At 43.7% G+C, this 288,358-nt stretch overlaps 5 protein-coding genes across 11 annotated transcripts; 3 read left to right on the forward strand and 2 right to left on the reverse strand.

The window, feature by feature from the left end:
• Positions 1 to 1,813: 1,813 nt before the first annotated feature.
• Positions 1,814 to 90,058, forward strand: LOC115649174 (polyamine-modulated factor 1-binding protein 1-like). Of its 5 annotated transcripts, none has more exons than XM_030557849.1 (11): positions 1,814 to 2,100; positions 19,955 to 20,021; positions 46,210 to 46,316; positions 48,900 to 48,965; positions 51,240 to 51,785; positions 53,214 to 53,357; positions 63,916 to 64,107; positions 76,037 to 76,084; positions 85,469 to 85,610; positions 87,899 to 88,028; positions 89,503 to 90,058. In XM_030557849.1, the coding sequence occupies exons 3-11, from the start codon at positions 46,266 to 46,268 to the stop codon at positions 89,894 to 89,896; spliced, it is 1,713 nt and encodes a 570-aa protein (XP_030413709.1). In that variant the 5' UTR covers positions 1,814 to 2,100; positions 19,955 to 20,021; positions 46,210 to 46,265; the 3' UTR covers positions 89,897 to 90,058. The 5 variants fall into 5 exon arrangements, with proteins under 5 accessions (XP_030413709.1, XP_030413711.1, XP_030413713.1 ...); XM_030557851.1 differs by having other exon boundaries at positions 53,214 to 53,351; XM_030557853.1 differs by having other exon boundaries at positions 51,666 to 51,785.
• Positions 90,059 to 103,069: 13,011 nt separating this feature from the next.
• On the reverse strand, positions 103,070 to 122,899 carry FAM161A (FAM161 centrosomal protein A). 2 transcript variants are annotated; one of them, XM_030557854.1, is made up of 7 exons: positions 122,746 to 122,899; positions 114,834 to 115,081; positions 111,190 to 112,365; positions 110,632 to 110,799; positions 108,614 to 108,713; positions 105,662 to 105,816; positions 103,070 to 104,406 (listed from the first exon to the last, which is right to left on the reverse strand). In XM_030557854.1, exons 1-7 carry the CDS (start codon positions 122,872 to 122,874, stop codon positions 104,061 to 104,063), a joined length of 2,322 nt encoding a protein of 773 aa, XP_030413714.1. In that variant the 5' UTR covers positions 122,875 to 122,899; the 3' UTR covers positions 103,070 to 104,060. The 2 variants fall into 2 exon arrangements, with proteins under 2 accessions (XP_030413714.1, XP_030413716.1); XM_030557856.1 differs by lacking the exon at positions 110,632 to 110,799.
• Positions 122,900 to 126,952: 4,053 nt separating this feature from the next.
• Positions 126,953 to 141,955, reverse strand: CCT4 (chaperonin containing TCP1 subunit 4). The gene is made up of 14 exons (XM_030557857.1): positions 141,681 to 141,955; positions 139,350 to 139,402; positions 138,096 to 138,185; positions 137,228 to 137,336; positions 134,328 to 134,470; positions 132,049 to 132,170; positions 131,806 to 131,938; positions 130,649 to 130,788; positions 130,192 to 130,288; positions 129,650 to 129,760; positions 129,065 to 129,195; positions 128,701 to 128,935; positions 127,478 to 127,591; positions 126,953 to 127,128 (listed from the first exon to the last, which is right to left on the reverse strand). Exons 1-14 carry the CDS (start codon positions 141,799 to 141,801, stop codon positions 127,114 to 127,116), a joined length of 1,614 nt encoding a protein of 537 aa, XP_030413717.1. The 5' UTR covers positions 141,802 to 141,955; the 3' UTR covers positions 126,953 to 127,113.
• A 1,816-nt stretch (positions 141,956 to 143,771) lies between these two features.
• SNRPB2 (small nuclear ribonucleoprotein polypeptide B2) lies at positions 143,772 to 163,933 on the forward strand. 2 transcript variants are annotated; one of them, XM_030557858.1, is made up of 7 exons: positions 143,772 to 143,850; positions 145,027 to 145,114; positions 150,738 to 150,910; positions 155,145 to 155,285; positions 159,875 to 159,928; positions 161,519 to 161,607; positions 163,541 to 163,933. In XM_030557858.1, the coding sequence occupies exons 2-7, from the start codon at positions 145,051 to 145,053 to the stop codon at positions 163,698 to 163,700; spliced, it is 681 nt and encodes a 226-aa protein (XP_030413718.1). In that variant the 5' UTR covers positions 143,772 to 143,850; positions 145,027 to 145,050; the 3' UTR covers positions 163,701 to 163,933. The 2 variants fall into 2 exon arrangements, with proteins under 2 accessions (XP_030413718.1, XP_030413719.1); XM_030557859.1 differs by lacking the exon at positions 143,772 to 143,850 and adding an exon at positions 143,886 to 144,071.
• Positions 163,934 to 168,386: 4,453 nt separating this feature from the next.
• On the forward strand, positions 168,387 to 172,449 carry OTOR (otoraplin). Its single transcript, XM_030557860.1, has 4 exons — positions 168,387 to 168,891; positions 169,337 to 169,476; positions 170,176 to 170,286; positions 172,081 to 172,449. The coding sequence occupies exons 1-4, from the start codon at positions 168,768 to 168,770 to the stop codon at positions 172,102 to 172,104; spliced, it is 399 nt and encodes a 132-aa protein (XP_030413720.1). The 5' UTR covers positions 168,387 to 168,767; the 3' UTR covers positions 172,105 to 172,449.
• Positions 172,450 to 288,358: the final 115,909 nt, after the last annotated feature.

Consider the following 288,358-nt stretch of genomic DNA (forward strand, 5'->3'; position numbering starts at 1 on the left):
ATATGCCTTATTATATCTGTGCATTATGGGTGAGTTATGGGGTACTGAAGGAGGCCAGGAATCACAACTTTGAATTTCCTGACTTTGTGTTTGCAAAATCTCAAGGATAAGGTTGTATTAACATTGGGTTTTGTCTTTGGTTTACTTCAAAGAAAAGCAAAGAGTTTGGTGTATAATTTGGGCTGTATGATTGGACAGTCAAATAAATATACATTTGAATCCACTTTTATATGCTGTTTTACCCACTATGTACTGTGCCCTAAACAGAAATGTGTAATTTTAAATCAGGGTTGGTGGGGGCTAAATTTATTAAGATTGGCAAAAGCTCTCACATCCTAAATGAGGACAAAGTACATAGTGAGTTTAAAATTTTGGAATTACCAAATACAATAAATAAATAAATAAACTTTAAAAAGCCAATCTGGAATAGCAGTTCAGAAATATTTTAATTAATGAAAAACTCTAGGGATTATGTTCAAATATGTCAAAAAGGGCCAAAAAGGATTATATCAAATGTCCCTCCAAATTTTCATTTGGTAATAAAGACAAACAGGAAAAATTTCTGTTCAAAGGGGAAATTTTGGAGAAAGTTATATGTGCCCGAAAACCAGGGTTTAAAATGACAGTATCACTGTGGCAATAACCAGGGCACTTTTAGAGAGATGCTATTATTTTAGGTTAAAGCCTCCTGCTTGCATAACTGCCAAATTGATTCAAATTTATTTCCCCCCCTTCCTGTCCGAAGTTGGAAAAAAATTAAGATTTTTTTGCTACAAATAACCAAATCACCCATAAATGATAGATCTAAACTATTGTAAAAAACAAACTTTCCATGCAATTTTACCAAAAGGTACTGCTCCCCTAGTTTGTTCTCCTTCCCCCTTCCTACTATCTGCTATTCTTAAGCAATATTTGTTCTTTCTTCTTCAGTGTCCAGGTTTTCACTCAAGTTAATTTTTCATCCCTTTTATGTTTCTCTCAAACCTATTTTTCTTCCTGATATTTGTTTTCTCTTCTGATACTGGTCTTTCTCCTCACTTTCCCCTCTTTCTTTCTTTTCTCCCTTTCTTACTCTGGGCAATCTCTTCCACAACCAACCCCCTTCTCAAGTTCCATTTCTACCTCCCTTTTATTCTCCTCCACCTGCCCCCCTTAGACTGTCTCCGACTGCCCTTCTTGGTCCCCTCTAATTCTCCCTTCTTCTTGGCCTTCAGAATGGGGGCAAAATGTAGGCCTGGTTCCCCTTCAGTTGTAAGCGCTGAGCATTTTGAGGGTGAAATGGTGGCATCTGTGGATGTTGCCCTCCATATGCAGGTGGTTAGGGTTGCCAACCCTGACTGAAGCTATTCCGGGAGATTCCCTGCCCACCCCCAATGATGTAATGTCATTTTTATAAAATATCCTATTAAAATCTCCTGGATTGTTTTCAATGGTCACCAGGAGATAGATGCTGATTCTGGGAGACTCCAGGCCAATCCCGGAGGATAGACTACCCTAGGGCACCTCTCATGGGTCCAAGATGCTTCCCCATTGGGCATGCATGAGTGGGGTCTAGCATTTCTAACAGCTGGTTACCAATGCTGTAATGAGTCTGGAGGGTTCAGTCCCCTCAAGGGTGTGTGGGTTGGGGGCAAGGGGGTAGCACTTCTGCCAGGCCTGCCACAAGCCACTCCCATTGTCTGGAGGCAGGAGAATCCCCCCATTTGGAGGAGGATCATTTTCAGTCAGTGGGTGGGGGAGGCAGGAGCAAGGGAAGGGTTTTGCTGAGAGTGGTTCAGGGAATACAGGGAAGTTCCCCTCAGAGCTTCCCACAGCCTGATGCAGCAGCAACCCCCGCTCCCCCACAGGAGGCTGCAGGGAGAGGCGCGCGGAAGGAGCCCGCCTGCTCCGCTCAGGCGCACGCTGCGCTCTGGTGGGTAGGAGGGCGCGTGCAGAGCCTGTCCCTGCTCAGTGCGACGGCGCCCGGGGGATCGGAGCCCGGCCCCCGGCTCTCGTGCTGGTAGCAGCGGCCGCACCCCAGCCCAGGAGCCGGCGGCGCAGGTTCAGCCCACACACAAGTCGGGAGTCTCCGACGGCCGCAGGAAAAAGCTCCAGGACACGGTACGGGAGGGAGGCAGGCACAGAGCCGGGGCAGCATGTGTCTGCGTGTTTATGTGGATGCGCGCCGTGTGTATAGGTGCAAATGCGTGTGTGTGTCTTAATGTCCGGGCATGTACTGGGTGTCTGCATGGCTGGGTACGTGCGCAGGCGTGTCTGCCTCCGTGTGCGGTGTGAATGTATGTAGCGGGGTGTGAGCTGAGCGTGCATCTGTGTGGATTGTGCGTTCATGTGTGGTGTGAACGTGTGTGTGTCTGTGCGGTCCTGTACAAATATGTGGTTATTTTAAAAATTAGTAACTTTATGAAAAGTACCTGTAATCACTTGTCTTTAAATTATGTATCTAACTACACTTTGTTTAAAATATTTCCGTTGGGTCGATCTACCTGCAAACTAACCAAGGCTTCATGTTATCAGAGAATGAACTGTGTTCTGATAATTTCTGAGCAAAAGAGAAATTAAACTATACCTGCATGAAATTAAAAAAAAATTAAACACATTTTATCTGTATCTTTTCCAAACATATAAGATAAAAGATGAAAAATATCTAAATAATGCAGTCATAGCTTGAATTCTTGGATGAGAAATACATGCAAAGTATTCTTCCTATTATTATAATAATTTGGATGTTCACAGATCATTTTCAGATACATCTTTCTTTCTATACCAATTGAGGTTTTTTTCATCCTGCTGCCTTTTTTGTGCTTAGTTTTTTTTTTGTGTGGCTACCATCCTGCCAAAAATTTGTTTACCAAGCCTGCAACTGAGACAGTTGTGTTTACTCTAGGAGTTTACACAGATCTCTGCTATCCTTACACTTCTGTTGAGGGGTAGATGGGACAATCAACCAGCTGACTAGTTTAGTCGTAAGCCTAGAGACCTTGGGATGTGAGGGTGCTGTGAATACAGACTCCAGCTGTGCTGTACAATTAGTCTTTATGACAGAGAATACACTCTGATTGCTCTTTGTAGCAGGAGTAGCAGTGTTGATGAGAAGAATCCACAGTGTTTTTTCAGGTTCACATATAACAGTGTTAAAAGAATGAGAATGCTTTTATCTTCTTGATGGCTCCTTTCCTCTTGCTAATCCTTGCTTGATCTCTGTAGGTGCCTTATCATGAAGGTGACACCCAGTAGGAGGAATAGGGACAGAACTGCCTTCAGAATTCCTCACAAGTGCTGCCACTACTAATCACTTGATTATTGACAGGGTCAGTAGTGCCATAAGTGATACCAAGTCCATTTTTCTCCTTCATGGCAATATCTCTAGTCTTAAATAACCCCTATGCCCAGTACTACTAAGGTTTGTAAATTCACTGCAGTCGTATTAGCTGCCAAAACTGAAAGCAGGGTAGGCTTTCAAAGTATGTGTGATACTTTAGGGAGACACTACCAGCACTTCCTCATTATTTTAGTTTAACCACAAATCTAGGAGCCACATTGTGTATTCTGTATCAGAGGGGTAGCCGTGTTAGTCTGGATCTGTAAAAGCAGCAAAGAATCCTGTGGCACCTTATAGACTAACAGACGGTTTGGAGCATGAGCTTTCGTGGGTGAATACCCACTTCGTTGGATTTCGTCGGATGCATCCGACGAAGAGGGTATTCACCCACGAAAGCTCATGCTCCAAAACGTCTGTTAGTCTATAAGGTGCCACAGGATTCTTTGCTGCTTTTATTGTGTATTCTAAAACACAGCCCCACTAGTGTGCCTTACCTGTGACCTGAAGGGAATAACTCTAGAAATGAGAGTGTAGTTCAGTTTCCATGTCCAGTCAAATGCTGGTGTCTCAGCTGAAACTGTCAACAAAGGCCAGAATTTGGGCTCAATCCTACAAAAGAAACTCCTTCCTGAAAAAGTCTATAAGACTCTTAAGCAGATAAATTAAAAGGACACTGAAACTAAATGAGTAGGGTTAATAGGAAGAAAAGCCAATATCAATGAGCTATTCCAAGGGTACTTACAAAAAAGGGGAAAAAGAGGTGAGAAAAAATGTTTGAAAGAAATATTGTTAAAAATACTGGCTCTATTATCCGAATTCAGATGATACAGTAATGTTTTAAGACAGCAAAGGGGAGAGGGTTTTAAAAAATCCATATTTGAGGGCCTGACCTTGAGTTCAGTGACTGTTTTGTCTGAGTGATGAGGGCAGCATTGGACACTGAAAGGGAGAGTAAAGAACTAAAATTATGAAAAGATTCTTTAAAGAATTTGATTGGTCTTCTTAAAAGATTATTGTTGTCAGGGATGATAAATCCAACATGTAACCACTCCTAAAACCTCAAGAATTCACTTATTTAAGCCTTTATATGCCCTGTAAGGAGGCGCCCTGGCTCCCCGCCGCGCCTGAGAGGGACGAGCCAGAGCAGGTGCCTCAGTGGGCGGAGCCAGCACTGCCCGTCCCCGCCCCCCGGAAGTCAAGGGGCGGGACAGGAAGTATAAAAGCCCGGCCCCAGCGCTCAGTTGGGTGCAGGCTGCCGGAGAGGACAGACGCTGGTGCCCGGGCTCCCGCCGGGCCCAGCCTGCCCCGCGCCCACTACCCGGAGGAGCGCTGGCCGGACCTGCCCCGCGCCCCTTACCCGGAGGAGCGCTGGCTGGATCTGCCCCGCGCCCCTTACCCGGAGGAGCGCTGGCCGGACCTGCACCGCGCCCACTACCCCGAGGAGCACTGGCTGGACTTGCCTCAGACCCGGTACCCGGAGGAACGTCGGCCTGACCTGCCGTGTGCCCAATACCCTGAGGAGTGGCCTGAGCTTCCCCACGACCGGTACCCGGAGGAGCCCAGGGTCTGGGACCCCCCAGACGACGTTGGCAAGGACCAGGTACACAGAGAGGGGGAGGTCGGAAGTGGCCCGGGGGTAGCCGACCCTGGTTTGGCTCCTGAAGAGCCCGAACCCATGTCAGTGTGTTGTGGCCAGGATCCCCACTGACCGCAGTGGGTCTTGACCGCTGCTAGGGCCCCGGGCTGGAACGCAGTGGAGTGGGAGGGCCTGCGTTCCCCCGGTGGCAGACTCCCCCTCTTCCCGCCTATTGCCACTGCTCTGTCCTGATCTAGAGGGCCAGAGCTAACGAGACTTGTGTTTGGTGCCCCGCCCTGCCAAGGGCCCGGGCTGATACTATGTTTGCTCAGCCCCTGCTAGAGGCCTGAGCTTGAACTGCTACTGCCCTGCCCTGCCAAGGGCCTGGGCTGATACTGTGTTTGCTCAGCCCCTGCTAGAGGCCTGAGCTTGAACTGTTACTGCCCCGCCCTGTCCAAGGGCTGGGGCTTATTTACTTTGAGAGCCCCGACCCCGGCTAGAGGGCCGGGGCTCTACCTTGTTTGCAGACCCTGTACCCCCTCAACACCCGCGGAGGGGCTAAGCCTACCCGGACTGCAGCGTGCTAGGAGGCGCCCTGGCTCCTCGCCGCGCCTGAGAGGGACGAGCCCCGACATGACCGGCTTACATGCCCTTTTATTGTTGTTTTTAAAACAAAAGAGGGTGCTGATGGCCCGTTGCTGTGATACATGGCAAAGAGACAGCAAAGAGAAGAGAAGTAATATTTGGGGCCCAGGGAGTTTACACATTCAATTTCTTCAATCATGGGAAACCTTAACATGACAAGAACTGTGCATTGCCATTTGGTTCTGAGTGTTGGCATCCCTGTGTAAATATAACCCACTTTGCTGCCCTGGAAGTCCTGAGAGAGAGGATGACAATTTTTGCTTCTTGGTGCAGTCTGATATGAGTCCATTATTCTTCTGACTGAGCAGAATTAGTCAGGACCATCACTAGATCCTGTCAGCCTACTCTCCCATTGAGTAAGACAAGACTCCTTCCCCTTCCTCCCTCATCATTTCGACTAGGGAGAAGAGAAGTGGCTTCTGAGATTGAAGCGGTTTCTCCCGTTCAGTGCAGAGCATACCGTTGCTGGACCATTATTTTACAACTTTCTTCCATTTTTATTATGAACTGAGAGAGAACTCAGTTATATTTTTACATGTTTGCAAACATTCTTGGGAACAAACTGGGACATTTTTCACAAGCAGATCAAAAGGTCATTGGGTTTTTTGAGTGGTCTTCAGTCAAAACTCACCTATCTTTGTTTTCTAATGTATTTCCTGTGAACCTTATCTTTTGAACCTTTAGATAGCTTAACTGAACAGAGTAGTGTTAAATGCAAAACCTGCTCCCCTGTCAGCTTTATTTTTAATTTGTTCATATCAGGATAGCTGTAATCTCCCTGAGATAAACTCACACTTTCATTACAGAAATGTTTTACTCAAATTATTTAAAATAAAACGGAGATGATCAGGAACCTCTTTTGATGCTGGTGCTATTCCTGTCAGTTATGAGATTGTGCAGAACTAACCCTCCTTACCCTTGGGGTATTGCTAATGGGAAAAATAAATCTAAACTGAAGGATGTTTCTAAATCCTCTACTTTGTCACTTCCTTATTGCTTTTGAATGTCTCAGTACCTGTCTAACTTATGCCTTCAGAGGTCAGGGACAGCAGACTCACTGGAGGATGTGTGTGGATTCTTAGGATAAACATCTAATTTAGGATGTATGCTACTAATGCTGAACTCACTAAGCACCATCTAAGCACATTTGAGAGTAGAATTTGGCTTTACATCATGTGAAGATTGACAGCTTATGTTTTATACACTTCTTCATGGATAAACTGAGTGTTAAAGATACCGACAAAAGGATCCCTTGTCTTGTAATCTTACTGTCATCTAACTCTACAATTAAGTCAGTGACATTTTTGCCCTCCATATGTTGAGAGGAATACATGGAGAAGACACCTAAGTGGCAGGAGAATGTGTGATGTGCTGGGAACTGGCAGGGCTTGTCATAAACAGATCAAGGGTTAACAAACAGGGACCCCAAACACCTGACCAGAGGACCAATCAGAAGACAAGATACTTTCAAATCTCGTGGAGGGAAGCCTTTGTTTGTGGGTTTTGGGTTTGGCTTTGTTCTCTCTGGGTCCTGGACGGGGCTAGAGGTGCAACCAGGTTTCTGCCAATCTCCCTGCTACAGTCTCTTATCTATTCAGAATTGTGAGTAAGAAAGGGCGGTCATAGTCTTTTAAGTTGTTCTTTTTTTTTCATTTACATATGTGTACTTGCTGGAAGTAGCTTAAATTCTGTTTCTGCTGGGAAAAGTTTCTTTCTATTGTTTATAAGTTGAAGGACCCTGTAACTGTTTACCATCTAAAGTGCAGAGATAAACCTTTTACTTTTTTCTTTCTTATTAAAAGTTTTGCTTTTAAGACCTGTTTAATTTTTTTCTCCTAGTTAAGGTTCAAGGGAATTGGTGGGGAGAAGGGAAGGATAAATTTGCTCTTTGTGTTATATTCACGCAGCTTGTATTGCCTCTGGGTGAGGGGGAAGGTAACACTCCTCTTGGTGTGGTGATTCAAAAGTTGAATCAGGCGATCTCCTAGTGTTCTCAGGGCAGGAAGGAGCTGGGAGGAAGAAGGGAGGGGGGAGGGAATGGCTTATTCCCTTTGTTGTGAGACTCAAGGAATCTGGGTCTTGGGCCCCCCTGGGAAGGTTTTGGGGGGACCAGAGGGTATCAGGCCCTAAAAATTCCTGATTGGTGGCAGCCTATCAGATCTAAGCTGGTAATTAAGCTTAGGGGAATTCATGCTAGTACCCATATTTTGGACGCTAAGGTCCAAAATTGGAAATTATACTTGACAGGGCTGGATTAACTCTCCTGTGGGCATGGGGCTATTAGATTTTGTAGGGCCCCTGTACACAAGTCTTTTTTTCCTGGGAGGGAATTTGGTGGGGGAGAGGGCTGAGGCAGGGGATTGGGATGCAAGAGGAGGTGCGGGGTCTTGGAGGGAGTTTGGTGTAGGGGAGGGCTGGGGCAGGGGATTGGGATGCAAGAGGAGGTGCGGGGTCTGGGAGGGAGTTTGGTGTAGGAGTGGGCTGGGGCAGGGGATTGGGGTACAGGAGGGGGATTCTGATCTGGGGCAGGGGATTGGGATGCAGGACATCTCTGCATGCCCCTAGGGGAAGGGGAACAGCGTGTCTCTGTGTGCTGCTTGTGCCCGCTAATGCCACCCCCGCAGCTGTGGGTACGGTGCTGGGGGCAAGGACAATGCGCGGAGCTGTCTCTCGACCGCCAGGGACCTCAGAGATGTGTCAGCAGCAAGTCACTTCTAGGAGTGGTGCGGGGCCAGGCCAGGCAGCTTGAGCTCTCTGAAGGTCGCTGCCTGTGATTTATTTTTACAGGGTCCCCCTTGAGCCAGGGCCCTTGGCTGCAGCCCCAAAAGCCCTTGCCTTAATCTGGCCCCAGGAATTGGCTGTATTTTTAAAGATTGTATCAGTTAATATATTGAGTGACTGACAGCTTGAGAATTGGAATGGAATGTGTTCATGCTTCCCTGGGCCGGGAGCGGAGTCACAGTTGGGCTGGGGGCTGAGAGTGGCTGGAGGCCTGGGGCCAAGAGTGTGGTCTGGCGGCCAAGAGCAGGGGTTGGGAGTGGGGGCTGGCAGCTGCAGCTGGGGCAGGGCGGGGCCAGAGCAGAGCTGGGAGCAGAGTGGGGCTGGACCCACCATGGGTGCTGGCCTGGGCTGCACTGTGGCCCCCAGGATGTTCCTCTACACCCCCTTTGGGGGGCCGTGCCCCAGAGTTTGGGGACCACAGTTCTAGAGGTTAGACCAGGGGATGGAGATCTGGCTTCTATTCTTCTTGTTGGTGAGATCTATTTGTGGTGGACCTCTATGCCACTTAAGCCAAAGTATGCACAGAGACCATGCAGGAGACTGAGGGTGGCCCAGCACCACAAACTTTGCCTCTCTAGCCTCAGCACCCAATGGAAGGGGTCTCTAGTGGCCCTTGACAAGCCAGCACGCAAAGCCACAAAGAGGATGAGCTAGGGAAGGGTTTGGAGGATCCAGGGACTCAACACTAGGATGGAGTGCATGTCACCCTTAGTAACCTTGGGCAAGTCACTTTATATCCCTGCGCATCAGTTTACTCATTTTAAAAATAGGAGTTATAACTGCCTACCAAAAAGAACAGGAGTACCTGTGGCACATTAGAGATTAACAAATTTATTGCAGCATAAGCTTTCATGGGCTGCAGCTCACTTTATCGGATGCATGTAGTGGAAAACACAGAAGGAAGATATATATACACACACACAAGCAACATGAAACAATGGGTGTTACCATACACCTTATAAGGAGAGTGATCAGTTAAGATGAGCTGTTGTCAGCAGGAGAGAAAAATAACTGTTTGTAGTGGTAATGAAAATGGCCCATTTCCAGCACTTGGCAAAGAGATAAGGATATAGTGGGACATTTTCATTACCACTACAAACAGTTATTTTTCTCTCCTGCTGACACAATAAATTTGTTATTCTTTAAGGTGCCACAACTACTCTTGTTGTTTTTGCGGATACAGACTAACATGGCTACTACTCTGAAAATTGCTACCACTATACTTGGTGCTTTGAGTTCTTCTGGGGAAAGGCACTATATACTTGAATGCAAAATATTATTTATTATTAGTATAAATGTTGAAGAGTGTGTTGTCATCTGTTCTTTTATTACTTCATGAACGCTATTTGGGTATTTCCATCATCAGTGGAATATGGAATAAGAAAACAACAAAAGAACAAAATAATTACTTATTTCTGTGTATTTAGAATTTCATGCTATCCTTTTTTATAGTTCTTTGAAAAGAATTACAAAATTTATGAAATGAATGGTGGATTAAAAGTTAAAAAAAAAAAAATTTGGTATTGATCTAGCCAAGATAGGTATTTGCCTACTTCTTGAGTTTGCCCAACTATTGCCTTTGAAAAATTCTAGAATACTTTGGCTTGATTCTCCATTGCCTTACACCTTTGTACACCTGTGCAAAACAAGTGGAACATGTGGCCAAATCAAAATTCTCTAGGAACTTACACTAGTGGTAGAATTTTACTCCAGCTTTACACAGGTGTATATGACTACTTAAGGGGCAAGATAGCAGAGCATCAAGCTATTTCTCTTTTGCCTTAATTTTATGCTTACGCAAGTCATTCCATTTCAAATTGTTTCTTTAAGATGTTCATAAATTTCTTTAACATTTTCCTTTTGTATTAAGGCCCTCAATAAGCATGTGTATCAGTGATTTGCCAAGTTGGGGCCTAAAATTTCTTATGTTTAATCTCAGGTCATATACAAATGTTTAAGTTGCACATTACATAAACTTGCCCACCTGCTTCATAGCAGCTGTGTATCCTCCCTATCTACTGATCAGCCATTCAGAATTCTGCAGTTACCCACTTCCTGCTGTCCAGCCTCAGCTAGATCCTCCCCACCCCCTGCAGTGACAGTCCTGCCTCCTCCCAGCTGCCAAACCTTTTGGGATTTCCCCAGCAAAAGCTCTCTGAATTGTAGATACACTGAGGAGTGCTGGTCCCAATCCTTCAAGAAAGTGCAAACTTCCATGAGACACTATGGTATGTCTTAATGTGTGATGCTTACTGTGACAGACCCAGACCAGTGGGGTACAGGAGTCTGGCCCTACTGGTACGCAGGAGGTGGGCGGGCAAAGCCCAGCCACTTCTAAAGGACCTCCCCCCACCCTAAGGGGAAGATCCACAAGTCTGTGACACCAACTAATTCCGTAGGACAACTAATGAAAAAACAGGATCGGGAGTGAGGTCACAGGGCTAAATGAAGGGAACTTGATGGGGACACCAAGCAGAGAACCCCGGACAACGCCCACTGCTCCTTGAAGGTGTCAAGGGAGCCAACGGACACCGCCCAGAGGAACTCTGCCTGGATGCGTGTGTGACGTTATTGATATAACCTGGGACCATATAGAATATGGTTTGCAACCAAGGTCCTGTAGTGGCACCAAATCCTATGTAAAGGGGGTCATATAAGGTGTCTAAGACCAGGTTATGGGTAACTGGTTATGATTATGCTGTCTGTATCATTATGTAGTTGAAGTTATAAGTATTGGCTGTATACTGTCTGTATTTCAAATTGGTGCTGCAGTTCTGGGAAACACCCCAGACAAGTTGGTGTTAGCTCTGCCTAGCCTGCTTGATGGCCCACTAAGGACCATCAGCTACACAATTGACCCATTGAGAGGAGGCAGATACGCCCTGTAACTCAGCAGGGTGTGCAGGGACTTGCCCATGTGACTCTAAACTCCATATTGCTGTAATTTTCCACAGTAAGGACAAAGACATGTTCTTACACCTGGAAGTGCCTATATAAGGCTGATGCCTCATCTCCATTTGGTCTTCAATCCTGCTTCCTACCTCTGGAGGGACTTTGCTACAAACTGAAGCTCTGCGTAAAGGACTGATGACCCATCCCCGCGAGGGATGTACTCCAGAGACTTGATTTAAACCTGCAGTTTACTCCATCACTGCTACAAGCCTGAACTAAGAACTTTGCCATTACTGGATGTAATTGATACCATGTAACCAATTCTAGCTCTCATTTCTGCCTTTTTCCCTTTATGAATAAACCTTTAGATTTTAGATTCTAAAGGATTGGCAACAGCGTGATTTGTGGGTAAGATCTGATGTGTATATTGACCTGGGTCTGGGACTTGGTCCTTTGGGATTGAGAGAACCTTTTTCTTTTACTGGGGTGTTGGTTTTCATAACCATTCATCCCCAGGACGGGTGGCACTGGTGGTGATACTGGGAGACTGGAGTGTCTAAGGAAATTGCTTGTGACACTTGTGGTTAGCCAGTGGGGTGAAACCGAAGTCCTTTTTGTCTGCCTGGTTTGGTTTGCCTTAGAAGTGGAAAAACCCCAGCCTTGGGCTGTGACTGCCCTGTTTGAGCAATTGGTCCTAAATTGGCACGCTCAGTTGGGTCCCGCCAGAACCGCATCATCACAGTGTGAACGGACGGAGGAGCAGAAATAGGCCCCACAGTCGCAGGAAATCCCGTCGGCCAATCTCCTCTCCCTGGTTTTGTAGATGGCTAGTTTGGCCAGGGCCAAGAAGAGGTTGACAAGGAGATCCCATGACTTGGTGGGCCATGGACAGGGAGTGCGTAGATAAACAGGTGAGGGGAAAAGTGCAACCAAAAACGCAACATAAGATTCAAGAGGAGCCGGAACAGGGGCTGCAATCTGGCGCACTCTAAATAAATGTGCGCCAGGGTCTCTGTCATGCCACAAAAAGGGCAGGTGATGGAGCTGGGTAAACCGCGCCAAGTACATGCCTGTGCTCACGGCCCCATGAAGGAGCTGCCAACTGACATCCCCGGTGGGCCTCGGGACCAGGGCAGAGGATAAGCTGGCGCACCAGGGCCTCTCACCCTCAAGAGGTGGCAGGAGGTCCCGCCCTTTGGTATCAGGGCAGGATACGAGGGTGAGGTAGTGGAGAGTGTGGAGCACGAGCGTGTACAGCTGTTTCCTTGGTGCGGCCTGGAAAAGAACCGGCTGCAGATCGTGCAGCTGGCTCGCAGTGAAAGGGTGAGGGAGCTGATTGGGTCCATGGGGCGGGGGCCCGATAAAAAGGTCCATGGGGCCTGGGGTAGAGGGTGGGCGGGGCGTGCCCTCTGGCAGGACCCGGTTGAGGTAGGCCCGAACAGCGGACAGTAAAAGCAACCTTCACCTCCTGAAGTACGCGCCGGGAAGTATGAGGTCTGGAGAGCCCATGCGCTGAGCAAGTGTCAGGGGATCCAGCCAGTTTCCCCGGTCGTAGTCCAGGAGGTCTCCGACCCTGGTGACTCTCGCCAAGACCAGCCTCTGGCACACTGCGGGGGACTCTGCCACCTGCACACGAAGCTGGGGGTTGTGTAGCAGGGGCTCCATGAGGAGATCGTCCCCCACGGTGGCCGCCACGGACCTGGTCGTTGAAAGGAGCTTCCAGGTCCGGAGGAGGTCTTGGTAGAAGACCGGCAGCCCCGAGAGGTCTCGCGGAAGACCTCTCGGATGGAGGTAAAAGAGCTGCCGGTTGTATCGGAGCCCTCGGAAGCGGCGGAGGAAGGTGTGCGCCAATACGCTCCACGCCGGACTACCCACACCAAACAGGAGCCTCTGCAGGGCCTGGAGGCGGAAGACATGGACCTGAGCGCGTAAGCACTTCAGGCCCTGCCCCCCCTCCTCCAGGGGCAGGTGGAGGACCCCTGCAGAGACCCAGTGCGTCCCTGGCCAAAAGAACTCCAGAATCACAGTCCGGAGGTTGGCCAGGAAACCCAGGGCCGGGACCAGGGTGTTGAGTCGGTACCAGAGCATGGACAGGACCAGTTGATTAAGCACCAGTGCCCTCCCCCGAAGGGAGAGGCACCAGAGTAGTCCTGTCCATTTCCGGAGCCGCTCCGTCACCCTGCCCTGCAAATCCTGCCAGTTCTCCGGCGGAGACGGATGCGTGGCAGAAAGGTAAACGCCGAGATAGAGCAGCGGACCCGCGCTCCACCTGATGGCCTGAAGCGCAGGTGGGAGGGAGCTCGCCTGCCACCCGTCCCCGACCACCAGGCCAGAGCTCTTGACCCAGTTGACCCGGGCGGAGGAGGCCGCTGAGTACACAGCCTGGCAAGCCTCCACCCGCGCCAAGTCGCCCGGGTCCTGGACCACGAGGAGCACATCGTCAGCGTATGCCGACAGGACCAGCCGCAGCCCCAGCTCCCGAAGCACCAACCCCGTCAACCTCTTGCGGAGGAGACAGAGGAAGGGCTTGATCGCCAGAGTGTACAGCTGGCCCGAGAGGGGGCACCCCTGCCGCACTCCCCGCCCAAAGCTGACCGACTCGGTCAGGCTCCAGTTGAGCCTGACCAGACACTCCGCAGAAGCGTACAGCACCTGGAGAAAACCCACAAACAGGGGTCTGAAGCCGAACGCTCGCAGAGTGCCCAGGAGATACCCGTGATCCATCCGGTCGAACGCCTTCTCCTGATCCAGGGACAAGAGGGCGAACGACAGACCATCCCTACACCCCAATTCCAGAAGGTCCCGGACCAGATACAAGTTATCAAAGATGGTGCGGCCCGGGACGGTGTAGGTCTGGTCTGGATGGACCACGTCCGCCAGCACGGACCCTAGCCGCATCGAGATGGCCTTCGCAACAATTTTGTAGTCCGTGCTGAGGAGCGAGACGGGACGCCAATTCCGTAAGTCGCGGAGGTCCCCCCTCTTCGGCAATAAGGCCAGCACGGCTCGCCTGCACGAGAGAGGGAGGACCCCGCTCTGCAAAGCCTCGGCCCAGACGGTGACCAAGTCTGGGCCGAGGACGTCCCAGAACACGCGGTAGAACTCCACGGTCAGCCCGTCCAAGCCCGGAGATTTATTGGTGGGCATGTGACGGAGGGCCTCCGAGAACTCGGCCAGAGTGAGAGGCAGCTCTTGCCGGTCCCGGTCGCCCGTGCTGACCGTCGGGAGCCCGTCCCAGAGCACTCTGCAAGCGTTAGGATCGGTCGGATCCGGGGAGAAAAGAGTGGCGTAGAAGGCCCTGGCCCTCTGGCACATCTCCGCCGGATCCGTGAGGGGGGTGCCGTCCTCCGCCAGGAGGCAGGTGACGTGCTTCTTGGCCCCCCTCCTTTTCTCCAGGGCGTAGAAGAAGCGGGAGCCGCGATCCATCTCCCGAAGGAGGTGAATGCGGGATCGAACAAAAGCACCCCGGGCCCGATGGTCTTCGAGGGCCCGGAGCTCCTCCCGCTTCTCCCGGCACGCTCCGCAGAGGGGTGGATCCTCGGGGTTGACGGCCAGACGCCTCTCCAGCTCCAAGACCTCCCGCTCCAACGGCCCTATCGCCGCATCCCTCCGTCGGCTGGCACCCCGAGTGTAGTCACGGCAGAAGAGCCGGGCGCGCACCTTCCCCAGATCCCACCACCGCTGCGCCGAGGAAAAGGCGCGCCTCTGCCCTCGCCAGGCCAGCCAGAACTCCCGGAAGGACGCCACGAAGCCCGCATCCTCCAGCAAACTATTATTAAAGTGCCAATAGGCCGGCCCCGGCCTCTCCGCGCAGAGAGAGGCCGTCACGGTGGCAAGGTGGTGATCCGAAAAGGGGGCCGGCCGAACGCTGGAGGAGTGGGCCCGTGAAAGGTGGAAACGTGACAGGTAAATACGGTCCAGCCGGGAGTGGCACGACCGATGGGCCTCCACGCAGACGAAGGTGAACGTCGAGACGTCGTCTGGGTGGTGGTCGCGCCAGACGTCCACCAGGGAGTGGCGGTCGACAATCTCCCGGAGGACGTCCGTAGCTGCCGGGCACTGCTCGGTCCCCGAGCGGTCCCCTTCCTCGAGAGTGGTGTTAAAATCCCCTCCCAGGACCAGGCACTCACGAGGATCCAGGGAGCCAAGGAAGGCGGACGCCTGCTGATAAAAATGTAGCCTCTCCGGGGCTGATGTCGGGGCGTAAACGTTGACGAGATTAACCACAAGCCCCTCCACACGGACCCGGAGGTGCAGCAGGCGACCCGGCACAGCCTCGGCGACCCCCAGCACCTCGGGCCGTAGGTCGGGGGAGAACAGGGTCGCCACTCCAGCCGCGCAGACAGAGAAGTGGCTAAAGTAGGCCCCGTCCCCCCACTCCAGCCGCCAGCTAGCTTCAGCGGCAGGATCCGTATGGGTCTCCTGCAGGAAAACCACAGAGTACCCCCCCTCCTGGAGGAAGGAGAGCACCTGGCTCCTGCGGAGACCCATCCTACAGCCTCGGGTGTTTAAGGTGGCAAGGATGATCGGCGCCATGAGGAGGGCTGGGGGTGATCCTCGCTGGCAGACACGCCCACGGCCTCCGGCAGGCCACGCAGCAATCCGTGACCAACCCCGAAGGTGAGTAAGGAGTCACGGAAGACACGGACCCACCGGTAGGCCGCGGCGGCCTGCTTCCCGGTCCTCCTACCCTCCCCCATGAGGGCCCTCGCGGCCCGGAGGACCTGATGGAAATCCCCCCACCGCTGGAGCGCAAGATGGACTTTGTTCCGGGAGCCACGGACGTCCTCGAGGAACTCCCGCAGCTCCTCCCTCAGCGCATGGGGGGGTGGGGTCACTGATCTACGACTGTCCCTTAGTGGGGCCCCTGTCAGCCCCATGGCCCACCGAGGCGGGCAGGCAGGAGGCAGACCCCCGACGTGGCGTCCGATGGGCTGACGCCACACGACCTGCCCCACTCCCTGGTTCAACGGGGCGGCGTAAGGAAAACAGCAGCTCCTGATGGGTCGGGATGGGGAAAAACAACTAAAGCTGCTCCCTGGGGGGGCTATCCCCAGGGGCGGCACTGGCAGCACGGGAGGTGGAGGGGACAAGGACAGGGCTGGTATCAGGAATAGGGCAGGGGACAGGAGTAGGGCAGGGATCAGGAGGGGAACCGGGGAGGGGGACAGAAGTAGGATCCTGAGCCTCAGTAGTTGGGCCGCTGGAAGGTGACCCTTCCTGGTTAGGCTCAGAGATCTGGGGAGTGGGAAGGAGACCCCCAACGATGCCTGGCTCAGCCACTATGGTTTGGGCGGTAGCCCTGGTATCAGATGGAGGGCCTGGCCTTTTTAGTGGGGCCCTTACCCTTTTCCCCACCCCGACCTTTTCCACCGGCTGGGGGGGGCTCCCCCCGAATTGGAAGGGGCGAGGGACGTGGCAGCAGCGGAGGTCTCCCTGATACTCGCTGCCGCCAGTGCCTCAGCGGGGGCAGTGGCAGGTGGACCAGCAGCGGGCTTGAGGTAGAGGCCTGGGGAATGGACACAGGGGTAGGTGGAGGAGGGGCGGTGGGAGCATCGTGAAGAGTCTCCCCCGCCGCGTCCCCCTCCATAACGAGAGCAGGGAGGGGGACAAACAGCGAGGGGAGGGGAGGGAGAGGAGGCGACCACTCCTCCCCGCTAGGCTGCAGGCAGGGGAGGAAGGTGCCAAAAAGGGAAGGCTAAAGGGGCATGGGGAGCAACCAAGGACCTAGGGGTGGGAGGGTGTCAGGTCACTGATTCAGAGGGGATTCATAAGGGAGTGCAGCGAACAAGGGCAAACTCAAATGGAGGAAGGGCACAAGCGCATGGGAGGGGGCATGGGCTCACAAGGGAAGGGACCAATCAGGGCTGGGGGATCACAGGGTGGTGGTGGGGAAGAGCGAGCTGGGAATTGGATGGAGGGACCATGGGGCTAGCTGCAGGGCTGAGGCAGGACTATCAGGGCTGCAGAGGGAAACAGGTGGGGCGGACAAATGTGGCAAATGAAAGGGAGTCAGTCCAGGGGGCCGGGAGAGATGGTGCGCCCACGGGCACTTGTGCAAAAGTCAATGCTTGGCTGCTGCAGGCCCAAATGATGGAAGTGGACATGGTGAGCAAGGCGAGCAGCTCAGTTGCAGAGACAGGAGTCCGAAGCAGAAGGAAAACAGCCAGCGGGGGTGGTGGAGGGGCAACAATGGTGGTGGGGGCAAAGGAGAACACAGATGGACCAGGGGCAGGCTCCACGCCACACCCCTGGTACCCCAACAGACACAATCCAAACCCCCACCACAAGAGCACAGTTTGAAAAAGACTCAGTCCAGTAAAGCCTCCTCCACAGCGGTCCTCACGTGGTCTTCCAGCAGTGGGTGGTCCTCTTCTCCTCCTCCTCGGGGCTCCAACAGCTCCCCAGCAACAGCCACAGTAGTCCCAGCAGCTCCAGGTGGTGGTGGTGGTCTGGTGTCCAGGCAGGAGGCACCCCGCTCAGATGGTGTCCTCAGCAACAAGAGCAAGGGCCCCTCACTCCCCTTCTTCTCTGGGAAGCAGGCCAGCAGCCTTCCCCCCTCCCCCCGGGCTGTAGGTGGAGCAACAGCAGGAGTTGAGGGTGAGGGGATCAGCAGCCAGCCAACTAAAGGGTAGCAGAGAAGTGGGGAGGCGGGGATGGAAGTGATGGTGTCTGGCCCAGCCAAGGGAGCAGCAGGAAGAGCAGCAGCGAGGGCCCAGTGCTCAGCAGGAACTGCAGCAGCAGCAGCCCTCTCCCTCCTTCCTTCTGCAGAAGAGGAATAGAAGGGAGATCTACTGGCCGCTGAAGAAGCAGGTTTCTGTTCCCTGAGTGACCAGAGCAGGGGCTGCACTAGAGTAATCAGGAACCTGCTAGGACCAATTAAGACAGGCTGATTGGATCACCTGAGCCAGTCAAGGCAGGCTAATCAGGGCACCTGGGTTTAAAAAGGAGCTCACTCCAGTCAAGTGAAGAGGAGAGGAAGTGCGTATGAGGAGCTGGGAGCAAGAGGCACAAGGAGCTGAGACTGAGGCTGTGCTGCTGGAGGACTAAGGAGTACAAGCATTATCAGACACCAGGAGGAAGGTCCTGTGGTGAGGATAAAGAAGGTGTTTGGAGGAGGCCATGGGGATGTAGCCCAGGGAGTTATAGCTGTCATGCAGCTGTTACAAGAGGCACTATAGTCAGCTGCCGTCCACAGGGCCCTGGGCTGGAACCCGGAGTAGAGGATGGGCCCAGGTTCCCCCCCAAACCTACCAACTCCTGATCAGACACAGGAGGAATTGATCCAGACTCTGGGGAGGATCATGGAGGTGAGCAAATCTGTCAATGAGTGCAGGACCCACCAAGGTAGAAGAGGAACTTTGTCACATTACTTATTCCAAGAGAATTATTAGTAATGTTGAATTCTGGGGCTTGAAATACCCATTTATTTGTATTTATTTTTCTCCAGAGGCATGACTAACTTCACTCCTTCTAAAAATCTTAGTGGACTCTGCTAACTTTACCTAAAGCTGTTATAATATAAAAAGGCAATTTAATTGTGTAACAACGATGGGACAGTTTTTCAAAGATTTAGAAACTGACAGATATAAATAGGCACCTAGTGGGATTTTCAAAATGTGCCTAAGCAGATCTGTGTCTCACTCCCATTGAAAACAGGCACTTAACCTGTTTAGGAGCTTTTGAAAATCTTACTAGGCATCTATCTGCATTTTTAAAATCTGGCCCGAGATGCTGTGTGGTTCGATGTTTTTAACAATTCAGTAAAGCATACTAACTTTTTTTAATTAATGAAAAGGAAAAATGATATAAGGATGAGGCCAAATTATAAAAAATAGAATAGCAAAGGATTGAGAAGATAACACAAAATTCATATACCTTGTACCCTGTAAAATATGTTTTCTTGATACAGGTAGATATCACAGCAGAGTGGAGCCATGTCTACAACATAGGACTGGTAGTCCATTAGCGCTGGGTTTTACTCCTAGCTGTGCTACTGACTTGCTGTGTCTTTGGGCAAGGTGTTTAATGTCTGTGCCTCAGTTTCCCCTTCCACAAGATGGAACAACAATACCTACTCTCCTTTGCAAAGTGCTTTGAGATCTAGGCATGAAAAAGTGCCCATATAACTGCAAAAATTAGCATATCACACGTGAGTTACATAATCAGTTGTTGCACTTGCTTAGGTTGACTGAATTTTGTTGTTATAAACAAAACAAAGTGGCAGGCCTCAGTGGGTATGTTATAGTTAGATGGGTGCCATACACAGACAGTGAATTCCCAGTGATGCACTTAAAAGATTTAGCCTCTAAAAGCTAAGGACAGTATTGCTCTGGACACTGGTCAGGCCTCTGTATACTCTTCTTAGCAGACCTATAGAGCTGATAGGACATCCCCATAACAATGAAACATGGTAATGTTTACCTGGCATCTGATTCAAAGTCTGTTCCCAGGACTCTCTAGTCATTGTAATTCTTATAAGGCCTGATCCAAAGCCCGATGAGGTAAATAGGACTGTTGACTTCAGTGGTTTTAGGATCAGGTTCCTAGTGAGTCTAGGGCTATGAGTCTGCTTTCTGAACTTTTCACACTCTTTCTAAACAATGGTGATAGTTTAATGACACTCACTTTTGGTTTTGTTTGGAAATTTTCATTGTGTGAATGATTTTTCTTAGTCTCAGGCTGCTTGGCAGGCAATATAATTTGTCCTAGTTTAACGTGGAGTATTACATTTTTCATAGAACTCTGGCTGTGGCCTTCTGGATAGCACCAACATTTCATAAGAAAAAAGGCACTGAAGCAAACAAGGTAATTTTATATGTTATTGAACATCCTGCTGGGTTGTAGCTAAATGCCATCTGCAGAAAGGTTGCAATCACTATAGAGGAACACTATTCTCCGATTATCAAATGGTGCATTATGAAATACATTTTTCATTATAGTGAGTCACACAAAACTACATTTCAGGTGAATTAAAGTAGTTGAAATAATAATGGGTATGGTGCTGCTCTGCTTGCTAATAGTGTAGTAGATTTACTTTTTTTGTTAGCTTTTTGGAATGGAGGCAGAATAGTCTAGTGTTTAGAGCACCCAACTGGGAGTCAGGAATTCTGACTTCTTTCTTGCTCTGCCACTGATTAGCAATGTGAACATGTATAAGTCACTGTGACACAAATTTTCAGTGGTGTCCTGTAATTTTGATTGTCCAACCTTGAACACTCAGTTTGTGTTTTAGAGATGCTGAGTATCTGCAGTGCCAGTTGCTGAAACTGGGGCTGTATATTTTTAGCGTCTATAAAAATCAGACCCCGGATGTCTAAAGCTAGGCACCCCCAAAATGAGACATTCTGAATTGCTTTTGAAAATTTTGGCATTAACATTTTGATGCCTTATTATCTCCTTGTGAGGCTTCATTGATTGTTTGTAAATGCCTTGAAAACCTTGTCTATAAAATGCTGTGGAAGTGAAATATTTTGTTGTTTTAGTACTACTATTAATAATAAATAAAGACTATGTATGTTTAACTTGCATGGGTAATTTTAAACTTCTGCTATAGGCAGTCATGAAAGAAAATATTTAAACTGCATGTATAATCAAGTTAAACAGTTTTAATAATATGCACATCGTTCATATTCCATATTTATTTTGTCTTTTGGACTCTTACATTTTCATAGGGTAGTTAATTCAATTCTGTTGATAGCTGTTGTGTTAGTGTTAATTCTACAAGCGTTTTATTATGGCCATCAGAATTATCAATAGATTTCAGAGCACAATAATTTTAACCATGTGCTTCCATGATACTGTAGTACAATGTTGTACTATACTGCAAACAATCTTTGATCAGTGACATTTTCATAGTGAACCAGAATTTTAGATCTCATAAAACAATGCAATTTTGTGCTGAACAAAAACCTCTGGAAAAGCGTCTGAAAAAGACGAAAGGCCTGAAATGCTGATCTCATTGATTACTCTTTTTAACGGAAATAAAAAGAGATTACCTTTGATTACAGCTAATTCTGTTTGTATTAGAAGGGAACAAAGGCATATAGTGCCAGATCCTCCTCAATTTGTGTAAATTGCTGTAGCATAGTTGAAGTCATTGGGCTGTGACAACTTATGTCTGCTGAGGATCTGTCCAATAAATTTCCCTACATAGGGATGTTCACTTTGTCCTTTAAATTACTTCAAAAAATCATCGTGCCCTAATACTTAGAGCTTTTGCATAAATAGTAGATGTAGCTTTCCTTCCTCTCACAACTGATATTGAACCAGACATTTATTTCACGTGCAGTAATATTTTTCAGTATTAATATTGAGAAATGAATAAGATTGTATGGTCTTTGGGGGCAAGGACTCTGTCTTCCTGTAAGGTGCCTTTCAGGCTTTTGAGCTATAAAATTAATGAGTGATAATTTTATAATGGCTACTTCCCTGCCCAGAAGTTTACTTTAGATCGATGACAACAGCAAGGGATAATAAAGAGAGATGACTGAGAAGGGCAGGACAAGGGGAAAAAGGGCAGTAGGATTGTGTGCTGCCTTAGGATGCTAGTGCATATGTGTCTTGATAATTAAGATATGATAATGAATTCTTTCTAGAAATAATTAAGATGAATTAAATGTAAGTGCTGAAAACAGACATAGGAACAGCCATACTGAATCACATTTCTGGTCCAACCAGTGTAGTGTCCTCTCTAGGATTGTGGCCAGCACTGCAGATCTGGGTCAGATCTTGAGCCATGTTAAGACTGCTTTGTGCCCCCTATCATTGTGCTAAGCATCAAACAGCTGGTCCTGAGGATCAGGGCCTTTGTGTTTTGGTCATGCAATGCCTCAAACAGAAACTATTTGACTCTGATGTTTTTACTACAGAAACAGGCTGTATAAATTAGGTGTGGAGTTTGGAAACTGATGTCAGTCTAAGTTAAGTGAAATCTGATTAGTGGGAAATGCTGTGTGCACACTTGTTGCTAAAGCTTGGTCTTGCAAGGTGCAGAAGCACTCTGTCTCCAGTCCAACAATGCATGTAGATGTGCTCAGCAAATCGTGGGTTTGAGTGCTTGGTAAACGAGAATGCATTACAGCTGGACATTTTTAAAGACCACCCAGGGTGAAATCCTGGCCCCCTTGAAGTCAGTGGAAGTTTTGCAATTGACCTCAGTGGGGCTAGGATTTCACTCTAGACATTCTAAGTTTTTGTTAAAAACTTTCTGGGCTAAATTCTGCCTTAATTACACCTGTCAAACCCTACTGAAGTACCAGAGGGTAGATTTTGTCCATATGGCTTTAATTCAGTACTAGAGTCATAGGTCTGTTTTCATTTTTTAAAAAATTCTGGATGATTCAATGGAATATCTACATGCCATGGCGAAGGAATTGGAAAATCACTGAAATAGTTTAACAAAACTATATTACAGTGACAGGAGAATGTAGGTTTTAAAAATACTTATTGACTGTGTCTTTAGTTTGAGATCACCTATAATATGCAGTTCATTTCAGTTTGGCTTGACACCTTCCAGAGGAAACCTCATAGCACTGAGTACGGTGCAAGGAAAAATAACTTGATTCCTGGACTAAAACTAGAAAGAGTTAAATAACTGGAAAACTGGGGAAACCAAATTGCATAATTAGGTTATATGTAGAATTTTGTTACAAATATACACAGTATCAATCAAATAAATTATGTCTGATTTATCGGAAATAGCAACAAAAAGTCATATTGTGTGGTGAAATAACCAGATCTAAGGATGCATGTCCAGCCTTTCAGTATGGTGTGATAAATATGAGATGACCCCATTTTGAAAGGTTGTAACCTGTAACAAGTGTTTTCAGTTATTAAAGAAAAATTGTAAGCGAAAAACAGTAATGAAAGCTTTTATATCTGATTCTTGAATCTGTAATGATTTGTTTAGTGTATTGCCAATGTCCCACCAATGTTGGAAAACCTGATATTTTTTCCTTCCCAACTGTCTTCTACAGCGTATGTAGAAAATACTGCACTGTTGTCTGAAAATCTGATTCAAGATTTTCTTCTTTAAAACTAGAAACCTCCCATATTTCTGTAGGTGGCCATTTTCCTTTCCTTATGTTGTTTTTTCTTCTTTTTAATCAAAAGATCTCTTCTCGGCTTATTTGTTTTCTTCAAGTTCTTCGTTGCCATATTTTGTATGCTTTTCCATATGCAAAGAACAGCCATATACCTTAAGTATGAATGGCCTTAATTTTATATTTAATATTACAAGAATGACAATACAACCTGTAGACATGCGGACTCACCCCTGCGGTGCCTCCTGCTGTTGACTCCTGGGAATTAGCTCACTTCCAGCCAGGAGCACCCTCTGCAGGCTGGTGATCCACCTGTCCTCTTGACTCCTGTGTCCCTTCTTGGACTCCGGTGCCCTTTTAACTTGGGTGCTGCTCCCTGGCAGTACCCTACCAAGTTGGGTCTCCCCTCCCTGGGGAACCCCCAACCCACTATCCTGACTTTGCCTCAGTATAAGGCTACTGCCCAGTCTCCATCTAGCTCCCATTCACTGGGGTAGACTGCAGTATCAGCCACTTATCACAGGCAAAGGGACCTGTTGCCTTTGCCTACCCCTGGGCTGCCCCCTGCAAACCTCAGTACCTCTCGGCCTTATACTAGGCCGCAGCCTGGGGCTTTCCAGGCAGGAGTTTCCCAGCTCCTCTGCCTTTTCCCAGCCCTGCTTCACCCAGGTACCCCATGTCTAGCTCCCTGCAGCCAGGCCCTTCTCCCTCTACAAACAGAGGGAGACTGACTGGGCTTTGCCTTTTATAGGGGCCAGCTGGGCCTGACTGGGACCTGGCCACAGCTGACCCTGCTTTCTCCCAATCAGCCCAGGCTTCTTGCTCCAGCCACAGCCCTCTCCTGCGCTGTTTTAAGCCCCGAAGGGCAGGAGCAGGTAGTCACTCCGCTACAAACCACAATGAAATCACCATGACAGAGGGCATGAAGTACTCCTCTATAAGGCCTTGTCTTTGGAACTCGTGGGAAAATACTGATGTAAATACCTACAGTGCCGTGTCTCCATTCAAGCCATGCTGTTTGAAGTTCAGGTCAAGTACAGTTCTGTCCCATGACCACCCTGGTGCTGCATTATACCTTTGCAGTTGCACTGGCATTTGGGTACCTCTCCCTAAGTTCCCAAAATAGCTTCATGAGGCTGTGGCTTTTTAGAGAGCTAGGAAATGTAGGAAATGAGGTCATATTCCTGTCAGTCTCCTGGTGCCCATGCTGTTGGCTAGTGCTTTTATCAGAATGGTGGCCAGGGTGACCAGTTAGCTCTTGCCCATTGCTCAGCAAAAAAGGTTCTATAAAGCAGTGAGCAGACCGCTGAGGCAGCTAAGCTGAGGCAGCTAAGCTGAGGCAGTGGAGGATGTTCTGGCAGTACTTGCTGAGAGCCAGAGACCAGTTCGCTGATGCAGTCATGATGCAATCATTGTGCTTTCATTGAAATCATAGGAGATGGCTCTCTACTATGCTTGCAAATCAACTTCACAGGGTCTCATGTCACTTTTGTGCCTGGACTATGCTCATAGACAGGTGGGACAAAACTATTCTCAAGCAGCATTGGTCACATAACTTTGAGATGAAAAAATAGGGCTCCATTTAAAGATGCAATACACAGAAAATAAGTTATAACTGGCACATGGGCTACATATACCACAAAAATAATTAACCTTCATAGAAGGAATAGCCTCATTCCTATTGTTTATTTTTATGTTCTTAAATAGGAGAAATGTCTGCACTCTTCTCTACTTTTTGGGTCCTACTTAACTGAAAAAATCTAGTTGCATATGTATAGCCCTCTACAAAACACATAAATCCTCAGTCTGGCTTTGTTGGGATTTGAAATAGGCTCAACAGGATCAACCAACTACCACATTAATGTGCTGAGTCTGTTCTCTGGCAGCTACAAATGAATTTGATAACATGAAAAATTCCTGTGTGGAAAAATGGAAAGCTGATCTCCGAATAAAATCCTCTCTGGGATAAGCAATCCACTTGCACTATGGCATAATATTCAACATCAGACAAGGGCAAGGGACCAACTAAAACACTCAGTAATACATTTCTCAACCTGAAAACGTGTTTCATGAGATTAAATTTTAGCACAAACACAAGCTGACACACAGTCAGAACTCCCAGTAGGAGTTGCATGCATGTAAAGGGTGCATGATAGTCCTATTTGTGGTACTAAATCTGTATTTTTAGATAAGTTTCCATTACAAAATTAAATTATGATGATTTTTTCCAGGCGTGGGAATTTGTTTATAATGGGCCAAATCCTGCTGTTTATATGTAAAAATGACCCAATTTTAATGAGAATTTTGCTTGAGTAAGGACTGCAGGTGAAATTGACAGTTCTAAGGCTCGAGTGGGACTTAAGTGGGGCATACAGCTTTTACTGGCCGTTTCCAGAGGGCTGAGTTTCACATTGTATGATTTGGACCAGTATAATCAGTCTTTTGAATATCTGAGATGAACCCAATACATTTTCTAACATTCCTGGGATAAAAGAATTTCTGTTGTGATATGCTGAAAACACTGGGCTAGATTCACAAGCTGCTTATGCCAATGTAAATGACGGTAGAATTCCCTTGGGATGGAAACTTCACCAGGGGACTGAGTTTCATTTGTTTTGCTGTAATGCAACTCTTGGGGCATGGCATAGCAGCAGGGACTGATACAACACAGAAAGCGGATGGCCTTGCCAGGAAAGGGATAGATAGCATGCCAGGAGAGTCAGCTAATGCAGCAGCTTTCTAGAGAAGATGTCAGCCGTAAAGTGTCTATAAGGGACCAGTGAACAATGAAATTGTTACCCTGGCAGAAACCTGACAGAGGGCAGAGGTAGAAACATTAATTTCCCTCTAAAGAAGGTTGAACATCATTCAAGTATAATGGGTTTAGCTGGCACAGGCAAGTGTAATTATATCTTCCTTTGCCAGCTTAGCCAAATTTGTCTATATTGGGTATTTACTATAGTTCCAGGATACAATAGGAATAGCTCACTAGGGAAGTTTCCTTAAGTCCAATGTAAGTAAAGTTTAAGTTTTCTCTACTGTCATACAATCAGAAACACTGTGTAAGAGGATACTTGCACCATCTGTATCTCCTATAATTATCCTGAACCCAACACTAGATTTTGTGTCCCTTTTTAAAAAAGACATACTGCTAAATAGATTTAAAGTATGTTGCCTTTAGAACAATAAGTGAGCAGCATTATAGCACTAATGAAACACCAGGCGCTTGGCAGGTCTCTGTCAGCTGAGAGAAATAGCAAAAGCAGTAGGATAAGAACAGACTAATTTATTCTACTCTTTTATGTGCAGCATACTGACTTGCAAATTCCACAGTGTCAGGAGAAAAGTCTGTTTCAAAGTCTGTTTCATGTGCTATAAATTACCTGAGGGAGAGTCTGAATCTTTAAAGGGAATTTAGATAATTTCTCTTATTTAAAAAAAATGCAGTATAGTAAAAAAACATTCTCAAATGTTCATGCTAATTTTATATATAAAAATAGACATTAACTATGGATATCAACTAGACTTCTGCGTTCCGATTGCCAGCCTTTTGGTCAGTTTATAGAACTTGGCAGTCTGCAGTCAAAGAGGAGCCAAACATTTTGTTATGGGTTTGGGAAAGGGTGAGAAAGTAAAGAAGAGAAGAAAAAGATTTATGAAGTCTTTGTTGAGCTGTATGATGATTAGACTCATCTTACAAACCCCAGGGCTAGATCCTGGGTTCTGGAAGAGCTATGCTCAGAACCAGCATAGGACTGGAGGGAGAAGGTGTGAAAAGTTGTCTTTCAGACACCTTTCTGCTTTTCCAATCCTGGGACTGGTGTTGAGACTGAAACAGTCTCATGCTGTAATTTATCAGAGCTTGAGGGCAGCCAGTAGTAATGTTCCACACCCCTGACAGATCCTCAATGCCAGAGGGCCAGATGACACTGGCTATGCCAATTTTATGCTTGCTGGAGATTCTCCTACACCAGAAGAGTCTTTAGTTGCCACATTAGGGCAACTTTGCAGCTACTTTGCACTATCTGAACAGTAGAGCAAAAAACATCTGGAAGAGAGGCTGAGAACCTGACCCAACTTGTTTGCATAGTGAAGGGAGTTGAAATTCCTGAATTTTTTCTTTGTTTTGTTTTGAAAGATCCATCTTTAAGATGAGTATGCTTCAGGCTTGTCTATGCACAAACTTGCAGTGATTTAATTTATCAGTTTTGTTACACTGGTGCAAAACTGTATGGACACACAAATCTGTTTAAAACTAGTTATATCGGTTTAGCTTGCACCTGTAAATTGTAATTCAGATTTAAATTGCTTAAAGTATTGACATACAAAACTGCACCAATTTAACTAAATTTGTTTAAAATCCCACCAGTCAACTGTGTGTTTAGACCAGCAAAGTAGAAATCAAAGTATTTTTATTAATAACAGGGCATTTTTACATAGATAAGTAACAATACACAGTGTGTTAATTCTTCTTCTTCGAGTGCTTGCTCGTGTCCATTCCATGATAGTTGTGTGCACGCTGCATGCACAGTTGCTAGAGATTTTTCCCTCAGTGGTATCTGTAGGACTGGCTCAGGTGCCCTCTGGAGCCGTGTGCATATGTGCCAGTATCAGGGGGGTCAACTGGCCTCACACCCTCTCAGTTCCTTCTTACTTCCCGACCATGATGATTGTGGGAATGGTGGTTCTTGCTGTGGCTTCTTGATGGTTCTTTCTCAGTGGTTGGACTTTCTCTGTTCATATTCAGTATAGTTTCCAGAGTTAGTGTATATAGTAGTGTTAATGATTGTCCCTATTGTCAAGGGACTTTTTGCCCCAGGGGTTGGGCATGCCCTGGGCTTCAAGCCGTGTGCCTCTTGTGGCAAGCCGATGCCAGTTAGTGACCCACACACTAGGTGTCTAAAGTGTTTGGGGGGAGTCTCACATTAAAGAGAAGTGCTAGATCTGCAGGGACTTCAAACCCATACTAGAAAGGACAGGGATATTCAGCTGAAAGCCATTCTTATGGAGGTGACCATCAGACCAGTCTTGGAGCTGAGCCACTCCAAATTGGTACTAAGTACTTAGGCATCCATTTAGAGCGCTCCCCTGGCACCGTGTTCTTCCTGGCACTGTTCTTCATCTCCAGTGCCAAACAAGAAACATAAGAAACAGTGCATTGACAGAGGATGTTCTCCAGCGGTGAAGAGAGACAAGTGGGGAGGGACTGGTGTAGTGAGACCCATGTCGGGCCAGTTGTCCTCCCCAGAGCCACTGATGGCACTGCAGACTCCTGCTAGAGCGCCGACTCTGGTATGGGATCACCACCAACTCCCGGGAGCAGCTATGGGGCCAGACATTTGCTGATCCCCTTGACACTGGAGGCCTTGTAGGTGGTGAAGGACCTACTGTCCCTCCTGATCTTGCTGACCCCTCAAGGACTCCCGCTGGCTAAGGTGATCGGGGTCAGAAGGGAACAAAGTCCGGCAAGCTCCATCCTGGTAGTGACCACGGCAGAACCATCCAGAGGCAAGTCCTCCATGCTAGTAATGCACCATCTTGATACTGGTCCCCAATCTCTTGGTACCGCCTGGTGGCAGAAGTGGTTACTGCACCATCATGGTCTCCAAGGGAAGAATCTTCTTCGGAGTCATGAGGGGAAATCCTCCATTTCATTGAAGACCTACCAGTACCCAGCCTCTGGGCCTCCACACTTTGATACTGGCCTTCCTGCCGTAGCCTGGCCACTGGGCCACTGGCCGATGCAGTGGCAGTACTGGAACCCTTGGAGGTTTCTCCCAGTACTGGGACCCCCTTCCTACAACTCATACTCAGTGATATCAGGTAGATGGGTTACTGCCTCTTCCCATCTGACACTGGACTCCAACTTCTGCTGATGTCCAAGAGATGGTCACAATGGACATAGTGATAGCAGAGAAGAGGAGGGATTCCCTCTTCCATCATTGGTCTCCTCCTTCTGGATGAGGCAGTTGCAGGCCCTAGTACCCTGCTCCCTCAAGACAACTTCAGGGTCTACCAGGACCTCCTGAAAAGGGTCACGGCAAAGTTGGGTCTGGAGCTGCTGCCTCCTCCAGAGCGGCCTTACTTGTAAACAAAGCAATGTTGGATCACGTTAAGACACTGTGGCAGACCCCTTCTTTTCTTCCTCAAAGAGGGCAGAGAAGAAATACTGTGTCCCAGCAAGCGGGTTTGACTACCTTTACTCGCATCCCCAGGGATCCTGGGTAGTGTGTGTGGCAAATGAGCGGGAGAGACAGGGACAGTTGAGTACTACCCCAAAAATAAAGAAGTTAAAAGATTGGAACTTTTTGGATCGAAAATTTATTTGACGGGCAGTCCCCAACTATGTATCTCCAGCCAGCTGGCTTTCCTGGAGGAGATATGATTTTAATTTGTGGGATTTGCTGTGCAAATTTAAAGTCTCCCTCCCACAGGAATTGAGGCAGGAATTTGTGGGCATCTTAGGGATTACAAGACTGTGGCCAGGACCTCCCTTCAGATGGCTCTAGACGCGGCCAACTCAGCAGCCAGGACCATAGCATCAGCAGTCACCATGAGGTGCTGTTCATGGCTTCAATCATCTGGCCTTCCTCATGAGGTTCAGCAGTCCATCCAGGACCTTCCCTTACTGTTTTCTGAGCAGATGGACTTGAAGGGCTTGAGGGCCACCCTTCGTTCCTTAGGCCTTTACATGCTGCCAGCCTCCAGGAAGCACATCAGACTCCAGCAGCCTCCCAGGTTTGTGGCACCTCCCAGGCAGGAGCCCTACAAAAGAAAGGAAAATGGTTACAAATGACGAAAACTGCTCTCTTCTACCTCAGTCTCCCAGTTGGGCTCTCATAGATATTTCAGTGGGGCCACACAGGCCTTTTGAAGGTACGCCTGAAGGTATTATATCAGTCTCAGCTCCGGATCCGGATTAATCACAGTTTTAATCGCTTTGTTAAACAATAGTAAACCAATTGACATTTATTAAATATTTTGGATGTTTTTCTACATTTTCATATATATTGTATTCTGTGTTGTAATTAAAATCAAAGTGTTTGTTTATTATTTTTATTACAAATATTTTCACTGTAAAATGATAAACAAAAGAAATAGTATTTTTCAGTTTGCCTCATACAAGTACTGTAGTGCAATCTCTTTGTCGTGAAAGTGCAACTCTCAAATGTAGATTTTTTTTTTTGTTACATAACTGGACTAAAAAAAACAACAAACTGTAGGCTCTGAAGTTTTTACAAGTCCATTCAGTCCTACTTCTTGTTCAGCCAATAGGTAAGACAAGTTTGTTTACATTTACAGGAGACAATGATGCCCTCTTCTTATTTACAGTGTCACCAGAAAGTGAGAACAGGCATTTGCATGGCACTTTTGTAGCTGGCATTGCAAGGTATTTACGTGCCAGATATGCTAAACTTTTGTATGCCCCTTCATGCTTTGGCCACCATTCCAGAGGACATGCTTTCATGCAGATGACGCTTGTTAAAAAAATAATGTGTTAATTAAATTTGTGACTGAACTCCTTGGGGGAGAATTGTATGTCCCCTGTTCTGTTTTATCCACATTCTGCCATATATTTCATGTTATAGCAGTCTCTGATAATGACTCCAGCACATGTTCATTTTAAGAACACTTTCACTGCAGATTTCACAAAACGCAAAGAAGGTACCAATGTGAGATTTCTAAATATAGCTACAGCACTAGCTAAGTTTTAAGAATCTGAAGTGCCTTCCAAAATCTGAGAGGGATGAGGTGTGGAGTATGCTTTCAGAAGTCTTAAAAGAGCAACACTCTGATGCGGAAACTACAAAACCCAACCACCAAAAAAGAAAATCAACCTCCTTCTGGTGGCACCTGACTCAGATAATGAAAATGAACATGCGTCAGTCTGCACTGCTTTGGATTGTTATCGAGCAGAACCCGTTATCAGCATGGATGCATGTCCCCTGGAGTAGTGGTTGAAGCATGAAGGGACATATGAATCTGTAGCGCATCTGGCATGTAAATATCTTGCGGCGTCGGCTACAACAGTGCCATGTGAATGCATATTCTCACTTTCAGGTGACATTGTAAACAAAAGCGGGCAGCATTATCTCCTGAAATGTAAACACTTGTTTGTCTGAGTGATTGGCTGAACAAGAAGCAGGTCTGAGCGGACGGGCTCTAAAATTTTACATTGTTTCATTTTTGAATGCAGGTTATTTTGTACATAATTCTACATTTGAAAGTTCAACTTTCATGATAAAGAGATTGCACTACAGTACTTGTATTAGGTGAATTGAAAAATACTGTTTCTTTTGGGGTTTTTTATAGTGCAAATACTTGTCACAGAGTTTGGGGGAGACAAGGCCCTGCATCCCCGTCTTCCTGTGATTCACCATGACTCTCAGTCAGCCAGTAAAACAAGGTTTATTTAGATGACAGGAACACAGTCCAAGACAGGTCTTGCAGATACAGACAACAGGACCCCCTTAGTTAGGTCCATCTTAGGGGAGCCCCAGGGAGGCCAGAGCCCCGTCTGGGCTACCCTCCATTTTCTCAGCCAGCTCCAAACTGAGACTCTCCAGCCTCTCCTCTCTGGCCTTTAGTTGGCAACTTTTTAGAGGAGGGGCCCAGGTCATTAGTTGCCAGGAGACAGTGTCGGCCATTCTCTGTGCAGACAGTATCACAGGGGCCTTGTGGGCTCTGCAACAATCATATACCCTGATCCACCCCCTACCTAGATACCTAAGAAATGCATATGGGGAAACTGAGGCACCCACACAGTATTCAAAGAAAACATTAAGAACATTCCACTTTGTCACAAGTTGTAATATAAAGTGAGCACTGTACACTATGTATTCTGTGTTGTAATTGAAATCAGTGTATTTGAAAATGTAGAAAACATCCAAAATATTTAAATGGTATTCTATTATTGTTTAACAGTGAAAATAATCAAAATTAATTTTTTTAATTGTGTGATTAATCATGGTTAATTTTTTAATTGCTTGACAGTCCTAATAAATAACACTTTCCTATTCACTTTCTCCATAGAATTCATGATTTTATAGACTTCTACCATGTCCTCCCTCAATGGTCTCCTTTATAAGATGGATAGTTCCAGTCTTTTTTAATCTTATGGAAGCTGTTTCATTCCCCTGATAATTTTTGGACTTAACTATCTCGAGTAATTGTTTTGTTTGCAAATTTTGCCATTTCACTGTTCAGCCCCTTTTCCAGATCATTTATGAATATGTTGAACAGTACAGGTACCAGTACAGATCCTTAGGGGCAGGGCTGGCGCAACCCATTAGGCGACTTAGGCAGTTGCCTAGGGTGCTAACATTTGAGAGGTGGCAACTGTGGCGGCCGAATCTTCGGCCGCCCGTCATCAGCAGCATTTCGGGGGCGGGACCTTCTGCTGCCTTTGTCGGGAGCGGTATTTCAGGGGTGGGATCTTCCGCCACGTAGGGCAGCAGAAAAGCTGATGGTGCTCCTGCTTAGGGGACCAGGGTATTTACCCCTCTCCATTGTGAAAACTGACCACTTACTTCTACTCTTTGTTTCCTGTCTTTTAACCAGTTACTGATCCATGAGAAGACCTTCCCTCTGATACCATGAATGCTTAGTTCACTTGATTAGTTTGCTTAAGAGCCTTTGGTAAAGAACCTTGTCAAAGGCTTTCTAAAAGTTGACATTATCGACTGGATCACTCTTGTCCACATGCTTGTTGACACCCTCAAAGAATTCTAGTAGATTGCTTTTATAAAGGGAAATCATACCTTACCAGTGTTGACTCTGCCCCAACGTATTGTGTTTATCTGTGTGTCTGGTATTTCTGTTCTTTACTATAATTTCAACCACTTTGCTGGTACTGAAGTTAGGTTTACTGACCTGTAATTGTCAGGATCGCCTCTGGAACCTTTTTTAAAAATTGAATTGATGTTAGCTATCTTCCAGTCATCTGGTATATAGACTGATTTAAGTGATAGGTTACATACCACAGTTTGGAGTTCGGCAATTTCACATTTGAGTTCCTTCAGAACTTTTGGGTGATACCATCTGGTCCTGGTGACATATTACAGTTTAATTTATCAATTTGGTCCTAAACCATCTCTGACATCTCAATCTGTGAAAGTTCCTCAGATTTGTCACAGAAAAAGAATGGCTTGAGTGTGGGGATCTCCCTCACATCTTCTGCAGTAAAAACTGATGCAAATAATTCATTTAGCTTGTCTGCAATGACCATGTCTTCCTTGAGCGTTCCTTTAACATGTTTATTGTCCAGAGGCCTCACTGACTCCTTGTCAGGCTTCCTACTTCTGATGTACTTAATTTTGTTTTTGCTGTTCGTTTCTGTATCTTTTGTTAGATACTTTTCTAATTCTTTTTTGGCCTGCCTAATTATACATTTACACTTGATTTGCCAGAATTTATGCTCCTTTCTGTATTTTACTCATTAGTATTTGACTTCCAGTTTTTAAAGGATCTCTTCTTGCCTCTTAACAGTTTAGCCCTGATGGCACTTTTTTGTCGTCTTACAGTTGTTTTTTTTTAAAATTTGGGGTATACATTTAATTTGAGCCTCTATTATAGTATTTAGTGTGTGTGTGTGTGTGTGTGTATATATATATATATATATATATATATATATATATATATATATATATATATATATATAAAATGTGTGTGTATACACAGTATACGTTTTAAACAAACAATTTAATCCTGTACATAGCAATGATGATTGTGAAGCTTGGTTGAAGTGGTGGAGTCAGAGGGTGCGATATTTCCCAGGGAATGCCTTACTGCTAAATGATGAACTAGAACTTGGCTGAGCCCTCAAGGGTTAACACGTTGTTTATGTAGCCTCACACTCCACAAGGCAGCATGAATGGAGGGAGGAGAGACAGCATGGCAGACAGAGGCAGAGACACACACCCTGTGTGAGAGAGATGCGCATTGTCCCTTTAAATACGCTGACTCCACTCCAAGTAGATCAGGAAGTTGAGACAGCAGCTGCTGCCTGCAACCTCCCTCCATCCTGAGCCCTGTTGTTTGTCCCCCGCTCTATGGAGATGGGGTAAGCGGGGAGCAGGAAAGGAGGGGAAGGGGACACCTGATATTTGCCCCCCTTTTCCCGCCCCCACACATCAAGCAGGAGGCTCCTGGGAGTAGCTCCAAGGCAGAGAGCAGGAGCAGCACATGGCAGTGGGGTGAGGGACAGCTGAACTGCCGGCAATTGATAGCCTGCTGGGTGGCTGCTGCACAGGGAACTTTGGGGAGCTGACGGGGGGGCTGTTGGTTGACCCTGGTTCCAAGCCTCCACCAGCTAGCTCCAACGGGCTGCTCTTTCTGCAAGCAGTGGACAAAGCAGGCAGCTGCCAAACAACTTTATAAGGGAGCATTGCACAACTTTAAATGAGCATTTTCTCTAATTGATCAGCAACGTAACAACAAAACAACGTTAACTGTGACGACTTTAAGTGAGGAGTTACTGTAGTCTCCATGCAGTTTGCAGGCATTTCATCCTTATGACTGTTCCTTTTAGTTTTTGTTTAACTAGCTTCCTCATTTTTGTGTAGTTCCCCTTTTTGAAGTTAAATGTTACTTTAGTATCGCTCCCCCCAAGGATGTTGCATTTAATTACATTATGGTCACTATTACTAAGTGGTTCAGCTATATTCACCTCTTGGACAGATCCTATGCTCCACTTAGGACTAAATCAAGAATTGTCTCTCTTCTTGTAGATTTCAGGAAAAACTGCTCCAAAAGCAATCATTAATTGGTTGAGAAATTTTATCTCTGCATCCCTTTCTGAAATGACGACGTATACCCAATCAATATGAGGGTAGTTGAAATTCCTCTTTATTATTGGGTTTTCTGCCTTTGTAATCTCTCTGATCTATCTGAGCATTTCACAGTCACTGTCACCAGGCTGGTCGGGTGGTCAGTAGCGTATTTCTGCTGCCATACTGTTATTGTTCCAGCATTGGACTTTCTGTCCATAGAGATCCTATGGTACAGTTTGATTCATTTAAGATTTGTACTTTATTTGACCCTATTCTTTCTTTCACATATAGTGCCACTCCCCCACCATGTGACCGTCTGTCATTCCTATGTATTTTGTACCCTGGTATTACTGTGTCCCATTGATTATCAGTGTCCCCAATTAAAGCCAGCCAGTCAAGTTCACCCGTCTTAGTATTTAGACTTCTAGTGTCTCTTAATATAAAACAAGTAATTCATGCTGAATGTGCATGGTTGGTCCAGTGTGTGAAAAATACATCACAAACAGGGCCAGATTGTTTCCTGACATATTCAATGCAATCCCATTTCATTTCGGGACAGGATTTGACCCATGGAATTTAATAACTTATTGTTATAGCAAGCATCACCAGCTGGCAGTGTTACAGTCTTCCAAGATATTTTCCTTAACATGTGGGTGAATGTTTAGACTTGGAAGACATGCTGTATTATTGTTCGTTTTGGGTTATGCAGGATTCTGTGTAGAAGCAGTGGTCCTTGGAGAGGGAGCTGTGTGAGCAGCATGAGAATTTGTTCTCTTCTTTGGTCTTTGATTAAAGTCTATTCTTGAGTCAGTTTCTTCCTGGGAACTGGGCACTGATGTTGGATTAAAATTCCAGAAGGAAGGGATTGCTCTGCATGCTGTTTGACCACCTTTGTTCCAGGACTTGTGTGTGTAAATAAAACAAGTTAAATTTAGAATCTGTCACTGCAGGTCAGCTTCTCAGTGGAGGAGAAATAAAAGCCCCCAATATAGGGATGATACTGGTGTCAGGACAGGGGTTTCAGAAAGGCAACAGTGAATGAAATTGCTTCAAAAAGAAATAAGTAACCATGAAACAAAATTCAAGGTTTATATATACATCTCATACTTTCTTACAAAAACGTTTGTTAATTTGTTTCCAACATGTAAAAAAATAGCTATTAAAGAACATTACAGTTAAGAAAATTTAAGTGTGCAAAAGTTTGAAACTTCTCAGTTAAGATTGTTGCTGGTTGTGAATCCTTGTTAGAGTAAATGATTTAATGTACTAATAAAATTCTTTTAAAAATAATATGATATTAGCTTTTTTTATGTTTGAGAACAAATAAAGAGAAAATGAAAAAAGTGAATATTGCAATGGCAGACCTAGTTTTCAGCATTTTTATAGATCTTCTTTACAATGGAAATATTTTAAATATTCATATGCAAACTATATTAATGTTTTAGACTATCTTTAAAAGTACATTAATGTACATTTACATTAACATAGATATTGCATTTTATTAATAACAGTGCATAGTACTTTGCCTTTTCAGTGTCCTCTATCTAAGGATTTCAAAGCATGTGTTTGGTGCAGAATGGCTATAGAAAGGTGTTCTTTGCAGTGTTATACACTGGTAACTACACAAGCAGAAGTAATAGAAAATGTGTTTGCTGTAGCTAGGTGTATGAGTGATTAGAGCAGAATCCTGTAGCATGCGTATCAGTAGATACATGAGCTGGGCTATTTTCTGGATTAACTAGTTTTAGCTGGAGGTGTTTTGCTTATTGTATGCTTTGTTTAGTTTAATGTGAGTTTCAGGAAGGATTTGGAGGGGAAAGCAGCTGTAGACTAGATGGTGAAAAGCTTCTTCTGTACTTTTTGTTTTTCAAAGCAAGCCAAGACAGAGTCTGAAACTCTGATCCTACCAAAGAGGCAACAGACCCTGTCCAAATGGTAAAAGGTCAGCATTAAAGCTGTGTTCATATAAAAGGTGTTTGTACAAAGTGGAAAAAAAATAACCCAACAATTTCGCTGTTTGGGAAAGAGGCTGCACATTTCAATCCCATCACAAGGTAACTCTGTACACCGGCTATTCAAGCACAAACAGGAGTTGGCGCAGCCCTGAGGCCATGACCTGGAGTGTGTAAAACAGCTGTTTTGGCTATAAATAGACCCATGCGTCTTCTCATGTGAAGCATTTTTTGTGGCGCTTTCCATACAAATGAAGTGGAAATTGTCAGTTTAACTGTTGGTGTTTTAAGTTAGATGTACATGGCAGTAACAGTATTTTCATTTGAATGCATGAAAATCAGAATGTTATCAAGTTTCAGTCTTATTGTATTAGTATCATATAATAGTGATGCCATTCGTTTGGCGGTAGTAAAGTCTGTCAACCTTTCTGTTATAACCCCTAGAGCACAGGGGTTTATAACTAGGGTGGAAAACAAAATTACTCTGATTTATCTGAAAACACGTTCATACAGGAGTGATCATATTTTACTCAGGAGCATTTTGACTTACAAGTGTGTGCAAAGTATATTTGAGGTGTTTTTAGAGTGACTTTTAGTATTGTGAATGGTGCCAGTTTGACCCACACAACAGATAGACTAGAGTAGCCGCTGTGTAAGTTTCACAATACTGCCTTGCCAATGAACCTCAGTCCTGACCCAGAATGAATAGTCTCTGAGTGGACAGTTCAGCCTCCATGTTCAATCGGTCCTTTGCCTTTTTGCAGGCTAATTAGTATCACTGCAGTTGTGGCTATATTTTTTGTAACGTAGACATTAGTCCGCTGGAAACACATTTCATATAATAGGCCACCCTGTCAGTAGTCAGACAAGCCATAGTTTGCTGTGGTACCAGTCCCCCAGCTTCCTAAACCCTACGTAATAGGTAAAATCAAGCATTTCACTACCCAGTCAAAGACAAACGAGACTTCCTGCAAGAGGGCTAAATCCTAGCCCAGGGGTCGGCAACCTTTCAGAAGCGATGTGCCGAGTCTTCATTTATTCACTCTAGTTTAAGGTTTTGTGTACCAGTCAGACATTTGAACGTTTTTAGAAGGTCTCTTTTTCTATGTCTATAATATATAACTAAACTATTGTTGTATGTAAAGTAAGTAAGGTTTTTAAAATGTTTAAGATGCTTCATTTAAAATTAAATTAAAATGCAGAGCCCCCCGGACCGGTGGTCAGGACTCAGGCAGTGTGAGTGCCACTGAAAATCAGCTCACATGGCGTCATCGGCGCACGTGCCATAGATTGGCTAGGACAGGGGTAGGCAGTGGTTCCATGAGAATAGGGAGGTACATCAACCTGGAAAAATTGTGATGAGATTTTTCAGTGCAGGCAGAAGTCACTCATCCACCCTTACCATTATAGTAGTGAAAAGCTAATATTTCACTCACTCCTTAAAACAAAAATTATTCAGTCTGGACAGGCTGGGCAAGTAGAATTTTGCAAGGATTTACTGCCATATAACCCAGCTCTACATTAGCCTCACTAATCCTGAACAGTTTGGGAGAAGTGTAGAGCAGCCGGAATCCCTCAGAGAAGAGTGTGTTCTCCTCCCAATACCAGCTCGGCCTGTCACTCACTCCTTATTCTCCATGCAGTGCCCCTGGGGTTACTACAGCAACTTTGTTAAACTGCCATGGCAGAGAAAGATAAGCAGCAGTCAGATCCCCCACACTAGTGGTCCTTTCCCTAGATAGTCTTGTTTCCTTTTATGGGCAGAGGCCATAGTTTGGATTTATGTCATCCCTTCTCGTGATTCCTTTTAAACCCTGATAATTTCTGACCCTTTCCTGGGTGACAGCTGGAGTAATTGGAGATTAAGGAGCACATGGCTCCTTTAAAGGAGGCTGTTACCCAGCTTTGGAGATTAGCCACCACTCCCCAAATCAGGAGCACTGTGCACATACAGCCTCTTGCTGAGAGGTGGGACAGAGATGGAGCATTGCTAACCCCCCATCTTTCAGGGATCACGATGACATTGGCCTAAAAATCATAACAGTTTTAAAAAAAATACAATTTAGATTTTTTCATATTGGCCGTCTGGTTTTTAGACTTTAGAGTTCATAGGGGTCAAGTTTTCAAGCTTTGTTCCATGATTTTCCCCTGCCCCATCAGAGCTGATAGCCTTACCTAATTACATGACTCTGGAAGCTGGGGCTTCAAGAAAAACACCAAATATCACGAGATTTGTGATAAAGTTACAAGAGTTAACAGGGGAGTTACAGACTCAGCACCCCTCCTGCTCCAAAAGAGAGAGAGTGTGACAGCCACAGAGCAGCCCCAGGGTGAGTGAGGCCCCGTCTGGGACGGCTAGGCACACTATAGCCACAGAACAGGTCTGAGCCCCACACCAAGCAGGCAACAGGGCTAGGTTTGGGCAGTTTTAAATTAGGAACCCACAAGGATTTTATCAGTGTGGCTTTTAAGTTAAATTAGCCAAACACATGACTGAGTAGCCCACCAGAAGGCTGTCTACATTTTAGGAACTCTATTTAAAAGGAATGATTTCTATTTCCTAGCCAAATATTTAGCATTTTCCCCACTCTGAACCACCAACCCCCCCCACCCCGACAAATCCCTCTTAGTCTTCTCTCTGTTACCAGCAAAAACAATGAGGAGTCCTTGTGACACCTTAGAGACTAAGGCCATGTCTACATCTAAAATTTTGCAGCGCTGGTTGTTACAGCTGTATTAGTACAGCTGTATAGGGCCAGCGCTGCAGAGTGGGCACACTTACAGCAACCAGCGCTGCAAGTGGTGTTAGATGTGGCCACACTGCAGCGCTGTTGGGCGGCTTCAAGGGGGGTTCCGGGACGAGAGAGCAAACCGGGAAAGGAAACCAGCTTCGCCGCGGTTTGCTCTCTCGGTCCCGGAGCCACCCAGCAAACCGCAGGGAAGGAGACCTGCTTGCTCGGGGTTCCGGGACCTAGAGAGCAAACCGGGAATGCCGCGGTTTGCTCTCTCGGTCCCGGAGCCAGCCAGCAAACCGCAGGGAAGGAGACCTGCTTGCTCGGGGTTCCGGGACCGAGAGAGCAAACCGGGAACGGGACGCCGCGGTTTGCTCTCTCGGTCCCGGAGCCAGCCAGCAAACCGCAGGGAAGGAGACCTGCTTGCTCGGGGTTCCGGGACCGAGAGAGCAAACCGCGGCGAAGCTGGTTTCCTTTCCCGGTTTGCTCTCTCGGTCCCGGAACCCCGAGCAAGCAGGTCTCCTTCCCTGCGGTTTGCTGGCTGGCTCCGGGACCGAGAGAGCAAACCGCGGCGTTCCCGGTTTGCTCTCTCGGTCCCGGAACCCCGAGCAAGCAGGTCTCCTTCCCTGCGGTTTGCTGGGTGGCTCCGGGAACGCGAGAGCAAACCGCGGCGAAGCTGGTCTCCTTTCCCGGTTTGCTCTCTCGGTCCCGGAACCCCGAGCAAGCAGGTCTCCTTCCCTGCGGTTTGCTGGGTGGCTCCGGGACCGAGAGAGCAAACCGGGAAAGGAAACCAGCTTGATTACCAGAGGCTTCCTCCTTCCACGGAGGTCAAGAAAAGCGCTGGTAACTGTCTACATTGGATTACCAGCGCTGGATCCTCTACACCCGAGACAAAACGGGAGTACGGCCAGCGCTGCAAACAGGGAGTTGCAGCGCTGGTGGTGCCCTGCAGATGTGTACACCTTCAAAGTTGCAGCGCTGTAACTCCCTCACCAGCGCTGCAACTTTCTGATGTAGACAAGCCCTAACACATTTATTTAGGCATAAGCTTTGGTGGGCTGTCACCCACTTCATCAGATGTTATCAGTGGCATTAACAAATGCGCCCATAATATATCTTTTCTGTAGTGGTATAACTGGGGAGAGGTGTCAACTAGCATAACCTGCTTCCTACACCAAGAGAGCAGCACAGGCCAAACTTCTCTAATCACACTTATAATATGCTGGGGAATTTCCTAATTAGCCACAGCTGGGTGTAGTTAGACTTCCTTCCAGGTCAGGTTCCCCTACAGTCCTTGTGCTTAGGGCATGTAGCTATGGTCCTTTCTCGTCCTCAGAGACAGGATATTGAATGCTCTCCCTGCTGTTCCCTATAGGGAATAAATATACCTTCAAACAGCGAGGCATGGATCCCCAAGCAATTTAGGTGATGCAGCACTTAACTTGTAGGGGTCTAGGAATAACAATGGAATCCACAAAGCTTAGGTTCCCTGTACAATATATGGAGAGAGGTGGGGTGGGGGGTAGACTGAGAGCCACAAACTTAGCATGTTAGGAGGGGAGCTGTCTCAGCTAGCCAATGGGAGGTGCCAATGAGAGGTGTGTTTTGTGCATGCTAAGCCCACGCCTCTCATGGAATTAGGTGCTGAAGTCCACGTGATTCACGGCTGGAACCCCTCTCCTGGAGTCAGGTGGCTTAGGCACCTAAGCTGTTTCTTGGGAGATGGAGTTAGGCGCTTGCTTAACTCCACACATGATGGCTGGGAGAGAGGCCTCGCTGCTAGCTTGTAGCTCAGTGGTTCGGGGCCTCACTCAGAAAATAGGTCTAATCCCCCAGTTCAATTCCTCCCTCTACGTGCTGAGAATAGGGACTTTCCACTGGAGTGTTGAGTGACTCTCATACTGTCTATGGCCCAATTAAGATTTAATTATTCAGTTAAAATGAAAAAACTTCAGCAAAAGAGATTGAGATCATTCAGGCTGTTCAGCTGTTGGAGCACCCACCTGAGAAGTAGAAAGCTCTAGCTGAAATCCCTTCTCACCTGCTAGAGGTGGTAAAAGAACTGGGGGCTCCCACATTTGGGGCAGGTGCCCTAGCCACTGGGCTGTGAGGGAGCACCTGCCCCTTTCCCACAACGTCTGTTTTGTGTGAAGTTGGGGGTGCTCAGAAGCTGTACACTGGATGGGGGCCCGTGGGAAAGATAGGTGGAGGAACACCTATCTTCCTCTGGTTTGTGGATTGCAGTAGGGCTTAGGTGTGAGGTGGGCGTCTGGATGCCTAAAGAAAAACAACAGAGGAAGAAATATAGGTAGCTGGTAAACTTTTATAGCAGAAATATATGGTATGTCTACACTGAAATTAAACACCTGTGGCTGGCCTGTGTTAACTGACTCAGGGTTTCCAGGCTTGGGCTACAGGGCTGCAAAATTGCAGTGTAGACATTCAGACTTGGGCTGATGTTTGAGCTCTGGGACCTGCAAGGTGGGAGGGTCTCAAAACCCAGGCTCCAGCCTGAGCGCTAATGTCTACACCACAGTTTTACTGCTCCACAGCCCGAGCCCTGTGAGCTCCAGTCAGCTGATCTGGGCCACCTGCAGGTGTTCAATTGCAGTGCAGACACCTACAGGATTTTTGTGGATCACAGTGGTGCCTAAAAATGGAACTTAGGTGCCTACATCTGGAGTTTAAGAACCTAAGTACCTTTGCAGATCTGGGCCCTAGTAATATATAGAATCTTAGAAGTGAAATAAGTCCTGTTACAGAGGGTAGTAGGCATCTGCCTGCAGTTATGGAAATCTGCCAAGCACTTTCTAGAATCTGTAGGGGGTTATCTAGAAACCAGCGTAGAGAAGGTTTCTAGACACAAAAACAACCAAACAAAAAATCATCAAGGGAATCCATATTCAGTAAATACTTAAATGAGAGCAATTATTGTAGGATTTAGTGTAATTATAAGGCAAATTAGATAGAGGGAAATTTTTCTAAGAGTCCCTTAAACCGTCAGTAGTGGCCATATGTTTTTCTTATCATTGTAAAAATATCCTACCTTTTCTCTTAAACTATACTGACCCAAGTGAGTAGCTGCCACATTCTTGGGTTTCGAGTCTATAAATATATATGTGCTGAAACTGATATATTACTCTCAGTGAGAGCACTCTAATAATGTCAGTCCTTACCCATACGCAAAGTACGCAGCTGTGTAGGGCACCAGGAAACTTGGGGCACCACATTTCCTGGTGCCCTGCGCAGCTGCATGCTGCTCCAGCCCCTGCCCTGCCTCTTCCCCAGTCCTCCCACCCCACCCCTGCCCTGCCCCAGCCCCACCTCTTCCTGCCCTGCTCCACCCCAGCCCCATTCCCACTCCCCTCTTCCCCAAAGCCACCACCCTACTCTGCCCCAGTCCCACCTCTTCCCACCCCTGAGGACTGCAGCAGGGCCGGGCCTGTACTCATCGGCGGCAGGAAGTGCAGGGACACGACCCCAGCCATGCCACCGGTGAGTGCTGGGGGGTGGTTCCTCCCTGCCCCCTAAGCCAGTCTCCCTCCCCCCGCTGAGGCCTGCCCCCCAGGGGGGTGTTGCGTAGGGCCCCAGAATAGCTAGGGGTGACTTTGATCTCAACAATTTATAAACTACAGAAACATTGGCTAAGTTCATAGAAATAAATGATACTGCACCCACTTACTCCAGCAGTGAATTTGGCTCATCATTTTTGATCAGTAATCATCCTGGCAGATGGTCTGTTGTGAGTGTCTTCAGCAGGAGTAGATGTTGAAGCAATCTTTCCTTACAGCATTTTAAAATGATATTTTAGATTGTCCTGTAAGTGGTTTTTTATATATTTTGTTCTCCCAGCAGAGTGTCAATGGATTTTGGCATTTAAATCTTGTCTATTTCAGTTTGTGATATTGTACAGGCCAGGAAGGTCAAGGATTTAAGCAAAACATTTTAATAATCCATTTTAGCAAAGCCTGTGGAAAAGATACTAATGCTTCTAAAGGCATATCCAGTCTTTTCACTTCATTCCTAGAGGCAGCAGGGTCTATTGTTTAACTTATATTATGGTAGTGCCTAGAGGCCTCAGCTGGCTTGGGCCTTCATTTTACTAGGCACAATACATACACATAATAAATGACAGCTCCTGCCCCCAAAGAACTAACTAAAATATCTAGTGATTAGAACAGACACTTTGGAATTCTAGATTCTTGTGCCTTAATCTGCAGTTGAGTTGCTGTGTGATGTTCAGCAAATTACTTAGGCCCAGATACACAAAGGTACATAGGTGCCTAAATTCCAATTTTAGGCACCACTGTAATTCACAAACCCCTTGCTCGACCGCCACCTATTCCTGTAGGAACCTAAATTCACTTGGAGCCAAAATGCCCACTGTAAAAATTTCCTAGCCATCTAAGTTTTTCCAGGCGTGCACATGTGACTACCTTACGCCAAACATCTGGAAGCTCATCTCCCTTCTAAGTCTCCAAGCAATCCACAAACCAGGGGAGGATGGATGCTCCTGCACCTACCGTATCCTTGGGGCCCAATACAGTAGGTGTACTTGGAGGCACCTCTCAGGAGCAACACTGCGATCCACAAAGCCTGAGTTTGGCCTAGGCTCCATAGCCAGTGCATGTGTTGAGAGAGATGCCTAAGAATGCGACCCATAAAAGCAAACATGCTAGGTTGGGAGCCAATGACAAGGATGTGCGCTAAGTCTCTCCCCTCTCTCAGAGATAGGCACCTAAGTTCAGGCTGCAGGGAGGTGCCTGTCTCTGCTAGCAATCCACAAATGGAATCTAATCAACTGGAGCCAGGTGACTTTGGCGCCCAAGCTGCTTCTTGCGGGAATGAGTTTGGTGCATGCCTTACCCTTCACAAAATGGCTGGAGGAGGAGGTGGTGCCCACCTTGTAACTTTTAACTTGAAGACTAGAGCAAGTGCGTGGGGTGTGGAAGACCCAGCTCCAGTTCCCCTCTCTCTACCAGAGGCACACAAAGGATTTGAATAGGCGTCTCCCACTTCTCAGGAGAGTGCTCTGAACTCTGATTCTGTGGTTGTACATGTTTTTGTTGTGCAAAAATCAAGAGACAACATCCACCCTAAAAGCCCTATATTGTATAAACTTTAGGACTCCCTGAAAAGCCCATAAATGTCAACCTTAAGGTAAAGGAGCTACTACAAAGTGACAGGTGACATTGCCTTCCCCTCAACCACTGACTGCACTTGTGATTTTAAGCACTCCATCTCCAGATCTGGGTCAGTTGTGTGCTAGTAATAGCATTTACCTCATGAATAGGGCCATACCAAATTCAAGGCCATGAAAAATGCATCATGGACCGTGAAATCTGCTCTTTTGTGTGCTTTTACCCTATACCGGGGTCAGCAACCTTTGGCACACAGCTTGCCAGGGTAAGCACCCTGGCAGGCCGGGCCAGTTTGTTTACCTGCCGCATCCGCAGGTTCGGCTGATCATGGCTCCCACTGGCTGCAGTTCACTGCTCTGGGCCAATGGGGGTGGCGGGAAGCCATGGCCAGCACATCCCTTACCCGCATTGCTTCCCGCTGCCCCCATTTGCCTGGGATGGTGAACCGTGGCCAGCCGCGATTGGCCAAACCTGCGGACACGGCAGGTAAACAAACTGGCCCGGCCCTGGCGAGCCGCATGCCAAAGGTTGCCGACCTCTGCCCTATACTATACAGATTTCACAGGGGAGACCAACGTTACTCAAATTGGGGGTCCTGACCCAAAAGGGAGTTGTGGGTCAGTTGCAAGGTTATTTTCAGGGGGTCGCGGTATTGCCACTCTTACTTCTGTGCTGACTTCAGAGCTGGGTGTCTGGAGAGCGGTGATGGTTGTCTGGGCACCCAGCTCTGAAGACAATGTCCCACCAGCAGTGCAGAAGTAAGGGTAGCAATACCATACTATGCCACACTTACTTCTGTGCTGCTGCCTTCAGAGCTGAGTGGCTGGAGAGAGGTGCCTGCAGACTGAGGGCCCAGCTCTGCATGCAGCAGTGCAGAAGTAAGATTAGCAATGCCACATACCATGACATCCTTACTTCTGCACTGCACCTCTGCCTTCAGAGCTGGGACCTTGGCCAGCAGCCACCGCTCTCCATCTCAATGGTGCAAAAGTAAGGGTAGCAGTACCGCGAGCCCCTCTACAATAACTGTGTGAACTCCCCGCAACTCCCTTTTGGGTCAAGACCCCTACAATTACAACACTGTGAAATTTCAGATTTAAATAGCTGAAATCATGAAATTTGTTATTTTTTAAAATCCTGACTGTGAAATTGACCAAAATGGCTTGTGAATTTGGTAGGGCCCTACTCATGAATACTAAGCCTGTTATTTTTAATGGGGATATTGCTTGTAATTCCTTGTGCATCAGAATTATTGTGTGGGATTTGAAAAGTACATAAGTGACTGAAAATCCCACTGAAATATTGTAAAATACGTTTTCCAACAACATCAAAGCTGACACAGATCTTTGTTTTCAGCTGTTGCTCCTCATCATTTCCTATGGACATGGAGTTTTGCTAGCAGAGCAGAGTGTATGGAAAGTCAAGCTATGAAAACCACCTCAATGCAAGATAGCGCTTACCAGGTATAATTTTTTTTTCTTGGCAGTGATTTGCAGCAGGTCTTAAAAATCCACGTGCTCATGGTGAATAGGAGGCTTTCTTGGGTAAATCCGATCAATTTCTGTGGAAAGTAAATTTTTCATTTGAAAAAATGGGTCTGTCCCCCCCCCCCACACTTGTCTTACACTGACTACCAGTGGCCTTATTTCTGATTTAAAATAGCATAAACAAGAGGTGAATCAGGCCTCACATTTCTAACCATTATAAACATGAACTGCATGTAAACTGATGCAGTGCTGTCTTCCTGAGTCTGCAAACGTACAGTTCAAGTGCAGTGTTTCTGCTGTTGCTCAGAGCTTTCCCAAGATGTAGCACAGTAAAAGCTAACCACTCTGGTCAGTTGTGTCTGTTGCTATTCAGAATCATGTGGACAGTTGTGAAAGTGGCAAGAATTAAAGTTAACTTCACCCTAATGCTGCTTGAGAACACTGAGCCAAAGTAGGCAATGGAGCTATTCACTGAGAGGGATTACTCAAAAACAAAGATATAGTTAGAATAGTGGAGACCCCATCCAACCAAGGATTTATCTGACATCTAGTAGCTAGAGACTGATATGAAAGCCACTAAAAAGAGGCCAGAGACAGCATCTTGATAGAAATTCCGGCATCCTCCTCTTGCCTGGCAGCTGTGGGGAGATTGGTCTCTTACCACAGTATTACCCCTGGCCAATTCCCACCCATTCATCCTTTGTACAGGCCAGTAGCTAGCAAGTGTAATTTTCTGACTAGCAGGTGTCTGGCAATATTTCCAAGCCCTTTAGGTGAGAATATGGGTCGATGCATGGAGAAGTGTGAGGGTGAGGAAGAGTAGGGGGATGAGATGGGCTACCATAAGAGAGGTAAGGTATTTAGAGCACAGGCGCTGATTTTTATTTTTCCTGGTGCGTGCCCCACCCCAAGGCCCTTGCTCCGCCTCTTCCCCCAAGGCCCTGCCCTCGCTCCGCCTCTTCCCACTCTGCCTCCCAGGCCCTGCCCTCGCTTCACCTCCTCCTGCTCCCTCTCCGCCCCCGAGGCCCTGCCCTTGCTCCACCTCCTCGTGCCCCTGCCCCACCCTCTCCTGAGGCCTCTCTGTCACCCCATCTCCTCCTACCCCCCACTCCACCTCCTCCCTGATGCCGCCCACCTGCTTGCTGCTCTCCTCCCTCCCCCGAGCGTCTCCTGCCAGCTGATTGGCGCTGAGCACCCCCCTGTTTTTTCCACATGAGTGCTTAAGCCCCAGAGCACTCATAGAATCAGCACCTATGATTTAGATGGTGTCTGGAGAAATGGGAGGAAAAAGGGACAGAGAGACAGAGAACACAGTATAGAGACAGCTAGAGAGGAATAAGGGGAGAGAAGGAAAAGAAGAAGCAGACACTGAAAACAACTACTTGGGGGGAAAAGAGACACCATGACCTAATAGGGAGGGGAAAGAAAAAGTGGAAGGAGGTCAGGTGAATGTAACAAAAGCAAGAGCTGCTGGTGAACCAAGCTGATTGAACAGCCTTCACACATTTCACTTGTTCATTTTCTCCAGTATCTGTCAAATAACTTATTCAACAAATAGCTTTTTCTGATATGCAATCAGCCATACCCATAAATAACATTTAATTTTTTTCAGTGCATTATCTTGTTTGACAATATATTACAGTTAACTGTAGTTCACACTAAACAGCATACAAATGTGCCTTTAAATTGCAGGAAGTGTGTTCTAATTGAGGGTGGGGTTGAGGGAAGGATGGCGCATCAGTAATATTTTTCACCCAGGTTAAAGGCTTAAACAAGGGGTCGGCAACCTCTGGCGGGCCAGGCCAGTTTGTTTACCTACTGCATCCACAGGTTCAGCCCTTTGTGGCTCACACTGGCTGTGGTTTGCCGCTCTGGACCAATGGGGACGGCAGGACACCGCGGCCAGCACATCCCTTGCCCGCCCCGTTTCCGCCTCCCCCATTGGCCTAGAACGGTGAATCACAGCCAGTGGGAGCTGCGTTTGGCCGAACCTGCGGACACAGCAGGTAAACAAACTGGCCCGGCCCACCAGAGTGCTTACCCTGGCAAGCCTCGTGCCAGACTTTTCCGACCCCTGGCTTAGACCTTGGATGTCAATTTAAATTTCTCAAACTCTAATTTAGAATAATTGAAAAACATTGATGCAATGCAGTTTTATTGTTGTATTAATTTAATTATGTTGATAAGAGTGACAGTAACAACATATACAGCTTTTATTTTTGTACATAATTGATTTAGCTGAATCTTATTTCAAAACTGTGAAGGGTGTGTGTGAAACTCTCTGAACGTAGCCTCCTGGTGAATTAGAACACTTTTCTAATGTCAGTCAGTCTCTGAAATGTGGCCTGTATGTAAGAGTTACTCTTTACATGAAGTGGGTCAGATTTTTGTATTTCAGTTCAGAACTCAAAGTGCTTATGAAACACCTTTTACTAACTTTATTAGTAGCAGATCTTACCTATAGAAAATACATATAAACTGGTTCAATAAAACAGGTTTGTTTGTATTAATATGGTGAAAGGCTTTGTTGAGCTTTTGCTATTTCTATTTTAATTGAAGGCACTTTCTGCTCAGAAGAATCCCAGGAAAAAAAGTGGATTATTTGAGACTACAAGTGCAAGGAAGGTAAAGCCAAAGCATTTGCTACTAGACCAGTTACAACTGCATTCAAGCTGAACATGTTTTTTCTACTTGCTGGTGCTTAAAACTTTGGGCCTTGTTTTTACCTTTTACTTGCACTGGATTTACTTGAATGTAATGCTGTTGACTTCAGTGAAGTTATTCCTGAATTATATTAGTGCAAATGGTAGCAGAATCAGCCCTGTAGGGTTAAAACCAAGCTGAAGGTGGTGGAAAACCACACAGGTTAAGTAAGTGTGTGTAAAAATTCTTTTGACACTTTTATTTGTCTTATGTGGCTCTTCTTCTTTCATCTTGGATGCCTAGTATTTCCGTAATTATCTGCACTTTAAGAACAATAAAGGTTTTTTCCCCATACTGTTTTATTCCTTTGATCTATTGATCTGGAAAGGGCTATAAGGCTCACTGTTTCTGCCGTTTTGTTGTGCTGTTTTGGCTGAGATTGGAATCTTTGTCAGCTAATTATTTCACTCCCTTTTCTCAGTCCTGTTTATACCTCTCAGAGGGACACTGTCAGCTTGAAAAAAATCTCACTTCTGTCTGAAAACTTTTTACCTATTATTATTTTAGTTAGCACCAAAGGTGGTTATAGCAAAATGAGATCTTTCTTCCAGCTTGATTACTTTGTGCATTTGACAGCACTTGGCGTACACTCTTTTTCACTATTTCCTTGTATAGCTAGTCAGGTTCTGCTGTTTGTGTGGGTTTTTCATACAGCATCAGGGGAAAGAAAAGAGGTAAGAAAATGTGATTTGATTTTTTTTTTTTTTTAAGATCACAGAATTATCAAGGGGCTCAGGGGCAGGTGTAGTCCGGTAACTGAAATGACTGTACATTGAATTCATTTTTCTAAATGGACTGGATTTCAGATAGACAGTATTACTTTAAAATTACTAAGAGGGTCTGGTTCTCCAGAGCTCTGCACTGTGGATAGTCATTTACACCTGTGTGAAGTGACTATAAAACAATAACAAATCAGAATGGTAGCAGTTTACACCCACAATAAAGCAGCTATAAGGACATCCACAAGGAATATCCAGGCGCCTTTGGTGCCTGAAGCATGTTGGGTGCAGATTGAGATGAGGTGGTCATGACTCCAGCTGTTCTTAGGTGGCACAGCCCCTGTAGGGGCCATTGCAGTTGCAGTGCAAGTTAGGGCAACCCTTAAGGCTGCTCTAAACTGTGCTTGACTTGATCTAACTCCCAACAACCCCAGAATAGGGAAGGTGCATTGGCTTCCCCCAGACTGAGCATTAGCACAGGGATGAATTGGAGCTAATGCTTCAGGATCTACGGATGAAAGCACTGTATAAGAGTTAGATGTCATAATTATGGCTATGAATGGGTGTAAATGATTACACAAGGTGCAAAGTAATTGAGAATTAGGCCATAATTTTTAAAACTTGGAATACAACTATAAGTAGAGAGAGTCTGCAAATGAGAATTTCAACCTGGTGAGTAGATTATCTATCAGTGTATTGTGGAATTCAGTGCCAGTACTATATAAATAATAAATCTAGGGAAGAATTCTGTACCTGCCAAATCCTGCATTTCTTAGTCATTCCTTACTACAGCGAAATTCCCATTAACTTCATGGTAGGCAGAGTGGTTCAGTGGGCAGAGCCCTAGCTGGTGAACCAGGAGAGCTGGAGTGGTATTTCCAAAAGCGCTTAAATGATTTATGATTACAAGTCACTTGGGAATTTCTGAAATTTCTGTAACTTGGTTTTATTCTTGGTCCAGGTATAGGGTGACCAGATAGCAAGTGTGAAAAATCAGGATGGGGATGGGGGGTAATAATCATTTATGTAAGACAAAGCCCCAAATATTGGGACTGTCCCTATAAAATCGGGACGTCTGGTTACCCTATCTAGTTACTAACTTGGTGTGTATATTTGAGCAAGTCACTCAGCTTCTTTATTTGTCAGTTTCTTTATTTGTAAAATGAGAATAATAATGCTTACTTTGCTTAATAAAATACTTTGAGATTTATGAATGCTAAAGGCTTCACATTGTGGTAGTAACCTCCTTAGGAATATCTCCATAATTCAGTACTTAGAGATCTTATTTATTGTTCTGTGCCTACAAACGGAGATTGGAGGAGAATGCAAGAATGCAACAAAAAAATTAACCATGAGTTAACAATGCTTTTATGATATCTTGAAACAATCATGCTGTTTTTGTTTCTTTAGATATAGTACAGTTGACTTAACTATTATTTTTTGAGAAAGTAATACAATTTAAAAATGGGTCCCACAGCTGCAGACTTCCTTTCCTCCTATTCACTTCAGTCTCAGTACCCCCTCCAGAACTATGTACAAAAGCTGCAAGGATCATGTATCAAACTTAGATGTTTCCAGAGACATCCAGGGGCAGAAAATCAACCTACCTCAAGTGGAGAAGCCATCGGAGAAAATTTCAGCACCTATCCAGTCTATTACTGCTGTGGATAAACGTAAAGTAACAGCAGACCACAGCCGATACCTAAGGGCTCGCTCAAACACTGTAGTAGTGCCTTTTCGCAGTACTAGAGAGATTAAACTGGAAAACAAATCCGGGTTAAATTTGCCATCTTCAAAGATAGCATCAGAAGGACTGTCAGCTGAGACATACAAAGTTCCAGAGTGTCCAAATTGCAAAAAGGAAAGGAGGATCCAAAATGAGTATGACAAGTTCATTTTGCAGTCAAAGAGGGACAAGGAGGCCTTGCAGAAGACGATTGTGAAGCTAGAAGCTGAGCTGAAAAGATACGAAGAGCATCATAAGCCAGCTCAAGGACAAGAGAGTGAAGTAACCTGCTCTGTGGTAAGTCAAAGATACCTGCCTTTTAATATGACTTCAGAGGAGTGTGCTTCTGTTATTCCCTGTGCTGCATATCAGTGTGCATATGTGGATCAGAGGGCATTGCAAAGAAGGAGGGAACTTTAAACAGAACCAACACTATTCAGTTCCAGATGGAATCATTCATCTTTTCTAATTATGTCTGGTTGCTATCTACTTTTTTGCTGTAATCAGACATGAGGTGACGTGGCTGAAACCCAAGTAATGGAAATGTGTGGATTTAAAAAAAAGAGAATATAACTCTCCCCCTACTCCCCACAATTTTCCACAATTTTCACTTTTGGTGGCATTAGTGTTAATGACATGTTAGAGGTAATGACGTGACATGGTATGGCATGTTTATTATACAGCATTTTAAGTGCCCCAAATTAATAATGAATATTTTGCTGAGGCCTTTGGATACTCATTGAAGGGAGCTCTATTGTGATGAAACAATGACTGAAGAGTAAATGTTCATGTTTGGTTTTTAGACGGTAAAAGAACTCTGCAAGCCAACCTGATCGTTGGTGTATTCCATCATGTCTATATTGTACTGCAAAATCCACTGAACACCTATGGATTCACCCTTACAGAATGTTCCTCGAGAACTTAGAGAATAAGAGTCTAAATTCAATGAGGTACTGAACCTAAACCTAAGCATTTGAGTTCTCCCATTGAAGTCACATGCTTAAAAGTTAGATATGTGCTTCAGTACCTTGAGGAACTGGGGCCTAAACCAACAGGCTACTTTAGAACTGTAATAGTGTTATTATTTTAAGATCTCTAGAATGAATAGAGAATTCTATCCTTTCTTAGGTTTTTTTGGCCACCCTATAGACTTCTACAGCAGGGACAGAATTCTTTATTGAACTCTACAGTATGTTTCAATTTCTATAGGAAGGCTATCATTTTCTGTTTAAAAATAGATAGGATAGAGTATATTCCATAAGGGATTTTTATAGTGGGTTTTCCCGTAAAGCTTTTTTTTTTTTTTGCATATTTTTAATTCCTAGGCTCTGATCTTGCTAACAGCTATTCACATGCTTAACGTTACACAAGTTGTCCTGTTGAAGTCAGTGCAACTACTCCCATGTGTAAAGTCAAGCATGTAACTGTAAGATCAGGATCTAAGTGTCTCCTCCTCAGTAAATGACTGGTTAGCAACTCTCTGCCTTATGCAGGTTTATATTTTCTCTCTGAATTGACTTGTTTGTCCTGGGTGTGACCAACCACTGCACAAGTTATGCTGGTGTGCAACAGCCAGAATCCATGAAAACAATAGCAACTGGGAATTATAAGTATTAACAAAATCCTCTTTTTTGTCATATGAAAACAAGAAACATAATGTGCATGGCCTCTATAAAATGTGCATTGACTCTTGCACCAACTTAATTTTTCCTTTTATTAAATCAGGAAGAACGGCAGCCCTTGAGAGGGGAAGTTTCTCTTGATGGTTTGGAAGGAATGTGTAAAAATGAACTAGCATATATGAGAAGCAGATCAGATATGAACAAACTGGAAGAGGAGAGCAAAGGGAAGCAGCAACAAATGGTAAAAGTCAGTTTCACTTTTTGTTTCTGCTGTTTTTCCTGCAAAGTACTTCTGAGGTCTCAAGAATTGGGAGTATCTTTACAAAGCACTTTTTAAAAAGATCACACTGAGTAGCAGAACTGCTTGAGAGATAAAAACACAGACATCCCAATGGGTCAAGTTTTAAATATCAACTAGAAACTGAATCAGTAGAGAGAGAACTTAGTGAAGCCTGCAGAATCCAGTTTCATCAAGCATATTAGCTGTACCGGGCTGTCTCCAAGAACAAGATTTGTTGTAGTCTAGGAAGGATAAACATTCTTATAAATCAGACTTTTCTTTCCATATGTGTTTTCTCCTTCCCTCCTTACCTGCATTGAAGAAAGCCTGAAATATGGTTGAATCTACTAAATTAGAGAAAAGTTGCAAAGTTTTATCTACCTGCTGCCATACACTTGAAATTTCATGAATTAACTTGTCTTGCCGGTTTGTCAGCATACAGTGTGACAATTTTTCATCCATGATTACACCTGCAGTCTGGAAATAGTCTGATTTACTATTAGTTTTAGTGCAGAAGAGATAAGAGATTCATTTAAATCTGAAGGAGAACACAGCTAGACTTGTACAAATGAAGGACTTGACCTGAAGTATCAGAAATATAACATGGAAAATATCCTATTAGATAATGTTGCTTTTCCTTTGGATTGAAAATGGTGGGTACTGACAGTGTTAATTTTATTTACTTTTAATTTATAAATGTTATTTACAAATTTAAATATTCCCTGCAACATTATGCTTATTTAGCTTTTTCACAAGCTCACAAAGTGTAAATACAGGACCCAACCTTAATTGATTTTGGTAGGAATATAAAGCACTAAGCACAGCTTAGCAGAGGCTGGCATGACATGGGAGAGGGGAAATCAAAGGAGCTTTGTACACCCTTGCTGTTGGATACTTATCAGTCAAATCTTGTGCAAATATCTCCAGCATCCTGATCCTGCAAAGACTTGCACATGTGCATATCTTGCACTATACATTGTACTGCTAAAGCAATGGAACTACTCACAGTGCATGAAGGTGTAAGTCTTTGCAGGATTGGGGCCCAAACTGGCACACCAAAACCAAAAAAAATCAACTAAATTTAGCAGTTGTAGAACCAATCTTCTCTAAGCATTATGTAACTGGTTCTTTTTGCAAAAATAAATAAATAACTGCAGAGTCAAATAGCATTATGGTAACTATAGTGGAACCTCAGAGTTACGAACACTAGAGTTATGAACTGACCGGTCAACCACAAACCTCATTTGGAACCTGAAGTACACAATCAGGCATCAGCAGAGACAAAAAACCAAATGCAGTACAGTACTGTTTTTAATGTAAACTACTAAAAAAATAAAGTGGAAGTTTAAAAAAGTATATTTGATAAGGTAAGGAAAGTGTTTTTGTGCTTGTTTCATTTAAATTAAGATGGTTAAAAGCAGCATTTTTCTTCTGCATAGTAAAGTTTCAAAGCTGCATTAAGTCAATGCTCAATTGTAAACTATTGAAAGAATAACCATAATGTTTTTTTCAGAGTAATGAACATTTCAGAGTTCCAAACAACCTCCATTCCCGAGGTGTTCATAACTCTGAGATTCTACTATAGGTAACAAAGTCCTTTCACATCCTTCTGCTTTCAGACTGTCTTCTTTCTAATAGTTGGGGAATAGTTCTTAAAAGATCCAACCCTTTCATTAGAAACTACTGTTAATCATGCAGGAAACAGTTTTTTTACTCCCCCATTCAGGAATCTTTGCTTTGCATCCCTGAATATCTGCTTCAAACATTCCAGATCTGGGAAGATAAAATTCCCCATCTAGGATGAAGTTTTCCTTGAATAGGGTTGGTTCCAGAACTTGCTCTTGTTCTCATTTTCTTATCTTATTTTCTTTGAATTGTTCAGTATTAATGATTTATGTTACTTATTGGTTAACGAATTCCTGGAGAACTTGTTTAGTTGTATTTTTAAAACCTGTTTGGGAGCAAACGATAGGCACTCTTTCTTTCATGGAACGTGTGTGTAAATTGAAAGTATTCTAAAAATAATTGTTTTAATAGTTATATGGTTTATTCGTTACCTTATTATATAAGACCTGCTTGCCATCCAGTGCCTTTTTCGAATTCACTCATTTACATTTTTTTTTAAATACACAAAATTAAAATATGTTATGACCTTCAACTTCTTTCCTCTCAACACACTTATCCTTGGGCACATATTAGGAGTTGGGAGATTCTGCTCGCTGTTTTCTATCTGGTGCTATAAGCAGATTGCCATCTGCTGGATAAAATGAACAATATACTGGCTTCATTGTGCTTGTTGTCTGTGATTGTTTCTATATCTTGATACACTTTCACAATTTGAAAGTGAACTTACTGCTCCTGAAAGATACCCGAGAGAGGTCTCTGGAGAGTGAAGTCTACATGTAACCGATATAGCACAGGCAGTGACAGGAGAGTCTGTCCTATGCTGCTCTGCCAGTCTGTTCCAGCCCTGCCCTAGAGGGGCCAGCTCTGGGGCTGACAGGGTAGTTTAAACTCCATGCCTGTTCAGACCTCGTGTACTTTGCTTATACTGTCCACAAGGTGTGATGTGGAACCTACTCACTGGCTAACTGCATATAAGCCACCATTAGTGACAGAAATATGAATGTTGGTTCATTTTTTTCGTGGGAGGAAGCTTCAGTCCTGATTTTTCTGGACAATGGAGGGAAATCACAATGTTTTTAGCTATTTGAACAGTAATTCCAATAAAAGTGTTTTTTTGCCGATTGTAGACCACTTTCCATACAAGGATCTCAAAGTATATTAGAGAGGTGGGTAAATTTTGTTCCCATTTTATAGAGGGAGAAACAAAGACAGAACTGGGTCAAGAAGAGAAGCCAGAGCTCCTAATTCCTAGTCAAGTGTGCTAAGGACTGAGCCAAAGCCCATGGAAGTCAGGTCCACAAAAGGACTTAGATGTTGCGATGCTCAGTGTTGCAGTTCCTAACTTTTAAGTGCCTTGAAAATCACAGGATCCGCAAAGCCTGAGTTAAGTAATGAATGGAGAGAAATGGATGCTTAAGAACAGGATCCACAAAAGCTAGCATCCTGAGGAGCTGCTTCAGCTAGCCAGACAAGAAGGCTGTAACAATATTGGGATTCCTTAACTAACAAACCAGCGAATGAGAGAGGAATAAAACAAACTGGAAAGCATCTCTGATGAACTGCTGCATGCAGCCATGCACTGTTCCTAACCCCTGCTTCCAGGGCACATCTCCAAATTCTTAACACTCACAACACAGTCCATTATGAGGAAGCAGTTGTTCATAAGCATCTCTCTACTGGGGGTGTGTCCTAAGCCTCATCCCTCTCACAGAGTTAGCCAGAGTGATGCTTATCACTGCTTGTGATCTGCAGCCAGGAACACCTCTCCTGGAATTAGGTGGTGCAGGGTTTAGGTACCTAAACCTGGGGTTTAAGCATCTAACTCTCTTTGGATCTGGGCCTGGGTTTTGGTATTGACTTCCATGGCCTCTGGATTTGGAGCCCCTAATGTCTATTCAATGCTAAACTGCTTTCAGGAATAAACTGATGTATCAGAGAAGGGGTGAAAAGAACAAAAAATAATCTTTATTTTAGGAGACTAGTATGTCCTGTTCTGCCATTTTTAGAACTGACACAAAGCCAGGGGTAAATTGGACCAACTTACAGCAACTCAGCAAGCCCAAATACTTTTTTTGTGATAGCTTAGATTCTGGAGCATTAGGTGTCACCTTTCATTTGAAAATTAAGGGGTTAATTCTCCGCAGTGTCCAAGCAGAGGGCTTCCTGATGTTGAGCTGCAGGGAAGCAGATCTAATGTATGCCTGTGGAGAATCAAGCAAAGCAAAGCTCCAAGTTGCCTTGCCTCCTCTCACCCTCTCTGTCAGGATCCTGACAAGGGCATTCTGAGCCAAGGGTCAGGGCAGGGTCAGACCTGAGGCTGGGAGTAACGGAGGAGTTTTCATAGTCAGGTTCCAGACTAGGGTCAATACCAAGGGTCAGAGTCCGAGTTAGAATTCAGGTTCCAGATCAAGCCCTGGTCAAAACCAGGAATTCAAGAGTAGGAATGGTTGTAGCAGCTGCATGAGATCCACGCTATTACCTAGGTGTCCCTTTAGGTTTATGTAGGGTAAAGAGCCAATCAGAAGCCATGAGGCTGCTGGCTCTCAGACCCTTTGAGGTGAGACTTCCCACCGTCTGTGTCCACAGAGGGTCATAAGTAATGAAGCAACAACAGATGGCACTCTAGTGCTGTCTACTACCTAGCAACTTTGCAGACCTGGGTTCTAGACTGGCTGTACCTTAAACTCTCATATCAGGAGTTGGGAGACAGAAAGTAGACAAACTACCTCTGCCAGCAGTAATTCCTCATACACAGGGAGAATGCTCCATTGAGTATCACCAGCTGCTTTAAGTGCACATTACACTGTTTATGCAGCACAGAGTGGCCTTAGCAGACCAGAAAATCTAGCCCTCATGGTTCCAGAGAACCTGTTGACACAGAGCCTCCAGGCAGCCTGAAATGATAGTTCTGAGAAATGTGAATAACTGCCATTCATCTCTGTGAGGTGTTGATTTTGAAGCCTAATTATACATACAGTATCAACATTAATTATTTCCAGTGCTTAATTTATAATGAAAGAGGTGCTGGGGCTGAAGCAGCTTTTTTACATTCATAACTGATGCAGCAAGCCCAGAGATGCCATAGCTATGAACTGCCAATCCACAGGTTCCAGGGCTCAGCCCTGGCAAGTCCAGGAACAAATTCAGCACTGATTATTTCACAGCTGATCAAGCTGATGGACAATCATAGTATGTAGATCTGCACAATCTATTGTGAATGGCATCTCATTTTTGTACCATGAGAGAATGGAGTTTAGTTTGTGGGTAGAGTTTAGAAGAGCACCTCTACTATTTTTAAAAGCAGCAAAGAATCCTGTGGCACCTTATAGACTAACAGACGTTTTGGAGCATGAGCTTTCGTGGGTGAATACCCACTTTGTCAGATGCATGTAGTGGAAATTTCCAGGGGCAGGTGTGTGTGTGTATGTGTATGTATGTATGTATGTATATATATATATATATACATACACATACACACACACACCTGCCATATATATATATATATATATATATATATATATATATATATATATATATACATACACACACACACCTGCCCCTGGAAATTTCCACTACATGCATCTGACAAAGTGGGTATTCATATATATATATATGCAAGCAAGAAGCAAGCTAGAGATAACGAGGTTAGTTCAATCAGGGAGGATGAGGCCCTGTTCTAGCAGTTGAGGTGTGAAAACCAAGGGAGGAGAAACTGGTTTTGTAGTTGGCAAGCCATTCAGTCTTTGTTTAATCCTGAGTTGATGGTGTCAAATTTGCAGATGAACTGAAGCTCAGCAGTTTCTCTTTGAAGTCTGGTCCTGAAGTGTTTTTGCTGCAGGATGGCCACCTTAAGGTCTGCTATAGTGTGGCCAGGGAGGTTGAAGTGTTCTCCTACAGGTTTTTGTATATTGTCATTCCTAATATCTGATTTGTGTCCGTTTATCCTTTTCCGTAGAGACTGTCCAGTTTGGCCGATGTATATAGCAGAGGGGCATTGCTGGCATATGATGGTATATATTACATTGGTGGACGTGCAGGTGAATGAACCGGTGATGGTGTGGCTGATCTGGTTAGGTCCTGTGATGGTGTCGCTGGTGTAGATATGTGGGCAGAGTTGGCATCGAGGTTTGTTGCATGGATTGGTTCCTGAGCTAGAGTTACTATGGTGCAGTTATTGGTGAGAATATGCTTCAGATTGGCAGGTTGTCTGTGGGCGAGGACTGGCCTGCCACCCAAGGCCTGTGAAAGTGTGGGATCATTGTCCAGGAGGGGTTGTAGATCCCTGATGATGCGTTGGAGGGGTTTTAGCTGGGGACTGTATGTGATGGCCAGTGGAATCCTGTTGGTTTCTTTCTTGGGTTTGTCTTGCAGTAGGAGGCTTCTGGGTACACGTCTGGCTCTGATCTGTTTCCTTATTTCCTCGTGCGGGTATTGTAGTTTTGAGAATGCTTGGTGGAGATTTTGTAGGTGTTGGTCTCTGTCTGAGGGGTTAGAGCAGATGCGGTTGTACCTCAGTGCTTGGCTGTAGACAATGGATTGTGTGGTGTGCCCAGGATGGAAGCTGGAGGCATGAAGGTAGGCATAGCAGTCAGTAGGTTTTCGGTATAGGGTGGTGGTAATGTGACCATCACTTATTTGCACCGTGGTGTCTAGGAAGTGGACCTCCCGTGTAGATTGGTCCAGGCTGAGGTTGATGGTGGAGTGGAAGCTGTTGAAATTGTGGTGGAATTTTTCCAGAGTCTCCTTCCCATGGGTCCAGATGATGAAGATGTCATCAATGTAGCGTAGGTAGAGAAGGGTCGTGAGTGGACGAGAGCTGAGGAAGCGTTGTTCCAGGTCAGCCATAAAAATATTGGCATATTGTGGAGCCATGCGGGTGCCCATAGCGGTGCCACTGATCTGGAGATGTATATTGTCATCAAATTTGAAAGAGTTGTGTGTGAGGATAAAGGCACAGAGCTCAGCAACCAGTTGTGCTGTGGCATCATCAGGGATACTGTTCCTGACAGCTTGTATTCCATCTGTGTGTGGGATGTTTGTGCGGAGAGCCTCTACATCCATGGTGGCTAGGACGGTGTTTTCTGGAAGGTCACCAATGCACTGTAGTTTCCTCAGGAAATCAGTGGTGTCACGGAGATAGCTGGGAGTGCTGGTGCCATAGGGTCTGAGTAGAGAGTCCACATATCCAGACAGTCCTTCAGTGAGAGTGCCAATGCCCGAGATGATGGGGTGTCCAGGATTTCCGGGTTTGTGGACCTTGGGTAGTAGATAGAATAACCCTGGTCAGGGCTCTAAGGGTATGTTGATTTGTTCCGGTGTTAGTGTAGGGAGTGTCCTGAGTAGATGTTGCAGTTTCTTAGCGTATTCCTCAGTGGGATCTGAGGGAAGTGGCCTGTAGAATTTGGTGTTGGAGAGTTGTCTGGCTGCCTCCTTTTGGTAGTCAGACCTGTTCATGATGACAACAGCACCTCCTTTATCAGCCTCTTTGATTATAATGTCTGGGTGGTTTCTGAGGCTGTGGATGGCGTTGCGTTCTGCACGACTTAGGTTATGAGGCAAGCGATGTTGTTTTTCCACAATTTCTGCCTGTGCACATCGGAGGAAGCATTCAATGTATAGGTCCAGACTGTCATTTCGACCCTCAGGAGGAGTCCATGTGGAGTTCTTCTTGTGCTGTTGGCGGGAGGATAACTATATCAGTGCGCTGTTCAGTGTTGTCCTGAAAGTATTCTTTGTGTTAGTCTATAAGGTGCCACAGGATTCTTTGCTTCTTTTACAGATCCAGACTAACATGGCTACCCCTCTGATACTCTACTATTTTTGTCTTATTTGATTCCTACTCAAAACTGGGAAGAAAGATGCACCTGTTAACCCCTCCCCTCCCCAGTTCCAGGATATTGTAGTGCAGTATTGGCAAAGTCTGAGGAGAAAGTCCCTCCCTCAGGGAAAGAACATAAAGGAAACTAGGAAAGAGTAGCTGGTGGCCTTCACTCAAGAGATCTGGATAGTCTGGGGTAATGGAGGTCGGATGGGGAGACCTTCTCCCAGGTATAGTATACACGGTGAGGAAGTGGACTTAACATACTGTACAACTGAAAAGGAACAAAACTCTTCAGCCTTACCTGGAAGGACATACTCTGCCATATGTTATATCCATCAGCAGTCTCCTTCTTCAGAATATGCTGTGTACTGGACTCAGCAGGTCAAAGATATTAATAAAGCTGGACAAGGGACTCAGTTATAGGATTCCATTAGCTGTCTGAGGACAGAGGATTTGTTCAAGAGGTCTTTTCTGTTGTCTAAGACAGCGGTTTTCAAACTTTTTTCCTGGTGACCCAGTTGAAGAAAATAGTTGATGCCTGTGACCCAACGGAGCTGGGGATGAGGGGTTTGCGGTGTGGGAGGGGCAGAGGGTTGGGGTGAGGGGTGGGGCTGGGAATGAGGCGTTCAGGGTGTGAGAGGGGGCACTGGGCTGGGGAAGGTAGTTGGGTTGCAGAAAGGGATCTGGGCTGGGTGTGCAGGCTCTGGGGTGGGGCCGGGATGAGGAGTTTGGGGTGCAGGAAGGGGCTCCAGGTTAGGGGGGCTCAGGGCTGGGGCAGGGGATTGGGGCATGGGGTTGGGAGCTTACCTCAGGCAACTCCTGTCAGCCGCACAGCGGGTGGAGGGGGGCTATGGCAGGCTTCCTGGAAACGGCCAGCAGCAGGTCTGGCTCCTAGGCTCTGTGCCCCCCCCCCCCCCCAGGATCCGGACCTGCTGCTGGCCGCAGCGCGGTGTCAGAACAGGTAGGGACTAACCTGCCTTAACCGGGCAGCACTGCCGACAGTACTTTTAACAGCCTGGTCGGTGGTGCTGACTAGAGCTGCCACGACCCAGTGCCTTACATTCTGTGACCCAGTACTGGGTCGTGACCCATAATTTGAAAACCACTGGTCTACAAGATATTGCCCAGTTTTAATGTGCAATGAGTAGTCTGTTTCTAGTGCTAGCAGTGATTGCTGATGTGTTGCTGTGAAAAGTGCCTCTATATAACATTAATCCTGAGAGTATAAAGATTTCTTGAGGGATGACCAGAGTCATGAAATAATTGTCGCAAATCAGATAACACAATAACGCTCTTAAAAATTACCTGTAAGGGGGTGGGAGTGGGAGAATGGTGTTTTACAATTGTATTTTTGTTGATTTATTGATGGTTTATTTATGGTGTACCACCAATGGCCTGAAAAATTAGTACACCTTTTAAAATTCTTTTTGGAAATATAAAGTCTCAAGTTCCTTGTTTTTGCTAGCTGTCTCCTTGGAGAATGAAAAAAGTGAAATGTGGTCCTGAATCTAAGACAGGGGTTCTCACAACAAAGTTTTTCGTGGCCTCAGTGTGGCTACCAACTCTTGCTGGTGTCTGCACTGACACTTTTTCCTAAAATACTTTATTAACATTGGAAAAAACAAATAAATATGCATGTATACACATCCAGATCATTGTAATTTATTTATGCAGGGGTTTTTGCGGACTCAAATATAATGCTGTGAAAAGTGATACTAACAAACATACAAATATCACTTTTCACAGCAAATCTGGCAAGTTACAACCTGAATGGAGGGGTCAGGGTAAGGCAGTGGGGACCAGGGAGGATGGATGGAGAGGTATAGGGTGACAGAGCAAAGGCCAGAGATGTGGGTTGGCACCTGGAGCCAGGGGTTGGCGCCCTGGGCCAGCACCCACTGTATCCCAGGGTGAGCATTCTCAGTTGCATGTCTAGGGCCCGGAATCATCACCCACTACCATGCAGCCAGGGGTTGGAACCTGGAGCCAGCACCTGCTGCTGTGTGACCGGGGCCGGGGGTCGGCACCCAGAGTTGGCACTTGGGGTATATGTCCACTGCTGCACAGCTGGGGTTAGGAGTCTGTGTCCTGGGCCAGCACCCACCAGAGCCTGCTGCTGCCCAACCAAGACTAGAGGTCGGCATCCAGGGCCAGCACCTGCCAGAGCCTGGGTTTGGTGCCCATTGCTCTGTGACCAGCGCTGAGAATCTACATCCAGGGCTGGCAACTGTGGCCGGGGATCGGCGCTTATGGCCAGCACCTGCCGGAACCCAGGGTCGATATCCAGGAGCAGTACCTGAGGTCGGCCGCCAGGGCTGGGGGTCGGAGCATGCAGCCGGGGGGGTTTGGCTGATGCCAGGGTTTGGGACTGGCACTTGGGGGCTGTGCATGCTGCTGCACGGCCAGGGCTAGGGGTTAGCATCCAGAGCTATCACCCACCAGAGCCCAGGGCCGGCAGCCGTTGGAGCTCAGGATCAGTGCCTGGGAGTCAGGGATTGGAGCCAGCTGCCATGCGGCCAGGGGTTGGAGTGTGAAGCCCCATGGCTGGAGGCCTAGTCTGCTCTGGTGCAGATGCAGGTAGGTAATACTGCATTATGCTGACGTCACGTTTTCAAGGTTTCCAGGTTTACTCTGCAACCGTAAGGATTAGAGACTTGAGGTGTAATCCTGGCCCCATTGAAATTAGTGGAAAAACTCTCATTGGCTTCAATGAGACTAGGACTTCATGCTTACTTTTTAAAATAACTGCTCAGTTTCTGGAGAACAAGGTGGGAGCCTTAAAAATAAACAAACAAACAAAGGCAAAGTCATCTGAAACAATGTGACCCAGCCTAATTTGACTCCTGAATCCACAGAACTGTTAATATCACCCCAAGCCTGCTTCATACGTGGAACTCTTGTGTCTGTAACTAGAGCTGTGACACTCCTTTATGGTTGGGGCAGATCTAGAGGCATGTTCTTGTCCCAGGATGTATAAATGCCTATTTATTACACAGAGTCAGGGTGTGTTAAACATTTATTTAGAATGAATACAGAATAATAGTAAGTGTGCTCTTATGTTTTTTTCTTTTCCCCCAGGATAGTTTGTTAGTTGAAATGGAGGAGTTAAAAGCCCAGCTGCAAAGAATTCAGAATAATGAGGAAAAACAAGCTCAGATGACCAAAATGAAGCAAAGCAAGTTGGTTCTTGAAATGGAGGAGTTAAAGTCCCAGCTTGAAGAAACAAAGGAGCGGGAAAGGCAAAAAGTATCAGTTTTAGAAAATGAGAAGGTGCTTATGAAAGGACGTGTGTTTGCACTGAATTTGTAAAGGCTGCCCTGCATGTTAACACACTGAAGTTTACTTGTCAGCGTCTTTGATAATAATCAAGAGTGTGGCAATACTGGCAAAAAAGTGGCTTGTCTCTTCTATTTTAGTGGAATACATAAGCAAGGGATAGGGTTGCCAGGTGTCTGGTTTTCAACCGGCCCACCGTGTCGAAAAGGGACCCTGGCAGCTCCGTCAGCACTGCCAAATGGGCCGCTAAAAGTCCGGTCAGCGGTGCTGCAGGTCTAAGGCAGACTAGTCCCTACCTGTCCTGGCACCATGCTGTGCTCTGGAAGCGGCCAGCAGGTCTGACTCCTAGGCGGGGTGGCCACGGGGCTCTGTGATTCCTGCCCTGAGCACTGACTCTGCACTCTCACTGGCCAGGAATCACAGGCAATGGGAGCAGAGGGAGACCTGCTGGCGAGAGCAGCGCGCGGAGCCTCCTGGCCCTCCCGCCTAGGAGCCAGACCTGCTCCTGGCTGCTTCCAGGGTGCAGCGCGGTTCCAGAACAGGCAGGGACCCTGCCTTAGCCCCGCTGCGCTGCTGGCCAGGAGCTGCCAGAGGTAAGCCCATGCCCCAACTCCGAGCCCTCCCCCAAACCTGGAGCCTCCTCCTGCACCCCTGACCCCTAGCTCCACCCCAGAGCCCACACCCCCAGCCCAGAGCTCTCACACCTCCACCCCCTGCCTCAACCAACAGCCCCCTCCCACATTCTGAATCCCTCAGCCCCACCCCTCAGCCTGGAGCCCCCCCTGCACCCTAAACCTCTCATCCCCAGAGCCCACACCCCCAACTGGCACCCTCACCCCCTCCCACACCCCAACTCCCTGCCCCAGCCCAGAGCCCCCTCCCACACCCTGAACCCCTCATTTCTGTCCCCACCTCAGAGCCCACACCTCCATTTAGAGCCCTCACTCACTTCTGTACCCCACCCCCCAGCCCAGTGAAAGTGAGCGAGGGTGCAGGAGAGCAAGCCACTGAGGGAGGGGGAATGTAGTGACCGGGCGGGGGAGAGTGGGTTTCAGGGAAGGGGCGGGGCCAGGGTGTTTGGTTTTGTGCGATGAGAAAGTTGGCAACCCTAGTAAGGGGCCAATCTTGTGTCACTGAAATCTGTTTGTTCTTCCACTGACTTCTGTGTTTCGGGATCAGGCCTAAACAGGGAGCTAGCCTGCAATATTGCACAGTAGCTTTCAGAAAGATGGCTAATTACTATTTTTTCAGCTAAGACCAGCTTTGGGGGTTCCTGTTATGGCAGAAGAATGTAGTCAGGGTACAGTCTTTCTCATTCACTATATAGCTAACATGATCACTGGGTTGTTTTCAGTAACTGAGGTTGCATTTACTCTAAAACTCTGACATGATATACACAAATTAGTGCCTTGCTGCTGTGCACCATCCAAAATACTTACAGATTGTACCCAAAGTGAAGTATAAACTCCCAGTGTAAACATTTGAAGAGACAGTTAAGTTATTGATACATATTAACACCTTTATTAATTATGATTATTATCAGCAGCAGCACAGTGCCTAGGAGTCCTAGTCATGGACCAGGACCCCAATGTGCTAGGAGCTGTACAAACACAGAAAAAGATGGTTGTTGCCCCAAAAGCTTGCAATCTAAATATAAGACAAGATGCAACAGATGGATACAGACAGATGGGGGAGGGCAAGTAAACAACGAGACAGTACTGGTCAGCAGGGTCGGCTCTACAGTTTTCGCTGCCCCAAGCAGCATGCGGAATTGCCATTGCAGGTGGTAGGGGCAGTCCTTGTGCCGTTAGGGCGGCAGGCCCGTTTCCGCGGGGGTGGCAATTCTGCAGTAGCTTCTATGTTTAGCTGAAGCCACCCCTGACAGCTAAACATAGAAGCTGCTGCGGAATTGCTGCCACTGTGGAAAGCGCCTGCCGCCCTAAGGGCACACGGACTGCCCCCGCCCCCTGCAGCGGCAATTCGGCGCGCTGCTTGGGGGCAAAACAACAGGGATGGCCGCCCCTTGCAGATTGCTGCCCCAAGCACCAGCTTGGAATGCTGGTGCCTGGAGCCGGCGCTGCTGGTCAGCATGAGAGGCAATAGTCTCGCTACACCAGCAGCCTAACCCCTGTAAAAATTTTGGTAGGTATCATGCAAAGAGAGTTTTAAGGAAGATTTTGAAAGAGTATAATGTATTAGTTCTGTGGATGTTTATGGGGAGCTCCTCCCAAGCGTGAGGAGCAGCATGGGAGAAAGCACAAAGGAGTCTGAAAATTTAACAAGGGATTGATGGAAGGGCTAGTTGGAGGCAGGAGTCAACATTTCAGTACTGAATGGGAGATGACCGGGTAGGGTGGGAATTGGCTGTGAAGGGCCTTGAAAGTAAAGACAGCTAGCCTACGTTTGATTCTCTGGAGAAGAGGGAGCCAATCAAGGGATGCAATGGGATGACCTGGTAAAGCAATGCATTAGGAAAGTGATCTTTGCAGCAGCATTCTGAATGGACATGAGTGGGGCAAGATTATCAGAGAACAGGATGTTGCAGTAATTAAGATGCAAAGTGATGAGAGGCTGGATGAAAGTTTTAGCTGTGTGGATGGACAGGAAAAATCATATTTTAGAGATGTTATCCAGAAAGAATCTGCAAGACTAAGACATAGCCTGAATGTGAGGTGCTAGAGAGAGATCTGTGACAAAGATGACACCCAGGTTACAGGCAGGGTAATGGTATTGTCCACAGTAATCAAGAAAGGCAGTAGCAGGGAGAGTTGTGGAAGGGGCGATTAAGAGCTCTGTTTGGCCATGTTGAGCTCGAGCTGATATTTAGACATTCACAAGGAGACGTCAGACAGATAGGCAGAGATTTTAGTTTGGACACAAGGAGATGGGTCTGGAGTAGAGAGGTAGATCTGTGAGTAGTCAGAATGGAGTGGTAGTTGAACTTGTGTTTGAAAATGAGGGTACATCTACACTACGGGATTATTCTGATTTTACATAAACCGATTTTGTAAAACAGATTGTATAACGTCGAGTGCACGCGGTCACACTAAGCACACTAATTCGATGGTGTGCGTCCATGTATCGAGGCTAGCATCGATTTTTTTTCTGGAGCGTTGCACTGTGGGTAGCTATCCCATAGTTCCCGCAGTCTCCCCTGCCCATTGGAATTCTGGGTTGAGATCCCAGTGCATGATGGTGCAAAAGCAGTGTCGTGGGTGATTCTGGGTAAATGTCATCACTCAATCCTTCCTCCGTGAAAGCAACGGCAGACAATCATTTCGCACCCTTTTCCCTGGATTGCCCTGGCAGATGCCATAGCATGGCAACCATGGAGCCTGTTTTGCCTTTTGTCACTGTCACCGTATGTGTACAGGATGCCGCTGACAGAGGCGGTACTGCAGCGCTACACAGCAGCATTCATTTGCCTTTGCAGGGTAGCAGAGATGGCTACCATCCTTGTTGCACCGTCTGCCATTGTAAATTGGTGATGAGATGACGGTTATCAATCATTTTGTACCATCTGCTTCTGTCATGGGTGCTCCTGGCTGCCCTCGCTGAGGTCAGCCGGGGACGCATGGACAAAAATGGGAATGACTCCCCAGGTCATTCCCTTCTTTGTTTTGTCTAAAAATAGTCAGTCCTGCCTAGAATATGGGGCAAGTCTACTAGAAAGCCAGAGAGCAGAGCTGCTCTGGGTCAGAGCCCGAGTGATCCTGTAGAAATGATGAGCTGCATGCCATTCTAGCAACAACCCCAGCTGTTGCTTCCCTCCTCCCCCAACCCTCCTGGGCTACCGTTGCAGTGTCCCCCCATTTGTGTGATGAAGTAATAAAGAATACAGGAATAAGAAACACTGACTTTTTAGCGAGAGAAAATGACGGGGAGGCAGCCTCCAGCTGCTATGATAATCCAGGGAGGACATTAAAGGGTAGGGGGGAGAGGATTGCAGCCACCCGCTACTATGATAGTTCAGGGAGTACAGAATCTTTTCTTTAGACGTGAAAGGCGGGGGAGGGGGGGCCGATGTGGACGGTTACTCAGCATTTTGCACCATCTGCCAGGAATGACAGGGAGTCATTCCCATTTTTACCCAGGCGCCCCCAGCTGACCTCACCGAGGCCAGCCAGGAGCACTCACGGGCTGATGACGGTTTTCCACCATTTTGTACCATTTACTATCAGGAAAGGAAGGGGAGGGGATGCTGCTGTTCATCGCTGCAGCACCACGTCTACCAGCACCATGCAGTAGACATACGGTGACATTGAAAAATGGCAAGAAATGATTTTTTCCCCTTTTCTTTCAGATGGGATGGTGTGTGTGTGTGGGGGGGTAAATTGACGAGATATACCCTGAACCACCCCAGACAATGTTTTTGACCATACAGGCTTTGGGAGCTCAGCCAAGAATGCAAATGCTTTTCGGAGACTGCGGGGACTGTGGGATAGCTGGAGTCTTCAGTCCCCCACCCTCCATGAGCGTCCATTTGATTCTTTGGCTTTCCATTACGCTTGTCACTCAGCACTGTGCTGAGTCCCTGCTGTGGCCTCTGTCTATCATAGCCTGGAGATTTTTTCAAATGCTTTGTCATTTAGTCTTCTGGAATGGAGCTCTGATCGAACAGATTTGTCTCCCCATACAGTGATCAGATCCAGTATCTCCCGTACAGTCCATGCTGGAGCTCTTTTTGGATTTGGGACTGCATCGCCACCCGTGCTGATCAGAGCTCCACGCTAGGCAAACAGGAAATGAAATTCAAAAGTTCACGGGGCTTTTCCTGTCTACCTGGCCAGTGCATCCGAGTTCAGATTGCTTTCCAGAGCAGTCACAATGGTGCACTGTGGGATACCGCCCGGAGGCCAATACCGTCAATTTGTGGCCACGCTAAGCCTAATCCGACATGGCAATACCGATATCAGCGCTACTCCTCTTGTTGGGGAGGAGTACAGAAACCGGTTTAAAGAGCCCTTTATATCAATATAAAGGGCCTCGTTGTGTGGACGGGTGCAGGGTAAAATTGGTTTAACGCTGCTAAATTTGGTTTAAACACATAGTGTAGACCAGGCCTGTGATTACCCAGAGATAAGGTGTAGAGCAGTGATACTCAGGCCTCAGAGGTTCAGGAGCCAAATTAGCGATCAACATTACCCAAAAGAGCCACAGTTGTTTGAATTCGTTGTTTTATTTACTATAGTACTATATATTCAATAGCTCATGCAAGCAAACATGTGATCATAGTAAAAGCATCCTGATTGGTTAATAATTTAGTGCAAGTTAATCATTTAATTGTTTAGTAACATAGTAGATGCATCCTGCTTGGTTAATAACTTAGATTGGTTAATAGTTAAATCACACAGTGTTTTAATATATGCTGCAGAGAGCCATGGGAAACACATTAAAGAGCCATTTGCAGCTAGCAATCCTCAATCTGAGGACCACTGATGTAGACGGAAGAGAATGTGGCAAAGAACAGAGCCTTTGAAACCACCACTGTGGGGCAGATGAGGATATTCAGAAGGACTAGTTGAAGGAGCAGTTAGAGAGGTAAGAGGAGGCCCAGGAGAGGACAAAGTCATGAAAGCCAAGGGAGGACAAGATTTCAAGAGCATGGTTGATTGGGTTGAAGGCAGCTGACAGGTCAAGTCTGATGAGATGGTGTTCTGGTTCTGAGATAGCCGCAAAGAATCCTGTGGCACCTTATAGACTAACAGACGTTTTGGAGCATGAGCTTTTGTGGGTGAATACCCACTTCGTCAGATGCATGAGACGTATTCACCCACGAAAGCTCATGATCCAAAACGTCTGTTAGTCTATAAGGTGCCACAGGATTCTTTGCTGCTTTTACAGATCCAGACTAACACGGCTACCCCTCTGATACTTGGTTCTGAGATATGACTAAGAGGAGGTCATTAGGGACTTTGGCAAGAGTGGTTTCAGTGGAACACGGGATGAAGCCAGATAGGAGAGTGTCCAGGACAGAATTGGAAGAGAGGAACTCCAGATAGTGATTGTAAATAGCATGCTCAGGGAGCTTAGAGGTGTAAGGATGATGGGGCAGTAGCTGGAGAGGCAAGTGGGGTGTATTGGGTTTTTTTTTTAGGATGGGAGAGACTAAAGTATGTTTGTTTTTGAGGGGAAGGAGCCAGAGAAGAGCGAGAGTTTAAGGAGAAAAGTAAGGGAGGGGATGAGAGTGGGCACAGGGGAGAACAGGAGATGGGATGGGGTCACTGGGGCAAGTGGAGTTGTGAGAGCAGAAGAGAAATTTCTGTGTATCTGACCTTCACAATTCCCCCTGACTCTTAGAGATCCCAGATCAGAACACCACTCCCTGTGATCAAGGTGAGTTGACTGTTAATCCCACTGGACTTGTCAAAGCCATTTGTTTTATTAGGCTCACATCCTGAGAATTGCTGATCACTTGCAGCTCCCCTGGAAGTCAACAATAAGGCTTTAATTGAGTTCAGTGGGAGTATGCTCAAGGAGTACAATCAAGCTTTCAATGAGTTGCTGCACTCAAGGAGCTGATCATCCATCTGCAGCACTCTGTGCTTTTGTCAACCTGGGAATGAAGAAAGACATCTAGTAAGCCTGAGCTATGTTGGGCCCAGACATTTGTTAATCATTTTAGTATTTTCTACACTTAATTTGTAACACGAGAAACATTATAAAATGTTAAGTATCAGAGGGGTAGCGATGTTAGTCTGGATCTGTAAAAGCAGCAAAGAATCCTGTGGCACCTTATAGACTAACAGACATTTTGGAGCATGAGCTTTCGTGGGTGAATACCCACTTCGTCAGATGCATGTAGTGGAAATTTCCAGGGGCAGGTATATATATGCAGGCAAGCTAGAGATAATGAGGTGGTTCAATCAGGGAGGATGAGGCCCTGTTCTAGCAGTTGAGGTGTGAAAACCAAGGGAGGAGAAACTGGTTCTGTAGTTGGCTAGCCATTCACAGTCTTTGTTTAATCCGGAGCTGATGGTGTCAAATTTGCAGATGAACTGAAGCTCAGCAGTTTCTCTTTGAAGTCTGGTCCTGAAGTTTTTTTGCTGCGGGATGGCCACCTTAAGGTCTACTATAGTGTGGCCAGGGAGTTTAAAGTGTTCTCCTACAGGTTTTTGTATATTGCCATTCCTAATATCTGATTTGTGTCTGTTTTATCCTTTTCCGTAGCGACTGTCCAGTTTGGCTGTCAAAGGAAAAAGGAATGTAAGCTTTTTCCTACAAAGGAAAAAGGATTGTAAGCTGTCTAAACTCCTACCTGCCTCATGGGGCCACAGCCGTGGTACCCCCAACCCACCCAGCAATATTGTCAATCTATCCAGCTACACACTCAGCCCAGAAGAAAAGTCTGTCCTATCTTGGGGACTCTTTTTCTGCCCTGCCACTCCCACCAACATGATACAGTTCTGCGGTGATCTGGAGGCCTACTTTCGCCGTCTCCGACTCAAAGAATACTTTCAGGACAACACTGAACAGCACACTGATACACAGGTACCCTCCCACCAACAGCACAAGAAGAACAACTCCACATGGACTCCTCCTGAGGGTCGAAATGACAGTCTGGACCTCTACATTGAATGCTTTCGCCAACATGCACACGCAGAAATTGTGGAAAAACAACATTGCTTGCCTCATAACCTAAGTTGTGCAAAACGCAATGCCATCCACAGCCTCAGAAACCACCCAGACATTATCATCAAAGAGGCTGATAAAGGAGGTGCTGTTGTCGTCATGAACAGGTCTGACTACCAAAAGGAGGCTGCCAGACAACTCTCCAACACCAAATTCTACAGGCCACTTCCCTCAGATCCCACTGAGGAATACACTAAGAAACTGCAACATCTGCTCAGGACACCCCCTACACTAACAGCGAAACAAATCAACATACCCTTATGGCCCCGACCAGGGTTATTCTATCTACTACCCAAGATCCACAAACCCAGAAATCCTGGACGCCCCATCATCTCGGGCATTGGCACTCTCACTGAAGGACTGTCTGGATATGTGGACTCTCTACTCAGACCCTATGGCACCAGCACTCCCAGCTATCTCCGTGACACCACTGATTTCCTGAGGAAACTACAATGCATTGGTGACCTTCCAGAAAACACCATCCTAGCCACCATGGATGTAGAGGCTCTCTACACAAACATCCCACACACAGATGGAATACAAGCTGTCAGGAACAGTATCCCTGATGATGCCACAGCACAACTGGCTGCTGAGCTCTGTGCCTTTATCCTCACACACAACTCTTTCAAATTTGATGACAATATATATCTCCAGATCAGTGGCACCGCTATGGACACCCGCATGGCCCCACAATATGCCAATATTTTTATGGCCGACCTGGGACAACGCTTCCTCAGCTCTCGTCCACTCACGCCCCTTCTCTACCTGCGCTACATTGATGACATCTTCATCATCTGGACCCATGGGAAGGAGTCTCTGGAAAAATTCCACCACGATTTCAACAGCTTCCACCCCACCATCAACCTCAGCCTGGACCAATCTACACAGGAGGTCCACTTCCTAGACACCACGGTGCAAATAAGTGATGGTCACATTACCATCACCCTATACCGAAAACGTACTGACCGCTATGCCTACCTTCATGTCTCCAGCTTCCATCCCAGGCACATCACACAATCCATTGTCTACAGCCAAGCACTGAGGTACAACCGCATCTGCTCTAACCCCTCAGACAGAGACCAACACCTACAAAATCTCCACCAAGCATTCTCAAAACTACAATACCCACACGAGGAAATAAGGAAACAGATCAACAGAGCCAGACGTGTACCCAGAAGCCTCCTACTGCAAGACAAACCCAAGAAAGAAACCAACAGGACTCCACTGGCCATCACATACAGTCCCCAGCTAAAACCCCTCCAACGCATCATCAGGGATCTACAACCCCTCCTGGACAATGATCCCACACTTTCACAGGCCTTGGGTGGCAGGCCAGTCCTCGCCCACAGGCAACCTGCCAACCTGAAACATATTCTCACCAGTAAGTGCACACCGTACCATAGTAACTCTAGCTCAGGAACCAATCCATGCAACAAACCTCGATGCCAATTCTGCCCACATATCTACACCAGCGACACCATCACAGGACCTAACCAGATCAGCCACACCATCACCGGTTCATTCACCTGCATGTCCACCAATGTAATATACGCCATCATATGCCAGCAATGTCCCTCTGCTATGTACATTGGCCAAACTGGACAGTCGCTACGGAAAAGGATAAATGGACACAAATCAGATATTAGGAATGGCAATATACAAAAACCTGTAGGAGAACACTTCAACCTCCCTGGCCACACTATAGCAGACCTTAAGGTGGCCATCCTGCAGCAAAAACACTTCAGGACCAGACTTCAAAGAGAAACTGCTGAGCTTCAGTTCATCTGCAAATTTGACACCATCAGCTCCGGATTAAACAAAGACTGTGAATGGCTTGCCAATTACAATTACAAAACCAGTTTCTCCTCCCTTGGTTTTCACACCTCAACTGCTAGAACAGGGCATCCTCCCTGATCGAACCACCTCATTATCTCTAGCTTGCCTGCATATATATACCTGCCCCTGGAAATTTCCACTACATGCATCTGACGAAGTGGGTATTCACCCATGAAAGCTCATGCTCCAAAACGTCTGTTAGTCTATAAGGTGCCACAGGATTCTTTGCTGATTATAAAATGTTTTTCGAAGATTGAATGAAGTGACCTTCAATTGTGAGGACTCAGTTTATTTGTACTAATGTATTTAAATGCTAAGGATCTTAGCAGAATTCTTCTGTAGTTAGGTGGCTCAAAATCTATATTTAGCGAGCCAAACTGCAGTTATTCTTGTGAAATCCGTGGAATTATGCCAGACTTACAATGGAAAAAAAGCACAATTGGCCCTGATATATTTACATGAGATTTTCCTGACCTCTAATGCATATTGAGGTGTGGCCAAAGTGTACCATTGTTGCAGTAATGAAAAAATGTCTGGATAAAAATCACTTATTTCCTTTTGGGAAGAAAAAAAGGAAGATCTAATCTTAATTCTTACTGTATTTTCCTTATTTTACTCTTTGTATTCCATTCTGCTGGAGTTTAGCATTTTGTGTATATTGCCAGTTTCATTTAGAATGTTCTCTGTGAGATCACAAAATAATGGGGACTTTCTGCAGCACAATACAAAGGATAAAATCCACATGAGTAATCTGAAAGAACGTTCTAAAGAAAATGACTATGCCATTGTTCCAGTTGTGCAGTGTGATTGTTTCCTTGCATACAAATTCTGACATGTAGACTATACAGTTGAAAGGAATAAATGTAGAAAATCACCTCTCTCGCTGAAAATTTTGTACCTGTTATAGTTACCAGAAACCCCTCTGATTATTATAGTTAAAAGAAGTCAGTGAAAGTATATTTTTCTCTGTTTTGTCTTTATTACCTGTACCTGACATCACTTTGTGTATAGTGTGTTACTCTGTGTAGTCAGTTAGGCCCCTTTCAGACTCACATGGACAGACCCTTGTGCCTGCAGAAAACCCTGTTGATGTCAACGTGCATGGATCTCATTGCAGGATCAGGTCCTTAGTCAATTCTTTTTCCTTGCTATAAAGATCTATATAAAGATAACAGTGGAGCAGAGCCACCCTCTTCTTCCTGTTTATTTGAAGGTTGTTTTTAAAAAAATGTTGCCTTAAGACACTGGAGAAACTGGATATTTCCAATTTAAAAAAAATCCCAGGGGACAGTGTTTCTTTAAATGTAGTATTCAAAGACAAAAACAAACAAATCCACTTTAGAGTGAATGATCTTGTAAAGGCCTGCAGTATCTTTCTTTCACAAGAACCTATGGCCAGGTCTACACTAAAAAGTTAGGTCAACTCAGCTACATTGCTCAGGGATCTGAGAAATCCACACTTCTAAGCGATGTACTTAAGCCAACCTAACCCCCACTGTAGATAGCACTATGCTTATGGAAGAATTCTTCTGTCAGCCTTGCTACCACTGCTTGGGGAGGTGGATTAACTACAGTAATGGGAGAATCCCTCCCATTTTTGCAGTGAGTGTCTACACTGAAGTGCTGTAGCAATTTAAGTGTTGGCATAGCCTATTGCAGTACTTAAGTTCCCTTTCCTGCAAAATGTAGACCTGCTGTGAGGTGCTAAGGACCCTCCATTCCCTTTGACATCCATGTGACTTAAGGTTGGTCAGCTCCTTACAGAAACCTCCCAGGCTAAGGCCTGAGGTCCTCTCTTCAAATCTAACCTACACAGATGGTAACCAAGGGCGGTTAGTATCAGATGGCTGTTTGGTGGCTCATGTGAAATGAGTTTGGTGATCTCAGTCTAGTTCCCAGTGGACAAATGGCCCCTAAATGGCCTCCTTCTTGGCTGTCTACAAGAAGTAGAGGATTGATGGGCAGGCAGGGAGTAGGCTTGCAGAAAAATGGAAAATAAAATTTTGTGGAATTTTTTGTTGTTGAAATTTCAAAACGTTTTAGTGGGGAGGCTGACCTACTTCCTCACTCCTGGAGTTGGCGCCTCCTCATCAAGGTTGAGGTGTCTTGGCAGGCCGGTGCAGGGAAGTGTATTCTCCTGTTGTCTGTGCTGTACCTGTTCTGGGAATGGAGATTTCAATTCAACCTCTTTCATGTACTCTAAGGGTGGGATTTTCAAACTCATCTAAGAGTTAGGCACGACACTTCCAGTGAGAGCCCATGGGAACTGGGTACACAACTCCCTTAGGTGCTTTTGAAAAATCCCTCCCTACATTTAATAAGAAAACAGTGCATTATTGATAGTGGACAGCTTTGTTTGTTTCAAACAAACTATATATCCCCCAAACATATAAGTATATATGAACAACAAACTCTTTACCACAAAATTGTGATTATTCTTTGAATTATTTTACAGGATGCCTGTCTGAAGGAAATAGCAGAAATGAAAACTTGCATTGAGAAGGTAAAGTATGAAAATGAATCTCTTCTAAATGAGAGGATTAGAAATATAACATTACTAGTGAAAGTGAAAAGGAAATTCATTATTTTTCTGTGCAACCCATGTATGCGTCTTAACATCTCTAAATATTCCTTCGATTATATATTAGAGTTTTTTTAGAAATTTGTTGTAAAAAGAAAATTTTCAATCTCCTGATTATTATTTATTTGCTTCTTCCAAGGGAAGTTAAGAATTCTGGCTAAAACACTTACAAAATGAAGTCTACTTTTGGACCCAATGCAGCAGCACCTTTCAAAAGCTGCTCAAAATCTTTCCATTGACTTCAAGAGGAGATAGATTAGGTCCTTAGTGCGTTTTGGAATACTGAGTCCTGTATCTTCACTGAATGAAATGGAGGGATTCTCCATTTGAGATTAATTTCCCGTATAGTGTCACTTGGTTTATTTATGGTGATGCTCTTCATTTCTATAGCTCCTTTCATCTGAATTACTCAAAGCACTTTGCAAACAGTTGAAACTTGTATCATGCTTGTGGCATGGCCCTGAGTTAGAGGTGGTGTGGAGAGGCTCTGCCCCAGCAGGAGCCCTGGGTGGGATTATGCCTACCGCTCCTCTACTATCTTGAAGTACAGCATCCAGCCATCTTTGCTGAGTGGTGTAGAGTGGAGAAGGTGAGGCTAAAGTCCACCCCCTCTATCCTGTTTGTTGAGGCTAATCCAAGCCATAGCACTAGCATCTCACAGGCCTTGTGTTCTCTGAAAGCAAGAATGCCATAGTGCACAGCCTCTGGACTGGAGCAGCAAGTGAGAGGCCCTTTTCACCCTCTCCCCTACTTTGTCCTCCCTTGCAGGGGCTGGCCACAATCTTTCTCTAATTAATCTAGCGTGACAACAGAGAGGTAAAGTATCACGTCATCCATCAGTGAAATGCAGCCACCTCTGAGGTGGAACATAGTAACTGTCTAATAGGTCACAGCAACATTGTATAGCAGTTTGGAAGAGAACATGAATTCTTCTGTCCTGAGTTGAAACCACAAGGGGGATTTTGGGCAGGACACTGGCTTTTAACACCCCTGCTCTTAGAAAAAATGTTGTGGGATCTTGTATGACCACAATGATTTATTATCTCCAGCTGCAGAATAGACCCTTAAACCGTCTTTGGGCATTGATTCAGCGGGAACAGTAGCACCTACTGACTCACTAGCACCAGGGTTTTCTTTAGTATTGTCCCACCAAGTATTGAATGGTTAGAGGGAAAGTATTGGAGGATAGTTATATTTAGCACTGATTTTAATGCTTTACGCTCTTTTCAAGTACAAACATTAACCTATCTCTCAGCCGTGTTGTGAGAATAAATATTAACCTCCCTGCCTCCGTTTTGTCATCTGTACAGTTGTGCTAAGTGACTTTCTAAAGATACACAACAGGGGTCAGAGCTGAGATTAGAACTTCAGAGTTCCTGGCTTTCAACTTAGAGTCCAAATGGGCCCCCACTGTCTCGCTGTAAAGTGGAAGTGTTGGCTAAAACTCAGCTGTCTTTTGGGGGAGGGGATTGTTGTGGTGGTCTTATCAGGTCCTGAAAGGTACCCCTGTTTTTCCTTTTATGGGGCAGTCCTAAGTGGGACAGAGCACCTTTTGTCTTAAGAAGGGCTGCACTTCTGCTGACATGAATGGGAACTGAGGTCTCTCAGCACCTTGCTGCATTGGGCCTTATATGCATGCACATTAGCTCAAGGTTGCTGCACCATCTTAACCCCTCTAGGTGAGAAGGACTGGATGAGAATCCCTTTAGATCTTATCACTTCTGTTCCTTAGTTGGGCAGAGGAGTCACTGAACGATGAAAGGTTTCAGAGTAGCAGCTGTGTTAGTCTGTATCAGCAAAAAGAACAGGAGTACTTGTGGCACCTTAAAGACTAACAAATTTATTTGAGCATAAGCTTTCGTGGGCTGCAGCCCACTTCATCGGATGCATGCAGTGGAAAATACAGTAGAAAGATATATATACACAGAGGACATGAAAAAATGGGTGTTGCCATACTAACTATAACGAGGGTAATCAGTTACGGTGGGCTATTAGCAGCAGGAGAAAAAAAACCTTTGTAGTGATAATCAGGATGGCCCATTTCCAACAGTTGACAAGAAGGTGTGAGTAACAGTAGGGGAAAAACAGTCACTTTTTCAGCCACAGGGGCCTGAGCGCAAAGCCTTTATAAGCACCCAAGCCCAGAGATGATAGGCTCAAACCAGCAATCAACCCCTTCTCTTCTAAACAGCAATGAAGAGTCTCACACACAGGTATCACACTGGTAATGCAGTAAAAAAGCCTAGACAGAATGGACAGAACCACCTAGGCCCATGGTGCTCCTCTCATTCTTTTTCAATTAGAAAGGTTGGTGAAATCATTGTTGGTTTCCACAGCAACACAGCTGGACAGCCAGGTATAGAGTGGCCACAGCATTGTCTTCTTCAGACATCTAGTTCCAGCTTCCAAAAAAGTTTAGTGCATCTTTTGTTCTAGTAAACAAAGAGGAAAGCTCTTTGTATTTTATGCATATCTGTGCTGAGAATGAGTCAGTATAACTTCATCATCAGTGCACAAAACCTTGTTTGATATAAACAACTTGTTTCAAAAATCCTCCACTGAAATGTGTGAATAAAGTAATTTTGGAGGATTATAATACATTTCTCATTTCCCTCTGGACAAGTAAGAACCAGATGACAATCTTGTATAGTGAAATGACTCTGTGTGATACACATAGTCTTGTCTGGTCCCCTGATGATGCTTTAATCTTGGACGTTGGATCTTTCTTGTGATTAAAGTGAACAGATGAGTTAAGAGTTTTCTAAAATGTTTTGAGTCCTTTCCCTCTGGAAGCGCACAAGCTTTACCTTATTTCTCTGGGACTGGTGTCTTTTAAAAGCCAGCTGTTAATTTATTGCAGTTTATATTAATCATCATGTAAGTTTCCCCTCACATTTCTCTGCTTCTTTGACCCGTCAGATTTCCTTAGGGTTATTGTTTGCTTCTGATAAAGTGTTCTCTCCTTCTGTTAGACTTGTTCCACATAGGGCTGTTGTAGTATCGTCCAGACTATTAAGATGCCTGGTATGATAGATTGCACTGAAAGCTCTGTGTAGTGCATTTGGTTCCTGCTTAGTCTAATTTGGTCTGTGCTCATGCTAGTGACACGTCTCCTAACTCATCCACATAGTATAGCTTGACGGCCACCTCTTCTTTCTTGGGTATAACAGCAGACAGACAATCAACCACTAGTGCTCTCACCATTCAAGACAGCATTGGAGAAGCATTCTAAGGACAACAATGCTTCTAAAATTGTCTAAAACAGGTCTCCCACCCTCTCTTTTTTGGAATGATGAGAGGGGGAAGTCTTTCTAGATTGGAACTGGCAGAAGGGGAATTCAATTTCGAGTCTGTTCCACGTTAGGAATTCCACGTTAGCCGCGTGCACTGTTGCCAGAGATTTTTCCCTCAGTGGGATCAGTCGGGCCCGCTCTAGCACCCTCTGGTGCTGCACGCTTATGCACCAGTATAAGGGCATCACCAGCCCCACATCTTCTTGGTTCCTTCTTATCACCTGTGGCAGTTGCTGGAACGTCTCCTCTTGCTTTGGCAAGGCAATTATCAGTGGTTTCTGTTTCATAGTTCAGTCTATAGCAATTTCGCCAAAGACCTCAGGCCCCCTGAATCCTCTGGGCGGCCCTGAAGATGATGCCAGGTTTGGGAGAGCTGTGTTATAGTCTGCATGTCCAAGAGCTCTGAGCCCACCTCCTTGGGTACTGCTTGTGAGTCACCTAACATGGAATGGACATGAGAAAGCACTTGAAGAAAAATCTGTTACTAACCTTTCTGTAACTGTTGTTCTTTGAGATGTGTTGCTCATGTCCATTCCATGACCCACCCTCCTACCCGTCTGTCGGAGTTGGCTGGCAAGGAGGAACCGAGAGGGTGTGGGGCCGGCGCCACCCCTAATACTGGTGCATAAGTATGTGGTACCAGAGGGTGCTAGTGCCAGCCTGATGGATACCACTGAGGGAAAAGTCTCTGGCAACTGTGCATATGGTGCATATACACCTAACATTGAATGGACATGAGCAACATATCTCAAAGAACAACAGTTACAGAAAGGTTAGAAACATATGCAGGGCAAAAAAAACCCCTAAATGGAACTAGAAAAAGGGGATACTGCACTGCAGATGAAGTCCATTTTATGAATTCTTTGGTTCCATTTTCTTGCTTTCTAACAGTGCACGGCGCAGCTGTGGTTTAAATTTTGCTGTCATTAAACTAGTGCCACTTCAGAGTAATCCCATTTATTTCAGTGGTGTTACTTCAGATTGAGACTAGTGTTACCATGAAAGCACAATTTGACTATGTTGCTTTCATTTGTGTACAAAGTTCACAGAAGAGAATTCAGTGCTGTCATAAACAGATAGCTAAAGGTTAATGTTCTTTTACCTGGAAAGGAGTAACCTGAAACACCTGACCAGAGGACCAATCAGGAAACAAGACTTTTTCAAATCTGGGTGGAGGGAAGTTTGTGTGTGAGTTCTTTGTTCTTTGTCTTGTGCCTGTACTTTCTCGGCTATGAGAGGATTTTTCTGCCTCCTGCTTTTCTAATCTTCTGTTTCCCAGTTGTAAGTACAAAAGATAAGATAGTGATTTATATGGTTTTTATTTTGTATTTACATGTGTGTACTTTCTGGAGTGTTTTGAAGTGTGTTCTCTTTGAATAAGGCTGTTTATTCATATTTCTTTTAAGCAATTGACCCTGTATTTGTCACCTTAATACAGAGAGACCATTTTTATGTATTTTTCTTTCTTTTTACATAAAGCTTTCTTTTTAACACCTGTTGGAGTTTTTCTTTAGTGGGGAACTCCAGGGAATTGAGTCTGTAGCTCACCAGGGAATTGGTGGGAGGAAGAAGTCAGGGGGAAATCTATGTGTGTTAGATTTACTAGCCTGACTTTGCATTCCCTCTGGGTGAAGGAGGGGGGTGGGTGGGGAGCTTGGCTCTCTCTCTTGGTACTTCTGTTTTCCAGAACTGGAAACGGGGAGGGTGGAGTCCCTCTGTTTAGATTCACGGAGCTTGCTTCTGTGTATCTCTCCAGGAACCCAGGGAGGGAACACCTGGAAGGAGGAGGGGGAAGGGAAATGGTTTATTCCCCTTTGTTGTGAGACTCAAGGAATTTGGGTCTTGGGGTACCCAGGGAAGGTTTTGGGGTGACCAGAGTGCCCCAAAACACTCTAATTTTTTGGGTGGTGGCAGCTTTACCAGGTCCAAGCTGGTAACTAAGCTTGGAGGTTTTCATGCTAACACCCATATTTTGGACGCTAAGGTCCAAATCAGGGAAAAATGTTATGACAAGTGCACCCAAACTTTTCAGCTTGTTCCTATAGATCTGGTATGCGCATGACACACAGTACATCTAGCATTTTGTTTTGCTTGCATCTCCTCTCCCTTAGAATCATAGAATATCAGGGTTAGAAGGGACCTCAGGAGGTCATCTAGTCCAACCCCCTGCTCAAAGCAGGACCAATTCCCAACTATATCATCCCAGCCAGGGCTTTGTCTAGCCTGACCTTAAAAACGTCTAAGGAAGGGGATTCCACCACCTCCCTAGGTAACCCATTCCAGTACTTCACCACTCTCTAAGTGAAAGTTTTTTTCCTAATATCCAACCTAAACCTCTCCCATTGCAACTTGAGACCATTACTCCTTGTTCTGTCATCAGGTACCGCTGAGAACAGTCTAGATCCATCCTCTTTGGAACTCCCTTTCAGGTAGTTGAAAGCAGCTATCAAATCCCCGCTCATTCTTCTCTTCTGCAGACTAAACAATCCCAGTTCCCTCAGCCTCTCCTCATAAGTCATGTGCTCCAGCCCCCTAGTCATTTTTGTTGCCCTCTGCTGGACTCTTTCCAATTTTTTCACATCCTCCTTGTAGTGTGGGGCCCAAAACTGGACACAGTACTCCAGATGAGGCCTCCTCAATGTCAAATAGAGGGGAATGATCACATCCTTCGATCTGCTGGTAATGCCCCTACTTATACAGCCCAAAATGCCGTTAGCCTTCTTGGCAACAAGGGCACACTGTTGACTCATATCCAGTTTCTCGTCCACTGTAACCCCAGGTCCTTTCCTGCAGAACTGCTTCCTAGCCATTCGGTCCCTAGTCTGTAACAGTGAATGGGATTCTTCCATCCTAAGTGCAGGACTCTGCACTTGTCCTTCTTGAACCTCATCAGGTTTCTTTTGGCCCAGTCCTCTAATTTGTCTAGGTCCCTCTGTATCCTATCCCTACCCTCCAGCGTATCTACCCCTCCTCCCAGTTTAGTGTCATCTGCAAACTTGCTGAGAGTTCAGTCCACGCCATCCTTCAGATCATTAATAAAGATATTGAACAAAACCAGTCCCAGAACCCACTTCACTTGAAACTGGCTGCCAACTAGACATGGAGCCGTTGATTACTACCCGTTGAGCCTGACGATCTAGCCAGCTTTCTATCCAACTTATAGTTCAATCATCCAGCCCATACTTCTTTAACTTGCTGGCAAGACTACTGTGGGAGACGGTATCTAAAGTTTTGCAAAAGTCAAGGAATAACACATCCACTGCTTTCCCCTCATCCACAGACCCAGTTATCTCCTCATAGAAGGCAATTAGGTTAGTCAGGCATGACTTGCCCTTGGTGAATCCATGTTGACTGTTCCTGATCACTTTCCTCTCCTCTAAGTGCTTCAGAATTGATTCCTTGAGGATCTGCTCCATGATTTTTCCAGGGACTGAGTGAGGCTGACTGGCCTGTAGTTCCCTGGATCCTCCTCCTTCCCTTTTTTAAAGATGGGCACTACATTAGCCTTTCTCCAGTCATCCGGGACCTCCCCCGATCGCCATGAGTTTTCAAAGATAATGGCCAATGGCTCTGCAATCACATCCACCAACTCCTTTAGCACCCTGGGATGCAGCGCATCCAGGTCCATGGACTTGTGCTTGTCCAGTTTTTCTAAATAGTCCTGAACCACTTCTTTCTCCACAGAGGGTTGGTCACCTTCTCCTCATACTGTGCTGCCCAGTGCAGCAGTCTGGGAGCTGACCTTGTTTGTGAAGACAGAGGCAAAAAAATCATTGAGTACATTAGCTTTTTCCACATCCTCTGTCACTAGGTTGCCTCCCTCATTCAGTAAGGCGCCCACACTTTCCTTGACTTTCTTCTTGTTGCTAACATACCTGAAGAAACCCTTCTTGTTACTCTTAACATCTCTTGCTAGCTGCAACTCCAAGTGTAATTTGGCCTTCCTGATTTCACTCCTGTATGCCTGAGCAATATTTTTATACTCCTCCCTGGTCATTTGTCCAATTTTCCACTTCTTGTAAGCTTCTTTTTTGCGTTTAAGATCAGCAAGGATCTCACTGTTAGGCCAAGCTGGTCGCCTGCCATATTTACTATTCTTCCTACACCAAGATGGTTTTTTTCCTGCAACCTCAATAAGCCAGCTCTCCTGGCCTCCTTTCCCCCTCATGTTATTTTCCCAGGGGATCCTGCCCATCAGCTCTCTGAGGGAGTCAAAGTCTGCTTTTCTGAAATCCAGAGTCCATATTCTGCTGCTCTCCTCTTTTCCTTGTGTCAGGATCCTGAACTTGACCGTTACCCTTTACCTTCCCTTCTCTGCCTCGATCTAAAATCAATTTCTTCTCCTTCCTGTATTTGTTGTTGTAGCAGGATTGACTCATCTAGATAGTTTTTCTCTCAAAGGTTGGTTGCTAGGTATCTAAAACAATGGAAAAAAACGGGAAAATGGAAAAACAATGAATTCAGGTCAGGCTGATCAAATCATAGAATGAAGTGCTAGAATGAAAAGGTGTCTGTCAGTCAAACATCAAGCAGAAAACAATAATTTAGTACTGCTATGGACAGTGTAATGGATGGCAATATTTACAGAGAAGTAGTTTCTTGCTCACTCACGTGCAAGGACATGAGAAAAAAGTTCCAGGTTTTCATTGTACCTGCATGCTGTCTACAAGTGCTCAGAAGTGAATAGGATGTCCCTAAGACCTAGGGTGACCAGATAGCAAGCGTGAAAAATTCGGACGGGTTGGGGGGTAATAGGCACCTAAATAAGACAAAATCCCAAATACTGCCCCTATAAAGTCAGGATAAAACCACTCCAGAGCATTAGAACCAACAGGTACTCATGGGCTAGCATAGGCCTGAAGGAATAGCCACCATCATTCAAATACTGCTATTTGCATCATTTGCATAGTACTGTTGATGAACACTGTCCTTTACAGAAATAAAAAAGTAGCCATAAAACAGTATCACTACCCTGAAGCGCTTGCCACCTAGAGGCAAACAGGTACATTACAATAAACACAAGTAGTACAGAGTAGATTTCTGCTGAGGGGGAAGGAAGATGAGTTAATACGATTGGATATTATCCTGCCTGGCAGGACTACTTGCTGTCTCTTTAAAGTGTGTTTTGACTTTGAAAAGGGTGGTTGTAAAAATGGCCTTGTGTGGCTCCAGGTTTACTGTCACTCAACGTGCAGTATCATGTTTGCTAAGTTTACATGGGAAAAGATGTTTGTTCTAACTGCCAGCCCTGCAAACTCAAACTGGGATCAGAAAGTCAAGCTGGGTTCTTTCTGGCCCATCCATCACCAATAAAGAATCTGCAGTCAGAATTTAGTTAACAGTTCTGCTGTTGTTACTTGTACCATGCCCAAAGAGGCACTGGGAGCCTCAGAAAACAAATGTCCCATTACCAAAGAGACCACAACCTAGAATTTAGGTGTGATACAAGTGAGGGAATGTGCATTTACCCTTCTTGGGGAGCAGGTTTTTGGGTTTAATTTTATTTTATTTGTCTCAAGTCAGTTTTTAAGGTGAATTTGAATGAGATGACCAGAAGAGTCCAGCTCACACTGCTAGATCTGGGGTTACTCTGCAGTGGGAACTGGAGTAAAAAGTAGTTGACATATGTGTCAGTGAAGTCAGTAGAATACACATGGGGAGCAGAGCTGATGAGACAGCAGGCACAATTTTGACAGTCTCTTTTCATAGAGAACTGCACTATACACACTATTTACTGCCCCAGCAATGCTAGCATGTGTTACTGACTGTACACATTTTATAACTAGCCCTAGTACTGTTGGTGGATAATGGTGTTTGCAGGCAGTGTAACATTATAATACATCATCTAACGGGGTTTTTGATGGTTCATTTTCACATTATTCTCCATGTTATTTGTGAAGCTTGGTGTACAGAACCCTGCTGTCTTCAGAGATAACTGAACTCATTACATTTTTGCTTTTGATAGGTTGTTTTTCTGTCTTGCATTAATACAGTAACACCTCTGTTTCTATAGATGAGCACAGAGAACAGTTCGCTTATGGAGAAAATGAAAGCCTTGGAAAATAGGTCTTCCTGTTGTTGTTTGGCTTCCGTGGTTCATGGCAATGCAGAAATACTAACAATTTCTCACCACAGCACATTTAGTGTTGATGCAGGTATGTCAAATCTTTAAAAACTTCCTGTTTTCAGAAAGAAGTACAGGTGTTGAGCTAAATCTGCTCTATTTGCTTGACCCAGAGAAATTTCTCTGATAACACATGATTTGTGATGTCACATGAAATTGCCAAACAAGGGGCATAAACTTTTTACTGAGTTATGAGCTACAAAGCTTACTGTTTTAACATTTGGTTAAAGTAAGATGAGTATAGTATAAATAAAGATTAGGGTTACAGACTACCTATGGTTATTGCTACTGCTGAATTTAAAGGGAAACTAGAGGTAGCGTTGAGTCAGTAAGAGCCTGACCAACTTCACTGAAGTTAATGGGAGTCTTTCCATTCAGCTGAATGGGAGTTGGATCAGATCATGAGTGCTTACTTGGGTTAAGGGTGCGCACAAGGTAGAGGCTTAGCTATTAAGTAAGTCCTTTTAGGAAAGTCCAGGTAATCTCAGAAATCATTCCGGTTCCATGAGTGAGAAAAGGTAGAAGGCAGAAAATACTGGAGTTAAACCACTGGCTGCAGGACTGGTGTGAAGCTGAAGGGTTTTATTTTGTGGAACAGTGGGCCACATTCCAGGGGAGAAAGAGGGCTGTGCAAATGGGACAGCCAGCATCTCATGGGTAGGTAGGGCTAATCATCTCAGTTGAAGCCTAGTGAAAGGGGAAGGTGGTAAGGAGGCAAATGCAGGAGAAAGGCAAATTTAGTAGGTTGTGAAAAAATTGAACGGAGGTGACACAGAATGTAAAGAGAAGAATTTTTTCAATTCTATATATACCAAGCTAAGAGTCTTGGTAATAAGCAAGAGGAAATGGAATTTCTCATATGATGAGGAGAAATTTTGATATAACTAGCATTACTAAAACAAGGGGAGAAAATTTGCATGATTGCAATATTATAATAACTGGTTACAATCTGTTTAGGAAGGATAGAGTGGATAAAAGATGTGTGGGGAGTGGCACTCTTCATTTAAGATGTCAATAACTGTTTTAGATATCAGAGGGGTAGCCATGTTAGTCTGAATCTTTAAAAGCAGCAAAGAATCCTGTGGCACCTTATAGACTAACAGACAGACGTTTTGGAGCATGAGCTTTCGTGGGTGAATACCCACTTCGTCAGATGTATCTGACGAAGTGGGTATTCACCCACGAAAGCTCATGCTCCAAAACGTCTGTCTGTTAGTCTATAAGGTGCCACAGGATTCTTTGCTGCTTTTACCTGTTTTAGAGTTAACATCAATAACTCGGAATCACAGGATCTTGAGTGCACATAAATCAATATGCTAACTAATCAAGCCCCGAACAGGGTCTGCTGGCGGTCTGTTATAGATGATTAAAATAAGAGAACAGGATGAGTTACTACTTAAGCACCTGTCTGCAATGCATGTAAAGAAACTGTGTTCTTCTTCAAGTGATTGTACATGCGCGTTTTCCTTCTGTGGTACCCGTTGGGGCAGTTTGAGTGCCCTCTGGTGCTGTGCACTCGTATAAAGCACCCAGCCAAACCTGCACTTCCTCCTTACCACCTCTGATAGTCACTGAAACAGCTATCCTTTCTTTAGCAAGATCTCTCTGTAGTCTTCTCTTTTGTATATTTGGACATAGTTAGTTAGTTGTAAATAGTTGGTCATAAATAATCCTTTCGATGTTACTCTGGTAGAATGTAGCTAAACTGTAGCCTGCACAATACAGTGTGGATGACTTCAGTAGCAAACTTCACATTAAAAATGTGTGGTTAGGTGTCCCAGAGTTAGAAGCAAAGACCTATTTTTCAAGTGGAATTACGCCTTTGTTCTGTGAGGCTAACTGGAGTATGTTTTTGTGGATTGTTTTTTTTTGTTTTTTTTTTTTTTGCGGTGGGGAAAATATTTTCATAATCTGAAACAAATTCTGGAATTGTGTGTGAAAGTTTGAAGAATTATAGCCAGCCTGCTTTGATGAAACACTTTTTTTCCCTGCTTGGAGCGCATTAACAATGAAATGTTAGACCATGTGATACTTGGTAGTTGCTTACCACATCCACTAAGTTATCTCCACTTGCAATGTAACAGAAAGATGTTTACAAGATTTATTTTAGCCAAAAAATCAACCAAACAAAAAAAAAAACCCAAACCCACCACAAAAACATCATGTTAAAGCAGAACATCTAGAACAGTTTTAGCCTTGCCGTCTGTTACTTGATCATTGCAAAGACAATATTTTCTTTAAGAAGAAAGGGAAATGAACACATTCATTCAATTAAAGCTGACCCAGAATAACCACAAGGGAATCTGTCTTCTCTTTCAGAAAGCCCTCATTGCTTCAATAGTTGTGGTGGTGCAACTTGCAATTCTGGGACACAAAGCAGTAAATGTGTTGCTGGGACAAGCTCAGTGGAGGATGATGAAATCAGAATGAAAGAGATGTATAAACAGCTGTAAGAACTGATTTTTGTTATTTCTTACAAATGTAAAAGGGAGTTGGATACCATTGTCCCTTCTGGAAAGTTTATAGTGGGTGTGAAACATATTGTAAGGAATTCAAATAGCATGCAACAGTGACAACTTGGCACAACCAACTGCACCTGTACAAATAGGGGGAGGTACATAAAAAACAGAGTAAGTAATCTAAATGGAACGTCAGGATGGTTTTGTAACAAACCTACTATCCTGGCATAGATTTCCCAACTTCGGTGTACTTCATGTAGCTGCTTTGTCAGGAAATCCTGAATACCAGCAGCAAGTTGTGGATCATGCAAATACTTATGAACATGCTTCACTGTACACACTTGAGTGGGCCTATTGGCATCCATGGTATTTCTAACATGTATAAAATTAAGCATGTTCACATTTGCAGGATTGGGCCCTACAATGGAAGGAATGCAGTTGTGGTCAGTGGAAAAATAACAAAATGGTAGAAAAAGATTCTCTCTACAAAGAGGGCACATAATATTAAATACACAAATGTAATCCCAGCTTCTGCAGCCACTTAAGTATGTGTGTAATTTTTCTCAGGTGACCAATACTAATGGAATTATTCATATGAACAGAAGTGGTCCACATGTTTTGAGGTTTGCAGGAATAGGTCCTAAAATTACTGAAAGTGTCTTTGTGTGTTTGCCCTGCACTTAGCACAATGGGGCCTTGATCCTCACTGGGCCTCTTGGCGCTATTGTAATATAATACAAAATCAAAGTCTACAAGTCAGGCAACTCTGAAGCACTGTTTCTATTTCAGTGACAGAACTTGTCTGACTTACTTTGTCCCTGCTGAACAAATTAAGGCATTTCTACTGCTATGGCACATCATAGGTCTGATCCCCACACATTCCTTGAGCACCTGAAGCTCCACTGAAGACAAGGACAGTTTTGAGTTCTTGTGGAATTCAGAATAGGGCTGTCTGCAAGCACAGCTCTACCTAAATCTTAACTGTAGTTGCATAACAAATACTTAAAACCAAAATTTCCACGGTAACCTCACCTCTATTGCTGATTTTGCACATTGCATTTGAGCCTGCAAGAAACAGCATGTGTGTGATTAAAATCATGTAATGGTCAGTAGGCTTAGAAAATTCTTTGTGCACACAAATACTCTTTTTTGGCTCAAGTGTGTGTGTGTGTGAATAAAATTGTAGGTATAAATTGAGAACCATTTTTGATATTTTGACCTTTAAGATATCTGAGTCAGCTACACTCACATTGGGTATCAGTTCATTTCCTGCCATCCTGTAGGCTAAACATCAGCGTGAGACACACAGATTAATTCACTCCAATGTAGGCAGCCCTTTAAAACACATTATTATTAAAAAAAAATCAAGTTTTCTTTTAAAATTCTCTGTGTAAGTAGCAATTGTTAACAGTGTTTAATTCAGATATACAAAAAAGTGGTGATGTAATCATCTTGTTCTTAAAGGAAGAGAGAACGTAACCTTCTGCTTGATGTCATGCTACTTATGTACACAAGACGATGGTTTCTGGAAGAAGCAATACCATATATAAGAAGAACTCTTAGGAAATGCGGAGTAAATTCAGAAGACAGAAACTGGAACTCAGATCTCTTATCCAGTCAAAACACAGGATTTAATGTAATAGCTCACAGCAGGGTTTGTTCTTGCTTCAGACGGTTTGTCTACACTGCAATTAGACAAGCGTGGCTGGTCCATGTGGGCTTGTGGGGCTCAGGCATAAGGGGCTGTTTAATTGTGATGGAGACATTTGGGCTCTGGCTACAGCCTGAGCTCTGGGATCCTTCCACCTCGCAGGGTCCTAGAGCCTCGGTCCCAGCCAAGTGTCTATGCCAGAATTAAACAACCTCTTAGACCAAGCCAACTGGCACAAGCCAGCTGTGCATGTCTAATTGCACCATAAACATACTCAGAGATCAGTGGGAGCATAATTAAATCCAATACTGTCATAAACAGATAAGTAAGAGTTAATAGAACAAAAGTGCTTCATATCTCTCTTGCCTGGAAAGGGTTAACAAGAACAGTGAGCCTGGCTGTCACCTGATCAGAGGACAGGATACTTTCAAATCTTGAGGGAGAGAAGTTTTTGTGTGTGCTGTTAGTTTTTGGTTGTTGTTCACTCTGGGGGCTCAGAGGGACCAGACGTGCAACCAGGTTTCTCTCCAATCTCTCCGATACAGGCTCTTATAAGGTCAGAATAGTGAGTACTAGGTAGATAAAGCGAGTTAGGCTTATGGTTGTTTTCTTTATTTGCAAATGTGTATTTGGCTGGAAGGACTTCAAATTGGTATTTTGCTGAAAAGATTTTAATTTGTACTGGTATACTTAGGCTGGGAGGGTATTCCCAGTGTCTATAGCTGAAAGACCCTGTACCTATTACATTTTAAATTTACAAAGATAATTTTTATTTTTTTCTTCCTTTAATTAAAAGCTTTTCTTGTTTAAGAACCTGATTGGTTTTTTTTTATTCTGGTGAGACCCCAGGGGACTGGGTCTGGATCCACCAGGAAATTGGTGGGGAGAAAGGAGGGAAGCAGGAGAGAGAGGCTAATTTCTCTGTGTTAGAATTACTGTCTCTCTCAGGGAGAATCTGGGAGGGGGAGAGAGAAGGAGGGGGGAAGGTGCATTTTCCTCTCTGTTTTAAGATTCAAGGAGTTTAAATCACAGTGATCTTCCAGGGTAACCCAGGGAGGGGAAGCCTGGGAGAGGCAACAGTGAGGGAAAGGGTTTACTTTCCTTGTGGTAAGATCCAGAGGGTCTGGGTCTTGGGGGTCCCCAGGCAAGGTTTTGGGGAGACCAGAGTGTACCAGGCACTGGAATTCCTGGTTAGTGGCAGCGCTACAGGTTGTAAGCTGGTAATTGAGCTTAGAGGAATTCATGCTGGTTCCCCATCTTTTGGATGCTAAGGTTCAGAGTGGGGAATTATACCATGACAAATACTGTAGAAGCTTGATTTTTAAACTTGTGTGCCTAACTTCAAGCACTCAGGTGCCTGAAATGGGTATTTAAGTGGGTGCTTATATCTATAAACACCCACAGATCACACTTACATCAACATCTCTGAAAAATCATGCCCAGGGTGTCAAGTTAGTGTTTTAAAATTGAGGCACCCAGAGATCAGTGACATCTTTTAAAAATTTGGCTGGAGGGCATCAGGTGTCTAAATCAGATCTCATTGCCTCATTTTAGGCATCGTGTTACAAAGTTGGGCTCTTTGGTATGATCTGCCAGTGTTCTTCTCTTTTAGGACCATACCACCTAGATAGATTCACAAAACTTCTACAGATGTCAGAGGACATGGGCATACAAGGCACCAGCATAAGGTTCTTAGCAGGTGAAATTATCTTCATTTAAACTCATGTGGACCCTACACCTCAGGGGTTTATGTTGTACAACCTTTTTTCGGTGGAGTTTGCTGCTGATGATGAAAAACACACCCATTAAGATTACCCTGCACATCAATAAAAGATAGTTAGCTTGATAATTTAAACAAATGACCTGGTCCTGACTTCAGTCAGAAATAAATGCTTCAGTAGTACATCTAATGTTTCTTCCGTATTGTTATACAGTTCTGCATTGTACTGCTGCAGCCATCTAAATGACTGTGTATATAAGACTAATAGGTCATTAGACAACTATTTAAATACTTTCTATATTAATGAACACATTAACATGGAGTTAACACACCTTGCCACCTGTCTATGGTAGTACTGTAGAACCCCTTCAGTTGTTTTATGCATTTATTTTGGTGAAAATGCTGAACTGTTGAAACAACGTATGGAGCTTATATTGGATAACAATAGTAAAGGAAACTTACATCATATCCTGTTTCAGCAGCTTGTGTGTACTATGATTTTGGAATTATGCTGGGGAAGGTCTGTGACCTGTGTTACACAGAAGGTCAGACTAGATGATCACAATGGGTCCCTTCTGGCCTTAGAATCTACAAATATGTCATAGAATCAGATTATTAAGGTTGGAAGGGACCTCAAGAGATCATCTAGTCCAACCCCTTGCTCAACGCAGGATACCTATTGCAGAAATTGAGGTTTCAAACCTTTGTTACCTGTCAGCTCTGTATTCTTGGGGAACCAGGGTGCAGTACCTAGCCTGTTTGACTCATGAAAGACCTCCCCCTGCCCCCTTCAGCCTCTGCTTGAACCAAAGGCAATCAGAAGAAGGACTTACAAAAAGCAATGAAAAGGCAGTGAAAGACACACCTAAACCCCTCCGGACAAGAGTGACAGGGTTAAGGAAACTCCCCTAGCCTCATTTACATCAAAGATGGGACAGGGAGGCATCTCCACTAGCATACAGAATGGAGAACAGAGATTCCAAGGCAAGAACCACACAGAACTCTGGGACCAGAAAAGCAGGGAAGCATTGCATTATGGGGGAATCTCTGCTCCAGATGTTAATGAACCCACACCTGCACACACCCAGCTCAGTAGTTATCAGACCAATTCTAGTAATAAATCCTTTATTGGTATCCAAAATACTAAAGCTGCCTAATTGCATTGTAAGCTCCCTCAAATGAACATCACCCATAGCCAGGAATTATCAGTTCCTATTGTCAAGCCTGAACAAAAGAACTTTGGTATTCTCCCTTGAGCCATCAGTTTACCCATAAACAAATCTAGTGTTCTCCCCTGAACCATTGTTCTTTCCCTGCAAAAACCATACCCACGCTCAAGTATGGGTTCTGATGCCTGGATCCAACATCTGCATCAGTTCCATTGGGACTTCATGTTCTCCTGACTGATTGTGCTGGGGGCTCTGCCTGTCTCCAGCTCTCTGGACCCTCAGCTACCACCACCACCTCGGAACCCCAATTAACTCAAGCTTCAGGAGTTGAGAACCCATCTCTCTCTCTCTAGATCGAGCCTTCTGACCCTGACTTATGTGATGAGTTACAGGTTTCTAAATCTGACTTTTATAATCAAATTTAAAGTTAGATTTAATATTGTAACTGTTTTGTTTATTTGGCTCCCCTATGGTTATTACATATTAACATTTATGGTTAAGCTGGTTGCTTCTCTCTCCCCTTGTGTGTTTTTTTTTTTTGCTTCCTCATTCACTCTGCAGCAACGCTCCTCGTACCTAAGCTAAAGATCTCTGCAGCACCCCAAAATCCTGCAGCGTTTGCTCATCGAGTGGGTTACTACCAGAACAATTGTAATGTGAAAGTAGGGATAGGATGTGATGAACCTGGGACATATGAGGGTGGCAGATTGAAAGTGCTGCTTGACCAAGCCTGCTCAGGCATACTCCATTCCGGTGCAGTGCCCATGGCATATGAAGGTGGCAGCTTGGAGGTGCGGTTTGACCTAGCCTGCTGAATCCAAGGGCCTATGAGGGTGATAGCTTGGAAATGCTGCTCAACGCAGCTTACTCAGTCCAGGGACATATAAGGGGTCATCTTGGGAGTGCTGATTAACCCGGTCCTCTCAGACACACTCTGTTAGCGAGAGAGAGAGGGTGTATATGTGTTCATCTGATTCTGGGGCTGGAAGAATCCAACCCTGGGGAACCTAGGTCCTGCAAGATAGCTCCATTGGGGGGTGGGGGGATTTGCAGAAGGAAGAAGTAGAGCTCCATATAAGAACACAAGTGACACAAGCAGTACATTGACAGAATTACAGAAACCTCGCCCCCTAGAGGAGTAACCCTAATAAATGAGCGTACCTCAAAGTAATGGGCAAATCTGGTAACACCATATACAGTGTTCCCTTCCTATGAGCATTTTAATATGTGAGAACAGTGAGGATGGGTTTTTCAGGAATTTAGCACCAAGCTAATGAGGACGATTGCTTCTCATTTTCAGTACCATTCCCTTTTCTTCCTACCCTGTTCTCTCTCCAATAAATCCTATTACTTCTACTCCCAACACCTTCCCATCCTCTGAACTGAGCACCAGAAAAGCCCTAGTGGCCAGGGCTCTTTCCAAATGCTGTCGGCTGTCTACGGCATACCTCTAGTACCCCAATCAGCATGGTATCTAAATTTCCCTCCAACTCCTGGTCTCACCTCCCAACATAACTACTGGCTCCTAGTCCAAGGGTTAGGTTAAGAACTGGTAGGTGGAAAAGGCATAGAACTATAGGACTAGAAAGGACCACAAGAGTAATCTAGTCTACCCTGTTGCCAAGATGCAGGATTTGTTGTATCTAAACCGTCCAAGACAGATGGCTCTCCAGCCTCTTTTTGAAAACCTCCAGTGAAGAAACTTCCACAACCTCCCCAAGGCAATCTGTTCTATTGTTCTACTGTTCTCAGAGTTAGGAAGTTTTTCCTGAGATTTAATCTAAAATCTGCTATGTTGTAGTTTGAACCCTTACTTCTTGTCCTTGTAGCAAGAGAGAGCAACTTTTCTTCATCTTTTTTTGTGCAGCCTTTCAAGTATCTGAAGACTACTATCATATCCCCCTTAATCTCCTCTTTTCTAAACTACATATACCCGTTCCTTCAGCCTTTGCTCATATGACTTGCATTCCATCCCTCTGCTCATCTTTATTGCTTGCCTCTGGATCCTTTCCAGTTACTCTACACATTCTCTACAGTTTCTCTATACATTGGTGAAATTAGACACACTACTTCAGCTGAGGTCTAACCAGGACCCAGTACTATCACTTCCTGTGACTTGCAAGCTATGCCTCTGTTAATGCAACCTAAAATAGCATTTGCTTTTTTTGCAACAGCATTGCATTGCTGACTTACGTTGAGGTTGTAATCCACCACGACTTCCAGATCCTTCTTAGCAGTGCTGCTGCCAAGCCAGTTTCCCCCATTCTGTATTTGTGCATTTGGTTTTTCTTCCCTAAGGGTAGCACCTTACATTTGTCTTTGTTGTCTAGAGCTCAGTTCTCCAGTGTATCAAGATCCCTCTGAATTTTAGTTCTATCCTTCAAAGTATTGGCCACCTCCCCCTAGATTTGTGTCATCTGCAAACTTGATCAGCATGCTCTCTATTCCTAAATTCAGGTAATTAATAAAGATATTAAACAACAGTGGACCCACAACAGCTCCCTGTGGAACCTCACATGAGCCCTCTCTCCAATCTGACAACCTTCCATTAATAGTTATAGCATCATGATAGCAATATGGTGGATGGCTTCCAAGCAGCAGGGAGCAAATCCCGCCCTGCCTACTCCAAGCAGTTGAAACCCTCCCTCATCCCTCGTATAGTATCCCCTAACAGCCTCCTGAAACCCTAGAAATGGAGTTCTCAGCAGTCATCCACCAGCTAGTTACTTGTTTCCCTGTGAAGAGTCTGTGTGTCTCCCTTTACATGGCTATTAAAGATATTAAATGCTAAAGAGAGTTATATAATCAAAGATACAGAACTACAAACATAAGAGGGGAAGTGTGGAGTTTGCTGTCTAGTTATTACGGGAATATTTATTTGTACTTAAAGAATTTTCAAAAAATAAAAATTGTAGCAACTTTCAGTTCAGCAGATAATGTGAAATTGTTCTTTTTTTTACAGCAGATGATTGGATTTAGATCTCTAAGTAGTAAACACTGTTTAGTTTAAATTAATCTGATGATCAATTTTCCTGATTTTGGGGGAAAATTTAGGTTAGGGTGATAAAGAAACCTTAATTTTCAACTATGCCCAGCATTCAGCATAAAGACCTAGAAACAGATATAAAGGTGAGCTGAAAAATGTTAGTTGATAGAATCCCAAACAACAGATAGCATACATTAAATAGATGTATTTAAAATGTAATCAGTGAAGTCATACCTTATTTACTAAGCCCAGGGTATTTGAATTGCAGTCCTTCAGTTCTCTCGTAAAACAGTGGTTGATGTCACTATCATAGCATAGCAGAACTAAAGTGACAAGAAACACTACTTTTAAAAAAATAAACTAGAGTGAGGGGAAACAGGCAAGTGAGACAGGAGTTAACTGTCCATGGATCAAAAACCAAAACAAAAAACAGCGATGCAGGTTCTTACTGCTATAATATTTCTGCTGTTCCAGACACAGCTGGATAATGTTTTTGTGAAAACCAAGAGTCCATCACTGACAAAACATAAGAAACATTTCTGTGAGCAAAGCTAGATTTGAATCAGTCTCCAACAGGGAAATGTCAATATATTAACCCAAGATACTTTTGATTCACCCAGTCCAGAAATCCACTATTTCAACAGACACAGTCCTAAGACTAGAGAAATATTTGTACTAATAGTTTCACAGGTTTTTTGGGATTGCAGAAGAACTGAAAAGGATGATAAAGGCTGAAAGGCCCAAAATTTGATGCTTAAAATTTGCTTTCAAAATAACTCCTTAAAATGTGGTTATATAGTTTGAATGACATTAAAAATAGCATTGTGAGGGTAAATCCCATTACCCAGAACAACCCCATTGCCTTCACTAGAGTCAGTACAGATTGGAAACTTGTGAACAGTTGCAAGGCACCAAAAAACCAAATGCAGCTCACTCTCCCAGAGCTATTTTGGCAAAGAGACATCAGTCACCACAGTCAACAGATGTAACTCTGAACACAGGAACTGCAGTTGCTGAGTAAGAATGAAATGAACTGCAGTTGCTGAGAAAGAAAAAAATGATTACTAACCTTTTGTAACTGTTGTTCTTCAAGATGTGTTGCTCAGGTAGACTCCATGATAGGTGTGTTTGCACCGCATGCACAGTTGCCAGAGATTTCCCCCTCAATGGTATCCATTGGGCTGGCTCTAGCACCCCCTGAAGTCGTGTGCATATGCATAAGGGGTGCCACAAATACATACCCTCTCAGTTCCTTTTTGCCGATACGTCCATCAGAGGGGTACGAGGGTGGGTCATGGAATAGACATGAACAACGTATCTCGAAGAACAACAGCTACAAAAGGTTAGTAACCATTTTTTCTTCAAGTGCTTGCTCATGTCCATTCCCTGCTAGGTGACTCACAAGTAGTACCCCTGGAGGTGGGCTTGAAGTTCCTGGATGTGCTGACTGCAACATTGTTCTCCCGAAACTGGCACTGTCACGGCCCTGTTGGGTGATGGCATAGTGGGATGCAAAGGTAGGAACCAACAACCAGGTTGCAGCTTTGCAGATGTCCTGGATTGGTACCCGTGTAAGGAATACTACTGACAAAGCATGGGCACTTGTGGAATGAGCGGTCACAATGGATGGAGGCAGAATGTTCATCTGTTTGTAGCAAGCTTGGATACAAGTGGTTATCCAAGACAAAATTCTTTGGGTAGCCCACTCATCCTTTCTGCTACTGCTACAAAGAGTTGCAGAAGGGCTTAGTTCCCTTAATATAAAAGGCCAGGGCTCGCCTGCTATCCAGCATACAAAAGCTGACATTCCTCAGAGGTCTTGTGAGATTTTGGGAAGGAGACAGGTAGAAAAATGACCTGGTTGCTGTGGAATTGCAGCACCATCTTTGGTAGGAAGGCCAGATGGGGGCACAGTTGGACCTTGTCCTTGAAGAACACTCTGTAGGGTGGTTCTGACATAAGGGCTTTGAGCTCAGAGACCTGCTGTCCGAGGTGATTGCCACCACAAGGGCAACCTTCCAGGAGAGAAGCAGTAGGGAGCAGGATGCTAATGGCTCGAAGAAGAATGTGTGAGCCTCAACAGGACCAGGTTTATGTCCCATGGGGGGCTTGGTTTGTGAACCAGAGGATAGAGTCTTTCCTTGAGAAATCGGACTGTCATCTCATGGGAGAACGCTGATCTGCAACTCACTGGAGAGTGATAGGGGCACTAAATGAACTTTAATAGATGCACGTGTCAGACCTTGCTGCTTTAAGTGGAGCAGATAGTCCAAGACAGAGTGAAGAGAAGATCGAGATGGAGAGAGATCCCATTCACAGGCCCAACAAGTGAAACATTTCCACTTGGCCTTGTAGGTAACCCTGGTGGAAAGCTTTCTACTACCTAGCAAGACCTGTTCCGAGCATGCCTGTTCTTCAGGGTTCAGCCATGTGGCATCCATTCAGTCTGGTGCAGGATGGCAAGGTTCAGGTGAAGCAGCTGGTCATGGTCTTGAGAAATCAGGTCTGGGTGGAGTGGGAGCAAAAGTGGAGGTGCCACTGAGAGTTCCAGGAGAGTGCTGAACCAATGTTCGCATGGCCATGCTGGGACTATCAGAGTAACCCTTACCTTGTCCCACTTGATTTTTAGGAGGACCTTGTGAACCAAGGAGATTGGGGGAAAAGGCATAGAGGAGCTCGTCTGCCCATGACAGCAGAAAAGCTGTCCAAGAGAGCCTGGGCTGTGTCTGCACAGTGAACAAAACTGGTGGCATTTCCTGTTCTGCTTGGTAGTGAACAGGTTCATCAGGAAGATGGATCTGGTAAGCTCCAGGTGAAGGGACCTCTCATGGTGAGAGGGAAGGATCTTCTGAGATGATCTGGCAGCATGTTACAGGCTCGTGGGAGATGCATTGCCTCAAGGTGAATGGCGTGTTTCCCGCAGAAGTTCCACAGCCAGAGGGCATCCTGGCATAAGGCCGAAGATCAAGTCCCTCCCTGCTTGTTGATGTAAACCATGGATGCGGTGTCCTTTGTTAGGACATGCACCACTTTGCCTGAGATCTGGGGAAGGAACATTGGGCAAACTAAGTGCACTGCCCTGAGTTCCCTGACATCTAGGGAGAATTCTTCCTGAGATTGTTGAGGTGGGCTCCCCACTGTAGGTCTCATGTGTCCGAGACTAAGGCTACTGACGGTTGATGGGCAACAAAAAGTACCACCCTCACTACCAATCCTGGGTCTTTCCACCAGCCCAAGGAAGTGAGGACCAAAGGTGGGATCATGCTTATTGAGTCTACGTGGAGTCTGCTCATGGAGTAGACTGATGCCAACAACATGTGGAAAGGCCTGAGGCACAGCCTTGCCTACTGTACCACTTGAATATATGCTGCCATGTGTCCCAATAGTTGAAGGCAGACCTGAGCAGTTGTTATTGAGTGGACCGTGATGTCAGATATCAGATCCAGCAGGAATGCTCTGGCTTGGGTCGAGTCAAGCACTGCCCCGATTAACTCTATTCTCTGAACTGGGACCAGAGTTGACTTTTTCTCATTTATGAGCAGACCCAGCACCTGGAAGGTGGCCCAGATTGTACTGATGCTGTGCCGTACATGAGCCTGCGACTGACCTTTGGTCAGCCAGTCATCGAGGTACGGGTAGACTTGCATGCCTCAGCGCCTGAGGAAGGCTGCTACTACCATCATACACTTCATGAAGACCTCCTATGGCTGCTGATAGCCTGAAGGGGAGAGTAGTAGTGAATTGGTAGTGACATTGACCCACTACAAATCTGAAGAATCTCCTGTGACCATGGAAGATAGAGATGTGGAAATAAGCGTCCTTTAAGTCAAAGACGGTGTACCAGTCTCCTGGATCCAGGGAGGGAAATTATGGAGGCCAAGGAGACAATGCAAAAATCTCAGTTTCTTCAGAGATCTGTTGAGGCGACAGATCCAGGATGGGCCATAGGCCCCCTTTGGCATTAGGAAATACCTGGAGTAAAACCCTACCCTCTTGTCTCAAGGAACTTCCTCTGTGGCCCCCACATTTTGGAGGAATTGCACCTTCTGGGCAATGAGTTGCTTGTGAGACAGGTCCCTGAAGATGGACTGGGGGGGGTGGAACAGTGATGGATGAAAATTGAAGGGTGTAACCGGACTGCTACTGTACTCAGGACCCAATGGTCTGACGTAATATATGACCACACTGGGCCGAAAACAAAGGAGGGAGTGGATCTGGATTGGAGACTGGTGTAAAGCCCTCGGGTGCACCTTCAGAAGCCCTGCTTGGCTCCACCGGAGTATCTGTGAGAGCCTGATTGGGAGGCTTAGGTGGAAGGGCGGGGTTGGCATTGTTTGTAACCCTTCCCGTTTCTTTTGTAGAACTCCTGCCTGGAAGGCTCCATGAACCTGGAAGGCTGCTGGGGCCTAAAGTGCTTCCTGGAAGCTAGTGACGTGTAAAGGAAGGAAGGGCAGCCCTCAAGTGCTTGAGGCCATGAAGTTTCAAGTCAGTCTGCTCTGAAAACAGTGAGGAGCCTTCAAAAAGGGAGGTCCTGAATGGACTGCTGAACTTCAGGAGATAGGCCAGAGGATTGGAGCCATGAACAACACCTCTTGGTGACTGCAAATGCCATAGTCCTGGCCGTCGAGTTGGCCATATCCAGAGCTGCCTGAAGGGAGGTTCTGGTCACACTCTTGCCCTCCAGGATGGCCATGAACTTCTGCCTCAACTCCTGTGAGAGGAAGTTCTTAAATGTGGACAATGAGTCCCATACATGAAAATTGTACCTCCCCAGGAAAACCTGCTGGTTGGAGATACATAACTGGAGGTTGCCTGTTGAATAAACCTTTCATCCAAAAAGGTCTAGTCTCTTAGCGTCTTTATTCTCGGAGATAGCTCTTGACTGCCCCTGTCTTTCCCGTTCATTTGCTACCGACACTACCAAGGACTCTGGGGATGGGGCAAATAAAGGTATTTGAACCCACTTGCCAGTACACAGTATTTCTTCTTTGCCCTCTTTGAGGTGGGGGGCAGAGGAGGAGGAGTCTGCCATGGCATTTTGATTGGTCCCATCACCACTTTGTTGATGAGCAAGGCCACTCCGGAGGAAGAAGCTGCAGCCAGAATATCAATCCGGTTGTATGCTGACTCCTCAACCTCCAGATCCAGCTTTGCAGCAACTCTTTTCAGGAGGTCCTGGTGGGCCCTGAAATTGTCTTGAGGGAGCAGGCTACTAGGTCCTGCAACCGCCCCATCTGAATAGATGAGGAGGAGGCTCACCCTGGAGGAGGGGCTCCCTCCTCTTCCTCTGCTTCCACCACATCCATTGAGGCCACCTTCTGGACATCGGCAGTGGGGTCAGTACCAGAGTCAGGGTCCAGTGCTGAACGGGAAGGACCAATAGCCTGTCTTTTTGAGTATGAGTGGTGGGAAGGCGGGCCAGTACCAGAGGAAGCTCCCAAGGGTTCCAGTACAGCCATTGCATCGGTATCAAGGTCCGGTGGAGTGTAGGTTCTGAGTGGACAAAAAGATTCCTCTTCGGACTGTGAAGAGGAGCAGTACCTGCTTCTGCCTCCAGGCGGTGTCAGGGATCCGGGGACCGGCAGCAGATTGATGATCATTGTGTCAGGATCATGCAGGGCTTGTCCCTAGAAGGTGCCTAGGTGGCTGGTGCCAGGAAGGAGCTCGATGCTCCTTCCTCTCCCCTATCTTTTGCCGTCTTGGTTTACGGGGGTCCTTGCAGAGTTGGCAGGACTGGAGGAGACAGCGTGTCCTTTGCTGCTTGGAAAGCCTCCGGGGTTGAAGGAACCAGAAAATATCTGGTCCTGCGGCTGGCTGCAGGAGTTGGTGGTGGGTCCCAAACTGGACTAGGCGCTCTGGGCGGAGTCAGTGGTGCCATCACTGGCTTGGGGGAGGACAAGTGGCCCAACACAGCATATACCAGCACATATGCGTGTGACTCCAGGGGGCGCTAGAGATGGCCCAACAGATACTACTGAGAGAAAATGTCTCCAGCACCAGTGCCTGTGGCATGCGCACACCTAGCATGGAATGGAAGCAGTCGAAGAAAGTGCCATTTTACAGTCACTTTCTGAGTAGCATCACATTGTAAAAATCCATCAGCTTTCCATACTAAGAATACAGCAACACAAAAATCCCAGCTCGTGATGTGCAAACAACTCTGCATTAACAATGTGCATCAGCAACACCGACCTTCACTACTGCCTCCAATATTAGCAAAGAAAGGACTGAAGCTGAAAAATCTTGTTCTGATTATGGAAGGATGAACAAATTAATTTAAAAACCCAAACAAATCAGCAGCGTAACATTTCTCAGCCTAATTAGAGATTTTAAACTGTCTGTGACTTCATTGTCAGATATTAACATACGTTTATTTTATATTACTACATTTACACATATACACTTCAAAGGAATATTTTATTTAAAAAAAAAAGTTCAAGTATTAAAATTAACTTTTCAAAATTTAACACATCTGTGCTTAAATTTCAGTTGTCAGAAACATGACAATTATATATACTTCATCTGAATTCAAATGTTAGTGAAAGTCTTCTGATGCAGATCTAACCAAATAAGAAATAATCTAACAGTATTGCAAAATTTGTTAGAAAAAAGGAAAATAAAACCCTAATACTTGATTACAAAAGCATCTGAAACCACTTTTAATTCAGTATTCAGACAAAAATGCAACTTACTAATATGTGCCAGTTACCCAAGATGTTTTGGATGTATGCGCTGTGTGTAGATATTTTGCATCATCCTTTATTTAGCTTGCAAACTATCATTTGAAGCTCTTCAGCAGCTGCTTATTATTATGGAGATATATTTCTCTTTTCCGTCCCTACGTTGGCAATGACTGAGAACAGTAGGAAGGCCAGGCACAGAATAGGAGAGGGAACTAGAATTTGCTTTCCATATGAAGCATTCATGTTTTCATTTGGGTTCTTATTTCAGGAGTAGCCTAAGAACGCTGATGGGCTGAGTAGCAAATACAAGGAGAAAGACTACTTAAGTTTACTAAACCCCTTTTCTACTATTCACTCAAAAAAAAATAATTAAATACAGCTGCAAGTGTTGTATTTTTCACACATGTAATAATTTCTTGATTTACACCATCTGTTAACTATCTCAATAAAGAAACTAACGAACATTAGTTTTAATCTGCATTATTACATTATAATGAATTATTTCACGTGATCTTGGAATGGTTCTTAAAAGAGATTAAAGATATCATACAGAGAACGCAATTTTGGAGCTTTGATTAGACCAGGGGTTGGGCAACCTTTCAGAAGTGGTCTCCGAGTCTTCATTTATTCACTCTGATTTAAGGTTTCGTGTGCCAGTAATACATTTTTATCGTTTTTAGAAGGTCTCTTTCTCTAAGTCTATAATATATAACTAAACTATTGTATGTAAAGTAAATAAGGTTTTTAAAATGTTTAGGAAGCTTAATTTAAAATTAAATTAAAATGCAGAGCCCCCCTGGACCGGTGGCCAGGACCTGGGCAGTCTGAGTGCCACTGAAAATCAGCTCGCGTGCCACCTTCGGCACAAGTGCCATAGGTTGCCTACCCCTGGATTAGACATTTGTTCTAATACATAATCCACAGTATAACAAAAATACAAATAATGCTTCTGAAGTTCATGCTACAAATTCGTTCCCCCTCCCTTCTTTTAGCATTACAAAATCCCATAGAAGTTTAATGAGGGGCTCTGTATGTGTTTATTGTATGTTAGTCATGGTTTTGTTATCCTGTTCAGTGTCCCAAGACCCTTAGTATGCGGGGTGCTATTAATAAATAATATTAAAAGGAGCATTCATTAAGCAGTTGCAAGGACAGTCCAACTGCATAGTAAGTTGGCACTTTGGTGTCCCTGGCTACCACTTGGCCAATGATGGCCAGAGGATTTACACAAGTAATTCCCATCATCATCCTTAATGAGAGTTACACCCAAATTTCCACTGCCATAATGGGAAAATGTATTCAGGGCTGGTTAAAACCGAGCAGATCCTAGAAGTACTGAAATGAGAGGTAATGTTGCTCTAAGATCTTTGCTTATAGAGTAATGCCACTGTTTCTCCTTCCTGATGACTGCTTCCCACCCTATTTTGTCAGGATGAAGGCAAAGAGCTGGAAATGTAAAAGCCTAAGTATTAGCCAACAGGAATGGAAGAAGTGAGTTTTAAACCGTGGTTAGTATTTCTGAACAGAGAAATGCGCTCATGCAATGAAAGTGTAGAATAAAGCATATACTGGCAAGTGCAACTGCTAATGGAAATGAGTAATGATAATGTTTTCTTACTGGAAAAAAAAGCAAATTCAGCATTAGAAGTTATATTATGCGGACAAATGGAAATTCACACAAGACCTACACGTATGCAGTTCAAAATGCCCATAGCACCAAGAGTCAGGTTTTTCTTTAGTATACCCATTGCCAGCAGTAAAATGTGTGTTGAGCTCCAAGGCAGTAAGAGAAGTAAGTCTGCCTTCCTTCCTTTCAGTTAGCTTCAGCATTACTAAGTTTTTCTTCTAAACCATCTTCATACTTATCCTCCCCACATTCCACAACACCCTCATCATCATCATCAGACTGAGAGCTTGCCTTCTCCTCTTCCTCCTCTTCACAGGATTGGTGAGACTCTGAGCTTGCCTCCTCCTCTTCCTCCTCCTCATAGGATTGGTCAGACTCTGAGCTTGCCTCCTCCTCTTCCTCCTCCTCACAGGATTGGTCAGACTCTGAGCTCGCTTTCTCCTCTTCCGCCTCCCCACAGGATAGGTCATAGTGAGGATGTGCTTTCTTCCCATCACAGGATTCTCTTTCTTGAACTTTATCTTCATTAAGACTACAAAAATGAAGATTTGCATTTATTGATCTTGGGGGGGGAGGGGGATTTTTTAAAGATCAGTTTTAAAGGAATAAAACTCTCCAGTAATCTGGCCCAAATCCTACCAGTAAGAGTCATAATCTCTCGGGGGGGAGGTATTTATTATGAGTAGAGCCCCCTATTTTTCACAAAAGCAAGACAACATGGAATAGAAACAAACTCGCTCTGCAGCAGCAACTCCTGTCCCATGAGGTTGGGCCCAGCTGCCTGCTCTGGAAGTTGCAACCTGGTACACGAGGTTGCAGCACCACTCATACAAATTTGGCCTGGCCATGCCTCCTGACAAAGAGGCAGCCAGGCCAAATCTGAGCCGCGCTGCGACCTTGTACACCAGGTCGCAATGCTGGGAGGGGGAGCTGGGCCCAGCTTCACAGGACAGGAGCCGCTACTATGGGGTGGGCTCACATTCTGCAGCCCCATTCCTAGAGGCGGAACCCAACCCCCCCAGGATTTCCACCCCTTCCCTCCCTGTCCCTCTGATGTGGATAAAAAGAAAACATTAAACTCTTGAAAACTAAAACAAAAAGCTATAAAATATAAGAATTTCAGGGGCTCTAACAATGAGGAAGAAGGACTCCTCTCTCTACACTGCAGAGCAGCTGCAGTGTTCCCCCCCCATGCTGTCTGTGTCCCCATCCTGCAGGAAACAACGGTCCCTGGATCTCAATAGTGGCAATGTAGGACACATTATAGACCTGGCTGTCCTGCACAGCCCCCCAAATTTCAGGAACAGCTGTGCAGAGTTGGCAAAGAAATATATTTTATCCAAGCATGTAATGAACATTTGAAAAAGTTAACATTTTCAAAATATTTATTTTTATACAAAACACCCCAACAATATTCTACCAAAAAAAAAAAAATAAAACAACCCCTCTCCCTAGCAGCCTGGCAGGATTTCTGGCAAAGGTTCAGAAATAAAACTTAAATGGGGAGAAAAAGCAATGTATTTTTTTTAAAATGTGCATTGAGTTATATACCCTGTGTTAAAATATTTAAGAGGATATTGTATTACAAATTTTCTGCGTGAGCGTATCATTTTCATTGTGTTTTGTGAATTACACTTTTTATAGAAACACTGACACTGTTAAAATGAGAACTATATGCAGCCAAATAGTTACCTCCAAAATACAAATAATTTTGTCTTCTAAAACTAAAACAAAACTTGCTATTACTAGGTGTGTAACCGCCACAACAAACCACTGGTAACTATTACCTTTCTCTGTCTTCAGTGCAGCTTCCAAAGCCTTTAGCATTGGACTGGTCCAGCAATTTAGCAGTTTGACGTTTTTTTGAAAGGAAGTCCTCACAAATCCCCAGTTCTCTCAATATATCAGAGTAATGCTTTTCTGCTGCTATTCTGGCATTCTTCTATATAAAAAAAAATTACAGCATTCTAAAAATTAATGTATTATTAAGGGCCAGATTCCAATACCCTAAATTAGGTTGCATAGTACCTTATGCCAGTTGCTCTCAACATTTCCAGATTACTGTACCGCTTTCAGGAGTCTGATTTGTCCTGTGTATCCCAAGTTTCACCTCACTTAAAACTACACTTAGGAACTACTTGCTTTCAAAATCAGACATAAAAATCCAAGTGTCACAGTACACTATTACTGAAATATTGTTTACTTTCTCATTTTTACCATATAATTATAAATTAATTTGAATAGAAATATTGTATTTACATTTCAGTGTATGGTAAGTTATAGAGCAGTATAAACAAGTCATTGTCTGTATGAAATTTTAGTTTGTACTGACTTTGCTAGTGCTTTTTATATAGCCTGTTGTAAAAGTAGGCAAATATCTAGATGAAGTGATGTACCCCCTGGAAGACCTCTGAGTACCCCCAGTGGTACGCATATCCCTGGTTGAGGACACTGCCCTACGCCATCGTAATCCCCTTAAATTCAGTGTGATACTCCGTATGAATATGAAATGGCAGAATTTCTTTTAGAGTTCTATTGAAAAGTTCACAGAGCTGCAATCCTGCAAGTAAAGCCTGTGTAAGAGGGCTTTGCCCAGGGGAAGGGCACAGAGGTTGGGTAGGATAGAGTCTTCCCTTCCAACCCACATGCATAGATAGCCCAAGGCAATGGCCCAGACAGGCCTCATTGAAAGATATCACCTACTGCTATCTCTGTGGGTTTGTGACCCTGTTGAAGTGTGCTGTGCATGGACCCACACCCTCAATATGCCCACATATATCTTTCTCCTGTTGTAACATAGCATATTTTATTTTTTTTATATATATATATAATTAATATATTATATAATTTTTATATATATATATATATATATATATATACACACACACACACACACACACACACACACACACACACACACACACACACACACACCCATCCCTCTACCTCGATATAACGCTGTCCTTGGGAGCCAAAAAATCTTACTGCGTTATAGATGCAACCATGTTATATTGAACTTGCTTTGATCCGCCAGAGTTTGCAGCCCTGCCCCCAGAGCACTGCTTTACCGCGTTATATCCGAATTCATGTTATATTGGGTCGCATTATATCGGGGTAGAGGTGTATATAACAATATAACATATTCCATAGCTGTGAGGAACCTCTGCTGCCTAACCCTCTTTGCAACAGAAACATGCTGTTTCTGCTGTATTTGGAATTTTTCATGCCTTCATAAATGGGGCAGAGATGCAGGATTTGCTCCTCAGTGTCAAGAATACACTGCGAATGTTCTGTAATGTACTGTAGGGTTATGGGGTAACATTACAAACAGGATTAAATTATCAAGCACCATTATATTCTGAACTCGTTTGGCAGTATTACTCACACACTCCACAAAGGACAGAGCAACACCACTAGCCAATGACAATTCCATTTGGGACAGAGGCTTGAGTGTGGTAAATATAAGTAAGTCAAATCCTCGTGCCATTTAGGCTGGACCATAATCTATTAGGATGGAGTTTATCTGTATGGTGAGATAGGAGTGAGGAAAATAGGCTTTAGTTCATACAAGTGGAAAAAGCCCCCATGCTCATAGCTTCTTCAGGCCTCCAGAGATTTATTTAAGTCCCAATCAATCATTTAATTGTTGCATATTTGTATTATTAGTTTTAATAGTAGTAGCTTCCCTTCAAACAAACCTTATGAAACATCCTATCAGTACTGTTGGCTCGCTCTTACTGTGATGCCTCCAGCATAATACATTTATTTGTTCTAATGACGGTCAGGTCTGTTTCACAAGTTGTTCATGGCAAGGGAAAGCTATTGAGCAGTAAATAGACTTCAGTTAGACCTCAGTTAGTTCTGGGACAGGACCCTTAATCAACAACCCCCTTAATCAACTTAGAGATAAAGTTGTTCATGTGCATTTCCTATGTGATCATTAAAAATCCAGGAAATCAGTTAAGCCTAGATACACCTCAACACATCAACCTCAACTTACATGCCTCACAATGCATCACAATGTTCAAAGGCAAACAAAGAGCCATCACTCCACAGACACACACACCTCAACTCCAGTCTATGGGTAAACACTTTTTCCTTTTAAATAAAGTGTTGTTAGTGAGACATCTTCCCAAGACACAAACCCTTAAAGGCAAGGAAATGCCAATTTACAAGATACCTCTTAACTGTGACCTAATGGCCATACAGCTCATTTTCATTGACATTGACAAACTCTGCCCTGCCACAGAGAAATCCTTCTGCCTTCAAGAGAAGGAAATCACTATACATCACATTAATAATGCAAAACCTTAGTTACAACCTCGGTCCCATTACCGAATATTCAGCATTCACATTCATGTGCAGGTTAAGTGCAAAGCGTGTTATGTGTTTGTGGGAAAAATAATTAAGTCATAATTACAGTTTAGTTACACAGTATCCCTTCTTCACCTCACATGCAATCCAAAACGGAGAGGAAAAATGTATATTTGGAAGATGGCCCAAACTCCTCTAAGCAGGCAGGCAGCAGAGAGTGTTGGGCTGCAACGCATGGTTATATAATTTTATTTTCATGGGGACAGATACCAGGCAGAGTTTTATAGTCAGAGGGGAGTTGATATGCCTGCCTACAAAAGTTTTCAGACATCCTCTAAACAATATTCAGCACTGACACTGGCATCGATTAGGCAATATTCGGAGATGGGTTTAATTAATGAGTGAGAGCAAGGTAAGAAGACAACCTGAGTGGCTCTTTCCAAAAGCAATGGCCTCTGCTTTACTCTTTCTTCCATTTCTTCCCGCTCCCGCAGATACTCTTGCATTCTTTGCTTCTCATGATTCCTATTATAAATATAGCATGACACAGAAATTAAATGGATTGTCTTTAGTTATTATTTAGAGAAGTGGTAGCAGAAAGACCACTATGCTACAAGATGCAATTTCCTAGAGTAACTGCAAATTACATTGCTTGTGACAGACAGAACATCGTGCTGTTGTTTTTAAAGTCAACATTTATGTATTTTACATTGGTTACGTGCCAGGTTAATTGCCTCAAGTTCTTTTACCACAGCAACAATGTACCTTTGACAGTGGGAAAACTAAAGAACATTTAATGTTTTTTGATGTAGTAAATTTGGAAAAACAGGTAGGTGTCCTTACAAGTGAGTTTAAAAGCATAACTTCAGGGCCGTAACTTGTGCACACTTCATACATTTTAGGATTTTCAACTTATATTGAACTTCCCTTAATTGCTGCATTCCCATTTTGATAGCAATCCCATACAATTGTTTTTCTAAGAAAAGTTAAGAGATGGAGGCTTTTGGAGGAGCTGGGGAAGTTAGACTATACCATGGAAGATTGGTACTTCAAGAAGTGTTCAAATCTCTTACCAAATGTTTCAACTACTGAGAGTCCCACATCTTTCTTTTTTGTTTTGGGCTTAACATTGTAATTTATCTTTCAAAAACAGAAAAAGTCTAGCTGCCTTCCATTCTTAGTTGCAGAGCAGACATCTTTCACGTCATTTTTAAAGCATCCTGTGTATCTACAGAACTGTATAAACAACCACCTGTTAATGCTGCTATCATCTCCTCCATGTAATAGTAATAGTAATAATAATAATACTTAGCATGGATGACTAAAGATGTGCAACAATCTCAAAGTACACTGCAAATATTAATGAATATTCATTCATTAACTCTGCAAGAAAAAACTGTTCACCATTTTACAGAAGGGGAAACCAAAACCTAGAATTAAAAGTGACATGCCCAAGGTCACGCAGCAGCTTTGGACTAGAATCTACCTCTACTGAGTCCCAGTCCTATCCTCTAACCACTAAGTTATAGCACCTTTAATAAGGACCCTTCCCCCCCCGCAGTACTCTGATTCACAATCCATTAGAAAAAGGTCTCTGGCCTTGTCGCTGCCCACTCTCCTATGCCTGCTCTACAGAGTAACACAACTGCTGCCTCCCCCATGCCTGATTCCTGAGTCCCATGCGCCTCCTGTTAAGCTATGGATACAGATACCAGAGCCATGTAATACATCTGCCCCACTTCCTGCTCTCATTAGATTTGACTCCCAAATCAGAGTAAAAAAAGATATTTGCTCAGCAGTCAGGAAGCAGAAGACACCTAATACACCTCTACCTCGATATAACACTGTCCTCAGGAGCCAAAAAAATCTTCTCGCGTTATAGGTGAAACCGTGTTATATCAAACTTGCTTTGATCCGCCGGAAGGAGCACCCCGCCCTCCTGGTGCGCTGTTTTACAGCGTTATATCTGAATTCGTGTTACATCGGGTCATGTTACATCGGGGTAGAGGTGTATAAAAACATAAATATAAGTTAAATTTTAAAGAATAAAGAGAAAACATGGTTGTCTTTTTCCTTGGCAATAAGAAAGTTGTAAGAGTGGAGTTCAAGCTGGAACTGTACTAGCTACAAGTTAATTTAACTGTGTTTATTAGCGAGAACTCTTATTTCCCTCTTCAGATTATATGCAGGTTTAAAAACAAGCCTGCCTTGTTATTTGTGGTATAACAATTTAAGGAACTGCATATAAACCTGAATTCATCAAAAGGGCCACTAGTTCTCAATTCCCGATTGATCAAAATATTGTATTTGTTCATACCCTTTTCTAGCTAGAATTTTTGACAATACATGAATAGTTAAATTAACATTATATTGCTACTGGATTGTATGTTTAACATACAACTTGCATCTAGAGGTTCAGGATTTTGGAGATATAGCAGAATACCTGATTATTTTTAATTTGGATTTAGACATCCGAGCTAGGCTCTGATGTGGGTCATTGGCCTCAGCCCGAGTTGTTATAAGTTTTTGCAGTTTTTTCACTCTTTGTTTCTGCTTTGCTCTGATCCTTTTTTGCTCTTCTTCCAGCTTTCTCTTTTCCTCAAGTGATTTCCTGAGTGGAAAAATAAACTAAGACTGAATTAATTTTAATCTAGAGAGAACATAAGGAAGGCTCTGTGAAAGGCAATTCAACAGAGAAGAGGAGGGAGGAAACAAGGGTGGGACAAGACAAGGGAATATTTATGTTTCATTTGAGAAGTGGGGGCTTCAGTTATATATTGGGAACCAATAGGCTGTTATAGTACTTTTCCTCAAAATGTCGGTATGGGAAAAGAAAGTGTATTACAGCAGTTAGAAAACATCATCAAAAGATGAAAATAATAACTAGCAGTAATGAAAAAAATATGGAATTAAATATTTGGTGGCATAAACTAGCAGTCTGTTTTCTCAAGAATTTATAAAGTAACTAGTACTGTATGTAACATACTACAGAACTATTCACCTTATAGCTTGTATTCGTCTTTTGGTAGACTCTGTGATTCTTGGAGTTTTAGATTCCTCAGGTCCCAAGGGAAATGAATTTGCACTTGAACACCTCGTTCGAGGTTTACATCTTGGGGAGGCATATGGCCAGCGTGCTTCTTTTAATGTTTCTTCATCTGCTTGAATGTCCTGCAGAATTTTCCCTTTGTTGGATGGGATACGTGGAGTACGAAGATTGAAGGGTTCACAAACTGTGATGTGTTTCACGTGTTTCTGTTTTAGGAGCCTATTCTGGAATTTCTGGTGCAGTGTTTCAAAGTCTGGAACCCTAGATTTGAGCCTTGGTTTATGCTCCAGTTCTTCTTTTTGTTTCCTCTGTTTATTGATAGTTCTACTAGCCAGTCTGCTGTTGGGAAGAGAAGAATTACGTAACAACTCTTCAGCTCTCATTTGGATCCTAATTTTTCTATAGAGCTCTTCTTCTTTTAACTTATCATTAATGGCTGGATTGTAAACAGATTTAGGGACAGGTTTTGCTTGGAATAATTTTGGTTTTTTTTCAGGCAATGAAAGGTCTTTTAATTGCATTTCCCTAATTTCTTTCCTTTGCTCCTCCCTCTTGATAAACTGAAATGGTCTCTGAGAGGCTAAAAGAATATCTTTGCTTCTCTCTTTCACAAACTTCCTGCGTTCTTCATTTCTTTCCATTATTTCATGATAGAGCGGAAGGAAGACAGAAGCAGGCACAGGATTGGCTCTGAATTTCTTTTGACACTCTGCTTCTTCCTCTAGTTGTTTCTTCAATAAACTATTTTCCATTTCTATCTGTGACTTTGATTTGACATTCTGTTGTTTTTTCTTAGCTTCTCGAATAGTCATCTGGAAAGGCTTAGGCACAGTGACCTTTGGTGACCACTCTTTCTGCTTCTTTCCCATCATTCTGAATGTTGGTGAATTTGGTAAGCTACGTTTAGTGTGATAGACATAGTCCTCCACAGAAAACCCATCCCACATTTTTTCGATCTGCTCCTTAGCAAATGTCAGTGACTCAGTTTCACTACCATTTTTTTCTTCCAACTCTAATTCTGCATCAGACCCATCAGATAAACTTGAATAGGATAGATCATTTAAGTCAGGCTCAGAAAAAGATTTATGCAAATTCAGAGGCCGAAATGAGCTCTTATCCCATATTGATCTAAAAAAGGAAAAAAAAAAGTTTTGGGTATAACAGGTTTCATCTTGAGACAAAAGCCAACAATAAATCATTCCACTCTTTTTCCCATCTGTAAATTGCAAGGCACTTTACCAAAGATGGCAAGCAGCATTACTCCACTTTTTGCAAGAGTGTGGAGGCTGGGCAGCATGGGATGGACAGAAACTTGTATTTACTATGTGCGTGTACAGCACCTAGCACAACAGGCCCTGACCTAGCTGAGGCATTAAGACACTACTACAATTAGTGTTTAAAAAGGAGAAGCCTGTTTTAAGATCAACAACAATAATCAGATGCATCATCTCTGGCTGGGGCTGTTCAAATACAGTAAAAGCTTTGTTATCTGGCACATTGGGTGAATGTGGGGGCCGCTAAGTCAAAAATTCCAATTAACTAAGAGGGAGGAAGTTTGGGTGCAGGAGGAGGCTCAGAGCTGGGGCACAGGAGGAGGTGCAGGGTGCAGGCTCTGGGAGAGAGTTTGGGTATGGGAGGGGACTCAGGGCAGCGGGTTCAGGTGCCGGATGTGGGCAGTGCTCACCTTGGACGGCTCCCCGTGAGCGGTAACACGTCCTGGCTGCTTCTAGGTGGAGGCGCGGCTAGGTGGCTCTGTGTGCTGCCTTCACCTGCAGGCGCTGCCCCCCGCAGCTCCCATTGGCCACAGTTCCCGGCCAATGGGAGCTGTGGAGCCAGCGCTCGAGGCGAGGGCAACACATGGAGCCTCCGTGGCCCTTCCTCCACCTAGGGGCAGCAGGGACATGTCGCCGCTGCAGGGAGCCACGCGGAGCCAGGTAGGGAGCCTGCCAGCCCTGCGCTAACCAGACTATAAACCAGACTTTCAATGAAGATCAGAAATGCTGGTTTATAGAGCTTTCTGGCTGGTAAAGTGCCGGGTAACACAGCTTTTACTATATATTGAAAACTGCTTAGGACTAGGGTCATTAAGATATTTACTAGTGATCTACAACAATCAGAAGATCATTTTATTACAAGATTTTGGGTCTATCTACTCTATAAGAATCCCAAATAAGGGGCATCCATTTTAGTCAGTTTTTGCCACAGCAGAAGACATGGTTCTAGAGAAGAGTGTTTTAGCCAAGCACTATAAGTCTATATTGAACTGTTTTAACAAAGTAGCAAGTTTCTTTTCACATTGTATACCGGCCACAGGCAATATTTCATTCCAAAATGTATTATAGAAGAGATACTGTAAACAGCATTGTTAATAGCGGGGATGGGGTGAGGGGGAACAGTGTTCAGTGGGGTGGAGGGCAGGGAGTGAGTGCCACCCAGCCCCACCCCTAACTCTCCTCCAGGCCCATCCCCAGCCACAGTTTCAGCTCCTGGCCCCACCCCCAGCCTCAGCACAGCTCTGCACCTGGCTGCGGGCCCAGCAGCTGGCTCCTACTGAAGCCCACCTGTGGTTCTGTTTCCAGACCTGGCCATGGATCCATCCCCTAGCCCTGGCCCCCTTACCACATCTACAACCCTTCCCACCCCTTCCCCAGGAGTTGCGGCCCCCTCTTCCAGCCGGAGGGGTGGGGGAGAGGGAAGGGTAGCTGGACAGAGGTTAAGAAGGTTGCTATCCTGAAAATTTGGGGTACCACTGCTGTAAAACAAACAAGTCCTCCATCCAGAGCCTGCATGTGGTTTAAATAGTCAAGATTAATATAACATATGGCTGTGCTTGCAAATAGAGAAGGGATATCACTTGAAAGCCAAGAATAATGTTTGATAGAATTTGGTTCTTGTTTCCTAAGAGACAGAATTGGGGGAGAAACATGATGGCTAGACAGAGGAATGGGAGTCAGTATTCACTGTGTGCCCTTGGACAAGTCACTTTAACCTCAGGTCCTCATCTATAGAATAGGGATAATGTCTACCCTGCTAAAGGAAGTTGTGAGGCTTACTTAATACTTGCAAAGTGTTTTAAGATCTTTGGATGAATGATGATCTGTCACTCTTACTGCATGGCCTTGAGGGAGTCACTTATACCTTGATTTTCAAAATTCAATGGAAGCTAAGGGTATTCAGCACCTTTGAAAATTAGGTCATTAGATTTTCTGTGCCTGAAATCCACATGTGGAATGAGCATAGTAATACTTCCCTGCTTCAAAAGAGTGAAGTGTTCATTAATATTTCCAACGTGCTTTGAGGTCATCTGGGTGTGTTTCTCACTTAACCAGATCCCTGCCATTACAGGGACTTTGGGCACTGGTGCACCTTAGTCCCCCCTGTTCTTTGCCTGTGGCTCACAATACTTTAATCTTCTGAGGATTGTAATACTTTGGTCTAATTCTGGTTGTTGCTCGTAGTGTGAAGGTGTCTGGGTGGTATTAGTGGCCTGGCATATACAGGAGATCAGACTAAATGAGCTGGTAGTCCCTTCTGGCCATGAACTCTATGACTCAGATTAAAAGCAATACAGAAGCGGAGATAATTATTACACTTACCTGTAACACAAACTAGGAGCAGCATCCTTATTGTCCAGGGGCTGTACTCCTTTCAAATGCAGTTTATTCTGATACATGTTTTCCAGTTTTGCCATTGTCTCCAGGTGGGCATTCTTCAGCTCTTCCAGCTTCAAGTAATATTCCTGATTTGAGTGGCACATTTTGGGAAAATCTATCCAGTCCTCACAGTCCCCACTTAGAGTCGGGCTTTGCTGTCTCTCAGTATTACAGTCCAAGTCAAACTCATCCTAAAAAATAAGGAATTGTATTATTTTCCTTCTAAACATAAAAAAAGAGTTAGTGACCAGCAAGCAGTTTGCTTAGGTAACAGGTGCTGCATTACTCAAGAGACACAGCTCAATGGTTTAAACGTTGGCCTGCAAACCCAGGGTTGTGAGTTTAATCCTTGAGGGGGCAATTTAGGGATCTGGGGCAAAATCAGTACTTGGCCCTGCTAGTGAAGGCAGGTGCCTGGACAAGATGACCTTTTGGGGTCCCTTCCAGCTCTATGAGATAGGTATATTTTTTATTTTTTTTTATTATTTTACTTCCCCCAAAGTGAGGAACAGCTTCTAACTTTTGTGCCTAAATAGCCTCTTATCACTACATCCCCCCGAATCATATGCTGAGTGCTGTGAAATGTTGTCCCAAAAGAGTTATGCAGTCAGTAGCTTTTGTATAGCTTCCTCATCTTTCCTCCCCCTTGAAAATATTTTGAATCCTAATCTATAGCTGTCATAACTTTAGTCCCAGATTTGGACCTTAGCGTCCAAAATATGGGGGTTAGCATGAAAACCTCCAAGCTTAGCTACCAGCTTGGACCTGGTACTTGCTGCCACCACCCAAAAATTTAGAGTGTTTTGGGGCACTCTGGTCCCCCTGAAAAATTTCCCTGGGGACCCCAAGACCCAAATCCCTTGAGTCTCACAACAAAGGGAAATAATTCTTTTTCCCTTCCCCCCTCCAGGTGCTCCTGGAGAGATACACAGACACAAGCTCTGTGAATCCAAATAGAGTGACTCCCCCTCTCCGTTCCCAGTCCTGGAAACAAAAGCACTTTCCTCTTCACCCAGAGGGAATGCAAAATCAGGCTAGCAAATCCAACACACACAGATCTCCCCCTGATTTCTTCCTCCCACCAATTCCCTGGTGAGTACAGACTCAATTTCCCTGAAATTTCCCAGAAAAGAAAACTCCAACAGGTCTCAAAAAGAAAGCTTTATATAAAAAGGAAGAAAAAATACATCCAAATGGTCTCTCTGTATTAAGGTGACAAAATACAGGGTCGATTGCTTAAAAGAAAATAAACAGCCTTATTCAAAAAGAATACAAATCAAAGCACTCCAGCACTTATATTCATGCAAATACCAAAGAAAAGAAACCATATAATTTACTATCTGATCTCTTTGTCCTTACACTTAGGAACAGAAGATTAGAAAGCAGAGACTACTTCTCCAAAGCTCAGAGAAAGCAGGCAGACAGAAAACAAAGACCTCAGACACAAAATTCCCTCCACCCAAAGTTGAAAAAATCTGGTTTCCTGATTGGTCCTCTGGTCAGGTGCTTCAGGTGAAAGAGACATTAACCCTTAGCTATCTGTTTATGACAATAGCACATTTTATTAAAACAAGATGTTACATGGTTAAATCTTCTCTGCACTAGCCCAGGAAACAATTCTGGCTCTTTTCTAGTCAGAAAAAGTCATTGACCATAGTTCTGAGATAAAGATGCCAACACCATTTCTCTAGATAGCATAGACGGGCTGTGTGTTTCAGACAGAGATGGGCAAAAAGCAGGCCTAACATAAAATGAAGAAGCCTGGAAGAACTGTAGTCACCATTAAACTCTTTAGAGTCGCTGCTGGCAGACAGTACTGAAAATACCGTATTAATATTAGCTAACTATTAAGTGACATTGATCAGGGAAAAGGAAAAAATGTACGTGTTTTGAAGTGAGGTCAATAGCAGTCAGACTCTGCGTGTATATATTTCAGAAAAGTCAAAATTACACTTACCAGTAATTTTTTCATAGAATATCAGGGTTGGAAGGGACCTCAGGAGGTCATCTAGTCAAAGCAGGACCAATCCCCAACTAAATCATCCCAGCCAGGGATTTGTCATGCCTGACCTTAAAAACCTCTAAGGATGGAGATTCCACCACCTCCCTAGGTAACCCATTCCAGTGCTTCACCACCCTCGTAGTGAAAATGTTTTTCCTAATATCCAACCTGAACCTCTCCCACTGCAACTTGAGACCATTACTCCTTGTTCTGTCATCTGATACCACTGAGAACAGTCTAGATCCATCCTCTTTGGAACCCCCTTTCAAGTATTTGAAAGCAGCTATCAAATCCCCCCTCACTCTTCTCTTCTGCAGACTAAATAATCCCAGTTCCCTCAGCCTATTCACCTTCTGGATACTGCTGTATAAACACAATAGGGTTTTTTGTTTTGTTTTTGTTTTAAACAAGAATTCATCTGGTATAAAAATAAATGCAAAAAGACTAAACAATGCATGAGGAGCCTTACTTTCTATTACCACAAGCATTTTGAAAATAAATAGCCATCTGACACGAAAAGATTTAAATCCCCATTTTAACATCATATTATGGAGATCAACTTTTGGAATGGTGGGGCCTACACTAGACTATCAGTTTACATGTTCTTTTGCCAACAACTACTTAGGTCCAGATAATCACGTTATCCATAACACTTTAAGGTTGTAGGAAGTTGGAGAAAGATGTCCAGTAAAAACAGGGTAGTGTATATATTTTAAAAATGTTTTCTGCAATTATTTTCAATGATCCATTTTAAAGTTAAAGGACCCATTTGTTTCTTCATCTATGAAATGGGAATCACATTTACTTTGCTTTGTAAAGCACTTTAGAGTTCTATCCACAAGTCCTAAGTTTAGGTGGGTTTGGTTTTTTTTTGTTTGGTTGTTTGACTGGTTTTTATAGAATCTTAAATTCTAACTGAAAATTCTTGTTTGGCTATATTTTTAGTTAAGTTTTCATCCCAACATTCTATTTCAAGTTTCATACAGTACAAACGACTTGACACAAACTATACAGTCACAAGGAAGTGAAGCTGCAAGGTGTCCAGATAGAGATTGCCCATGAAAGACCAAGCATAAATACTGCTTAATATTCTACTACTTGCTGGTATCTTTGTTTCTTTTGACCTTGAGTATACAAACGATGGTGATCTCAGCTTTGGATCTATGGAAGGATACTACATTATTTTCCACTGAGTTGCATATCAACTCCTAAATCCTCTCTTCAGACACTTCTGTGTAAAAAAAAAGCTCATTAAGAGATTTATGTGGGCACAAGTGATGCAGTACTGCCATCTGGCAACTGTTATTCTAAATTAGGAGATACCACATTGTGTGCTTACTACGCTGTCAATAACAGATTTTTAGAAACACTTGCTTCAAAGTCTGTATTTATTGTAAATATAAAGGACAAGTTAATCAGCCACTATGGCAATGCACACAACTTGGCTATTAAAATTAACTCTACATGAACCTATCCTTTTGCAAGGGAACTCTGGATGATTTTTGGCATTTGGCTTGCCTGATTTTAATCAGTGATGAATGAACCATTGTACAACGTTGCTGACTCAACAGAGCATCGTTTGGAGCTTCGGGTACAAGGCTGCCATTTGATGGGCCTACAACTGAAGTGGTTTGTTGGTCCAAGACAGCTGGGCACAGTAGACAAGGTTTGCTAAGCTGCCTGCTATGGAAACAGCTGAGGCATTTGGGGGGGAAGGGAGGGGCTGTGAGTGGCACAGAATGTTTGTCCAAGGTTCCCTGCTGAACTGTGTCTTTTTGTTTTTTAATTTACACTTCACTTCTCTGCTCTCCACAGTTCACATGGTTGCCTTTTTTTGTGATTCAGTGAAGGTGTGCTGTTAGGTAGAGTCACAGGCACAATACACTGCTTGACTAGAAGAGCGAGCTATAAGGATTTCTTAAGAAGAAACAGTCAAATGCAAATTGTAAGAGTTCATAATCTGCATCAATACAAAAAAGGACAAACATTTTTCTTTGAATTAACAGAGAAATCGCTACCAGCCTGGAAACAGCTTAATGCCTGCTCTCTTAATGCCTCCCATTAATCAACAACAACTCGTCCTACTTCCTAGCAACTTGTCCTAGAAATCTCTGTCAGAATTCCCTGTTTCTGACCACTCCAATACCACACATTCAGATGCCTCCTTGTTTTATCTTTCATGCTTTCTCTGATCTTCAGGAAACTTGTCTGACTTCTCCGCTACTCTTGGCCCTCTCTTTTCTTCTTCCTCCAAACTCCCTGCAGCTTCGTCATCTCCTCTACTCTTGATTCCTTTGATCTTCTTTCACCATCCTGTTCATCTCCCTCATTCTCAAACTTGGCTGTCTACCTGCATTTACTGTTTCCACACTTGCTCCTGTAATGCCTAATGCCACTGGGAGAAAATCTGAGGAGTTGGACTACACCAACATCCTCCACTAAGTTGATTCTCTTCCTTCTTTCTAAAGCTTTTCTCCTCCTCCATGGTCAACTCTAGTCAATTTCTTTCTATCTTCTGTCCTTGAATTTATTTCCCATTTCCCCTTCTCTTCTGCATTGTTCTCTACCTAGGAACTTGCATTATTCCTCTTTTAATCCATCCAGAACATTTCAGCTGAAGTCACTCAGTTCATCAGTCACAGAAGCATGGAAACGTAGGGCTGGAAGGGACCCTCAAGAGGCCATCTAGTCCAGTCCCCATTTCTGAGGCAGGACCAAGTCAACCTAGACCATCCCTCATAAGAGTTTGTCCAACCTATTCTTAAAAACCTCCAATGACAAGGGCTCTACAACCTCCTGTGGAAGCCTATTCCAGTGTCTAACTATCCTTGTAGTTAGAAAGTTTTTCTTAACATCTAATCTAAATCTCCCTTGCTGCAGATTAAGCCCTTTAATTCTTGTCCCACTTACAGCAGACATGGAAAACAATTGAACACAGTCCTCTTTATAACAGTCATTAAACATAGCTGAAGATTTATCAGGTCCCCTCTCAGTCTTCTTGCCTGGTGGTTTTTAATCTTTCCTTACAGGCCAGGTTTTCTAAACATTTTATCATTTTTGTGGCTCTCCCCTAGACTCACTCCAATTTAGCCACATCTTTCCTAAGGGTGGCACCCAGAACTGGACACAATACTCCAGATGAAGCCTCACCAGTGCTAAGTGGAGCAGGACAAAGATCTCCTATTGTCCTTGGTCTTACATATGACATTCCTGTTAATACACCCCAGAATGATAGTAGCCTTCTTCGCAACTGCATCACCTTGTTGACTCATTCAATTTGTGATCCACTGTAACCCCAGATTCTTTTCAGCACTATTCCTGCCTAGCCAGTTACTCCTCATTATGTATTTGAGGATTTGATTTTTCTTTCCTAAGTTTAGTACTTTGCACTTGTCTTCATTGAACTTTATGATGTTGCTTTCACACCAAGTCTCTAATTATCAAGATCATTTTGAATTCTAATCCTGTCCTCCAAAGTGCTTGCAAGCCCTCCCAGTTTGGTGTCATTCTCAGATTTCATAAACATACTCTCCATTCCATTATGCAAGTCATTAATGAAAATATTCAACAATACAGGACACAGGACAGACCCCTAGATACACTCTCCCAGTTTGACAGCAAACCACTGATAACTACTCTTTGAGTATGGTCTTTCAACCAGTTACACACTCACCCTTATAGTAATTTAATACTATTTCCCTAATCTGCCTATAAGAATATCATGTTGGACAGTATCAAAAGCCTTACTAAAATCAAGATATATCACATCTACAGCTTCCTCCCCTTCCAGTAACCCTATCAAAGGAAAAGATTAGATTGGTTTAGCGTGATTTACTTGACAAATCCATGTTTATCCATGCTATTATTTATTACTCCATTATCCTCTGCATGCTTACAAATTGATGTTTAATAATTTGTTCCAGTATCTTTCCAGCTATCAAAGTTAGGCTGACTGGTGTATAATTCCTCTTTGTTCCCCTTTTTAAAGATATGGGATATGTTTTCCCTTCAGTCATCTGAGACTCAGCTGTCCTCCATGAGTTCTCAAAGATAACCATTAACGTTTTCGAGTCTGCTTCAGCTAGTTCCTTAAGCACCCTAAGATGAATTTCATCAGGCCATGCTCACTTGAATACGTTTAACTTATCTAAATATTCTTTAAACTGTTCTTTTCCTATTTTTGCTTGCATTCCTTTCCTCTCGTTAATATTAATAAATTGTGTTATATATCTGGTTCATTAAGCTTTTTAATGATATCATCCATTACTACCTCTATTCCCCCCCAAATAGCAAACCTACACTTTCCATTGTCTTTCTCTTGCTCCTAACATATTTATAGAACCTCTTTTATGTCAATTGCTAGGTGTACCTCATTTTGTGCCTTAGCCTTTCTGATTTTGTGCCTACTTGTTCATACTATTCTTTTGTACTCATCCTTAGTAATTTGTCTCCATTTTTGTAGGATTCCTTTTTACTCTATATCCTTGAACCCCTTCCATTAGTGTCTAGTGTGTTAGTGCATCAAATTCAAGGTCATCTACTCCTATTTCTACCTCTCAATATCCACATGTCCTGTTGCTTTAAAGCTTTGCCTCCATTCTTGCCTTCATACCTTTCAACATCTTTTCCCTAAACTTGGAACCATATCCCACTTCCTACCCATCTTTAAAACCCATTTCTTACAGGAGAAATCCTTCCTTTCTTCTCATCGATAATCTCTTTATCATCTCTTACAGTTCTCATAGCATTTTGTTTTTAAAAAGTAGATTGGGAATGTAGCTGTCATTATATAGAAGAAATTACTTCTCATACCAGATAGGAAAATACTTTAAAACTAAGAGACAAAACTTACATTACTTTTGGTTTTAAAACCTCACTTGAGGACAGCATTAAAAATACACCATTAATCCAGAGGCTAATCTTCAGAAGATCATCTTGCCCTACTTAAAATATAAATCCTTTCCCCTCCAGTGTTTTGTTCCTTAGTATTATTACAGTTGCCAAGAGAATGTTATAGCAACATATTGGGGGTCAAGTGACCAGACTGGCAGTGGCCTTGGGGAACTTTCAACTTCCTCTGCAGCATGGGATGTAAGTTTCCTGACAGGATCATCTGTGTACAGCTTTCAATCAATTTCCTGCCATTCCAGGGGCCTCAGGCATTAGTGTAACTTGGTTCCTCCTATTCTCTGCCTTGCCTGAAAGCTGAAATACCTTAGCCTAATTTTGGTTGTGGGGTTTAGCATGCAGGGTGGCACTGGTGGCCTGTGATACACTGGTGGTCAGATCAGATGATCTGGTGACCCTTTCTGGCCTTAAAATTCTATGACAAAGAGCAGCCATCTCTACACTAAACTCTGGTCTTCCTAGCAGGTCTGTATGCCTCCACGGGAGTTGATGAAACATCATAAAGCACAGCATCAGAGCCACGAAGAGGTTATTACCTGCTGGTCTGAATGACAGCACTTCCACGTTTTCTAATGCATCGCCTCCCTTACACAACAGATACGTGAAGATACAGGAAGTGTTAGTAGTGGCCAGATGCTCACAGACAGGCTGTGCAGCTTTGCACTCCCAGGTTAGCTGCTGAGCCCCAGTGATATGCTCGGCGCTGTACAGAACCCATCCTACAGCGGGCCTCTGCCCTGGCGCGCTTCGCCCAGGGGCGCAGTAACTCTTGTTAGCTCAGGGGGGGGGAGGGTCCCCACACAAGGCAGAGGCGAGCGGGATCTCCCTGTCCCCACCGCAGGGACCAGAGGGCCAGGAGACAGCCAGTGCCAGCGCTGCCGAGCCGGCCCCCGGGCGGAGAGGGGCCCCGCAGGCTCCCAGCACACAGCCGAGCCCCCGCAGTACCTGCTGTTCCGCCGCGGCCGGCGGGCGCCTCTCCCGCTCGTACAGAGCCAGCGGCGCCCTGGTGCGCGGGTTCACGGGTGTCCTGAGGCAGGAGGCGGTGAGGAGCGCAGCTCGGTGCGCCGCGTCCATGGCCCCCGGGCCGGGTCAGGCTCGACCGCCGCCGCCGCCTCCTCCCCCCAGCGCCGGGCTTAGTTACCAGCTACACCCGTTACCCGGGACGCTACGGCGCCTCCATTGGGACAAACCTGCCCGGGTCGGAGCCCTGAACTGCAACTCCTCCCCCTCCACAGTTTACCCGGGGCACGACGGGAAGCCCCCTCCCCCACCCCCAGAGCAGGCGGAAGGGGATCCCCGGGGGCGCCTGCCCTGCCCAGTGTTGCCGGGGTGGCTGTCAAGTCCCTCTGAGAGCTGAGCATGCCTAGTAACCGCTGCTCCCCCATTCTCTGGCTGTTCCCAGGAAGGCTGTCTGCAGCCCTGGGAATGCCCAGGCGGTCTCCCGTCCCATCCAAGTACTAGCATTCAGTGCAGTAGGGCTCCCGGAGATTCTGCTCAATCTGCATATGTCAAGCAGGCTGCAAACCCACCAGGCAGAGTGCATCTGGCCCATGGGCCACATGTTTGTCTTAGAGTCCTAGTAGTACCTACTTGTGGAAGCTGTCAAACCTCTCACTCCAAGGAGCACATCTTTCTCCTTGGGACCCAATTCCCAAGCTCAGATGTGTCTACATGTAATGTTTTTGGAACCATAGATAACTGACCATTAAATAAAAGGAGTGATGTCAACCTGTTACAGTCAAAATAGTCATCCTAAGGAAATAATATTGGGTGACTCACACATTATTTAAAGTTGTACAAGGCCATGAAGAAATAAAGTGAATGGGAAAACGCTGCATTGTACAGGTCCCGATTCCCACAAGGTGAGGATGATCGAAGGGTCCAGGTGAGGCCATAGGCGGTTTTGCAAAATAAATGAAGTGCACAAAAAATAGTACATTTTAAATTATTTTAACTCTTACATAAGGATGGACATAGTGGGTGAGACCAATGGTTCATCTAGCCCGGTATCCTGTCTTCTAACAGTAACCGCTGCCAGATGCTTCAAAGGGAATCAACAGAACAGGGCAGTCATCAAATGATCCATCCCGACACCCAGTCCCAGCATCTGCCAGTCAGAGGCTCAGGATTACCCAGAGCATGGCACTGCATTTCTGACCAGGTTGGCTAATAGCCATTGATGGACCTATCCTCCATGAACTTACCTAATTCTTTTTTTGAACTCAGTTAGTTCTGGCCTTTTAAAAAACTTATTCCAAATGAGCCCCAGAATAGTATGGCCTTTTAAGGTTACCAGTGTTGTAACCTGCAAAACCCACCCAGTGCTTTAGTGCTAACTGGTGTAGAATATAAGGATATGCAGCAGGCTGCTAATGCCTCTACTAAAAAAATTATTAAATATAAACCTGTATGTAGTTGGATTTACCTTATAAAAAGTGTACAAGGCTCCTTTCGAAATTTGTATAGATGCCAATGAAGTGGAAGTATGCATGCACACAGATTGTAACAAAATGTTACTGGAGTACTAGGTATCTTGAATGTAATTATTAAGGACCAAGGCAAAGGCACTGCTAAGTCTTAAAGGATGGCATGGTGGTGCGGTCCCCACTCCATATGTGATTGTGCCAGTGCTGGCAATCGAGTCTGATCACAGCTCCCTTGGTTAGAGAGCTAGCAAGAAAGTCAGTTCTGGCATCCTGCTGGCAGCTTTCATTTAATGTGAACATGGGTAGGGCCAAGCTCTTTCTCTGGAGTGACATTCCCAGCTGGGGAAGTTAATTGGCCAAAGGCCACCTGAGTAGCTCTTAAAGCTTCTTTGTGCTATATTGGCTACTAAAACCATATTTGAGGAAGGGGAAATTTGTTTTAATGCTCACTCATAATAGCAACAGGGCAGGAATATGGGTTCTAGTTGCACCTTTACCAGTCCCTTACTGCTGAGTTGGAATATCTCATTCTATTCTAAAAGTAGCAGCCTGTTGAGCAGTGACATTGTGAAGATTTTTTGAGGTAAACATTTTATACTTGATGCATGCAAGGATTTCAACTCATCTCTCTGCAGGTAGAAATGGTATACTGAAACTCCCTGTTCCTTTAAGTCCCCAGTGAACACTCAAAAGGAAAAAACCTAATTAAGAATACCCTAAAAAGAACAAAAGTAGTGGATTTGAATGTTGTTTAAAACTCGGAATTCTGTACTACTGCACAATGCAGAATTTGTACAGAATTCCGTTTCTCCTGCAGAATTGGGGCTGCAGAGCTTCTGGCCACCACTAGGGGCTTTTAGACTCTGCAGGCCGTGACAGCTATAGAGGCTGCATGCTCTGGCTACCCAACTTGATCCTTTGTCTTGAAAACAGGAGAGGGTGCAGAAGACTTCTCTGGCAAAGGGGGAGGAAGGGCAGGGCAGGGTCGCACCACACCACTTCCCTCAGTAGGACAATAAAAAAAAGCTGGCGAGGGGGGAGGAGTAAGTATGGACTCTGGGGGATGCAGTGGGGTGTGAGCGTCTGGACTCACTCCACAGCTGGGGTCTATGGGAGAGGGGTGCAGGTGTCTGGACTCTTGGGGCCCCCTGCAGGCCCCGCCCCCTGCAACTGGAACTGGATTGTCATAGGGGTTTCTTTAACTCTATTCTTAGGAAAATCTTTTTTGTTCTAGTGTGTATTGTTGACAGGTATTTTGAAATAAATTATCAAAATAATTGAAACTGTGAAAAATTTTAGTCCATTTTCAATTAGCTACAAGAGGATACTCTCTAAGATAGTCATGCTTTTAATATCCTCCACATCTAGGACCAGGACTGTCCCTAGGGGGATGCAGGGCCTGGAACAAAGGTGTTGAGTTTCTAATCTGTCAGAGAGTGTTCCACCCCCACTCCACTCCTTCCCCACAAGGCCCCACCCCTGCTTTTCCCCTCCCCCGAGCATGCTGTGCCCTCACTCCTCTCCCCTCCACCCCAGTGCCTCCAGATCCCACAAAATATCTAATCCACAGCAGGCAGGAAGCACTGAGAGGGATAGAAAGACTAGCTGAATGATTAGCAAGGACTAAAATCCAGCTACATTATTGTTTTCTTAGAAGAGATTATACACCAGTTAATACACTGCTGCTATTACACAGGAGTCAGAAGCATCTTCCTATATCATGCTGCACTACAATAATGTGGGTAATAGTCCATTTGTGTAACTAATTACTATCCCCATCATTTAGTAACTATCAGATATGGAAGCTGTCTTATTAACTTACATTATTTGCTGAATGGGGATATCAGAAACCAAGAATTGATGCTTGGTATATTTATCAACTGCTGAGCACCTACATAAAAAAAAGGTGTTTAATATTAAATCTAAGATTGAGCAAAGTCCTGTATAGTCAGTATGGGATTGGTTTTGGCAGAATATTTCCATAAGGTCAAAACATGAAAAATTAGAAAATATCTAAATTAGTATTTAGAAGATTAGATCAGCTTTTCAATCCTGTATTAGGCTGTGTTTGGCAGGTTTATTACCAAGATACCATGGCAACTAATGACCAAACACTAGAATGTGGCCCTGAAACTTACTGTTTAAGAATCTCAACTACTAAGTATTTCCATTTGCAGTTAATGAAGGAAACTTTAGCAATTAAAAGCTAGAAGACATTGTCCTAGGTAGCTGAACTACAATGAAGTTTATTGAAGGGCTGTGGACTGAGAGGAAATACACTTGTATATAGGCATTAATGGATGAAGAGAGATTTGCAGAAAGAAATGTACATTTGAAATTACAGGGCACAGTACAATCCTATACTTGCCATGCACCCTAGTGGCTGTAGCAACTGCCTGGGTAAGAGGATGGATGTTTGTCAGGCTTTCTGGATAGGAAATATTACTCTGTTTTGGACAATCTTTGGAGGAAAACAGCTCTGAGGTACTGCAGTAACTGCTAAGATTCCATAGTAACAGAATTATTTCAAACTAGATATTACAGAACCTAACAACTTGCACTGAAGATTTCTTACTTATCAAAAACAGGATTAGTGTGAATGAATGTGCATGATTTAATACAGAGCAAAAGTGGTAACATTTTCATTTGTTTCAGTACTACTCTGGTGAGAGTTTTTAATGCCAAGTTTCAGTTATAGAATACTGCACCTTCATTTACAAACAAAGTTTGCCTCTTGAAACCAGAGATTTTATTAAATTAAGTTGATAAAAGTACATAAACTTAAGTGGGTTTTAGAAGAATGCTTGACATAGGTTTCTTCACAGAATCCCTTACTCCAAACTATGCTGTGGTACTCTCGCCTGTACTGCCATTTCCTTTAGTCACCTTATCGAGTGTTCACCTGCAAAGACAAGTTAACATGATCAGGCATGTGAATGGGAAACAATTATCAACATCCCTCACTTTAAAGATACAACTCCATATCTAATCCTTTTGTATTCTGTACTTTAAGCTGGCTGCTGTATTTACCAATACTTGGTTTTGGTTATTGTTTTCCCACAACGATTGTTTCATTTTTCATAGTTTCAGTAATCAGAAGACTGATGAATTACATGTAAATGGCATATAACTCCTAGGAATATAAGGGCAAGAAATACAATAATCGTAAAATATTTACTTTAAATACAAATCCTTAACGTAAGGGATATCTTAAACAGAACACGAAAGTAATAATCAAAAATATTACTTACCACATCATCAATCTTAAGAATACTGCGGACAGTTTCTGTAGCTAGTGTCAGAGCACTGAGAGACACCAACAGAGGCTGGACCACTAACTCCTCCAGGATATTGGAAATTCCACCCTACAGAACCAGAACTGTATCCTCAGTTTGTATAAAAGCAGATGCCACAAATCTGATTTAAACATACTTGTAAATTATCCCCAGTAGCCCCCCTGCCTACTATAGCTTAAAGAGAAAAAAAAACACTTTATGAGCAGATGGCCATGTACAGTTCATTTGAACCTCTTCAGTCCCCAGCAGGAATGCTGTGGTATAAAATTTATGTCGCAATACTCAGGAAATCCACTCAACACCAGATACTTGTGAAGCTATGCCCACCCAATGCTACTGTCCGGTCCAAAGCCCAGGCAAGAAACTAGATACTCCAAGCTACTAAGGAAGCAAAGGGGAGGGTGTCAAAAAACAGGCCAGCTCACAGCAGCGGACTGAGCAGATATTTTCCCTGGTGGGTACATCCTGTGCTCATGCATCTAAAAATATTAAAAAAAAAAAAGTGATACTCTAGTTCTTATGGCTTAAAAAAAAAAAAAAAGAGAGAGAACTACTGAAAGTACCATTGCACTGGATGTCATGGCAGAGTCTGGAACTCATTCTCTCTACACACCAACACAATTTTCTGAGTGCACCTGAGACTTTTAGCAGACAAATAAATTGCTAACTAGCAAAGATGGCTGGAAAATACAATTTCTAACCCATGGAAAATTAATATTTTTGGAACAAGATATTGTCCCATTTAGGACAAAAAATAAAAACTGTGAAATTTCTCATGGGACAGAAATTCTGAAAAATTCCATTTCAGGAGAACACAGAATTTTTTGGCTTGTTGGCTGCCCATCTGAAAGATGACAAGAGAGGCATCCAGGCTGCAGGGGAGAGCTGGGTTGAAGTTTTCAGTTGAAATATTTAATTTTTGCAAAAAGGGCATTTACCATTAAAAAAAAATTCTGAAAAGATTTCTAACCAGTTCTTCTGATTAGTTTTTAAAAGCACTGGTTATCTGGTGTGTCAGACTATAAAAATGCTGAATTGTTATGTTGCAATGATACAGGAGGTTGACAGAGGACAGTCTTGGGCAACCTTTATCTGTCTTTATTCTCAATTAATTTTGCCCAAAAAGAACTGAACATTTTAATTTATCATCACAGATGTATAATCCTTTTGTGTATTACCTTTCTGATATTAATGCCTGCTGTTTTCTCTCCTTGTGCATGTCTGTTTCTCAGCTCTGTTACAGTAGAAATAGGGTTAAGGCCTGCATTTTCAGCCAGTGTAGATGGGATGACTTCCATTGCATCTCCATATGCACGGACACAGTATGAGTCCATACCACTCAAAGTGCGAGCATACTCATTCAAGCGCAGTGCTAATTCGATCTCTGGTGCTCCACCTCCCGCAATTAGAGCTCTGAGGGAAAACAAAAAACCCTAAAATTTTATTAAAAAAATACAAGCTGTGGCCTTTGACAAATGTTTAAGTGATTACAGTTTACTGTATTATTGGTATAAGAAGCCACTACATAATAGAAAGCATTACCTTTTTTTTACTAAACAACGTACGACACACAGAGCATCATGAATGGAACGCTCAGCTTCTTCCATTACTAGTTTGTTGGATCCACGTACCACAATTGTAACAGTTTTTCCAGGGCTTGCACAGCCTGTAATCTATAACATAGAAACATAGCTGGACTAAAAAACCCCAAACCAAAACAAAAAATAGTAAGAAAACTTAAAATCTGGGATATTACCCATTATCAGGGAATGAAAGTTATATTGGATTAAGGCTCGAGACTTGACATATTCAATTACCTAACAGAGCTTGAGCTCTGGTAAACCAAACTAAGTTTACAAAGTCAATACAATCAAGTCAGCCTACAGGGACTGTCTTTTTGTTTTGCATTTGTGCAGCATCTAGCACAATGAGGGGTCCATGACTAGGGGTCCTCTGTACTACAGTAATACAAAATGATAATAGAAGTAAATACTGTTGCATACTACAGAAAAATCTAGAAGTTTCAGCTCTCATTCATTTCTAGAACAGGCAAGTTTTGAGGTACCACCCTTTAAAATTATATTATCTTATAATCAGTAAAGAAAGATGTTAATTTCTGTTCCTTACCTTTATTAGCTTCCCAGAACCATTTAGATTGACTTCCTCTGCCAATTCAGCAGATCCCAATGTATCAGCAGTGAACTGATCAATGTGAGCAACTGGCTTGGTTCCAATTGTCTACAGGAACAAGTTAAACAGGCAAAATATACAGTTTAGTGTACTTTTTTATACATTATAGTTGGTTCACAACTGCTTTAATATAGATGCCCTACTTTCCCCTTACCTCTCCCCCCCCCCCCCCCCCCCAAGAGCATGACCATTTGCTATATTTCTTGGAGATAAAAGGGAATGAGAGTATAGTTAAGTTTTTTGGAGATATTTATCCTGTTTATTCATACGTGGGGTGTGTGTGTGTGTGCGCGCACACGAGCACACACACAGGGGAGGGAGAGAGAGAGAGGGTATGTGTCTGTATGCATGTAGGGAGGGGAGGGTTCACAAAGTCCACTCCAATAAAACAAGGTGTTATGGTCCATTTAAGTTATATGTAGCAGTGACAGGGTATAGATATCATTCAGCACAGCTATTTAAACAAAACACTTCCTTACCTTACATATAAATTCAATGTCTTCTCTTTCGATATCTTTAATCACCATGATCTTCATTTTGTTCAAGAAATGTAGTGCTAGATCACTAAGAGCATCCCTAAAATCAAAGACAGTTCAAAAAGTGAACGCACAACACTATAAAACCAATAGTGCTAGCATGTGATATTAGTTATAATTAGGATTTGTGTCATAGTAATAAAAATCCACTGAAGAATTTCAGTATTGGCTTATAAAAAACAAAAATTGTGAAGTCGGAGGTATGTTATTGTTCAGAGGGTGTGTGCCAGAATCTACATGCTCACTGAAAGTACAGGGGCTTCAGAAGGAACCAGTTTTTGAAATTTCCTCCCTTGATGTTAGTGTTACAATTCAGCTTCAGCTTATGAAGAGTACCAATGCTTTAATCTAATAGTTACTTAGGAAACAAAAGTTTTATTTTTTCAGGCAGTTAGCATACCGTAGAATAGACTTCTGAATGAGCAGAACATTGCATCCAGCCTTTTTAATTTGTTTAACTAAGTTTAGAATGTAGGCTCTCTCTTCACGTAATACTCTGTCCATTTGAGCATAGTCAGAAACAATGATCTGGTTGTCCATCTATAAAAGAGAAAAATATTTAATGTCTTCAAAAATTACTGAATGTAAGCTCAGAAGTACATTTCTTGTTGTTCACGCTGTTTCTATAATTCAGTGCACTTGTGATGTAAGGCAAACAAGACTGACTACACCATTGCTTCTATACACATTTTAATGCTCCAATACAAGGACTTGTGGTTTTAAGTTACAACCTTTTACTACTACATGATTAGTTTTAAACTAATGGGGTTCTGATATAATTTGTGGAACAGGAAAGTTATGTGTGACTATAACAGACTTAGGCTTGGTCTACACTAGATTTAGGTTAACACAAGGCAGTTTACATTGATGTAATTATGCCAGTGTCTACACTAGAATGCTGCTTCTGCCAAAGTAAATGGCCTGCTAACTGACATCAGAACTCCACCTCCATGAGACATAGCACTTATGTTCCTGTAGTTAGGGTGACGCAACTTACTTGGGCTGTTGGCTGTCATTCTTGTCAGTTTCATGGCTGCTGAGCTCACACAAAACTGACAAGAAAGTTAATTTCACTGCTGGTAGGCTCAATACTGGGCTAAGCTGGCCCTCCCACAGCTGTCAGCCGGGTGCCAGGCTCAAAGCTGGAGCCCCCACCCTGGGGTGACAGCCTCAGCTGTGAGCCCAGTGTGGCTCAAATTCACAGCATAGAGCTCCAGCTGTGAGCCCTGACCTGCTGCTCTGAGCCACAGAGCACCACGAAACTGATGCCTGGCTCACCGCTCAGACTGTCATCCCGCTGGTAGGTGGGAGGCTCCTGCTGTGAGTCCCACATGTCTATCAGTGCCCCACTTCAGTCAGTGCAAGTGCTACTGGTGAGGATGCACACCACCAGCAGAAGGAGGGCAGTGTGGACACCGAAAGCCGACTGAATTACTGCGATGGCTTCTGCAGTGTAGACAAGCTCTTAAGGAGTATTTTTTTTCTTCACTGTCTAATTACATGTAAATCCCCATGCACAAAGATGATATTAAATTCAGCAGGATCAGGCTAACTCACATCAGTCTTTGGAGCAGACAAGCAAAACTGAATGAGTCCAATCTTGGCTTTTTCCACTCTAGTTACACCAGTATTCGCCAGCTTCTGAGTGAGGACTAGTCCTTCAACCAGTTCACAATCATCAATTGTTCCACTGGAAACAAGAGTAGTAAAACATTAATTTAATGTTTTAAGGATACAATTTTTAAAAGTTGGACAAGTTACTGTAATTAGCAGAACTGTTAGATATAGATTGCTACTTACCCAAGCTTTTTAACAATTTTAATGTCTCTAAGATCTACACTGCTAGCTGTAGTTGGATCAATCACCTTCATCACTGCATCCACACTCATTGGAGAAAGGAGACTAGAATACTGAGATACAACCTAAAGGGATTTAATTAAGATAAATAAACTTAGTGTGCAGAAGAACACTTCAACTTAGTGGCATAATCAAAATTAAGAAAATATCAATTTCAAAATTACACTAGCAAGCCATTCATCATCTCATTGCTTTTCTTTTGTGCTTATAACCCTATATAGTTTGAAAACGAAATCTGATTTCTTCATATTTTCGCTTCCAATGAGCAGTTTATTACTGTAGTATTACTCGTACATGCTGGGTTATCAACAAAAGGTAGAACAATTGCTTCTGTGGTAAAAACCTATGCTCAGGCCTAGCACAGTCATTCTCAATTGGGGGGCAGGCACATCAAACTTTATAGAGGGTACAGCAAGCCTTCCCACTTACTCATGGGGTCGCAAGAGCACTTGCATTTGGCTTGTCCATCCCCCATCATGGAGGGGGTGGCCGGACCAAATTTGAATGAGTGGTATTGCGACCTGGCACACAGAAAGAACATTGAAGGGAACCTCAGAGCTCTGCCCCACATTTTTCTGTTGGAGGAAGACCCCTCTTTGTCTTCAGTCATCCCAAGGAATTGCCTTTAAAATGAATTCCCCAATGCACAGTGATTTCTAGAGAAAAGGAAGTACAGCCTGGGTCCATATTATTCTTTTTTTGCATAGACTCTACAGGACCCATGGGGAAGTGACATCTCCTCTGCTGCCCAATGTGGACCCTCCCAAACCCCTTCCTTCTCTATAGATTCTGGTGTCGGAAGGCTCTTCCTGGGACCCTGCAGAGGAGACGGATTGTGCCACAAAGGCAACCAACATCACTTCCACAATAGAAGGGTAAGATCTGTGCATGCAGGCCCCTCCTCTGTGCTGATCAGGGGATGTCATGATCTCTGACTCTCCCCTCCCCCATTAAAAAAAGCAAATAAGAAAACATTTAACTTGACATAAAAGAACAGCATGGATTATGCAAACAGAGAGCAGATATGGTAGGTAAAACTTGTAATCAACTGCAATATTATTCAGATATGGAGGATACATTTTTTAAATAAACTTATGATTCAAAAGTGTAATAGAACTATAAGAAAATTGTGTCTTCATAGTCTTTGCATTTAAAGGCATAGTAAATGTGAAATCTCATCTTTTTAGGGAACAGAAGTAAGCTGCTTTTGGGAGCTTTCCCTGACAATTTGGGGAGTTAGGCTTAAAATGACTGTTTAAAAAAAGTTTCTCCCCAGTGCAGTATGAAAAACCCACATGGACAGAGGAAATAGTGTAATGGACTACACACAAGATGACGTTAAATGCCCAAAGTAAGCCAAGTGAAAAAGGGGACAATTTTTTTCACTGTTCTTTCAGTTTTAGAGTAGCAGCCATGTTAGTCTGTATTCAGTTTTATTAATCTTAGGTGCTACCTAAATATAGTAGATAAAAATTTCAGATTGAAATGTGACTAAGATTAAATTCAGTTAAATTTTTAGGTTGCGAGTAAATACAAATCATAGAATCAAAGAATATCAGGGTTGGAAGGAACCTCAGGAGGTCATCTGGTCCAACTATCTGCTCAATGCAGGACCAATTCCCAATTAAATCATCCCAGCCGGGGCTCTGTCAAGCCTGACCTTAAAAACCTCTAAGGAAGGAGATTCCACCACGTCCCTAGGTACTGTAACCCATTCCAGTGCCTCATCACCCTCCTAGTGAAAAAGTTTTTCTTAATATCCAACCTAAACCTCCCCCACTGCAGCTTGAGACCATTACTTCTTGTTCTGTCAGCATCAATCAACTGCAGCATCATGAAAAGTCTGCATCCTAGATGACCAGGAACAGTTACTGAAATTATCTATTGTCCCTATTAATCTGGTACATATGAAACAATAATATAAACCACACAAAAAAAGTCAGTACAAAGAAAACAGTCTAGTTCAAAGAAGATCTGAATTCAGCTAATAAATGAATGAATTACTGGATTTAAAAGATCAGTACTTATTGTTTGTATTATGGCAGCACCTAGAGAATTCATTTTGCTAAACACTACAGAAATATAGAACAAAGGGACAAATGACATACAAAGAGTGGGAAAATGTGTAAAACAATACTCATGAACACACATTACAGTTAATTTACGCAGAAGTTAGGCTGAATAACCCCCCCATTCACCCCCACTAATTGGATAATTACTACCTTTGAATTCAGTGAAGTAGTTGCACTATTTAGCAAGGTTTCTCTGTCGCTTAGTTCAACTGGCTGTCCCATGTCGGTCAAGACTTCAGTACTCTTATCCAAAGCTTTCTGGAATGACTCCGAAATGATGGTGGGATGGATTCCTATTAGAAGTTTAAATTCAAGTTTTCAGACAAATTGTTCACTTAACTTTATCATTTGATTTTCTTTAAATTTTAGAAGCTGGTTCATTCCACTTACAATCTCATCCCAGCTTAAACTTTTCCCAGAAGCTGGGAATGAGCGACAGGCGATGGATCACTTGATGATTACCTGTTCTGTTCATTCCCTCTGGGGCATCTGGCACTGGCCACTGTCAGAAGACAGGATACTAGGCTAGATGGACTTTTGGTCTGACCCAGTTGGGCCATTCTTATGTTCTTACAATACCATTTGATTTTTGGACTGATAGTGACAAATTATCTAAAACTAACATTTCAACAGAAACAGTTTTATTATTTGTAGTTTTCTCTACTTGAATAATGAAAGTGAACTAATCTTAATTTTACTTATTAATTCTCATTATCTCCTGAAGTGTTTGAAGCCCAAATACTTACATCCCACAAAACCGTATTCATCAGTTTTAAGAGTGTTATGAAAACAAATATATTCATATTATGTTTATAAAACCTTTATGAACAAAACAGGGTTCAGACCTAAGTAACCTTAACAGTTGTTCCTTATGGTGCCCCATCACCTACAAAGAGGTTTCCCAGGCGACTTTAGGATGCACCCCATATCCCTTTGCCTTGTCACAAGGAGCTGCTTTGGCTGCCAATACCAGCTGCACATCCCCTACTTCTGCTCTTGGTGTTACACACACGCTTCCTGTAAAGCGTACTACTTGCTTTTATAGCAACAGACTGGCTGCAGACAGTATTGCTGGCTAGCACCAGCAGTGGGAGAAATTTACAGAGAATGGACAGCTGGCAGCAGTAAAGAGGGAAGAAAAGAGAGCAGAGCCTTTGGGAAGTGGGACAAAAAACTGAGGCAGGATGAACAAAAATGAGAATGTGAAAATAGGAAGAAAAGAAGGAAAAAAAGAAGAGGACAGAAACTGACAAAATAAGGCAATAACTGCAAGAAATGCTGTAAGGGTACGCTGGTAATAAGTCCAGATGTCAAGCACAAAGGGAGAGTGGGTGGGTGTAAGACAAGATTGGAAATTGCTGCTATAATTGCCCACTAAACATGCAAACTCAATACCACTGAGCTTGAAAACAGATTTTGATTGGGATCCTTTTTACTATTCTATGGTAATTTCTCCCCAGTTTCAAAAGGTTTCAAGATGATAACTGAATAATTTTATTTGAAAAATGATATTGCCACATATTTATTCTGCTGTTTGAGAAATTAAGGAGAGAACAATGGGGAATTCAGCACATTACTGCAAGCTTACCTTTCAAAAAGGCCAGGTTTGTGCTGAATAACCCTGTTCCTAGCTATCTGGGTATTGCACACAAATTTATGTCAAAATTTTACAAAGAGATATCCAAGTATTACCTCGAGATATTACATTAACAAGGACCATTCTAGGCTAGGTTATATTGAATAGATTTATACACAGAGCCACATACTTTTTGTATATTTGATCTAATCAGATATTTATATGGCCTTCCCATCAATACAGTATGCCTGTGCTTCATGGTCATTAGCGGATTTACCACTGAGGTAAGGAAGTACCAACATTCCCCAATTTATACATGTGGAACTGGGGCACAAAGAGATTCAAGTGACTTGCCCATGGTCACGTGAAGTCATGACAAAAACTGGGAACTGAACCCAGATCTCTCAAGTCCCAGTCCAATGTTTTAACTACATCCTTCCTCTCAGACAGTAATGCGGTTCACTTCAGGTCTGACAAGTTAGTTCTGCCTTAATATAGGTGACTACTTATAAGTATCCCCCTTTGATAATTCCAATGTGCTTATTTAATAAAGTGACTTGCCTTGCTGACCATTCCACTGTTCAGCACCAGTATCAGTGGACTACTTCTCATGTGCCTACTGTACTTTTGTGATAGTAAGGTTAAGAGCTGATAGGGCTCTCCTGCCCTGAGTTGACCAGCATGAGCACTGTTGTGGCAGAGAGGCACTGCATAACTGCCATGTATACAGACGGAGAGATCAAACCAATCCCTACTTGAGGCAAGCTTTTTTTGATTTAAGTTGTTTTGTTTGAAAAACAAGCCTTTAAAAAAAGGGGGGGAGGTAAAATAAAAAAAATCTGTTGAAGCAAGGAATATAAACTGTTCTGTTCAGCCCCAATGGCTTCTTCACACAGCATGTGGTGGTTGCTGGCATGCTGTTAGCCTCACTGATTAGTACAGCAGAAATGCTAGTCCTCACAACAATTTATACTGCTTCACACATTCCAAGCCTTTTACAAACATCAATCTTCTCAACAGTCCTGATAATAATAAATAAACATCTCTGTTTTACAAAAAATAAAGACCAGGTGATCAGCTCAAAGCCCAGCAAGAGTTCCTAGCTCCAAATTGTGGGTTAATTTCTTCATACCACACTATTTCACCCATCATAAACCATTATCTAAAAAAAATTTCGGAATACCAAAATAGCTTTAATAGCTATACTTGATTGGTAATACTGGAAGCAGATTCGAGCTCAAAAACATGAAGCTAAATGATTTGAGATTGCCACCAGAAATAAGACATTAACAAGTACAGAAACAAAGCTCTTTTGAGTTACTTTTCAAATCAGTGTTTTACCACTAAGAAGTTATACAATTAATGGACTTTCATTAACCAAAAACCAATCTTATTAATATTCAGTTTTATATAATTAACTCCTCCAGGCATCTTCCCTTTTCCCCTTTTATTAAAGCCAAGCAGTAAAACGTACCCTTCTGAAGAAGTCTGGAACAGGCATCCAAGAGAGCACCAGCAATGACAACGACAGATGTGGTGCCATCACCAGCCTCAATATCTTGTGCCTTGGACAGCTCTACCAACTAAATAAAGACAGTTTGAGAACTTGTGACATGATTTATTGGAACCAGTTACTTTTATGCACCACTGGTACTTAATTAAGAAGGAAAAATATTTAATATTCCACTGGGGATTGTATAAAGAGTGGTTTTACTTATTAACTTTAAATATACAGATTGGTTCTCCTTAATTTTGTGCATATAAATCTTTTTCCATGGTCATAAAAGGTACAAATACAAATTTTAGCCCACTTTATGTTCTGTATTGTTTATACACAGGTATAAGTGTCCTGTGAGGTCCATACAGCAGGAAATTCCTTGCTTCTTGACTGATCAGCAACACTGCTCATTTATACAGGCAATGTTACCAACATCTCCTTGTCCCAAGGTATAACTTTAACCCATGACATTATGACAAGGGTTAGAGTAAAGATGCCCAGTGTACTGTCAGTTAATTGGAATCTAAGAATCCTCCTATAAACCACTGTTGTGCAGAGTACATAAAGCTTAATCATTGCATTGCACCCAAACCATCATTTGAAGTTTGGATTTTAGGCTGTCCCCACCCCCAAGATTCATGTAAAGAGCATCAAGGTCAGAACTTCAGTGCATTGCAGACTTGCAGTGCCACAACATCAGTGTACTTTAGTGCCCTGCAGCTTTCTAAAACCACATTTATCCTCTCCTCAGCTCCATGAACATCCTGAATTAATCTGGTACCTCCTTAGATTCTTCTGCCAACCAGGTTGGGATATACTGGTTTACAGGCTGAAAGTTACTTACCATTTTGGCTGCAGGATGTAGAACCTGCATTTGTTTCAGAATAGTTGCACCGTCATTTGTAATTGTCACATCTCCTTTACCATCTTGAATCTGAGGGAAAACAAAAAAACCCACCACATATTTATAACTAAGGCTGACAGTTTGTCAAGGAGGTCACGGATTCCATGACTTCTGCAGTGACCAGTGTACTTGGACAGGGGGCTGCCTAAGCAGCTCGGGCAGCCCCTGGGCCAGTTGCACCAGCCACTCCTGGGGCAGTATCCAGCCATCCCTCCCCCATCAGAAGCAGGAGTTTGGATGTGGGAGGGGCAGGAGGTTGGGACATGGGACAGGACGAGGTGGGCTCTGCGCAGTGCTTACCTAGGGGGGCTCCCCAGAAGCTGCAACATTCCCCTCCCTCAGCTCCTAGGCGGAAGTGTGGCCACAGGGCCAGCTCCAGGCACCAGAGCAGCAAGCAGGTGCTCGGGGCTGCCAACGGGAAGGGACGGCATGTCCGGCTCTTTGGCAGAGGGTCCCTCACTCCCTCTCGGAGGGAAGAGCCTGCTGCCGAAGAATGAAGCGGTGGCGGTAAAGCTGCTGCCGATCTTGGCTTTTTTTTTGGGAGCCGCTTGGCGCAGCAAAAAAGCTGAAGCCAGCCCTGCTTGGCCAGACAGCTCTGCGCACTGCCACCACCTACTGGCACTACTCCTACTGGCCACGGTTCCCAGCCAATGGGAGCTGCAGAGCCATTGCCTGGGGCAGAGGCAGCATGCAGAGCTGGCTGGTCACACCTCCACCTAGGAGCTGAGCAAAGAGGCTGTTGCCGCTTCCGGGGAGGCATGGAGCCCGGTAGGGAGCCCGCCCAGCCCCCCCAAGATTTAGTCAGGGGTATATAGTAGAAATCATGGACAGGTCATGGGCCATGAATTTTTGTTTACGGCCTATGACCTGTCCATGACTTTTAATAAAAATACTCATGACTAAAACGTAGCCTTATTTATGAGCTTAGATGCAGAAGACATTTTTTAACATTAAGATCCATAAAATATTTGATGTTCCCTTTAAACCAAAGGACTTCTTACTACTATTAAAGTATCAGTGCATTGCCTTTTCCAACAACAATCATCAATACATATTCATGTAACTAGAAGTTATCTTAATGATTAGCGAATACAAAAACACAACTAGGAAACTATTCTTGTAAAAAACTGTTGAAATTTGCGTAAGTATTTATAATTGGTTTAAAAATAATTAGACACTTGTCTCAAAGCTTACCATTTTATCCATTCCTTTTGGTCCAAGGCTTGTTCTAATAGCATCAGCAACCGCTGAAGAGGAAGTGAAAATGAGATGCTTTTATGCAACAGTCACTGACATTCAGCTTTAAATTAAAACTGGTAAATGCTAAGTAAATTTACAAAAAACTTTAACAATCTGAACATAATCAGTTCTTTTATACAGAAAAGGACAAACAACTCTGATAAACTCTCACATGGAGCCATTTAGTTCCACTTCATTAAAAGTCTTACTGGTTTATTAAAAAAGTCTGAAAACTTACTGATACGGCATAAATACACTTAGGAAAAAATAAAGGGTATGGCATTGATGGTTGATTCTAACACCTGGGCCTTGTCTACACTACAAAGTTTTGTCACCAAAAGCTGCCTTTTGCCTACAAAACGGGTGGGTGTACACACTACAAAGCTATTTTGGCGGCAAAACTCTGCTGTCTTGCCAACAAATTAAAGCCATCTCAATGAGAAGTATAAACCTTTTTGTCGCAAAGTTAAAGTGACAAAGCATTAGTGTAGACACTGCTGTTTGTTTTGTCCACATAACTGGCTTGTGCCAGTATCCCACAATGCCTGCCCTGACCACTCTGCTCACTGTTTTGATCTTTGCTGCCCTGCAGGCATGCGCTCCTCCCCTTTCAAAGCTCTGGGAAGTATCTGAGAGCTGAGCATGCTGCTGCATTTGGGGAACAAAGAGCAAATCATTACCATGAAATGCTTCTGTTCTGCCCTGCACTAGTAACACAGGGGCAGGCGGACTGCTGCTGCAAGGAGCAAGGTGCGGAGGAAGATGGGGCAGACTGCTGTGCTGCTTTGACATTCCTCAGCAGAGAGAGCTCACAGAGCTGCTCCCAGCAGCTGAGGCGGCTGTGGAAGAGCTCAAAGGGAATCAGAAACACAGGCAGGCAGAAGGAGTTGCTTCAGACAGCTGTGCAGAGGTGGGGCTGATGAGGGGGGTTCCTGTCCTCCAGGACAGGTTGGCCAGCATGCTGTCTCCCATGCCTCAGACACAGCACTCTCCTCTCCCTACACACTTCCATTGAAAAAGCAGCTCACAATCTACTAGGGCATCCCTGGAACCATGGGATTGAGAAACAGGGATCATGTGAAGCTGTACCTGCCCCAAGAGGTATTGCAACTCCTTCCCAAAGCACCCTGTGGCCAGTTGCACAGTGGGATAGGTACCATGGTGCACTGCTCTGTGTTGATGCCACAGCTGTTAGTGTGGCCCTCTGTCGACACAAGCAGATAGTATGGACATGCAACGGTACTTTTAATTAAAGTGCTTTAGTTAAAGTGGCATAACTTTTGCTGACAAAACTTTGTAGCGCAGACCAGACCCTGGAATATAATAAACACAATCAACACTTGATTTGTATGAAGTATTTTAAAATCCAATGGGGGTACTAATGATATTACATGACACATAGGCTTAAAAATGCTGAAGGGTTTCACTCATCTAATAGTGGGTTACAATACTTTTTCTCCAGATACTCTGACCAGGACTTGTGTCAATAGCCACCTATAGCCTTTCCATCCCACCAGCTTCTGATCCTGGCACCACAAAGTTACATTTAAATAAAACCATCACACTAGCAAAACACAACAATAAAACAAACCACGAACAAGTCTAGCGGAGTGGGAAGAAGACTCTTCCCAACAGAAACGGCCCATGCCCTGTTCACTAAAGGGAAGAACTGGCCCAGCGGCTGTGCCTGAAGCTGTCAGGCCCAGGTGAACAGGAAAACCGTACACAATGATGGAGGAAAACTGACCCGCCTTCAAACGCCTGGGGAGCGCCGAGCCAGCCTGACAGCGAAGGGCCCCGACTGCCCCAGAATTCACTCACAACGGGTGCGGGGGGGCGGGGCAGGGTCCGTGCGATGGGAGCTCCTCCCGCCCCCCTCCCCGACTGTGGGGCTGAGGGGGATCAGCGATTTTAGGAAAAAGCTGCAGCATCCTCATATTCCCCACACAGAGGCAGGAGGAGGAAAAGGACAGCGAGCGAGCCGATCCCCGGAGACCCTCCCCCGCCCTGAGCTGGGGGAGAAAGATTCCCTCATTCCCCTTCCTTGGCCTCGCCAGGCCAGGCCAGCCCCCCCCCCCGCCCCGCTACAACCTCCCTCGGGCAGGCCGCTCTTCCCCTACCCCAGCCCCGCTACAGCCTCCCCAGGGCAGGCCGAGCCGCTCCCTCCCCAGCCCCGCCACAGCCCCTCCCGGCCCAGGCCGCTCTTCCCCTCCCCCCGCCCCGCCACAGCCCCTCCCGGCCCGGGCCGCTCTTCCCCTCCCCCCACCCCTCCCGGGCAGGCCGCACCTTTGCCGGCGGAGATGTTGCTGAAGCGGATCTGCGCGGGCTTGTCCCGGTCCTGGTAGGCGCTTCTTTTGCGGCCCCCGTTGCCGCCCGTGAAAGCTCTGGACCCCGCGTTCTCCGGCATGGCGACTCCTCCGCGCCCCGCTGCTGCTAAGCTCCGGATGGAGACGGATCAGCCTGGCTCGCCCGCGCTAACGATCCCCGCCGCGAAGCTTCCAGAACGCGCCGCCTCAGTCTCCGGGAGCTCCAGGGCCTACAGGAGAAAGGGGGGAGGGGCAGGGCTGGCGCGGCGCGTGACGTCACTGGAAACCGCCTCTCCCGCGCGTGCTCGTCGGCCGGCGCTGAAGGCAATGTCTGCGCGAAGGGGGGGCGCGGGGGCTGGAGCCGCCATCTTGGGAGGGGGGGTTTTCGCTACTAGCAACGTTCGCTCCAAGTCTGCTACGTTACAGCGAGCGCAGCCTGGCGGCTGCCAGCACCACCGCCTCCCGCGGGGTGGTGTCTGTCAGGAGCGGTCCGAGCCTGGTCGTGCGGAGCGGGACTGGGAGGGCGGGTCTGTCTGACGCGGCCTGGAGCTGGTGCAGTGATTTCCCTACACCCCCTCCAGTTTTGTGAACTAGTTATATGCCAAACAAGGGGGCTGGACTTTGTCCTCACAACTATTTCACACCTTGGGACAATATATGCCTTCAAGTCGGCAGCACTGCTGTGGGTACCCGCATGGCCCACAGTCTGCCAACATTTTTATGGAAGACTTAGAACAACGCTTCCTTAGCTCTCATCCCCGAATGTCCCCACTCTGCTTGACCTACGTTGATGACATCATCATGTGGACCTGCGGAAAAGAAACCCTTGAGTAATCCCAGACTCTGGGCACCCTAGATGCCCTGTTTAAAATATACATTGAAGTAAAAATATACCCTCAATTACTAACAGAGCACAATATCTCACTATGTGCTGGGGATTATAACCAATGCACCAGCCAGGAAAGGTGGACTCCCCCTCCATACAACAACACAGTTCCACTTAGTACTTCCGTTAATGAAGATGCAAAGCAACCCATAACAGTATCACTATCCCATAGAGGTATCAGCTCTCTCCTCAGCCAAGGCTTCCCCCACAACCAGCTCCTGGTTCCTGTAGATCTCTCTCAGGCTTTTCCAGCTAAGAAGTGCAGAAAGCCAAGTCCTTTCGTGATCCTGGGGCTCCCTTGTCTGTTGCCTTGAAGCCATCTGTGCAATTTGCAATAAGGCACATGACTAGGAGCAGGCGTGTGACCTAAAACTAAATATCTGAAGTTTAAAAGACTGAAGGGGACAATAGGCACATTCGGCCTATTTGAAACTCCGTGAAGCCGTTGGAGCATTTAAAGGGGGTCCACAGAAACAAAGCCTAAACATGTCCGTTTTTTAAACTTTTTCTCATAGGTCAGGTTTTCTAAATCTTTTATCATTTTTGTTGCTCTCCTCTGGACATTTCAATTCATCCACATCTGTCCTATAGTGTGGCACCCAGAATCAGACATAGTACTGCAGCTGGGGCTGCCCTAGTGCCAGTAGAGCAGGACATGTCCTACATTCAACATGCCAGCTGAAACACCTCCGAGTGACATCAGCCCTTTTCACAGCAGCACCACGGGCAGGCTGGCTCCTGTTCACCCTGGCTCATTCCAGTAGCGCTACCCTGGCCTGTTCTTCCACACCTGGTGGCTGTTCATGTCTAGGGAACTGCCGCCAACCTCTCTGGCAGCCCTAGTAGCAGCGACGCTGTGCCCTGATGGGGCTGAAGGGCAGGTGATAGGCGAGGTCTGGGTAGGCAGGGAGCAACGCCACCCATAGGGCCCACCCGGAGGCAGAGCCTGGGTCGGCAACAGGCCCCTACTGGCCCTGACGGGGGCTTGGGGGCTTGCTACACCCAAGCCTTGCCCATGTGAGCCCCACAGGCACGTGTGGAAACAAAGGAACCGCCATCGCGCTCAGGCCTCTCCCGGCCCGCCCCTGTTAACGCGCACACGTGCGATGGGGGGAGGGAGAAGAGCGCATCGATAATTGGGTGCGCGATGTGTCGATTATGCATGAGCTCGGCTCTTCTGCCTGAGTACGTGAGGTCACGCGTCAGGGTGCGGTGTGCGGCGCTGGGAACAGCGGGAAGGCGCGCGGGCAGCGAGTGCAGCCGGGTGAGGGAGGGGTTTGGCCCCCCTCTGCCGGGCGATGCGGGGCGGGGGGCCCCGTGCCTGTGTCCGGGGAGGTATCTGGGGCTCTCCCCTCTGGGGGCAGGAGCGCTGAGCCCGCCTCGGCCGGCGGGCGGACTGGCTCACCCAGCCGCGGTCGGGATTGGCCCAGACTAGCCACGAGCTGTGAATTCCTCAGAGCCTGGTGTGGGGCAGCTGGGGCCAAGGTGGCTGGGCGCGTGGTCGGGCTGCGCTTGGAGCGGCTGGCTGTGGGGTATGGGGGGGGCTGCGCTTGGAGCGGCTGGCTGTGGGGTATGGGGGGGCTGTGGGGTATGGGGGGGCTGCGCTTGGAGCGGCTGGCTGTGGGGTATGGGGGGGCTGCGCTTGGAGGGGCTGGCTGTGGGGTATGGGGGGGCTGCGCTTGGAGGGGCTGGCTGTGGGGTATGGGGGGGCTGCGCTTGGAGGGGCTGGCTGTGGGGTATGGGGGGGCTGCGCTTGGAGGGGCTGGCTGTGGGGTATGGGGGTCTGTGCTTGGGCTGGCTGTGGTGTATGGGGGGCTGTGGTGTATGGGGGAGCTGCGCTTGGAGGGGCTGGCTGTGGGGTATGGGGGGGCTGCGCTTGGAGGGGCTGGCTGTGGTGTATGGCGGGCTGTGGTGTATGGGGGGGCTGCGCTTGGAGGGGCTGGCTGTGGTGCATGCGGGGCTGTGGTGCATGAGGGGGTCTGTGCTTGGAGGAGCTGGCAGTGTGGGTGCAGTGATGGGTGGGTCCGTGCGGGTGGTGGGGGGCATCAATGTTTATATATGACGGTGATAGGGACCATAAACACTTCAGAGCGTTATTGATGAAAAGGGCAGTGAAAGAGCTGTGTGGGGATGATCATGGAACAACTACTGCCCATGCAGAGCTTGGTGCTTTCTCAGTGACTTGGGTCCCTGTAGTAGTCTATATCTTTCTGTACCTTGAGAGGTGATGGACCTTTGTTAGTATATGAAAAGTGCATAGTTTTAAAACCTGTGTACTAGAAAGTGCTTCCTTTTTTACTGTTGTCAGACAGTTCCGATCCTGTTTTATATAGGCTGATTCTGGCAACACCTCTTTGACCTAAACAAACTCAATAATTATTATTAATTCATCTTCATAAATGTAAGTATTAACACATTGTGTTTGTTTCTCTTTTTCTAGGCTCTTGTATAAGCAAGTTAGAAGATGGATATCAGACCAAACCATACCATTTATATCAATAATATAAATGACAACATTAAAAAAGAGGGTATGAATAATTTAAAGTTCATGTTTTTCATCAGTGTGTTGGTAAAGCTATCTCAGTAAAAATATACTATTCTGTCTTCTAGAAGAATAATCTAGACATAAAATGCACTAGCAATCTTGTAATGTTAGCATGTTTATGCTATGCCTAGCCCAATAAAATCCCAGTCTGTTTTGATCTCTAGGTACTACTGTAATACAAATAAATAATTACAAATAAATAATTACAACCAAAGCAGAAACTATAAATTTAAGATATCTATGCTTAACTACTGCCAAAGGGGAAGAAATTAAAATTGGTAAATTCAGAACAAAGTGTAAGTATTAATGCACATTTGGGTGGTTTTTGTTTTGTTTTTTAAACTTTCTGGCTTTCTTCTGTTTATCATCTTAGGGTCTAATTCTACAAACCCTTATAAATGTAAGTAATTTAGTTGTGTGGGTAGTCCCACTGAATCTTGTGTTTATCTTCAGATTGAGATTCATGGCTCTAGTCTTGCAAACCCATACTTACATGAATAGTCTTTCAGAATACAAGTGATTCTACTGACTTTATTGATACTGCAGTACTTGTGAGTAGTCGGTTATCAGATCAGGCTCTGGTGGTGGTCTGGATGTGCTTTTCCAAGAGTGGTGATAATTCTTTTTTCATATACACACTCCCTGATGGGATGTAAACAGTGTGGAATCAATGTATAACTAAACCTAGTTAAATAAGTGGTAATAGAAACGCAGGTGGTAACCAATGTAATGGAACCTGGCAGCCAGGTGATGTGTTTTGGGATCCTCCATATGGAGATGTGTATTGGTATAAAACCATAAATGAAACTAAAAGCATTTTAGAGTTGATAGCAACCAGTGTAACTAGTTACCATTATACATTCAAATTTAATACTACTGTAAAGTGGTGCTCTAAATGTCTGAAAATTTGAGTCCCGAAGATTGCCTCACAGTAATGTGAGGATCAGAGAGTGGATTAAAAAAAACCAACCCTCAGACAAACATAGTGCAAGTCTCCATGGTTCTTAAATCTCCCAGTGGGATATTGAACATATTGATGTATGTCAGGAAAGCCAACTAGGAAAAACTAGAGAAACAGGACACACAATGTGCTGCCAAAAGCCAGTTAGAGAAACAATCCTTAATCTCGAGTAAAGGGTAAAAGTGGTCTGGTCAAGCATGCATGATCAGCAGAGATCTTAGAAATCTGCTTGCCACTGAAAACCACATAATTTGTGGGTTTTTTACAGAGTTTTTAGTTTTGATGTTTTGCAAAAAATAAATAAAATAAAAACACGCTCAGTGGAACCTTTGATTATCCAATCTTGCCCCAGTACCAATTAGATCAGACAATAGGTAGGGCTTTGGCTGTCAGCCTTGGGCAGCGGGGCTCTGGTTGTCAGCTTAAAAATTGTGAATATATCAAAACATTGTGTTCAACTGATACCTATTTATATTGTGGCTAGGAAAACTAAAGTTCAGTGTTTAATTTTAATTGTAGAAAAACACAGATTACTTAAAAAAATCAAACTTTTTAATCACTGGAAAACTAGGATCCCTGGTCTTCGATGTGTGAGAAGTGGTAATTAACTAATTACAAAAGAGAAATAACATGAAAATAGCAAGGGCAGCAAAAGTTATGCCCTTTTACACATGCATATTGTATGAGTTGCATAAGATATGTGATAGTCATAACACTTCATTAGTTCTCTTCTAATCATCATAAATATGTAATTTAGATATGTATAATATGTTGGAGATTATAAGTGATAGAGCTTCATAGAAGAAATCCATTGTGATTGCCTGTGCCCCAGAGGGTAACTGGCCATTTCCTTTTTCTGTATGTGTCTGTCTTTAATAGTAATTGTAATAAAAAAGCATGCTTTAGGTTCAAATAAAGGTTTGAATTAATAAACCTGAGTGTCTCAGACCTGAGCATGTAGCATTCTCGCACAAGAAATACTCCAGGTTGTGAGGCATCTATCCATTACCTGCCCTTAGTGTGAAGCAGTCTTGTTTGGGCCTGCTATGGCTCGGCTCCATGAAACTAACTGCCTCTGGCAGCACGAGCACTAACTTCCAGTGCCTCCACCAACCCCCCTGCCCACCGTGAAGACCTTGCTCTCTCTGCATGTATAGCTATAGGCACATACCAAGCCCAAAGTCCTTGGAGTGTTCCTTGCAGTGTCTAGTCTGGGATAGTCAATAGATGGACCATGGGCCAAATCCAGACCACCAGATGCTTTTGAACGGACTAAAATCTTTTTATTTTCTTATTGTGAGTTTTTAAAAAAAAAATTTCTGGACTTGACTATATCTTGACCAAGAAATGTTGACTTTGACAAAAAATAGACTACCCCAGTCTAGCCTCTTATCCATTGAACACTCACAAAATTACCAGTCCTGCTATTCCCCAGGAACAGTACATCCCAGCTTGTAAAATTCAACAGAAGACCATCACTTTGCTTAACACCATAGACCTTAGATCAATGATTCTCAAACTTTTTTGCACTGGTGACCCCTTTCACACAGCAAGCCTCTGAGTGCGACTCCCTCCCTCATAAATTAAACACTTTTAAAAATATTTAACACTAGGGGTTCTCAAACTGGGGATTATTACATGGGAGTTTGCGAGCTATCAGCCTCCCACTCCCCAAACCCTGCTATATCTCCAGCATTTATAACAGTGTTAAATATTTTTAAAAAATTAACACTATTATAACACTGTTATAAATGCTGGAGATATAGCAGGGTTTGGGGAGTGGGAGGCTGATAGCTCGCAAACTCCCATGTAATAATCCTCTGCCTTAAATATACTTCTAGTGGTGGTGGGAATAAGTTTATTATCACAACAAATTTGAGTAATAGTAAGAATATTGGAAACAAATGGTTATTTATAAAACAAAATCATGACATGCTTTCTAGAGACTAATCTAACAAGTTACTCTCATATCTATAGAAGCTGATCTGATGCAGGATTCTCTCCAGTATTTTTTAGCCAATCCTACTTGAGACCCCTTTTTAATAGAGCAAGAGTGCTGTTCTTTTTCTTCCTTAATGAAGGATGCATGGGTGTCTTTCCTGCCCCAAAATATAATAAAGCAAACCCCTTTGATGTGCCCCTACTTCCTTCCTTTTTAGTTTTCTGAAATTCTTTCTTGCAGTCCTTCATTTGTATTCAGTGATGTAGCTGGGTTGGTCCCTGGATATGTTAGAGAGACAAGGAGAGTGAGTAATATGTTTTATTGGAGCTATTGGTGAGAGAGACAAGCTTTCAAGCCCTGCCAGAGCTCTTGTACATCTCCCAGACATGAACTAAGGCCAGGTCCTTACTACATACCTGTATTGGTAGAACTATGTTGCTCAAGCATGTGAAAAATCAAGAATGTCTCCCATTGACATAGCTATTACCTCCACCAGTGAGGTGGATTAACTACGCTGACGGGAGAAGCTCTTACGTCAGTGTTCCTCACTAAAGTGCTGTAGCACTGTGCATGAAGACAAGCCCTAAGAGTGGCACAGCTAAATACAAGGTGGAACAGATGGTTTTAGTGTAAATGATTAACATGTATCAAGAGACTGTTCAACGTGAAGTAACTCTTTAACACCTCTCCAGCACCTCACTAATCATAGGGGGGGAAAGGAAGAGAAGGGGAGGCAGGTAGGGGAGTTGTTAGTGGATTATAGATTGTTGTAATAAGCCATAAATCCAGTGTCTTTATTCAGTCCATGATTTTTAGTGTCTAGCAAAGTTGTGAATTTAAGCTCCTGGGCTTGTCTTTTGAAAGTGTGCAGGTTTCTTTTGAGGATAAGGTCAGAGTTTTCACAAAGTGTTCACCCACACATGACATGATGTTTGTCTTTTATCATTTTCCTGTGTGAGTTCATTCAAGAGCCTAGTGGTTGTCTAGCTTCACACACACAGTCGCTGTTGAGGCAATTAGTGCACCAGAGAGAGAACACCACATGTTGTGATAGGTGTGTAGTGGGGGACATTGATCACTCTAGCAGTGGAGGTATGTCTGAAGGTTTTGCGTCTGGTGCCACTTTGAGTTGGCATGCCCTTATTTGTGGGGAGCTTGCTTCTGATGATAAGCTTGAAGAGGAGAGTTCAGCAAAGTTTTTTCCAGGATGCAGTTCCCATAAAGCAGGTGTCGGCAACCTGCGGCATATGTGCCAAATGCAGCACGTGAGCCAATTCTGAGTGTCACGCAGCTGCCTGCCACGGTCCCGGCCCTCAGCCCCACTGCTCTCCCCTGCAGGGGCAGGAGGCAGAAGCTTGGTTCTATGGCAGCCAAGCTTCCCCATCCCCCGCTTCTTCCCCCAGCATGGTGCTTTCCTGCCCCCCCCCTTCCCTGTGCCAGTCAGCTGATGGCCTTAGCAAGAGTGAGGGGGAAGAGTGGGAGCGTGCACACAGCTCCGTAGAGGACACAGAGAGAGGTAGGAACGGAGCCTTGGGGAAGGGGGTGAAACAGGGCATATCCCTTCCAGCCCCCTGCCCTGAGCCACTCAGGGCAGGAGGCTGGGAGCACCTGTATGAGCCTAGCACCCCAACCCTCTGCCCTGACCCCTCATACACACTCAGCTTTCTACCCTGCAGCCCCCATACTCCCAGCCCTCTGCCCTGACCCTCAAACGCCCCCAACACACTCAGCCTTCTGCCTTGCACCCCCCATACTCCCAGCCCTCTGCCCTGAACCCCTCCGCTCCAACACACACCCCCAGTCCTCTGCCCTGAACCCCCTCACACACTCAGTCTTCTGCCCCGCATCCCCACACACCCCCAGTCCTCTGCCCTGTCCCTCCCTCTCTGTCCCCCCAGTTCTGAGGTCCTGGCCGCAGGCCCTGCTCAGCCTGCTGATGGCCTAGGTGAACAGAACCCCAGGCTGGCAGCGAGCTGAGCAGGCTGGCGGTGTAAGATCAGCATTTTTAATTTAATTTTAAATGATGCTTCTTAAACATTTTGAAAACCTTGGTTACTTTATTGTATAACTAAACTATTGCATGTATAGACTTATAGAAAGAGACCTTCTAAAAATGTTAACATGTATTACCGGCATGTGAAACCTTAAATTAGTGAATAAATGAAGACTAGGCACACCGCTTCTGAAAGGTTGCCAACCCCTGCCACAAAGTATGGGTTGTAGTTGTTTGATACCCTGTATGGGTTCAAGTGTGGGGTGCTAGGTGGCAAGTAGGGGTGTACAGTGAGAGGGGGTTTTATATCTGTATTGAAGCAGATTCTCCTGGGGTGTCTGGGTGGCCCATTATATGATGCTATCTGCTTCTCTGGTGGAGCATCCTTGTTTGGTGAAGCTGGTTCTGAGAGTGTTCAGGTGTATGTTCTGGACTTTTCTTGGAGCATATTCTGTGGTATCTGAGTGCCTGGCTGTAGTATTTGGAGTGGTTTTATTTATATATATAATATACACACACACACTCCTTCCGTGACATCTATATTTTCACAATATCGATGACCAGCATGACACTGGCTTTCATTTGAGACCCCATGTGACATTCTTTCAGAGTTGTAACTTCCTGTAGTTTGAGAATAGGATAACTTTTATAAAAGCACAGTGACCATGTCCAACCTACATGCAGTAATGGCTTTTCTATGCTTTCAACAGAACTGAAGAGATCCTTGTATGCGCTGTTCTCACAGTTTGGTCATGTAGTAGACATTGTGGCTTTAAAGACGATGAAAATGAGAGGACAGGCCTTTGTTATATTTAAAGAACTTGGCTCATCCACCAATGCTTTGAGACAGTTACAAGGTTTTCCATTTTACGGCAAACCAATGGTAAGTCTCTCTTCTTCTTCTTTTTTTTTTTTAATGACACTAGGACAGTACAGTATTTTGCAATTGGGAATCAGATTTTTGTATTTTTCTATCTAGGGTGTGTCTGTTAATTTTTTCATTGATGTCATGTTTTTCTCTGTGAACATATATTCATGCATATTTGAGGGGCAATATGCTTAGCTTTCAGATAAGACTGCTTTATTCCAACATCATACTACTTTACATTTATAAATTAGAAGTCTAAATTTTGTATGTTTTCTAAATAAAGGCTTTCAATAATTTTTCTATAGTGGAATAAAATTGTATGACATTTTAAATGCCTCTAGTTTACCTTTTTGTTTTTTGTCTTGTATAAGTCAAGTTTTTTTGTAGTGATGCCATAACATTTGGCTGCATTCATTTATGTTGAAGTTAAGCATTTTTAATTGTTCAATGTCATAGTATTTCTACTTCACAATGAATATTGCTAATACTGAAAATGTTACCCTCTTCAGGATTACAAAATAAAGTTCAGAGCAATTTATATGAGATGATAATGCTAGATTCTGAATTGCCTTATACTACAAGTATTTACACATTGTATAACTATGCACATGAGTAGTCCTGTTGACTTTGGTGGTTTTGTGTGCGAGAGAGCGCTTTTTTCCTATGCTAGTGAGCCTAGAAATATTGATTTGCATGCGTCTTCCACCCATTTTTTTTTATAGTGTGGAGGAACACGCAAACAGGAAAGCTCTATACAGAGACATTTTAATATAGTGCACACAAACAGTTGTCTTTGCTGCATGTGGAATACTTTCCAATAGCTTCCCACTCTATCTGCATCTACCTTCTCCATATGTGAGAGAGAACCAGCAGAATTCATTTGTGTGTGGTATGGGAATAGCCAGATATTTATGAAATTTTATAGTCTAGCAGAAAAAACAGATGCTTAGACACCTGTGATACAGCTCTGAATTCTCCAAACTAAAAAGATAAAAAAATCTAAGAGATACTTCATCCCATTCTGTTCAGCTGAACGCTTCAGTTCAAAAATTCATGTGTTGAAAAATGCTTCAGTGCTGATGACGGGTTCTGCTCAATAACTATCCAAAGCTCTGTGGACCAATGGCATGTTCATTTTCATCATCTGAGTCAGATGCCAGCAGAAGGTTGATTTTCTTTTTTGATGGTTCAGGTTCTGCATTTCTTCATCAGAGTGTTGCTTTTTTAAGACTTTGGACCATATTTTCCACATTTCATCCCTCTCAGATTTTGGAAGGCACTTAAGTTTCTTAAACCTCGGGTTAAATGCTCTTGCTATCTTTAGAAATCTCCTATTGGTTCCTTCTCTCACTGCAGATTTGACAAAACGCAAAGTGTTTTTAAATCAAACAACATATACTGGGTCATCCTCTGAGACCACCCATAACATGAAATATATGGCAGAATGTGGGGTAAAATCATGGAGCGGGGAGACATACAATTATTCCCCATGGAGTTTAGTCACAAATGTAATTAATTAACACATTTTTAACGTGTCATCAGTATGGGAATATGTCCTGTGGAATGGTGGTCAAAGCATGAAGGGGCATATGGATGTTGAGCACATTTGGCATGTAAATATCTTGCAACTCTGGCTACAACAGTGTAGTGCGAATGCCTGTACTCACTTTCAGATGACATTGTAAGTAAGAATTGGGTGGCATTATCTCCTGTAAATGTAAGTAAACTTGTTTTGTCTTAGTGATCGACTGAACAAGAAGTAGGACTGAGTGGACTTGTAGGTGTTACAGTTTTACATTGTTTTGTTTTTGAGTGTAGTAGTTGTGTTTTTTAAAAACATTCTGCATATGGAAGAGCAACTTACAAGTATTGGAGTTCAATCTCTATCTTGTATGAGGTATTTTTCAATTCTCTTTCTCTTTTCTTTTTCTGTGAAAGTACTTGTAATATAAAGTGAGCACTGTGCTCACTTTATATTACAAATACTATGTATTGTGTTGTAATTGAAATAAATATTTGAAAATGTAGAAAAAATCCAAATATATTTATAATGAATACCAATTTACATTTAACAGTGCGATTAAAACTGTAATTAATCATGACAATTTTTTTAAATTTGTTTTGCGTTACTCTTGAATTAACTGTCACCAGAAAGTGAGAACAGGCATTTGCATGGTACTTTTGTAGCCAGCATTGTAAGGTATTTACGTGCTGGATATGCTAAACATTTGATGCTCCTTCATGCTTTGGCCACCATTCCAGAGGACATGCTTTCATGCTGATGACACTTGTTAAAAAAACAAACAACCAACCAAAAAAGTTAGTTAAATTTGTGACTGAACTCTTTGGGGAGAATTATGTCCTCTGCTCTGTTTTACCTGCATTTTGCCATACATTTCATGTTATAGGAGTCTCCGATGATCACCCAGCACATGTCGTTCATTTTAAGAACACTTTTTTCACTGCAGATCTCACAAAATGCGAAGAAGATATCTTTAGAAATCTCACATTGGTAGCTATAGCACTCGACCCAGGTTTAAGAATCTGAAATGCCTTCCAAAATCTGAGAGGGAAAGGTGTGGTGCATGCTTTCAGAAGTTTTAAAAGAGCAATGCTCGGGTGCGGAAATTACAGAACCCGAACAACCAAAAAGAAGAATCAACCTTTTGCTGGTGATATCTGACTAAGATAATGAAAATGAAAATGAACATGCATCAGTCCGCACGGCTTTGGATTGTTATCAAGTAGAACTCATCATCAGCATGGACGCATGTCCTCTGTAATGATGGTTGAAGCATGAAGGGACATATGAATCTTTATCGCATTTGGCACGTAAATAGCTTGTGATGCTGGCTACAACAGATGCATTCTCATGGCAATTCTCACTTTCAGGTGACATTGTTAACAAGAAACAGGCAGCATTATCTCCTGTAAATGTAAACAAACTTGTTTGAGCGACTGGCTGAAGTAAAGCTGAGTGGACTTCTAAAACTTCAGAGCCCACACTTTGTTTTTGAGTGCAGTTATGTAACAATTCTACATTTGTAAGTTGCACTCTCACGACAAAGATTGTACTACAGTACTTGTATGAGGTGAATTGAAAAATACTATTTACGTCGCAAATATTTGTAATAAAATATACACTTTGATTTCAATTAGAACACAGAATTTTATTTATATATATATATATATATATATATATATATATATATATGAATATGAAAAGGTAGAAAAAATTAAAACCCAAAATATTTAATACATTTCAATTGGTATTCTATTGTTTAACAGCACAATTAAAACTGCGATTAATCACAATTTTTTTGACTTAATCGTGTGAGTTAACAGCGATTAATCGACAGCCCTAGTCTTCTTTTATAATTACTTTTCCAAGTACTTGCTTTAATTGCCAGAAGAATGTTCAGTATTTTGGAATGGGATGGGAACTGGTCTACATGACTTTATAGAAGAGAGGAAGTTATCACATGAACCATCTCTCTACTAAAATGGTATTGATTTCCCCTTTCTCTTGCACCTTTTTCAATGTCTTGCATCCTCAGTAGTGGCTTTGCCTCCCTTTTACTGCCTCTGCTGCTAGTTTCTTGCCTCAAGAGTTTTCCTCTCCTTCTTAACTGGCAGTAAAGAAAGTTATGTCATAGTGACTGTCTCCTTCCAGTTGCTCTAATCCAGTGGTTCTCAGCATGCAGCCTGTGGGCTGCTTGCAGCCCAGTCAGCATACAGCTGCGGCCCATGTGACATGCTCAGGGCCATACAGGCAGTACTGGATGTGGCCACAATGATAAATAAGTTGAGAACCACTGCTCTAATCCATGCCTGGGGATATGAATTTGAACTGATTGCAACATAGTAGCTTTCATATAAAAGAGAATGTCCTATAGTTCGCACTATTCCTGTATTTCATTCTTATTCTTTTTTGTTCCCTTAAAGTTCCACTGTGACTTGTTTATAAACCTTTTTGGATACTCTTTAAGTGTTTGTTTAAAAACATCCTTTTCAGCTGAGTCATTTAACCATCCTCCATCAACCTCTTCTATCTTTTGCATGTTTTAAACAAAAGACAGTTGGTGAATTCAGCATATTCTGTGGGTAGTTTCTATTACAGTGAAGTTTTTAATGTGAGAAATTCTTGTAGGAATTCCAGGGTCTGCTAGGTGTTTGGGGCCTTAATGAGGCTAGTGCAAGCTGTTCAACGTAGTGAAATATAAAATGTTCTGCTTTCTTGTTTAAACAGCGTATTCAGTATGCAAAAACAGATTCTGATGTGATTTCCAAAATGCGCGGTACATTTGCTGACAAGGAAAAGAGGAAAGAAAAGAAAAAGGCCAAATCCCTGGAGCAGTCGGCTAATGCAGCAAATAAAAAACTCGGTCAGGTAAGTGGACTGTGTAAACCAAAACAAGATTCCTGACTTGTAGAACAAGTTCAAAGGGTTTTTTCTGCATGGAACAAACTCCTTTAATGTAGTAGTTAGCTATAGTTTTAACAAGGAGGATTGTATTTTGGGGGAATGTATGTAAGAAGAGACTAATTCTGGCCTTTCCTTTGGCTATTGGCAGCCCCTTGGGTTGTCAGAAAAGGCATGATGGTGATGGCAGCCTTCCTCGGAAGGCAAGGCGTTCGAGTTTACCCTTACCTCGACAACTGGTTGGTCCAAGGTCCAGATGAAAGCCAGCATCAGTCTGGTCCAACCTACCTTCTGAATCCTGGGCTGTTGATAAATGAGCAAAAGTAAACTCGTCATCCCAATACAGAGGATAGAGTTTGTTGGTGCAGTGCTCGATTCAACCTAAGCCAGAGTCTTCCTCGCAGAGACTAGCGTCTGGACAATGTTGGCTCTGATATCAAAGATCAAGGCCAACCCTGTCATGACAGCCCATTTTTTGCCTCAAACTTTTAGGTCACATTTACGTGTGCAAGACTTTGCATCAGACCCCTTCAGGTTTGGCTGGCCTCAGTGTACTTGGCTGGACTCAATGCTTACAGTTCCTGCCCCAGTTGTTGCCTCTCTCGACTGGTGGAGGGATCCGTGATCGGGGTGTGGGCGTTCCCTTTGTCACTCCCCAACCAGCAGTATCCTTATTTTCAGTCTAGGTTGGGGGCTTACTTCAAGCACCTTGGGGCCTGTGGTCCCAGGAGTAGCTGCTCTTGCATATAAACATCGGAGCTCAGAGCGGCCCGCCTAGTGTGCCAGGTGTTTTTACTGCAGAACACAGGCAGAATTGTATGAGTGCTCATGGACAACATGGCAGCCGCGTTTTACATCAACAGAGAGGAGTGCGTTGCGCCGCCCTGTCAAGAGGCCTTTCGTCTGTGGGACTTCCGACTAAAACCCTCTGTCCACCTTGAAGCTTCCTACCTTCCGGGAGCCTGGAACACTCTGTGAGATCATCTCAGGTCTTTCTCCTCTCACCATGAGTGGTCGTTTCACCCTAGCATAACCATATCCATCTTCCAGCTGGGATGTTTCCTCATGTAGACCTGATTGCAACCAAGCAGAGCAGGAAATGTCAGCAGTTTTGCTCTCTGCGTGGTCACAGCCCGGGTGCTCTCTCAGATGCCTTCCTACTCCTGTAGACAAAGCTTCTGTTCTATGCATTTTCCTCCTCATTCCTCTGGTACACAAGGTCCTTCTGAAAGTCAAGCAAGATAAAGCAAGGGTTATTCTTATTAGCCCCTGCATGGCTGCATCAGCACTGATTCGGCACACTACTGGATCTTTAAGTAGCAGCCCTATTGCTGCTCCTGCCCCTCCCAGACATGATCTTGCAAGATCATGGCTGTTGGCTCCACTTGAACCTCAGGGCCCTCCACCTGACTGCATGGATGATCCATGGCTGAATCCAGCAGTGATAGCCTGTTCTAGCAAGACCTGGTGGACTTTTTCTGGTAGTAGGAAACCATTACTACAGTGACTTATCTAGCCAAGTAGAATTGTTTCTTGGTGTGCTCTTCCCAGTGAGGCCTCTCACCAACTCAGTCACTCCTCCAGTCAGTACTAGAATACCTGCTTTACCTGAAACAGGGCCTAGCCATTTCATCGGTCAAGGTGCATCTAATAGCAATCTCAGCCTTCCATCCTCTCATGGACAGTAGGTTGGTCTTCTCACACGAGATATCCATTCACTTCTTCAAGAGATTAGGGAGACTTTACCCTCAAATTCGTGAACCAATCCCACCCTAAATCTGGTCCTGTCAAGACTCCTGAGCCTGCCCTTAGAGCCTCTGGCATCGTGCCCTCTGTCGTATCTCTCCTGGAAGGTCACCTTCCTGGTAGCAGTTACCTTGGCCAGGAGGATCTCAAATCAGGACCCTTACGTTAGAGAACACTGTATACAGGGGTTCTAAGGACAAGGTTCAACTGTGCTTCCACCTAGCGTTCCTCCCAAAGTGGTTCTGCAGTTTCATAGTAACCAGGCTATTTTCCTCCCTTTTTTCTTCCCAAAATTGCACAAGAATATGGAGGAGCGGTGTCTCCTGGCCTTTTACATTGAGAGAACCAAACTGTTCCATAAATCTACGCAGCTCTTGTTGTCAGTAGCAGACAGGATGAAAGGCCTAATGGTTTCGGTCCAGATGGTTTTTCATACTGGATTACTTCCTGCATTCATAGGGCAGCTATGAGCAGGCAGGTGTCATACTTCCTGTCATCTTGACAGCCCATTCATGAGAGCTCAGGCTTCATGAGTGGTGATTCTGGCTCAGATCCCAATCCAGGACATCCGCAGAGCAGAGACCTGGTCATCGGTACATACATTCTCCTCCTACTGGCAGGCTAGGGATGACGCCAAGTTTGGTAGAGCAGGGTTGCAATCTGCATGTCCATGAACTCCAAGCCCACCTCTGCAGGTAACGCTTGGGAGTCACCTAATGGGGGATAGAAATGATCAGACACTCAAGGGCGGGGAGGTGGGAGCAGTTACTAACCTTTCTGTAACTGTTTTCTCTGAGATTTGTTGCTCATGTCCATTCCATGACCCACCCTTTTGCCTCTCTGTCAGTTAGCCAGTAAGAAGGAACTGAGAAGGTGCAGGACAAACTGGACCCCTCATACCAGTGCATAGTCAGATCAACAGTGTAACAATCAAAATTCTTTATCTCCTGATATAGAAAACAAATAAGTAATTTCTCCCCAACTACCCTAAAATTGGATCCAACTGATTACATAAATATGTCTAGATGATCATGACATTCCCTTCTGGGCTTAAAGTCTGAGTTTATAAGCAGTAGTAGTACTAGCAGTACCCAAAACATAGTCTGCGGACTGCTAGTGATCCCTAGACCTCTTCCTAGTGGTCTGTGGAGAAGTGGCTGGTCACATGGTGCTGCTTGTCTTCTGTTTCTCTCAGCTGGAAAGTAAGATATCTGAGAGAAGACAAAATGAACAAAAGTAGGAAGTGTGATTAACTTTTTTTTCAGAAATCACTTGCTGATCTTTGATAAGTAAAAATACACACTGCAGAGTAATACTGTGAAAGTATTTGTGTAATAGTTGCACCTAAGCACTATGCAATAGCAAATGGGAGGGGAGCTGGTCCATGCAATGGCAGATAGGAATGGAGTTGGCCCATAAGATATTATCTCCATTGAAAGGTGGTCTGCATTGGAGAAGTTGACTAATGCCTGTATAATAGAAAACACCAACATTAAGAATAAACAGTAAATTCTGTATGTCAAGGTTTTTTCCCCCACTTTTTGAACTTTAGGGTACAAACATGGGGACCTGCATGGACACTTGTAAGCCTAATTACTAGCTTAGATCTGGTAACACTGCCACCACCCAGAATTTCAGTGTCTGGGACACTTTTTGTCCCCCCAAAACTTTCCCCTCCCTGAGTTGCCTTGTGGGACTTCACCAATCCCCTTGGATCTTAAAACAAGGAAAAATCAATTTGGTTCTTAAAAAGAGAGCTTTTAATTAAAGAAAGAAAAGGTAAAAATTATCTCTGTAAAATCAGGATGGAAAATGCTTTACAGGATCATCAGATTCCTATAGACCAGAAGGTCTCCCCCCACCCCAGCCTTAGATTCAAAGTTACAGCAAACAGAGGTAAAATCCTTCCAGCAAACAGAAACATTTACAAGTTGAGAAAATAAACATAAGACTAACACGCCTTGCCTGACTAATTACTTACAAGTTTGAAACATGAGAGACTGATTCAGAAAGATTTGGAGAGCCTGGATGTATGTCTGGTCCCTTAGTCCCAAGAGCGAACAACACCACCACAAAGAGCACAAACAAAGACTTCCCTCCACCAAGATTTGAAAGTATCTTGTCCTCCTATTGGTCCTCTGGTCAGGTGTCAGCCAGGTTTACTGAGCTTCTTAACCCTTTACAGGTGAAAGAGACATTAACCCTTAACTATCTTTATGACACTGTAGGTAGGAGTTTTGGTAGGTGTTGTAGAGCTATTGTTGCCTTAACTTCACCACCACTTTGAAATCACTTAAAGAACTCAAATACTGATTTTGAATTTGTGCTGGAGGAGTCTATGTGGATTTATCTGTTCCTCAGTCAGAAAGCACATAATGAATGCTGTCTTCAACAGAACCATATTTAGAAACACCTCTAAAATTGCCTTTCCCTGTCTGTAGAATCCATCTTTTCAGGAGGCAGATGGAATACAAGAATTTGCCATATCTACAAATTCACCTTAGAATCTATTCCAACCTAATGGCTGTGTCTTCTCCAGCAGTCTGGTGGGGCTTTAAAACCCAGTGGCTTCATGTTTCCTACCAGCAACTATTCTGCAAACTATGAACGGTCCATGGACCACAGTTTAGGAAACAATGCCTTAAGATTGAAGGGTTGGTTAGGATTAAGATGCTCTCCCAGGCTCCTTGAAAACCAAACTGGTATGGATATGTGCTTTCAAATTGAAAATTATAGAGAACTTTTCAGTGCTGACTTTTTTTTTTTTGGTGGCAAAATCGTGTTTTTTCTAACTGTGCATAATCTCCCAGGGAACAACACAGAATTCTTTGAATGTCCAAGGGACTTCGTCACAGAATCAACAGGTAATTCTTATTAGTTTGTTTATGCCTGCCATTACATTTTCTGTTTTGAGAATTAGCAGGAAGAGAAAGCACTAAACAAACATCATTTAATATTTGTATTATACAGTAGAACTCCAGTATTTAAAAAAAGTGTATTTGACTAGTTTAGAATTGTTTTAAATTGGAATTTGGTGGGGAATTTCTGCAGTATATAGAAGGAGTTCATTGTACATGCTCTGAATTTTGTTATATCCTCCCCTCTTCTCCCTTAACTGACATGTATGGAGAGACAGCTGCTGTTATAAACTTCAGGCCTGACTTTTAGTTTTTTCCCCAGCTTCTTTATTTCACAATTCCCGTGACATAAAGGGGGCAGAAACAGCATCTGGAGAATATCCCCAGTATATGGGATTTTATTGGATGCCGTAGAACTGTCAGAACACCTATATGTTGTCCTCTGGATAGTCCCCAAATGTAGAGGGTGTATTGGAGAATAGAGGAAGTGTGGCCAGAGCACCCCTAGATGACCTCGGGCAGCTGTATGTGTTTGAGCTGCCTCAAGGCTGCTCTCACATAGATTGGGAGTTGAGTAGGCCCCTTAACATGGCCAAGAATTTAAAGAAGCCAGAAAATTGCGTAAAGCTCTTTTTGTACTCTTCCCCCCGCCCCCTCTTCTTCCCCCCTGTTCTTGTGCCAATTGCAAGGATCGAGACTTGGACCCAGTGTCTTTTTGTGGGAACAAACGGAGACAGCTGCCTGAGTTCATCTAAGGGTGATCTGGCAGTTGAGACTAGCTGGAGCACAGCATGCTCCAGACCTAGCGTCTGTGTGGGAATTGTCCCCTCTGCTGTTGAGGAATTTAATATATATCTTCATAAGAAGCATGGCCAGAAAAGTGTGACAGACAATACTGAATGTTCAGGTCTCTGTACAGCCTTCTCCCTTCAAAGTTGATGACTTTGTAACTAGTTGTAATACCTGGCTTATTCTTCTCAGCTGAAGGGAATTACCTAATTATACTAAAGCCAAGTAAAGTAGAGAGACTTTGCTGATCCCTGACATTGAGACACCTCCCTGTTCACTTGAGAAGGTACTGAACTGCTATATGCAAAGCATCAGCAAATCTCTCTATAGTACTGAATATTCAGTGGGCCACCGAAGCAACTTCAGGAAGTATACATATCTTCAAATGGAATGGTTACTCCCTCGACTTTACTACAGCACGCTGTTCAAAGCTGGTAAATTCTATGGAAGTGACAACTGATGTGGTCAACTATCTTTTTAGATATTTATACCTTTTTAAAATTAGCACTTCTACATGCTTATAGTGAATGAATTTTGAAATACCTCTGTCCCCCAACTTACTGCATCTCTTGATATTATACTAATAACAGACTAACACTCATAGCAGTGAAAATGGACCAATTAAAAAATGTACTAAAGGGATTGTGAAAGATAGTTTAGCCAATCAGTGACTGAAGTCTAAACCAGTCTTATGAGGACCATTAACAGTACGTTAGTTTCTTTCCAGTAGTTTCAGTGGAAGTATAAAGAAAGTAGATGAGTGCTACTTATATTTTGCATGACTTGTTGAATTATGTTCTGTTGTAGGTGCCTGATAATCCACCAAACTATATACTCTTCCTTAATAACTTGCCAGAAGAGACAAATGAGATGATGCTGTCTATGCTATTTAATCAGTAAGTTGTGTGTATATAACATTTTTTCTCCTTTCATTCTCCATTATATGCGCGCGCACACACATTTTCCTCAGCCCTGACCTGTAGGGGATACTTAAAAATATGAAAGTTCAGTCTTGGATCCATTTAATCCTTGGCCTTACTGCTGAAAATACAGCCATGTAAATTGTGGTGGCTCTTTAATATGAACACCTGCCCATTAGGAATTAGAGAGACAAGGTGGATGAGGTAATATCTTTTATTGGACTAGCCTCTCTTGGTGAGAGGGACAAGTTTTCAGGTCAGACCTGAAGAAGAGCTCTGTATAAACCCAAATGTTTGTGTCCCTCACCAGTAGCAGTTGGTCCAATAAAAGATATTACCTCATCCACCTTGTCGCTAATATCCTGGGACCCACACAGCTACAACAGCACAGCATACAGCATTAGGAACTAGCTCAAGTCATGTAGGCCACCTACACCCATCAGATGGTTATGACTTGCAACCAATCTGGGTTAGAGTTCAAGCTAGTGCCTTTGCAGTGAAAGACTCCAGTCACAGAAATGACTACGGAATGTATATGATTTTAAGTCAATCTCAAACTTTTGGAAGCTCAGCTCCCCCTTTGGGATGATGAAACCCACTTTCATCCTCCTTGCAACCATCATTTGTTTTTAAGGTCCACTTATCTTACCAGATGCATCTTCCTCATACTGACTAGTCTTTCATGGGGTCCCAGGAATATACAACCCCTGTCTTGGCCATGTTATAGAGCTTCATAATATGATCCTCCTCCTTTCTTATACAATAAATATCAACAGTTTAAATTGTCATTGGTATCTGAGTTAGCATTCAGTGAAATTAATGGGGAATTTCACATCTTGGTGCTCTTATTTCAGGCTCTCTGCAAACGCAGGCAGATGTTGCTGCATCATTTTAATTTGCTGCTTGTTTTGAAGGCTTTCTTTACAATCGTAACAGCTAAACACTTCATTTAAAAAAAAAAAAGAAAGCTGAGACAATTGAAAGTATTGTACATGCTTTCTGAGACTTGGGGTGTGCTCGAAACTTTGTTTTGCTCATGAATAATTTGTCTGTTTTCCATTTTCATTTGTCTTATAGTGACACTGTTTGTTTCTTCTTCCCCTGAATTTCCTCACTTTCTAAATAACTTAAATGGCTACATGAATTTACTCCATCTGCTCAGAAAATTCACTACTGGGTTGAGATTGACTTAGGAAAGTTTCAGCAATTAAGGGACAATTTACAGTTATAAGCACTTGCAATGGAGTTAAAATCTATATGAAATTGTAGTAGTGATCTTTTGCTGTACTGTGTTCTAGGAATAGGAAATGTTACTTAAATAACTTTAAAGGATTAATCTACTATAGCAATGATACTCCACATATGCTGCTTTGGGCCTGGATATGTAGCTCTTGGGGAATCTTTGAATTTCAGTGGAACCATTCTTGGTCACATCCAATGTAGCATAGGGATTGAAGAGAATGGAAGTGCCATGTTCCCTCAGGTGAAGCAGGAAAGTGTGGAGAGTGGGGAGGAGGGGGGTGGGGGGAATCTCCCCTAGGATCCCTGTGTCATGGGGAGAAAGCTCCATTTGATGGTCTATCAGAATAGTATGACATCCTGACTTTGCTTGCTTGATGTTTTTGCTATAATGCCCCACACATAATGGAGCAATGACCATGTAACCTCATGCTGCGGCAGATATAACAACTGCAGTGTGGAGAATGAGTTTCTCTCCCACTTCATTCACTAATCAAGTAGCTTCATTTCCTTAAAGATGAGAACTACTGTGCTACTTTTAAATGTGTTACTAGTAGTGACTGTTATAGTATTGGGTCCTTATGATAAGGCTTAACAGTTGCTTGAGAGATTTACCGTCAGATATAATCAATGTCATTTTATCTGGCTGACTTCTCCTTTTTTTTTAAAGGTTCCCTGGCTTCAAAGAAGTACGTTTAGTGCCTGGGAGACATGACATTGCTTTTGTGGAGTTTGAAAATGAAGGACAGGCGGGAGCTGCTCGTGATGCTCTCCAAGGGTTCAAGATTACTCCATCCCATGCAATGAAAATCACTTATGCTAAGAAATAACCAAGCATGTTATCTTAAAAGGACTGTTTTTTATAACATGATACCACCTTTTTTGGCCAACTAAAATTTTCTTTTCTCTTTTTTTTGTTTTTTGAAAAGTAAGGAGACATTTGTGTAAAACTGTAAGAGTTACTCAAGTAGGACAACTGCAGACTTCCACATCTGGTGGATAGTAGCTTGCTGTGCTGAAATTCTGACTTGGTAAAAATAAACGCTATTTTTATTTTGTTGAAGCTATGGTTTTGCATCTGTTTTATTGGCTAACGATTTTCCTACTAATGTTTCACTGTCTCAGAAGACTGTTTTTAAAAAAGCATAACTTTGGAACAAGAATGATGGAGACAGGAATACCAATATGTTTGGATTAAATACAGCATCATATTTACACTGTTTTCAGTTTGATTGAAAAACAATCCTTTCTTTGATTCATAGATTCATAGACTCTAGGACTGGCAGGGACCTCGAGAGGTCATAGAGTCCAGTCCCCTGCCCTCATGGCAGGACCAAATACTGTCTAGACCATCCCTGATAGATATTTATCTAACCTACTCTTAAATATCTCCAGAGATGGAGATTCCACAACCTCCCTAGGCAATTTATTCCAGTATAACTACCCTGACAGTTAGGAACTTTTTCCTAATGTCCAACCTAAATCTCCTTTGCTGCAGTTTAAGCCCATAGCTTCTTGTTCTGTCATTAGAGGCTAAAGTGAACAAGTTTTCTCCCTCTTCCTGATGACACCCTTTTAGATACCTGAAAACCGCTATCATGTCCCTTCTCAGTCTTCTCTTTTCCAAACTAAACAAACCCAATTCTTTCAGCCTTCCTTCATAGGTCATGGTCTCAAGACCTTTAATCATTCTTGTTGCTCTTCTCTGGACCCTCTCCAGTTTCTCCACATCTTTCTTGAAATGTGGCACCCAGAACTGGACACAATACTCCAGTTGAGGCCTAATAGAGCGGAAGAATGACTTCTCGTGTCTTGTTTACAACACACCTGTTAATGCATCCCAGAATCACGTTTGCTTTTTTTGCAACAGTATCACACTGACTCATATTTAGCTTGTGGTCCACTATGACCCCTAGATCTCTTTCTGCCATACTCCTTCCTAGACAGTCTCTTTCCATTCTGTATGTGTGAAACTGATTGTTCCTTCCTAAGTGGAGCACTTTGCATTTGTCTTTATTGAACTTCATCCGGTTTACCTCAGACCATTTCTCCAATTTGTCCAGATCATTTTGAATTTTGACCCTGTCTTCCAAAGCAGTTGCAATCCCTCCTGGTTTGGTATCGTCTGCAAACTTAATAAGCGTACTTTCTATGCCAACATCTAAGTCACTGATGAAGATATTGAACAGAGCCGGTCCCAAAACGGACCCCTGCAAAACCCCACTTGTTATACCTTTCCAGCAGGATTGGGAGCCATTAATAACTACTCTCTGAGTACAGTTATCCAGCCAGTTATGCCCCCACCTTATAGTAGCCCCATCTAAATTGCATTTGCCTAGTTTATTGATAAGGATATCATGCAAGACCGTATCAAATGCCTTACTAATGTCTAGGTATACCACATCCACTGCTTCTCCCTTATCCACAAGGCTCGTTATAAGGAGGTCAGGCTCTTGTAGCCAAAGGAAGCAAGAGGGGAGTGGTGATTCTCCAGTCCCTGAGAGTAGGAAGTGAAGCATGTCACTGGTGGCTTCATCCCCTGAAACTAAGATAGACGTAGAAAAGGAATTTGTGGGCTGGGTGGGGCAGGGGAAGGTGTGCAGGTGATAGTTTGAGTCTCTTTCTTGCTTTCCTATTCTTGTCTCTGATCTCTATATCTTGTTTCTAATGATCCTGGAGTCTTTAATGGCAAGGTGGTTTAGGGGACCTTTCTGGTACTCTACAAAACTGCTGCAGGATAGCTTGATGGTGCATGCAGCCTCGTCTCTTGTTAGGTAGGATTTCCTGAATCCCATTTTATTTCAAACCATTGTGACTAAAATAGGAACTTGAATTCAATTTTTTTAATACATGACATTAAGGGCTTGTCTTCACTACCAGGGTAAATTGACCTAAATTATACTACTCCAGCTATGTAAATGTAGCTGAATCGACGTAGCTTAGGTCGACTGTCATGGTGTCTTCACTGCACTACGTCAACAAGAGACACTCTCTGGTTGACTTACCTTACTCTTCTGGAGTACCAGAGTTGACCAGAGAGCACTCTGCCATCGATTTTAGCAGGTCTTCAGTAGACCCGCTAAATCAACACCCACTGCATCGATCACAACAGTGTGAATTCAAGCCCCTATACACCATCAGTGTAAGGTCCTAAATGAACTGCATGTTAAAGTGCAATCCTTGGTCTTGGGAGACCCAGGTTCAATAAGTTGATTTGTCACAGACTTTGACCCTTGGGCAAGTCACTTAGCATCTTTATGCGTCAGTTCCACATCTGTAAATTGGGGTAACAGCACTTCTGTATCTCATGGGAATGTTGTGAGGGTGAATACATTGAAGACTGTGAGGTGTTTAGATAAATGCTGCATGATCCCCATTCATGCTAATGCATTTTTATAGACCAAGTGAATAAAGAAACCCAATTAAAATACACATTCTGGATGAAACCTGCGCTGGAATTGTTGGGAATTTGTACTGCAGGCTTTCCTGGACATTCAGACCTTGTCAATGTAGATCTGGACAAACAGGTGTCAGACTTGCCTTGAGCTCTCCCCACATCTTTAATGTTGGGACCTGTTAGGCCACTAAAATACTTTGGATAAGGGTGAGGTGTGGTTGAGTGAGTCTGGTGTGGGTTTTTCATGGGATTTTTTGCAGGGAGGAGGGGGCAGCCCAGGTCTGTGCCATTGTTTCTGATTGAGGCACCAGCTACTCTGAAGACTATGCCCTTAACCAAAATTAACATGGTACCTTTAGTGAATAGACTGAACCTGCCTGCTCCCAAAGCAAATCTGCACCATAATTGCTAGTTGGACCAACACTTAGCATCTTCAGGAGAGCATGAAGCCACTTTAGAACAAGACACATTCACTCCTTTTGTATGCTTCTTGATTTGATACTGGTATATAAAAATTGTTGTGGAATAGGAGACTGTGCTATATTTCAGTAGGACATATAGTGATATGTATATAAAATCTCATTTTATTAAAGGAGACTCCAATGGGTGGATTTTTCACTTTCCACCCCATAACAAATTGCAAAATTCCTCTTCTAACAGTGTATTCATACTTCCCATATCTTTTGCAGTAATTTACTTGAGCACACACGATTTGAAAGTTGCACTTAGCAGTTACTGACCTAAGACAACTGGTCAGATGCATATTTGCCTTGAATGTCTGAATAACTTTTGTTTTTTCTGATGTAGTGTTTTTGTGTTTGTTTTTAAAAAGGGTGGGAGGACATTTTTGTAGGTGCCCTAATTCTGAACTAGGGATTCCACCACCTTTTTGATGCATGTAATGGAGTATCCCATATGGTTTAGCATTTAGACCAATCCATGGTACATAATTTGGGAAAGAGTGTGCTGAGGTACAACAAAGAGCAGCTAGATGTCAACTTCACGTTGAGATGGAGAGCAAGGCAATGGCCTGAAGATCAGGGAGAATGTAATTAACATAAACAGAATATGACCAGGACAATGTTAGAGACACAAGGTGGGTGAGATTATATTGTTTATTGGATCAACCTCTATTGGTGTGAGAGAGAAGCTTTTGTGTGTGGCTCGAAAGCTTGTCTCCCATCAATAGAAGCTTATCCAATAAAATATATTAACTCACCCACCTTGTGTCTCTAATATTGACACAGCTATAATCACACTGCAAGGAGACAGTGTTAACATTCCTACTTTATGAAGAATCCAATAGGATTTGTAATAACTAGCTGACAGTCACAGCTGTTTTGTTCCTTACCTGAAAAATGGCACGTTTATCAGCATGGGGGGGCACTTAGGCATTGATTCAGAACTGACTCTCCCAAAAGTGCCACGTAATCACTTGCCAAACTGCTATCAGGTATACCTAGGTCAGCGGTCTCCCCTGCATACTTGTGAGAATGGTGGGGATCATAGAAATAGGTGGTATGACTGAAGGCCACTGTTCTCTTCATTATCACCTTTTTCTTCCTGTGTAACATACTGGATTTTTAATGTGCTGACCTTTAAAATGCTGTCATCAAAGAGTAGAGTTCAATCCGTTACAACATATGCAGTTCAGTGCCTCAAGTGTACAACTTCTCCAGTGAGAGTCCAGTTATGCAACAGCATGCTGTGAGATTTTCAGGGAGGAATGTGATTCTACGGTCACATGCAGGACATGACCTCACACATTCGGTGCGTGCAAGGTCATGCTGTGAGGATACTGCAGTTATGTAAACTAGGATGGAATGGAGGGTTGTTCTGGCATAAGCTGTTAAATATGTTTGCTTTTTAACTGGAGCACCCAATGAAATTAAAGCTTTGTCCATGCTACGAATGTGCAGTGCCTAAATTTCAAATGTAATTTGCTGATACGCAGAGCCTTTCACTGAGATTCAACTACATGTGTCACAGACTAGGTTTATTTATATTTGCAGTAGTGCCTAAGGGCTCTGTAGAAACATGACACAGAGACAGTCTGCCCCAGAAAGCTCTGACTTTATTGTTTTTGTACATTTCATGAGAATAAAGTATTTATGGACTTTAAGGGATGTTATTTCATTTGCTGCTTAACAGGGACTGATTTATTTTTTTCATCTTCAGACAAATTTTGCCTGAGGTGATGATAAGAATATTACACTTAACAAAGGCCTACAGGAAAGTATAGAATGTCTCTGTAATACAGCAGTTTATTGAATAAATGGTACAAAAAGGCTTTGGAAAGGAATTGTATTTGATAAATAAAACCTGAGGGTCCCCTGGGGCCCTGTGGTTCCTCTTAAAGTAGTGGAATGTTAACTTAATCTCTTCCCATTGGTCAGGGATGTTTGTCCAGATGTCTAGCTTTTCAATAAAAGATAAGTATTACCAGACTTAACATGCATTTGAGAGAGAAGTGCTAGCAAAGAAGAACACCGATAGAAAAATGACACTAACTATTGATTTGGTTATACTATTTTTATGCCTTGGAGTTGCATATCCTGGCGTGACTGGAATTTTTATGGACAAACTTGCCAGCAAAAAGCTCTGTGCTGATGAGGAGTGTGTTTGTAAGTATTTTTGTTTAAACTTTAGTAGAGCATATGATCAAAATTTAAATGTGTTTTTTATACAAAGTAGTGGCTAGCTTTGAAACGTAGGAACGAGCTGCTGGTTAGCTTTGCTGTATTAAATCGATCTCTTTACATTTTTTTTTTAAAAGGTACAATGTGGCAAAACCACATGTGAAATTAATTTATATTCCACATACTGCTTTTTCAAGGATTTTGTTTCAAAATCCATTATAATCAAAGGTAGGTGTAGTTAAAAACATTTTTCTGAGCACACCGTTGTAGCTAATGTTTTGATAAAGTGAGTGTCTCTGGCTTTACTTTACTTTGCTTAGTACAGGCTAAAAATTGTGTAAGATGAAATCTGGCAGCCTTTTCTCTGATTACTTTCTTCAGAGAGAGTCTAATATATACCCTTTATCCACTTCCTTTTTTTCCTTTGCAGACACCATTTCCCTTGCCAGAGCAGAAGATGATTACAACGCACCAGACTGCAGGTTTATTAATATTAAAAAAGGGCAGTTGATTTATGTTTATTCAAAACTAGTGAAAGAGAGAGAAGCTGGAGAGTTCTGGGCTGGAAGTGTAAGATGGAATTCTTTTTTCTACAAGAATTAATTTACCTCTAGTTGGCTCGTAATGTTTCTTTGTCAACATCCACTTTTCAAAAAGCAGATTTTAGCAGCGAAAATAAATCTTGTGGCTTTTTTAAAGACTGCATCTGAGATTTTTAAAAAGTGAATATTCAAAACTCTCCAATCCAAACTTCACAAGCATTTATAAGAATCTCTCTCGTACTGAGAAACCATATAACCTATTAAAATATAGATAATAGTATAATGGAACTAAATGCACTGAACCAATCAAAATAAAATCCAATGATCTTCCGCTGCTGCCATGTATTCAAAGAATCAGGTGCAAAGATTTTACAGCAACCTAAATCTGGGAAGAGACACTTTGATGACAATGGATCATTAAATCTTAACTCCAACTTTTCATTTAAAGGAAAATAAAACTGCCACTCCACTTTTAGCTGGAAGATCTTACAAATAATATATCCTAAATATAACTTATTGGAGTCGTGTGTGTCTGTGTTCTGGCTTATACTCATGCCTCCTTTCAAAAAAAATCTTGTCCTAATTAATCAAGTAGCATGAAAACCAAAAGACCACGAGAGAGAGAGAGAGAGAGAGTATGATTGCTGCTTTTGATAAAAACTTGAACTAGTTTAATTTGGATATGGGCTGCTTTATTGCGTCTAATTATAGCTTTTCTTGCTCTAAGGTGTATGGTGAGCAGTATGAAGACCAGATGGGAATCGTTGGCTACTTCCCTAGCAATTTAGTCTTGGAGCAGCATGTTTATCAAGAAGCTAATAAAACAATCCCTACAACGGTAAGGAATCTGCAAAAGGCCATGGGGTTACATAAATATACTCAACTGTGTAATGCTAATTTGCTGTAAGAACAAATCATCGCCATGCACTACACCATCCCACTGTTGACTGTAAGAGTGCCGAGCCACACACAGTACCTGGGGCCCGATCCTGTTTCCAGTACTTTGTCACGGAGCCCCACTGAACTCATAATTTAGGTCCTGATCTTGCTAAGATTTAGGCACCATTGAGAGCTGCATGTAGAGTTTGATCCTGCTTCCCATTTGAGTCAATTGAAAAACTCTCTTATTGACTTGAATGATGTAGATTTAAGCCCATTATGCATTGCACGCAAGATTCCATTTGCAGTGTATAGCAAATTTTATTGGTCCTAAAGAGCCGGAGAATCATGCTGCATATTCATGAGCACCCTGTACTGTCACAGTCTCCGTTAATTATTTACACAAATAGAGATCTGTCTCTTTTATAGAGAATTCTTGTAATGAGCACATGCTTCAGTTTGCTTATGTGATAGCAGCCTGACTGAGTTCTGCTATCTACTGCAGTGGGAACGGGCAGAGGTTTCAACTACATGTGAAAATTCACTCGTTCTCAATTTAGTTCAATATTAGACGAAGCATTCCAGGCTATTTTTTAACACCAAAAGGGCTTTTTTCTAAAACCACCCAGTACTTTTTTTGTTTTAAAATATAAATGCTTCTCAATTTACTGAACCAAAACAATGAAAAGGAAAGTTTTAGCAAATTTTAAAGGCACTTTGTATAATCTATGTGCCCTCCACCCCGTGTGTGAGATAAGCTTGTTTACTCATATAAGGAGAAAGCGTTAATACACAAAATTAAAGTGATTGGAAACATATTCAAATGTTTATTTTGAAACAACCAGGCTGCTTTATTTTAAAACACATCCTTCTGTTGCACTGTATCAGACTACTGTAGTTTCTCAAGCTTTCCACTGCCCCATGGAATTTTTAACTTTACTGAAGACTTGTAATATATTCACATTAAAAACCCCTCAATTACACTGTGAAGCAGATGTTTGGTTTCTCAGAAGCTAGTGTGTTGGCACAGAGACTCAGATTGCTTGGTAGCTTGTCTCTTTAAAACCACTTTCATTAACCTTAAAACATCTTTCATTGAACAGGTTTATGGTAATTACTTTCATTAATATTGAATAGAAAGCCATGTTCTGTTCAAATGTATGATTCCATTCAAACAGAAAAGCATTTGGAAAAATCCTCTTCAAGCTATATATCTGTTTCATCATTGTTTTTATGTTCAAAAGTATTTTATTAGCAGGTGTGGTTCAGGGGAAATTCACAGAACATATTTCTATGGATAAATTAACTGAACAGTTACTTGGTAGGGCTTGTACTTTATCAAGCAAGTTTTATTTACCAGAATTTAAAGGGCCAAATTTAGTTCTACTATATAGTGGCCTCATCTCCCCTGAAGTCCATGGCAGGCCACTATATTACACCAGGACTGAATGTGGCTCAGTGTGTAGCAACCATTGATTAGCCATAATAAATGAAAGAACAAAAGAGAAACAAAACCAGAAAGGCTTAGTAAAAAGTATTATCTAGTCAATATGGAACTCTTCTCTAGTGTTCTGAGACAAGTTCCATGATTTATACAGTAGAATTTTAAGGTGGTAATTATTTAACATTTGCTTCTCCTTGCTTACCTTTTCAAAATGTATTTTGCACCTTGATTCAGTTTATACCCAGTTCTTTTTTGGTATAACAATGCCTGAAAGCCTTTGCTCATTTTTCTAATGACTGTATCTTTCAGGCCATTGACTTCTTCTGTGAATAGTACTGGTATGTGGCTGGGTCATCACCAAGCGGATACCAAGAGACTCTGATGGTTATAAACCTGAAAACCCACGGCTGACTACTCCGAATTCTTTCTTTCCTTCTTGTTTGTAAAAGAATACATTTATTTCTAAATAAGAATTTGTTGAAACAGAGTGATTGCAGGGGAAAAAAAGTTTAAAACCTTAGATATAAACCACATGGCATATGCTTCAAAAGTCTTTGTACCTAAAATTACTTCGTTATATTCATTGGTAAGTTAGCATACTTTAAACTACTGCATTGTCATATTCAAAGTTATCTAATATTTGAGGTAAGACTTTCAGTATCTTATGTTGCATTTATTTTCTCACTGTACAAGCACATTTTATGTTATTAAATAAAATGACATTAAAAGTGCACAAAGCTGTGTGTGAGACACAAACAAAAGCAAGGAAATTTACGGTGTATGGGGAAAACCATGTGTACCCCAATACTGTTAAAAAACAGTATCACCTTAACTGCGTGCTGAGGGCTGCTTGTGTGTCTAGCTTTACACAATGGGTAAAGAGAAGGGTACATGGACCCTTAAACACATTTCTACACAAGGGCTCCCTGAATTTCTGTGCTTGTGCTTCTGGGGCCTGATTCAGCACTACGCAACCTGAGTGTTCTGATGGTGTAAGCTGAGACTAGCTTTGGCATTTATATTCCCAGACTTCAGGGATGAAGGCAGTACCCGTCTGTACCCTATTCCAGTCTCTATTCACCACTTTGCCTGTGCATGGGACTATAGGGGAACAACAAGCATCTGGGGGAGAATTCCTGCTGTGCAGCTGCTGGATAGGGCCAGTGGATATGGCCCTACGTTGTCCCTCTTTGCAGCTTCTACTGGGGGCAGAACAGGGAGTGTTCATACAGCAGTGAGCGGCAAAGTAGTCCACCAACAATTAGGGAGTCTAGAGGAATCTGGGGAACCTGGGTCCCCCATCCCAGAGGTATGCCATCAGTGGTGTGCCTTTCAGCACAGAATCTAGCTAGGGGCCTCAAAGACTGACTCTGATCCTAGAAAATCTAATCCTGAAGAAAAACAACATTGGGATTTCACCCTGTAGTTAAATTTGGCATTTCCATAGAACATCTGGTTGCGTGGAACAATGACTACATCAGGCAGTGGAGAAGCAGTATTTGTCTGCTGGAGCTGAATTCAGTATCTGTTCACCAGCTGTGCCATTTGTTGAATGGCTCTCGCCCAACCCATCTTTAGAAATGTCACCAAAAAATTCCAGATGTCTATTTTACATGCTGACACTGCAAGCACTCCTGATCTCACGATCACTGGTGACCTATGCAGGATCTGAATTAAGGTGAGACAGGCTGGGTGCATTCATAGCTGCTTCCCTTCTCTAATCTATATGATCCACTTTTAAGTTGTCCATAGGGGAACTGTAACTGCATTACCTACTATATTTTCAGCTGAATGGTAACTAAGAGATAAAGCAAGGGGAGGCACAGGATGCAATTTATGCAGTGATTCTTGATCTTGATGGCCAGGCTTTCTTGAAAGCAGGCCTTTACTGCTCAAATACAGTGCTGTAAAAATTTAATGGGGCAGGTCAACTTTGCCTTGGATAAGAAGGGACAGTTCCTGCATCAGTGAGGGCCTGGGTGCTGAAGTGGGGGTTCACACCAGAGGAAATGCATGTAGTATTTCTGTCACCATCATGGTGGGGCAGGTGGTTAACTGAATCAGTTCAGCACTGAGCCCTAATTCACTCTTGCCAACTCTCACAATTGTATTGTGACTCTTGTGATAACTGGTCTTTTTCTTAATGTTCCAGCTGCTGGAATCAGGTTAGTCCTAGAGAATCCCATCTTTCATTAAAGAAGAGAGTTTCTAGCCCTCCTGGTTGCAGAGAAAAGCTTGAAAACTTGAATCCTAAATGTGCCAGCACTAAAGACAAATAAAAAGAACCTAGTTTTTAAATCTCATGATATTCTGGGGCCTGATTCGTGGTTCTTGAACACTTGAGGCTGGCAGTACTGCTAATTTAATAGTCAGTTGAAAGTATATCAATAGTTTTGACATTAAATATAGCCCCACCAAATGTGTAGAAACTGTCTCCTTCATGTTCTTGGGTGCAACTCATTTCATAACCACACAGCCTGGCATTCAGATGCCTGAGCCTGTAGGGCAACACCTACAGAACTGGTTGAATAAAACAAGAAAGGACCCACAACACAGGGAGAGAAGAATTGACAACATCCCACTGGTAGACTGTCGCCCCTACACACATTCATCACAGACAGTCTACAGCCAGACTGGTGGAAAAGCTATGTGCAGATCCAGGTCTCCCATTGTACACAGACATTTTCAGTCACCCTGCTTACATTGATACTGAATTAAATCCATTGATACTGAATTAAATCCATCAGTGCCTTACTTACTATAGTATAAGTCAGTACATTTGCATGTATGGCATTATGGACAGGCACTGTATGCTGGGAGGTGTAATTTCTAGCATGCTAAAATAGCAGCCTTGCTGTGGCAGCGTGGGCTAGCCGCCTGAGTATGTAACTAAGATCTCAAATGGGGTTGTACTCAGATGGCAAGTCCAAGCTGTGGCCCTTGCTGCCCCAGCCATGCCGCTATTTTTAGCACTCTAGCTTGTGCAGAGCCACCACCTGTATGTTTATCTGAGCTGGTTTTCAGAACTAAGAATCTAGTTGGTAGGCATATCTAAAATCCCAGGCTGAATAATTTGCGTTTAAGCTTTGTTATTTAAAAAAAAAGCTGCTCCTAATTTCTCTGTCCACCAAGACCATATGCTCTGTCTACTATGTCCTCCAGCTAGATTCTGATTTTGAAACCATGGCACCAATCTGAACTAACTGAGCACTCTTCATTACTTCTTTCCCTGTCCCCAAAAACTTGTGATGAAGGGAAGCCTTCATTACTTCCTACTTGGTGTTTGTCTTTGTTGATCATACACCATTGTGCGGTGGGGTTGTGTTGCCCTCCAGTGGTTGTTTCATGCTCCAGGTTTGAAATGAAATGATTGATTACACAGAAGTATTCCAACTCCTGAGCATAGTAGTTAACACTATGGATGAATGGTTTTATAAAAGCTTTACAAATGCTTACCTAATTTTACCCCATACTCCCAGGCAAATACTTTATGAAAGAAGCATTTCTTATTAGCAGTGCATGATGCTGTATGTGGTTTATTATTCTATGTGAGATAAACAATAAGTGTTAAGGATTACTAAAGATGGCTTGGACTTCACTGTTATGGCATGTCTACACTTACCTCCAGAGCGATCAATGCAGCAGGGATCAATTTATTGCGTCTAGTGAAAACACGATAAATCCACCGCTGAGTGCTCTCCCATCAACTCCAGTGCGGCACCTCCGCGAGAGGTGCAGGCGGAGTCGACGGGGGAGTGTCAGCGGTCAACTTATCGCAGTGAAGACACCGCAGTAAGTAGATTTAAGTACATCAACTTCAGCTACATTATTCATGTAGCTGAAATTGTGTAACTTAGACTGATCCTCTCATCCCTCGGGTAGACCAGGGCCTTAGGCTTCTGCTTAATGTTTTTACGAATGCGGTCTTGTCTAGTTTGTAAATTGCTTGCCTTAGTTTCTCCAAAGGATTAAGACCCTGTATCTGCTGTAGTAAGGGGGCATGACCTCCCTTAAAGATTGATGGGGAGGAACCCCCCCCCATTCCCTGGTGGGCGGAACCAGGACATCTCACCTGCCCTGCCCTGCCCAAAGCAGAGAGGTGGGACAGGAAGTATAAAAGGGAGCCCTGCAGCTCCCAGAGAAGTCAGATGCTTAGATTAAAAACTTGAGTGCTGCAGGAAATGGTGTTGGCAGTTCAAAATGTGAACTTTTGATGCAGAATCAAGTTCTTAAACATTTGTGGTCATTAAAGATCCCATGGTGCTTCTAATCACAGTCTGGATGGTGGTACCAAGCGTGTTAACCCAGTTAATATAGTAAATCTGCCTACCTAGTATGTCTCCTGCAATTTGAATTGTATCCAATTCTGTTCTCCCTTCCTTCCTGTCCTGAATTCCCATGGAGCGTTCCTATGCTCTGTTAGCTAGCATCGCGATGGGGTGTTGGTGCCCCTTCCTAGGTAGAATGGAGGAAGATGACTTTTATAAGCTGCTTGAGTTGTCAGCTGTGGCTTGTGTGGTTGCAGTGGGGAGGAATTGGCAGCTGAGCCATATGAATGAAGGAGCTAACAGAAGAATGATGAGCTGCTTTCTTCTAGTCTCTTCCTAGCCTAGGGAGCTCCTGGTATAGAGTCAGGCTAGGAAAAAAGTAACGGGGGGTAGTTTACTGCCTGCACTAAGAGGGATTATGCTTCTTCCAGAGATGGAACTCACAGTTAGACTTTTGGCTGTTTTTGTTTATTAGGCTACAAGAATCTGCCTGCCTTTGGTTTGTTTCCTTGGGACCTGTGGCCAAGCAGAGTTGTTGTCTTGCCTTTCAGTGGCTGAAATTGAAATGTTCAGGGGGCTTTAAGGGGTCTCTCCCTTTTGCTTCCATTTTGTTTTTTGCTGTGACCCCCAAATCCCAGGGCTGACTGGTGGTCCGGTTTGTAAGCTGCTTCAGAAATGGCTGCATTTCAGTGGTGGGTAAAAGGACTTCCTGAAGTGCTTTGGGATGAGCTGCGCTCTGTAAATGCAGGTTATTGTGAGCTAGTGTGATGCTTGTTGCTCCTCTGCTCAGATCAAAGTAATGTTGTTATTCCATTAAAATGGGGGAACTAAAATGTATGGCATTGAGTAGCATTACATGGATGTCTCTTTAAAAGAGGTACCAAATCCAAGTAATACAGAAATCCACACCACAGCTATAACAAGTGTGTTATTCATTTAATCCTGCCTCTGGGAATTCCCAATTTGTCATAACTCTGGAACTGGAAAAATGTCGCTTCCGATCCTCCGGGTTGCCTGAGCAGTGATCTCCACAAGAGTGGGGCGAACGAAACGGACTCAGCAGGATTTTGTCCAGTTCCCAGCTCTCTCTCAGTAAGTCTGTGGGGATATTTTCACTGCAGAGTTAATTCAGGCTCTTACCCCTCCTCCCACACAACCCTCCCTTCAGAATTTAATCCTTCAAATCCTAGGGGTGTGGGTTAGAGCCTGATTCTGCTTTCAGTGACTCAGGCTGGTAACCCACCCATTTTGCAGTGAGGACACAGGCTTAAACAACTCAAGGGCCAACCGTCCACCGGTACCTTCCCACAATTCCCCCTGTGTGCCTAGAACAGACGGGTTCTCCTACGGGGAAGGAATCATAGAGAAACTCAACGTGTTGTAGCCCAATGTACCATGGGATGTGCACCCAGCCATTTTAGGCTACGTCTGTGCTACAAACCAGTGTGGGTGGCATGAAGCGTACATGTAGCATACCTCCTTTTCACTGTGGGCTGTGTCCACACTGCAGTGTGTAGCTACACATGTCAAAGCTTTGGCTCAGCCTTACCCTGCTGCCTCCCTGCTGTTGGGGTCTGTCATCATGGCAGGGAGGTGCTCCAGCAACAGGGAGCTGGAAGAGCCTTTTCTCACTGCTCCTCCTGCCTGCCAGGGCCTTTCCGTGCAGTGGGGAAAGAGTCCACAGGGGGAAGCTGCCCAAACTGTTCCCTGCTGCCTCCCCACTGCCAGAGCCTGTCCATGCTGGGGGAGTCTTTTCCTGTAGTGGGGAGGGGCTCCAGTGGCAGGGAGGCAGCGTGACACTAACTGCTAAAAATAGCAGTGTAGATGGGGAGGCAAGGCCTGGGCATGTGTAGAACATGTAGTGTACTCGCATACATACCCACACCCGGTAGGCCTGCCTTTACTTGCCTAAGCTGTGTTGCACCTGCTACACTGCTATTTATACCAGTGCTGGGAGAGGAGCTATGGGAATGTGTACTCTGCACACCACTGAAAGAAGCAGGCCGTGTAGACATACTGTTAGAGAGACATATGGGTAAGTGCTGCACCAGTGAGGCACAGTAACTTGGGTATGGCTTTGTAGAGTGACTGCTCATATAGTTATCAGCCACGTGGGTGTCAATCACCTGAGTTAGCACCAGCATAGGTGGTGGGACTGGAGGGAACTGTCTGTCTGTCAGGTCTCCCTTTTTCACGGTGGTGATATACAGCTTTCTCTGTGTGTAAAGTTATGCCTGTCTAATGAAAGTGACAAGGTGGGTGAGGTAATGTCTTTTATTGGACCGACTTCTGTTGGTGGGAGAGACAAAATTTTGAGCTCCACAGAGGAGTTCTTCAGGAAGAACTTGTGACTTTTTAAATAGATTTAATTAAATTGGTGCAATTCTGTAAATGTACAGAGGATAGCTAAACCAATATAGATTACGTGTGTTTAGTTTAAATGTGTCCAAACTTTGGTGCAGTCAAATTGGTGCAAGTTGTTTTACTCTCTGTCTGCAGGTAGAGACTGAGTTAAAAGGGGATAATACCAGCCTAGGGCAGGGAGGGTGGAGAAGATACATTTTATATTTGTGAGGTGCTCAGATTCTATGGTGCTAATTAATAGCTTATTGAATCCCTGTTAAATTCTCCAAATCTGCACCGAGCATGCTGCACTCCAGGTCTCCAGCTGAACCACTTCTGCTGAAGCATTCACCTTAGAGCAGACACCCAACATGGCTGAATGGTTAACGTTTGGCAAAGCTGTAAGCAATTGAAAACAGTGTCCTTGTAGTGGGATGATGAGGGCAATACAACGTGCTGTATAGCATCTTGACAAATACTGGGCAGTAGAGTTGCTTGGAAGCTATTGAAATTTTTAAAACTTTGACGTATAACTTTCACACAAAACATTGTGTTTTTCGGGGGGAATACTGTCACCATTTTTACCCACTCCGGTAAGCAACTTTTTCATAGATCAATCATCTGAGGCAGCAGAAACATGGAGCGGAAAACACAGGTTCCCCAAGCATAACAGTATGGCAAATAGGTTCTTTTTTAGGTGGGAGTCTGCCATTAGAACTTTTATAAGTGAAACATTCTGTTTTTTTGATTGGATTGGCTCAGCCAGCACAGTTGAGTGGGAAGAGGTGAGAAGTAAGCAGTGTAAGGAAAACACCTAGTATAGTTTATTTCCCTCTTTGAGCTAAGGGCTACTCCTGGTCCCATACTCGGGCAGGATTCCAAGGTGGGATTGGACCTCAGAGTGCTAGTCTAATGAGCGATAGGGAGGTTCTCTCACTCATCCCTACATGTGGGAAAGGGAGAAGAATATAAACTTTTTGTTTACTGCCTTAGCTCTAACAGAAGATGGTTACATAAAGCCATTACAGATGAAAGGTCTCTCAAAATAACAGCTCTTCGTGTTCAGATAGTGCTTTTTATGGATTTGGAGCTCTCTATCACTAGCAATGAAAATTATTACAAGGCATGTTTCTCCTCCAGTTACTTTAAAACATTTTTTACTCTCCAGATGCTAAATATTTCTCCCTAAAAATGTACACATTTGTTGGAAGAGTGTGCAGGTTGACCATGAAAGGCAGACTTATTTTTTCAGTTCCAGCAATAACTTGTAGAAAAAACACAGTAAGTTCAACATTTTCGAATAGTTGTGCCTAATTATTGCACACCTAAATAATTGGCCTAATTTTCAGAGCTTAGCACTGACGACACCCATTTGTTTCAAAATTTGGCATAAAACTCGAAACTGTTTCCATGTGTTCCTTCTTTCAGTTAATCTCTTTTCATCTTTCTTGCTTCAGATGTGTGCAAAAGGAATCTCCCTTTAAGAATATATTGTGGAATTAGCTTTAAACAGTCTTTATAACCTCTAAGTTGCACAAGTGCATCAGGTGTCTGTGCACTGAAGGCCTGGTTTTTCCCATGCTAGAGTGACAAGATTATTATCAATAAAACAAGAAAATGAGCACACTGGGCAAGAGGCACTTTTAAGACAAATACACCTCTACCCCAAAATCACGCTGTTCTAGGGAGCCAAAAAATCTTACCACGGTGTAGGTGAAGCCATGTTATATCGAACTTGCTTTGATCCGCCAGAGTGCGCAGCCCTGCCCGCTCGGAGCACTGCTTTACCGCGTTATATGTGAATTTGTGTTATATTGGGTTGTGTTATATTGGGGTAGAGGTGTATATATTTTCCTAATTTTTTTATCCTAATTCCAAGGGTTTTTACTGTGCCAGTCTATGGATTTCAGACTCAAGTTGCTGCTGTGGCAGATGGCTGTAAACTCTGCTCCAGTTAAAAAAAACAAACCCTTGTTTTTATGTTTATATGAGAGTCAATTGTTTAAGCAGCTAGGATGACAAATTTGGGACTCTTGCCAGCCTTTGCTGAACAGTAAAAATGAGAGATAAATATGGGAATGTCCTAGGATTTTCATTGACTTATTTAATGTGTCTTGTGACTACAATTACAGTGATAACGGCATGTTCTAGGGAGAGGCCAATGGCAAACTGCCTGCAAGTTACTCCCTGAAATGTGCAGTTACATAGAAAGATGGTATCCATTTTGGATATGAAAACTCTCACCAAGATCAGATTTATGTAGTACTTTCATACACCTCTAGATGTCCTCCTTGTTTAAGCTAGGAAGCTACCCAGATAAACATTGCAGTTCTCATTGATACTAGAGAGGGATGAACCTCAGAGGGTTCCTGGGTCTGTTTGGATAAAAATTCAGTAATTTGGCTGTACTGGGAATCTTCTAACATTTTCCAATCTTAATTTGGTAGATCCAAGAGGAGGCTTTTGGTGCTCTCCTGTTTAGCACTGGGTTGGAAATAGTATGAGATCAGGCTCTCTTACAAGCATCTGGCTTTTTTAGGGTATTGCTTTTAACTGCCTCTTTGGTCACAGGCTTACAGCAGTGTTGCAAAATATACAGTCTGGGCAGGATAAGCCAGACCTTTATTAGACAGAAGGAAAAAGGAGAGGGATAGGAAAGAGATGAAAGGTCGGGAAGAGAAAGGACACATGAGGTCAGGGGACAATAGTATCCCATCCCAAGTGGTAGCTGGGATTTAGCCAGCACCAGTGAAAGTGATTATGCCATCTGGTCCCTCTCCTGCCTGCTCTGGTCAGGACATATCTCAGGAGTACCATGAAATAGGTGCAATGTTCTTATGCTGGACTCTAGGGTCCAAGGAGTTGGTTGGGGTGGCAGCCATGATTGTGAAACATGTTCCTTCCTGTTTTTCTGTCTTGCAGTCAGCCAGTGTCCACTAAACCCCCCTCCTCCCACAAAGTCTCTCTTTGAGGACCCTAAAAGGGAGTGATGGGTGGAATAGCCCATTTCCTTATTGTTTTGTTCAACAATTAGACTTCCTTGCACACCAAATGTTGCCCATTGATTTCCAGCCCCACATGTCTTTTATTTCCCAGGAATGATCTTGTGCTGCTCTCCAGGGTTAGGAGGCACCTCACCACCAGCTGTCCTTACAATGAAGCAGTCTTGTTTGTACCAGCCGTGGATCAGCTCCCTGAAACCACCAGCCCCTGGCAGCACAACCTACTACCTTTCAGGGCTTCACAGGCCTTGCTCGCTTTGTACAGGTGGCAACAGACACACACCAACACTTGAATACACAGAGCATTCCTTGCAGAGTATAGCCCCTTATCCACTGAGCAGAATTACCAGGTCTGCTATTCCCAAAGGAACAGTGCGCATCAGCTACTCAGAACCATCACTTTGATGAACACCATATCACTTAAATATATTTATAGTGAAAAGAATACATTTATTATCAAAGAACAGAGATTCAGGTGATAGTGAGTAAGAATATTGGCAGGAGTTTGGACAAAAGCACTAGGGGGGAGGAGGGATAGCTCAGTGGTTTGAGCATTATCCTGCTAAACAGAGAGTTATGAGCTCAATCATTGAGGGGGCCGTTTAGGGATCTGGGGCACACAAAAAACCCTGTCAGGGACAGTACTTGGTCCTGCTAGTGAAGACAGGGGACTGCCCTTGATGAACTTTCAAGGTCCCTTCCAGGTCTATAAGATAGGTATATCTCCATATATATTCTTTGTGGCAAGAGAGAAAAGTTGGCTGGGCCTGACACCCAGTTCTTTAAAGTTCCCCATGGCTGGAAACAAATGCTTACATATAAAATTAAATCATAACATGTTTTATGGAAACTAAACATAACTAACTGGTTAACCCACTGTCTAAAGAAGTTTAGCTCACCAAAGTTCTCTCCAGCTTTTTCAGCCAAGCCTGATTGAGACCCCTTTTTCATAAAGCAAAAGCACTGTTTGCTTTCTTCAGAAGTGAGGGGTACCAAGGGGTTTTCTCTGCCTCCCAAATATATTCCAAACCAATCTTTGAAGTGCACCTCAAGATAAGGTTCTCTGCCCCTGCTGTTTTTCTCATCTTGTTAGTTTCTTTCTGAAGTTCTTACAAGCTGCCTTTTGGAGTTAGTTCAGACTGGTGGTAAGGAGGCCTATTGTGGGTGAGACAATACTCAATTTACAAAAACAACTAAATGGATAAACCTCTCTTATTTGATAGAAAACCTGTTTTTCACCTTTGCTGGTGACCACCTTCCCCCACCTCCTGACACAAACCTTAAGAACATATTTTCAGTACAAACATACATAATTCCTCATACATCTGTACATGCATTTCAAAATGTTATTGATGACCAGTGTGACACCAAGTTTTATTTGAGACCACACATGGCATTTTTTGGTGAACTAGAATGTACACACCAGATTCAGTAGATTTCTGTAAGCTATCTGCACCCCCTTGCCATTAAGAGGTTCTTGGGTCACAGATCTTAACAGAGTCCTTGATTTGTGTTGGTAGGCCTTTTGGTTGGATTAATTCAGCCTGGGTCCCTTTCGTACATTTTCCTACTAATATTTGTTAGTTTATTGTAACATTTTATGAGATCTCACTTTCCAGTTGTGCTCCTAATTATGGTAAATTTGTTGGCTCAATTATTTCAACAGGTCATCCAATGCATTCATCTGCCTGGGCAGGGTTGTCCCCTACAGTATATTTCCCCCAATGTTCTGTTGTGCAGTTTTAGATTCCGTGGCAATGGGACATCCCTCACTTCCCTTGAGACTCTATGCCACAATCTGACAGTCCTTATCTTTCTTTATATTTCGCCCTCATTGTCATCTTGGTCATCTCATCCATCCTACCTGCAGCCTATGGATACCTTGAAGGGGATTAATTAAATAGGGTTGTTAAGAAACTGTTTCATCTATAAGAAGCTTATTTGCTCATAATGCTACAGAGACCTATCAGATATTTCATAAAGAGGAAAAAAATATCCGAAAGAGCATGATAAGGATAAATCTGGGCAAACCTGCCTGTATCAGGAAGATCTGAACCTTTTAAAATAGAGTACAGGCCCAGTATAGCCCTGTTTTTGGTTCAGTTCCGAAGAAGGGAAACTTGTGAATTGTAGTTCCCAGCCAATTGAAGTTATGCTGGGAAGGAACATCAGAGCAGATAAACAACCCTTTCCCTCAGAGCAAAGAGAGTGGGGAAAGACTAAGAGTTATGGGCTGTTCTGATAAGTGCCCTGGAAGGAGTCTGGATTTTGATGGAACAAACGAAGCAGCTTTGTGGCAAGAGAAAAGAAGAGGGGAGAGAGTTGGTTGGACCTGACAGCCAGTTCTTTGTTCACTTCCCCATAGCTGGAATGCATGGAGGAGGGAGAGTGGGAGCTCCCCATTGATGGTTAGGAGATGTTGCTATTGTATCCTGGAAAGAGAGAAGATTGCCAGACCTTTGAAGGAAAGCAGTGACCCAGGGAAGGCACTGAGTGAAGGTTTGAACTTCTGATTTTGGGAGGATTTTTGTTACACCGGCAGGTACTCACTACTAAAATTGGCTTAAAAATGCAAAACTAACATCACAAAACTATGCAGCTGTTTTTGTTTATAATCAAAGTGATCCTGTTTTTAAAAAAAAATGTATTGCAAATTTTTTTAAATAAAAAAATTATTTATAGCTGTTGACATGAAAAGGCAAAAAGAAAAGGAACAGGGCCATCTGCAAAATATAGTCAATGTCTGTATACAAATGCAAGGAGTATGTGGAAGAAGCAAGACGAACTGGAAGTCATGGCATAAGAAGAAAACTATGACTTAATTGGCATCACAGAGACTTGATGGGACAACTCTCATGATTGGAGTACCAGCATTAAGGGATATTTCCAAAAGGATAATTATGAGAAAAAAAGAGAGGATGTTGTCCTGTATGTCAAGAATGTGTACACTTGCTCTGAGGTCCAAGAGGACATGAGCAACAGACATACTGAGAGTCTTGAGTGAGGATAACAAGGGAAAAGAACAGCAGCGATATTATGGTGGGGGTCTGTTATGGATCACCAAATGAGGAAGTGGATGAGTCATTCTATAAGCAGGTAACAAGATTACCTAACACACACAAGCTAGTATTAATGGGGGATTTTAACTTCCCTGATATCTGTAGGATGTATTATGTTTTGCTGCAATAGTCTTCCAACAAATTCTTAGCATGTGTAGGAGACAACTTTCTCATTCAGAAATTTGAGGAAAAAGCTAGAGGGTTGTCCATTGTTACCAACAGACATTAAGTAGTTGCAAATGCAGGGGTGGTTGGGAACTTGTGATGAAGTGATCATGATCTAAGAATTCAAGATCCTATGGAAAGGAGGACATGAAAACAGCAAAACAAGGACATTAGACTTCAGAACGATGGATTTCAACCGACTCAGAGAAATAGTAGGCAAGGTCCCAAGGAAAGACCAATTAGGAAGAAAAGGAATCAAAGGCGGCTGGTATTTCTTAAAAGATGTAATACTAGAGGCTCAACCTCAAGCTATTCTGATGCAGAGGAAAGACAAGAGCCACAGAAAGCCAGTGTGGCTACACAAAGAGCTTTTTAGCTATCTGAAAACCAAAATGAACACATACAGGAAATGGAACGAGGGGCACATCACCAAGGAAGTATTCCTGGGAATAGCACGAGCACGTAGAGACAGAAATCAGGAAACCAAGACAATGAATGAGTTACAGCTGGCAAGAAATGTTAGAGACAACACAAAGGGGTTCTTCAAATATGTCAGATCAAAAAAAAAATAAAAGAAAGATCAAGGGAGGGGTGGGTCTGCTGGTCAATTGAAAAGGTAACGGAAGATGATAGGAAGGCAGAGCTGCCCAATGCCTACTTTGCTTCAGTCTTCTCACAAAACAACAAAATGTGACTAGCATAGTTACCATAGACAATAAAGGGGAAAGGATGAAGACTGGGATAAGTAAAGAATGTCAGAGATCCTCTGACCAATTTGAATGAATTCAAATCACTGAGGCTTAATGTTATTTACCTGGGGGTACTAGAGGAATTAGCTGAATAAATCTCAGAGCCACTAGCAATAATATTTACAAACTTATGGATGACAGGAGTGGTCCTGGAACATTGGAGAAGGGCTAATGTAGTGCCCAACTTTAAAAAAGAGGAGACAGGGAACTATAGACCAGTCAGCCCACCTTCAATACATGGAAAGCTACTAGAGCAAGGTATAAAACATTTAATTTGCAAACACCTGGCGGTTGAAGGGGTAATCACAAGCAGCTAGCATGGATTTACTGAGAACAGAACATGCCAAACCAGCTTGATTTCCTTCCTTGATAGGGTAACTGATGTGTTGGATAGGGGAATGCGGAGGACATAATATACCTGGACTTCAGCAAGGCTTTTGACATGGTCCCACATGACATTCTAATAAGTAAGCTGGAGAAGTGCAGGCTCTACAGAACTACCATTAAGTGGATACATACTTGGTTAAACAACCGCAAACAAAGAGTAACTATTAATGGAATGATGTCAGATTGGAGAGACGTCTCGAGTGGGGTTCCACAGGTATCTGTACTGGTCTGGTGTTGTTTAACATCTTTATTAATGACTGGATGTAGGAACAGAGAGCATACTGATCAAATCTGCAGATGACACAAAGCTGGGGGAGAGGGTTGCCAATACTTTGGGGGATAAAGCTAAAATTCAGAGGGATCTTGATACACTGGAGAGCTAGGCTATAGACAACAAAAAGAAATTAAACAAAGACAAATGTAAGGTGCCACACTTAGGGAAGGAAACTCAAATGCACAAATACAGAATGGGGAGTAATTCTTGGCAGCAGCATGGCTGAGAAAGATCTGGGAGTTGTGGTGAATCACAGCCTCAACATGAGTCAGCAATGTAGTGCTGTTGCAAAATAAAGCAAATACCATTTTCGGTTGCATTAACAGAAGCATAGCATGCAAGTCATGGGAGGTGATAGTGCTGCTCTACTCAGCATTGGTTAGGCCTCAGCTGAAGTACTGTGTCCAGTTTTGGTCACGAATGAATAGAAAGGATGTAGAGCAACTGGAAAGGATCCAGAGCTGAGCAGCAAAGATGATCAAACAATGGAATGGATGCCATGTGTGCAAAGGCTGAAGGAACTGGGTATGTTTAGTGTTAGAGGGTTTTCCCTTCACCCTCCCACGTCCCTGGTTCTAGTCAGGCAAACAGCAAAACACCAGAAGTCCAAAGTGCAGACAATGCAATGTTTATTGGGGTTAGTTTCTAAGTAAGCATGTTCCAAAGCCCTTCACACCAGTCGGGGTTATCTCTTTACAATGGTAGAGTCTGTTCTCCAGTGTTCTGTTCCCAGCTCTGATGCCGCAGAGCGTTTACCCCGTGTCCCACTTCCCAGCTCTGACACCACAGACCCTTGCCCGTGTCCTGTTCCAGGTCCCTATTCCCTGTTCCTGTTCTCTCCCCACTTAGCAAGCATGATTCCAATTTCCCTTCCCCCCTACTTTCTATTTGACCCCACTTTATATAGTAATATTCTCAGCTATACCTTAACCAATCATTTTACTGAAATTTAACTAACCAATCCTAACATATTGTAACATAATTCTCTAACCAATTATATCCCACTACCCTAATTAACTTATACCTGTATAAAATTATTTATACAGCAGATAGAAACAATTAGAGAACCAGATAGATTAACAGTAGAAAAGTGGGGGCCATAAAGATAAAGCAGTACAGAAATTAAGGTTTCACAAGCACATCCATTGATAAGTGATTTCTTGCCTGACAGGATGCTATCAAACTAAGTTTTCTTTAACCAGTTTAAGATCTGTTTTTTTTATCTGGTGGTGATGGGCACTATCAGGACAGGATCGTCTTCCTAACAGCCCTTATTTCAATGTGACTGATTTGGGATGTGAGGATGTGACTGTTCGCCTCCCAGCTTATGGCTGCCCCTGCTGCTTAGCCAAAGGCCTTAACCTAAGAACAAGGCCTCAGACTATCCTAGTGAGAGAAGGCCCATACACAGGTTGACTGTGATTTTGATTCTTTGTTTTGTACCTCTATAACAAGCTAAGTGATAAAAATACACCGAAGTTCTTAAAGTATCCACCTTTACAGGCAGGCCTGAATATCTATATTCTAACATTTAGTTTGGAAAAGAGGAGATTAAAGGAGGACATGATAAGGATCTTCAGATACTTGAAAGGCTGCCACAAAAAGGAGAAAAGTTGTTTTCTCTTGGCACAGAGGGCAGGACAAGAGGCAATGGGTTCAAACTACAGCACAGCAGATTTAGATTAAATCTCAGGAAAAACTTGCTAACTGTAAGAACAGTAGGACAAACCAAATGCCTTGGGCGGTTGTGGAAGCATCTTCACTGGAGGTTTACAAAAGGAGGCTGGGTAGCCATCTGTCTTGGATGGTTAAGATATAACAAATCCTGCATCTTGTCAGGGAGTTACACTTGTTGATCCTTGCTGTCCCTTGTAACTCTCTGATTCTATGATTTTTTGTTTACCAAAATCCCAGGTTTTGGTAATGGAAAAACTCAATACCCATGTTGAGAATTTTTTTTAAAATAAAATGTGGAAACGCTTTTAAAGGGCACAATTTTTGAAAAAGACCATTTTTTAAAATTAAAACGTGCTTATTTTTTTTGACCAGCTCTGCACTCAACTGGGTTGATGTAAACTGAGGCGGCAGCAGCTGCATGGTAGAAACTAAGAACATTGCTATGTTCATACTCACCCCCTTTGATCATTCTCATCTGACTGATCACAATTTGCAGTTATCTGAAATAGAAACGTTTGGGGAGCTTACTGTGCTCTACATGCATAGAAGTCAAATCACCATCTTGTAAGAGAAGCCTGAATTTTAATAGGAAAATTAAGGCCAAAGCAGGTCAATCATATTAAACTGGCACTGTTTAACACTCCCATAGTTGTACCAGTCTCTATCTGCTACCCAGGGGCATTCAAAAACATTAGATGCATTCATCATCTTGTCTTATAGTCATTTCCAATTTGATTGGTATGATGAGTGAGCAACAAAGACATCACCAGCAATGGAAGTGTGGCCCAGATTCATCCCTAGTGTAACACCAAATGAAGTCACAGGAGCTACATCAGGGATAAATCCACTCCCAGCTTTTGGAAAGAAAGTATTGAACAACATAGCTAAACGACCACTACAAAGTGATCAGTAAGACTGAAACCACTATATCTTGTTTTGCACAGGGCAATGCTTAATCTTTGAATAGATTTCTATTGGACATTGTTAATCAGATTCCATGATGCGCTTATTTTCCATTCTCCATTTGCTGTAGACATTAGTATTCTGCAAACATACGCAACTTGATATATTTTTATATAACATGAAGATGAAAATTACTTTTCCAAATGGATTGATTGTGGATTCTCACAGAGACAAAGTGGATGAGAAAAAATTGCTGAAGTCGTATGTTACAAATTGCTTACTTCCTGTTTACAGAAGCCTCTAATTTAAAGCTCAGCAAAGAATTATTATTTATATTTACACATGATCATATACGCTCAATTCTAGATGTGTATTCTCTATTTGGAGAGAAAATTAAAATTTAATGCAATATCACTTACCAACTACAGTGATTGACTGAGTGGAGTCTTTTTAGTTACTAGTCTTCCTGCTCAAATGTACTGGAGTAATAATGGATAAAATGCATTTGGTGTCATAGTATCTTCAGTGAATACTCAGTTGGATAATACTGGCAAGAAAGAAATAAAGGAGGAAAAGTGTGATGCTGAGGGGGGGGGGGGGAAGAGGAGATGGAGCGAATAAAGTGAATTCCCAATGCTAGAGACGTGAGGAAAAAAAGCACAAAAAATAATGGCAGGAAGGGAAGAGAGCTACAGACAGCTTTTTTTGAAAGGAGGGCATGATGTTGGGGTCAGTAACATTTATCTTTTATTCATTAACTGTTGTTTGTTTTTTTAAAGGGTGAAGCTGTGAACATTTCGTGTAAGATCTTCTGGTGATCATCAGAGTCTTACAAGTTCTGTTTATGAAAATGTGTAGGCAGTTAGATCTTGGAGAAACAGTATGTTCTTGATCTCATGCAGCAAGTCTCTTGGGAAGCTGTTGCACACACCAGTTAAGTTTATTCTCTGACTACTGTAGAAATAATTCTGAGGCACAGAGTTTGTAATTATTGCCACCAATGAAGTCATTACCTTTTCTTCGGACTCTGGGTGGGGGGCTGCTGACAGCTTTCTCTGCTCACTTTGCATAAAGTATTGGTTTTGTGGTGGTTTTTCTCCTCAGAATGAGGCTGTCCCTGTCCAACATAGTGTCTTGTAAAAGCCTTCTCTGTAAATACAGGGGAGGAGGGGAATGCAAATTACCCGCTTCTGGATCCATCCATCTGGAGCTGTGCCTTGAGGAGAAACCAATTGTCTGGTGGATTACCTATTCAAGGTCTCTTCAAAGACTCAAACTGAATAAGAGGGGTGACTCAGATTCATGAGGGTGCTTGTTCTGAGCTAACAGCAGTTATGGACTTGTGACCACAGAAAATCCCCTTGGTGGGGTTTGAAGAGCTGTTCACTGGCCACAGCTGCTGTTGGAGTCAGAGAGTGATCTCTGTAAGCTTATTAGCATGTGTGTAGGTTCTTTTATTTTTTTAAATATCTAAACGCTCTTATCCTAAGAATAAATGGGCTTGCTTAGGAAGAGCTGTGCAGTACATGGTAGGTGCCGGGTTTTTAAAGTTTAAAGGGCTAGGGTTCTACTTCCAGCTCTCTTCCCCCTCCCCATGTATGTGATTTATACTGTGTTTGTGTCTGTTATCTTCAGCTTGGATCCATTACAACAACAACTGTACTGTGGGTTTTTTTCAGGCAAAAAACTTGCAATTTGTAGTAGCATGTTAGTGAGACTTTTTTTTCTTTGCTTAATAAATACACAAGCTTATATTGTTGTTGTGAAGTGATGACAAATCTGAGAAAGTTTTGGAGTTATTTTTGCTTAGAAGGGATCGATACATTGTAATGAGCTGGTTAGTCTGTTGTATTTGAAGGAATTGGAACTGCTAAGCTGGGTATCATAAGCCCTCTAGTGCTGTGGCCTATCAGTGGATCTTCTTTGGCTCAAGCAGCAGGTGCCTGTGCTTGTTGAGTAGGAGTACATGAGTTCTATCCCTGGTGCTGCTGTGAAGTTCTAAATGACCATGCTGTACAGTGTAGTGCAAAACATGAAGTCCTGACTAGGATTTTATACTGCACCTGTTACCTTAGCACAGTGGTGGGCAACCTGCGGCTCGTCAGGGTAATCTGTGGGTGGACTGCGAGACAGATTGTTTACATTGACCGACCGCAGGCACGGCTGCCTGCAGCTCCTAGTGGCCACAGTTCACTGTTCCTGGCAACTGGGGCCTGCGGACGGTCAATGTCAACAATCTGTCTTGCAGCCCCCCCAGCGGATTACCCTGACGGTCCATGTGTGGGCTGCAGGTTGCCCACTACTGCCTTAGCAGTTGAGTGCAAATAGCCTAAGTTAGGAACCTACATAGAGCTCCTGCTTCCCACAGCTTTTGTTATAACGTTAAGTTTTGCAGACTAATTATACATAACACCACATTTATCTAGGTGTGTGATTTTGTATATGTTCAGTGACTTGTTTTCCAAACAGAAGGTAAAACGTATAGGTTATTTTGAAACATTTAAAATAAAAATAGCAAATATTCATCCATGTGAAGAACTGGAGACTCTAACTGGAGCTAAAGCACTCGAAATATTTAGTCCAAGTACTAGTAACGTGCAGCATGTGAAGTCTAAGGAGCATCCTCCTTTGGGTGTGGATGTGGCTGGAAGTTAAGACTACATGAGGAAATTAGACACTTCAGCAGGATAGAAAGTAAGTTCCAGGCTTCACTGTTTTTTTACGGGATTGGCAGGTGTGTTCGGCAAGAGATGCTGACTGAACATAGTTGCTAATGTCTCTGTTATTGCATTTCACACGTTTCTCTTTGGTCCTTGTCAATATGCTCTCACTTATCATTGTAGCTGTCAAGGCAAATTTGGGTCTTATGACAGACCAATTCATCTGATCTATTATTGTCACTTTGTGTTTGTTTGCTACCTTCCAGCTTTATGAAAAATACAGAAAGGTCACCTAGTCCTCTGTGGCTTAGCCTCCTGCGTGATATTGTTCTCCTTGCAAAAACTGGTTTTCCTTATTTTGGTTTGCACTTACCTCTAAACTAACTAGTTGCCAGTGTTGGGTAAACTATGACAGAGCCTATGCAGTGTGCATAGACCCAGTAAATCTAGAAGACTGAATCTGGATCTGATGTAAGCAGGTTCAACTTCATTGACTTAAATGAAATTGCACCTATTTACACCAATCTGAACGTGACCCAATTAATTCATATGCTTCCGGAGGTCAGAATTTAATGTTAGGTAAGGGGCAAAAATGAAATAAATTATCAGAAGTCCTGTATATTGATGGATATAGAATAAACACAAAATGGAAGTAGACAATATTTAGTTCTGTTTTCAAATAATGAACAGGAAATATGGAGTGGGACACACACTTTCCATATAACTGGGCAAATTCATCCCTGCATAACTTCATTGAGGACATCTGTTAGACCAGAGATTAATGTGTTTCAATTTAATTTTGTACCTCCTTTCCCATCAACTTGCCAATACCTAGGATTACATTTTTGGTGGCTATGGAGGGTTTAATATTGTTTTGGCACAGCTTTTGTATAACATGTGCTCCCTGCAGTGGCTTTTTTTTTTTTTAATAAGTATTGTACTTTTAAAGTTGAGTCAAAGGAGATCAAAGTTGATGGCTGCTTTAAGAACTTAACGGGATGGTCTAAGAATTCTGTTTGCTGAACTGGCTCAAAACACATGAGTGTTCCTAGAAGCTTATTTCAAAGGGGGAAAAGATTTTGGTTGTAATTCTTGAGCAGAATCTTGCTGTTTGGTTAAATTTAATCCCTATTGACTCTACTCCCAGTCCACTGCGTGACCTGCCTCGGAGTCAAAAATTCAAGGCACAGATCTGCAGCTGGTATAAACCTGCTCTGTTGAAGTCAGTGGAGCTATACTGATTACATCAGCTGCATATCTGGCTCTTGCAGACAGACAGGTGAAACTGGGATACTAAGAGTTGAAGCTTGCTGTTTCCAGAAATTGGTTTGCTAATTCCTAGTTCAGAGCTATGTGCTTGAGCTGCATTTTGCCTCTGGGGGAAAAGTAAAAGGCTTCTACCGCCAGCGCTGTCAAGATTTGTTGGAAGAGCTAATGCCAGATATACCAGCAATGAAAATGTGAGTGGGTGGCTAGATGCTTTCCATCCAGCAGTGATGGGCTATGACAGCTTGTGCAGTCTTATGTAAACAGACCTGACAATTAAAATGTGCTTATTCGATGTAGTCAGAGGAGATGTGCTGCACCGCACTGGCTTTCTGAAATCCTGAAAAAACTATTTCTCTCAGCAAGTATTTTCTCAGAGATGGAGCCTTTAAAATTTGGGAGGATTAAATAGTCATTATAGGGCAGTGAATTTTTCTCCTGTTTGTCTGAATTTTATTACAGTGGAGAGTTCACCTGGTTTTTGTTTTTACACTTCAGAATGGATTTTTCTCCCCTGTGTTTCTCCTCTCATTTCCTGAAACAGATGGGATAACAAGTTCTGACCGAGCAATTCTGAAAACCTGCCTTGTTTGTTTGCTCAGAGACCAGCAACACTCAGTCTTGCAAAGATTAGTTGGGCTCAATTTTGGGCAAAAAGTGGTGAGAAACTCTCAGGTGGCAATGAATGGACACTACTGTATCACAGAAGTGCCTAGAGATTCCTATTCAAATTGTACATTAGGGTCCCCTTGTTGTAGGCAAACACACTGAGATACAGCTCTGCCCCTAACAGTTTACAAGCTTAGACAAGACAAAGGGCAGGAAGAGAATCCGGGACACAGCAAGATGAAGTGACTTGTCCCAGGTCAACTAGTAGTTTAGGGACATAGCTGGGAATAGACCACGGCCCACCCAATCCAGTGCCTTATCCACAGGCTTCCTGACTGAATGAGCTAAGTGTGGTTATGGACCAGGATGTAGGTGGTCTGACCTAGCAATCAGCAGGAGTCATGTCTAGCGGGTGCAGCAGGCATCCAGGGTGGGGAACAAAGCCAAGGATCGGCACCAGAGTCAACAGCCAGTTACCAGAGCCAGGGGTGGAGCCAGAGTCAGAAAGAGGAATCAAAGCTAAGGATCAGATTCGAGGTCCGATACCAAATACTAGAGTCAAGCGTCAAGCTGGAGTCAAGGTCAGATGTCAGAGGCTGGGGACGGAGCCAGGACTGGTCACTGAGGATTAGAGGCAAGTTGCAAGTGCAAGAGGAAAGACACGGGTCAAGCATGGAGCAGGAGCATGGTGGGAAGAGGAGCGAAGGCAGTGTGAGGCAGGAGCCAGGAGTGGATCGGGACTCAGGAACAAGGTTGTGTGCAAGAGGTAGACACAAGCAAGGTCCAGTGCAGCCACAACAGGAAATCACCTTGTGCTCAAACTTCCTGTTCCTCTCCAGGCTTAAAGGGCATAGCTGGAGCAATCAGTGGAGCCAGGCAATCCTCCAATCAGAGCTCCCCTGGGTGGTGTCTTGCTGGGGGCTATAGCCCTACCAGATTCACAATCCACCTATGTTCAGTAGGCCTTGGGTGGAGCCCAGGGTGTGGTGGCTGTCTGGGGACTCCCAGGCCTAGGTTTAAGACCTGGTACATCACAGGTGCATAGAAAGCAATAAATAGAGGTTAAGGGAGCATGCTGTGACTATAAAAGATTTAAGCTTTCTATCAGTGCTGTAAACCTAACCCCTTAATGGCTTTTTGTGGAAACAGGAACAAGGCACAATGAAAGGACTGGACTCTCTCAGAAGCAAGTGATGTCAGTGACTCTTGCACCACTATTTTGGACAAGATAAAGAGGTGAGAGGAGGAAGCTGTAGTAGCTGAGGTGAGAAATAATTGGGGCCTGGATGAGGGCTTTGACAGTGGGGTTAGAAGGGACTGAGCAGATTCTGGAAATCATGTGTAGGAAAAAACAGCAGGTTTTGGTGACCATTTCGATGTGACAGAAGAGTTGAAAATTAAACCAGGTTGTGAGTCAAGGAGAATGGTGGCATTGTCAGCAGTGACAGAGAGGAGGAAAGGAGCTTTTGGAAGCAAGGTGAAAAATTCAGTTTTCAGTGTCGAGGTAGAGATGGTGGCAGGGAGTCCAGGAAGAAAAGCTGGAGAGGTAATCGGGATGGCAGGGAACGGGAGGGCTGGTGAGAGAGATTTGGGTCCTCAGTCTAGAGTTGGTCTACCACAGTGGTGGGCAACCTGCGTCCCATCAGGGTACACTGCTGGCAGGTTGCCAGACCATTTGTTTACATTTACACGGCTGCCTGCAGCTCCCAGTAGCTGCGGTTCACTGTTCTCGGCCAATGGGAGCTGCAGGAAGCAGTGCAAACCTGGCCGCCGCTTCCTGCAGCTCCCATTGCCTGGGAAAAACGAACTGTGGCCACTGGGAGCTGCGGGTGGCCATGCAAATGTAAACAAACTATCTGGTGGCCCGCCAGCAGATTACCCTGATGCCCACCACTGGTCTACTCTATAGTCTCATTAGGAAGAACACGTAACTCACTGTCCAGGATAAAGAAATATGAAATTTAACAGACTACGCTTAAATAACCTTAAACAGCCTAAACTAACGTCTCAGTTCAACATCCTATTTTCTTCTTGAAATGCTGGGCCAGACCATGGTCCCTGCAGTTATTCCTTTGTGCAGTGGTTCTCAACCAGGGGTATGCAAATATCTTCCAGGGGGTACATCAGCTCATCTAGATTAGGTCATTCTATTAATCACAGTTAACTCGTGCTATTTACTCAAAAATGAATTGCGATTAACTGCACTGTTAAACAATAGAATACCAATTGAAATTTATTAAATATTTTGGATGTTTTTTCTACATTTTCATATATAATGTATTCTGTGTTGTAATTGAAATCAAAGATGTATATTTTTTATTACAAATATTTGCACTTTAAAAATGATAAACAAAAGAAATAGCATTTTTCAATTCACCTCGTACAAGTACCATAGTGGAATCTTTAGCGTGAAAGTGCAACTTACAAATGTAGATTTTTTTTTTTGGTTATAAAACTGCACTCAAAAACAAAGTAAAACTTCAGAGTCTACAAGTCCACTCAGTCCTACTTCTTGTTCAGGAGATAATGCTGCCCACTTCTTATTTACAATGTCACCAGAAAATGAGAACTGATGTTTGCATGGCACTTTTGTAGCTGGCATTGCAAGGCATTTATGTGCCAGATATACTAAACATTTGTATGCCCCTTCATGCTTTGGCCATCATTCCAGAGGACATACTTCCATGCTGATGATGCTAGTTAAAAAAATAATGCATTGATTAAATTTTTGACTGAACTCCTTGGGGAGAATTATATGTCCCCTGCTCTCTTTTACCCACTTTCTGCCATATATTTCATGTTATAGCAGTCCCGGATGATGACCCAGCAGTTGTTCATTTTAAGAACACTTTCACGGCAGATTTCACAAAACGCAAAGAAGGTACCAATATGAGATTTCTAATGATAGCTACAGCACTCGACCCAAGGTTTAAGAATTTGAAGTGCTGTCCAAAATCTGAGAGGGATGAGATGTGGAGCATGCTTTCAGAAGTCTTAAAAGAGAAACACTCTGATGCAAAAACTACAGTGTTATATCCTTGGGGGCAGCTGGTTTAGGAAGAAATCACTTGAGAGCAGACAGCTAACAAAACTACCATTTATTTATGGACACAGAGCTCGCCTAACCGGCCGAAGCTGGCTGGGCTATCCCCTAATAATCTAACTCAGTTGCCATAGGAACAAAAACCATGACAACCAAATACACAACATATTCCTCCCCCTCAATAAGAACATCCCCTAAATAAAACACACACTAGACTAGAGAAGGAGGGTAGACTGCCTCCATTCCCAGCTAAACCCTGGGGATTATTTTGCCCCATAACCGTGGGTTCGCCCTAGCTAAAGATCCAGCCGATGAGGAGGCCTTCTGTCTCTAAGTGGATTACGGCGAACTTCTGGTGTTGTTGCACCCGAAAGTACCACGGGCTCAGGGTCCGCAGCACAAACAGGTGAGGAGGTGGTATCAGCTCGTGCTGGGCAAAGGGGTATCTCAGCCACCAGCAGTAATGGAGGAGAACAGTCAGGAACAGGTGATTCGTGATTCGATGTCTCACCAGAAGAGGTGAAGTCAGACCACTCAACTGCAGATGTGTCCTGAGGACTGGCATGACCTGGCAACAGCTGATCTACATGTCGCCGCCAGGTAAGATTCTTTGCAGTCCGGACTGTGTAGGAAACAAGTCCTGTTTGAGTGATGATCGTGGCAGGGACCCATTTAGCTCTGGAAGTATAATTCTAAGCCAAAACTGGCTGTTCCGGGCTAAAGGTTCAGTCTTTTGCTCTGGGTGCCCGTCTGATGACTTGATATTGCTGCTGATGTTGCACAATTTGTCAGGGTTCAGAAGGTTTTAGCAGATCAAAGCAAGTGTGCAGCTGTCGTCCCATCATTAGAAAGGCCGGGGATGCCTGGGTCGTAGCATGAGGTGTGTTTCTGCAGGAAAGTAAGAAAGTATCCAGACGCTTTTGAATGGAGTGTTGTCCCCTTGCTGATTTCAAAGCGTGTTTCATTGTCTGCACAAATCTTTCAGCTAATCCATTGGTGGATGGATGATATGGTGCTGATGTGATGTGGTGTATCCCATTTGCCTTCATAAAATTTTGAAACTCCTGAGAGACTAACTGCGGTCCGTTGTCGCTCACAAGTTGTTCTGGCAGACTGAAACGACTAAAGAGTCCCTGTAGTTTTTGGATAGTACTCTCTGCAGTAGTGGACTGCATTATAGAGACTTCTGGCCATTTAGAATGGGCATCTACTGCCACCAAGAACATGCTTCCTTCAAGGGGGCCAGCGAAGTCAATGTGAATACGTTGCCACGGGTTTTCAGGCCAGTCCCATGGGTGTAGGGGTGCCCTCTGGGGTGCATTCCTCACACCCTGACATGACATACAAGCTTTTGCCTTCTCTTCAATAGCACTGTCCAATCCAGGCCACCAAAAATAGCTTCGTGCAATTTCCTTCATGCGCACTATTCCACAGTGACCGGAATGTAGCTGTTCTAACATCTGTGATCTCAGTGGTGGTGGAATAATGACACGTCTCCCCCACAACAAACAACCAGATTGGACCGATAACTCCATCCTCCTGGACATGTAGGAAACAAGGTTGGGTGAGACCAGAGAGGTTTGTTGAGATTTTCCATGCATCACCAGGTCCGTAACTTGGGACAATACTGGGTCAATGCGAGTTGCCTTCTTTATCTGAGTAGCAGCGATGGGTGTATTCTCTACCTGCTCAAAGTAGAAGATTTCCTTTTGGGCACTATCTTGATGTTTGACCGGCAAAGGCAACCTTGAGAGGCCATCTGCATTGCCGTGCAGAGTGGATTTCCGAAATTTGATTTCATACGTGTGTGCTGAAAGTAACAATGCCCAACGTTGCATATGACTAGCAGCTAATGGGGAAATGCCTGTGTAGGGTCCAAAAATTGACGTCAGAGGTCGATGGTCTGTGAGAAGAGTAAGCTTTCACCCAAACAGGTACTGATGAAACTTCCGAATTCCAAAAACAATTCCTAATGCCTCACGTTCGATTTGGGCGTAGTTAGTTTCTGCTTTGCTTAGAGTGCGTGAAGCAAAAGCAATAGGTCTCTCTTCTCCCGAAGGCATAATGTGTGACATGACTGCTCCCACTCCATAAGGGGAGGCATCGCAGGCCAATTGTAGGGGTAAGGATGGATCAAAGTGCGTTAGAACTTCAGAATTTAGCAATGCATCCTTAGGTTTGTTAAATGCAACATCACAGGCTTCAGTCCACTTCCAGGCCTTGTTCTGCCCCAGGAACTCATAAAGTGGTTTTAGCAGTGTGGCTAACTGTGAGATGAACTTTCCATAATAGTTCAGTAGTCCTAGAAACGAGTGCAGCTGGCTTACATTTCGAGGTGGGGGGAGCCTCCACAATAGCTTTAACTTTTGCAGGGGCCTTATGAAGACCTGCAGAATCAATGATGTGTCCCAAATATTCAAGAGAGGGCTTGAAGAATTCATACTTGTCTTTGCGAACTCGTAGGCCATACTCTTCCAGTCTTTGTAGGGTAGCCTCTAAATTCTTTAAGTGATCCTCTTCATTCCTTCCAGTGACCAGGATATCATCCAGATAGCACTGAACTCCTGACAAGCCACACAAGATCTGGTCCATAGCCCTCTGGAACAGGGCGGGAGCAGTCGTTATTCCGAAGGGTAGGCGACAGTATCGATAAAGCCCTTTATGAGTCACAATAGTCAACAGCTCTTGGGACTTTTCATCGATGTGCATCTGTAAATATGCTTGATTCAGATCAATCTTACTGAACTTTTGTCCCCCAGCCAAACTTGCGAAGAGGTCATCGATGCGGGGAAGCGGATATTGCTCTGCACACAATACTGGGTTGACAGTGACTTTAAAATCACCGCAAATCCGGAGAGAGCCATCTTTCTTCACTATTGGAACGATAGGAGTGGCCCATGAGCTATGGGTAACTGGTATTAGGACTCCATTGGTGACCAGGCGCTCCAGGTCTGCTTCAACTTTTGGCCTGATGGCATATGGCACAGTTCAGGCTTTCAGATATTTTGGTGGACTGTCAGGTTTAATGTTCAGTATCACAGTGATTCCCTTCATACTTCCCAAATCATCTCCAAAAACAGCGGCATGTTTCCTTAGTATAGGGGTTAGACTGGTTTCTTCTTTAGTCATCTGGTGCACTTCTGCCCAGTTCAGCTGAATCTTCCCAAGCCAAGACCTACCCATTAAGGCTGGGTAGTTACCTCTCACCACAAACAGTGGCAATTTAGCAGCCTGTCCATTGAGCTCCACCTCCAACATGGGCCAGCTTCTCCCATATACGACTTCAGAACAGTTTTTGTTACCTTAAGCGGAAAATGCTGTAGCTTTTCTTTATACACAGTCTTGGAGACCAGCGAGACGGCTGCACTGGTGTCCAGTTCCATGCGTATAGGTTTGCCATCCAACAACGGGTTTACCCAGTATTCATGTGAGCCCACCGCCAAAGACAAAACATGCAGTGGAACTTCCTCTTGCGATAAGGTGTCATCTTGATCATCCTGGGTCTGCTCTAGGGTATGCAAGGTTCCTCTTTTTGTCGGCCAGACCACAAGCCTCCTTTTCTTTTGTTTACAGGCACACTCAATGTGTCCCTTTTTGCCACAGGTCGACACACCAGGTCCTTACACCAGCATTCTGATGCCTGGTGACCTGGCTTACCACAGTGGTAACATTCTTGACTCTGCACAGTTTTGTGGGTAGGTTCTTGTGACACTTTTTTCACCCTAGAGGATGCACTGATGTATTGCGCATCCCTTGTAGCCAGTTCCATGGAGACAGCAATATCAACAGCCTTCTATAACGTAAGCTGAGCCTCTGTCAGTAGGCGCTTCCATATAGCTTCACTGGACAGGCCACACACTAACCTGTCACACAGGGCATCATTTAACATCTCTTTAAATTCACAGTGTTCTGCTAGCTTTTTTAAAATTGCTACAAATTGTACAACTGTTTCATCTTCTTTTTGGTCTCTTTTGTGGAACCGATATCTTTCAGCAATTACCAGTGGTTTTGGGGAAAAATGGGACCCCAGGATTTCCATGATGTCACTGTAAGATTTAGTTTCAGGCTTAACAGGGTGTAGTAAGCTGTGTAGCAGCGAGTAGGTTTTAGCCCCTACAACACTTAAGAATATTGGCACCTTCTTCGCTTCTGTAATGTCATTTGCAATAACAAAAAGCTCAAAACGCTCAGTATACACATGCCATTGCATTATATTCTCATCAAAAGGTTCCAGTGGCCCGGTCAGAGTAGCCACGATTTTTAGTTTCACTTTCACAGTTAGTGCAAACAAGCAGTTTTTTTGTTTGTTTGTTCTTTACCTTGACTTCTACTTCCTTCTGTTACTGGAGCAGCACCAGAATCTCATCCTCGTCGCCACTTGTTATATCCTTGGGGGCAGCTGGTTTAGGAAGAAATCACTTGAGAGCAGACAGCACACAGCTAACAAATCTACCATTTATTTACAGACACAGAGCTCGCCTAACCAGCCGAAGCTGGCTGGGCTATCCCCTAATAATCTAACTCAATTGCCATAGGAACAAAAACCATGACAACCAAATACACAACATAGAGAACCCGATCCACCATAAAAGAAAATCAACCTTCTGCTGGTGGCATCTGACTCTCATAATGAAAATGAACATGCCTCAGTCTGCATTGCTTTTGATTGTTATCGAGCAGAACCCATCATCAGCATGGACGCATGTCCCCTGGAATGGTGGTTGAAGCATGAAGGGACATATGAATCTATAGCGCATCTGGAACGTAAATATCTTGCGATGCCGGTTACAACAGTGCCATGAGAATGCGTAGTCTCACTTTCAGGTGACATTGTAAAGAAGAAGCGGGCAGCATTATCTCCTGTAAATGTAAACAAACTTGTTTGTCTGAACTTGTTCGTCTGAACAAGAAGTAGGACTGACTGGACTTGTAGATTCTAAAATTTTACATTGTTTTACTGTTGAATGCCGTTTTTTGTATGTAATTCTACATTTGTAAGTTCAACTTTCATGATAAAGAGATTGCACTACAGTACTTGTATTAGGTGAATTAAAAATACGATTTCTTTTGTTTATCATTTTTACAGTGCAAATACTTGTAATCAAAAATAAATATAAAGTGAGCACTGTACACTTTGTATTCTGTGTTGTTGAAATCAATATATTTGAAAATGTAGAAAACATTCAAAAATATTTAAATAAATGGTATTCTAATATTAACAGTGCGATTAATTGCAATTATTTTTTTTAATCACTTGACAGCCCCAGTCTAGATATTTGCCTAGTTTTACAACAGACTATGTATATAAAAGCACTAGTGAAGTCAGTACAAACCAGGGCTTCGGAGCAGAGCCTGGAGCTGGAGCGCAGAGCAGCTCCGGGGCAGTGGAGCTGCAGGTTTTTTCCTGGAGCTGGAGTGGAGCCAGAACACAGCTCCAAAGCCCTGGTACAAACAAAATTTTATACAGACAATGACTTGTATATTCTGACCTATATATTATACACTGAAATGCAAGTTCAATATTTATGTTCTAATTGATTTATTTTATAATTATATGGTAAGAATGAGAAAGCAAGCAATTTTTTTGTAATAGTTTGCTGTGACACTTTTGTATTTTTATGTCTGATTGCATAAGCAAGTAACTTGTGGTACACAAGACAAATCAGACTCCTGAAAGGTGTACAGTAGTCTGGAACCATCCCTCTACTGATGATCAGTCCATGAGAGAGCAACAGGCTCTCTCTTTAGCACCATCTAGGAGGATATAAGTATGTCTGTAGTTAGGGGCGGCTCTAGGTATTTTGCCGCACCAAGCATGGCGGGCAGGCTGCCTTTGACGGCTTGCATGTGGGAGGTCCCCAGTCCTGCGGATTCGGCGGCAGCCTGTGGGAGGTCCGCCAAAGCCACGGGACCAGTGGACCCTCCGCAGGCATGCCGCCGAAGGCAACCTGCCTGCCACCCTCGCGGCGACCGGCAGAGTGCTTGGCATGCTGGTGCCTGGAGTCGCCCTGTCTGTAGTTATAAATGGTACGTTGATATATTTTGTTGGCAACTTTAATAAAACTACTAAAAATTAGTGAACTTTGTTCTTGTGATTGTATGTGTTACTTGCTGTCTTGGGTGAACAGTCTAGGGGGCCGGCAGGGGTTAGGTGCCAGCACACAGTCTAGGGGGCTGGCAGGGGGTTGAGGATCCCACAGGCAGTCTAGATGGAGGGGCTCAGGCAGGGGTTGAGCACCCAGCAGGCAATCTAGGGGGCTCAGGCAGGGGCAAATGCCACCCCAATCTGTCATTTTGGCTCTTGTCAGCGACAAACAAATGCAGGCCTCTTGGCCTAAGGAGGGGGAGTATTGCCACCCCAGGGGCGGGGTGTCGGGTCAGGGGGATGCAGGCCCACCCGACTCCACTGCATCCCAGCCCAGGGCCCTAACAGTGGAGGAATGGTCTGTCACTGGGTCAGCGAGGAATCCCACCGCAACACGCTGACCGCAGTTTAGATGCCCCTGCAGCCAGACTATAGTTGGCTAACCCTGGGCTTCTTCCTCCCCTCCCCTCCGGGTGTACCTGAACCCCGGGGCTGGCCTCTGTCTCCTCGGGCAGACTGCCTGTGGCAATCCCAGTAGCTCCTCAGTGTCAGGCGTGCCTGGCAATCCTGGTTCCTGGGAGGTGTCCTTAGGGCAGCAGAAGTCTTCCACAGCTCCAGCACCAGGCTGGAAGTATCTGCATCCCTCAGCAGCTCCTGCTCAACTGAGCTGCAGGGCCCACCTCTTATACTTTTAGGGCTAGTCTACATCACAAAGTTGCAGCGCTGGTGAGGGGGTTACAGCGCTGCAACTTAGGAGGTGTACACATCTGCAGGGCATCACCAGCGCTGCAACTCCCTGTTTGCAGCGCTGGCCGTACTCCTGTTTTGTCTCGGGTGTAGAGGATCCAGCGCTGGTGATCCAGCGCTGGTAATCAAGTGTAGACACTTACCAGCGCTTTTCTTGACCTCCGTGGAATAAGCAGGTATCCCAGCATACCTGAGGAAGCCTCTCTGGTAATCAAGCTGGTCTCCTTCCCCGGTTTGCTCTCGCGTTCCCCGAACCCCCGTGCAAGCAGGTCTCCTTCCCTGCGGTTTGCAGGGGGGTTCGGGGAACGCGAGAGCAAACTGCGGGGAAGCTGGTCTTCTTCCCCGGTTTGCTCTCGCGTTCCCCGAACCCCAGTGCAAGCAGGTGTCCTTCCCGGCGGTTTGCTCTCGCGTTCCCCGAACCCCCGAGCAAGCAGGTCTCCTTCCCTGCGGTTTGCAGGGGAGTTTGGGGAACGCGAGAGCAAACCGCGGGGAAGCTGGTCTCCTTCCCTGGTTTGCTCTCGCGTTCCCCGAACCCCCGAGCAAGCAGGTCTCCTTCCCTGAGGTTTGCAGGGGGGTTCGGGGAACGCGAGAGCAAACCGCGGGGAAGCTGGTCTCCTTCCTCTGTTTGCTCTCGCATTCCCCAACCCCCCCTTGAAGCCGCCCAACAGCGCTGCAGTGTGGCCACATCTAACACCACTTGCAGCGCTGGTTGCTGTAAGTGTGGCCACTCTGCAGCGCTGGCCCTATACAGCTGTACTAATACAGCTGTAACAACCAGCGCTGCAAAATTGTAGATGTAGACATACCCTGAGTTTCTGTCCCACCCTTCTGCTTCCAGGGTGGTGGCCTGGGTCTTCCAGGTTCTGCCCGCTAGGGGGTGTCTGGATCTTCCTTGCTGTCAATCTCTGAGGGAGGCCATGCCCCTTAGCTACACTTGCCTAAGGTTTCATGTGTTCCTACGAGCTCCAAACCTAGAACGAACAGAGATAACTCTTTTGAACTTGAAATTGTAGCCACCAGAGCCAAACCGATTGTAATTAACATTAAATAAAATAAAAGGCTACAGAACTGGCACCCAACATGGAGTCATAGATGATAACACAAAACCAATGGAAAGAAAGGTCTGAGCAAAAATAGGTCAAAAGTCCTAATAGACTAAAAGGGAGACTTCCTGCTTTTGCTTATCCTGGCTTGCATTTTGTCATTTTGTTTGTCTATGTGATGTTGCAAGAATTGCGCTGAGGGGAAAGTTGGTACCAAAATAGGGAATTGGCAGTTGTGTGTGAGGGTCCCAGCACTCATGTACGGATAGGAACTCTATCAGGCTTGACAGAGTGAGTCACATGCTTTGCTGTCATCCGTCATTAATAAACTCCCCAAACTTTGGACTCCTGTAGACTGCACTACCAATGAAGGATCAAGGAAAACTTTGTGGGGTACCTTGGTCACTGCCCCTCCTCTTGGTGGACTTGAGCTGTAAACAGCTGAAGGAAAAGTAAAAACCACAAGCCCTTCTCAATAGAGGAAATCTCTATAAAATAGTTATTAGGAGCAAGGAAGGGATGCCTTCTACTATTTTTCTCAGGGAAGTATGGAACAAAATAAAGTATCTGTTCAGGCATTTGTTTTAACAGACCCACAAATGCCCTTGGAGACCTTTGTGCGAGACTACATTAAAACATGTGGAGTAGGGTTAGTAAAAAGAACCAAGTAATGGAGTTCTTTGGGCACACAAAAATCCATGACATTTAATGTGTTCTCTCTTTGAAAAGAAAAAATTAAATATAAAAGCTCAAGAGGCGAAAGGACTCGCCATGGATTGTGTATATATGGCATGTAATATCCTAGAAAGAAAATTTAAGAGAAAAGTAGAGCAACTGGAAGAGGCAAAACAAGCCTTATCCAAAGAGCAGAAGACCAGCAACACCTTAAAAGAACAGCTTAGTCGAATAAGGGAAGTAAATTCCATCCTCATTTGTCAAAAGAATAGTCATGCAAAAGACCTGACTTACAATAAACAGCAGTTACGAAAGGCTGGGTATAAAATTATGATGTGAAAAGAAAGAGCAATGGGTCAGAAACATTCATTTGGGCAAGAAGCGAGAGTAGCGGTGCTAGCTCACAGAACACAGGCATTAGAACAAACCTGTGACCTTCTAAAGAGTATGTACCACCACGTAATAAACATTAAAAGTGAAAATGGGCAGACACCTCAAAAAGATAAGAAAAAGAATGACTGTATGGAAATGGAGTTGCCACCCGTATATGTTGTGAATATGTGGCCCAAATTCCTCAGTTTTGCACATCCAGGAACAATTGTTAGTAGTAGGGATAATCACACTCATATGCATACAGTAAGAACAGAGATTGCACCTTCTCTGAAGGTCAGAAGAATGTAGTTCATTTTGTGAACCAATTTGCAAGCATCTATGTACGCTGAATTTACCCACTAAATACCTGATGTACGTGAATACATGATCTGCATGTATATGCTTGTGATTAGCAATGATTCTAACTGGCCGTGTGTGTATACAAGTGCCTCAGTAATGGTCACAAATGGCTTATTTATACAACTAGGAGCATATAAACGAATACTTGTAAATTAAATATTGATCTTGAAAATATGGACCTTAAAAATAATCAAGGAATACTTGGTATGGTTTTCTGTGGGCTGTCTGTCTGCAAACTGGAAATCCCAGTTACTAAGTTAAAAGCAACTTTTATATATAGTTTCATAATTCCCCAATATGAAATACACCCTTTTCTAACCTGGGAATTCATGCATTTATATTACTCTGTAGCAGATTAAGTCATCTGCTAGCTTTTCTTCTCTGCCTCATTATTTGCAAATTGCAGTAGATCTTGTCTGTTGTGATTCCAAGAGTCAGGATACCTTGTGCTCAACAAAATTTCCAACGCATTACTTTAAAAAAAAAATCTTTGCCACTCATTACGATTTAGACAGATCATTTTCACCCATAAGCAATTTTCAGTGTTGCAATTTTTCTATTTTACTGGCAGTTTGCAACACATGAACTTAGAGAGAAACTCTTTTTTCTAGGGAGAAGAGAATTATGAAGTTCATAAGAGCAATGTCATGCCGCATGCGTGCAACTATTTCATTAACAAGAAAAGCTTTAAAATATCTGAAGGGAAGAAAAATACACTGCACTCATGATAACTTTGATATTACAGAAGAATGGGTTTTACTGTAAAAGTGATACTTAAAATTGATTTAGGATTTTCAAGGGGATTATTCCGAAATTGCAAACTAAGATGGTTTTTCGGATGACAAATTATTCCATTCCATATATGTTCTTATGCCATGCTAATCATCATAGCATTTAAGCACCTTCTAATAGTGCATTAAGTGACATGACTAACATCTGTCACATTTGTTCTCTTTCTAGGGAAAAAAGTATATGCAGTAGAATGTCTTGTATTTCTAGGACATCTTTATTTATTAATTTTCTATTTTTTAAAATGTTGTTATGTATTTGTATTTGGCCTTGCACTTGAATGGAAGGTGGTGAGGTTTATGATGGTCCTTAGTTCGTGGGGGAGTTCACTGAACAATCTTGGACTGGCTCCTGAGAAAGTCCTGCCTCCAGCACTGAAGAATACTGTGCAACGAGCCAGCAGACAGCCTAGCCAACATTTGAGCCCTCAAGGAGATATAAATGGGACATAAACCTTGTGCTGGTCCTCTGCATAGGGATAAATATCACTTATTGGCCTGATTCTTACTTCTAAAGAGCTCTTTGCCCACTCTGCTAGTGTAAAGAGGCGTCTGCCCCACACGGGGAAAAGCAGGTTAAGTGAGGTCAATTAACCTGATAGGCTGCACTTGGGGAACAGGCAGGGCTTGAAATTCTGATTGAAGATGCAGCCCAGCTGAGAAGGAATAGGTGGAGTTGGTATAAAGCTAGGAAGTTGGCAACAGAAAGGGGCTGGAAGGGAGGTAGACTGCAATCACTCCAGGGGAGAAGGGAAGTATGTCTGGGGTTAAAGATATAGGTAGTGTGCAGTCACTTGGTGGGAGGAGGAAGTTTGGGTTGATAACCCAGAGACATGGGAGGCCAGAAGATAAGAGCAGAGAAGTAGGAAGGAGTGCAGGGAAACAGAAACAGGGTCTGGGTGCAAGCAGACTATAGTTGCTGGACAAAGGGTCCCTGGGCTGGACCCCCTACTAGCCGCTGAGGAAATGGGATAGACAGGGCAATGGAGCTGAAGACTGCTTAGGACAATTGGGCAATAGGACTTTGATACCCTGGAATTGGAGGACTATAGTAACCAGGGTGAAAGGCTGAGTCATGAACAAGGAGTACCCCAGAGATAGAGGAGCCATGGTGCAAGGAAACGGTTGTTGGCCATGGAAGGAGCTAATCTCCTATGCAGCCAGGAAGGAATCTTAATGGGTAATAAGTATAATTTATACCTACATAAAGACTGCTCTCTATTGCTAGAGTGGTGGAAAGGCACCTTTGTGTATATCAGAATCTGGTGCATTGTAAATAGAAATAGGGTGGAACTGAAATACAAGCTACTCACTGGTGATGCCATGTGTTCCTATACCTACTAAAGAACCAAGTGATCAGCCAGTAATACAGGTTACCAGCTTCAGCACATACATACCAACTGCAGCCACTGGAAGATCCTGCTTGCATCAGAAGAATATTCATTGACACCCTTCTGTCACCTCCAACAGTTATCTTTAGAGTCTCTTCTGACATAAATGGTGCATGAGGGGTTCCCACAACCACACTGAACAGCTTTACAGGGGTGTTATCACATAGCATGACAGGAGATACAGTACATGCCCTATCTTTTTACTATTAGAGCATAATATGACTCTCTACCCCAGGGTTAGGGTTCCTGTGGGCAGGGCTCCCCAACCTAGGGTTAGAGTTCCCATAGGTAGGTCTTCCTACCTTAGGGTTAGTGGTCCTGGGGTAGTATACTTGGAGCTAGAGTTGGAGTTCCTAGGCACTGGGTTTCTGGCCCCAGGGATAGGGTTCCTATGCATATGGCTCCCTGCCCTAGGGTTAGGGTGATACCAGAGAAACTCTCCGGCCTCCATTTTGTGTGTTAAATAAGCAGGAGTCAGGCCACCCTAAGATGGAAACTGCAGATCCTGAGCATGCTTGGTGCAAACGTAGGGGGAAAATCAGTTATGAAACAACATAAAATTGGCAGAAAGCCTAGGAGCGCTAAGATGGCACTTTGGCAAAAAGCCAAGTGAGGTGAAAGGATGTTGGAAAAAAGCCAGGTAGGGTAAGGTCAAATGAGGTAATCATAGCTCTGAAGTATAAACTGGCAGTGAGCACATGCAGAATATTGGCATATGTCCAGGAACGACAACATAAAAGGCAGTATAAAATTTAGACACGAGTGAGGCAGAAGAGCAAGAGAATGAAAGCAGGAGCAGGAGAAGACAGAGATAGAATGGAGGAGAGGAGTGAGGCAGAGCAGAGCAAAGACTAAAATACAGACAAAGTGCAGCAGCGAACACAGAGGGCACAGCTGAAGACAATAGAACAGAGTAAGCCTGCCAATTACACTATCAGTATAGTACGGTGCAAGGTAGTATATAGTATTAGTTTGTGTGATAATAAAAATGATAAAATTCTGTAAAGTGCAACTTACCTATGTAAAATTTAGAGTGTGTTTAAAAACTGCTGTCAGTGATCTATAGCAGACTTGCCATCCATTATGGAGCACAGATTTGTGTCTTATTTTGGATTTTAGATTATACTGTATTAGGAGTTAGTTACATCAATAAAAAGATACTTTGTTCTGGAAAGAACAGCCCCTATGTAAATCACTTTATCGGAGGATTTCATCCATGTCCTACAAATGTTTCCTTGACTACTCTGAAGAGCTATTTCTTAGGAAGAGCGGATTAAAGGGGCAATAAGCAGGTTGTTCTAGGTGTGCCTCAAAGCCTAAATTTTGGGGTAACAAGCTATTTGGAGCTAGAGTTAGAGTTCCTATGAGTAGGGCTCACCCCCTCAGGTAAGTGTTGCTCTGGGAAGGACTCCCTGCCCTGTGGTTAGGGTCTAGAGTTAGAGTTCCTATGGGAAGGGATTGCTGTCCTAGTGTTAGAGTTCCCAAGTGTAAGGTTCTTGGAGATAGGGCTAGAGCAGTGACTCTCAAACTTTTTTACTGGTGAACCCTTTCACATAGCAAGCCTCTGAATGCGATCCCCCTGCAATTAAAAATGTTTTAAAATATATTTAACACCATTATAAATATTGGAGGCAAAGTGGGATTTGGGGTGGAGGCTGACAGCTCATAACCCCATGTAAGAACCAGGGCTGCCTGTGGGGGGGGGGGCAGTGGGGCAATTTGCCCCAGGCCCCACACGAGAATAGAGTATCATAGATCATTAGTGTTGGAAGGGACCTCAGGAGATCATCTAGTTCAACCCCCTGCTCAAAGCAGGGCCAATCCCCAAATGGCCCCCTCAGGGATTGAGCTCACAATCCTGGGTTTAGCAGGCCAATGCTCAAACCACTGAGCTATCCCTCCCCCCAATATAGTATTCTGTAATATTGCAACTTTTTTTTATGGAAGGGGCCCCTGAAATTGCTTTGCCCCAAGCCCCCTGAATCCTCTGGGTGGCCCTGGTAAGAATCTTGCAACCCCCTGAGGGGTCCCAACCCCCAGTTTGAGAACTCCTGGGCTCAGGTTCCTATGGGTAACTCATTCTTAATCTGTTTGCGATCAAAAATCTTTGGGAACTGATCCACCCTAAATGGTGAGCAGTCACTCCTCTCTTGTTTCCAATCAACAGATTCCACAAACAACAGCCCTGAAGGGAAAACAGTCAGTGCCATCTTATTTGCAATGAAGAAGCTCAGTGAACTGATGGGCCCAGAATGGTCAGTACTCACTCCTCACTTGTTTGCAAAGAAGAATCTCTGCGAACTGATCAGTCCTGAATGGTAAGCAGTAAATTCTAACCTTTTTTGCAATCAACAGTCTCCAAGAATGGACCAGCCCTGAATGGTCAGTAGTCTCTCCTATTTTGTTTCCCTTAAAAAATATCAACAAATTGATTAGCCTGGAGTGGCAAGCAGATACACCTGACTCTCTTATAAGGAAGCAAGTCCACAAGTTGATTAGTCTGGAATGGCCAGGAGTAACTCAAAACTTGTGTGCAACCAGCACCAACTGGTCTGTCTTGATTTATGAGAATTTACTTCTAATTTGTGCGTAATTAAGAATCAGTGTGAGTTGCTCTGTCCTGAATGGTCACCAGTGATTCCTAACTTTTTTCTAAGGAAGAAACTCCACGAATTCACTAGTTCTGTATGGTCAGAAGTCATGCCTAACTTTGCCATGAACAAACTGGCCAAACTCATCATCCCTAAAAGATTACCAGTCACTCCTAAATTGTTTGCAATTAAGAATCTCCATGAACTGATCAGTCCTGAATGCTCTGCAGTGACAATTAATGTTGTTTGCAGTGAAGAATATCCCAAACTGATAAACTCTGAATGCTCATCAGTGACTCGTAACTTGTTTTCAGTCAACAAACTTATCAGCCCTGAGGTAAGAAGTCACTTCTCTATTGTTTGCACTGAAGAAGGTCTGTAGCCTGATCAGCCTGGAACAGTCAACTGTTCCTCCTAACTGTTATGCAATGACAAATCTCCTCAAAGTCATTAGTCCTGAATGATCTGCTGTCATTCCTCACTTTTTTGCCATCAAGAATCTCTGCAAACTAATAAGCCCTGAATTGTCTGCAGTTTTTCCAAATTTGTGCGCCATCAACCAAGTCTGTGAACTGATCAGCCCTGAATGATCAGAAGTCATTCCTAATGTCTCTGCAATCAACAAACTCAGTGAACTTCCCAGACTTGCATGTAAACTGACACTGCTAAACTATTTGCAATGAAGAATCACCGTGAAATTGAGACCTGAATGCTGACCATTCACTCCTAAGTTATTTGCAATGAAGAAGCTCAGCAATATGATTAGCCCGAAATGGCCAACCGTTCCTCCTAACTGGTTTGCTAGACGAATCTTCGAGAAGTGATCAGCCCTGAATGGCCAGCAGTAAATTCTAACTATTTTGCAATTCACAATCTCCAAGAACGGATCAGCCCCGAATGGTCAATAGTCTCTCCTATCTTGTTTCACTTCAACAATACCCACAAATTGACTATGCTGGAGTAGCAAGCAGACACATGTGATGTGTTTACAATGAAGCAAGTCAGGGAGTTGATTAATCTGGAATGGTCAGCAATGTGCACTAACTAATCTGTGCTGAATTATCAGAATTTGCTTCTAACTTTTTTGCAATTAAGAATCTCCATAGACATTAAGATCGGTGATCTCTTGCTCTCAGATCTTGACTATGTAGATGACATTGTTCTTCTAGTACAGAGCCCTGGCAGGTTCGCAAGGCACTTCAGCAAATGGAAGAGGAGTTGGCTAATGTTGGCCTCCATGTTCTGCAGTCAAAGACAAAGCTTTTAAAATCTAGGATCAGGTCCACTTGTGATCCCAATCGCTTTGAATAAAGAAACTGTCAAAGCAGTCTCCAACTTTTGCTATTTGGGTTCTGTACTCACCAGTTCCTCCAGCTCTCACATGGAGGTTCTCTATTGGATTGGCATTGCAGCATCTGCCATGGGTTGTTTACAGCAAATATGGAATCAACATACTTAGGCACAACAAACATGTTCATGATCTATTTGAGCTGTATCCTCTCTGTACTGCTATATGGTTGTGAAACATGGACACTATGCCACTCAGACTGGGCAAAACTGGAGGTTTTCCACACAAAATGCCAATGTTGTATATAGGGGATAAAGTGGAATGGCTTCATTTTGTAATGGAGATGTTTATGGTCACTCCGGTCTACAGACTACTAGGGACATTGTCCGCAGATGGTGTGTCATAAACAGATGGTTACGGGTTAATGTCTCTTTTACCTGTAAAAGGTTAAGAAGCTCAGTGAACCTGGCTGACACCTGACCAGAGGACCAATGGGGGGACAAGATACTTTCAAATCTTGGTGGAGGGAAGTCTTTGTTTGTGCTGTTTTTTTTGTTCTTTGTTCGCCCTTGGGGCTAAGAGGGACAAGACGTGCAACCAGATCTTTCTTCATTCTTTCTAAAACAGTCTCTCACATTCAAAATAGTAAGTACTAGCTAGAAAAGGTGGATTAGGCTTATGTTTGTTTTCTTAACTTGTGAATGTGTATTTTGCTGGAAGGATATTTTTACCTCTGTTTGCTGTAACTTGTGTCTTAGGCTAGGGGTGAGGAAGTCTCTCTAGTCTAGTCTAGTCAGGGACTGGACTCGATGACCTCTCGAGGTCCCTTCCAGTCCTAGAGTCTATGAGTCTATATAAGCTGAAGACCCTGTAAACATTTTCCATCTTGATTTTACAGAGATAATTTTTACTTTTTTCTTTCTTTAATTAAAAGCTTTCTTTTTAAGAACCTGATTGATTTTTTTCCTTGTTTAAGACCTAAGGGGATTGGGTCTGAACTCACCAGGGATTGGTGGGGGGAAAAGGGGGGGGAAAGATTAATTTCTCTCTGTTTTAAGATCCAAGGAGTTTGGATCAGTGTATCTCTCAGGGTAACCCAGGGAGGGGAAAGTCTGGGAGGGGGAAGGAGGGGGAATGGTTTATTTCTCTCTGTTTTAAGACCCAAGGGGAAGGTTTTGGGGGACAGGGAGTGTACCAGACACTGGAATTTCTGGTTGGTGGCAGCACTATCAGATCTAAGCTAGGAATTAAGCTTTAGCAGGGTACATGCAGGTCCCCACTTTCTGGACGCTAAAGTTCAAAGTGGGAAACATACCTTGACATGGTGTCTTACCCTTTTCGGACATGTCATGAGAAAGCCACAAGACTTTTCGGTGAACGCCATTCTCTGGGTGGCTTATAACATCCAGGATAAAATTCCACCAACCAAGAGGTGGAGGCGGCCCAGAGGCAGACCCCCTATTACATGGCTGCATCAAGTCTGTTCTAACATTGGACTCTTGACTCATTGAGCCCTTGCGGCTGCACAGAAACAGACCAAATGGTGAATGATTGCTGTGACAGACCATTTGGCTAAGTGTTGAAGAAGAATCTCTGTGAACTCCTCTACTCTGAATGGTCAAAAGCCATTCCTAACTTGTTTGCAATGAAGAATCACCTCAAACTGATCAGCAACAAATGGTCAACAGTTACTACTAACTTGTTTGCAATGAGGAACATCTGTGAACTGATCAGCAACAAATGGTCTCTGGGCTTGTGTGAGGGATCCATAGGGTTTGGGCTCAATGCACTAAAGTTAGGTTTCCATAGGTTAGGGATCACAGGGCTAGGATTATTGTTCCAAAGGGCAGGACTCTCTGAGCTAGGGTTCAGGTTTGAAAGGCTGACTTTCAGGACTAGGATTAGGGTGCCAAGGATAGGGATCCCCGGGCTAGGGCTAGGGATCCATAGGACAATGCTCCTCAGGCTTGGGTTAGGAATCCATAGGGTGGGGCTCCTTGGGCTAGAATTAGGATTCTATAGGTTAGGATTCCTGAGGATAGGTTTTGTGTTTGAAAGGAGAGGCATCCCTGGGCGAGGGTTAAGGTTACAAAGAGGAGGGTTCTCCAGGCTATATTGGGGATCTATAGTTTAGGGCTCTTTGAACTAAGGTTAGGGTTCGAAATGGTAGGGGCCCCTAATCTAGGGCTAGAGTTCCAAAGGCTAGGGCTCCCCAGGGAAAGGTTAAGGATCCCAACGGTAAGGCTTCCTGGGCTAGGGTTAAGGTTAGGGTTCTAAAGTAAGATGACAATATTTTGTAAACCAAATCTGGGGACACACAGGGGTGGGAGCACAGTAAAGTAGCCAAGACTGAAAATGTAAGTTTCAGGGTGTAGTGAGGCAACATTTTTTGTGCATCTTATATGTTATCATATATATATACACTACAAAAACAAAACAAATGTGCATATAATCACCGTAGCTGTGACGTCACTATAAAGTGCATTCAGACACCGGTCTTCTTCGTAGAATCATAAAATCATACGTTAGAAGGGACTGCAAGGGTCATCTAATGACCCTCTGCCAAGATGCAGGATTTGTTGTGGCTAACTAATACAAGACAGATGGCTATCCAACATCCTTTTGAAAACCTCCAGTGAAGGAGCTTCCACAGCCTCTCAAGACTGCTCAAGACTGTCTGTTCCATTGTCCTACACTTATTAGTTAGGAAGCTTTTCTTGAGATTTAATCTAAATCTGCTATGCTTGTAGTTTGAACCCATTGCCTCTTGTCCTGCCATCTGTGGCAAGAGAGAACAACTTTTCTCCACCTTTTTTATGGCAGCAGCCATTCAAGCGTTTGAAGACCACTATCATGTCCCCTGTTAATCTCCTCTTTTCCAAATTAAACATACCCAGTTCCTTCAGCCTTTACTCATATGTCTTGCATTCCACCCCTCTGATTATCTTGGTTGTTTGCCTCTGGATCCTTTCCAATTTCTCTACATCCTTTCTATACATTGGTGACCAAAACTGGACACAGCACTCCAGCTGAGGTCTAACCAGTGCAGAGTAGAGGGGTACTATCACCTCCCATGACTTGCATGCTATCCCTCTGTTAATGCAACCTAAAATTGCATTTGCTTTTTTTGAAACAACATCTCTTTGCTGACTCACACTGAGGTTGTGATCCACCACAACTCCCAGATCCTTTTCAGCAGTGCTGCTGCCAAGCCAGTTAACCCCCATTCTGTGTTTGTGCATTTGGGTTTTCTTCCCTAAGTGTAGCACTATACATTTGTCTTTGTTAAATTTCATTTTGTTGTCTATAGCCCAGTTCTCCAATGTATCAAGATCCCGCTGAATTTTAGCTCTATCTTCCAAAGTGTTGTCATCCCCCCAGCTTTGTGTCATCTGCAAATTTGATCAGTGTGCTAGCTATTCCTACATCCATAAAAGCAGCAAAGAATCCTGTGGCACCTTATAGACTAACAGACGTTTTGGAGCATGAGCTTTCATGGGTGAATACCCACTTCCTCAGATGCATGTAATGGAAATATCCAGGGGCAGGTATATATATGTGTGCTAGCAAGAAAGCTAGAGATAACGAGGTCAATTCAATCAGGGAGGATGAGGCCCTGTTCTAGCAGTTGAGGTGTGAAAACCAAGAGAGGAGAAACTGGTTCTGTAATTGGCAAGCCATTCACAGTCTTTGTTCAATCCTGAGCTGATGGTGTCAAATTTGCAGATGAACTGAAGCTCAGCAGTTTCTCTTTGAAGTCTGGTCCTGAAGTTTTTTTGCTGCAGGATGGCCACCTTAAGGTCTGCTATAGTGTGGCCAGGGAGGTTGAAGTGCTCTCCTACAGGTTTTTGTATATTGCCATTCCTAATGTCTGATTTGTGTCCATTTATCCTTTTCCGTAGAGACTGTCCAGTTTGGCCGATGTACATAGCAGAGGGGCATTGCTGGCATATGATGGCGTATATTACATTGGTGGATGTGCAGGTGAATGAACCAGTGATGGTGTGGCTGATCTGGTTAGGTCCTGTGATGGTGTCGCTGGTGTAGATATGTGGGCAGAGTTGGCATCGAGGTTTGTTGCATGGATTGGTTCCTGAGTTAGAGTTATTATGGTGTGGTGTGTAGTTACTGGTGAGAATATGTTTCAGGTTGGCAGGTTGTCTGTGGGCAAGGATTGGCCTGCCACCCAAGGCCTGTGAAAGTGTGGGATCATTGTCCAGGATGGGTTGTAGATCCTTGATGATGCGTTGGAGGGGTTTTAGCTGGGGGCTGTATGTGATGGCCAGTGGAGTCCTGTTGGTTTCTCTCTTGGGTTTGTCTTGCAGTAGGAGGCTTCTGGGTACACATCTGGCTCTGTTGATCTGTTTCCTTATTTCCTCATGCGGGTATTGTAGTTTTGAGAATGCTTGGTGGAGATTTTGTAGGTGTTGGTCTCTGTCTGAGGGGTTAGAGCAGATGCGGTTGTACCTCAGTGCTTGGCTGTAGACAATGGATCGTGTGATGTGCCCAGGATGGAAGCTGGAGGCATGAAGGTAGGCATAGCGGTCGGTGGGTTTTCGATATAGGATGGTGTTAATGTGACCATCACTTATTTGCACCGTGGTGTCAAGAAAATGGACCTCCCGTGTAGATTGGTCCAGGCTGAGGTTGATGGTGGGGTGGAAGCTGTTGAAATCATGGTGGAATTTTTCCAGAGTCTCCTTCCCATAGGTCCAGATGATGAAGATGTCATCAATGTAGCGTAGATAAAGAAGGGGTGTGAGTGGACGAGAGCTGAGGAAGCGTTGTTCCAGGTCGGCCATGAAGATATTGGCATATTGTGGGGCCATGCGGGTGCCCATAGCAGTGCCACTGATCTGGAGATATATATTGTCATCAAATTTGAAATAGTTGTGTGTAAGTATAAAGGCACAGAGCTCAGCAGCCAGTTGTGCTGTGGCATAATCAGGGATAGTGTTCCTGACAGCTTGTATTCCATCTGTATGTGGGATGTTTGTGTAGAGAGCCTCTACATCCATGGTGGCTAGGATGGTGTTTTCTGGGAGGTCACCAATGCATTGTAGTTTCCTCAGGAAATCAGTGGTGTCGCGGAGATAGCTGGGAGTGCTGGTGGCATAGGGTCTGAGTAGAGAGTCCATATATCCAGACAGTCCTTCAGTGAGAGTGCCAATGCCCGAGATGATGGGGCGTCCAGGATTTCCGGGTTTGTGGATCTTGGGTAGTAGATAGAATAACCCTGGTCGGGGCTCTAGGGGTATGTTGATTTCTTCTGGTGTTAGTGTAGGGAGTGTCCTGAGTAGATGCTGTAGTTTCTTAGTGTATTCCTCAGTGGGATCTGAGGGAAGTGGCCTGTAGAATTTGGTATTGGAGAGTTGTCTGGCTGCCTCCTTTTGATAGTCAGACCTGTTCATGATGACAACGGCACCTCCTTTATCAGCCTCTTTGATGATAATGTCAGGGTGGTTTCTGAGGCTGTGGATGGCATTGCGTTCTGCACGACTTAGGTTGTGAGGCAAGCGATGTTGTTGTTCCACGATTTCTGCCTGTGCACGCCGGCGGAAGCATTCAATGTATAGGTCCAGGCTGTCATTTCGACCCTCAGGAGGAGTCCATGTGGAGTTCTTCTTCTTGTGCTGTTGGTGGGAGGGCACCTGTGTATCAGTGCACTGTTCAGTGTTGTCCTGGAAGTATTCTTTGAGTCGGAGATGGCGAAAGTAGGCTTCCAGATCGCCACAGAACTGTATCATGTTGGTGGGGGTGGCAGGGCAGAAAGAGAGTCCCTGAGATAGGACAGACTTTTCTTCTGGGCTGAGTGTGTAGTTGGATAGATTGACGATATTGCTGGGTGGGTTAGGGGTACCACTGTTGTGGCCCCATGTGGCAGGTAGAAGTTTATACAGCTTACAGTCCTTTTTCCTTTGAAGAGAGGTGAAGTGAGTAATGTAGATCTCCTGTCTTATTCTAGTGAAGTCCGTTTGTATAGAAGTTTGGTTATTAATGAGAGTCTCCAGGTTGGAGAGCTCTTTTTTGATGTTTTCCTGTTTGCTGTATAGGATGCTGATCAGGTGGTTCCTCAGTTTTTTTGATAGAGTATGACATAATCTCTCACTGTGGTCTGTGTTGTATGTAGATAGCAGTGGATTTTTTACCTTTAGTCCATTTGGTATGATGTCCATCCGTTTGCATTTGGAAAGGAAGATGATTCAATTTGATACATCCATGTCATTAATAAAAATGTTAAACAACAGAACAGATCCCCATGGAACCCCCCCTTGAAACCTCCCTCCAATCTGACATAATCCATTCATAGTTACTCTTTGTGGGTGTTTAACCGATTATGTAGCCATTTCTGCCAACCCTGCATTTCTCCAGCTTTCTTATCAGAATATCACGTGGGAATGTGTCCAAAGCCTTGCTGAAGTCCAGGTATATTATTTTCACTGCATCCCCCTATCCACAAAACCAATTACCCTGTCAAAGAAGGAATTCAAGCTGGTTTGGCATAATATGTTCTTAGTAAATCCATGCTGGCTCCTGGTTATAACCCTCTTATCCTCCAGGTATTCAGAAATTGAATATTTTATACTTTGCTCTAATAACTTCCCAGGTATCAAAGTCAGACTGACTGGTCTATAGTTCTTCAGATCCTCCTTTTCCCTCTTTTTAAGGACAGGTACTATATTAGTCCTTCTCCAATCTTCTAGAACCATTCCTGTGATCCATGAGTTTGCCAATATTATTGCCAATGGCTCTGCAACTTCTTCAGCTAATCCTTCAGTACGCTGGGATAAATAGCATCCCACCTCTCTGATCTGAAGTCATTCAGATTGGTCAGAAGATCCCTGATGTGTTCTTTACTTATCTTGATCCGCATCCCTTCTCCTTTATTGTCTATGGTAACTTTATGAGTCATCTGGTCACATGTTATTTTTTGTGAGAAGACTGAAGCAAAATAGGAATTGAGTAGCTCTGCATTCCTGTCATCTTCCGTTACCAACTCATGTTCTCCGTTGAGCAGCAGAGCCAAGCACTCCTTGATCTTTCTTTTTGTGTGACATAGCCTTGGCTTTCCTGACTTTGTTCTTACACACACACACTATTCCCATGTATGCTTCCCTGTGATGAGCTGCTGCGTCCATTTCCTGTTTGTACCCTTTTTGATATTTAGATAGCTAAAAAGCTCCTTGTGAAGCCGCGTTGGCCTCCTGCGGCTCTTCTTATCTTTCCTTTACATCAGAATAGCTTGATGTTGAGCCTCTAGTATTACATCTTTTAAGAACTACCAGCCCCCTTCGATTCTTTTCTTCCTAATTCGTCTTTCCTTGGACCTTGCCTACTATTTCTCTGAGTCAGTTGAAATCCACCGTTCTGAAGTCCAGTGTCCTTGTTTTACTGTTCTCATGTCCTCCTTTCCATAGGATCTTGAATTCTCAGATCATGATCACTTCCTCCCAAGTTCCCAGTCACCTTCATGTTTGCAACTAATTCATGCCTGTTGGTCAAAACCAGATCCAAAAGGATGACCTGAATTAGAAAGTTGTCCCCTACACATGCTAAAAATGTGCATGACATATTATGTTTTGCTGTAATAGTCTTCCAAGAGATATCAGGGAAAATTCCCCATTAATACTAGCTCATGTGAGTGAGCTAATCTTGTTACCTGCTTGTAGAATGACTCATCCACTTCCTCTTCCTGATTTGGTGATCTATAAAAGCCCCCCACCAAAACATTGTTACTCTTCTTTTTACCTCTTTATCCTCACACAGAGACTTTCAGTAGGTCTGTTGCTCATGTCCTCTTGGACCTCTGAGCAAGTGTATACAGTCTTGACATACAGCGCAACACCTCTTTCTTTTCCCCATAGTTATCCTTCCGGAACAAGGTATATTCCTCAATGCTGGTACTCCAATTATGGGAATTGTCCTACCAACTTTCTGTAATGCCAGTTAAGTCATAATTTTCGTATAATACTATGACTTCTGATTCATCCCGCTTGTTCCTCATATTCCTTGTATTTGTATACAGACATGAAAGATATTTTGCAGATGGCCTGTTGCTTTTCTTCTTGCCTTTTTAATGCAGTTGTGATTTCTAGTCCGTAGTCCAGAATTTAGCCCCTTTCCCCTTTCTTCACTACTTGAGCCTAGGTGCGCTCGGGACAGACTTTTGTCACCATCCCCCGTAGGACCTAGTTTAAAGCTCTTCTTATTAGATTAGCCCAGGGGTCGGCAACCTTTCAGACATGGGGTGCCGAGTCTTCATTTATTCACTCTAATTTAAGGTTTTATGTGCCAGTAATACATTTTAACGTTTTTAGAAGTTCTCTTTCTATAAGTCTGTAATATATAGCTAAACTATTGTTGTACGTAAAGTAAAAAGTGTTTTTAAAATGTGTAAGAAGCTTCATTTATAATTAAATTAAAATGCAGAGCCCCCAAGACAGGTGGCCAGGAACCAGGCAGTGTGAGTGCCACTGAAAATCAGTTCGTGTGCCGCCTTCAGCACGCGTGCCATAGGTTGCCTACTCCTGGATCAGCCAGTTGATGTTCAAAGACGCTCTTCCCAGTAGTTGATAGACAGAGCCCATCCCAGCACAGTAGTCCTCTTTCCTGGAACATGAGCTCACGGTTGAAGAAGACAAAGTCCTCTCACTGACACCACTTGTGTAGCCACACATTTATTTCTGCAATTCGCCGGTCTCTGCCTAGGGTCTTTTCCTTCTTGTGTCCTGTCACAAACTAGATATTTTTCTAGAATCATGAACAAGCAATGGCTCTTTCTGTTGCTGCAGCAAGGTCCTCCTTTGTACACATCTTCCTAAAGAGTTGGCAAATGAGCAGGTGGCCTTGGTCTGCACTTCACCACACTTGCATGTATTCATGTCATTAGAATAGCTCCATTTGATCATGTTAGTCTTTGATCTGCCAGTTTGCATGCACAGGTGGTTAGGCATCGCCACATTGACCAGTCTGTATTGACTGCTCTGGAAAGGTCTGCCTGGAGTTCCAGATCTATTTCAGTGCATCCAATTGTATGTAGTCTTTCATTCCATAACCTCAGTCATGCCTTGCCAGCTGTTGTATCCAAAGTCACAATAATGGTGATAAAACTCTTTCATGATTTAAGGTGTTTTGTTGTTCCTGTGTGACCATATAATGGATACCTTGGGTTTTCTAACTGCAGTGATTTTTCCTTTTGACTGCTATCTTCCTTCTGATATTAGGTGGTGCAATGCCAGCCAGTAAGTACAGGCCAACCTTTGGTGTTGGCTTTAGACATTCTGTTATTCCACGACAGCTGTCATTTAGAACAGGATCTTGTTTCTTAGCATGGACAGACAATTCCAGCATTGGACATGAATACTTTGCTACGGAGTAACACAAGGCAATAGTGACACATATTCAGCATCTTTCCAGTCGTCAATTAGTTCCTTAGTTGCAGATGTGGGGCAAATTTTGCTTCAAAATTTGTCTGCGCATATAAGAATTTTGGGTTGCCGAATTTTTTATTTAAATTGGAAGTACAGTCCATTGTCCTGAAACTGTGATTATGTCTAATGGTATGATATGCATATATTCCTCCTTGCAAAGCGAGGTCATACTCACTCTGTTCTAACTAATAGTAATAACAACAATAATAGAAATATTTGGGATACTTCTCTTTAACACGTTTATTCACTAGATATATTAACCAACATGAGAAATTAAAAGTAAGGGCATTTGGGGACAAATTTTGTGTACCAAGAACTCATCTGGGGGCATTGTTTGCCAGGGGATACAGATCTGGGGACTGTACCTGGAAAATGGGGATGTATGGTCATCTTATTCTCAAGAGTAGGGATCTCAAGGGTAGGGTTGAAGTACCAAAGTTAGGGCTTCCCAGGCTCAGGTTAATGGTCCAAAGTGTAGGGCTAACCAGGCGAGGCTTAGCATTCTACAGGAGATGCTCCCTGGGCAGAGTTGCAGTTCCAATTTGTAGGTCTTCTTGAGCTGGAGTTCGGGTTCCAATGGCGAGGGCTCCTCAGGCTAGAGATATACTTAGAGTTGGTAGGGTTCCTAGGGCTAGAAATAGAGTCCCATAGATTAGGGTTCCCCAGGATATGGTTAGGCACCCAGTGAAGCTAATGAGACTATTTCCATTGATTGTAATGGGAGCAGAGCAGGATCAGCCCAAGTTTGCAGTAGTTAAACTTGCTACAATATTTGCACTATTCTTCACCTCATCTTAGGGAATATGGCAGTGTGACAGGGTGTAAACTCTGCATCAGCAGCAAAATGGATAAAGGACCCCGAGAGTGCTAGTAACTTCACTTATTGCACCTATGGAGGATGTGGTCTAGTGAAGGTGATGGATGCAAAAGAGGTGAGAGAAGGATAGCTGGTGAGAAGAGACCTGGGGGCAGGGGTGGCAGTAGCTTTTTTGTTGCCCCAAGCATGGCAGGCAGGCTGCCTTCGGTGGCATGCCTGCCGGAGGTCCGCTGGTTCCACAGCTTTGGTGTACCCACCACCGAATTGCTGCTGAACCTGCAGGACCAGCGGACCTCCCACAGGCGCACCGCTGAAGGCAGCCTGACTGCTGCCCTCGCAGGGACTGGCAGGGTGCCCCCCACTGTTTGCCGCCCCAGGCACGCGTTTGCTGTGCTGATGTCTGGAGCCGCCGCCGCCGCCGCCTGGGGGAGAGGATGTAATGAGCTGTGTGTGCATGTGTGTGTGTGTGTGTGAGAGAGAGAGAGAGAGAGAGAGGGCCTGAGAGAAGGCCAGAGGGGCAGACAGTATGTGCCTGAGGCATGATGGCCTGCTTGAAATGCTGGAAAGATAGAGAACTGTGCCAGCCCTAGACTGTGGGGTTGAGTGAGACCTGGGAGCTTGTAGATGGATGTGAAGATGCCACATTTTAGCTGATGCTCAGGCAGCTAAGCCCAGTTAGGGCTGAGGATTAGACATAGGTGAGCATATCGTGTGGTAGTTGAGGCCTGCCTGTGAGGGAAGGAGGTGGCCAGCTAAGCCTAACTGGAGCTGAAGATTCAGTTGTTTTCCTATTTCTGCTGGACTTGTTAAAGGACACTGTCATAAACAGACAGTTAAGGGTTAATGCCGCTTTTATCTGTAAAGGGTTAAGAAGTTCACCTAGCCTAGCTGACACCTGACCAGAGGAACCAATGGGGGAACAAGATGTTTCAAAAGGAAGGAGGGAAGTTTTCCTTTGTTTAGAGTTTCAGTTTCAGCCGGAGTGAAAAAGATCAAGGAACCAGCCTCTTGTCAGAGTAGTGAGTTTTAGAAAGGGATAAATAGGTTTACGTTTATTTCCTTTGTAACTTGTCTTGGTACCATTAAGGGAATTATCAAATTTGGGTATTCTTGTGTGTATTAAGTTTTTGCCCAGGGGAACATCCTCTGTGTTTGGAATCTGTTGTCTGTGAGAGTAGCTGGTATGCTAATCTCTCCCAGAGGGTTTTCTTCTATCTTTCTTTTCTTTAATTAAAAGCCTTTTTCTTAACACCTGATTGATTTTTTCCTTGTTTTTAGATCCAAGGGGGTTGGATCTGGATCCACCAGGAGTTGGTGGGAGAAAGTGAGGGGGTGGTGGTTAATTTCTCCTTGTTTTAAGATCCAAGGGGTTTGGATCTGTGTTCACCAGGAAATTGGTGAAGTCTCTCAAGGCTACCCAGGGAAGAAAAGTAATGCTTGGGGGTGGTGGCAGCGATACCAGATCTAAGCTGGTAATTAGGCTTAGAAGTGTCCATGCAGTTCCCCACGTCTGTACCCTAAAGTTCAGAGTGGGGAAAGAACCTTGACAGACACTGTGGCCCCAGAAGGGATCCAACTCTTGAAGGCATCTTGGATGGAGGGCCAGTTCATTTCTATAGCTTTAGTAGGCTCAGGAAGATACTGGGGAAACTGAGGCACAGCAGTGCCCAAATTACATCCAGCAACCAGGGGACATAGTATCGTTGCAACTCTGTGATGGGCAGTAAAAATAAATAATGTGGTGCAGTGAATCTCCAGGGTCACATTCATTGGGAGGCTGTGGATGCTTTGTCCTGCTCTAGAACATATTTTTTTTAATAAACAAACAGCCCCAACCACTTCTATAAGTAGGCAATGCAACCAACCAAATCCTTGTAAAAACATTAAGTCAAGGTGAGCTATATAGGTGGGTTACCAATAAAACTGTCTATTCTGGCATTCAACATCATAGCCATGAGTTAACATGAGAGAGAAGCAGCAAAGAATCCTGTGGTACCTTATAGACTAACAGACGTTTTGGAGCATGAGCTATCGTGGGTGAATACCCACTTCCTCAGATGCATCTGAGGAAGTGGGTATTCACCCACGATAGCTCATGCTCCAAAACGTCTGTTAGTCTATAAGATGCCACAGGATTCTTTGCTGCTTTTACAGATCCAGACTAACACGGCTACCCCTCTGATACATGAGAGAGAAGGTAATAGAACTGTAATTAATACTAGGCAACCTAACCTTAACACCCATGGGATGAAGGTATTGCCTGTTCTGTTTCTACAGAGCAATAAATAGAGGTGCTGAAGTGGCTTCCCAGAGATCACATAGTGACTCACTGGCAAAACTTGTAACAAAAAGCAGGAATCCTTGCTCCACTCTGTTCTCCACTCTGATGAATTTTTCCACATCTGATTCAAACAACAGCACATTCTGGAGCTAGCTCTAATGCAGCGTGTATATGTAGAGCTTTGTAAATGGTATCTATTGCACAGGATTTTAGCTGGGTAGAAGCAGGCAGATTTTCAGGGGGAGTACACTGACATATGTTGCACCGAAAAAAAAAAGCCGCAATTAGTCATCTCTTCTGCCTGCTTATTGAACCCCCTCCCCTGAAGTTCAGGATTCAGGAGCCAGCAAATATTGTAAGAAGCTTTCAGGGGGTCACTGTTAAGAAAGTGGGGGGAGGGATAGCTCAGTGGTTTGAGCATTGGCCTGCTAAACCCAGGGTTGTGAGCTCAATCCTTGAGGGGGCCATTTAGGGATCTAGGGCAAGAATCTGTCAGGGCTAATACTTGGTCCTGCTGTGAAGGTAGAGGACTAGGCTCAATGACCTTTCAAGGTTTCTTCCAGCTCTATGAGATAAGTATATCTCCATATTAAAGTGACTCATTCTAACGAGTTTACAGAAAGCAAGTGTATGGGCTTGATTTAGGGGTCTAGCCAGGCTATGCAAAGCACAAGTTATGGAAATGCACACTAAGGTGGCTGGAAGCTTATCTTCACACTGTTCCAATTCTCTGGCTGCTCTGTGCAGGCCAGTTCTGCAGCCATAGGCGCACTCTAACTTACAGCAGATGCAACAACCTGAAAATGTGCAGCCCACAATCAGTGCAGTGCAAAGGCTGCTGAGAACTGCACCCTTTCTTTCAGCTGTGATTCCTTTCCTCTGTTAGACCAGCAACCATGCATCACAACCCAGCAGTTCTCAAACTATGGGTTTGGGATCTCAAAGTGGGTTGGGATCCCATTTTAATGGGGTTGCCAGGGCTGATGTTAGACTTGATGGGCCTGGGGCCAAAGCGGAAGCCCAAGCCCCTCCTCCTGGGCCCAGGGTTAAAGCCCAAGGGCTTCAGCCCTGAGTGGTGGAGCTCAGGCTTTGGCTCCCCACCCCCAGCCTGGGATTTCAGGGGTCAGATAGGCTTAGACTTCCATCCCCCTGCTGGGGTCGTGTAATAAGTTTTGTTGTTAGAAGGGGTTGACAGTGCAATGAAGTTTGCATCATTTGTACTGACAGTTTCTACACCTCCACAATAAATACAATACACATGCCAAATTCCTAATGCATACAGTAATGTAGCCATCTCTGGACTCCTGCACCAGCTGTTGACCTGAATGATCTTCTTGTAATAGTTTGACTATGGACTGAGAATGACAGTTTAGGATCAAGGCATTATCAAAATCAATGTTGCTAATTACTAATAAATCTTGTAAGGTTTGTATTAATTTAGATAGAATATATGGGCCCAAACAGTCAACAGTGTTAACATGACCCTTTAACTGTTCAATATTAACAAGGTTTGGGGTTTGGTGTATGGAGATTTTAGCCTGCTTAGCAGGTTTTTTTAAACCTTTCATTAAAGATACAAAACAAAACAAAACAAAAAACAAACAAACAACCCCCCCCAACAGTTAAAACATTTAAAATATAAAGTATTAAGTAAGCCTTTTATATCCTTTTCCCTATAGCTGGAGAGTTTTTAAAAAGAACCCCCCTGGTTTGACAGGGCTGCCAGCACATCCCTCGGTCCGCGCTACTTCCCGCAGCCTCCATTGGCCTGGAACTGTGAACCGTGGCCACGGGGAGCCACGATTGGACGAATCTGCGGATGCGGCAGGTAAACAACTGGCCTGGCCCGCCAGGGGCTTTTCCTGAACAAGCAGCGGACTGGCTTTGAGAACCACTGCTCTAAAGGGAGTGATAGGCAGAATAGCCCATCCTTTCATTATTTTGTCTGCAGTTTAGGCTTAACACACCAGTCTTGGTTCATTGATTTCCAGTCCCACACTTCTCTTGTTTACCAGGTCTGATTTGAACAGTCCTCTTATTACATCAGTAGGCTATTTTGTTTGGACTAGTACAGTCTTTCTGCCCCTCTTTTTCACCTTTTCCCAATCAGTATTTATTGTTATAGGTTATCACAATATTTTTTATAAACTTTTCCACAGTTTCTTACAGCTGAGCTTAAAAGCAGGGTAAATTTAGGCCCAGTTATCACAGCAGGGTTACAGTGAGCTAGAAATATAAATACACCCCAAACACTGGACACCAAGAATGAAATAGGGGGTCAAGAAAGCTAGACAGTGAAGACAAAGAGCCTCAGTGGACACACTGGGAACAATCCTTAGCTGTTCAGACTATGACCCACCCTTACACATCTTCAGGTGTAAGCTCATAGACTCATAGACTCTAGGACTGGAAGGGACCTCGAGAGGTCATCGAGTCCAGTCCCCTGCCCTCGTGGCAGGACCAAATACTGTCTAGACCATCCCTGATAGACATTTATCTAACCTACTCTTAAATATCTCCAGCGATGGAGATTCCACAACTTCCCTAGGCAATCTATTCCAGTGTTTAACTACCCTGACAGTTAGGAACTTTTTCCTAATGTCCAACCTAAATCTCCCTTGCTGCAGTTTAAGTCCATTGCTTCTTGTTCTACCATTGGAGGCCAAGGTGAACAAGTTTTCTCCCTCCTCCTGATGACACCCTTTTAGATACCTGAAAACTGCTATCAGGTCCCCTCTCAGTCTTCTCTTTTCCAAACTAAACAAACCCAATTCCTTCAGCCTTCCTTCATAGGTCATGTTCTCAAGACCTTTAATCATTCTTGTTGCTCTTCTCTGGACCCTCTCCAATTTCTCCACATCTTTCTTGAAATGCGGTGCCCAGAACTGGACACAATACTCCAGTTGAGGCCTAACCAGCGCAGAGTAAAGCAGAAGAATGACTTCTCGTGTCTTGTTTACAACACACCTGTTAATGCATCCCAGAATCATGTTTGCTTTTTTTGCAACAGTATCACACTGTTCACTCATATTAAGCTTGTGGTCCACTATGACCCCTAGATCTCTTTCTGCCATACTCCTTCCTAGACAGTCTCTTCCCATTCTGTATGTGTGAAACTGATTGTTCCTTCCTAAGTGGAGCACTTTGCATTTATCTTTATTGAACTTCATCCTGTTTACCTCAGACCATTTCTCCAATTTGTCCAGATCATTTTGAATTTTGACCCTGTCCTCCAGAGCAGTTGCAATCCCTCCCAGTTTGGTATCGTCCGCAAACTTAATAAGCGTACTTTCTATGCCAACATCTAAATCGTTGATGAAGATATTGAACAGAACCGGTCCCAAAACAGACCCCTGCGGAACCCCACTTGTTATACCTTTCCAGCAGGATTGGGAGCTATTAACAACTACTCTCTGACCAAGCTCAGGCTAATACTAAAAGGCTTCTCTAGCATGTTCCAGATAGCATGGTCCCTGGGAACCATCCACTGGCTAGGCCATATTGCAGCATGTTGTGCTCTGGCCCTATTCTCACTGGTCCCAGCTTGCTCCCAGTTGATGCGGACATGACTCCCGCTCCAAGAGTACTATACAGTGGGCTCACATTCTGTCGCTTTATGAACTGGGGATATTCTCCTCAGCCCCTCTAGGACCGATTTAAGGTCCTATTGTGCCAGTCCACCTGCCCAAAGAATCTTAGGAGGGGCTGATAAATTGGGCTCAGTGCTTTGGAAACAGGGGCAATTGAGAAGTAGAAGGATTTATTTACTAAAAATCTCAATGCTGTTAATTATCCTGAACATAAAATGTGGTGTTTTGTTAAAGAAACATTCCTTGGTGTTGTGTGTGCCTCTATTTCTCACAATAAAAAAGTGGTTCACATTAGCTGGCATTTCTGATGCAACCTAATGAGTCTGATCTTGCGGCACAAGCTGGAAGTGGAGACTCTTTGTGAACTCTGCCATATAAGGACGCACTGTAAATTTACAATGCCACCAGCCAGTCCCCTGAGCATTGTTGCCATTGGGCAAGTCAAGTCTACCCTACAGTGCTACATTGGTGCAGCTGTACCGATGCAGCTGTGCCGCTGTAGTGCGTGTGGTGAAGATGCGCTATGCCAATGGGAGAGTGCTATTCCGTTGGCATAATTGCTCCACCTCAGCGAGAAGCGGAAGCCATGTCAGCAGGAGAGTATCTCCCTCTGACATTGCGCTGGAGTGGACAGCATAAAACGTGTGTCGTTCGGGGAGGGGTTGAGCTTTTTCACATCCCTGAGCAATGTAAGGTAGATGGATTTAAGCGGTAGCGTAGACATGCCCATCGTATTTGGAGAGCTGCTGATATTCGCTGTTCTCCTGCAGCAGATGCCCTGAATGCTTCCCTTCTTAACCTGCCAAAAGTCTAAGTTTCTTGCCCATAGATGCAGTTTTACTGTGGGAAGAGGAGGAGTTGGATAGAGACTCTAACAACCCAGTTGAATTCTGGAGTGGTTGAAGGGAAAATGAACAGTAATAATGGCTCCAGTCCAGGTTACACTTCTGCAAATAAAGCATTAAGTATAAAAACAACAAGAGATGGGAGGAATGGGAGATACCCTGTTTTCTCCAGATATTATAGCAAGCCTGATGGGAGTATTTATGTCTCTTATTCCATCCCCAGAGGGTCTGCTTCTAAAAAGTGGTGCTTCCACGACAGACACTGAAGGAACTGGAGGTGAGTGAGTGTGATGTTGATGTAGTGGCAATGGGGGGTTATCAGTGGCCATGTCTTTACTAGTGGAAAGAAAATACCTATGTATTTTTAACACATGATCGCTGACACATGCAAAATTTCTAGGGTAAAAATCCTGACCCCATTACACTCAATGGCAAAACTGACAAACTTGGCCAGAATTTCACCCCTAGTGTAGTCAAGGCAGTTGCAGTTGTAATGCATGCTAACTTGGGGGATTGAAATAAACCCTAGCATCTCCAGTAGGGTTTACTGTGATCAGCTGATGTGTTAAAATTGCCTTGTCTACAGAAGCATTTTAACACATTACCATGTTGTTAGTTCTATTAAAATCGCTAGCGGAAAAAAGGTGGAAGATAAGGTGAGTGAAAATGCGCATGAGATGTGGTCCGTATGGAGAGGAATTCCAGGGAGTGTTGGTGAATGGCAGTGATTGTAATTGGGCCTATTTCTTAGGGTAATAAGTGTTTTCTACATTGGCAGGTGGGTAGATAGCAGTGGGGCCAGGGATTTAGTAGCGCCGGTGATGGATGGGGAAATCAAGAGTAACTATTCAATCTCAAGATGGAGAGACTGTAGCTTCTCTCTAGGTAAGGTTTACCCCCAAGCTTTGAGGCACTGAAAAATAGGATCCACATCTGAATTTTGCAGCTTGGTTTTGTATCCAATTAGTAGTTTTGTTCCTGTCCATAGCATATGTCTGGGTCATGACTTACACCAATGCCCAAACCACCAAAACCTTAGTACATGAATAACAGATCTTTAAAATAAATGGAAACACTGCCCACCACTGCAAACAGACTGCCTAAAAATAAATCATCCTACCGCAGCACATAAACCACAATCTGAATGTGATCGCTCATGGGGGCTCACATACTAAACCCCCTATTTAGAGTTAGATAGGAAAAGCTTAATGCAACCCTAAAAAGTGGAGTTTTCCTTCTTTGGGGAGGAGGAGGGAAGTGTTTTATTTGTTTAAACAGGCGCATACTAAGGACTTAACATTTTCATGATTGCCAAGCTGTAGACTCCTCATTTCTGTCCTGGAGCAGGGCTGCTGCAAGTGCTAGAATGTATTTACTTTGCCTGATGAGGAATCATGACCTAGACTGTGTGCAATACTGCCAAAGGACCCCTGGTGGCAGAAAGGAATAAATTCTGTTGTAGTGTACTAAGGCCTTGGCTACACTGGAGCTTTACAGTGCTGCAACTTTCTCGCTCAGGGGTGTGAAAAAACACACCCCTGAGCACAGCAAGTTACAGCGCTGCAAAGCGCCAGTGTAAACAGTGCCCCAGCACTGGGAGCGTGGCTCCCAGCGCTGCAAGCTAATCTCCACAGGGAGGTGGAGTACCTGCAGCGCTGGGAGAGCTCTCTCCCAGTGCTGGCACTGTGACCACACTCACACTTCAAAGCGCTGCCGCGGAAGTGCTCCCGCAGCAGCGCTTTGGAGTTTCGAGTGTAGCCAAGCCCTGAGATGTGCTTGAAACAATCCTCTTTGCAATAATTACTGAACAGTGATACGTGCCACAGATGAAATACAACAAATGCCCCTAGCTCTTCACTAGCAACTTCTAATGGATTTCACAATAATTGGGGGGTGGCGGGGTGGAAGGAAATTGTGGGCCAAATTCATGCCTGATGTAACCAGACTGACTACAGTGCAGTCACAAGAAGGCCCAATGTGTAGGTTGGGGAAGAGGGCATTTCTGTGTCTAAATGTGGTGTATTGTCTTTAAAGGCTTTTAAAAAACTATTGCCTCCTTCCCCTTTTGCTCTTTGGGCCTTATCAATGTACCTTTCAGATAGTTTGTCAACACTTACCTATTTTCCTTCTTTTGCATTTTTTTAAACCTCTGACTATTTGGTTATTTTCCTTTCTTTAGTGTCCTGTATGCTAAATAAATGTGATTCCTGCTATTTTCTTTTAAACAAATGAAGTATTCCACTCTTCCTGCAACTCATGCTATAGTCTGAATCTACATCATATAAAGGTCTCCCCCCACCCTCATACTCCTCTGAGTCACTCATTCCCCCCACACTTTGCTCTAAATGTGACAGTTATTTTGTGCGCTTCAGGAATACAACTTAGAAAAACAGCCAATCAGAACAGTCGTTTGTAACTATCTTAACTATCTTAAAGTGTCCTCTTCTTGCCCATACCTCAGCAGCTAACTGCAGCAGACCCTTCTATTCCCCAACAGAGAGACATGGTCCCTTTCCCCTGAGGCCAGGGAAGGGGACCTGATGTAAATTAAACAGTATGGTGTAATGATCAGGGCAGACAGCACCTCCCTACTTAGTTATCTGTGTACATTGCAGAGACTGATCAATAGGTCTTCCCCTGCACTACTCTGGCCAAGAGATGGCTTAAGTGAAGCAGAATTGTGCTGTGCCGAATCTGGCGCTGGCAATGCAGAAAGAGGACTATATACACTGACAAGCCATGAGAGGTTCCTGTGTGAAAAGTCAGTTTATAAATGGTTTAACAGGGGAATGTCATAACTGGTGAAGGAGGACAAAGTACTGGCTAAAACAATGGACCAGTTTATAAGCTGAGTTACAAACATGGAAGCAGAAACTGGGGTTTCTTTAAGGGTATTAGCTGTTAATTTCTAGCCCCAGTGTGACATCTTTGTATCAGCCGCAGCATTTCAAGAAATGATTGCTAGAAAATTTGCTAAAATATTGGAGGAGGCCTTGCTGCAAGTTGTTTTCAGGCTCCCCAAGGGTCGGATGAGAGTATTTCCCAAATGGATCCCAGGCCAGATAACATTTCTAGGTGATGTGGAGCAAAGGTCATTGAGACAGAACTGTTCAAGCAGAGGGAAGCCACCCCCAGGGAAACTAGAAGCTCTGATGCAATAGGACCACCATCAGCAACTATTAGCATATACCAGGTTTAAAGCTACCCAGATACCTTTTACTATGTGTCTGGAGACATAGATGGCTGGAAAAACTGTGCTGCTGTTTGATTCAGGATCTGAAATAAGTTTGATCCATCCCAGTGCTGAAGGGGATGAAGATTTGTACTGCAGCAGGAGTTAAATTGGTGACTTAATCATCAGCCACTGCAGACAATAGGAGAATCTACTTCCTGCTGAACTTGGGGTCTCTGGATACTAAATGGTGTGATAACCAATATTTGTGATAATCAACATTTCTAGTGCTGTTATACTGGGAGTGGATTTTATCTGAGGGCATCACAGGAACTTCTGGAGAGCTGTTAGAAGACATTTGTCCCTGGATATTATTCATATACTCCTGCTGGATGTGGGTAGGAGGAAGCATAGCTCCTGGGGCGAAGCTCTTAACATATCAGAAATGCTTCTAACCATGCCTACAGAGTGACAGAACTGCTCCCTGGGTGGGTTGGAATAAAGTTGTGGTGAAGCCAGGTAATCATGCAATAATACCCATAAGGATAAAAGACTGCTGCAGTGAACCTGTAGGAGTATTTGAGATTACCAGTATCCAGTCATGATTGCTGGTTAGGAGAACTCAATTTCAAGATGGACCAAAGTGGGAGTTCTGGGTAAGAACAACTAATGTGACTGGCCAGAAAATGGAGCTAGTGAAAAATCAGACCAGAGTAAAGTGTCAGTGTAGCTGGTGTCACAAAGCCTCTCACAGAGGCAGAGATCAAGAGCTGTAAAGAGGCCCAGTCAGTAAAAGAGCTAGGGGCTGACTAGACAGCAGATAAGCTGTAGAAGAAAATGAAAGGAAGTGATTAGAACAGCTACTCTTCTGATGTGCCAGTATGTTCTCCAAGCATAATAAAGAGCTTTGGAGATACAATCAGAAACAATATTGGATTGTGCTTATGCCAGGGAGTGAGGCAGCCCCCATGTTGGATTCCCCTAGCACAGGGGTTCTCAAACTGGGGATCGGGACCCCTCAAAGGGTCGGAAGGTTATTACATGGGGGATCATGAGCTGCCAGCCTCCACCCCAAACCCTACTTCACCTCCAGCATTTATAATGGTGTTAAATATATTAAAAAGTGTTTTTAATTTATAAGGGGGGTGGGTCGCACTCAGAGGCTTGCTATGTGAAAGGGATCACCAGTACAAAAGTTTGAGAACCATTGCACTAGCGTATCAGATTGCAGTGAAAGAGAAGCTAAATTACATGCTGGGGCATGGCTTGAATGAGCAATCTACACCACCTTGGACATCTCCAAATGCAATTATGAAGAAGCCCAATGAAGACTTAAGGATATGTGTTGACTACAGGAGATTTAACTCACAGACAGTTCAAGACAGCTACCCACTTTCCCACGTAGCAGATACCCTATATAAAAAAAAAGTCAGGAGCAAAATATTTCAGTAGTTTTGGTTTGGTATCTGGATACCATCAGATTAAAATGGCACTTGAGGATCAAGGGAAAAAAACAGCTTTTTTGACACCCTGTGGACTTTTTCAATTCTGCGGAATGTTTTTCAGACTCATGAATGCCCCAGGGATGTTTCAGAGAGTAGCAAATGATGTTATCCAAGTTTTGAGAACTGAAGACATCCTCATGTACTTAGCTGACTTAATTTGTTTCCATAAAACATGGGAGGAACATTGGTAGGGGTGGAAAAGATCTAAAGCATTTTAGGGAATCAGGTTTTAAACTTGGGAGAAACAAATGTCAGTATGCAAGGAGTTGCATCACCTTCGCAGGATGTATTATCAATGAGGATAGGTTGGAGTCCCAGCCTCAGAAACTGAACGTTATAAAGGACTAGAAGGTTCCTACTAACCTAAAGCCATTTGTAGGCCCCGTGGATTAAACACAGGATTTGTAAAAGGATTTGCACAGCAGGCAGTGCCAGTATCCCAGCTCACTAACAGCAACAGTGTCTGGACATAGCAACACCAAAAAGGATTTGAGTTACTGAGGGAAGGACTTCTAAACCATGCTGTGCTTTTATTCCCAGATCCATCCTGTTCATTTATGGTAATCTGTGATGCCTTCAAAGTTCCTGTTGGACTTGCATTTGAACAAAAGCATGAGCTTAGTAGGCGTAGACCAGTGGCTTTTGGAGGCCATATATTTAAATGAGGGAAACCAAGTATTCCACTACACAACTGGAGTGTCTGGCTACTGTGGAGGTCTTCAAGGCCTATTGTCCCTGTTTACTAGGTACAGAACCAAAAGGCTTCTTGTGGAGATGGATTCACAAATTGTCTGGATATACATTCATAGTTCACTGTAAACCTGGAAAGCAAACTGTAGTTGCAGATGCCCTCGGCCAGGTGAGGACCATGAGAGTAGACTCAGCCTGGTCTTGTGAGGACATCTGGCAAGAACAATCTAAGGACTCTGATTCATGTTCAGTGGGCCAACAGATCTGCTAAAGGAGACCCAAACTGGGGAGGTTCACTGCAGTTCAGAACTGATTATCCATTGATCCGACTACCAACTAGTGGGTGTATGATGTACCATACAGTTCTTACCAGCTAGTTCACAGAGAACAGTTCTGAATGTTTTCATAATAAAGCAGCAGGCCACCTGGAGTATGAAAAGACACCAAACTGGGTGTCTAACAGTGTTTTTTTAATCTCCGTAAATGTTAAGGACTGGGTACTTTCCTGTCTTACCTGTCAAGAAAGAAAAGTACCAGCAAGGTGAGGCAGAATTCCTTTAGGGGAAATGCCTCGTTAGCCCTGAGAGTTCATACAGCTTGACTTGAAAGGCCCACTACCGTAAATGCCATCTGGAAATTGGTATTTGCTGGTAGTATATGGCACCTTCTCAAAGTACAGGGTGGCATGACTTCTGAAGGATAAAAGTATTGAGACAGTTCCAGGTACATTGAGGAAACATGTAGCGTTGCAGTTTGGCCCATCAAGCTGCATTGCATTGATCAGAGGAAAGAATTTGATTCACAGTTGTGACACAAGATTTAGGGACAACTCTAGATAACTAAGGTGAAGACCAGTGTTGCTCACTTTGCCCGTAATGGGGGAGTGGAGAGAGTTAACAGCCCAGTTGGTTCCAGGCTTAGAATCTTAGTCATCAAAGACCAACAAGCCAGGGATACAAAACACCTTTTGTCATCTTTGCCTACAACACCAGCTGACACCCAATTATCCATTACTCTCCTGAATTTTTTTTTTAGACTCCACAAACCCATACTGCCTTGTGACTTGTGTTCAAGCAACAAGGACCAGAAAGGCCCTCTGTACTCACACAGGCGGATGATATTGTGGAGTTTTATATCAGTGACCTGAGGACAGCATTCCAGAAGGTAGAACACTAGATGGAAAAAGCAGCCTGGAAAATGTCCCAAATATGTACTCTTTGGAGTGGACCTTGTGCAGTAATTAAGAAACTAAACAACTTATCCTTGTTTATACACAAAATAAGAGCTTGCCCTGGCTGTCAGAATAGCCTCTTGAGAGTTTGGAAGTTAGGCAGAACTTAGAGCAGCCTGAAGCCCCCTGCCTCATAGGCTCTAGTCCTGTCCTGAACACATATCAGCTGACTAGACGTTCTTGCCCAAGCCAAGTTTAAAACTACATCCTAACCTTAAAATGAACACCTTTAGAAGATCAGTGAAAATTTAACTTCCCAGCGGAATAGAATTTAGCATATCAGCAGAAAGCTTGTTATCATGGCAAGAATACAGTCCAGTCATTTCCTTCCTAGCATCAATAAAAAAATCCAGCTCACTCCATTCAGAGATTCCATTAATTGGCTAAAACTACTGTAAGCATGTGACTGCTGGCTCATGACTGATTCACAATGGCTGGTTTGAGGCCATTCAGGATCTGGCAGGTCCTAATATCTTTTTATTCTTATAACCCATGCTACCAGGATAGCAAAATAAGGAAATCAAATATCCAGCATGTAACACAGAGTGCTCTAGTTACCAGAAGGGATGGTCTTGACATTGGGATTCTTGTTTGTTTTTTTTTTTTTTTAAAATATTTCCTGTGTAGACTTTATTTTTGAAGCGAGTCAGGGATTCAGAATGTGTAAATTGATCTGAACTTGCATGTTCTCTACTAGAGATAGAGGCCAGGACACACAAATGATCTTGTTGTTGAGAAACATAATTTATGGATGAGGCTGTTCTCTATTTCATAAAGAGTATAGAAACCATTCATTTAGGGCGTGAATGCTTTGCCATGTGATTCCTTTCATGTCTAGAATAAAGCTTATTAGCTGTTTGCTAACTCTTCTCTTCATGCAGCAAATTAAAATTAGCCAACAAAAGCCAGCTTGTAGACTTTCCGTTGGAGTTGCATTGAAGTGCAAACAGATATAGCAAACATCAAAGCACTTTTTCTTACTTGTTCAAACATTACAAATGACATTGGTCATTCTGGAGAACGAAATCTGGAAAGTAAAGGGAACAGAATAACAGACAGCCTGGCAGAGTATGCATGAAAAAGTATTCCAGCAAATGTTAACCCCGTTACTCTGGTTCCCAATTCTGGTGGCTCAAGCAAACAAGATGCTTTGCTGCAGCAAAGATGAAGAATATTTGTATAGCCAGAGAAACGAACTGCCCAGCACAGCAGACTCTAAGAGACATTTCTTGGAAGCCATTTTCATTTGCACCATGGCCTGTCACTAAGTTAGCCATGATTTCAGCCCTGCTACTGCTATGTGTTGGGATTCTTTCAGTTCTCTCAAGGTAAATATGGCAGCATTGGGTTAATATTTGGATAGAAAACCTCCGAGGAATATATAGACACTGCAGGAAGCAAAGGAAAGAGTGAACGATCAATTACTATAGAAGTATTCAGTAGGAGGCAGGTTAGAAAAAATATACCAATTGCCTGGCCATGAGTAGGCTTCAAAATTTGTCTATCAGGAAAACCCTCTTGTCCCTGGTTTTGTGCTGTGGTTGGCTTCTCAGGGTTTAAATGATGATGAAATACAGTTGTCTAAAAGCATTTATCTGCATTCTGCTTGATATGTTTTGGGCTGTTGTGTCATTTTTTTATTCTCTTGTTTTTAGTGTGTCTAGGTCTCAGTTGGACTTATGGGCTTGATCCTCAAGCATGTTGAGATGAACTGGGCAGGAAACAGTTTTTTTATCCCAGGAAAACTGGTGAGATTTCAATTTTTCCCCCCTTCTGCTTTGGGATAAAACTGAGACTTTTCAAAGTTTTCTGAGAAAAATGACAGAGTAATAGAGAGCAGGGTAGTCAATAGCTGAGGCTACTGAGGTTCAAGTCCCTGCTCTGAATCAGGTAGAGCAGGCACGTTAACATGGGTCTCTCACATCCTAGGGGTGCCCTAACCACTGGTCTCTTGGCTAGTCGAAAGTAGGTTGCTTTTGTTTTGATTATAAGGTCCATCCTGGACCTGGCAACCTTTCTGGACAGAAGTGTTATTGACCTCTTCCCATGAAAACTTTTGATTTCAACAAATTGGCGTTTGCCAGTGACAACCCACTTTGCCTGAAAATTCCTGCCAGCCCTAGTGCAGAGCTCTAGTTCAGTGCAGCTGAGGTGGTTGAAGGCAAAAATGACTCAGCCACCTTCCTCAATCCTGGGGGCTGGCAAGGAGTTAAAATGACCCTTGGCTTAAAGTGGAGCAGCTACAGGACTGCTTGAATGTTCTTGGAACAGTCCTTCCACCCAGGCACTGTTCCGTCAGTTCCGGTTTGTCTGAGTGCAGTGTGATACCTTCTTAGGCCTCTACCATACCCTATCTCTGCCTTGCTGCAGAGTGAGGGTGGGAGCAGGTGGAATAAAGCTGGCCACAACAGCTTTACACAGGGATTCATCTACATCAGGGGAACCCAGTGATGCCTATAGGAAAGTTTTAAGTTGCCTTCACACTGTGGGAGTGGCATAAAGGGACCAAGGATCTAGATTTCCATATGCATTTCTCAGATGCTTCCCTAAGAGGGTCTGCAACTGTAAAATCTTTGTCTCTGCAATATTCTCAGCAGATTGGCTAATGTAAGACTTGCACAAACAACCTTCAGCAGCTAGGATATTACAAGGGGACTCCTCCAGTTTAGCATTTCCCTCAAGAGGGTATGAATTAGGTGCCTTTATGGGGCTTATAACTTCCTCAAAAGCATCTGACATTGACCACTCTGAGCAACTGAGATGGGCCAGTTCCAGTGTGGCACTTCCTATGGGTTTCTTTTGTATTTCCACAAGGACACAAAAGTAGTTTTCTGTGTGCATAATGTGAGGATTAGCTTAGCAGGCATCCCAGTGCACACAGATGCCATTCACTGAACAATCTAGTGATGAAATATAAAAACTAGAGATGGGCCCAAACCAAGCTCTCAGATCCAGAAACTAGATCTGGACCAGATATGTATTGTGATAGACCCAGGCCCGTTGGGAATAGCAGAGTAGTAGAAGGGAGATATACTGGCCACTGGATAAGCAGTTTTCTGTTCCCTGAGTGACCAGAGCAGGGGCTGCTCCAAGCTAATGAGAACACTTGTCTCCAATTAACCTGCTAAGAGTCAGGTGAGGCTGTTAAGCACCTGACTCTAATTAAGGCCCCTCTGATGCTATAAAAGGGCTCACTCCAGTCAGGCCAGGGGGAGCCAGGGAGAGGAAGTATGTGTGAGGAACTGGGAGCAAGAGGCGTGCAAGATGCTGAGAGTGAGTAGGCATACTGCTGGATGACTGAGAAGTACAAGTGTTATCCGACATCAGGAGGAAGGTCTGGTGGTGAGGATAAAGAAGGTGCTGGGAGGAGGCCATGGGGAAGTAGCCAAGGAGTTGGAGCTGTCGCTCAGCTGTACCAGGAGGCACTCTAGACAGCTGCAGTCTACAGGGCCCTGGGCTGGAACCCAGAGTAGAGAGCAGGCCTGGGTTCCCCACAAACCTCCCAACTCCTGATCAAACACAGGAGGAACTGACCTGGACTGTGGCTTCTACCAGAGGGGAAGGTCTCTCGGCTGTTTCCCGACCCACAGGGTGAATCTGTCAGGTGAGCAAATCCACCAATAAGCTCAGGACCCACCAAGGTAGAGAAGGAACTTTGCCACAATATGAAGCACTAACTGTTGGCTGAACTTTGAAGCTGATGCTTATCCATCTATTGGGCTGAGCCAAAATAGAACAGGAACATTGGTTGCCTCTCAGTAAATAAAACATGGACTCCTCTTTTACCATACTTAGGTTCAGCTTGCCTTTACAGCTCAGTCTGTTACAAATATCACAGGAATGGATACCATGCACAAGTCCTGTATAACCCCTTGAATAACTCATTTCCTATTCCACATTTTCCCTTTTCTGCCAGTATTAAAGGTAGCCAAGGACCATAAGTCATTCTGGTGAATAGGAGTTCTTATTATATTTGTACTAGATGTTAAATGAGTCATACAAGCAGCCAGTGGGTAAGAAAGTGTTTCAGAGATGGAGACAAAATGTTTTTGCGCACTGTAGTTCCTACTTTCATTAAATGAGTCATGCCACAAAAAATGTATGACACTGACTCTACAGAATCAGCTACAAGTTTAGTTCAATGTAGGGAAAAGTTTTCTTTTTTAAAAAGTTAAATAACTAGTGATGGGCCTGAACTATGAATTTCAGATCTGAATATCAATTTCAGCCTGCCCTTCTTCGCGTTGTCTTCTCTTGAACTGCACATAGAAATATAACCTGTAATTGAATAAAGTTTTTTGTTTCCAGATGGAGAGGTGGCATAGCTCTGAAGTTGGGGAACGCTTGGATCCACAAAGGGTCACCATCCATCCTGTATTTCATGGGACATCATTTTTTTGGTTTCTATTATCCCGTGCCCAATAAGGAGCTACTGAGAAGGATTTAATCAGATAAAAAGTAAGGGCTAAATCCTCAGCTGATGTAAATCGCTCTAGTTCCATTGAAATCGATGGAGTTCTGCTGACTTACACCAGCTGAGGATTTGGCTCTATGTTTTCAACCAATAATTGTGTAAAAGATGACACTTTGAGTTATGATATGCAGTGTGAGGCCCTATCCTTTAGAATAAACTTTGTCCTGTGGTCTTCCCTCACCCTCAAACAGTTGTTCTTTATTGCCTTAAAAAGTAGGCAGTCATCCTAGATGCAGGATTTTAATTTGGGTCCATCTCTGCAAATAGCACAATAGTCATTCAGATTTGGGTCAGTTGTACTGCTGAGGATTTCAATAGGACACAACAGCCATCTATAACTTCCTTGGTCCCTGACAGCCATAAAAATAAATAGATAATAATTAGCACTCAGTGTATATAGCTTGTTTCATCAAAAGCCCCATGTGATCCCAGTGAGTGCTATTTAGACCACCAGTGGCCGGTTATGCAGGGCAGGCAAGACAAGCATTTTGCAGATTTTAAGGAATGCAGCTCCCATGTTGCCACAGACCTTGAAAGGAACAGACATGGTCTGTGTTCCACAATGTTCAATTAATAGTGATAGGTATGAAGCATGAGCTCTTGATGGAGGACCAAATCTGGTAGCTATTACTCACATAAGTAGTCCCAATGACATTTAAAAATCTGGCGGTAAAATCAAGTTCTTGGTTATGTAAGAAGAGTTGCTTCAATCTACCAGACTTGTCTAAAATCATCAGTATAGTATGTAACTGTTCTTCCTTTCCTAGATCATATGAATGATCTGTCTTTGATTATTCATTTAGCCCTTGTTTTGTAAAATATTTAAATGAAGTGAAATGAAAAGATTTTTAGATTAAACTAAAATCTCTGCAAGAATCTGACAATTAGTCCCCAAAGACTGAGCGTTCTAGTCAACGGAAAATAATTGTAGTCTTGGAAAAATACATGAGTATTATGTGATGTCAGATATAATGAAAGTTTCTGCACCTAGACTTGTAAGGAAAGTGGCTATAATTCACACTGATGTGCTGAATTCCGTTGGAAATAATCACAGCTGAGATACTGGGGTGGACATTATGAAAGATAAAAGTGTGTGAGGGCGGGAGGTTAGTTTTTACTTCTTTACATGATGAATGCCTTTCTTGCTCAGGTTAGCAAGGGCATTTGGTACATGCTGCAGAAGCTGATGTACTAATTTCTATACTTCCCTGCCATCACCTATACATCTTAAATAGGTGCACTAGAGCCTACACTGGGGCACAATAACTCTGCCTCAGGATGACACACTCTGAAATTGAACTTTCACAGTGAACCAGAATAAACAGATGCAATTACACACAGCCAGGAGACATTACGCAAGGCTAGATCCAACAGTGGAGCTCTATAAATGCAGATCCCAGCCAGAGCTCCATGGCCTGGATAAGCTCTATGCCCATGAAGCACTATCTGAACACTGAGCTAAAGGCCTCACTTTTCAGTGACTGGCATTCCCCTGCAGTTACCTGTACTCAGCTCCTTCCATGGCAGCGGAGTCTGTGACCTTATTACCTCGATATCTTGATCGAATAGTCCTTCAGCCCTTGTATAGATTGTGCTGATCACAACACATCTTCCATTCTTCTAATATCAAGGCCTTCCTTCTCCATGTGTTGCCATGTCTTTTCATAATAAAATCTTCCCATCTCCTTGGAGGTCAGCCGAGTGGTCATTTCAGTTCCTGTCAGTTCCACTCGGCAACAGCTGCAGTCCATTGATTGTCAATGAGCCTCGCTATATGCCTGGCCCATCGCATTTTACTATACCTGCTCTCAACAACGATGTCCCTGCACTCCACTCTGTTATCTGATCACTTCATTGGGGACTGGTAGCAGACTGAAATTCTCAGAATGCTTCTTTCCATCACCCTCTCTGTGGCAAACAGTTGCTGCTCCTCTGTCTTCGTCAGAGCCCATGTTTTGCTGCTGTACAACATTGCTGGCAGTATTTTTGAGTTGAAGAAGCTGGTGCATGTTGCCTTGTTGATTTTTCCTTGGAGGACATCCTTGATAAACTGAATGCGCACCAACCTGCTTTCTTTCTTCGCAGAGTCACCTACCTATCGTGGCGCATGTTGATTTCTTGGCCCAAACAGACATAGTGCTCATATAGAAAGCCTGCCTCAAAATGGTAATGAGACAAATGAATTGGAAGGGTGGAATCAGCATCAACGGAGAGCAGTTAAACAATCTCATATTCACAGACGATATCGTGTTGATTGCTGAAAATACTGTCAAACTACAGAAAATGCTGTGAAAACTCAACACAAAAAGCAGCCAAGTCAGACTGAAAATTAACTGCTCCAAAATGAAATTTATGCAGTCTGACACCTTGCCAAAAGTCCAAATAACAACCAAGCAAGAACAAATAGAAGAAATGACCTTATTACAATTGGAAAATGATGGGGAGAGAGAAGGCAGTTGGTGCTCCCCCAGTGGCCCTGCATTGGGGGCAAGCTCTCTCCAACTTTCAGACTGTCAGGAGACAAAGAGGGAGCTAAGTAGTCCGCAACCTGAACAGCCAGCGACAGTGCTGAAATGGAGTTGTCATTTTGGAAGAACAGGTCCAATTCCACACCAAGATCACTTCCCTTACCCAGAATCCTTATTCTTGGCTTTCAGAGTTTCTTTATTATTAATGAGGTTAGCAACTGAATGGTTGTATAGGGCAGGCCAAGTTGTTGTGCATCTCCTATATACTCATGCATTTGGCCACTCTGTTTGATACCTAGGCATGATGTCTTGCATATGGTGGGTCTTTCGAAATGGCCAGTAATTGCTGTTGGCCACAGAGGCATCCTGGCTGAGTAGGTATTTGGAAGAGAAGGGACCACCTCCACTTCTACTCCTTCCTCTACTGGATCTAAACAGCGATAGAGGAGGCGCCGCAGAAGCACATGAAGGTAATGGTGGCAAGGGGCCCAGTACTACCTGTCTAATTATGCATGCCAAAATCACCCAAATTTATGCAACCCCTGCTTGGGATAAAGGTGTATTAATCTAATTAATCCATTTCTTATATATTTCTTATTAATCATAAACAGAAACTCCTTATGTGAACTTTTTACATTCATGTAGTCTATTAGTAACTAAGGAGAATATTAAATATGTACTAGTTATAAGCATTTTTAAAATCAACAGCCCAGGATAACTTGCACTCAAGAGACCTAAAAGAGTTGTCTGAGGAGATCTCCCAGGCTCTCTGGGGAAAGGCTTCCTGGTCATCCCCCAGGCAATTCAGTGACAATGTGCATTACTTTGCATTTATCAAAATTGAATGTCATCTGCCTTTTTATTGCCCAGTCACCCAACCCTGAGAGATCCTTTTGTAGCTCTTCGTAGTCTGCCTGGGACTTAATTATCTATGATGAATAACCTAATCTATTAGGTTATGGCATATGCTGGGGTAGGAGTCAGTATCTCTCTCTCTCTCTCTCTCTCTCTCTCCCCTCCCCATTGAAGCTGTTCCACTTTGTATAAACCATTTAATATCTATTGGGGCAGGAACTTGGGTGTCCCCCTCCAGCTGAGTGCTCAAACCACTAGATACAGAGTCACTCTTTGTCTGGCCCAATGAATATTTAATTCATGATAAACCAGAGAGATTCAGAGAACTTCCCTAACAAATACCTATAGTCCAGTGGCTAGGGTTCCACCTGTCTCCCACTATCCATGTGAGTGCCTGAACTACTGGGCTACTAGGTATAAGAGGGCACCAGGACAACCAGGCCCCAACATTTTTTTGATCAAAACTATTTGTCAAATTTGTGAATTGTTATGGTCAATCTGAAGCTGCATGTTTTCAGTGAATCAACTATTTGTTTGAAAAAATTTATGGCAGTTCTAACACTGAAGGCATATGTATGGGGTGGAAAAAGAGGGGGCACCTATTCTTGTACAGCAGAGGATAACATAAGCCAGCTTGGTCATGACTATGGCTATGACCAAGTGAGGGAAAGGAGTGACAGAGTGCTGGGCAAAAACGGCTGAGCCAGCACTCTGGTCACTGCAGCTCCAATTAAACACTGCAGAACAGACCTTGTTAAGAAGAACTGTGACCTAATTGGTGGATGGAGGAGAGCTGGAAGGCTAATTAAGCAATTAGGCAGAGGATACAAAAAGACACAGGAAGGAAGTAGGGAAAATGAGGGGGGAGAAAGAGGGTGCTGCCTCCCTGCTTGTCTCAAGAGCTGAGGGCTCCGTAAGACTGTAGTAGCATGGCTGTGTATTGTACAAGGGTGGTGCGAACCAGTGTAAATCTACTGCACCGGTGTTTTACCAGCATAAAGGTCTCTAAGTAGTTTGTGGACTTGAGCAGAGGCAAGAGTGAGTGGACCCTACCACAGCAAGGTTTAGATGAAGTCATCGATCTAGAACATATAGAAGAGCTCTTTGTATAGTACAACAGTAGCTTGTTGTCAAAAATGATAGAATCTGGATGGACAAGAGATTAGATGAAATTTTGTAAGATGTATCTGAGTTCTTATGTAAATTGTGACATTGTACATTCATTTGCAAGATGAATGTGCATAGGGATTTAGTCTTGTTTCAATTGCCTTGAGTTATTAATGTGTAAAACTGTGGTCCAGTAGAAATCAATTTCAGCTTGCCATGTGATCCCTGAACAGACTACAATATCACTTTCAAACATGGTGCTGCTGCTTGATGTTTTAATCTCTCTCTTCTCTCTCCCTCACAACTCAGATGTGACAAATTGGCACAATGTGAACTACCCCTCCGGGTGTCATCAAATTATCATACAGTGCAGGCGTCTAGCAGTGTCCCAGCTTGCATTATACATTGTACAGGTGTTGCCTCACATTCTTTTCAGAGCTCTAGGAGGTGTTGAAATTCAGATGCTTATTTCAGGACACTTGATCTGACTCATTAAATCTTGTGGCAATGTGTGATACTTTAAAAGAGCTAATAGGTCTGTCTTTGCTACTTCAAGAGAGAAATGTCACCATTAGTCAGAGCTAACAGCATGTTTTCCGGTAATTTCAGACATTCATTGAAACCCCACTATTCACATTCGCCCATCCCCTCTGTCACCTCTGTAAACAGGGCTAGCCAGGAATGCTGGATTATGTGCTTACTGAGATGCTGTGCATTCGATCCACCCCTGAAAACCAAGTAAAAGAGCAATGCCCCAATTTATTCATCGCCTCAGGGATAATTAGAAAAGGGTATAATGACATTCAGTACTGTGAATAGGAGGGATCAACTTAAACTTCACTGTCAGCAATACTTTGCTCAGGGACATGGGCAGAATGCTCTGCTAAATGAAAATTTCATAAGAGCAAGCTTTGTGCTTCCAAGAAGAGATTGTGTTTTAAGGTTACATGGATTTCAGGGTTGAGAATGAAGAGAGGGTTCGTTGGGACTCATCCGTCCTCCGGGCCAGCGGGGAACCACACCACTCCCTTATTCCCTGCACTGGCCCCTGGGAATCAGTCAGGCCACAGAAATCCTGGCTCAAGCCATCTGGCAGGGGCTTAGCAAACACAGGTAACAGTTAGCAGTTAACGGGACCAGGCCCTGGGTCAGGGTTGGGGCAGTAAAGAGTCACAGCTCATGGCCCTCAGTTTGTTTTCAGTAGCTATGTCTGAATTTTCATGGTCTTGTAGAGAAGAAAAAATATAGGAACTTGCATGTTTGTTTCCAACAAAACATTGAATGGCTGGCAAGACAAACCCCGAGGGAAGAAAATGTTTTGGACTTTGTTATTTTCTGGCTGTTTAAAGGACTCTAATACTTTGGTCTAATTCTGATTGTTGGATTGAGTGTGTTGGTGCTTGGGTCATGTTTAGTGATGTACAGGTTAGATTGGATGATCTGCTGGTCCCTTCTGGCCTTAAATTATATGACCTTTACTGTGTTTTGCACAGAAATCAAGAGATGGTAGCTTGTGTCTTGACTTTGGTCTAGTCTTAAAGGGACAGGTCCAGATTCTTTCCGGGAGAGGCAGTGGCCTTAGAAGGCAATAGAAGACTTGGGAGCTGTGCTTGGCCTACTGCCTTCATTCAAGGTCGAAGACCAGAACATCTAGACAGTGGGTGGTAGGAACTGCCCTTGGCACTGTCACACCACTAGGGTTCTTCTAAATCACAATACCAGACTAGCATTGTATCATCTCATTAGCATGGGCACACCCATACTAGTAACATGATATACCTGTCCTAAGCCTGCTAAAACTTACAGGGCTCCCTACAAGTCCATATGGTATTTAAATGTTTAACAATGGAGGGGGGAGCCGAAGATGTTCCTTGCCTGGGGCACCAATTGGTCTAGGGACGGTCCCTGATGCCACACATGAGCTCTAGTTTCATGGGGCTCCTACTGAGCTGTTTTGACCTTGAGTAAACCAGACAGTTCTCTATAATCAGCTTTCCCAGATGGCTTTTAAAGTCAGCATCAGAATCTGAGAGTTCAATCACTAGGATATCTATCTCTTTTTGTTACTGGAAATTAATGGAAGGTACCATGAGACCCCAGGATCATTGGATAATTAAGATGTTATTGCTCTAGTGTGGCAAAACCAAAGCTAGAGATTGGTAGATTAACATTCTGGTATTTTTCCTCTAGTTCTCTTGTTCCCTTCCACTCCCTCAACTATGGTGTCTTTATTAAAAATAGTCACTAAGCTAGCTGAGCCATCCATTTTCATGTCCACGGAGCTTCAAGCAGTTCCCCCTTACTTGTCAGTGTTTACTAAATTAAATCTTGAGTACAGTCCACTATGGGAAAGTGGTGCAGATGGGTGATGTCTATTTACAGAAATAAAATAAGCACAGAGACTGCAGTCAGTTTATCTCTGCACACCTTGTTCCACAGAGCACACTTATCAAATGAAACTGTATGCAAAATGAAGTGCTGTTAAACTTTAGCTAAACCAGGGCATAAGTCAGTAACAAATTCAGAGTTTGTGCACAATGTACAGGCCCAGATTTAGGGCTGTCAATTTGGGACATGATGAAGATTTAAAAAAAAAGTTAGGAGTGAGAATTTGAAACCCACTGCACAGCCCTTTTCCACTAGAGGGTTTGCTTTTATAACTGTCTAGAATGAATGCAAAATGAGAGCATCTTCTTCCAGCTTTGCAGGTCTATTGGAGCAAATTATATTTATGTGCTTCAAGAAGTGATTTCAATCACTGAAAATTAGCGAGGATTAAATAAAATTCCATAGAGAGAATCATTAGCAATGACATCATGTCCTTTTGTTATTTGTCAGCATTGCTACACTATGCACCTCTCATTCCAAGTGACACTCGAGATCATGAATATTATTGTGGTTCTCTCAATTCTATAAGTGATGAGCCAGTACAATTGTCAAAAATTCTGATCAATGTGGAGAGAGAGACAGTAAAACATCTTTCTATAAAGTCAATCTAGGTTACATAGCCCCAATTCCTGTAGTTTCCAAGCACCTCTGAATTTAATACAAAATTCCCATGAGATAAAGAGGTTCTATGATCCTCATTGTACAGATGGAGATCTGAGGAACAGAGGCCTAGATTCACAAAGGTACTTAAGCACTAGAAAATCACAAGAACAACTTCCCGTTTGTTAGTCTATAAGGTGCCACAGAACTCTTTGCTGCAAGAACAAACTGAAATTCAAATAGTCTGAGTGAGGCATCTAGGCTCCCTATACAGTTAGTGGGGAAAGATAGGCACAGACTGTGATTCACAGAAGCCAGCTTTCTAAATGGGGAGCTGCCTGAAGTAGCCAATAGGAGATGCTGACAGGATGTTAAGCCCTGCCCCTCCCATGGAGATAAATGCCTAAGTCTGGGCTGAAGGGAGGTATTTATCTCTGCTTGCAATTTATAGCTGGGAACCCCCTTTGGAGTTAGGCACCTACAATGTTTTCTGTAAGAAGCCTGGATTGGGGTGGGGCAGGGAGAAGGACCACCTCCTTTATAACTTTTAGCTCAGTGGTTAGGGTACTCATGTGGGATGTGGGAGACACTCAGTTCAAGTTCCCCATCCATCTGGTTAGAAAAAGGGATTTGCCACCTCTCATTGGTGTATGGAATATTCTGATAAGGAGCCCCCTCAGTCTTTGTTGAAGCTGTTGCACTGTGGAGTCATGGCTTTCTGGGACCAAGTCCCCCTTTCTGTAGGTGTGGCTGCATTCTTTGTACCTATATTTCTTACCTTGCTTTTGGCTGTATTAAAACAAATTTTGTTTGAATGTGCCTACCTTACAAGCAACCCAAATCACTCTGTATGACAGCCATGTCTTGGTCACTATTTATCATTCTACCAATCTCTGTGTCATCCACAACTTTTGTCAGTAATGATTTTATATTTGCTTCCAGATTATTGATTATATGTTAATATGCATTGGGCTTAGAACAGATCTCTGCAGGACTCCACAAGTTACACTTCCATTCAATGATGATTTCCCCATTGACAACTGCTTTTTGTGATTTGTCAGTTAGCCAATTCTTAATCCATGTAACTGCTCCATTATTAATAATGTACAGTCCTAATTTATTGTGAGAATATCATGCAATACTATGTCCAACACCTTACAAAAGTCTAAGTATATTACATCTATATAGCTACCATTATCATGCAAATTTGGAATCTTTACAAATAATGAAATCAGGTTTGTTTGGCAGGACCTATTTTTATAAAACCATGTTGAATGGCTTTAATTATATTTCCATCCTTTAATTCTTTATCGGTTGAATTCCTTATCAGTTTTTCCATTTTTTTGCTCAGGAGTGATGCCAGGGTTACCAACTTAGAATTAACCAATCATTACACTCGCCCCTTTTTATTGGCACACCATTAGCACTCTTTCAGTCTTCATGAATTTACCGATATTCCAAGAGTTCTTTTAAAAATTGATATCAGCAGGCCAGAGATCTCCTCAGACAACTCTTTTAGGTCTCTTGAGTGCAAGTTATCCTGGCTGTTGATTTTAAAAATGCTTATAACTAGTACATATTTAATATTCTCCTTAGTTACTAATAGACTGGAAAATACTTCATCATCCTGATGAGATACAAGTACATCATTCTGCTTTTTTCCAAATACAGAATAGAAACATTTATTTAACACTTCTGCTTTTTTGCCATCATAAAACTCTTTATTGTCCTTAGTCCTGCTAGGTGTGGATATTTCCCTGTTGTCTTTAGTTTCCCTTATCAATGTTCTACACTTCATAATTTTGAATATACAGCAATTGCTATCTACTTCCCCTCTATATGTTTTATTTGTATCTGTATTATAATTTCTACTAGCTGCCTTCACTTCTCCACTGAACTAGAATGGATAACTTTGGGTAAAAGCCCTCTTTTTTTGATAGTGAAATTGTGTCTTTTGGATCATCTAATACACTCTTTTTAAAGAATTCTTAATTTTCATTTTTTTCTGTCTGAACTCCCAACCAATTTAATACATAGTTTTCCTCAACTTTGAGCAATTAGCCCTTTTGAAGCACAAGTACAATTATATTTCTGGTTGGGACAGTCCTCTGTTTGCCCATATTGAATGTAATCAGGTTATGAACATTGGTCCCTAGGCAACCACCAACTTCCAGTTCACCAATTAATTTATTTCTATCGGTCATAATGAGGTTCATATAGAGTTACTTCTTGCTGAGCACAATATCTTGTGTTAGAAAATCATCTATGCTTTTTAGAAACTCTAATGTTGTTTTACTACTGGCTGAATGAGACCTCCAGTGGTGTCTTACACTTTGAAGTCCCCCATAACACTATAACTTTTCTTTCCACTCACGACAAACAGATGCTTAAAGGAACAACTTGTCCCCTTCTGTTCTCTGGTTTGATTCAGTCGTATGTAACAGACCCCACCAATATCCCTTCTAGGGCTTTGATCCATATGCACTCAAGATCCTGTCATTCTGACTGATCCATAACTCTAAAACAGATAATTGTGTCTTTAATGTACAGTGCTATACCCATCTCTTTTACCCACTCTGTCCTTCCTAAAGGGATTGTAACCAGTGAATTTAACATTCAGATCTACCAGGTTTGAGTAATCCAATTACAGTAACTCCTCACTTAATGTTGTAGCTATGTTCTGGAAAAATGCAACTTTAAGTGAAACAATGTTAAACAAATCCAATTGTCCCATAAGATTTAATGTAAATGTGGCGGGTTAAGTTCCAAGGAAGTTTGGGGGGGGCAGAGAAAAGGCATTATACTGTACAGTACTGTACTGTGGTTGGGAAGTGCCCCTGGCTTACCCCACACAGGCACAGCCCGCTGCAGACAAGGACGCTAGGAAGCACCTTTGCAGCAGCAGTGGCAGCTCCCCCAGAGAACAGGTTCAGTCTTAAGCGTGAAGTGCTAGGAGGGAGGGGGAGGAGCGGGGAAGCCCCACATCTCTGCTTCTCCCCCTCCCTCCAAGAAAATCCTAAGCATGGCTAAACAGCTGTTTGGTGGTGCTTAGGACTTTCTGGGAAGGAGGAGACGGAGCAGAGATTAAGCGCTTCCTTGCTCCTGCCCTTCCCTCCCAGAAAGTCCTAAGTGCGAAGTGCTGGGAGGGAGAGGAGGAGCAGGGAAGCCCCGCATCTCCACTCCTCCCCCTCTCTCCCAAAAATCCGAAGCACTGCTAAACAGATGTTTGGTGGTGGGGGAAGCCCTGGGGGAGAGGGGGAGGCGGAGAAGTGGAACTTGTGCAATGCTCCCTTGTAAAGTCAGTGCTCTTCTACAGAATCTTACAAGCCAGCCAAAGGATGCTATAAGGGAGCATTGCACAACTTAAAATGAGCATGTTCCTTAATTGAGCAGGGACTGCATTCCCAGCATTAGTCACAGTGAAAAGATGTCATTTATAGTAAGATTTGTAGACGAGGATGGCTGTGTCCAAGTAAAGGAATACTTTTCTGTTTCTGTCTGTGGACAACTCTATTTGAAAAGGTTTAACAGAACTGTTTATGAACATTTTGAATGAGAATAAAATAAAGCTTCAGGATTGCTGCGGCCAAGACTATGACAACGGTGAGAACATGAAAGGAAGAAACAATGGCATCCAGGCAAAGATCCTTGTGCTGAATCCAAGAGGTTTCTTCATGCCTTGTGGCTGCCATTCCCTCAACCTGGTTGTGCCAGATGCAGCATCATCTTCTTCAGATTCAGTATCTCTCTTTGGAGTACTGAAAAGGATATACATCTTATTTTCAGCATCAACTACAAGGTGGAAGATCCTCACAGGCAGTGTTACAAATCTGACCATGAAGCCGGTAAGTGCACTTGCTGGGAGAGCTGCACTGACAACATAAGGCCAGAGGTATCAAGTGATTGAGGTTTACGATGCCCTGGTGGAATGAGTGCAGTCGAGTAAAGCCGAGGCCAGAATCCGACACGAGGCACAAAGCCTGGCAAACCAGATCACTGACTTCGAATTTCTGGTCTCAGTTGTGGTTTGCCACAATAGCCTATTCCAAGTAAATGTTATAAGCAAGGCATTACAAATCAGTTGATGGACATTGCGCCTGCTACTACTTTGATGAGAAGCTGCCTTGATTTCACTGTGGCCTAGAGAGAGAATGGATTTGAAGATGCCACCACTGCTGCCAACGAAATGGTGGGAGTCTTAGGAGTTGAGCCTGTATTCAAGGAAACTCATTCATTGGAAGAGACATCTGGGCTCTCACCTCATTCTTATATCTTACTGACTGACTGGCAATGCCTCGCTCCTTATATACCCACAAGGCCATGACCGACAACATTCTAGGAGGTTCAAGGAAAATGCAATTCTCAGAAAGTCTGGAAGGTTTTACGAGATTCTACAAAGGTCCAGAACATTCTAGGAGGTTAGTGAAAATTAATCCACAATCAGAACATTTGAGACATTTTTCTTCAAACATTCCATTTCCTCTTTTGTCACTAACAACAAAAACATCTCCCTAAGCCCAGCGTTCCCCAAGCTTGGCATCCCAGGCAGTCACCTGGGTCATCTGCCTCTGTGTAACGTTGTCCTGCAGACCAAAGCTTAATCAAGCTTCTGGGTAAACATCTGATGTTCCCATAAAGAAGAGGCTTATTTATCTGAAGTTCAGATACTGAGAGTTTGACAGGCTGCAGGTGCATCTCTGATACTCTTTTTGGGTTTTTTTTTCCTCCAGGAAAAATGTGATTGAAAGGAAATAGAAAGAGAAAGTGAAAGTGACAATGCTTAACAACAACAACAACAACAACAACCTCACAACCACCTCAACCCACCTTGGGTTCTCTAGTAATTCCCTAGGATTATGGGACTTTTATTTCTAGCATATTCCTTCAGCCATTCTGTTGCTATCACGCAGAGATTATGGTTAGATGTGAGTTAATAATAGAGGTTACAGTTCAGTGAAATTAAAAAAATCATTTTGGGGCAAACTGAAAATGACATTTTTCAAAAATTTCGGTGAATTGAAAAGTTTACAAAAAATCAAGTCAAAATTTTAAATAAAGTTTAGACATTACCGAAATAAAACATTCTGACTCCAAAGATTTTGATATTACGGAGACATTAGGTTTCATTTCAACCCCAACAATTTCATTTAGCCTTTCAGGTATTTTGTCAAATGCAAGCAAAGGATTCACAAAAAGGCTGAAGGTGGGGGAGGAGGACAAGGTGGTAGTTTGCTGCCCTCCTTTAAGCTTTAGCCCTAGGATTGCCAACTTTCTAATTGCACAAAAGTGAACACTCCTGCCCTGCCCCTTCCCCAAGGCCTCGCTCTCACTCACTCCATCCCCCTCCCTCCATCGTTCACTCTGACCCACCCTCACTCACTTTCACTGGGCTGGGACAGGGGCTTGGGGTGCAGGGGGCTGTATGAACTCTGGGATGGGGGTGGGGCTCTGGGTGGGGCCAGAAAAGAGGGGTTCAGGGTGCTGGAGAGGGCTCTGGGTTGGGGTAGGAGTACAGGGGGTGCGGACTTCAGCTGGGGGTTCAGGCTCTTGGGTGGGGCCAGGGATGAGGGGTTTGGGGTGCAGGAGGGGTCTTAGGCACAGGGTTGGGTGTTGGGGATTGTGGGCTCTGGGAGGGAGTTTGTGTGCAGGAGGAACTCCAGGCTGGGGCAGGGGGTTGAGGTGCAGGAGACGGGGGTGAGGGCTCTGGCTGGGGGTGCAGGCTCTGGGCTGGGGCTGGGAATGAGGGATTTGGGGTACAGGAGGGGGCTCAGGTCTGGGGCAGGGGTTAGGCATGTTGGGGAGATGCAGGCTCTGGGAGTTTGGGTGTGGGAGGGGACTCCAGGCTGGGGCAGCAGATTGGGGTGCAGGGTCATGGCAGTACTTACCGTAGCTCCCGGGAGGTGGCTGCCAGGTCCCTGCAACCCCTAGACGCATGGGTGGCAAGGGAGGCTCTGCATGCTGCCCTCGTCCCTTCAGGCACTGACCACACAGCTCCCATTGGTCGCGGTTCCCAGCCAATGGGATCTGCAGATCCAGCCCTCGGGTGGGGGCACACGGAACCTCCCTGGCTACCCATGTGTCTAGGTGCTGCAGGGACCTGGTGGCCACTTCTGGGAGCTGCATGGAGCTAGGGCAAGCCGGGAGCCTGCCTTAGCCCAGGGCCCTCGCTGTGCCGCCCAAAGCCACAAAGGTCCCTTTTTGACTGGGCGTTCCGGTTGAAAACCAGATGCCTGGAAACCCTGTTTAGCCAGTGGTTAGAACAGTCACTTGGCATGTGGGAAACTCGGCTTCAGTTCCCCCTCTGCCTGATGTGGAGAAGGGGTTTGAACTTGGGCACTTTCCTGCAATGGGGGAGAGTCTAATCACTGGCTAGATCTCATATGGGAGGCATTATTGCCTCCAGCCACTTTGTGTCCTTTGCTTATTTTTGACAAAATGCCTGAAAGTCTCAAAGAATTTTTGCATGTCGAAATGAAACACTGGGTTTCAACATCACCAAAACTTTTTGACTTTTTCAGTTTGGTCGAAACTATTCAAAAACTTGACACAAATTCATTGACAATTTTGGTCATCGCAAAACTGTATTTTTTGTTGGGCAAACTGTTAGGCTGAAAAACTTTGACCAGCTCTAATTGTGGCCTGCCATTGTTGCCAGCTTAGTAAAGAGCCAGCCAGGTCAGGGCTGGAAGTGTACTTCCTCTTGTCTGCCTGTGACCCTTCTCAGGCAGTGTAAACGGGTGGGGACTCACCACCCGCGGTGCCTCCTGCTGGTGACTCTGGGAATTAGCTCGATTCCAGTGGAGCGCCCCCTCCTGGTGGTGTCCCATCTGTTGTTCTGCCCTCTGCTCTCTGCTGCTGTCGCTGGACCCACGTTGCTCCCTGCTCGGCAGCGTCCTCTTCGAGCAGTGCCCCTTAGTCTATCTGCACCCTTTCCGGGATCGGTGATCAGCAGTCCTCCACTCCAGCCACCATGTGCAACCACACACCCCAAAGTCTAATCCCTCTTGTCAGGGATCGGGCATAGTCTATAATGGCCAGATGTACTGCAAGGAAGTGGGGGGGACCCAGGCCTGCCATCTACTCTGGGTCCCAGCCCAGGGACCCTCTGGCATCAGGCTCGCTGTCCTCTTTCTTTCCCCTCCTCTGTCTGTTTCCTGAGCTGCTTCCCCTACAGCCTCTTGCACCCGCTAGCCCTTCCCTTCAGGGCCTGCAGCCTGGCAGCTATGGGCTAGAGCCTTCTATCCTCCCTGAGCCTGCCCAGCACTGCGCTGTCTCCCCCTTGGAGACTGACCTTCCCCTGTCAAAGGCCTGGGACAGACTGACTGCTCCTGCTCTGGGTAGCCTTTATATATGGGTGAACCTGGTGCTGACTGGTTCCCTCCAATTTGGGCCCTGACTGGCTCCCCATAAGCCCTTTTCTGATTGGCTCCTGGGCTGCGCAGGCTCCCTGGCCTGCCACAGCCCATCCTCCCAGGGAGTGGAGAGTGCGCCCCAGGCAGGTTATGTTCCTCCCCCTCCAACCTTCCTTACCTGTTCACAAGTCTCTGGGACCTCTAGTATGCACCTCTGCCTGCCCAGGAAGCAAAACCAAAGATCAGTTTTCCATCTGGAGCATAGTAATTTATTCTATGGACCGCTGGTTTCAGGTATGACCGTGAATGAGAACCAGGGAAGGTGTTCTGGATGAGAGGCTTATGTGGCGCATCACCCAAAGACAACAGCCCAGGGTAGCTCTGTAGCCTGAAGGTCAGATTACCATATCTTCAAAACCAAAAACGAGGATATTTTTGTGCCAACATTTTTAGGCTACTGGAAAAATCCTACAAAAAAACGCTAGTACATAGGAACTGCCATACTGGATCAGACCCAAGGTTCAGCTAGTCCAGTATACTATCTCCAACAGTATCAGATGCTTTGGAGAAGGTGTAAGAACCACACAGTAGGTAAATGTGGGTTAATTTGTATCCCACACCGGATCTCCCCCTGATTTCTAATAATTGGAGAATGCTTTAATATCTCTTTCAAATGTTTTGTTTTCATTATTATGACAATTCTCTAGATTTGCTTGACATCCATATAAATGTTCAATCCCTTTTGAATCTTGCTAAATTCTTCCTGGGGCAATGAGTTCCATAGTCTAATTACACATTGTGTGACAATTTTGTCCTTTTTTTGGTCTTGCTACTGCCAGCTTTTGACTCAGCAGCAACAGAAATATGTTTCTTGGATTGGTGTTCTGACTGAGTTTACCATGGAGCAAGTGTTGCTAGAATTTTCTTTAAACCATAGAAGAGCTTTGGTTGTGTTTACATTAATTTGATTTTTCTGTTCATTCCAGACACTGTTCATCACACTGAATACTCATTCATTTGGACTGTTTGTTCCTGGGAAATAGAGAGCAAGTTCTACTCCAGACAGTGATACTGTGTAAATATTTTGGAGCTATAAAACAATCCAAACTCTGTGTGAAATGAAAACTGAGTGTCCACAAGGAAGTTCCTGGGACACCATATGAAAAAATAAGGATGCCCTCAATAAAACTGAGAAATATGCTCACTTTAGCCTAATAACTAGTGCAGGATAAAAGCAGGTAAATATAAGAACATAAGAATGGCCATACTGGGTCAGACCAAAGTCCATCTAACCCAGTATCTTGTCTTCCAACAGTGGCCAATGTCAGGTGCCTCAAAGAGAATGAACAGAACAGGTAACCGTCAAGTGATCCATCCCCTGTCCCCCATCCCAGCGTCTGGCAAACAGAGGCTAGGGACGCATCCCCGCCCATCTTGGCTAATAACCACTGATGGACCTACCCTCATGAATTTTCTAGTTCTTTTTTAAACTTGGTTATAGTCTTGATCTTAACAACATGGAAAGTTTATTCCAAATATGGAATAAAGGTGAATTTTGGTTCAAAGTGAGGAATATTATTTGTCATGAGGGGCAGTGAGAGTTATGATGCAAACTGCTCCGTGTGCAGAAATTGTTTTCTATGGCTTAAAATTTTCAAAATTGATGGAATTTCTGTTCTGTTGAAAATGTTAATACTTTATATTTGTTTTCATTCTGAATTGAAACAAAACCCAATATTTTCTAAATTTCCTCCAAATTAAAATTATCCAAAAATTCAGTTCTGAACTATTGAAACAAAATGCTTGATAAAATGTCTTGTTTTTAAACTGTCAAAATGTAATAAAAGTTTAAATGTAATATAAGCCAAATTGAATCTAAACTATGACGTTGGAACAAAACATTTTTACTTTATTAAGAAAACTGCTAAACTTTACCAAAAAGAAATACTAAACCTAAACAGTCAAAATGATTCATTTTTATTTTTTCCCCATTGAAAATTTCATTGAAATCAACACACTCCTGCAAAAATATTTCTGTTCTGACTGAACTGCATTTTCTGATGGAAAACTGTTCCATGGGAAATTTTTCAACTAGCTCTAAGCCCAGATTCCTAGAGGTATTTAGAAGCAGCAAAGAGTCCTGTGGCACCTTATAGACTAACAGACGTTTTGGAGCATGAGCTTTTGTGGCTGAATACTCACTTCGTCAGATGCATCTGACGAAGTGGGTATTCACCCACGAAAGCTCATGCTCCAAAACGTCTGTTAGTCTATAAGGTGCCACAGGACTCTTTGCTGCTTCTACAGATCCAGACTAACACGGGCTACCCCTCTGATACTAGAGGTATTTAGGCATTTAGCTCAGTCCCCGGATTTCTAAGGGACTTATGCACCTAAATATCTTTGAGGATTTGGGCCTTATTGACTAGTGATTTTAGGTGCACCAATGCAACATCTTCAAAGGGCCTGATTTTCAGTGTTTGGGTATTAAAGATTTTCTGAGAACTCAGTTCTGGTCACTTCTGAAAAATTAGGACAAAATGCTCCAAATTTCAAGGTACTTGGTCTACAAGCACTCAGTGTAGCTTATCACATGTAAGGAGAACATGCAGCCATGACCCTCAAAACCCTGCCAGTTTAACCTAAAATAAACATACAGTCAGGGCCTCCCAGAGGTTTCAGGGGCCTGGGGCAAAGCAATTTCAGGGGCCCCTTCCATAAAAAAAGTTGCAATGCTATAGAATACGATATTCTCAAGGGGGCCCTTGCAGGGCCTGGGGCAAATTGCCCCACTTGCCCCCCTTCTGGGCAGCCCTGCATACAGGGTAATCTCAGTATCTGCAATATTTCTTGAACTCCTCTATATTTACTATAGGGAATACCCTGAATGCTGCAAATACTAGTTACCTATGACAATTGGCAAGTTTAAATGCTACCACTTTACAGCCCACACATCCTTGTTAATTTATTACTTATATAAATTAACCATTGACATGATTCTGAGAACATATTAGAGGCCTCGTTAAATAACTGATCTAACATCTCTAAACCTAGGTCTAACATAGATGTCATGTTGCTCCCTCTTCAAAACTGTTTATAAATCCTAAATGTATTTTCAAGCGATTTTTATATTGTGGTTTAAATGACTTCCAACATTTCAGCAATGTCTGCCTTCCATAATATTTGGAACAGTGAACACTTTCATTTCCTGAAATGTCTTGTATGCCATAAATATAGTCATGCCTAGAGCTAGGCAAATAACGCAAAAAAATTCATGAATATTTATTTCCTATCATTTATATATGTAACAGCTATATGTACAGAAAATGCCTATTCAGAGCTCTAGGTAGATATGACATATTTAAAAACACAATCTAGAACACTGCAACCGGTAGCCTTATACTCCAAGCACTAAAAATTGCTATCTGGAAAATAATAACCAGAGCCATACGATAGCCCATTTACCACCAAACTCCAGTCCTCTTCATTGGTTCTCTCTCACAGATCTGATCTAAAGTCCGTTGAAGTCAAGGTGAGTCTTTCCATTGACTTCACTAACTTTGCATCAGGCCCTAAAAGCCTGGGAAGATAAATGGGTTTTGCAGCAAGCCTTAAAAGACATGTGAAGTGTTGTAAAGTGATAGGAAGATTTTTGTTTGTTGGATGACAAAAACTGAGACCTGATGATCAGTCTTATTGGCAGCATGGCTGAAATTTTTACTTACAACAAACAGCTCTTCTTTTTTCAGGGAAAAACTTATTCACAAATCCATTATAGGTAAGGCCCCTGGCAGCTGGTAGCTTGGTTGCCTGCTTGTCAGCCCTGAACATTAATGACCATATAGTTACAGCAAAATGTTTGGTTATCAAAAAATTTAATGGGCATAACATAACACTTGAGTGCTTATATTGTTCAAGCAAATTTTTCTTGAACAAATAGGTCTTCTCTGGCTTTTCCAAATTACACTAATTAATAAAGTTTCATTATTAATTTTCTATGATTTTCCATGTCTTGTCCACAACTCAGTGGCAATTATTTGACAATCATCCCACAATTCAAGTAGGGCTTTGATTATAGGAAATTTTATAAATTACCTGCATGAAAATGACTTGCTCTCAATTAGTTTCAGTATTCCGAGCACATAAATCAGAACAAATGGCCAGATGTTTAGAAGAGCCCAATTTGATCTGGATACATTGACCAAGGAAAAGTAAGGCAGATGGTACAATTTTTCCATTCATTAAATATAAAGAGCATAATTCGTTCCAAGAATCTGCTTAATATTTTTTCCAATACATTTTTTCATTCTGCTGAAACCTTATTGTTGAGTTTGATGTCATGTAACCTGTCATCACCACAACTTTACCATGGCAACCCATTATCCTACATAGCCTTGTAAAGTACACATGAATATGGTACTGTCCCTATGCATACAAAGTTTTAATTTAGGTTGGTATTCAATTCTGTCAACTGATGAAGTGCAGTCACAAACTGACGCTGACATATGGTGTGGGGGAGATATGTCCTATTTATTCTCCCATTGCCAAGGCGCTTTGGGCAAGTGAAGTAGGTGATGTGCTGTGCCTACATGTTGGAGAACATTGGTTGTCCATTTCAGTTTTAACTCTGAATTACCTTTCACTCTTTAAAGTTATAACATTGTAATGCAGTTGTTTGTGGCTTAGCTTGGTAAAAGGACAAAGAAATAGAAAGACTTCCTTGCAATACTGTCCACATTTTCAATAGAGCTCAGCTCCCATTTAGGCACCTAAATAAGGGCCGGATTTGGAAGTGCTGAATGTTGAGCTTTTCTGAAAGTCTGGCTGTATCATTTAAGTGCCTAAATGAGATCTGAGTAATCTTTATAATCTGTCTTGGTGTTAGGTTTAATCTGTGGACTAAAATGTAGCACAGCAGTATAAAACAAGGGCTAAATCCTGGATATAGAGTAAAGTCCCCATAAAAGGGCTTAGATACCATGCAAAATAGCTGAGGGATGAAAACCACCCCTGGTGCCTGTGCAAATGGCTACAGCTAGTAGTACAGGCCATGGGGAAGAGTGTCAGGCATGGTCTGTTGTATCTGTGCAGGCTTCTGTGCCTTTGTGTTTCTGCACATTGCAGATGTTGTTATGGAGAGCTGAGTTTACCGGTGGCATACAGAGAGGTTGCTAAATCCCCTTGTACAAGGTCAGAAATTATGTGCCTTCACTTCCGACCTTAGGCTTTGAAACTGATCATGGGGCTCTCACTGGCCCATATGGATTCCCAGGAACAGCATTTAGCCATGAAGGCCCAGCCTGGTCCCTGTTGAAGTCAAGGAAAAGAGCACTTTATTCTCACCTCATTTACTGCTAGCTCCTCTTTGCTTTTGCCACCCATGAATGACAATCTACAACTGAGCCATTCTTAACTATGTGCCAGTGGACACTGTATACATCAAATGTGAAAGAAATTATGCACTGCACATAATATTCATCACATGAGATAGGCAGTAGGGAAATTTTTTCCAACTGTGGTTATTCAGGAGCTGAGAGATAATGTAACATTGACTGGTGTATGCACGGTGAGAATATGTGATATGGCTTCCATTCCATCACTTTGATCATCTTTGTCGCTCACTTCTGCATCCTTTCCAGTTGCTCTACATCCTTTCTATACATTAGTGACCAAAATTGGACACAGTACTCCAGCTGAGGCCTAACCAATTCCAAACAGAATGGTATTATCACCTCCAGTGACTTGCATGCTATGGCTCTATTAATGCAACCTAAAATTGCATTGACTTTTTTTTTGCAACGGCATCACATTGCTGACTCATGTTGAGGTTGTGATCCACCACAAGTCCCAGATCCTTCTCAGCCGTGCTGCCGCCAAGTCAGTTATCTCCCAATCTATTTGTGCATTTGTTCCTTCCCTAAGCGTAGCACCTTACAGTTGTCTTTCTTTAATTTCATTTTGTTGTTTATATCCCAGTTTTCCAATTTATCAAGATCCCTCTGAATTTTAGCTCTATCCTCCAAAGAGTTGGCAACCTCCCCCAGCTTTATGTCAGTTGCAGATTTGATCACTATGTTCTCTATTCCTATATCTAGGTCATAATATTGATGTTAAACAACAGATCCCGAACAGATCCCTGTAGAACCCCATTACTCTTTGTTTGTGGTTGTTTAACCAATAATGTATCCACTTAATGGTAGTTCTGCCAAGCCCACATTTCTCCAGCTTAATTATCAGAATGTCATATGGGACTGTGTTAAGAGCCTTGCTGAAGTCCAGGTATATTATATCCACCACATTCCACCTATCCATCAAACCAGTTACCCTGTCAAAGAAGGAAATCAAGCTGGTTTGGCATGTTTTGTTCTTGGTAAATCCATGATGGCTGCTAGTGATTACTCCTTCATCCTCAAGGTGTTCACAAATTGGCTTTCCTGATTGGCTTATATTGTTTGCTGGGCCAATACTCTGACAAGAATCAGCCGCAACATGTTGTTCTCTGGTCCCACATAGCAACACTACCTGACATCCCTGCTCCATCTCTGTAAAACATTCCTATTGCTAGGAAGGAGTAGGTGATGTAGAGCTGGGTATTCTCATTTTCTGTCATCTGGGCTTCCCCCTACACTAAGGTACCCAATGGCATCTTTGAGGGCATCTTTCCAGCTGCTTTTCTCTGCAAATATTACAGGATTAAATTTCCACTGCAAACAGACATGTCTGTTGTCACCTCCAAAAGCAAGCTAATTCAGTGCTAACACCAAAAGGCCAGATTCTGCTCTTTATGATGTGGGTGTAATTGACTGCAGATTGACTGACTGCATTGGTAGCAGTGAGTAGAATTTGGCCCTAGAAAATTACAAGGTACTGTAGAACAAGAAACACTACTGGTCATCAATAATGATCAAGAATAGATTTTAAAGGGGCAATAATTACGATTTCCAGCCACCAGTTACATCACTTTTCACTAACATGGCTGCCTGTCATAGGCTCAAGTTATAAGCAATTTTGAAAAAAAAAGGAGAGGAAAAAAATACACGTCACAATTTAGGGTGAGTATTGCCTCCTGTCTTGCAAACTCTTATACCGCTGGTCTGAAAGAAATGGCTGCTGGTTTCTTTTAACATGTTACATTATGTTCTCATATTCACTACAGCTTATTGTGTTGGTATCATTTTCATCCATCAGAAAATATTCTCAGAGCTCCCTTGCATCTCTTCTTCCCATAATTTTTGAAGTTCGTGCAAAATGGATTTTTCTCACCATTACCACATTCTGAATGAGCCATGAATATCACATTAAAAATACATGGCTGACTGCAGTGTGGTCACCTCTTTTCAAAGTCCCCCTGAAGCATTAGGACTGCAGTGGCATTATTCCTATGATGCATTGTAAAACCATGTGATTTATATGTTTCTATAAGCATAGACACATGCTCTAATATTCTCTTAATGGAACAGAATAGGAGAGGGAATGAAATTGATGATGTCTGAAAGTGGGTAGCAAAAATAAGATGTAAAATGGTGTTCAGGTTCAATTTACAGCATTAGGTAGTAAAGACCATTGTATAGTAGGATTTGCCTTTAAAAAAGATGTTAGTAGTGTGTGTATGTGAAGCAGGGTGGTTACCCACTCCTGGCCTGGGAGAGGGCTGTGCAGGAGAAAAGCTGGGCTGATTGAGGGAAGCAGCCTCAGCTGGGGGCCATGCTCCAATCAGGGTCCAGCTGGCCCTATAAAGGCCAGTGAAGTCAGGAGCTGATAGTCTCCTAGCTGTGGAGGGAGATGGGCCTGGCTGCTGGGGTACTAGATAAGGTACCTAGAGTGGAGCAGGGCTGGGGGAAGGCCAAGGGAACTGGGGAGCTCTGGCCTGGAAACTCCCAGGCTGTGGCCTAGTACAAGGCCAAATAGATACTGGGTTGCAGGGGACAGCCCAAGGCTAGGCTGAGGCAGCAGGTCCAAACCCTCCTTGCCAGTGATGAGTAGCTTACACTGCAGTCTGCCCCAGGGAGCAGGGGCTAGTTGGTGACTGGCAGTAGCCTATGACTGAGGTGAGGTGGAGATAGAGAGTTGGGGTTCCCTGGGGAGAGGAGACCCAGTGAGACTGTGGTGTACTGCAGGGGGCAGCACCCTGGTCTGAAAGGGGCACTGGGGTCCTAGAGGGACTTGGGACCAAGTGGGACACCAGCTGGCAGAGGGTGCTCTTGGGTCAAACAGCTAATTCCCAGGATGACCAACAGGAGGCACCGCAGGGGTGAGTCTGTGCCCTGTTACAGTGTGATTATGTTAATACCTAGCACAGATCCACAGCTGCTGTGCTATGCCACAGCTTTTAAATTCCCTTGGACTGGAGGTAACTCTTCAGTGTGCCAGATGCCCCCTGCCCCAGAGGTCCCAGTTCTCCTTAAAGGTAAGCCAGGTGGTCTCAACACCTCTGAAACTGAACCTCTGAACTCCTGCTTCTCACTGTGAGCTCTGCGCAGTGGGTCCAGCTGAGATAGACGCCAGTTCAGAGGCTTTCACCCTTGTCAGGGATCAACATACCTCAGCAAGTATTTGTTGTGACACCAGGCAGACTTTTCAAAATAAGGTCATAATTTATTAGTCATCTGGCCTACAGAATCTGAAAGTCCTTAGGTTAATACAGGGACACTGGAACTGGGGGACCAAGGGGGCCATGTCTTTTGTTGGCCCCAAACTGCAAGATTTGGGCAGGAGAGCAGTGCAAGCAAGGGCTGCACTCCGCAGTGGGGAAGCTGATGTTAGCTCCCCCTCTGAAGCGTGGCTCCTGCCTGCGGTGTCATTGCCTTCCCAGTGGGGGGACATGGGGGAAGCTGTTGTGGGCCTTAGCTCCCCCATTCTCTGAGGCTGCACCCCAGCTCTTTTCTGCCTGAGGCCCCCCCCTGATCAGGCCAGAAGCCAGAGCTGAGCCATGGTAAGAATTCTCCAGGGAGCCCAGGCCACTGTGGGGAGTCCCAGACCCACCATCTGTCCTGGGCAGTTGGGCTAGGGTGCCTGAGAGCAGCCCCCGGCCAGTGTCCCCCCCTCAGAGGGGAGTGGGGCCTCAGGAAAGAGGAAAGCAGGGGTGGGGCCTCATGGTTTCCCACTTCTACTGAGGTTCCAGTGCTCCTGGATTAGCATAGATAAGCAAAGGTTAAGACATACTCCATACTGCCTAAAGCCAGGGCTCCATTGAGCCATGCTGCTCTAGAACCCATCTTGGTTTCTTTTCTGTCTGTCTCTTTGTCTCTCAGTCCCAGTATGAGCTGCTGTCTTCCCACAAAGACCAGTTCTTAACATAGTCACCTTTGTTCTCCAGCTCAGGCCTTGGCTCTGCTTCCCTGCAGGGAGGTGTGTGAGAGAGAATCTCCTTCCTCTTGGCTGTTGGTTACTAGGTGTGAATGTCCCAGTCAGTGGCATTCCCCATTGTCTTTCCAGATCTTCCACATATGGGTTGGTTTCATCCATTCCTTAACGACCCTTTCATACCACTACAAATGTGATGAGTTTGGTCACAAAGATCCTCTTGGGACTGTCACCTGATATGCTGAAACTACCTCTCAATCTGTTTTCCCTGCCAGCTTGGGACCCAGAACCCTGTTTTGTTGAGCCAGACATGCTGCTCCCCTGCAACACAGACAGAGGGTCTAAACCATGCCCCCAAAGCTGCAGGCTTTAACTGAAAACCACTCAGCAAGTATTCCTGTCTCCAGCACCTAGACACCCAGCTCCCAATGGGATCCAAATCTATTTTACTCTGTATAAAGCTTATACAAGGTAAACTCATGAATTGTCCGCCCTCTATAACAGAGATATGCACAGCTGTTTCTCCCCCAGGTATTAATCACTTACTAAGTGTTTACTAATAAACAAAAGTGATTTTATTAACTATAAAAAGTAGGATTTAATTTGTGTCAAGTAATAACAGACAGAACAAAGTAAGCTACCAAGCAAAATAAAACAAAACATGCAAGTCTAAGTCTAATAAATTTAAGAAACTGAATACAGGTAAATCTCACCCTCAGAAATGTGCCAATAAGCTTCTTTTACAGACTAGACTCCTTGTTAGTCTGGGACCAATCCTTTCCTCTGGTACAATTCTTGTTAGTTCCAGCTCAGGTGGTAACTAGGGAATTTCTCATGACTGCAGCCTCTTTGTTTTGTTCCAACCTCTTTTATGACTTTGGCACAAGACCGAACCTTTTGTCTCTCTGGGTCCTCACCCCTCCTTCTAAATTGAAAAGCACCATGTTTAAGATGGCTTCCAGTACTGGGTCACATGTCCTGTGAGACTCCAAGCCTCTATTCTTTCTGGCCTAACTCGGGAAGGCTTACAAGTAAACAGAGCCATTTACAACCAGCTGTCCTGGTCAATGGGAGCCATCAAGATCTAGACCACAATTAATGGCCCACACTTTGCATAATTACACTAGGACTTCAGAGTAATACTTCATATTTCTAGCTTCTGATATGAGTGATACATTCATACAAATAGATGGACACACTCAGTAGATTATAGCTTTGTAATGATACTTTACAAGAGACCTTTTGCATGAAGCATATTCCAGTTACATTATATTTACACTCATAAGTGTATTTCCATAAAACATATGGAGTGCAACGTCACAGCAGACTCCTCATGACTCCTGCTTTGCCCCACAAGCATTTTAACCCTTCTGCACTCACCAGGTAGCAATCCCTAGTGAAGTAAATCACCACAGTGCATATCATTCATAAAAATATTACAGAAAATTCCTGGTTTGTCACTCTCTGTCTCTCTCTTCAACACGTAGCCAGATAGTCGGCGTAACATTGTTTGCCATTTGGTCCTTTCCTGCGCAGTTACAAAGGGTTGACAGCCTGAGCGTCCAACATTGGAACAGACTTGATGAACCCATTTAATAGGGGGTATGCCTCTGGGCCACCTCTATACTTCGGCTGGTGAAATTTTATCCCGGATGTTACAAGCCACTTGTAGAATGGCATTTGGAATGTCTTGTGGCATTCTTGCGACATGTCTGAAAAGCAAACTTCCATTGACTTCAATGGAGCCAGGATTTCACCCTCAGTGCTCTGTTCCTGAATTAAGGGCAAAGATGGGATAGGAAAGAAGGGGAAAGCCATCTCTGGACTCTCCACATTCTGGGACTGTTCAGTTGTCTGCCTGTTCCCTGGTATAAGCTGTTGCAGCCCTGTCAACTTTTGCGCTTTCCCCACCCCCTTTCTCTTTTGATGCACATTCTGTGTTGTGCTTCCTGGAGACCCCACAGAGCCAGACCATAGGTGCAATGCTGATGCTAGAGAAGATGGGAAGATGGCTTGTATTAAATCTTCTCAGGGTGAGACTGACCTAGCACAGAGCTTTATTCACCCTTAAAAAGTCTTGATGTGATGCACTATTAAAGTTCTCACTTATTTCTAAGCATACCAAAGTTCATTATAAAAAATGAGTCACAGATTCTCAGCTGAGACTGCACTGCAGAGAAGTAGTTTTGACAAGGCTGTCCATAAAAGGAAATGAAATGTGATTGCCAGCCACTTTAAATTCCAGCAGTGGAGGGATATCCCAGTTTCCTGTTGCAGGGAGTCCTAGATGTTTTCAGCTCACAGTGACATGTTGCCTTGGCAGAAGAGTTACTGATGCCCTGTGAGTCAGCAAAATCCTTGGCTTTTGCACTCACACAGTAAGAAGCTACCTCACAAGTTCTGTGTTAAAGCTCTAGTGGAGTCTCTATGGACATCTGTCTGTGACATCTGTGTGTCATTCCTGAGCAGCAGCTGCATCCTCCTGGCTGAATGGGACAATTCTCCTTTCCTCTAAGGCATTAGGAAACCCTTGCACAATTATGCAGAAAATTTACTGGCCCAGGCACAAAACCTATTTGCTTGATAAGACCACCATGACTGTGGTTTTGAAGAAAATGGATATTTTACTGCCTTAGCTAAAAATACACTAGGTAAGTAGAATTTAACAAGACTGCACTAAAGGAGTATTGGACCATCTAGCAAGCTGATGGGGTTTTTCTGCTACAAGGATCAAGCAGAGCAGTTAAGCACATAATATTGCCAACCTCTAGCTGTTCAAAAATCAGCTGATCCCCCAAAATTATGAGAATAAAGACCCCCTCAAAACTCTGTATTTCTGTTTTTGTTTTGTTTCTTTCACCTGTGGGGAGAATCTGCCCACTGCCAGTTTGTGTGGGGTCATCCAAATTCAGTCTTAAATATACATACACACAAATCCTGGCCACTAACTGCAGGGACACTTCCCTTTTCCTGGCCCCCCTCTAAATCCCCCCCACCCCTTAACCTCCTGTTCACTACCCACCCCTACATTCACTCAGCCCTCCCACATTTCTTTCTCTCCTCCTTCTCTCAGTTTACTTTTTATCACATTCTCCCGCTTTGCAACACCTATTCCTTGCACAACCTCAGTCTGCCTCCTGCACCCCTTGTCCCCACCTCATCTTTTCATGTCCTATCTGCCTGATGCACCCGAAGTCTCACTTCCAGAACCTTCACATTCTCCTGTCCCATCCTTGTCCCATACATGGTGACTCAGGGGTTATCATCTTCCCTGCGGGCAGTCTCGCTTCAGAAACAATGAGAGATGGCATAAGTCCTTGCTGGGCACAGCCTTGCTTTCATCTACAACTGTTGAACAGACATTGCTGAGGGCAGGTTGTGGCTTCAGTTCTATTGATAATCACTGGAAATAGTCACCATTTGGATAATGGCAAAACTTCACAAGATTGAAGGCAGAAATCAGACTATGTTGAAAACGCTTTTTTTTTAAAAACCCAAATATTATGAGATTCATGATCAAATCAGGGTTGTGCCCCTTGTGTGTATTCTCCATGAATGTTCAGATGTTTGAGTTTCACCATACAAATGCTCATGGAAGATCAGTTTTGCAAACCTGAGTATTCACACACCTCTTACCAGAAAATATTCTCCTTTCACCAGTACCATGTAAGTCTAAGGAACATGCACTGAGGTGGCAACCAGGATGCCAGAAATTTTGGTATCCCTTCCACTGACTCTTGTTCTGCCTGTGCACTTCACATCTGTTATTTCTGAATAAGGCCTCATACCTTACTTATCCTGGAAGTCAGCTCTAGTGTCTGCTTCCCCCTCCTCCCATTTTACAAATAAGCGAATTGAGAGGATGCACATCATGACTGGCAGAAGTGCGAATAGAACGCAGGTCCTTAGCATGGCAGTTATGATGTTGTTAAATAGCCATGGAGTCTAAGACCTGGTCTACACTTAAAAGTTAGTCTGACATAGCTATGACATTCAGGGTTTGAAAAATTCACATTCCAGAGCACCATAGCTACACCATCCTAACCCCATGTGTAGACAGGGCTAGCTTGATTAAAGAATTATTCTATCAGACTAGTACCTTCACTCAGAGGTGGATTGCCTACAACGATGGGAAAAACCCTTTGCCTCATTGTAGGATGTGCCTACACTATTGTGCTATAGTGACATAGCTGTAATGCTGAAGCTGCGCACGATAGTGTAGACACGCCCTAAGAGCAGCAAAATTTATATTCACTTGCAAACTAGGATTTCTCTCTGTTCTGGAAAAGTGAGTGCAATAGTCCACTGCACCACGTTTGCCCTTTAGTTCTTCCATTTTATCTTGTTGCCATTTGCCATTATGTTGAGACAGTCAGTGCCAAAGGAGCCTCATGCTCACTGAAACACTTTATTCCATTAAGTTCATCAATAGCTATTGAAAGAAAAAAGGTGCATCGGTTTGTCTTTATAGTCATCTTTTTCTGTGCCACAGTGAACATGCTGAATGGAGGCACATAGTTTAAAGTGCTAAATGTGCTGTCAAAAACAGAAGTACCTGCACAGATCACTTTCATTGATCAAAACAAATAGATTGCAGAATAGTACTGTTTGAAGACACCCTTTTACAACTATAGGCCAATGTTGTTTACTGAGTGCTTAAAGTCATGCATTTAAAAATTGTTGAAGGGTTAACATTTCACTTTTAAAAGGCAGGGTAAATTAAGTGTGCAATGCTTACTGTTGGTTTGTTATCTAAGTGCTTAGCAGGCAGCTGAGATGCTGTCTCTTGTTGTAGAATGAAACACTTTTCATTTGCTTTTAGGCTTTTATGAAAGCTCCTCAAGGTCGAGAACAGAGGATGAAGATTAATGATGTTGGTCACTGGTACTTTATGAAACCTTCCCAAGAAAAGGGAATGCCTCTTAAGGTTTTTAGATCTACAGACCAGAGCTGCCAGATGGTAACCTGCTTGGCATGTTTTTTTTAATATTCATGGCATTTTTTCCTCACACCCTGGGTATGCTTCTAAAATAGGCTTCTCAGCACTGGGCTGAGGAAATGCTTACAGTGACCTGGCCAAGTATTAATTTAAATCTTCCTTTTATTAACAGATAACAAAGGAGAGCAAATCAAATCAGTAAAAGTGACTGTGATGAAAGGCTCCTGGTGAATGATATCCTTTCTATAGCTGAACACACTCTAATCATACAGCGTATTTAAAAGAAAGATAATGACTCAGAAACTAAACTTTTATGAGGTGTGTGTGTTTGTGGAGTTGCAGGTGGAGGTTTGAGAGCTGAACCCTCCAAATCTACAAATTCTTTTTTACTCTTAACTATTATCATTACCCACCATCATGTTGATATACATTTAACAGGCACGTGAGAATGATGAGCTGCAGAAAGCAAGGCAGAAGGTTACTCTGCTGCTCTGAAAGTCCAGCACCAGGAGCTGTCACTGCAGGGACTAATTATTCTAAGGACTCAAAGTCCTAGTCGTGAGCTTTCTATCTAGATTTCGGCTGCTGAAAAGCTCCAGAATAGTTCAGAACAAGTGCTCCAATACTGACCCTTCTCTAGTAATCTTTCATCTGTTTATCCCTTTCTCCTCCTTCCCATGACATTTGTTATGGTTCTACCCCAAGCAGCAGAAATCGAACTTGCATCCCCTATCATTCCCAGATACATTTGCTGATGACTGAATGGATTATTCTCTGTCTTGACTGATATCTCCCTCTTGTTACAGTATTTAACCCTCTTAAAAGAATTTGGCAGAAGGAAGGATTCTCACTTGCCATGGATGCATCCTTGAAAAAGGGATGAAGACCATCAATAAGAAATTGGAGTAGGATACTGCAAACCAGCATCTCCATCTCCAGCTTTCTGCTTACAAGAATACAAAATCTTTACATGGTACTCTCAAATTCCAGCAAAACTCCATTCAGCTAAATCTGCTGAGGCCTGATTTCTCCACAGCCAGATACCTTGTATCTTCACTTCAAAGACTTGCCATTTTGGGATTTTTTCTCAGACTTTTGTAGCTCTGCAAACCCAGGGTGGGATCTGAAAATCCAGCAGAGGGAGCAGGGGTCTCTGATGGCCCCAACAAAAACGAGGTTAGTTCCAGCAGATGTGGCAGGAGCTGGAAGTGCCTGGAGATTATGTTTGGTAGATTGTGAATACATGAAATAAAGTTGGTGCCAGCACTGAGCCTTGTGGGAGTTCATTCTTCTGGAATCTCCAGTTGCTGGTTTTGTGGCTCAGAGCCATCTCAAAAGTTTACCTCTGAGCATCAACCCAGTTGCCATGGCAACCTATCTAGGAAAAACTCTTGACATCTTATACAGCAGATCAGTGTGCCAGAGGTATTATAGGCTGCAATGTCTAAAAAAGACAGCTCCAATTTTCTTCTTCTTTTGAAATCCATTCTCAGTATATGTAATAAGTGCTAATACTTGGTCACACACACTTTGATTTGGTTGGAAACTGGCCTGATCGCTGATCAAAAGTTGTTCTGTCATGGGTGTAATTCTCTATAGGATCATTCACTCCAGGAGTTTGTAGCTACAACTCAGGAGTGATATTAGGCAGTAGCTAGCTGCTAAAGAGTGATTTGATCTGGCCTTGGTAAAGCTATGGCAGAAGGCTAAGGAGATATGTTTTGGTAAACTCTGAATGTGTTTCAGCTATTTAAATGTTATGAGGGACACAGACTATTTATTGGTCAGTGATCTTAGTGTAATTGTCTCCATTTGCCTTTCTGTAGTTCCAGTGTAGCCTGGTGGTAGTGGTCAGGTTAGGTGTGGTAACCCCTGTTTGGATGAGGATGGGGCAAAATTGGTTGTGTGTGTGTGTGTGTGTGTGTGTGTGATTTTCCAGGACCCTTCAGGTGGTTGGTAGAGGGTGATTTCCAGCAGATATGATCCATCTGAGGTCAGGGGAGGATCCCTGCTTCCAGTAGGCAGACTGAAAAGTTGCTAGTTGCTTATGGTCATGAAGAAGATGGAGTTCATTGAGGGCAACCCAGTTTGCAACATCTATCCCACTTTGATCAGATTCTCTGTAGCCCCATGTGGTGTGGTGGCTATTGATGTCTTCAGAATAGAGATGGCAGGATGCTGGAGTGATGGTAGAGCTGAAGCCTGCCATAATTAATTATGGATGTTGTAGACATTAGCCACTTTAAACTGACCAATCCTTATGATGCCACAGTAGTCAGAAGTAGGTGGTAGACTCTTCACATCAACTATATCGGATATTACATATTTTTCATGCAAACTGTAATTTGAGGTTGAAACCAGAGATTAAAAGACAACTGGCGATAAGGGCATTCACATGGGTTTCCTGAAGGCAGGTAACATTGATGATGTTAAAGAACAGAGCACACTCTAGCTGTTTGGCCATCAACTTTCAACAGCAGCACCTTGAGGGAAAGGCCAGCATTTATTGCATTTTCTTCCTTCTCTATACCACAGTAACTAGATTTAGTTTGCTGGTTTTAGCTTTGATTTCCCCCAAAGGGTAATCACAAGGTACACAATAAGAACATTGCCTAATTGTACCCTCTGTTTTGTGAAATGATGCATAATAAACATTTCCCATGTACACTACTACGTTAGCCGGTGCATTTGGATTTTACTTCCAGAAGATATCTGGAAACTGTTCCCTTCATGTACAGCTGCACAAACATAGGATGCATTTCAAACCTGAAAGTAAGTGACCCAGGACAGTGACCTTTGACAGCTATCCTATGGTTGGTGGCATGGGCCTGATCCAGTGCTCACTGAAGTCAATAAACTCTCATTGACTTTGGTAGGCTTCCAATCAAGTCCTATTTTGTCCAAATTAAGAGGAAAACCACCTCTCCATTCAGGACTTGCATAAACTGTGTAATTTCAATCTCCCAATCATCCTATCCTAAACTCTAGCCACAGAAATTATTTTATTTATGAATATATTTCTCCAATGTTTTTTCATTTTTCTATAACTCAGTCTGATCTGTGGTGACCCCTTGTGTAGGAGGTCAGGGTTGGGACAGAAGGGAAGATATAGATTGAAAGCGACTGGTTATAAATAATGCTGAAAGCTTTCTTCATCGTACAATCTACTGGAACATTATGGGCATCTGTTCTTCTGTAGCTCTCATTTTTATTCTCCAGAGTGACTAGCAAGTTTTGATCATATGCAGTATGTTGTTTCTTTCCTCAAATCTGAAGGACATTATGATAATCAGACACTACTACAGAGGGGAAATTAATTTTTCCATGTGGGTCTTGGCAACTGTTTCCTATATTTTTTTTTCTGAACTCAAAATCTTTTCCCCACTTACAGTGATGTCAGACTGTGTCATTAGCAATAAAAATGATCTGAACTTTTGCTTTCCTATTTTGAAATACAGCTGCTTTCCAGATTGAATTTATTTAATAAGAGTTTCTTTTGTTCTCTAATGTTAAAATAAACTACCGTTGGCAAAGCAAACAGATACTGAACTGAGGACTGTATGATTTGGTATTTCATCAAGTGTGGCTGCTAGGAGATAGCTGATGAACGTCTCATGTCCTGTTTTGAAAAATGTATGTTTGCTCTCTTAATGGAGTGGGAGTGGAGATGGGTGCATGTGGTAGAGAGCTGGGCTATTTTGTAGTTATTCAACTGTGGAGAAAATGTTCTTAAGGAAAACGCTGATATGTGCATAACTATAATGAGTAATTGTGGCAGTGGATGAAAGAGGAAAAACAATCAAATATAATTGACAAGGCTGCAGATTTTTTCATAGGAAATATTGCCTTGAAAGACCTCAGCTCGTTATGCTGAAGACAACAGAAGTTATGGAAATGCAGTGTAAGACAAATTCATGCAAGAACTATTGTTTTGTACCCAAAATAGGTGTATTCTCCCTATTTTAATTACAGATAAAGACCCACGTCCTCAGCTGGTGTAAATTGGTGCAATGCCATTGATTTCAGTGGAACTTTGCCAGTTTGTATCAGCTGAGGATCTGGCTCAAATGAAGAGCACATGTGGTTTCAGAGCAATCTGGAACATAGGAGCTTTCGTACCAGCACCAATTGGGGGCCAACAAGGTAATCAAAATTTGGCTCTCTGTAAGTTTAAGAATAAATAATTGGTATTCATTTTCTACTTTGGATGCTAGAAAGGTACTGTAAAGTTGTAATGCATATTAAAAAAACCAATGATGTATTCATAAAATACAGGTTTGCTTATTACAAATTATAATGTTATAGTAGGGCATATTCTCTGCTCTGTGCAATGACAGGAGATCCTCTACAGATCCAGCTACTGAACAGGATGCTATGCATGTTAGTACCTTCTATAAATGCATGTTAATGTTATTGTTGCTTTCTTTCTCCCCCGTTCTTTTCTATTTGGTATGTTCATGCCATGCCTGGTTTTAAATTAATCCTGAGCCTGCATATACTTGCTCATGAATGAAACTTTACATGAGTAGTCTTCAGGGCAATGCTGCAGAATCCAGAAACAAAGCATTACTGCAGCGTAGGGCCTCAATGGCACTAGTAACATGAATAGATATACAGCCAAGCACTGAAGTACAACCGCATCTGCTCTAACCCCTCAGACAGAGACCAACACCTACAAAATCTCCACCAAGCATTCTCAAAACTACAATACCCGGATGAGGAAATAAGGAAACAGATCAACAGAGCCAGACGTGTACCCAGAAACCTCCTACTGCAAGACAAACCCAAGAAAGAAACCAAAGGACTCCACTGGCCATCACATACAGCCCCTAGCTAAAACCCATCCAACGCATCATCAAGGATCTACAACCCATCCTGGACAATGATCCCACACTTTCACAGGCCTTGGGTGGCAGGCCAGTCTTTGCCCACAGACAACCTGCCAACCTGAACATATTCTCACCAGTAACTGCACACCGCCATAATAACTCTAGCTCAGGAACCAATCCATGCAACAAACCTCGATGCCAACTCTGCCCACATATCTACACCAGCGACACCATCCCAGGACCTAACCAGATCAGCACCATCACCGGTTCATTCACCTGCACATCCACCAATGTAATATACGCCATCATATGCCAGCAATGCCCCTTGCTATGTACATCGGCCAAACTGGACAGTCTCTACGGAAAAGGATAAATGGACACAAATCAGATATTAGGAATGGCAATATACAAAAACCTGTAGGACAACACTTCAACCTCCCTGGCCACACTATAGCAGACCTTAAGGTGGCCATCCTGCAGCAAAAAACTTCAGGACCAGACTTCAAAGAGAAACTGCTGAGCTTCAGTTCATCTGCAAATTTGACACCATCAACTCAGGATTGAACAAAGACTGTGAATGGCTTGCCAACTACAGAACCAGTTTCTCCTCTCTTGGTTTTCACACCTCAACTGCTAGAACAGGGCCTCATCCTCCCTGATTGAACTGACCTCGTTATCTCTAGCTTGCTTGCTAGCACACATATATATACCTGCCCCTGGAAATTTCCACTACATGCATCTGAGGAAGTGGGTATTCACCCACAAAAGCTCATGCTCCAAAACGTCTATTAGTCTATAAGGTGCCACAGGATTCTTTGCTGCTTTAACATGAATAGAGTTACTCCTGTGTGCAGATATTTGCAAGAGCAGGCCTTTAGATTGTAAACTTGTTCTCATTATCAGCATCATGTCAGGAAAAATTGCTCAAAGGCAGCTTTCCAAAAACATCTGAATCCTGTCTATGCTGGAACTTACAAACTTGCACTTGCTTATTACAGGTAGCACAGGCAGATTTTTTTATGCATAAAAAAGGGCCAAAAGTGTCTTAAACAAGTCTGATCCTGTATCCTGGCAGTATTGCTGATCTCCTGATTTCTATTTCCTTCCCAGACAGTCATTCCAGAATGTATGTTTGCAGCTTTCAAGACTCAGAAGTTTGCTCCACTGTTTTACCTTCCTCCTCCCACCCGCAAGCCAGCCATCCACTTGCAGGATTTACTTGGAGTAAAATATTTCCGAATATCCAAAGTCACTGGCAGCATCAGTGGATCTCTCTCTGTCTTCCTCAAAAGCTTTAAACATTTCAGGAGCATGCAGCATGGATGGTAGATTATATCACAGCTGCTCTCTTAAGGGCTCCTGTCCCTCTCCTGAACAGGAGGTCATTTGCCTGTGCTTTTCTCCATTTGTATGTAGGGGTACTAGAGTTAATGCTAAAGTTAAAAATCCATTAAAAAGTGATTACTGCAGTAGTTCAGCACCACCAGCATACCTGGAAAAAACACAGTTCCCAGTTCCACCCACTGCCTACAAAATGCAATGAAACGCTAGAAAAAGCAGAACTAACTTGCACACAGCCATCCCCTTAGAGACCTGCCACTTCTGAAGGACTATGCCTGGAGTTATGGTTTCTCCCTAATGCCTCTTTCTTGCAGCCTTGGCATAACTCTCTGACCATGAGATGGTCTCCCAGATGTATGGATTTTGGGTGGAGGGCACTTGAGGCAGGGCAATAGCACTGGAACTGCTCCTTGCTCCCAAGCTAAGTGGAGCATAAGGACCAATGTTAGCTCCCATCCCATTATGGGCCTTAAACTGTTTTAAGTGGAATTTTTCATAGAGTGCATGGATGTCTAATCCCTAATTTGTGCCTATGGAAACTTTCCCCTTAGTGATGTTATGATCATGTGAGCCACTGATGGATTTTCCTTAGATCCAACATGAGGTGCAGATAGTGTATGTGAAGAGAGACAGACCTAATATGAAATTATTTTCAGTTAACTTTCTAATGAGAGCTAGGCAATTCCTTTAGACTCAGCCCTGTGCAAGGGGTGGTGCATGAGCCAGAGCATCTCCAGAAGGAGCTCCAGGAGGCTCTGTGCCTGGAACATACCTGTGTAACAATTCCTGCCTCTTATCCCTGGGGGAAAAATATCCAGCTGCCTATTATTATCCTCAGCACCCACACACTCCCCCTTGTGTGGCCTCCTCTACTCAGGCCAGTGAGGAGGGGGTGTAGCTAACTCAGTCTGGGTACCCTGAGTAAGGAGATACTTGAGGTTCTTGAAGTCTGCCACAGTCCATCCATTAACAAGGAAGCCAATGAAACTAAAATATACAGAAATATGTTTAAGAATGTACACACATTTTACAAGCCTCATCTGTGTATCCTGATAGCTGGCTAAACTAGAATTCACAGAAATGAAGATTTTCATAATAGTTAGTGGATTAATTAAGTTGCAGACTGTCGATGTAATGAAACGATCATGTCAAAGCAACAGTAATGACCATCTTGTGGATTATTGCAATTATTTCAGCAGTACTGAATGTGATTTTTCCAACCGATGTTAAGGGAGTTAAATACATTCTGACTGGGTATCAAGTTGTTCATTTACAGCTAAATCCTGACTGTGGAGGAACAACCATGGGAGAGCAGAGGTTGATCCTGTGACATGCATGTCCTCCAGTCTAGTGTGGGTTACCTCACAGACAGCTAGCAATCATCAGGAAGTCAATGGCACCAAAGTTGTCCTTCAGCTCCTAATCGAGGTGAGTCTGTCATAACCTAGTCCCAGATTTGGACCTTAGCGTCCAAAATATGGGGGTTAGCATGAAAACCTCCAAGCTTAGTTACCAGCTTGGACCTGGTAAAGCTGCCACCACCCAAAAAATTAGAGTGTTTTGGGGCACTCTGGTCCCCCAAAAACCTTCCCTGGGGACCTCAAGACCCAAATCCCTTGAGTCTCACGACAAAGGAAAATAAACCTTTTCCCTTCCCCCTCCAGGTGTTCTGGAGAGATACACAGAAGCAAGCTCCATGAATCTAAACAGAGGGATTCCACCCTCTCTATTTCCAGTCCTGGAAACAGAAGTACTTCCCTCTTCACCCGGAGGGTATGCAAAGTCAGGCTAGTAAATCTAACACACACAGATTTCCCCTGACTTCTTCCTCCCACCAATTCCCTGGTGAGCACAGACTCAATTCCCTGGAGTTCCCCACTAAAGAAAAACTCCAACAGGTCTTAAAAAGAAAGCTTTATGTAAAAAGAAAGAAAAATACATAAAAATGGTCTCTCTGTATTAAGGTGACAAATACAGGGTCAATTGCTTAACAGAAATAATGAATAAACAGCCTTATTCAAAAAGAATACAATTCAAAGCACTCCAGCAACTACACACATGTAAATACAAAATAAAAAAAACATATAATCACTCTCTTATCTTTTTTGTACTTACAACTGGGAAACAGAAGAAAGCAAGAGACAGAAATCCTCCCATAGCCGAGAGAACGACAGGCAGAAGACAAAGAACTCAGACACAAACTTCCCTCCATCCAGATTTGAAAAAGTCTTGTTTCCTGATTGGTCCTCTGGTCAGGTGTTTCAGGTTACTTCTTTCCAGGTGAAAGAGACATTAACCCTTAGCTATCTGTTTATGACAGAGTCACTTTGCCAAACTTCTGCAGGATTATTGACAAGTGTGGTCAAGTGGAACCTTGGTCTGGATGGCCAAAGAAAGGCTCAGTAGAAGCTTACCTAGCCTACTTCGTTATCTTTTGATAGTGAGACACACAGCAACTATAGATTTATCAAGAGAATTGAGACTGTTGTTGCATAGGAAACTGAAGAAAAACAGGGCAAATAGATCCAAGTGTAGAAATCCCCACGGATGACATGAGTGGAGGAATATGTCCCAAAAGAAGGTGCTCTCTCCCACACAGTTAGTAGGTACTAACACAGATGGGTGTTTTGGTGTGTGTCTACAGCTCACATTTTTAATAGTCAGATTCTCTCCAGTTTTGTCAAATCAAACACAGCTGTGTTGTTGTCTGACAGCACATGAATACAGTGTTGTTGTAGCTGTGTCAGTGCCAGGATTTGAGACACAAGGTGGGTGAGGTAAAATCTTTTATTGGATCAACTTCTGTTGGTGAGAGACAAGCTTTTGAGCCACACAGAGCTCAGGAATATGGCAGTTCTATGGAATGTGTAGTTTGTTTGGATTTCTCTTACCTGTGTGAGCAGCTCTTAGTGTTCTTCCTGTAACCTTTGTTCCCCTCAAATTTGTTGAATTATACAGGAAAAGTCAAAATAACCAATCAGAAGGAGATTTTCAAAGTCAATATGGACGCCCAAGGAAATTAATGCATTGCTAAATCTCCTGATCAGCTTTGAAAATCTCACTTTGATTTTTTTTTATGCAACTGATCCATTTCCAATATACTGGAATAGTAACATATGTGACATCACATAATATTAACTACCATGTAACAGTGTGATTGAATTGTGTCTTCATAATTGCAGTGGATCTGAAGTGTGGGAGCATATAGTCCAGAAGGCAGCAGAAAGTCCAACATTGCTTGTCTTTCTTGTCAAACATACAACTCCCCTCCCCAGGAGCGGTGCCAGGGTTTTTGGCGCCCTAGGCGGCGGTCCTTCCGCGCTCCCGGTTGGCGGCAATTCTGCGGCAAGGGTGGTCCTTCCGTGCTCCCAGTCTTCGGGACACTTCAGCGGCAGGTCCCGGAGCGAGAGAAGGACCCACCGCAGAATTGCCGCCGAAGACCCGGTGAGCAAAAGGACTTGCCGTTGCCGAATTGCCGCCCAGGGTGGCAAAATGCCGCCCCCCCAAATCCTGGTGCCCGCGTCGCCTAAATGGAAGCGTCAGCTCTGCCCCTCCCCCAATTCCAACCCTTTACTTATTCAACTTCATGCGACTGTGGTTGGAATTAAGCTTGTGGGTTTAAATGTGATTTAGGAATTTTGTGTGTACATTTGGGTTGGGTTGATGTTGGACATGAAAAGAGTTTGCTATGGTGATGAGGAGTCTGTGAGGGTGTTTGGCTGGGATGATGTTTGGGAATATGGATGAAGGCTGCCTTCGCTGGTGATTATGTTGAATTTTGGCAATTGTATTTGTGGAATTGGCACTTCAACAACTACAACTTTAAGTTAGCAAAGTTTTGGTTTGTGGTTAGACAGTTTTCTAAAATTTCCCAGTTAATAAAATACAATAGACTTTTTACAGTCTCATATGGCACAATACAAACAGAAAATTCAGGTTCCTTTGCAGGAATGTGTATATAACAAAATTTAGACTCCTTCAGTTTCAAGAGATCTGATATCAACAGGGTGGAGAAGTAAACACACTTAAGTCCTATCTTTGAGAATCAAGTTGCAGGGTGTTTAGCAGCTCTGTTTGCCTTTCTGATGAAGCCTTAATGTTGTTCCATTAACCTTTTTCCAAATGGTTGAACCTCCTTACTTGAAGAAACCAGAGTGCTTTGCTTGCCAAAGTATGTGAGAAGGGAGGCTTCTAGATCTGACAGTGTTGTCATGGAATCCTCAAAATTAGGACTAGTTTAAAAAGGAGTAAGGGAACTAGAGGCCTCTAACCTTATCTAGAAGCAGACCCTGTCCCCGTCTCAATTTCTCCTTCTTGGGCTTCCTAATAACTTCACCCATATTGTCACGTGAGACAAATAACCCCCCTTTTGGGGTCTGGTTTATTAACTTTTAACTTTGTGTTAGAGCACTTGCCTGGGAGATGGAGGTTCGGTTGCCCCCTCTGCTTGAGGTGCAGACAGGATTTGAACAAGTGGCTCTTAGCCCTCAGCAGAGTGCGCTAGCCACTAAATTCTGGGATATTCTGGAGTGGAGTTCCCCTGTTGAAGTTGTTTCACTGTTCACAAATACTTAATCATTGGACCAGAGAGAAGAGTGTGAAATGGCACCCACTTGGAAGGTTTATATTAAATATTTAATTATTTATACACAGTGGAACAGCTAGACCAGGAGATACTTGGGTCAGATGCTGCAGCCTTCAAGTTTATAAAACTCCTATGGGATTTCAACAAATGAAAATGGAAATTTGTCTGTGCGAAGATTGCAGGATGAATGCAAGGGCAGAACTTGCTCCTAAAAATATAAGAACAATAGGATTATATGTGAAAGGTACAGTAATGCCTCACTTAATGTTGTAGTTATGTTCTTGAAAAATGCGACTTTAAGCGAAACGATGTTAAGCGAATCCAATTTCCCCGTAAGAATTAATGTAAATGGGGAGGAGGGGGAGGTTGGGTTCCAGGGAAATATTTTTTGCCGGGGAAAAGATTATATACATATACAGTTTTAAAGAATTTTAAACAATTTAATACTGTACTCAGCAATGATGATTGTGAAGCTTGGTTGAGGTGGTGGAGTCAGAGGGTGAAAGAGTGTGGATCGTCCAGCTACCTCTTGCTATTCTTTCCAAAATGCTGGGTGATGCTCACCCCCCGCTCTGCTCCAGGCCCGCCCCCACTCGACTCCTTCCCTCAAGACCCCGCCCGCCCAGACTCTTCCCACCCCTGCTCCACCCGTCCCCCCGAGTGTGACGCAACCTTGCTTTCTCCCTCCCAAAGAAATAGCTGATTACTGCGGGCGGGAAGCATGGGGATGGAGAGGGGAGTGGCTGATCTACAGGGAGGCAGTGGGGGTGGTAGAGGGGGCATCCTGATTGGGGGCTTCCAGTCCACCCTGGTTCCAAGCCCCACGGCAAAACAATGTTATAAGCAAACATTGCACAATGTTAAGTGAGTATGTTCTCTAATAGATCAGCGATGTACCAACGAAACAATGTTAACCAAGATGATAAGTGAGGAGTGACTGTAAATGTTTATTTTTCCTATTATACTTTCATTAGATCCCATTAACTCTATATTACTATTGGAAAAGAGGAATCAGCAAAGAACCCATCAGTAAAAAAGGGTAAAAGTAAGGTGGAAAATACAGTCTGAAGTGTTTTCTTGAGTAAGAATTACATTTGCTTCAATTTGCCTTTAATTTAATGTAGTTGTAGAGCAAGCGTTTGTTTTTTTCAGCTCTTATTTAACTCTTCTTTCACTGGGCACTAGTTAGTCCACAACAAATTAACTGACAGGAAATAATTCCATGTTCTGTGCTAACCCTTTAAAGGAAGGCAAGCTATTTTTCTCTTTTCTGGCTCTGTTTTCTTGTATGAATTTGGCTACAGGTCATTATGAGAGAGTGCATGTGTGCCCACACACAGAGAAAGGTATTATTCTGACTGACAGAATATGTTAAATGTTTGACAGTCTCAGATTATCTGCAGTTACATTGAACATAGGAACAAATCTTTATGGGAACTGCAGTACCATAAGGTGAGTAGGAAGCAGCCAAATGGTGGAGATATTTTGACTGAAATATTTTTATAGAAAGGGATTTTGCGTAATTTGTTAGATTCCATGACAATCAATACATGAGTTTTGGATTGCAACAGCTGATACTCCCCAAACAAGAAAATTTGACTCTGACTGCCAAATTGCTTAGCATTGTGGTCACAGTTGATCTTGTACACCGTAGTGCTAAATTTGGTAGTTTCATTTTATGCCAGCTCAGTGTCCCATCCACCAGCTGTGGCACCAGTATTTGGGAAGATGCCATAGATTCTTCTCATTGGCCTTTGGTGACTGTAGCTAGTTAATCCTATCTAATTCTCCCCTGTCCCCAAGGTAAAATATCCTTAATTCCCAGGGATGTGTAGGAAACAGCTGTAACTGCCACTCAAAAAGGAGATCCCAGTTAAGTGATCCATTTAAAGTGCATGGTTTATTTGAGAAATAGAGGAAGGGGAGAAAGTTTCCTTTTTTAAAAACGTAATCATTATTAACATACGAATCACCATACAAGTATTTTAAAATCTTATTCATAACTTGGATTTGTTACCTTTAAAAGATTCAGTTGTGTTTGGTCAACCAATTTCATTAGTGGCATGAAAATTATTTATTCTTGTAAATGTGCCAATGGCAAACTGTGTTCCTGTGGCCTGGGAAAGTTTAAGTTAACAGAGGGCAGTAACTGATGGCTGTTTCCTTAAATTAGCAGTGCCTATGCCTCCGTTCATAGTTGTTCCTTAGAGCTATAAAACTTTCTCTGTTTGCCCGAGTTAGTGTTCCTTCTCTTCAGGCAAGGATTCTCTCTTATTATATAGTGAGCTGAGTAAAGTTCTTTTCCTCCAGTCCACTCTCATATGGGCGTTTTGGTGTACTATCTCCCAGTAGTTACAAAAGAAGTCAGATAGGCTGCTTCTTTTACCCAACCGCATTGAGGAAGCCGAATCTCCTGAGTTTCCTAGACCTGGGAATCCTAGCTAAGGTTCTGGACTTTTTTGTTTGTGAATTTTCCCATTTTTGAATGAGCATCAACAGTATAAATTGTGATGGCAAATAGACTCTTATACAGGTCATCACAGCAGGGCTTCCCCCTGCAATTTAGCAAGTCCGTAGGAGATAGGAAGCTGCAGAATTAATCTGGGTGGCATGTGGAAGTTGTTAACAATGGAGTGAGAGAGAGGAAGGATTTAAATCACCCTGGAAAAATAAGGTGTTGAGGTTCTCTCTCAAAATATGAAATATTTAAAATGTAATATGGCTAAAAGATCCAGCAGTTCTCTGTCCATATAGCCATTCCCTTACCCTGTCCAGCCCTGGGCGTTCATCTTCCAAGCATTGCTCTAGATCCATTCCTGTACTGTGGTCTCCCAGCACCATCTTCAGTGCCTCTCTGTTCCCTGGCCATCAACTGTCTCACCTGCATACAACCCCCCTGCCATCGCTGCCCAGCTTCTCTTCAGAGACAGGGTATCACAGCTCCAGGCCACTCCCTTTCCTAGCTACAGCCCATGTCCCTCCCATTTCACTCTTGCCATCTCCCCCTGCCCTACACATCCCACACTCCTGCACCTTTTGATTTTCTCTTAGTATTCCATCCATGCCTGAAGTCATTGCAGAGCAGTTTTTTTAAGTATAATCTTCAGTGTTGCTATGCATGTAGGTGAAAGAGCTCTGTATGGACTTATCTGCTCTAGAGTTTAGTTGTGCTGTGATTCCAGCTGAGTGTTTGTCAGTTAATCAAGTTAACTAGCACAACTGTTAATCTTTAGTGCAGACAGAACATGAACATTTGTTTCTGCTTGTGTTCACTTCGGTTGTATCAATTAAAGTCTATGGGTCAGGCTCCGGGTCTCTATATTAAGAGAACACATAGATGGTAATAAAGGTTACATGCAAAAGAAAAGCAATCTTGCCTCCACAGAGTTTTAATATTCAGATTTCAACACCACAAGTCAGGAAATTTGGAGTTAATTGCGAGTCCCATCACAGAGCTATAACTTTGCCCCCTGCACCAGATGTGTTACAATATGCTACATACAATTTGCCAAATCCTGCCATTTGTTCTGAACATACAGATCCCACTGAAGTTAAAAATATAAATGTCAGTGATAATTCCTTTGAATTACATTTTGCTGCATAGTTGGCTGAATGGTATTTGGAATTGCTGTTTGTTGTGAGATCATGCAATAAAAGTGAATGCACACAGTGGAGCAGGCAGGGATATTAAGCCTAAGGCATTTCTCGGGAGTAAAGGAAGAACAAAATAACCCTTGCTGAAAGGACAAATGTTTCATATCTCTGAGAACTTAATATTTTGTCTATATTTAACATGTATGGACACTGTTATACAAAAGGGGCCATGTTCATATTAGTAATAATATCTAGCTCTTTTCCTATGTCACTCTCACTGCTTTTCAAAGGAGGCGTATCCTTATCCTTGTTTTACAGATGGGAAAACTGAGCCACAGAGAGGGGAAGTGACTTGCCTGAGGTCTCTGAGTCCCAGCCCAGGGTTCTAGCCACTAGTCACACTCATAATTCTGATATAGAGTATATGCTACATGTGTTACACATATCATGGGCACCTTTGCTTTCCTCCCTGCTTTGTGTCATCATTTCATGCTGACCCAGCAGGCCCCCTTGCAGGCAGGCATGGTGTTGCAGGTGAGCCCTTGCCTGATCTTCTCTAAAGAGCACTCCCTTTTTGAGGGCCTCATTTGTTCTCAGAAAAACCAACACAGAGCATAAGCAAAGCTCTCACTCCAACATCTCAGTTGGGTGACCAGGTCATTCTTAGTCTGTCTGTCCTCCATCTGAGTTCAGTGCTCACCTCTGTCTAGTCTCTTCCCCACATGTTCTCTTCCGATGGTGTCCAATGCCAGATACTTCAAAGGGAATGAACAGAACGAGGCGATCATCAAGTGATCCATCCCCTGTTATCCAGTCCAAGCATCTTGCAGTCAGAGGCTTAGGGCCCAAAGCACAGGGTTGCATCCCTGACCATCTTGACTAGTAGCCATTGATAGACCAATCCTCCATGAATTTATTAATTCTTTTTTGAATCCAGTTATAGTTTTGGCCTGCACAACATCCCCTGGCAATAGATTCCACAGGTTGACTGTGCAATATGTGAAGAAGTACTACTTTTTGTTGTTTTAAACCTGCGGTCTATTAATTTCATTGAGTGATCCCTGGTTCTTGTGTTATGTGAAGGGGTAAATTACACTTCCTTATTCACTTTCTCTTCACCATTCATGATTTTTTAGACCCCCAGTCATCTCTTTTCTAAACTGAATAATCCCAGTCTCTTTAATCTCTCCTCATATGGAAGTTCTTCCATACCAGTTTTCATTTTGTTGCCCTTTTCTGTACCTTTTCCATTTCTAATATATCTTTTTGAGATGAGGAGACCAGATCTGTACACCGTATGTGTATCATGAATTTATGTAGTGGCATTATGCTATTTACTGTTTTATTATCTGTCCGTTGTCTAATGGTTCCTAACATTCTGTTAGCTTTTTTGATTGCTGCTGCACATTGAGTTCAGAGAACTATCCATGATGAATCCCCGGGTGGGCTTTCATAAGACTGAGCCCTAACACCCTATAATAGGCAATTGCCCCAGGACAGAGAGCCTGGCACAAAGCAGAACAAACAGCATGCCAAGAAATGCCTTTAGAGCAGTGGTTCCCAAACTTGTTCTGCCGCTTGTGCAGGGAAAGCCCCTGGTGGGCTGGGCTGGTTTGTTTACCTGGCATGTCAGCAGGTTCAGCCGATTGCGGCCCCAGTGGCCATGGTTCACTGCTCCAGGCCAATGGGAGCTGCTGGAAGTGGCACGGGCCAAGGGACATACTGACCTCCACTTCCAGCAACAACCAATGGCCTGGAGCAGCAAACCGCAGCCACTGGGAGCCACAATCGGATGAACCTGCAGATACGGCAGGTACACAAACCTGGCCCACCAGGGGCTTTCCCTGCACAAGGGCGGAACAAGTTTGGGAACCACTGCTTTAGAGAGTCACAGCGGCAACCATATTTCAAGTGAATTTACTTGAGAGAATGAGATCCCTGGATGAAAACTGGGACAATCTGGCTTTCTTGTCATACAATCTATATTTGAAGTCTGAGCTGCCCCTGGATAAGTGATCAGAATTTCCACTGCCTCCCCGCCCCAGCCTGTTGAGTGTTCATCATCCCTTTAACGGCTCATTTTGTCTAAAAGATACCAGCATATCACTGGAGGATCCATGCTGCTTTCCACCCACTTGTACGATCCCCACTGGTATGTGGGTGGGCAATGCGTGGCCTAAGTACTCATTTCACTGTGCTGTCAACATGTTCAGTACATTTTGGGGTGAAAGATACATGCCAGGGAATTTGGGGCAGTGGGGAGTAGGTGGCTTGTAGGGAAGAGTGAATTGAAAGCACTTTCATGAGGATTGTTGCCATGGTAACCACTTCCTTTTCTCTGTGCGTGCAGAATGTTGGACTCGACCTCTTATAAAGTGCAGCTCATCTCACAAATTTGTGTGCGTAAAGAGGGGGAAGAAGTGCCTTGGAGACACTTAGGGCTAGATCCTCAGCCTCTGTGAGCTGGCATCACTGTATTGGAACTATGTCAATTTACTCCAGGGAGTCTGTCCTATAGTTTAATATTCTAAACAGCATTTTCATAACTTCTATAGGCCTTTAGGGGGAGCTGAGGACCATGGAGATTGGAGGGTTGTGCGTTTCATTCAACTTTTAAGATGATAGATAGTAAAACACTTCTATCTTGTTACATTAAAGCAATGTTTCCCAAACTTGGGACACTGCTTGTGTACGGAAAGCCCCTGGCGGGCCAGGCCTGCTTGTGTACCTGCCACGTCTGCAGGTTCGGCTGATCACGGCTCCCAGTGGCCGTGGTTCGCTGCTCCAGACCAATGGGAGCTGCGGGAAGCAGCAGCCAGTATGTCCCTTGGCCCACGCTGCTTTCCGCAGCTCCAATTGGCCTGGAGCAGCAAACCATGGCCAGTGGGAGTGTGATCGGCCGGACCTGCAGAGACGGCAGGTAAACAAACAGGCCCGGCCCGCCAGGGGCTTTCCCTACACAAGGCATCCCAAGTTTGGGAAACACTGCATTAGAGGAAGGAAAGTGATGTTGTAGTTAGGCCTAGAGGTCAGGAATTGGGACTCTTAGGTTTCCAATCCTGACCCTACAACTGACTTCCTCATTCCTTGTCTCAGTTCACCCATCTGTAAAACAGGTAGAATAACACAGGGCCAGTCATACCTCATGCTTTAAAGGAAGAGATCTTCAGTCCACAGATCACACCCCTCCCAGCTGAAAGGAAATAGACCAGCCCTGGGGCAGCTTCCAGCCACTTGCTCCTTACGCCTGGTCATCTTTTGGGAGTGAGCAGACCAGGGGAGGAATGGATGGACCAGGACACTTTTTGTCCCTTCTGCACCCAGTGGATTTTCCAATGGAATGTTAATACAATCTCAGACACTGTTATTTTTCTATCATGCCCCTTTCAGGTCAGGGAAATTCTGGGGCAGTTGCTACATAGGGAAGCCCTGACAGGGTTGTTGTGGGGAGCTGGCAGTGGAGGCACAGAGCTGACACAAAGGCACTTAGGCCTCTGTATAAATTGCCTCACCTCCTGCTGGTCCCAGACATCTGAAAGGTTTGTGGCCTGCTCTGTGGAGGTGGCAAATTCCCAGCCCCAGGCAGAACTGGTGGTAGGGGATGGATCTCTACACGAAGAACCCTTGTGTTCCATCTTGCTTATTGGGGCTACATTTCCTAGCTCAAAGGGTATGTTGGGTGTAACTAATTCAGGCCTTTCAAGACCCTGAGTACTGTGTTGGTCATCAGATTTTCAGAAGAGTTCAGTTCACATTTAGACGACTAAATGGAAGTGGCCAGGTTTTGCCCTCAGTAGGAGCTGTGGGGTGCTCAGCACCTCTGAACATCTGATCACTTGATTTAGGTGGTAAATGGGAGCCGAGCTCTTTTGAAACTCAGGTTCCCAAGATGCAAAGTATTATGATGTTACTCTTTGCAGCCCTGAAGGTTGAGAAAAAGCCCCCAGATATTTATCATTGTCAACACATTTTTTAAATCCTTGTTTTTGCCTTTTTTGAGTGTGATATCTCCCTTTATGTTAAATAATAACCATGCAGCTGTATTTTTCTGTAAGCCCAGGACTTTTTTATTCTGTTTAAAGACTATCTTATTATTGTTTCATACACTTCTCCTGGTCAAGCACATCAGCGAGAGACTTGAAGTTGAACAACTTTAAGGGCTAAGAGGCTCGCTTGTGCCAGTAACAGCTCTTCATTATTTTGTATCGCAGGGTTGAAACTGACATTGTCATGCCCAGGGACTATTTCTATGGGTCAGTTCCCTTGTCTGTTTTTCCTTTTGCTCTCTCTCACTATTTTAGCTTTGATGCCTTAGTGTAGTACTGAACTGACCCCTGAAATTCCTGGCAAAGCCTGGTGAGCTTTTCCTACTGTAGTTAATCTTTTCATTATGAATACACTAAACGCAGACCCAGTGTTTCAAAATGTCAGGTCCCTTTTCTCTCTCTCAGTTTCTCTAACACGCTACAATCTGTAACTCTAAATATTCATCAGACCACATAAATAATGCTGACATTTTGATCCACTCTCTGTCTGCCGCTCTGCCAAGACCATTCACTGGTGCCAAAACCAAGCCCTTTGCTGCTTTCATGGGGTTCTGAGGTGCTGGGAAATGGTAATTCTGACGAAAATCATGACTTATGGTGCTGTCTGGAGTGTGCGTGTATCTTCCAATGTTCTGAAGCATAGTCTCTCTCATTTTTCTCTCAAACTCTTCTGTATGTAGCTATGATTATTCTGTTTGGGTGCTGCATGGTTATATACAATGGGCCTGATTCTCTGCTCGTTTACATCAATGTAAATTAGGATTGGTATAAAACTGGTTTAAGAAGCCAATCAGTCCCACTTGGTTGTCAGTCTATGTGCTTAGGGGCAGTGCTGTGAGGAGATTCAAGATGGAGGATCTTACCAAATGTGAGCAAGGCACTGCTTTCTCTTCCTAGGCTATTGCATTTAGTTGCTCATTGTGTGTTTTTCCATGGACAATAGAAAGCTCTGTCCCACACAGCCCCCTTTTCTAACTCCCTTTCATTACTGCACCCTATTCATGTCAGAAATCATCAGTCATAACACATAGGGCCTGATTCTTCTCTTTATTGCCAGTCCACGGCATCCATAACATAAATCAGGCCTCAAAAATCACAAGACTGGTTTAAAAATCATAAGATATAAAATAGGATTTTCTTTGCCTTCTATTTTTGAGCCTTTAGGGTGCTCTCAGCTCACATTTTCAAGGTTTTCCTCACAATCAGGAAGGCTAGAAACGTACATTTTTAAAAAATGGAAGCTGAGATTCTGAGGTAATCACTTAACTCCAGATGATGGGGCTTTAAGAAAAACTGCAACCCTGCAAGATTTGTACATTGCAGAGCTAGCAATGCTGCTGGCACCTTGTGTCATCATGTGCATTTGTGAAAAGTGAGAGTAAAACACCGCTTGTCTGAA

The sequence above is a fragment of the Gopherus evgoodei genome, chromosome 3 (genome assembly GCF_007399415.2).
Source record: "Gopherus evgoodei ecotype Sinaloan lineage chromosome 3, rGopEvg1_v1.p, whole genome shotgun sequence".
Taxonomy (NCBI): Eukaryota; Metazoa; Chordata; order Testudines; family Testudinidae; genus Gopherus; species Gopherus evgoodei.

Bases quoted from the DNA above. Each gene is read 5' to 3' on its own strand.
- CCT4 (XM_030557857.1), bottom strand. From the start codon at position 141,801: ATGCCGGAGAACGCGGGGTCCAGAGCTTTCACGGGCGGCAACGGGGGC. The intron at 131,939-132,048 runs GTAAGTAGCAAT...TCTTGTTTCCAG, and splicing joins AAAATTGTTAAAAAGCTTGG to TGGAACAATTGATGATTGTG. The intron at 128,936-129,064 runs GTAATGCTTTCT...GTTTTCCCTCAG, and splicing joins CGTTGTTTAGTAAAAAAAAG to AGCTCTAATTGCGGGAGGTG.
- OTOR (XM_030557860.1), top strand. From the start codon at position 168,768: ATGACACTAACTATTGATTTGGTTATACTATTTTTATGCCTTGGAGTT. The intron at 168,892-169,336 runs GTAAGTATTTTT...TTTCCTTTGCAG, and splicing joins TGCTGATGAGGAGTGTGTTT to ACACCATTTCCCTTGCCAGA. The intron at 169,477-170,175 runs GTAAGATGGAAT...TCTTGCTCTAAG, and splicing joins GAGAGTTCTGGGCTGGAAGT to GTGTATGGTGAGCAGTATGA.
- SNRPB2 (XM_030557858.1), top strand. From the start codon at position 145,051: ATGGATATCAGACCAAACCATACCATTTATATCAATAATATAAATGAC. The intron at 145,115-150,737 runs GTATGAATAATT...TGCTTTCAACAG, and splicing joins TGACAACATTAAAAAAGAGG to AACTGAAGAGATCCTTGTAT. The intron at 161,608-163,540 runs GTAAGTTGTGTG...TTTTTTTTAAAG, and splicing joins CTGTCTATGCTATTTAATCA to GTTCCCTGGCTTCAAAGAAG.
- FAM161A (XM_030557854.1), bottom strand. From the start codon at position 122,874: ATGGACGCGGCGCACCGAGCTGCGCTCCTCACCGCCTCCTGCCTCAGG. The intron at 115,082-122,745 runs GTACTGCGGGGG...CTTATTTTTTAG, and splicing joins CGGCCGCGGCGGAACAGCAG to GATGAGTTTGACTTGGACTG. The intron at 108,714-110,631 runs GTATTCTGCTAT...TATTTATAATAG, and splicing joins TCCAAATTAAAAATAATCAG to GAATCATGAGAAGCAAAGAA.
- LOC115649174 (XM_030557849.1), top strand. From the start codon at position 46,266: ATGGAAAGTCAAGCTATGAAAACCACCTCAATGCAAGATAGCGCTTAC. The intron at 53,358-63,915 runs GTCAGTTTCACT...CTTTTCCCCCAG, and splicing joins AGCAGCAACAAATGGTAAAA to GATAGTTTGTTAGTTGAAAT. The intron at 85,611-87,898 runs GTATGTCAAATC...CTTCTCTTTCAG, and splicing joins CACATTTAGTGTTGATGCAG to AAAGCCCTCATTGCTTCAAT.